The sequence below is a fragment of the Narcine bancroftii genome, chromosome 1 (assembly GCF_036971445.1).
Source record: "Narcine bancroftii isolate sNarBan1 chromosome 1, sNarBan1.hap1, whole genome shotgun sequence".
Lineage (NCBI taxonomy): Eukaryota > Metazoa > Chordata > Chondrichthyes > Torpediniformes > Narcinidae > Narcine > Narcine bancroftii.
Window position 1 is genome coordinate 27,056,995 of NC_091469.1, and position 243,793 is coordinate 27,300,787.

General features: G+C 42.6%; 1 protein-coding gene across 1 annotated transcript; it reads left to right on the forward strand.

Moving 5' to 3' along the window:
• The first annotated feature begins 56,220 nt into the window (after positions 1–56,220).
• Positions 56,221–242,090, forward strand: musk (muscle, skeletal, receptor tyrosine kinase). Its single transcript, XM_069922949.1, has 17 exons — positions 56,221–56,408; positions 72,653–72,779; positions 78,834–78,985; positions 87,211–87,338; positions 92,487–92,631; positions 130,424–130,548; positions 132,033–132,192; positions 157,536–157,542; positions 162,095–162,358; positions 166,778–166,944; positions 167,427–167,450; positions 171,620–171,708; positions 174,789–174,948; positions 181,033–181,210; positions 183,492–183,689; positions 218,826–218,974; positions 238,804–242,090. The coding sequence occupies exons 1-17, from the start codon at positions 56,324–56,326 to the stop codon at positions 239,484–239,486; spliced, it is 2,841 nt and encodes a 946-aa protein (XP_069779050.1). The 5' UTR covers positions 56,221–56,323; the 3' UTR covers positions 239,487–242,090.
• Positions 242,091–243,793: the final 1,703 nt, after the last annotated feature.

Below are 243,793 nucleotides of genomic sequence, written 5' to 3' on the forward strand. Positions count from 1 at the left end.
ATCTCCCTGGTAGGGCAGGGCAAATAGATTTCAAATGGGCTCTGATACATGGAGGGAGCAAGTGTCAGAACCTGGCTGAGCTAACTCACCACTCACCTTTTGGCAGTGTGAAAGATCAACCAGTCCAATCAGGTATAATTAGTGACGTCAGTGCCTGCATGCTTGTGTCACAGTGGCAGGAAATATATCAGTGTATGCTCTAGTTTTAAATAAAAAGTCAGAATACACTCCCATTTGCATTATGACTACACAACTCACCCTGCCTATCTGCCTCCTCCTCTTTCCTGATTCTCCTCATGTGCTCTGTGAAACAGCTGTCTTTTTCAGCCAGTGTTTCTAACACAGCATTGATAATTGGTTTATAATACAATCACAGAGTTGCAGGGCCAGCATTCAAAAATCGAATCCATTACTAACTGCGTGATTAGACTTCTGTGTGAATTCCGGTGAGTACTGTTATGAGCCCAAAGGACCCCAAAACCCAGCAGCAATAGATATTCACCAAGACAAGTAGTTACTTACACAAAAGTTGTTTTTAATTATCTTTAAACATGAAAACAGAATCATACTTTAACTTATCTCTATTAACTTAACTAACCCAACTTAACCCCCTTCTAATTCTAAGTGCATGTATATGTAATGTGTGTGTAAATTGAAGAAAAGTTCTTTGGTTCACAGTTCAATCTCACTTCTTATTCTTCCAAGTTCTCTGGTTGCAGGCAATTTTGATACTGTGCACAGAATTTAACATGTATAAAGTTCACCAGGCTTTGGTGCTCGAATGTTTACCATTCAGGTTGGCAGAGAGAGATTCGTTGTTCCAAGATTTCCACAACTGAGGTACCACCATTAGTCACTTCAATGTCTTCCTGATGAAACTTGTCCCATCAGGGTTCTCCAGATGATAACCTCTTTCTTTCAGGCTATCACAGAGTTCCTTTCTGTTCCACTTATTCCAAGAGAAACATCAGACAGATTGCACTTCCAGCCATCCGCCACTCTGGAGCTTTTGTTTCAGTTCCAACAAGCTTCTCCTGCTCGTTTCAGCTGTGACTTTCTCTCTCCAGCTCAGATTCCAACTGCCCTCCACATGTCCTGCTCTCTCTCTCTAACTTGCAAAGCCCCCTCCTTCTCCAGCAAACAATAGGAGTCAATCCTCTGCTCCAATCTGTTGTTTTTAGGTAAACAAGAACCCAGGAGTAACCTTTGAGTGAGCACTTTGCATAAAGGTCAGAAGTCTTGTAAAAATGTTCATAACCGATGACCTGTCTCCAGTCCATTCATTTCATGACACCATTTCAATTAGCACTTACTTGTGAAATGAGCATAGCATTCTCCATAGTTTCTGTAAAGTCACTGAATTTGAATTCTTCAGTATTTCAAGTAAGATCTGTTTTAAAATGTGGTTATGTATGTAACCCACTCCAATTTTACCAATCTATCTCCCAAATACATCTACAAATGTTACATCACAGTACGTACTGCATCACTTGCGGTGTCATTGCTGGTGGCAGGACCCCTCCCCCTTAAAATCCTGAGTTGCAGAATTACCTACAAATAATGGTACATTGTGAAAGACTTCTGGGATCAGCTTGCCCTGCAAATTTTACCATTTCCTCAGAGGGTTGGCAGTGAGAAAGGGACTTATGATTTATGTCCTTGTATCTTTCCCACTTAGACTAAGCGAATGTTCTTAGGAGCAGGAGCACAATGTGAACAATGTCATATTCCTTTTTACACTGCAACATAAAGGGGACTTTCAAAATAAAACATATTAACTAGAATATATTGTTCTTGATATTAGAGAAATAGGTGAACACATAAAACAATTGCTTGAAATCCCCAGTTCAACACATCAACCCACTGCATCTTCTAACATCTGTGAGAGGAATATCAGCTTACACTTTCAATTATATGTTGACGTTCTCTTCTTTGGCTTGGCTTCGCGGATGAAGATTTATGGAGGGGTATGTCCACGTCTGCTGCAGGCTCGTTGGTGACTGACAAGTCCAATGTGGGACAGGCAGGCATGTTTGCAGTGGTTGCAAGGGAAAATTGGTTGGTTGGGATTGGGTGTTGGGCTTTTCCTCCTTTGACTTTTGTCAGTGAGGTGGGCTCTGTGGTCTTCTTCAAAGGAGGTTGCAGCCCGCCGAACTGTGAGGCACCAAGATGCACGGTTGGAGGCGATATCAGCCCACTGGCGGTGGTCAATGTGGCAGGCACCAAGAGATTTCTTTTTTTAAATTTTTTTTATTTTTCACACTATAAACCATATTGACCAAGATACATACAGACATTTTTTCTCTTGAATATATACAGTGTCATTTTCTCCCCCTTTTCCCCCCTCCCTTCCCTCCCTCCCTCCCTCACCCTCTTTCCCTTTTATTTGAAGTTCCATCTATAAGATACATTAAACCCGTTAAACAATGTTGTCACTTAATAAAAATAAACAAGAAATTTTACTGAGTCAGTTCTTTTCATTTTCATTATCTTCTCCTTCTGTCATTTTAGGTGGTGGAGCTCCATGGTAGGATTTCTCTATTGTATTTCATGTATGGCTCCCATATTTGTTCGAATATTGTGAAGCTATTTCTTAAATTATATGTTATTTTTTCTAATGGATTACATTTATTCATTTCTGTGTACCATTGTTGTATTCTCAAGTTGTCTTCTAATTTCCAGGTTGACATAATACATTTTCTTTGCTACAGCTAGGGCTATCATAACAAATCATTTTTGTGCTCCATCCAAATCGAGTCCAAATTCTTTATTTCTTATATTACTTAGGAGGAAGATCTCTGGGTTTTTTGGTATATTGCTTTTTGTGATTTTATTTAATATCTGGTTTAGATCTTCCCAAAATTTTTTCACTTTCTCACATGTCCAAATTGCATGAATTGTTGTTCCCGTTTCCATTTTATAGCGAAAACATCTGTCTGATACTGTTGGGTCCCATTTATTTAACTTTTGAGGTGTGATGTATAGCCTGTGTATCCAGTTATATTGTATCATGCGTAACCTCATGTTTATTGTATTTCTCATAGTTCCAGAGCATAGCTTTTCCCATGTTTCATTCTTTATCTTTATGTTTAGATCTTGTTCCCATTTTTGTTTAGGTTTACCGTTTGTTTCCTCATTCTCCTTTTCTTGCAGTTTGATGTACATGTTTGTTATAAATTTTTAAAATATCATTGTGTCTGTAATCACATATTCAAAATTGCTTCCTTCTGGTAACCTCAGACTGTTTCCCAATTTGTCCTTCAAGTGGGTTTTCAGTTGGTGGTATGCAAACTTTGTATCGTGAGTTATATTATATTTATCCTTCATTTGTTCAAAGGATAATAATTTATTTCCCGAAAAACAATTTTCTATTCTTTTGATCCCTTTTCTCTCCCATTCTCTGAAGGAAAGGTTATCTATTGTGAAAGGGATTAGTTGATTTTGCGTCAATATTATTTTTGGTAGTTGGTAATTTGTTTTATTCCTTTCTATGTGAATCTTCTTCCAAATGTTGAGCAGATGATGCAATACCGATAAATTCCTATGTTGCACCAATTTTTCATCCCATTTATATAGTATATGTTCAGGTATCTTCTCCCCTATTTTATCTAGTTCTAATCTGGTCCAATCTGGTTTTTCCCTTGTTTGATAAAAATCTGATAGGTATCTTAATTGTGCTGCTCTTTAATAATTCTTAAAGTTTGGTAGTTGTAAGCCTCCTTGTTTGTACCATTCTGTTAATTTATCTAGTGCTATCCTCAGTTTTCCCCCTTTCCATAAGAATTTCCTTATTATTTTCTTTAGAATTTGAAGAATTTCTCTGTTAGGTGAACTGGTAATGACTGAAATAGGTATTGTATCCTTGGGAAAATGTTCATTTTAATACAGTTCATCCTTCCTATCAGTGTTAGTGGTAAGTCTTTCCAATGCTCTAAGTCGTCTTGCAATTTTTTCATTAATGGATGATAATTTAGTTTATATAGATGGCCGAGATTTTTATTTAGTTGTATACCTAGGTATCACATTGCTTGTGTTTGCCATCTAAATGGTGATTCTTTCTTAAACTTTGTGAAATCTGCATTATTCATTGGCATTGCTTCACTTTTATTTGCATTGATCTTGTACCCCGATACTTCTCCATATTCCTTCAACTTCCTATGTAATTCTTTTATTGATATTTCTGGTTCTGTTAAGTATATTATAATGTCATCTGCAAGTAGACTGATTTTATATTCCTTCTCTTTTATTTTTATCCCTCTTATTTTATTTTCTGTTCTTATCAGTTCTTCTAGTGGTTCTATAGCTAATGCGAACAGTGAGGGAGATAGTGGACATCCCTGCCTTGTTGATCTGCTTAAGTTAAATTGTTTTGATATATATCTATTTACTGTCACTTTCGCCAATGGCCCATTATATAATGCTTTAATCCAATTAATATATTTCTCTGGTAGGCTGAATTTTTGTAGTACTTTGAATAAATAATTGCATTCTACTCTGTCAAAGGCCTTCTCTGTGTCTAAAGCAACGGCTACTGTTGGAGTTTTATTTCCTTCTACTGCATGAATTAAGTTAATAAATTTACAGATATTGTCCGTTGTTCATCTTTTTTTAATAAATCCAGTTTGGTCTAGATTTACTATTTTTGGTACATAGTCAGCCAATCTGTTTGCTAATAGTTTAGCTATTATCTTATAATCTGTGTTAAGTAGAGATATTGGTCTATATGATGCTGGTCCTAGTGGATCTTTCCCTTGCTTTGGTATTACTGTAATTATTGCTGTTTTGCATGAATCTGGTATGTTTTGTGTTTTATCAATCTGGTTGATTGCTTCCAGGAGGGGAGGAATTAATAAGTCTTTAAATGTTTTATAGAATTTTATTGGGAATCCATCCTCTCTTGGTGTTTTATTGTTCGGTAGTTTTTTTAATATCTCCTGTAATTCTTCTATTTCAAATGGTTTTATTAAATTATTTTGCTCCTCTGTTTGTAATTTCGGTAGTTCAATTTTAGTTAGAAATTCATTTATTTTGTCTTCTTTCCCTTCGTTTTCAGTTTGATATAGTTGTTCGTAGAATTCCCTGAAGTTTTCATTGATCTCCGTTGGATTATATGTAATTTGTTTGTCCTTTTTCCTTAATGCCAATACCATTCTTTTAGTTTGTTCTGTCTTAAACTGCCACGCTAGAATTTTGTGCGTTTTTTCTCCTAGCATAATATTTCTGTTTTGTCTTCATTATGTTCTTCTCCACCTTATATGTTTGTAGTGTTTCATATTTTATTTTTTTGTCTGCTAATTCTCTTCTTTTAGTTGTATCTTCCTTTATTGCTCATTCTTTTTCTGTATTTGTTATTTCCCTTTCCAACTGTTCTGTTTCCCAATTGTAGTCCTTCTTCATCTTAGTTACTTAACTTATTATTTGCCCTCTGATGAACGCTTTCATTGCGTCCCATAGTATAAACTTATCTTTCACTGATTCCGTATTTATTTCAAAGTACATTTTAATTTGTCGTTCAATGAATTCTCTAAAATCCTGTCTTTTAAGTAGCATGGAGTTTAATCTCTATCTTTACATTCTTGGTGGGATGTCCTCTAGCTCTATTGCCAATAACAGGGGTGAGTGATCCGATAATAGTCTAGCTTTATATTCCGTTTTCCTAACTCTCCCTTGAATGTGGGCTGATAACAGGAATAGGTCTATCCTTGAGTATGTTTTGTGTCTACCCGAATAATATGAATATTCCTTTTCCTTTGGGTGTTGTTTCCTCCATATATCCAAAAGTTGCATTTCTTGCATCGATTTAATTATAAATTTGGTTACTTTGTTCTTTCTGTTAGTTTTTTTTCCAGTTTTATCCATGTTTGAGTCCAAATTAAGGTTTAAATCCCCTCCGATTAGTATGTTCCCTTGCGTATCTGCTATCTTCAAAAAGATATCTTGCATAAATTTTTGATCTTCTTCATTAGGTGCATATACATTGAGTAAATTCCAAAATTCTGAATATATCTGACATTTTATCATTACACATCTCCATGCTGGATCTATTATTTCCTCTTCTATTTTGATTGGTACATTTTTATTGATTAACATAGCTACTCCTCTGGCTTTTGAATTATATGTTGCTGCTGTTACATGTCCTATCCAATCTCTTTAATTTCTTATGTTCCACTTCAGTTAGATGTGTTTCTTGTATGAATGCTATATCAATTTTTTCTTTTTTTCAGTAAATTTAACAGTTTCTTCCTTTTGATTTGGTTATGTATTCCATTAATATTTAAAGTCATATAGTTCAACATAGTCATTTCATACTTTGTTTATCTTTCCGTTTCCTCATCACCACCTTCCCTTCTTATCCATTTCTGCTTTCTTTTTTTGAACACATTATAAGACAACATTTCTATAACATAAAATATTTCCACTATTCTCATATCTAAAATTCCTTTAACCCCAATAGTCCCTCCCTTTTCTGAGTTGCCCTTTGTCCCTTGTCGGGCAACCACGTCTCCCCTCTCCATTTGGATTTGTGAATTCGCTCGCAAGCCCCCCAGAAAAGATTTTAATCTTCATATATAACAAAGGTCACTCTATTAATTCCCTCCTTACTTCCTTTCTTCCCTTTCTTTCCCTTCTTAGTTCTTACTTATACTCTATTTTTATGTATATATATATAGTTTGTTTTCATTTTTGTTCTTGTTACATTTCTTCATCTCTCTGTCTGTTTTGTAGTTGTTCTGCAAATTTTCGTGCTTTTTCTGGATCCGAGAATAGTTTGCTTTGCTGCCCCGGGATAACTATTTTAAGTACCGCTGGGTATTTTAACATAAATTTATAACCTTTTTTCCATAGAGTCGTTTTTGCTTCATTAAACTCCTTCCTCTTCTTCAGGAGTTCAAAACTTATATCTGGATAGAAAAAAATTTTTTAACCCTTGTATTCCAGTGGTTTTTTGTCTTCTCTTATTTTTTTCATTGCCTTCTCCAATATATTTTCTCTTGTTGTATATCTTAGGAATTTTACTAGAATGGATCTTGATTTTTGTTGTGGTTGTGGTTTAGGGGCTAATGTTCTGTGTGCCCTTTCTATTTCCATTTCTTTCTCTAATTCTTGTCTTCCTAGGACCCTGGGGATCCATTCTTTTATAAATTCTTTCATATTTTTGCCTTCTTCATCTTCCTTAAGGCCCACTATCTTTATATTGTTTCTTCTATTATAATTTTCCATTATATCTATCTTCTGAGCTAACAGCTCCTGTGTTTCTTTAACTTTTTTTATCAGATTCTTCTAATTTCTCATTTCTATGGCTGTTTCTCGTTCTTCCACCTTGTCTACTCTTTTTCCTATATCTGTCATGATCATCTCTCATCTATTCACTTTTTCTTCTGTACTTTTTATTCTTCTTTTTATTTCACTGAATTCTTGTGTCTGCCATTCTTTTACTGTTTCCATATATTCTTTAAAAAAATATATCCATGTACTTGCCCTTCCCTTCATCTTCCATTTCTCTGTGTAGAGTTTGATGTTCTCCCTCCTCTTCTTTTGGGTCCACTCCAGGATCTGTGTCTTTTACCTCCATCTCTTCTGATTTTCTTGTTGGATTGTTTATTTTATTTTGTTGGATATTTTTGTTCTTCTTATTTTTATTAAAAGTTTCTTGGTGTTGGTCTTCTTCCTCTGAGTTGGTCATCTGTTGTTTCTTTGATTTCCTATTTTTATTCTCTTCCTTCTTGTTCCCGTTTTTTTCTATGTTTTACTGTTGAGAGTCTTGCTGTGGTGTTATACTTGTCTGTTTCGGCTGTGGAGATTTACTGCTCAATTGGTCCCCCCTCCCGTTGGTGTTGTTTTTGTCTTGTGCTTCGCGCATGCGCGAATCCTCGCGCATGCGCAGTTGCGCACTTTTGTTTGGCTCCGTGAGCCATCTTTGTAGTCCTGAGTTCGGGGTTTCCACTGACCTCAGAGAGCGGGCTTCTCTCTCCACGGTGGGCTTCCTCGTACCGTTAAGGCCTTCACCTTCCTCTTCCGACGTCCTTCCTTCTTCTTTACTTCCCGTTGTTTTTGGTTTTTCTTTCTTTGCTGCCATTTTCTCCACACTTTTACTTTCAATTTGTTATGGTTTTTGTGTTAGTGACTTTGTTTTTTCTCTACCTTTTTTTACTTTTCTGGAGGGGGCTGGAATTCCCCTACCGGCCACTACTCCATCATGTGACTCCTCCCCAACAAGAGATTTCTTTAAGCTGTCCTTGTACCTCTTCTTTGGTGCATCTCTGTCTCGGTGGCCAGTGGAGAGCTCGCCATATAACACGATCTTGGGAAAGTGATGGTCCTCCATTCTGGAGACGTGACCCACCTAGCGCAGTTGGGTCTTCAGCAGTGTGGATTCGATGCTTGCAGATTCTGCCAGCTCGAGTACTTTGATGTTGGTGATGAAGTCATTCCAATGAATGTTGAGGATGGAGCGGAGACAGGGCTGATGGAAGTGTTCTAGGAGCCATAGGTGATGCCGGTAGATGACCTATGATTCAGAGCCAAACAGGAGAATGGGTATGACAACGGCTCTGTACACGCTGATCTTTGTGTGTTTCTTCAGGTGATTGTTTTTCCAGACTCTTTTGTGTAGTCTTCCAAAGGCGCTATTTGCCTTGGCGAGTCTGTTGTCTATCTGTTTGTCGATCCTTGCATCAGATGAAATGGTACAGCTGAGGTAGGTAAACTGGTTGACTGTTTTGAGTTCTGTGTGCCCGATGGAGATGTGGGGGGGCTGGTAGTCATGGTGGGGGGCTGGCTGATGGAGGATCTCAGTTTTCTTCAGGTTGACTTCCAGGTCAAACATTTTGTCAGTTTCCGCAAAACAGGACGTCATGCGCTGGAGAACTGGCTCTGAATGGGCAACTAAAGCGGCATCGTCTGCAAAGAGTAGTTCACGGACAAGTTGCTCTTGTGTCTTGGTGTGAGCTTGCAGGCGCATCAGATTGAAGAGAGTGCCATCCGTGCAGTACCGGATGTAAACAGCGTCTTCATTGTTGAGGTCTTTCATGGCTTGTTTCAGCATCATGCTGAAGAAGGTAGTGTAAGGTAAAACATCATGAGATGGGAATGTGTAGGGAGTTACCCTGTACAGGGCTGTAACAAGAAGGGGAGGTGTCCTTGTACTCCTGTTAGGTAAAACATCATGAGATGGGAATGTACAGGGCTGTAACAAGATGTGAATGCATCCTTGTACTTACAAGATAAGAGAGACATTGATGGATTGAGAGGCAGGAAGCTAGCAGGGAAAGGATAGCAACAGTTTTAGTCATTGGACAAGTAATGATATGATGTTCTAAGCACATATCCAAGGGTATAAAAAATCACCATTTTGCTGATAACGGCAGAATGCATTCTCCGACTAACATGGTTAGTCGCAAGTGTTACAATCCGGTAATAAAGAACAAAGAACCCTGATTTCGACTCAGCCTGGTGTTTGTCTCACTCATTCATGAACAAAGCAGACCTAACAATTGTAAAGAGGATGCAGCCTTGCTTCACGCCGTTGTCAATGGAGAAGGGTTCGGAGAGCTCATTTCTGTATCTGACCCGACCTTGTTGGTTTTCGTGCAGTTGGATAACCCTGTTGAGGAACTTGGGGGGGCATCCGAGGCGCTCTAGTATTTGCCAAAGCCCTTTCCTGCTCACGGTGTCAAAGGCTTTGGTGAGGTCAACAAAGGTGATGTACTCTGTCAGCATTTGTAGATGAATGAATGTGACTGTTCTCTCGTGGATGGTCGTGTTACGGTCACAGAGTCATGCTGAAGAAGAGGAGAGTGTTTTGCTCATCCTGCCTGTGCGGGTCTTTCAGAAAGCTTTCCAATTGGCCTTATTCTCTCAGCTCCTACAAATATCATCCAGTTCCGTTTTTAAGTCTACCAGCGAATCTGCCTCTGCTGCTCTGTCAAGCAACAAAGCCCAGTACAACATGACTTGTTTCAGTAAAATAAATACCTTGTCCTCTGCACCATGAACCATTTGTCATGTCTTCTGGTTAGCAACTCACCCGCCATTGGGATATAATTTTAATTTTTAACGCCACTGCTCCTCCTAACTTTGAACACCCCTATTAAAGATAGCACTGCTGGATGTAATTTTGGTTTAGTGTGTATATGCATGTGTGTGGTTTGTGTGCATACTTAGCATGTACAATGTATGTGCATTAATGCAGTGTGCGTACAGATTGTAAAGCTGTGTGTCAGCAATTCATGTGTATTGCATGCCTGTTCATGCAGCTGGTGCTGTGTGTGGAGTGTGGACCTGTGCGCCGTGTCTGTACGCTGATTCTGAATGGTCATGCATGGCAATGACAGAGTCACATTTCATTATTCAAATTTTCCTCTTCTAAATTCCACTCCTGCCATATATTTAAATTCCACCCTCACCATATATCTATCCTCACCTTTTCCTCTGACAAGGGAGCTCAGTTTCGGACATAAATTAGCTAATTCCCCACCAGATGTAAATTGATGTCTGAAAAGGGATTGCAGCAGCTGGCATTGCATGACTTTAGCAGAATCACTTCCAAACCAGTACAAACTTGAACAGTCCATTCAACGTTTGGGAGCTATATTTTCCTTTTCCTTTTCTGTATTGCATGGTGAAAGTATGCAGCAAATGATTAAAGGAGTTCTTTTTTGTTAAAAATAATGTTTAAATTTACGTGTGCAGTAGGGTCAGCTGCTGGGTACGGCGCAAAAGCTGAATCCCCATTGTCCAACCCAGATTTAACCTCAGGTTAAAAGGAAAACTATTCAGGACACAATTGTTATGAATCTGGAATTCTCTCTTCTTGACAGCTAAGATTGTCAGATATTTGGTTACTGTGGAAATCGAGGACTGGAGCAAATCCATCATCTTGTTGAATGGCAGAGGGATGGAGGGGCACATAGCAAATTTCTTGCTATTGACAGAATGCTCCTGAGCACCAAGTGATTTTGACTGTCACTATAAGATCATGATATTAACTGCATCATTTTTTTTAAATGCAAAATTGATGCTTGTTTTTATTCTTCCTGCCTTGTCGAAAAACTGTGGCATGGCAAAGCAGCTGTAGGCAAAATTGCTTCACAGACCTCTGGTGTTATCTGCCTAGTGTTCTCTGTAACCACAAATGCTTGTACTTCCTCCCACATCCCAAAGATATGGTGAAAGGTGAATTGGCTGCTGGTGTGTGGTAGGAGAGGCAGGGCAATGTCAGTGGGCAAATAAGAGAGAATTGGTTAAGTGAGAAATATTATTGATGAGGGCTAGGATAGATTTGATGGGCCAAATACCCACCTAAGCATAGAAGACCATGTCCAGAAGTCATGTTTGACTCATTTAAATACCCTAAAATGTCATTACATTGAAGATTAGTACCTGGTTGGGTCCCCAGAAAAAGTGATGAAATTGGTTGCAAAGGACCACTTAAGATTGTGTAATGGTTGGTCCCACATTGAAGCAACTGATGTCCTGAGTTAAGTTTCCTCTGACAGGAGCTGTATGGAAATGGAATCTCACTATAGCCTTAGGTGAGGTGTACACCGGGGGGGGGGGGGGGTCATCCATCCTTAAGGTGATGCATCCCCTTGGCAACAGTTGCAACAAGGATTGCGCCGGAGGTGAGGAAAACACAGGTGGTGGGGAGTGGGTGGGTGGGGGGTGGAGGAGGAGAAAGGGAAACAAACAAAGGGATTTGTTTCCCTCGCCTCATCCCCTCTCCCCCCACCACTGATACATTGCTCTAACTGAGTTCTGCACTTTGAATGACCCATGGTCTCTGGGAGGTGTGGGATTATCAGTGAGGTGCGGATCACAGCAGGGTGCACAAAATAAACAGGTATGAAGTTTAAAAGACTGCAACAATGAAGTAGAAGGGAAGGATGAGTGCAAAATACTTTAACCACTGGAATACAAGTTTATCAGATGTTTTGATCCAACTGAAATTGCACTTTTCACATTTGATAGTTGTGCAATAACCACAAATTAACAAGGAATTCTAGCTGCTGCACCCTCCACTCCACCAAAGGATACAGAAATTAGAAAGGCCCCATTCAATGGGAAAGTTAGAGTGAATAGATTAGAGGTTGGGTCAGTCAAAAGAGCATCAGGGGTGTGTTAGTGAACTGGGAATCACCTAGTGTTATCAATTTAGACTCATAGGTGAAGGTCCTGACCCAAGCTGCACGGACCAATTGTGTTAAGATTGTGGCTTCAACTGGGACTGATGACAAATGCAGTTCAATTGTAAACTGCCCAGTGCTTAAAATAGAGTGCTCGACAGCCCAGTTTTCAGCTAAATTCCTTTGTCCAGAACCATTAGACCTCAAAGAATAAATACTGTAATGTGCTTGTGCTACAGGAGGCAAGGTCTATTGTTCCCGAGGGACAACTCAACCTGCTCTGATTTTTTTTCCAAGGGAACACAGTGTACTGCTGCCTGATCTCATCTTCCTGACCATCCAAAATACCTTGCAGTGGATTACCCTTTGAAATGTTATTAGCCAGTTGATTAACTTTGAAACTACCTAGTATCCATTTACTCCACTCTCTTTATCCCACATTCCATGTGGACAGAGCCATGAAGAGAGTCGTGAAATTCTCATCCTTGTTTTCAAATCTTTCATTGGCCTTCTCCTGTCATATTCCTGACAGAGTGCTCCGGCCTTTTATTTCTATAGATGCTGCATGACCTGCTGAGTTTCTCCAGCATTTTTGTATGTTGCACTAGATTTCACCATATGCAGATTTTCCTTGTGTCACTGAGTCTCTTGATTTACAACTTTCTGGCATCACTGAGTTCCTCCAAATCTCTAGGGTTCTGAATGAAGTAGCTGTAGATATTGTGGAGGCATTGGTAATGATCTTTCAGGAATCAATAGATTCTGGGATGGTTCCAGAGGACTGGGACATCTCAGCAGTCACCCTGCTATTCAAGAAGGGAAAGAGGCAAGCAGAAAGGAAATTAAAAACTGGTTAGCCTGACGTCAGTGGTTGGGAAGATGTTGAAATCGATTGTGAAGGATGAGGTTACAGAGTACTTGGAGGGAGACACATGACTGGATAGGGCAGAGCCAGCATGGTTTCCTTAAGAGAAAGTCTTCCTTGACAAACCTTAGAATTTTTTGAAGAAGTGACAAGCAGGATAGTTAAAGGAGATGCAGAGGATGTTGTGCATTTGAATTTTCAGAAGGCCTTTGACAAGCTGCTGCACATGAGGATATTTAACAAAATAAGAGCCCGGTATAACAGGAAGTATACTAGCGTGCCATTGGCAGGAAGCAGAGAGTCAGAATACAGGGGTCAAATTCTTATTGTTTGCCAGTTGCTAGTGGTGTTCCACAGGGATCAATGTTAGGACCATTTCTTTTTATGTTGTATATCAGTGATTCAAATCAACCATTTTTTTGGCTATAGCTCCCTTAGGACTCTACTCAAAGTTTATAGGTCCCCTTCCCTGTAAAGCAGTCAAGTTCAGTTAATTTCTTCTATATTTCTCTTCTGCTGAGATTAAAAGAACCCAAAATATTTTAAGATATCAGTCCGTGAAGCCCCTTAAATGTGCTGTAACCCCTAGGGGGAAGTTGGGGGGTGGGTAGGTGTATGGCCCCTAAAAAGAATGATTGATCACATTATGGAATGAATGGCTTTGTGGCCAAGTTTGCAGATGATGCAAAGATAGGTAGAGCAGGTAGTGTTGAGGAAACAGGGAGGCTGCAGAAGGACTGGGACAGATTAGGAGAATGGGCAGAGAAGTGGCAAATGAAGTACAATGCTAGATAGTGTTCAGTTATGCAGTCTAGTAAAAGAAATAAAATTGAAAATTCCCTGTTGCAAGGGGATCTTTGAGCCTGAATTTAAACTTGAAGGTTGAATTAGTGGTGAAGAAAGCAAGTGCAATGCTGGCATTTATTTCAAGAGGAATAGAAGATAGGAGCAGGGATGCGATGCTGAGGTTTTATAAGGCACCAATGAGACCTTACTTGGAGTATTGTGAGCAGTTTTGGGCTCCTAATTTAATAAGAGATGTATTGCCGTGAGAGAGGGTTCAGAGGAGGTTCACTAGGATGATTATGGGAATGAAAGGAGTTATGTGAGGAGCATTTGACAGCTCTTGGCTGGTACTCTTTGGAATTTTGGAGAATGTAGGGGAGAATCTCATTGAAACATTTCAAATGTTGAAAGACATGGATAGAGTAGATGTAGACAGTTTGTTTTCCAATGGTGGGAGAGTCTAGGACAAGAGGGGCATCTTCAGGATTGAAGAGCATCCACTTAGAACAGAGATGCGTAGAAATTCCAAAGAAAGCATCTGGGCCAGATGGAATACCCAGTTGAATACTGAAAACCTTTGTAGAACAATGTTTTTGTGGATATCTTCAACATCTCATTCTCACAGGGCATGCTCCTCACCTGTTTCAAACAGGTCTCAATCATACCGGTTCCCGGGAAAAGTGTGGTAACCTGCCAAAATGACTACTGACCTGGTGGCACTCATATCTGCAGTGATGGTGTTTTGAGAGGCTGGTGTTGAAGCATATCATCTCATGTCTAAGCGACAACATGTATCCATTCCAATTCGCCTATCATAGCAACTGGTCTATGATAGATGCCATCTCACTGGCTCTACACAAATCCCTGGAACTCCTGGACAACAAAGATGTTCTTTATCATATACAGTTCAATATGCAACACCATCATCCCCTCAAAACTGATCATCAATCTAAGACCTGAGCCTCAATAACCCAGTGTATAATTATAACCTGGATTTCTTTACCTCCAGACTACAATCAGTGAGGTTTGGTAAGAACATCTCCTCCATAATCTCCATCAGCACTGTAGAACCACAGGGCTACATACTTAGACCCTTGTTCTACTCGCCTTTTAGATACGACTGCATGGCTCAGTGCAACAACACCATTTACAGATTTGCTGATTAAACCACAATAGTGGATTGTAATAAAAGGGGACCATGAGTCCTCATCCTACAGGAGGGAGATTGAAATCTTGGATGAATGGTGTACCAACAAAACGTTGCACTCAGTGTCACCCAAACCAAGGAATTGATTGTTCATTTCAGAAAGGGGAAACCAAGGCTGTACTATCTGGTGATCATTGGGGGAATCAACGGAAGAGGGTGAACAAATTTAAATTCCTGAATGTTACTATCTTGGAGGATCTTTTCTGGACCTAACATACTAATGTCATCGTGAAGAAGGCATTTCAGAACCTCTATTTCCTCAGGAGGTTGCTGAGGCATAACATTGGATATCTTGGCAAACTTCTAGATGTGTATTGTAAAGTGTTCTGATTGGCTGCATCATGGCTTGATATGGGGCCACCAATAACTCTGAGTAGAAAGCCATGCAAAAGGTAATAGATGCAGCCCAGCACATCACAAGCAAAATTCTCTCCTCCAACAAGAAAACCTATGAGGAATGTTGCTGTCGGAGAGCAGCAGCAATCATCAAGGATCCACACCATCCAGGTCATACTCTGTTCTCACTGCTGCTGTCAGGAAAGTGATATAAGTGCCGCAATACTCGTAACACCAGGTACAGGAACATTTACTACCCTTCCAACATCAGACTTCTAAATGACAGACTCAATCAGAGACTAATTTTAAAGTCTCTTAATTTGCACATTACTTATTATTGAATTTTTTTCTGTATTTGCACAGTCAATTTGTTTATATTTCTCTCTGTTTTGTATGTATCTTTTCCTCGAGTACAGGTTAGTTATTGATAACTGTCTGGCCCTCAGGAAAATTAATCTCAGGGATATACACAATGCCATTGTGGTGATATGTAATTACACCATTAGATCACCAGGGGTCATCCCGGTGACCTTGTATATAAAGCAGTCCAGACCTACAGTCTAGCCTTCCAGGTTCGTCTTGCAGAGAGACAAGACCTCTTAGTGTATATATTAGTTTATTAAAGCTGTCTTATACTTGCACTGCTGGTGTGGTTATTGTCAGTACAATTTAATAAACTAATATGATAGCTACTAGGATGGAAGCTGCTTCTGCTCCGACGTACATTCCTGGCCACTTGGAGACTCTTCCTGAGGAATGGAATCCGGGGATGACCAGCACGCACGTGCATCTGAGGACAGAGACAGCGAGGGACCGCTGTACTGGAATCGTGGTGGAATGTGGGGAAGACCACAGAAGTACGATAGGGCAGGTAAGAAACAAGAGCCCTGTCTGCCCATGGGTTTGCTGATACAGGTGCCGCCGACCCTAAACCCCGGTCTGATCAGAAAGGGACCATTACAAGTGGGGGTGGAAGGATATCCACAATTTGTGCTCCCGATCACCATGTATGTGCAGAATTCCTGACCACTCCAGAGCCAGGGAAAGCAGACACCGTTACCACCAGCAGCAGTTTCCCCAGTACCACAGAGCCCTGATGCTACCGCTGGAATCCCCCCCTAAGCCCACTGCAAATGTCCCAAAGCCAGAGACTCAGCCAACAGCCCAAGCACCCAGGTTACTCCTCCAGCAGATACAAGTCCCACAGAGGCTCTACCAGCAGTTTCCAGGACCCCAGGGTCCACCCTTGCTACACCTAGACCCAGAGACCATGTGGAGACCAGGAACGACCCCCCGGGGTTTCCCCACATTATCTAAGGGACCAAAGACTGCGGCTTAGCCATGTGCTGCAACCAAACAGGCTGGAGCTCGACCCCAGAAATCCTGGAGCTGGCATGTACTTCGGCCAGAGATACTTTCTGAATTACACGGAGGGTGCTGAGGCATCAGATAAAGAGCTATTAATGCTGCTGTTAGCACAGCTGGGAGACCACCCTTACTTCCTTATATAGGATGCTAGGTCCTACCAAGAGGCAATGAACACTTTACAGAGGCATTATAGCAAGGGGCATAGCGAACTCCACTCCCGGTACAGCCTCTTGACCAGGTCACAACAAGTTGGGGAGTCTGCCAGAGACTTTATACTCTCTCTGAAAGACCTGGCGAGAGGCTCCAACTTTAAAGCAGTATCAGCCCAAGAGTATGCGGAGGACATTATTAGGGACAGAATTGTAGCGAGCATACGATCCACTGAGACAAGACATCGATTGCTGGAGAAAGGATTGATGGGGCTAGATGAGGCAAAGGCTTGCAGAAGCTTTAGAAAGCACCAGGAAAGAATTGGAGGAGTACTCACAGGACCCTGGGGCTGGGACAAACATCACACTGCTGGACTCTCTAGCCCCACGAAAAGAAAAGTATGCTGCCTCAAAGAAATTCACTGCAGCAGCACACCTTGAGGGTCCCAAGTGTTTTTTCCTGTGGACAAAGAAAGTACCCCAGAGCCCTCTGCCCTGCCAGAGAAAATGTCTGTTCCAACTGTGGAAAACATGGGAATTATGCAAAAGTCTGCAGAGGCCCCAAGGCCACAGCCAAGGCCTATTCTCATGCTAATGAGAGGTGGGAAAGCTCTTCTTTCTCCACAAACAGAAGAAGAAGAATGCCATGTGCAGCCGGCCATCTTGGACAAATGCTATGGAGCAGAGGAAACAGTCTTCAGAAGATGAATATGACGCCGAGCACTATCGGATGGAAGGACACGCCAGGCTCGCTTCCCTAAGCATGAATCAGGCGAGTCCACACAATTTATCTGATGCCACTGTGTGCATCAAAATTAATGATGTGAGGGTACATTGCTTAATAGATAGTGGAAGCACTGAAAGTTTTATTGAGCAGGGGTTAGTCAACCACCTTGTCCTCCCCACACGCCCAAGCAGCCTTCGGCTGAGGTAAAACAGTTTTGCAGGATTGCTCGAGAAATCCAGGGCACAAAATACGAAGGGTTCAAATTACTAGTACTCCCTCACCTCTGTGTCCTGGTACTATTGGAGTTAGATTTTCAATGCCAGTTAGAAAACATTACAATAGTGCACAATGCCCCACTACACCTTAGGAAGAAACAACACTGCAGCCTGTCTGTCCTGACATAGAACCCCCTCTGCTCTTCACACACCTGACCCCAGAATTCACACCAATAGCAAAGAACAGGAGGTACAGCCCGAGGGACAGAGCCTTCATTAGGACAGAGGTCCACAGGCTACTACAGGAGAGCATCATAGAGCAGAGCACCAGCTCCTGGAGAGCCCAGGTGGTTGTAGTAAAGTCAGGAGAAAAACTGCGCATGGTAGTGGATTACAGCCAGACAATCAACAAGTTTACACAACTCGATGCCTACCCCCTGCCACACATAGCAGACATAGTCGACAACATTGCACAGTATAAGGTGTTCTCCACCATAGACCTGAAGGCAGCATACCACCAACTGCCCATTAGAAACAGCGATCGCATTTACACAGCATTTGAGGCAGATTGTATCAATTTCTGCGAATTCTCGAATTCCCCACTCTCTGGCTAAAGAAATTCCTCTGCATCTCTGTTTCAAAAGAGCACTCGTCAGTCCTGAAGTTGTGCTCTCTTGTCCTTGACTCTCAACCATGGGAAACAACTTTGCCACATTTACTCTGTCTAGGGCTTTCAACATTTGAAATTCTTCTATGAGGTACCTCCTCATTCTTCTCAACTCCAAGGAGTACACTGTAAGAAACGTGAAGCGTTCATCGTATCCCAGGGGTGGCCAAGACCCACATACTTCAGATGTTTGGGAGCTGCAAGACTTGAAAAAATGTAACATACATATTTTTACTCTTATATGCAAAAATTTTATATAAGCAAGTTTCTTGTCATCTGATTGCACAAATACAACCCAACAAATCAGCGTTTTCCAGTCCTTGGAACAAAACGTGCAGACATACAGAAAAATAATACAAATATGTATTCTATCTATAAAAATAAAGAAATTAATATAGTTTGTTTGTTAATATGAGAGTCTCGGATGGTCAGTGGGAGCAGTTCCTTTGATCATTCAATGTTCTCACTGTCCGTCGGAAGAAGCTGTTCCTCAGCCTGATGGTGCTGGCTTTGATACTCCTGTATCTCTTTCCTGATGGGAACAGCTGAAAGATGCTGTGTACAGGGTAGAAGGGGTCCTCAATGATTTTGCGTGCCCTCTTTGGACAACGATCCCGGCAGATCATGTGGATAGGAGGAGGGAGACTCCACTGATCCTCTCTGTCACTCTTACGGACCTGTGGATTGACCTCCAATCCGTTTCTCTGCAGCAACCATTCCACACTGTGATGCAGCCGGCTAGGATTCTCTTGATAGAGCTCCTGAGAAGGTTTACATAATGGTGGCTGGCAGCCTTGCCAACTTCAGTCTTCTTAGGAAGTGAAGTCACTGTTGCACCTTCCTGTTAAGAGAGATGTTGAGTGTCCATGATAGGTCAGTAGTTAAGTGAACTGCAAGGAGCTTGGTGCTCTCCACTCTCTCTACTACAGTTGTTGATATGTAGTGGAGGGTGGTCATTCTTGGTCCTCCTGAAGTCCATGATTATCTCCTTCGTCTTGTTGGTCATGAGATTTTACAACCTCTTCTTTATAGTGCAACTCATCATTTTGCTGACGATGCCAACTACTGTTGTCACTGTCAGTTTGTTTACATTCGTTATCTGTTTACAGTTCTTTATTTATTTACACTATGTATAGTTTATTTTTGCACTACCAATTAGTGGTAATTCTGCCATGCCCGCAGGAAAAAGGAATCTCAGGATTGTATGTGATGTCAGTTATGTACTCTGACAATAAATCTGAATTCTGACTATAGGAGCTGGATCTGGCGATGCATTTGTGGGTCAGTAGCATGAACAGGAGCGAGCTGAGCACACAGCCCTGAGGCGCATCAGTCCTTAGTGTGACGATGCTGGATATTCTGCTATCGACCCAGACTGACTATGGCCTTTCTGTTACAAAGTCCAGGATCCAATTACAGAGAGGGATGTTGAGTCCCAGGAAGGACAGTTTCTCCACCAACCTCTGATGAATAATCATATTAACCACTGAGTTGAAGTCAATGAACAGCAGCCTAGTGTATGAGATGTTGTTCTCCAGGTCGGCCAGGATGGAGTGAAGCGACAAGGCTATAGCATTGTTGGTGGAACAGTTTCTTCTATAGGCAAATTGAAATGGATCCAGTATCCCTGAGAGGTGTGCTTTGAGCTGTTCCATCATCAATTTCTTGAAGTATTTCATAATGGTGGAGGTCAGTGCCACAGGGTGACAGTCATTAAAGCCTGTTATTGTTGCCATCTTGGGTACTGGGGTGATGGTGGCTGTCGTGAACCCTACGGGAACAATGGACTACCGCAGAGAGGTGCTGAGGATGTCTGTGAAGATGTCAGTTGGTCTGCCCAGTCCTTCAGTATCTGACCAGATATGTTGCCTGGTCCTGCTGTCTTGTGTGGGTTCGCCTTGGATAAAGTTCTCCTCAGCTCGACTGCGGCTATGCAAAGGGCCCATTCATCAGGGGGCATGGAAATTTCCTTAATAAATATTAAGAAATATATTTATGTAATAATATTTATTCATGCCTGTAGTTTTTAGACTGCTAATTTTTAATTAGTTTTAATGTTCAAAAAGTACACTTAAACATACCAAATATTATCAAAACCCTGATTGATTTTCTGTAGAAATCTATGCCCAAGGAAACAGTAGAGGCTGCTTCATTAAAAATATTTAAGATACAGTAAGATAGATTTTTGCATCATAGGGTAATTAAGGGTTATGGGGAAAAGGCGGAGCTGAATCCTTGGCCAGATCACCTGTGATCTTACTGAATGTGGGAGCAGGCTCAACAGGCCAGATGGACAATTTCTGGTCCTGCTTCTGATGTGTTCTCTTTGGAAACACTGCTGCCACTGATCTCTGCAGATATCTCCACCATTGCAGCATCCACAGCAAAGTGACCCGATGCAAAGCTGCCTCCTTCAGCAGATTGAGGCCAGGGAGCCCACAGCTCTGCTCCTCCCTGTCCCACCCTCTGCTCTACTCTTCCCAGTCACCAGCAGGATGCAGGGAGCAGATGCTGAGAGCAGAGGCTGGAGTATAGAGCAGTCTAACCTCTGCATTGTTTGACTCTCAATCCAGTGGGGCCAGGGCTTGCCATGGACACTGACAGGACCTTCACTGCTGCTGCCAACTTCAGCTCTGTCCTGGCTTAGTACCTGGATGACGTCCTCATTGGGGACCCCCTCTAGCCTCTTCTCCCTATCTCTGTCATCTTGCTTGCCCTCTGCTGGACAGACAACCCACCTTTAGGGCAGGCCATGCCTCATCGGAACTTTCCTTGTTCAGCCCCAACTTCCTGACCTCTAAAGCCGCTCACTTCAGAGGACTCTCAGTTTTGCCTGGTCCATCATACGAAAGTAACGTGTATATTGATCCACTTGATTTGTATTGTTTTAGATATGTTTTTACAGTTATAACATGTTATTTAGATTTTTCAGTTTAGAAACCAGTTATTCATTGTGTTTGTAGTGATTGGCAAGTGATGTGACTTCCGAGGGGTGGAATGTTACATTTGGATTGTAGAAGAACACGTGGCCTCTCTGCCTGAAACTTATTCAGAGGTTGCATCACCAGCCAATCAAGGTTGAACTCCGGCCACCCATTAGTGCACACTTTACCATTGGCTCATTTAAATGACTCAGTGTCATTGGTCGGACGCCCAGCTCAGAACAGTATAAAATATCTATCTCTCTCTGTCTCTTGATCCAAGTCCCAAACATCACTACATGCCAGGTCACTACTGTGTAAATTTCTGGAGGAGTCGTGGATAAGGTGACCTGTAGTAGTTCAATAGATCAGTGCTTTCAGAGAGCTGCACCCCAGTTGGTACAGGGAATCAGGAGTGTCTCTGTCTATGAAGTGTGTACACGTGTGGGAACATGTAGAAGATAGGTGGCTATACCTCCTACAATTTTACTTACCTTTATTATATCACCCTTCAGCCACCTTTGCTCCAGGGAAGACAAACTAAGCCCATGCAATCTCTCCAGAACTAAAGTCCTCCAATCTAGGCAGCTTCCTGATGAGATAAAAAATTGCTGGAGGAACCCAGCCAGTCAGACAGTATCCATAGTTGGTAATGATCAGTCAATTTTTCGGGTCAGAGCCCTTTATCAAGACATTTCATATCCTGTGTAAATGGGGAAAGTTGCTGAGGAGGAGGGGGGCAGAGGTGATAGGGTGTGGGACAAAACTTTTGGGAGGTGGAGAGACAGGGAGAGGAAGCAGGATGGGGAGAACATTTAGAGTAAGAGAAAAAAACAAAAGTAGGTAAAGAAAAGAAGGGAACACTGGACTAAAAGTTATAAAAATCAGACTTCCTGGTGAACCTCCCTGCAGCCCAATCATATCCTTCCTAAACAGTACAGCTCAGTAAGTGTGGTCTAACCTTCATTTCATAAAATTGCACATAATGTCCCAAATTTTAAATTCTCTGCCATGATCTCTACATGTCTTCTTCACTGGTCTACTGAGCTGTGTTGTCACTGTCAAGGAACAATAGACATGAACCCTAAGATCTATTGATTCATCAATGCCATACCATTTACTGTATATGTCCTACCTCCACCTAACTTCCAAAATGCATCATCTCGCACTTGTCAAGATTAGATTCCAGGTTTGTGGGTGACATGGTTAGTGTAGCTGTTAGCAATATGCTATTACAGCAGCAATAACCTGGATTTGAATCCAGCACGTTCTAAGGAGTTTATTCTAGATGCAATGGTTTTTTTCCAACATACCAAAGATGCATGGGGTTAGTAGGTTGTGTGTAATTGGACGGTGCCGGCTCATGGGCTGGAAGGGCCTGTTTCCGTGCTGTTGTGGAGCTGGCCACAGCCAAGAAAGACACAGCCACCATGTTGAATGTCATTAACGACTGTTTAATTCAAATTCAGCGCGCGCCCCTTTAAGGGCAGCGTGAGCTCAGCCACCACGTGCGTGGTGACATCATAAAAGCTGCCCCAGGCGCGCGCTGGGCAGGAGACCTGAGGCAGGGAGAAACCCTGACGGCTCCATCTTCCCATGGCTGCCCCGCCAAGTGGTGTTACACACAGGGCCGGTTCGCCATGAGTGAGTGTGCCACCATACGACCCCCCCCCCCAGAACTGGCTACGCATCCCGCCGCTTGGACGGGCAGCCCTGGCATTTGGGCATGGCCATTTGCACCAGCCATGATAGGTCCAAGTGTGCCACCTTCAAACGGTCGACGGTGAAAAGTTCACTTTTTCCCCCTATGTCCAAAGTAAAAGTCCTGTCGGACTGCTGGAGGACTTTGTACGGACCCTCTTACGGACGTTGCAAAGGTGGTGTATGTGGACTGCGTCAAACAAACACAAATTCTGCCGAGTCCAGCTCTTTGAGGCAATGTGTAGGCTGGGCACCGTGATAAGAGGGAGGCGGTGGGGGGGGGGGGGGTGCTAGCGAGGAGAGCTTCTTATAGAGATCCGCCAACAGGTTCGCATGATCGGACATGGCATTAGGCTCCAGGCCAAAGAACTCACCTAACAGTGAGAGCGGCGTGCTGTATACCAGTTCCACAGAAGATGCCTGCAGGTCCTCCTTGGGTGCTGTTCTGATGCCGAGGAGGACCCAGGGCAGCTCGTCTGCCCAGCCTGGGCCGGTAAGGCGAGCCAAGAGGGCAGATTTCAGATGACGATGAAATCTCTCTACCAAACCATTTGCTTGTGGGTGGTAGGCTGTGATGTGGTGGTGTTTAACCCCCAGAAGGTTCGCCAGCTGAGCCCAGAGCACAGAGGTGAACTGGGCACCTTTGTCGCTGGTGATGTGTGCCGGAACGCCAAACCTGGTGATCCAATGACTGACTAAGTTTCTGGCACAGGTCTCTGTGGAAGTCTCTTTGATGGGAATGGCCTCCGGCCATCTTGTGGTTCAGTCGACTACGGTGTTGAGCTAGCGCGCCTCTCTGGACACCGGCAGGGAGCCTACGACATCAATGTGGATGTGCTGAAATCTCCGCACATTCGAATTGCTGGATTGGGGCCTGCGTATGTCGGTAGACCTTGAAGGCCTGGCACTTGGTACAGTTCCTCGCCATCTCAGCCACTTCCTTCCCGTGCCACACAAACCACTCTGCCACCATTCGCACTGATGGGCTAGGTTGTGGACTAAGCTGAAAACCCTCAACCTCAATTGCGGTGGGACTACCGGGCGCGATGAGCCGGTGGAGATGTCGCAGAGCAGCGTGTCCGGGCTGTTGGGCAACTGAATGTCCTGGAGCTTGAGGCCAGAGATGGCGGTCTGGAGAGCCTGTGTTTCTGTGTCCTGCTTCTGGGCCTGTACCAATTGTGTGTAGTCAAGGCCAGGGGCGAGAGCGTTGATCGCCAGACTAGAGAGCACATCCGCCACAACATTGTCTTTATCTGCCCTGTGCCAGATGTCAGTGGTGAATTCTGACACGTAGGAGAGGTGGCGTTGCTGATGAGCTGACCACAGATCCTTGGCCATCACGAGTGCCTGTGTGAGGGGCTTGTGGTCCATGAACAATGCGAAGGGCCTGCCCTCCAGAAAATATCGAAAATACCGGATGGCCAGGTACAGCGCAAGGAGCTCCTGGTTGAAAGTGTACTTGAGCTCCGTCGGGCGCAGGTGTTTGCTAAAGAAGGCCAGGGGGCACCACTGTCCATTGAGCCATTGCTCGAGAATGCCCCCTACCGCCATGGCTGAAGCGTCCACCGAGAGCGCCGTGTGTGCCTCCGGGCACAGGTACACCAATAGAGTTGCGTTGGCGAGGGCCTCCTTTGTTGCAGCAAAAGCAGTTTCTGCCTCCTCCAACCAGGCCAGGACTTTCCCGTTAGCGGCGATCAACCTGAACAGCAGTCGCATGGTGCGGGCGGCGCTGGGGATGAATCGATGATAAAAATTCACCATGCCCACAAAGTCCTGCAGGCCCTTGAAGGTGGTTGGCTTGGGGAACCGCTGGACGGCCGCGACCTTCTCTGGCGCCAGGGCAGCTCCTGCTGCTGAGATGATGTGCCCCAGGAACTGCCGCATCTGCTTGCCGAACTAGCACTTGGCCACGTTGCCGAACTCCACCAGTCGGGCAAACAGGGTACAGAGGTGGGGCTTGTGTTCTTCTTTGTTGCGGCTGGCGATAAGGATATAATCCAGATAGATAAACACAAAGTTCAAGTCCCTACCCACTGCATCCATGAGGTGCTGAAAAGTCTTGGTCGCGTTTTTGAGCCCAAAGGGCATACGTAGGAATTCAATGAGGCCAAAGGGGGTGATGTTCACCGTCTTGCCAATGTCCTCGGGGTGGACCGGGATCTGAAGATAGCCCCGCACCAGATCGACCTTGGAGAAGACTTGCGCACCATGGAGATTGGGGGAGAAGTCTTGAATGTGGGGAACCGGATATCTGTCCGGTGTGATCGTGTCATTCAAATGCCGGTAATCCCCACAGGGTCTCATGCCCCCGGAGGACTTGGGGACCATGTGGAGGGGGAGATGCCTAGGTGCTGTCCAAGCGACGAACTATCCTCAACTCCTGCAGATGGGAAAACTCCTCCTTTGCTAGCTGCAGCTTCTTGGACGGAAGTCATCTGGGCTTGGCGTGCAGCGGGGGACCCTATGTGGAGATATGGTGGTATACCCTGTGCTGGGGTAAGGTGGTGCTGAATCGTGGTTGTAGGATGGCAGGGAACTCGTGGAGTATGCTCAAATACTCGTCCATGGAAGTGGCAATGGTGGCGATCTTGGGCTTGCAGGCATCCATGGCTTCCAGGCGCACCGAATGGAAAGTGTGAGCGTTAACCAGCCTCTTGCCCTTCATATCGACCAACAGGCCACGTGTCCTCAGGAAGTCGTCCCCCAACAATGCAGTACCCACCGAGGCTAACATAAACTTCCAGTGGAATTTCTCTTTCCCGATCTGGATCTGCGCCCTACGGGTACCGAAGGTCTTGATGGCGGAACTGTTGGCCGCCCACAGGGTGGGACCGCGAGATCAGGTTCATGACTCGAGGGTGATGGTGGGCAGGACGTTCAGCTCCGCTCCTGTGTCCACCAGGAAATGCCGACCGGTAGACTTGTCAGTAATGTGGAGGAGGCTGTTCACGCGGCCAGCCATAGCAGCCATCAACGGCGGTTGGCTGGGTCGTATCCCTGGTAGTTACATGGTTGTTGGCACTTACGAGCTTGCGCTTCTCAGCGCTGATGGTAAAAGCACCAGGTGGGATGGTGCTCCTCTGGCTTGTGCTTGGGGGAGGGTTGCGGCCGGTTGGCTCCTGGTCACGTAACCTGGCTGAGGGCTGCTTCATTCTCCCTCTTGGTGCGCCAGAGGGTGTCTGCTTGGGCTGCGACTCGGCATGGATCCATGAAATCCTCATCCGCCAGGAGTAGTTGGATGTCCTTGGGCAACTGCTCGAGGAAGATCTGGCAGAATAAGAAACAAGGTTTGTGATCCTCCGCCAGCAGCAGCATTTCGACCATGAGGGCTGATGGTGTGCAGTCCCAAGCCCGTCCAGGTGCAGGAACCTGGAGGCACGCTGCTGTGGGGAGAGCCTGAAAGTGCCTAGGAGCAAATTCTTGAGGGCAGGATATTTACCCTCAGCTGTTGGGTTGTGTATTAGATCATCCACCCTGGCTGCCGTTTCTTCATCCAGCATGCTCATAACGTGGTAGAACCATGTGGCATCCGCTGAAATGTTCCTCAGTCGAAACTGCACCTCTGCTTGCCTGAATCACATACGTGGTGATGGATCCAGCAGGGGGGCAGTTTGATGGCAACGGCGTTGATCTCGGCCGGATCCATGTTCTTGAGACCAGAAAGGCGTCTGGGCTCATCGGGGAGACCAATGTGGAGCTGGCCACAGCCAAGAAAGACACAGCTACCACGATGAATGTCATTAACAACTGTTTAATTCAAATTCAGCGCGTGCCCCTTTAAGGGCAGTGTGACCTCAGTCACTGTGCATGTGTAGTGATGTCATAAACGCTGCCCCAGGCACGCGCTGGGCAGGAGACCTGAGGCAGGGAGAAACCCTGATGGCGCCATCTTCCCATGGCTGCTGCGTCACATGGCATTACAAGCTGGTCCGGTTCACCATGAGAGAGTGCACCGCCACACTGTATCTATAAATTACATTTTTAAAATTTAAAGTGTCACATCAAGGATCATTTGAACTGGGAAAGAAATAAATGCATTATTTTACTCTCATTTAACCAGTTTTACATAAAAGGTTAATTCTTTTTCCAGAATTTTCTATTTTTTACTGAAGTTAGCGGACTAAATCACCAACAGATGCAAAACATCCAGCTCGTACTTCCATTGAGTATGCAGACACCAGATTTTTTACAAAGGTGCTGCAGTTTTTCTCAATATTGCCCATGCCACACACCAATCTTTTGGTGTGATGTGTCTCCATCTAGTGGTATGAAACATGAACGTTTGCAGATGCTGTGATTGAAGTAAAAACACACAAAATGCTGGAGGGACTCAGCCAGTTTCCAGAGGGACTGCTCCCTTGGTGACTGCCTTATCCACTCCTCCCTCCCCACCAATTGTCCCGTTGGCACCAACCTGTGTAACCACAAGAGATGTTACACACGAGTCCACATGTCCTCCCTCACCACCATTCAGGGCCCCAAACAGTCCATCCAAGTGAATCAACATTTCACTTGTGAATCTGCAGGGGTCATCTCCTGCATCCAGTGGTCTTTTCTACATTGGAGGGACTGGACGTAGACTGGGAGATTGTTGAGCACCTCGACTCTATTTGTCACAATAGCGTAGATGACCCAGTGGCCACCTATTTCAATTCCATACCCCATTACTTTGCAGATATGTTTTTCCATGATCTCATGCACTACCAGACTGAGGCCACCCAGAAACTGGAGGAACAACACCTCATCTTCTGTCTAGGCATCCTCCAACTGGATGACATTAACATTGATTTCTCCATTAAAAAAGAATTAGACTTACAGAACGATAACAGGCCATGCCGCCAAATTTACACCCCATTCACCTACACCCCAGTATGTTTTGAATGGTAGGTGGCAACTGGAGCCCCCGGAGAAAACCCACACAGATACAGGAGAATGTACAAACTCCTTACAGACAGCTCAGGTTTAGAACCCCAGTTTCCGTTAAACCCCCATGTCGCCTTTCCCCCAGCTCTCTCTCTTCCCTTTTCCCTGTCTCCTTTCACAGAGCCAAAATCATTTCTCACCTCTCCTCTTTTCATATCCAATTAAAACCTTTTGTTGGCCTGGACTCATCCCCCTGCCAGTCTTCAGTCTCATTTTAATTATTCCTTCCTGTTCTTTGCTTATTCATTGAAGAAGGGCTCAGGCTTGAAATGTCAGTAATACATCTTTACTACTGAATTCCTCCAGCATTTCTGTGTGTCTCCATCTAGTGGTATGTCAGTTATAGAGATCCAAAGAGTCATATCCAGTGCAGAAAAAAAGCTCTTCAGCCCAGCTTATCCATGTAGGCCAGGTTGGCATTCTGAACTAGTCCCATTTGCCTGCATTTTGTCCATATCCTTCTAAACCCTTTCTATTCATATACCAACAGTTGAACAATATTTGGATTTACCCTTGGTTAACCAGTGTCAATTACCTCAAATTTGCCAGGAGTGAAATCCATCTACCAGTGATTTGCACACAGGCAATCAATATCTATTATTTAAATCTCATGACTGCATTATATATTTTATCACCATTCTTTGTGACATCAGAAAATTGGCTATATGATTCTGTCATCAAAGCTATCAATCAATTTGGTGAACATTTGAGGCCCCAGAAAGGTTGGTTATGGATTAGTTCCCGTTACTTTGTTCCATTTGGAGGGAAAATTGGGTTTCTCTTTTACTATGTCCCACCATAATTAATCTTCAATTTTCTGCACTTAAATTTGCTAACATCTCTGAAGTAGAATTTTATGGAATTCCTTCAGGAAGTTTATGGACAGTTTCTTGACATACTGTACTTTTAGAGTTAAACAAGAAGGTCTGCAGATGCCTGATGAAGGTCCCAAGCCTGAAACCTTGGTTTCCATTTGCTTCCTATGGATTTTGTATGACCTGTGGAGTTTCTCCTGCACATTTGTATATTGTTCTCAACAGTCCCTATTCAGTACTTTAGTTACCTCATCAAAAGTTTAATTTAGACAGACCAACCACTGTTGCTGTCATGGATAGCTCACATATCTGGAAACCTTCAATCATTCTGCCTTTAATAAATGATCTTAATAAATTCCCACAATGAATAACAAGGCTAGAATTTTTAGACTTTTGTTCTCTCAGACTTTTCACCAGGTATTCTTTACATTTATAAATTTTCCAAACTAAGAGAGGGGAGGGGAGGGGCATCCTTGCATGGAGAACTCTAAATTATTTTTGAGAAAGCAAATCCAATTATTTCCTTAAAAACCTTGGGCTGAAAACCATCAGGCTCTGACATTATCCTTTGATTCTTTCACCTCTATGTTCTTTAAACCAATATTTTGTTTTAATATAGACAAAGAATTGCTGCAGGAACTCAACAGGTCAGACAGAATCCATGGGTAGAAATGATCAGTCAAAATACAGTAAAATCCCAGTTATCTAGAATTCAAGCAACTGGCAAAAAAATTGTGGAAAATAAATAGGTAAAAGATATAAAGTTTAAAATTGGTGTCCCCTAGTGGTTAGGCTGCTAATCCATGCACCTTCCAATCTCAAGCAACCAGAAAATTCACTTATGTGGGATCTACCAATCCCTATAGGTGCTGGACACTGGGCATTTTACTGTACTGTATTGGGTCTGAACCTTTTATCAAGTCTAAGATAAAAAGGCAAAATTATGTATATAAAAAAGAAAGAAGTGGGGGGAGGGTGAAATCAGAGGTGATGGATGATGAAAAGAAGGCATGGGAGGTGGAGAGACAGGTAGACAGAGAAACCATGAGGAAGGAGTGGCGGGAAATCTAGAGAGAGGGGTAAATGAATTTGTTTCCGCTCCATAAATGGTTATATGGTTACATGGAAATGAAAACAGTGGAATCAAGTGGGGGTAGGTTTTATCTAAAATTAGAAAAAAAATCAATGTTAACTCCATTAGGTTTAAGGCTGACCACAAGGAATATGATTTGTTGTTCCTCAAGTTTATGTTTGGCTTCACCCTGAATATGAAGGAGGCCAAGGACAGACATGTCACTGCAGGAATGGTTGGAGGAGTTAAAATGGTTGGCTGCAGAAAGATAAATTTTAGACCCACAAAAGGAATGTAGGAGGGCAAAGCAGTCACCCAATCTGCATTTGGTCAGAATCAGGATTTATTGTCATGAACAAGTCATGAAATTGCAGCATCACAGTGCAAACATACATATTATAACCACTTTATGACATTACTATAAAAAATAAAATAACAATAATAATAATGCATGAAAAATTTCTTTGGTTCATTAATTACTCAGGAACCTGATGGCAGCGGGGAAGAAGTTGTCCTTGTGCCAATGAGTGCTCATCTTTAGGATCCTGACCCTTTTTCCCTGATGGTAGCAGAGTGAAGAGGGCATGGTGGGGGTCTTTGAGGATAGTGGCTGCTTTTTTAAGACACTGCTTTATGTAGATGTCCTTGATGGAGTGAAGTCTGGTGCCTGTGATGTCGCAGGCCAAGTTAACAACCCTCTGGAGTTTATACTTGTCCTGAGATTTGGTGCTTCCATACCATGCAGTGATGCAACCAGCCAGAATGCTCTCCACGATACACCTGTAGAGGTTTACGAGAGTTTTCAGTGACATACCGAACCTCCTTAGACAGCTCACTGGTGTGCCTTCTATGTGATTGTATCAATGTGGAGGCTCCAGGACAGATCCTTGGAGATGTTGACACCCAGGAATTCAAAGATCGTGACCCTCTCCACTACTGAGCCCTCGATGAGGACTGGGTCATGTTCCCCTGACTTCCTCCTGGTTTTTCTGACATTGAGCACAAGGTTGCTGTTGTTATACCATTCAACGAGCTGATCTATCTCCCTCCTGTACGCTTCCTCATTGCAGTTTGTGATTTTGCCAGCAACTGTGGTGTCATCAGAAAACTTATAGATGGCATTGGAATTGTGGCTGTATAATGAGTAGAGCAGTGGGCTAAGTACACATCTTTGGGATGCACCCGTGTTGATGATCAGTGAGGAGGAGACGTTGTTTCCAATTCATACTGACTGTGGTCTTCCAATGAGAAAGTTGTGGGGTGGATGGGGGGGCAGGGGGGTGGTTCAGAAGCCTAGAGTTTGTAACTTCTCGACCAGCACTGAGGGAATAATGGTAGTCTCATGGATCTATAGAGGAGGCCACACCAGGTACTCACTATAGTTGTAGATTGGGTCAGACAATATTCATGTAAAGCTCTGCTTCACCTGTTTGAGGATCTGGATGGAGTTTTTGTGTTTCTCATTTGGCTTAATATGCTGTAATATGGTGACATTAAAACAGGAGATGGCGCTGTGATTACACTCCACAAATGAAGAAAGCACTTTGAAGGTCAAAAATACTGAGGAAATCCTTGAAAGAAGAGTGGTAACAAATGCACTTTGTTAATTTTCAATTTTTTTATCTTCGTTACCAATTGAAACAGTTTTGAAAAGTGTATCCATGCATTGGAAGATGTGCTTCCTGATTAATTTAATTGTTTTCTTCTTTGGCTTGGCTTCGCAGATGAAGATTAATGGAGGGGTAATGTCACGTCAGCTGCAAGCTTGTTTGTAGCTGAAAAGTCCGATGCGGGACAGGCAGACACGGTTGCAGTGGTTGCAAGGGAAAATTGGTTGGTTGGGGTTGGGTGTTGGGTTTTTCCTCCTTTGTCTTTTGTCAGTGAGGTGGGCTCTGCGGTCTTCTTCAAAGGAGGTTGCTGCCCACTGAACTGTGAGACGCCAAGATGCACGGTTTGAGGCGATATCAGCCCACTGGCAGTGGTCAATGTGGCAGGCACCAAGAGATTTCTTTAGGCAGTCCTTGTACCTCTTCTTTGGTGCACCTCTGTCACGGTGGCCAGTGGAGAGCTCGCCATAGAACACGATCTTGGGAAGGCGATGGTTCTCCATTCTGGAGACGTGACCTACCCAGCGCAGTTGGATCTTCAGCAGTGTGGATTCGATGCTGTTGGCCTCTGCCATCTCGAGTACTTTAGTTTTTCTGTCTCCAAGATGTTGCCTTGCCTTCCTGAGTACCCTGAAGGCCTTTCTGTTTGTATTCCAGGTTGAATGCAGACTGATCTATTTTGAGGGACTATGACAGAGAGGTTCACAGAGGAATAGCATAATTATGAAACAAAGAAAGGATTTCTAATGCTCTTTTCTTTTGTTCTATCTTTAGAAGCTTTGCACAGCAACTTCATGAATATGAACAGAGGCTACACACTCATCAAGATTAATCATGCACTCAGTAAATAAAGCTTTGCAAATATTATAATCTGGATGGCAATCCTTGAATTGAGAATATTTTGGAAGATTCAGTAAGTAAAACTTTTCTGTAGGTTTGAGCAAGTCTTCCAATCTTGTCTATGTATTCAGCTTGGTGGGGGTGTGCAAGAGAAGAAAAATATGGCATCTTGAGTCATCACCATGGCCCTTCCACAATTCTACTAACTATAGTGTTCTGAGCAGGGATGAGATTCCACAGATGTGTTAATGGACATGCATTTCAGCTTCTGCAAGTTTTCTAAGACCTGTCTAACTTTTTTATATAAAGGATCTGAATTACAGGTAAGATGTACAGAAGATGTATGGAACCTTGGTTTTCAAGAGATATTGAGACCCTGGTTAAGAAGAAGAAGAACGGGACCATTAGAGGGTGCACAAAATCAGTGAACCGGTGCGGACTCGAAAGGCCAACATGGCCTGTTTCTGCTCCGTAAATGGTTATATGGTTTTACTGGGAACTTTCACTCCTTCATCCTTCATATCTGCACTGGTTCTTCCCCATTATCAGACACCATATTCAATCCTTCATTGTTGGATTTCTCATGTATTGCAAAGGGCTTCTATGCAAATCATAAGAACTCCATTCTTTTATCCCTTTCACCTGTTCCTTCTCATCCCCTAAATTTGGACTGGTTGGAAACCCCCATAATTATCATTTCAGATTTATTAATTATTTCCCTGTTTGTTCATCTATTTTTTTCAACCTAACCTCCAGTAATAATCCAAATGGAAAATTGATGTTTTTTGACAAAATGTTCAATAACAGGATCTTGTTAACACTGGCCCCTACCCCCAATTTCCCTTGAGAATGTGGAAGTGAGTTGCCTCAGAACATTCCTAGTGAAGGTGGTGTTACAAGCCCAAAGGACCCCAAAACCCAGCAGCAACAGACATTCACCAAGACAAGTGGTTTTTTAAAACAAAAGTTATTTTAATCAACTTTAAACATGAAAATAGAATCAAACTTTAACTTAACTCTATACTTAACAAACCCAAATTAACCCCCTTCTAATTCTAAACGCACGTGTATGTAATGTGTGTGTAAATTTAAGAAAAGTTATTGGGTTCACAGTTCAATCTCACTTCGCCTTCTTCCAAGTTCTCTGGATGCAGGCAACTCTTACACTGCGCACAAAATTCCACATGTTTAAAGTTCACTAGGCTTTGGTGCTTGAAGGTAAATGTTTATCGCTCAGAAAGGTTCTTGTAGGGTTTGCAGAGAGATTTGTTGTTCCAGGATTTCCACAACTGAGGTACCACCATTAGTTACCTCAAAGTCTCACTGATGAAACTTGCCCTATCAGATTTTCCAGTTGGTAACCTCTTCCTCTAAGCCACCACAAAGCTCCACTCTGTTCCACTTATTCCAAGAGAAACATCAGACAGATAGCACTTCCAGCCATCCACTGCTTTGGAACTTTTCATCAGTTCTTCCTGGATTGCTCTGTTCAGTGTCCCACACACACTGACGGAGAGAGCTTGTCCTTTCTCTCTCTCTCTCTCTCTCTCTCTCTCTTTCTCCAACTGAGACTCTAGTAAAAAGCATGTGACTCAAATAACTTGCAAAACCCCCACCTTCTCCAGCAAATAACAGGAGTTCTTCCTTCTGCTCAAGTTTTTATCTTAAGTATAAACAAAACCCAGGAGTGACCTTTCTGTGAGCACTTTGCAGAAAGGATACTTGTAGTCAGCCCGACTCCAGCAAGACAATGGTCAAGCATTTTATGAGCCATTAGTACCAAGTGGTGAAATAACAGAGATCCTGCAATGTGAATTCTTCAGTCTTTCAAATAAGATCTGTTTTAAAATGTGTGTATGTATGTAACCTACTCTAAATCTTACAAATTCCCCAAAATATTATAGTCATTGCAGTGGACTCAATTTGGGAGATCTATGATCACAGTAGTAATGAAGGAACAGCCAATATACTATACAATATATAAAGTTAGGATGTCATATAAAACATTCAGGAGTTCTTCCAATTCAGGGTGCCCTTATCCCTCATGGTAGTAGATATGGTGTGGATGGTCCAACAGGCCTTGAATAGATTAATACAATGCAGAATCAGGGTCTTTGCTCCCCTGCAACCACATTGACCATCATGCACCCATCTACACTTCCTATTTTTCCTCTCACATCATCACTCCCTCCTTCCCACCTACCTATGCTTGAGGGGTGCTTTGCAGTGACTAAGTAACTCACCAATCTGCACATTTTGACAAGTGGAAGAAAACCCACTCAGTCACAGAAAAAACATGCAAACCCCATGTCCTCATTACACTGAGCCAATATTGAGGCCACGACCTTTGAGACAGAAGCACTACCCACTGTATCACTGGGTTTTCTTCCACTTGTCAAAATGTGCAGATTGGTGAGTTACTTAGTCACTGCAAATCACCCCTCATGCACCATCTTCATTGCCCGGCACTTCTTACAGTCAGAGAAAGAAAAGCATAAGAGAGTTCCTTCAGAGTCATTAAGTGTCCATTGTGACAGAGTATTTAGAGGTGGTTTGGGAGGAATTGTTAGAGCAGCTTGCACACACACACACATTTTAAATCACAGAATATTTGCAGAACCTTTGCAGAATGCTTTTTGCAGGAAGCAACAAAGTATCAACAGCAGATTGCCTGGGAGAGCATGTGATCTTTGCAGGCAGAGGAGAAGAGTTTTGCTCTCGGAGAGGGAGGGTGTGAAACAGAGAGGAGAGGCAAACTTTGGAAGGCTGTCTGGTTAATGGAGAAGACTGACTGTCTGAAAGGTGACCTGAAAGAAAGAGGATCATCTGGAGAACCAAAGACTGGTGAATTTTGTTAATGCTAACAACTGTGGACAGTACAAGAGTTGCCTGCAACCAGTGAGATTGGTCTGTGAACCAAAGAACTTTTCTAATCATAAATATACATTACACACACCTGCACTTAGGGAGGATTAAGTAATTAAGTAATTAGGAAGGTTAAGTAGGTAGGTTAAGAGGCCGACAGCATCGAATCCACGCTGCTGAAGATCCAACTGCGCTGGGTAGGTCACGTCTCCAGAATGGAGGACCATCGCCTTCCCAAGATCATGTTATATGGCGTGCTCTCCACTGGCCACTGAGACAAAGGTGCACCAAAGAAGAGGTACAAGGACTGCCTAAAGAAATCTCTTGGTGCCTGCCACATTGACCACTGCCAGTGGGCTGATATCGCCTCAAACCGTGCATCTTGGCGCCTCACAGTTCGGCGGGCAGCAACCTCCTTTGAAGAAGACCGCAGAGCCCACCTCACTGACAAACCCAATACCCAACCCCAACCAACCAATTTTCCCTTGCAACCGCTGCAACCGTGTCTGCCTGTTCCCCATCAGACTTGTCAGCCACAAACGAGCCTGCAGCAGACGTAGACATTACCCCTCCATAAATCTTCGTCCGCGAAGCCAAGCCAAAGAAAAGAAGTAACAAGTTAGAGTTTAATTCTATTTTCTTGTTCCATTATAATTAAAAACTACTTTTGTTTAAGTAACCCTGAGTTGTGATGCATATTTATTGCTGTTGATTTTTGGGGTCCCTCCAGCACTGCCACTGCAGCTGCACAAACTCCAATTCAAACTGTGAGTTTTCTTCAGCTGCAGAGCCCCTCGCTAGTCCACTGCTGTGATCATTGTCCTGTGGGGTTGGCGCCTCTGCTTCTCCTTCTCAATGGCAGGGGAGTGTTCTCCATGTACCTGAGCACCAGTCTGCTGCTCCCTCGGGATCTGCAACCCCTCGAGGCCACTGCCTAGCACAGGAGCCACCATATTGAGCCAAGACCCCGTGGTCACACATTGAAACACAGTTGGCTGCTTTAGCAGGCCATTTAAAGTCTGTATAGAGCCATCAGCAGCAGGTTTGGGTGATTGGAGGAGTGCTATGTCTCCACTCCCTCTCTCCCCATGTTCGCACCAGCAATGGTGTTGCTGAAGCCACTGTAATGTCAGTGCCGCCATATTTGCTTTGGTTGATTATACCCTCTCTTGATGAAGATGGTTCTTGCTTGGCATTTTAGTGATTATACTGTTTCTTGCCTCTTATCATCCACTCCTGGAGAATATTTATGTTGTGCTGAACGTAGGCAAGATTGCCTCATTCTCTAAAGAAGATGGCTGGCACTGGAAGATAGTTATCCTCCAACAACGTCTGAGGATGGAATGATGGGCATCCTATGACCACAGCCACCATACTTGGGCAAGGCAGGATTCCTTTGGGATGTTTTCTATTTGACTCATTTTATTTCCTGAGGTCAGCTTTATCAGGACACCACAATCAGACCAACACTGCCTTGACATCATTGTCATCTCGCCTCTGGAATTCAGCCCTTGGGTCCATGTCTGGTCTAAGGCTGTGACAAGGTGCAGAGCAGAGTGGTTTTTTCAGAGCCCATAATGGAGCATCACGGAGATGGTGAGAAGGTGCCACTTTATGGCACTGCCAATGGCATCTTTCATTTCTTTGTTGATGATTAAGAATGGGCAATAAACAGACATCCTGCATTTATGGTCAGGATGTACCTGAGCAATTGTCCATGTTGCAGGGTGATGGTGTAACCGTGCTGGAAGAGTATGGCTAGAGGTATGGTCAGTGCTGGGGCACAGCCTTCAACACTGCAGAAGGAATGCCATTGCTCCATGCTACCTTTGCAGAAACAAGTTTTTTTGGGTTAGTGCCGAATGAATGAATTGGTTGGAAACTGGCTTCTCTGATGTGCGTGAGCAATCTCAGGATTAACCTGTGATGAGCCATCCACTTGGTACTTGTAGCTGAAGATGGCTGCATTGTTTTTTCACTCAGTGCATTGATGGTCATTTTATTTTCTCTAATATGTGCAATTATGCCTCCTATCCCCATCTTTCTCGCTCGATACTCTCTAATTATTTTCCATCCAGCAAAGTTTAATTCCCAGTCCTGTTTGTTCTGCTGACTACATCTGGTGCTCACAGAATATTGTTACATCCAAATTCACTGTTTTATTACAAACAGCATATGCAAATAGTTTAATTCATCTTTAATAACAGTTCAACTCTCTATACCCTCAGCCAACTTTTTACACATGTTCTATAAATTCTTTTGGAAACATTGCTATTGCTGGCCCCTCGAGCCTGCTCTGCCAATCAACAAGATGATGGGTGTTCCTGACTTTTATTTCCTTAGTTCATTTCATGCACTCCCTTTCTCTTTCATTCATACTTAAGCTTGTTTTACTTCTTTAAGAATCTGTCCAAACAATTTGCATCTCTTACCATCACCATTTGGAGCCTTGTCTTCCCTCTTATTTCCTTCTTATTCAGAATTAGGGCCAACGATCCATGAGAAAGAAAGACTTGTCCACACTTAGACAATTTAACCCTCTGTTAAGTCACCTGATCTATTTGACTTAGTATTAAAGGCAACTGGCTCACCCAGTAGCCCGGCAATGATTACCATACCTTGAGTTCATGCTTCCTACTTTAATGCCCATTTCACAGGAGGTTTCAGCAGGTTCTTCTCCTTGGTGCTACCAGTATTAAGTTACCCCTCCCCCCTACTCCCTTTGCTAAAATCAGGAAGTTGATGGGCCTGTGAGAGAGAAAAGTTTACAGTGGACGGCACTGTGGCATAGCCAATATTGCTGATGTCTCACAGGTCCAGACAGCCAGGTTCAATCCTGGCCTCTGCTGCTGCCTGTCTGAAGTTTCTTTGTTCCCCCACTGCCCAAATGGATTTTCTCTGCATGCTCTGGCCTCCTTCCACACGTCAAAGATGTGTGGCTTGGTAAGTTAATTGGACATTGTATATTGCTCCTTTTGTCAGTAAATGTTAGAATTGGGGAAGAGGTTACACAGAAAACTTATAGGGGAATGAGATATTTCTGTGAGCTGGGCAGACACAATGCACCAAAATATGCCAAAGAAATGTGAAAAATTGAAATAGGGAAATAAGAGAGCTAATGGGATTGATGGCAATGCTCTGAGAGCTGACGGACTCTGAATGGATCGAATTTCTTCCATCCAGTACTTCTCCAGCTGCCTCAAAATACCTCTCGCCCCAATGCTAGATGTGTGGGACCAACCTTGGGTACATGACTGGCAAAATTATTTTGCCATAAGGAAGATAGGAGTGGAGAATAATTTCCAAATGCTATGCAATAAGCCTTGCTGACAGAAATGTAGAGAGTAGCGTGATTTAAGGAAAGTTTCTATAAATTTCAAATTTTTAGAGTAATATCAAAGCTTAAATTTTGAGGATATTGTTAAAGAAATAACCATGTTGAAGTTCTCCTGCTTGCACTTAATCATTTCAGTGGTATTGACCTTCCCTTGCTATCAACCACTGCTAGAGATCAATTTAGTGGGAATCCCTGGTGATATAAACATATCAATAGCCATCACATTGAAATATCCTTGCATGTAGAAGAGCTGGAAGAAATAAGCTCTTTACAAACTGAGTTAGGGAATTGAAGCTGGAGTTGGATGAACTCCAGATTATTTGGGAGGACGAGGGGGTGATAGACAGGAGTTAAAGGGATGCTATCAGGAGGCAGGTGTAAGGTACTGGGTGATAGCTAGGAGCGGAAAAAGGAATGGGCACCCCTGTGACCGTTCCCCTCAATAACAAATATACTATTTTGGATTCTGTTGGGTGGATGGGGGGAATGACCTACCAGGGACAATCCACAGAGATCAGGTTTCTGTCACGGAGTCTGGTCCTGTGGCTAAGAAGGGAAGGGAGGAGAAGAGGCAAGCTGTAGTGATAGGATAGTAAGGGACAAAATTGGTTCCCTTGAAGATCAGAGTAGTCAGTTATATATGAAGCCGGATAGGAGAGATCTTAAATGTTTTTTTTGCATCAGTATTTACTCAGGAAACTAGAGGAGCCAAGGGAAGTTAGGAAAACAAGCAGTGAGGTCATGGAACCTACACAGATTAAAGAGGTGGAGGTGCTTGTTGACTTAAACCAAATAACGGTGGATAAATCCCAAAGACCTGACAAGATATTCCCTTGGGCCTTGAGGAAGGCTAATGTAGAAATTACAGGAGCCCTGGCAGAAATATTTAAAATGTCCTTAGTCACAGGCAAGGTGCCGGAGGATTGGAGGGTAGCTCACGTTGTTCCATTGTTTAAAAAAGGCTTCAAAAGTAACCCTGGAAATTATCGGCCAATGAGCAGTAGAGAGTAGCAGAGACATCAGTAGTAGGTAATTAGTGGAAGGTGTCCTAAGAAATCGGATATACAGTAAAATCCCTGTTATCTGGAATTCAAGCCACTGGCAGCCTCAAGCAACTGGCAAAAAAATCCATGGAAAATAAATAGATAAAAAATAAGAAACTTTAAAATTCGTGCATGCTAGTGTTTAGTTTGCCAATCATGCAACATACATTCTCAAGAAACCGGAATTGTTTTTATCTGGCATTTATCAATCAGATACCAGGGGTTTTACCGTACAACTATTTGGATAGCTAGGGACAGATTAGGGATAGTCAACATGGCTTTGTCCATTGTAGGTAGTGTTTAACCAATCTTTTTGAGTTTTTCGAGAGGTTACCAGGAAAATTGATGAAGAAAAATTGTGGATGTTGTCTACATAGACTTTATTAAGACCTTTGACAAGATTCAACATTGGAGGTTAGTCAGGAAGGTTCAGATGCTCAGTATTTAAGGTGAGGTAGTAAACTGGTTTCAGCATTGGCTATACAGGAGAAGACAGAGAGAGATAATGGATTATTGCTTCTCAGTCTGGAGGCCTGTGACAGGAGGTGTTCCTCAGGGATTGGTGTTGGGACGATTGTTGTTTGTCATCTATATCAGTGAACTGGATGATAATGTGGTAAATTGGATTAACAAGTTTTCAGATGACACAAAGATCAGAGGTGTTATAGACACCGGGGAAGGCTTTTAAAGCTTGCAGAGGGATCTGGATCAGCTGGAAAAATGGACTAAAAAATGGCAGATGGAATTTAATGCAGACAAGTGTGAGGTGTTGCATTTTGGAAGGACAAACCAAAGTAGGACATACATGGGGATCTGGAAGACAGATACATAATTCCCTGAAAGCGGCATCACAGGTAAATAGGTTTGAAAAGCGAGCTTTTGCCATATTGGCCTTAGAAAATCAAAGTATTGAATATAGGTATTGGGATGTTTTGCTAGAATTGTACAAAACCTCGATGGGTCTAAATTTGGAGTATTGTGTGCAGTTTTGGTCACCTAATTACAGGAAAAATATCAATAAGATTGAAAGACTGTAGCGATCTACTAGGATGTTGCCAGTACTTCAGGAACTGAGTTACAGGAAAAGGTTAAACAGGTTAGGACATTATTCACTGGAGCATAGAAGAATGGGGGGAGATTTGATAGAGGTATTTAAAATTATGAGGGGGATAGACAACGTAGATAAGCTTTTTCCTCTGAGGCTAGGTGAAATACAAACCAGAGGATGTGGGTTAAGGGTGAACGGGGAAAAGTTTAAAGGGAACTTCATGTGGAAAGTGGTGGAGTGGTGGGTGTGTGGAATGAGCTGCCAACTGAAAAAGAAGAATTTGGGACAGGTATATTGACAGGAGGGGTATGGAGGTCTATGGACTAGACGGAGGTCAGTGGATCTCAGCAGAATAATAATTCAGTACAGACTAGAAGGGCCTGTTTTCCCTGCTGAAACGTTCTATGATTCTATGGAAAATCTGGAACCTGCAGATGCTGGAAATCTGAAACAGTAACAGAAAAGACTGGAAACACTGCAGGTCAGACAGCATCTTTGGTGTTTCAGGTCGAAGATTGGTCTCACATAACTAACCTATTGAATGTTTCCAGAAAATGTAATACATTCAGAATGAAGGCACTTGCTAAAATATAAAATAATGTAAAATAATAAACTTCAATATTTTGTAATGCTTATCGATGGGAAATACAATCATATTTACATGGGGATAGAGAGCTTGCTAATTGGAAATACAATCATATTTACATGCGGATAGAGAGCTTGCTAATTGTTTTAGTCTGTTAATAAGAACACTATGCTCTTCAAACAAAACAAAAATGTTTACATTTTTATGCTGTAAAAAGATTCCAAATACCTGAACTTTACGTCTTTGAAATTTGTCTTTGAAGTTCTTGTCAGGTGGTTTTTGTCCTCTGATTGCCCTGGGAAAGAAAGCTCTCTGTGGAGAATGGGAAAATCTTTGACAGAAACTTCTAGATATCTCTTATTCACTGCACATGTATGTACTCCAAAAGTGTCAATTTCACTGCATAAAGACAGTGAAGGCTAATAGATTAGCCATCATTCTCATTGCAAAATCTAAGCTATTAAGAATATTTGAAGTTTACTCAATGTTCTTCATCTGTGATACTCTTGGTCCTGATTTGTATATTCAGCTGTAGGCATGGTGCTGAAATGCAGGATCTCAGGCTAATTAAAGTGCACTGCTTTTGGCTTGAGCTTTAATTAGCACCACATGCATTAGACCTTCTATGGACTCATTCAGAGTTTCCACTCACCCTTATAGGAAGTTGAGTATCAGGTGCAAAGGCAGAGACTTCTGGATGAGCACTTGATACTGACTTAGATTAAGCCCTTGCATCCTGTTAAGTTTGGTCACAGTGATTCATATGGAATCACTTAGTTATGGTGCTTAGTTGGCAGCAGACAAAGAACAGAACAACATTTCAAGGAGTGAATGGTTCAGTTTGCAGAAATAAGTGCTTCAAAGGCAAATAAAGTGCATAACTTATAAATACTGCTATGAGGCAGTTGCAGAATTTAAGAATTGCAAAAAGGCAATTATAAACAACAAGAAGACAGCTCAATGGGCAATTATACACTTTAATTATCAGACCCTGTTCTCTGCCAAGTTCCTCTCAACATTGCTGTTGTCAAATTCAGCTTGTAAAATTGTGGCATATTTTGCCTTTTAAGGTGTGACAGTAAGACTCATTCAATGTATTGCAGGAAACGTACTGGAGAGGCTGCAGGTTTATAAAGATGTCGCTAGGCAGGAGACCTTTAGTAATGACAAGAGATTGGTTAGGCTGGGTTTATTTTCTTCTAAATGGAAATTACCAGGATATTTAACTGTGATGCATAAAATTATGCAGATTGGAGAGAGGAAAATTTCATTGGAGAAGAGAGGTGAGGAGTTTCATTTCACCCGGGGGGTGGGCAGAAATTCCCTCTAGAAAGGATAATAAAAGCAGACTCTCAACATGTTTGAAAAACAATTGAACAAGTATTTAAAGAGGTGAAGACTGGAGCGTGACTGTCTCAACTGAGGTTTGGGAACCTGACTGTACCCATTGAATTTTCAATGGTTTGGGAGCATGTTCTAATAGAACTTTTGAGTTTGGTTGGACCAGGCTGTGTCAGACTGGTCTAGTTCAATGTACCCTCCAGGTTTGGGTGTATTGCTTATTATGATCCAATTGATCCTCTGTTGTCGATCCATAGGAATGAGTATGTAACATATCAAGCCTTTCATCTTTTCTGCAAATGCCTCTGGGTTGATGGCTATGGAAAAAAATTATTAGCACTCATGCTCTGGTCTAGTTTACACTGGCAATGGTTGGGTTATGTTTTAATTTTGTGCCTAAACCGCAGATGGATGCAGTGATAAGTCCCTGCATTTTAAATGCCTAAAATTCAACAATCACTGTAGCTTTGGGACAGAAATTTGCATGGAATGGATTTAAGAATGAATGCAGAACAGATAATCTGAATACCCTGCTCCCCCAGAGACAGAGTGGGGAGAATTCTTCCCCCCACCGCCCCCCAACGAGTGTGGAGAACTCTTACCCCCCCCCCCCACCGAGTGGGTGAGAACTCTCCCTTTCCCTTCCAACACTCTGGATAGTGACATGGATAGAGGAATATGTCACATAAGCAAGCAGCAGAGTTTTACTTTAACTTGGCCATCATGTTCAAGGGCCTGTTCCTGTGCTGTACAGTCCTGGCTTCTATAAGCATTTTCTTCTAATTTAGCCCATAACTGGCAGGATTTCTGGAGGAGACTTTGCTACATTGCTAGGAATGGTATTCAATCAAAAAGGTGCTCACAGTGTCCGACAGTTGACCACGTTTCTCATGCATCATGTGGAGGTGAATTATTGCATTCTGTAGAGTTTTGCTGACTGCAATTGGCTGCTTTGTTTCCAAGATTATGAACCTAAATATGTTGGGACATAATGAAAGGCGAAATGGAAATGGAAATCAAGAAACTATGCAAACCTCCACTCACAAACAGCAATATAATAGAGACACAATAATGTTATTTTGTCATGTTTATTGAGAGGAAAGACAATATTTGGATATAATGTTTCATCTGAAAGATGGCTGACATTGCAGCACTCTCTGAGCACTGATCTAACGTGGAGCTCTCATCCATACTGTCTTCCTATACTCCCTCTGTATTAAACCTCCACAGTACGATGAAGTGAGCAGCACTCCCTTAATGCTGAGTCACAGATAGTGGATAATATTTCCGAAACTGTTCTTGCAACATTGCAGCACTCTTTCAGTGCTGCACTGGAATATTAGCCTAGGACTTAGGACATAGGATTGTGGAGAATCAGAAGAGTGAACACAAATGAGTAAAACTCAGTTGACACTGTATTGAATTACTGAACAGTTGGAATCTGGATTGCCCTTTGGAACAAGTGGACTATTTGACAGAAACTGATGTCATCTAGAGAAGGTCACAGCTGGAAAATACTGGACAACATTTTTTTTCAAAAGGTTTGCTTCCTGAAAAATTGGGGATTATGAGACACCACCTCAAGATGAACACCAATATAATTTCAGATTTTCTGTACCACATAGGAAGTTGAAGAAACACTAAATTAACCTTTATTAAATTTAACATGTTTAATCACATAATGATGCTGAGCTAAGCTCTCAAGTTGACTTGCACATGTTGCACAACAAATGTGAGGAGCCCAGAGGTTGTCTTAGTCATCAATTTTACAACTGAAGTAGAGCTCATAGGCTTTCTTAATAAGTGCAGTCATGCTGTGTCTTTGAGCCTTAAGCATATAATCGCCACAAAATGTAACAAAATGTATTGCATCTGTTACAATATTGAAGAGACATTTCTGCTGTATTGAATCTTCCTGAAGATAATAAATGTTTTTGTCTAGTACATTCACTATGCTCTTGCCTGAAGAACATACACATCAACATGCCTTCAATCTATCTCAATGTAATGCACATCTGCATGTGATCTGCTTTTATAGCCTGTCTGCATCTACCCTGACTAAGCATGACCAGGCCTAAGACAACATTTGCATAGCGTCTGAACTGAGTGAATGCCAGGCATGCTTGAACTGACAAAAACAGCTTGTTTTGTGAGCAATATTCTAGTAGCCTTAAAATATGACATGAAATCACAAAAATAGGTTTATATCTAGAACAATAGTATGTGATAGGAAATTTTTAAGGTGATTTTCGTGATCAGCAGCCCAAAATCCATAAAATACACCCAAAAGTGTTCAGGAAGCAAAATCTTCGTTGTCCAATGAACAAGGTCTCAGGGACCTTGATTCTCTTCAATTTGTTTCCATCTCCAATATTGTTGTGCTTTATAGTCATATTAATTAAAATTTTGGGAGATTAATTCCCTTTATTAAAGCATTTTTTTACAAAATAAAATAACTTTTAGGCCAGCAGTCAACCTTCTCCATGTTGGGTTTAGTATAAGTGGAGGGATGATTTCCAGGTACTACTAGCTGATGTATGGATCTGTTGACATGAACACATGGTATACAAGAATTTGCATTTAAGGCAGTTTGAATTAATTAAGTGTCAACTTCACGAGTAGGGGAGAGTAATTTAAGCTTGGCAGTATATTGCCAAGCAGGACTTAGTCAGGAAATCTTTTAGAATTTAAACGGAGTCCTAATGTTCATGGTGTTCAAAACTGAAATGGGGCTCATTTCCCTGCTTGGGCTCATCAAGTCATTAAACCTCCCTGTGTTGATCAGCAATGCCATTGAAAGGGGAAGAGTTGGCATTTGCAGCCACTGTTATCCTCTTCCATTATCTCAAAGTTGGTTTCAAATATTTTTAAAAACTTTTTACTTCTGGATTTTCCATCTGGGAAAAAACAGAAGGTTGGGCTCATGAGCACTGTGTCAACATTCCTCAGATCCTTTAGCCTGTTCTTCCAATAAAAGCTATTCCTTACAAGACTCATCAAATTTGAGAGGAACTATCTGAAGACAATATCTTGCATTGAACTCAGAGTTCCATAATGATCTGCAGCACTACCAGGCTGATGCTGGAAGGCTAAAGTTATCAATAGCCTTTAAAGACAGCAAATGAATTTCCCTTAGACCTCATCCTCCCTACGCTGTGGCTTGCTGAGATGGGTCACTACTAATGAGATCAATGAATTGTGAGACAGCAATCCTGACTAAATTATTGTATATGCCAAAGTAATAGCCGCTGTCGTGTAAAAGTCGACCTTTCTATTTTTGACCCCAAAATCTGGTGTTTTGCGTATATCGCGTGTAAAAGTTGACTTCCTTATTTTTGGCCCCAGCCGCCCACCCACCTGAACTCCCAATACCTCGAACATGGACTCTTGGCCCTGCCTCCTATCCACTGAGCTCCTGATGCTTTGATGGCAGACTCTCATCTCGGCCCTGGCTACCTGCCCACCAGTGCTCCTGATGCATCCAATGCAGACTTACCACTTGGTCCCAGCCACCTGCCTGCTCATCTAAGTCCTCGATGCCTCGAGTGATGCAGGTATATACCACAGTCAAACATAATATGTGTGAAATAGTTGACCCCTTAAATTTTACCCTAAAAATTGGTCCACCAAATTTGACGATTACGCACATGTATTTGGTAAATATCTCTTGGACAACAAACTTATTTAGAATGCACTGGTACTACAATCCTGACTTGAATTGAAATGTTTATTATCACATGCACCAAGATACAGTAAAAAGCTTTGCTTTGTGTGTTATCCAGGCAAGTCAACTCAGAATTTGATACAGCAGTTAGAGCAATAATAAAACAAAAGTGCAGGATATAGTGTCATAGTAAGTCAAAGAGTACAAGGTAGAATCTTATTAAGACAAAATGTATAGAGAAAAGTAGTTAAAATAGTGAAAGTGCGTTATATTTTACCAATGTGAAGCCCATTTAAGAGTCTGATAACATCAGGAAAGAAACTGTCCTTGAATCTAGAGTTTCACATTTGCAAGCTGAAGTATTTTCTGCCTAATGTCCTGGATGAATCCTTGAAGATGTAGGCAGTTTTTCTGAGACAGTGGAAGAGATAGATGAAGTAGATAGATGAGAGATTGGTTTGTGTGATGGCCAGAGTTTGGATCAATAACTCTGTACTTTCTTGTCTTGGGCAGAGGAGATCCTGTACCAAGCTGTGATGCATCCTACCAACATGAACTGACTATCCCTGAGGGTGGTTGAGGTGAATTTCTCATATGTATTTAAGGGGTAGCATTTCTAATAAGTACTGGAGAGAGAAAGGAATTGAGAATCGTAATATTATGAGAAGGAGAATGATGGGGACTGATGTGGAACACATGTATAGTTTGAGCCTGTTGGGCCAAATTGTCTATTGTTATGCAGAGCATCTTCTATAAATTATATATATAGGTTGGCTCCGTTAACCTAGCAGTTAGTACATCGCTATTATAGCACCGGCGACCTGGGTTTGAATTTGGCACTGTCCGTAAATGTTCTCCCCATTTTCTTCCACCCTCCCAAAAATATGGGGTTCATAGATTAATTAGGTGTAATTCCACAGCACAGGTTTCCTAGGCTGGAAGGGCTTTCTACCGGGCTGCATTGATAAAATTTTAAAAATATATTTAAAATTTTTGCTTCAATTCTGCAGTAATAGTGGCTGAGCTTCTAAAACATCTCTAGAAAGAAAATGATTCAGTGGTTTGGAGGCATCAAGTTCCACAACTTGCCCATCCTATTGTAGAACTAATCGCCATTGCACATAACTGTTCCAAGCTGATCTATTTTATTTTGTTAAACAACATTCCTCTTGATATATATTCAGAACAAAGTTGTTAGCCAACAGAATAAAAAATGTTTGGTTAGGCATTAAAGAATACCTCCTCACCTGACAAACAAAGATTATTTTTGATTTGTGAACAGATACCCTTTTATTTTTGAATCCTGCCATGTGTGCATTTGGAATTGGTGATTATGATCCTTATATTTCCATTTTAACTTGCTAAGGCTCAAGGACTCCCGTGTTTCAGCGATTCTTCCAAACATATCACAGCAGGGTTAAATTTCAAAACTGAAACAACAGTTTTTTTTAGTGTAACAGTCGACCGTACACCCACTTCAGATGGGGGACTTGGAAAGGGAAGCCCAAGCCTTGATGAAGTTGTGCTACTCTGCTGTAACCTTGGCCTAAACAATTCTTTTAACCCCCTGGCAATGTGCTGTTGTATTGGCACAGCAGAGATGGTTTATCAAGCTGTAAAATGTGGAGGCTGTTCTGAATTAACTTCAGTACCAATCATGGAACCATTTATGGTCCACTTAAATTCAAGTCAGCCCAGATTCAGACAAAGTCACTCATTCCTACTAAAGATAAAACAAAACACCTTCATCTCTATATGGACCATCAACCCGCCAGCCCATATTGAAGTTTTTCAAATGCAACGAATCCTGGCCATGAACTCCTCTTTGCGCATTAAGTTAGGGTCATTGGTTCAAGTTACAGATAGTTTGAGACAGTTAACCTCCAACCTTGGATATTCCCTTTGGGAATGGCTGACAGCTGTCCAGAGCTGCTGAGGAGAATGCAATATTCAAACTAAAGCTGACACATCTCAGCTCAGCTGCTAGTGAACCATGGCTGTACACATTCAGCAAAACGCCTCAATCCCAGCCTGATCTGTTAAAGCCTGCCATTCATTTCCTGATGGAAGTCAGTCCTGATGCATTCAGTCTGACGCACAAGTATGTGAAAAAAAATTGTGATCAAGGCATTCAAAGTTGAATGATCACAAACTGATATTACTACACAGCTGATATAATAATATTATTTCATACTAAACTTGATAGATTACTTTTTGCACTCAGGAGAATGTTAATTTTGTGGTAACTTTAATACCCTTTGTAAAAGAGCCTTAAACTATGTCATTCATAGTTTGGAGGGTAGCACTGTTTTCTCCTAGACCAGTGGTTCCCAACCTTTTCCGTCCAACTCACATACCCCTTTAAGTATTCTCTATGTCATTGGTGCTCTGTGATTAGTAAGGGATTGCTTAAGGTGGTATGTGAGTGGGAAGGGAAGGTTGAGAATCACTGCTCTAGACCCAATTGTTACCAAAGTATTTTGCCTGAGAAAAATTGTCATTGGCCCATTTTCTTTCGAGTTATGAAACCATGCACATAACAAGTCAATTAGGCATGATTAAAACAGTGGTTTTCAAATTTTTTCCTTTCCACCCACATCCCACCTTAAGCACTAATTTGTGATTACTAATCACAAAGCACCTATGGCATAGGGAATACTTAAAGTGGTATGTGAGTTGGAAGAAAAAGGTTGGGAACCACTCCCCTAGATCCATTCCAAAAACTTCCAGGCATGCTGAGGGAGTGCAATAATAAGCCAAATCAAGGCCCCTTCTGCCCACTTAGAAGTAAATAAAAAGTGCTATAGCATTATTCAGTTCTTCTTGATAACCTGAACCAAGATTTAGCACTCAAAAGTATTTTTGAAAAAAAGCAGATTGACTAATCATTTTTTACTTCACTCACCACAAACCTTTTCTGCGCATGAGTTGGCTGATCTGGTCCTTTCATTAGATGTACCTCAATGTACAAAGAGGGTAAGGCATTGCATGAAGGCACATCTTTCTGTTTATCCTCTAACAACACTAACAAATTATATTTTTGTACCTCCAGGATCATATTTAAGATCATACCATATTTATTTGAAACAGTCAAAGGAAGAACAATTTTCATTTCTATAGCACCTTTAAAAGCTTGGGATGTCCCATACTGTTTTAGAGCCAATTAAGTACTTATTAAAGTGTTTTATTAATACAGGCAAAGCCAGGGCATCATGTTCCCTCAAACTGAATAATCTACTTTTGTGATGTCAACAAAAGGAAAAATATTGATCCAGATAGTTTTGCTCCTTTTCAAATCAGTGGTTGTGGGGTCTTTTCATCAGCTTGAGAGTAGAAAGGAACTTGGTTCTATATCTCATCAGAAAGATCCATTTCCAACATTGCAGCACACCCTCTGTTCTATAGTGAAAATTTTCCTGTTTAATGTTCAGGACTTAAGAAACTAAATAGTCACTCTAAAACCAAACAACTCTGTTGAAAGAATTTATATTCCATTTAAAAAATATCCAGTAACTTATGAACGACCTCTAAATGTCTCCCAGCCTTGGAACAATTTGTCAATATTTTGGCGTGTTTTAACAGCCAGTCAAAAAAGGTATTGCTTTTCCAGTTACATTTCTTCCTAATCCTTTGTTTAAAATTCATCCAGAAAAATCTGCAAGTGATTTAGATTAAAAGAACAAAAATATGTATTTATACTGTGACCTTAAAACAATGAAACACCCCAAGGCACTTTACAGGAGAGATTAACCAGCAGATTTTGACATCAAGCTGCATGAGTTGATATTAGACCAAAAATACTCAGTCAGAAGAAGATACAAGGAGCCTATAAAAGGAGGAAAGGGAGGTGGAGAGGTTTAGGGAGGAAATTCTAGAGCAGAGGCTTTGGCAGTTGAAGGCATGGCAATTGATGGTAGAGGGCTTAAATTCAAGGATGATCCAGAGATCAAAACTGCAGATGATGGTTACAGGGCTAGATGAAATTATGAAAATAGGGTGGGGGGAAAGTTATGAAGGGACAAGAAAACAAGGGTGGTAATTTTTAAATTGAGGAACAGCCTAACTCGGTGCCAATGAACATCAGGAAATACAGGGTTGATGATTTGGTCTAAGTTAATTTATGGGAGGTGGAGTTTGGGATGACCTGTAGTTTTAGAGAGTGAAAAAAAAAAGTCTGACTACAAGCAGAAAAATGTACTAACACCAGGTTTTTAATTTCACAGAGTCACTGAAAAGTAATAAATTCTGTTTGAGGCACTTTCTCCATGATCACTACATAAAACCAAAAAATATTTTATTTTCCTTTTAATAAAACTTTCCCAGAAATAGAAGTTTAATTTTAGCTTCATGAGTTGTTGATTTGTTTACATAGAAGGGAATGTGAACTATTAATTGCAAGGATGTAAAACAGGCAGTTGGCACACATGGCTTTCACAAATGGAATATTTGAATCATAATACTCTTCTGATGTGGCAAATAAAAGAGGATAAAAGACTGCTATACCTTTGAAATATAATGGATTGGATGTTCCAATAATTATTTGTAAGCCTAATGCAGCATGTTCTTCCATCCTGCACATGGCTCTCTCATTACCTCAAAGGCCAAATCAAACAAGCTTCTTAAACTCCCTGTTTTTATTCTAGTTGTTTTCGTACTATTCCCATAGTATTAAAGGGAAAATTGGTTGTGAATGCAAATGAAAATTTACATCCATTTATACTTTGATTTTAACAGTTTAATCAATGTTAACAACATTTGTTAATTTGGTGATGTCTTGCTTTTAAAATATACTTGCATTCAAATCCATCCATGATCTCCCACAAGGTCTATTATGATCCAAAGTGCTTCAATTGTCCATTTCTTGCCTCTCAAGCATCATAAAAATAAATTCTTCCATGTATCCATGCCTTGGATAATGGAATTCTCTCTCTCTCCACCTCCTTTCCCGGATAAAGCTGCTGCTTAAAATCGATCTCTTTGCTGGTCACCTTTGCATTGTTTAGCTATTAATTGTCAAGCCTTCGGCTATCAATGTCCCAAGTTTTTGATTTTTCCTTTGATTCATTTTCAGGATCTATGTATTGTTGGGAATGCTAACATTTATCGCTCATTTCAATTGTTCTTCAGAAGGTGCAGTCCTTCTGCTTAAGGTTTCTCCATAGTGCAATTGGGGTGAGAGTTCCAGGATTCAGGCTTAGTGACAATTAAGGACCTGCAAAGCAATTCCAAGGCAGGATGATGTTTTGCTTGGAAAGAGGTGATTTTCCATGCACCTAGTGGGTTGGGAATTTATTGGCATAATAACATTAGTGAGTAACCATTTATTAACATTTCTTTGAGGTGCCTTAATGTGGAAAATAAGAAATGCAAATTTACATTATGACTAAAAAGATGGCTCTGATGTGGCTGCAGTAACAGCAACGCTGCCTCTGATGTGGATCCAGGAGGAGCAGAGATGCATCTTGTGGTGCTCCAACCCAGGATTCCACTTCCCCATAGTTAGGGCCCTGTACAGTTCTAAACAGCCTGTGAAATGAGATCAGCAACATTTTTTAACATCAGAATACCCATGGAGGATCGTGCCCAAGATGGTAGTGCCCATGGTTGGCAGCCCAGACCACAAGGGTTGCAGACTCCAGGGGAACAGTGGCACAATGCACCAGACCTGGCGAGCACCACCAGCCAAGAAGGATAATCTGGGAGATGACCCTGCAGGCTAGGTGATCACAGCAGCAGACCACTAAGAGACTAGCAACCGAAGGCTTCACACTAGTCTGCGAGCTGCTGCAGTCCTGCTCATGGGATCCAAGTACTGGGACCAGGATTTGTGAGAATCCTGATGGCAAGCAGGGCTCCCAAAGGGCTTCAGATGCTAATGGTTTCCTTATCATTAATATGATAAGGTTTGGAATCAGAAGTCGAGGAGGGAAACTTGGATGCCTGATGCTCAGGTTCACTGCTGGAACAGACAGGAGACCATGCAGTGACATCAAAGGAGGTGGTGAGATCCATAGACACTCAATATCACAGAAGAGACTCTCTTCTGCTTCTCTTTCTCTTCTCAATAGGGGTGTTGGACTAGTGATACTTCTTTGGGTGCTTTTAAGGCCAAATAAAAGGACTGTAAACACATTATTTTTGTGTACATGAAAATAAAGTAACCTTGAACCCCCTGCAAACTGAGTGAGCACCTTTGGGCTTATAATGATTCATCTGGCGCTCTATCTTCCATCAGTGTGTCTGAGTACCTCAGCTCATGCAGATAATGTCTGCAACTAATATTGTTGGCGGTATTTTAGGAGTTCTGGTTGGTTTATCCAGGAACATATATAGGGATAAGAAACAATTATATATAAACATTCTGTCTACAAGGCAATTTATGAAATTGGTTCTAATTTGTGTTACTTATTATTGAGCTGTAAGTTAGTTGTGAAATCCTTGTAAATGATTAAGTGAGAAGAGAGTTTCCGTTTCTCTTGCTTTGAGATTATAATGAAGAGACATAAATTTAACCAAACAAAGGAAATTAAGTTATATAAAAGAATTTACAGCTTCACCCAGAAGCAGTCTTTGAAATGTTCTACCAAAACAGAGTACAGTTTTTATAGAGTTGCACACTCAATATAATGGAAACCATATATGTCAGGGAGAGAAAGTACAGAAATGAGACATCCCATCCACTGTGACTTGGGACATGGATTCTTCCATCCAGTGGCAACATACTCAAGTAACGGCTTCTTTTGCTTCTAAGTCAATAATTTTGCTTCCTATCCCACTCAGGGACTTAAGTCTAAAATATGAGGCCTGATGCCTCTGAACATCATTGAAGGAGTGTCACAATTTTTGAGGGGTTGTTTTTCAAATGGATTATCTTGTTGTCCCATCTGCTCTTGCAGGTAGATGTAAGCAATTCCTTGACAGGATGTGAAGAAGGAGCTATGAATCCTGGACAAGGATTCACCTTTAAACATAAGTAAAGTTGCTGTCTGTGGAGCTTGGTGGATTCATGGAATATCTCATTGCCTGCAAAGTGCCCTTGGGAATTCATTGTGTGGTACATGGACAGAAGGTGCACACTTTTGTGTGCCTTGAAGCGAATCATAACTAAAGAACCCCTTGTGATAGTACAGATTTTATCACCAATGTATATATGTACATATGTACAGATGGTAGTGTAGGATGACTGTGATTGGCTGAGAGTGTAGCCACACCTACTGGCAGATCTTAAAGGATTGCTCCTAGCCAGACCAGGCCATTCTGGACTGGTTGATCTACTTGCTCCAGTCCTTTAGTTAATAAAAGCCTTGGTTTGGATCAACAAGTCTTTGGTTCTTTCAATGCGCATTACACCCCTTAAACAGCCCCAGTCCAGGAATACCCAAAGAGGTTCAAATACTCCTCCTGACAATTGACACCAACTCAGTGCTGAGGATTTTCGTGTGCTGAGGGAGTATAATTATAAATCGATAATTGTTGAAGGCCCAATGTTCATTGTTAGCCAATAGTCATTGGTGATTGGATACATTTGAGACCAGTTATTGGAGGTTTGGAGATCAATGATGCCCAATGGTCAGTAGTGGACTGGACATCATTGGTTCCCAGTGGCCAGTAGTGGACTTGAGATCATTGGTGCCCAGTGATCAGCAGTGGACTGGACATCATTGGTTCCCAATGGCCAGTAGTGGTCTTGAGATCATTGGTGCCTAGTGATCAGCAGTGGACTGGAGATTATTGAGGGCTAATGGTCAGCAGAGGAATTAAGATAATTTAGGGCAGGAGTTTTCTCATCTCTAACATTACTTAATCTTCACCCACTTCTTCTTTGTGCCACCCAAATGATTTAAACCTGCTGCTCTCAATTGCTCCATACTATGACCACGCCCTTGTACTTTTCTCAGATCAGAGATGCATGACAGCCAGATCAGGCCTTGGCAGGGCAGCTATCCCATTCAGAGAGATCATGTCACTCTATCAGACATTTGGACCCATTAGATCTGTAATAGGTAGGGTCATCACCTAGCATGACAGATAACACAACTCTACTGCAGTAGAAGTGAAAGTGTGCTGGCTTTCCAAAGGGTGAGTTCACACACCTGTCCATTCCCTGAGGAATCAGATGAGGACCCCAGAGGGGCAGCTTGAAAGCATGCATGAGAAACTTTAGTGAATTGGTGTGGTGCTGGGCCAAAAGAAAAATCAAGCTTAATACATGAACAAGTACAATTATTTCAGATTGGTAACACCATAGCTTCACCAACAGGGAATAAAGCAATTACTTACACCAGTTTTAAATGAACCATTCCTTAACCTGAGCATTGCCCCCATGCAAGGAAACAAGATTTCAGCATATCCTTCATCAATGAAGGGTGCAGCTAAGTTTAAATGCTTGGAAAGTTGATTCTGTCATAAATCCTTTTTCATCTCGGAAGGTCTTTCCTGGAACCAACACACCAATGGCATCATGAAGAAAGCCTCTACTTCCTCAGGAGTTTGCGGAGGAGCTAGTGGAGTTGTTCAAGTGAACCGGTACGGACTTGAAGGGCCGACATTACCTGTTTCCGTGCTGTAAACGGTTATATGGTTATATGGTTATGGTCCATTGTAGGGCACTCTAACAATGTTGGAAAGTGCAAGTTCAAGCCGGTCAATAGGGATGGTGGTCACCAGACCACTTTGTACTAAAGTGGTTAGGCCAATCTTCTGCTTGTTCTATCAGAACTTCTATAACTTGAAGTGCTTCTCCCAGGGGGTCTGGAATCTATGGAATTTTCAGCTCAATGAAGCAGTAGAGGGTGCCTGATTAAATGTATTAAGACAAAGATAAATAGATATTTGAAAAGTTGGGGTTTTGAGAGTTAAGGAAAAAAGGGCAGCTAAGTTGGGCTGAGTCCACAGCCTGATCAGCCGTGATCTATTTGAATGGTGGAGCATTCAAATGGCCTCCTCCTGCTCCTGTTTCGTATGTTCTAATGTTCGGAGTCATCAACATGTTTTAGTCTGAGCTCCTTAAAGTGGGATATGAATGTACAACATTTCGAGTGAGAGGCAGGAGTGCTGCTCTTGATTAACTTTTCAGAAACCCTTCATTCTTTGTAGAGCACATTGTGATGTAATTAGCATTATAGATCTTAGTTCTTTGAGCTCTCCCTTTCCTATTAAAGAACAGTTGTTTTCAACCAATCCAGCAGCAGTTCACTTACTGGTTCAAGTCCCAGGCTTTGTGTCTATTCTGATTCACTGCATCATTTTCGACATCAGATAAGCTGCAAATGTTGATTTAACAGATGAAGGACTCATGATCTTTTACAGCTCTGTCAAAAAATATCCCCAGTACTGTCAGCTCATTATAAGTATGATAGATTAATGACCATTATAATTTGGCAACTTCAACTTTTGACCTCCAATTAATAAATAACAGAAACATAAACATGTCAGCCAGTAATTGCAGAAGAACTCCAGTTAGATTTTAGGTCAATAGTTTAATACACCAAAATATAGAGCATCCTCTGTAATAACACTCAAATGTGTAATGAAACAATGTTATCTCTTTCTCTAACCAGGCTGATAATCCAGCTTTCCCAATCTAAAATAAATTTATACCCTCCATCAATCCGGAAACAGGTGGGACTCCACACAAAGGCTACTAGATCCAGTGTAAGAAGATACAGTATATAACTGAAGCCAATGAGGTAATAACCGAACCTAATTACTATTTCATGAATCGATTAGAGCCATGATGTTGCTAGTTGAAAATTGGAAGCTTGTTGTATCTGAACGATGGTGATTCAATGTATTAGAAATGTTAGCAAAAGCCCATTGTTGTGCCTAATCCATGACAGCCTGTAAGAGATATTCATTTACTCTTGATACAGGAGGCAGTAGGCTTGCATGCCAGCACATAGCTGGATAGGATAAGAACCATCTGCTCATGTCTATCACTCCTCAGTCCCAGTCTTTTGAAATTTCCTATTTATACTTTGATCAGCCAGGGCCTCTTTTCGGGACTGTTAGTGAATCCAGAGAAGCTAACATCTATGAACTCTGATTTGAATACAGGATTCAAGCGTTTATTCATCTGTTGGGCAGAAAAATATCATTTCTGATTGACGATCATCATGAACTTTATCCCAGTCAACATTCCACTCCTGATGATTTTCCTTGTGACAACTGGGGGCTCAGCTGACGGAATCCTTCCCAAAGGTTTGCTTTAGTTACTGAATTGTTGCATTTAGGAGATTGCTTTGTGTTTGGAAATTTCCATGTACAGTTTCTCAATAATGTTTTTGAACCACTGTAACTGTTAATTTAATTGCCAATAAGTAATGAGCTTGATTTGTTTGAAAGAAGATACAGTTAAAATATGGTTAGTTAAAATAGCACAAGGCCAGGAACAAGCAAGGCACTCAGTGTTAGCTACTCCAGGTTTGTTTGATAGGTGACAATTGATGATCATTTTTTACCTAAGCATGTCAGTTATTTACCTTGAGGTATAGCCTGCCAAATTTGTATTAACAAAATGCTGATCCATGCAATAATTCTACTATTAATTGCAACAAAACATATTTAGTTTGATGAGAGCCTGGTTGATTTGAAAATGCCACTAGACTGATGGCTAGAAAAATGCCCAGAGAAGCTTACTGTTCACAGCAGCTTGCCCCGTGTGTCCAACTTCAAGTCGACTATGAAGTGAAGTCTGATCTTTTACAAGGCTAATGAGGTTGACATACTGTGAAAGAGCCACGAGGTATCATAGAACAACAGATGGGTCTAGTGTCAGGGGAAGAAAGTCAAAAGATTAATTAGATAGAAGATGATCACAACCAGTCCTCCAACCCTCTGGGCTTAGTTGCCAAGGCAATTGGGCACCTTGCTGTTGGGAGGGGATGGGGGTTGGTGGGGGGTGAGGTGGGGGATGGGCGAGCACTGGGATCTACAGTGATTGTAAACCCTAGTTGAGTTCCCATTGTGGATGCTTGGATTGCTCTGAAGCAAGTGGTGAGACAATATAGTTGTTCTTGGCTTCAGAGGGTTAAGTGGTGACTTCACTACTTGTTGTCATGCAGGAAAAAGTAGGAATGTTCAACCCTCACATAACCCTCACCATGCTTTCTTCAAGGAGGCCCTCGGCTTATTTGGTTCCCTCAGATTAGCAGCCTCTGCCTGCACCCCTTCTGATTTTTTGAGGGCATGGAGATGCAGGACCACATAAGCTCTCTGCTCATACACCCACTTTTGTTTAGATTCTCTTGAATCAGTAACCTGAACACAAAATATCCAGGCTGGCATCTAGTGGACCACCAAGGGGACCTTCATTCTGCTTTTCAAAGCCCCAATGTCCCATTCAGGTAGAAGGGGTCCCTTGGGAACATTTTGAAAAAGAGCCAAGTGGATTGACACCGTTGTCATGCCCAAAATTCATTGCCCACTGAAATCAGCAACCTGCTCTTTGCTCAATGTCGAGGCAGGCCAATTAACAAATGGAGATGGAGTTGAGAAGCTCCTGTCCTCGTCCATACTATATCCTCCCTGAGTCCCACCCCCATAAATATCTTGATCCTGGATCAGACCAAGGAGGAAGAGGTCCCATGTTGGGAAGGACAGCAGATGAATTTTAACATGGATGAATGTGAGCTGATACAATTTAACTAATAAGGGTTAGATATACATATTTGATTGGGCTTTAGGGAGTATTGAGGAACAGAAGGACTTCAGCGTACAAGTAATCCAAAGGACCCGGAAGGTAGATAAGTTTGGGATCAAGGCATGTTGATTGCTGGTTTTCATTAGCTAATTCATAGAAGATGCAGGAGGTGCAGATACAGGTAGAGGGAGAGACCACTGAGAAAAGAGGGTAAGGTTAGAGAGAAAAGTAAACATAGGAGTAATTAAAGATCAAGGTGATGATACCTCAAATGAGAAAAATCGGTGTAGACTCGTTTTGATGCCGTATGACTGCAATTTTATCAGTTTGTTACCCTTCCTGCACATTATCCCTTCACACCAATAATTACTTAGGAACATAGAAAAAAGAAGAGACAGGAGCTTCTCAAGTCTATTCTGGCATTCAGTTAAATCATGCCTGGTCACTATCCTCGGTCCATTCATCTGCCACAGTACCTTGGCTCTTCTGTTATATCAACTAATACCCCATTGTGCCTTCAAGTTAAATGACAGTATTTACCCAGGGCCAGCCTACAGATCCTACATGCTCTGACATAAATATATGATCCTCACCTCTGCTAAATTGTGATTTTTGGAGAAAAGCAAATCAGGTCAAGACAAGTCACCTTTATTTGTCGCTCATACCATAACTACTAATGCAACACAGCATAAAGACGCGTTCTCCAAGACCATGAAGCATTCCTGATCACCATGCATTGTGTGCAACTCTTCCTGAACAGCTAGTCTCTCTTTAATTTTAAGGTTGCACCTGCAAGGTTTGACGTAGAAAATATTTTTCAGTTGCTGCCGGGATATGCTCTTGTGAACCATTAATGGCCTAAATGTACATAGATTGTGATTCCAACATAAATGCAGAAATTACAACGGATAATTTCCCTTGTACTGATCTCATCAGAGGATCTGTAGGATCATCTACACAGGACCTTTGGATACTTGAACCCAATGGGTATATCTCAGGTGCCTAGCTACCCAATGACGAAGAGTTACAAATCCTCATGTTATCTTTGCCCATTCCTTTTCCCAATTATCCTTTGCCCGATTTGATGACTCCCTGCTCTTCAACCCTTCTTTATGCTAATTGATCTTTCCTTCTCATTGCATTCCTATACTTTGTTCCCTTGGATGTTAGAGATAACCTATTAGTCTGTTGGCAGAAGAACCCTTCTCACTGTACTGGATATTTTTAGACAAATAAACTTAAACTAGTGAGCTGATAGACTCTCCAGTGCTCACCGTGTAGCAGCGTGCTACATGATCCTAGGTGGTATTGAGACTGGAAATCTCAGCACAAGGACATCCAGAGATGACTCCTGGGACAAACAGAGTTTCCTCCCAAAGCCCATTGACTGATCTAATCTGGATGTTTCAGAAGAATTGAGACAATTGATTGAGTGGAGCTAACCCTTCTAAATGTGAAATCCACCATTAGGGACTATATCTTATATTCAGAGGCAGAACATTCAGATGTGATCACATGATCACAGAAAACATACCTTCACATGAAGGACCCCTGAGATCTGAATCTCACCCCTCACCCAACTCCACTCCAATACTTGATAAGGCGAGGAATCAACTGAAATGACAGAACTAAAATCAACATATTTTCTTAGTCAGCAGGGATATAAGGGTTAAGGTGACTTGGTGGGGTTAGAAAATGGATCAACTGTTGTCTAATTGGGTGTCAGAATAGACTTATGAGAGTGAATGGTATAATAAATCTTGATCCGTGAGATGCTAATGGGTGCAGTTCACCTTAATATTGGATTGTGATGTCACTCTGTGATTCTTTTTTTATTTTAATTTTCAAAAATTTAAACATACAGCATGGAGACAGGCCATTTATGTCCATGAGCCCATGCTGCCCAATTACAACAGATTAACACAACCCCCCAGTATGTTTTGAATGTTAAAAACTATCAGCTAGAAGAACTCACCAGGTCAAACAGCATTGATGTGAGAAAATGAGAATGAGGATGGGAAAGTGGACAAAGTGGGGGGTGGGGGGAAATAATAGTACAGAAGAAGAGAGAGGGAACTATTAACTGAAATAGGAAAAATTTGTGTTCATACCATTGGCTTGCAACAGCCCAGGCAGAATATAAGGGTAAAAGCACAGAATTCCTGGAGGAACCCAGCAGGTCTCGAAGTGACCAAAGGAAGTAAAGATATATTACCCATGTTTTGCACCTGAGCCCTTCTTCAAGGTAGATGGGCTCAGGCTCGAAATGTTGGTTACAGTGATACATCTTTACCTCCTATTGATGCTGTGAGATCTTCTGAGTTCCTCCAGCATTTCTGAGTTTTAACTACAATCACAGTGCCTGCAGACTTCCGTGTTTCACCCCAAATATGAGGTGGTATTCCTCTATTTTACATTGGGCCCCATTCTGAAAGTGAAGAAGGCCCAGGACAGACAGGTCAGTGGGGAATGAGAATGGGAATTGAAACGGTAGGCAACAGGAGTTCAAGTTGGCCCTTGTGGACAGAATAGAAAGTCTTTGAAAGTCCCCAAGTCTGTACTTTGTCTCACCAACATAGAAGAGGCCACAGCAGGAGTACTGAATGCAGTCAATGAGGTTAGAGGAGGAGGCATGAATCGTGCCTCATGTGGAAGGGCTGTTTGTGTCCCTGGATAGTGGTGTATGAGCAAGTGCTGCACTTACTGTGTGGGTTGCAGGGGCAACTACTAGGTGTCATGGAGAAGTGGGTGGAGAGGGATGAGCAGACAAGAGAGAAGCAGAGGGAGCTATCCCTGTGGGAAGGGGAGATGCGTCCAGTGGTGGGGGTCTAGTTGCAGCTGGAGCAAATGACAGAGAATGAGATGCTGAATGCAAGGGGCTGGTGGGGTGAAAGGTGAGAATAAAAGGAACCCTATTCTCTTCTGTTTAGTTTCTCTTTATAACCACCATTGTCTTCTCTTCCTAATGATTCCAGCTCCAGCAGCCTTTGTCTTCTAATTACCCACACCATCCTGTACAACTCATCTTCCTCAACAAAGGGGTCAGGTTTTTCTTGCCTCTCTCCCCACTCCCCCCCCCCCCGCCCCTCCAAACCCTTTGTCTGGCATCTGCCAATCTACTGCCTCTGTTCATCATGCTTCACCTCTCCTTGGTTCATCAATCCCACATCCCACTGTCCCACCCCTTCCACCTTCTCCTCTTTACACTAGCTTCTCTTCCACAGAAGCCCAGTCTTGATGAAGGGTTTAGACCATCAACCATTATTTTTTTGCCATTGATGCTGCTTGACCTGATGAGCTCCTCTGGCAGATTTTGTTCAGCTTTAAATTTTAGCGAAGAGGGAGAGGGAAAAGAAAGGAATTATGCAAAAGATTACCACCAGAATGAGCCAATTGAGCTGACATGTCTGTTTATTGCTGAATATTGTATGAAATTATGTGTAAATAAAGTCATCATTGCTGTTTCAATACTTAATGCACATCGTAGAATTTGCAAAGTGAGGAAGAAAATGTTTTTGGGGGTTACGTTGGGGTGTGAGAGGAAAGGGAATGATATTTAAAAGCCAAAGTGTATGGAAACTGGGCAGATGGAAGCAGGAAGTTTCAGAGGGACATAGACAGATGAGGTCAGTGTAGAAAACTTTGGGCAGATGGAGCTCAATGTGGAGAAATGTGAGGTCATTAATTTTGCATCCAAGATAAATACACTGGAATATTTTCTTAATGGTGAGAGTTGAGGAGCTGTGGAAGAGCAATAAGCTTTAAAGATCCAGGTGTTATTTCAAACATTCACAGGATAAGGGCATTGTCGACAAGGCCAACTTTCATTGCACATCCCTAATTGTTCAGAGACTGGGGGGCTTGTTGGTCTATTAAAGAGGGCAGTTAAGAGTCAAGCAGAGAGCTATGGATCTGGAGTCTTTACAAGCCTAACGGATAGCAGATTTATTTCCCCAAAGGACACTAATGAACCAGATGTGTTCTTACAACAATCTATAGTTTCAAGATCTGCCTTACGGATAAAAGCTTTCTAATTTCAGATGTTATTCAATTATTTGAATTCAAATTCCCAGTTACCCTTGTGAAATTGGCACTCGTATTCTCAGACCAATGAACCAGGTCTCTGCATAATATCACATCACAAGTGCTAGCAGAAAACCCAATTGACATTGGGACACCAGACTCTCAAATCAAGAGCATAGGCAAAAAACAAATATCTGAAGGCTACTGTTTCTGAAGGTTTTTGTGTTAAAAGATCTACATAAACACAGATTGATAGTTCTGTGGCCTTGCTGTATTTGCAGGGGATGATTAGAATATTCAGACATGATTCCTTAAAGGACACAAAACAAGAGGAACTGGGGAAATGTTACCCATGCTAGAATATTTCAGTGGTTCCAATTAAATTTAAATAGTTCATGCTCCCTGTTTTTACATTGCAATCTAACTGCAGCTTTGGGATTTATGTACAAGTAGAATCTGACACCCAAAGTCAGTAAGTTGCCTATTGATTCTGCCATGCCCCATGTAGTTCAGCATTTTCAACAGCAATATGAATTGACAAAAATGTATCCTTATTCCAGTCCTAAATGGATAACTGTTTGTCCTAAAATTACATCCTCAACTACCCAGGACAGACAAGGCCATAAGTGCATGGATACACTGACCTGCTGGATCCCCCTCCAAATTACATGCCATGCTGACTTGGAAGTACCATTGTTAAGAATAAATCTCAGAATTCCCTATCCTAATGTACTGAGGGAGCCCCAGAAGGACTGCCACACTTTAAGAAGGCATCTAACCACTGCCTTCTCAATTAAGAATGGATAATATAACCATATAACCATTTACGGAGCAGAAACAGGCCATGTCGGCCTTTCGAATCCACACTGGTTTACTAGAACAACTCCACTAGCTCAAACCTCCCGCTCTCCGCCAATAACCCTCCAACCCCCTCACCTCCATGTACACATCCAACCTTCTCTTAAATGACAGACGGGACCCTGATACAACTATCTCATTCAAAAGATCATTCCATTCTGCCACCACTCGCTGAGTGAAAAAGCCACCTCTAATATTTCTCCTAAAGTGTTGCCCTCTTACCCTTAACTCATGGCCTCTTGTTCCAACCTCCCCTGCTCTCAGAGGAAAGAGTCTGTTTATGTCTAGTCTATCTATTCCTTTCATAATTTTAAATACCTCTATCAAGTCCCCTCTCAGTCATCTACGTTCCAATGAATAAAGTCCCAGTCTCCTTAATCTCTCCCTGTAATCCAGATGTTGAAAGAGGCAACATCCTTGTGAATCTTCTCTGCACTCTCTCCACCTTATCTATATACTTTCTATAATTTGGAGACCAGAACTGAGCACAGTACTCCAAACCTGGCCTCACCAATGCCTTAAACAGCTGCAGCATCGCCTCCCAGCTCCTACACTCTATACTATGATTTATGAAGGCCAGCATACCATATGCCTTCTTAACCACCCTGTCTACATGGGAATCCACCTTCAGTGAACTCTGTACCATAACCCCCAGGTCCCTTTGCTCCTCTGCGTGCCTCAATGCCCTCCTCTTAACTGTATATGTTCTATACTGGTTATTTTTACCGAAATGCAACACCTCACACTTGTCTATATTGAATTCCATCTGCCATCTTTCAGCCCACTCTTCCAAACAAACCAAATCCTTCTGTAATCCAAGAAAATCTACCTCACTATCCACCACTCCCCCTATTTTCGTATCATCCGCATATTTGCTTACCCAGTTAACCACACCCTCCTCTAAATCATTAATATAAATGATAAGCAACAAGGGACCCAGCACTGAACCCTGAGGAAACCCCCACTTGTCACAGGCTTCCAATCTGACATACAGTTGTCCACCATGACTCTCTGCTGTCTATCTCACAGCCTCTTCTGAACCCATGTCACAATCTCTCTACTAATTCCTAGTGACTGAACCTTCCATGTGGAACCTTATCACAAGCCTTACTAAAATTCAAATAGATCACATCCACCACTCGACTTTCATCCACCTTTTCTGTCACTTCCTCAAAAAACTCGACAAGGTTCGTCAAACATGACTTTCTTTGTACAATCCCATGCTGAGTTCCCCTAATCAATCCCTGCCTATCCAGATATGTGTATATACTATCTCAAAGAATACCCTCCATAACCTTCCCAACCACCGAAGTCAAACTTATTGGTCAATAATTACTCGGCCTACACCTACTGCCTTTTTTGAACAACGAAACTACGTTTGTGTGGTGGTACACCACCGGCCTACTACAGGGGGCAATCTCTGTACCTGCAGGAGTGCAAGGGGACAGGACAACATCTGGCCGGCTGTCAATCAGTCGGCCTGAAGGGATCAAGCCCCACCCTGTCAGGTGTCAATCACCCTCCGGGATATAAGCCTGCACCAGCCTCCCGAAGCTCACTCAGAGTTACTGCAGCTACAGCCAGCCTGGCTCTATGGAAGACTTTGTGGATTAAAGCCTGTTGTACGGTTTTTTTTACCTTGTGTGTGTCTGATTCTGGCTAACAGCGCACCACAATTTGCAACCCTCCAATCATGTGGTACAGCCCCCTCCTCCAGTGATCTTTGAAAAATCACTGTCAGTGCCCCCACTATTTGTTCCCTGACCTCCCTTAAAGTCCTTGGAAAAATCCCATCCGGACCTGGAGACTTATCCACCTTAATTGTTCCTAGAAGCTCCAAAACTCTTGCTTTACTAATCCCTATCCTTTCCATAACTAAGCCCTTTGCCTCTCTTATCTTGTATAGCCCAATGTCCCTTTCCCTCGTGAATACAGACGATAAAAAATTGTTCAATATTTCTCCCATCTCATACGATTCCCGACATAGTTTTCCGGTCCCATCATCCAGTGGACCTATTCTATCCTTAACCCTCCTTTTACTGTTCACATATCTGTAAAAACCTTTAGGATTCACCTCATACCTTCTTTTTGCCTTTCTAATTTCCCTCTTAAGGTTCTTCCTGCAATCTAAGTAACGACCATACATCTCCTCAATCCCTTGTTTTTTATATTTGGTATAGGCCTCTCTCTTGTCCTGAACCAACTTCTTAATTTCACCAGAAAATCACAGCTCCTTCGAACCTCTAGTCTTCCCCTTCAGCCTGACTGGAACATAAAGATCCTGTACTCTCAAAATTTCACCCCTAAATGGCCCCCAAATTTCCTCTACATCCTTTCCGGCAAAAAGATCAGCCCACACAACTCTCTGCAAATCCCTTCTCATTTCTCCAAATCTGGCCTTCCCCCACTCAAAGATCTTAAACCTCGGACCCGACCTATCCCTTTCCATCATTAAGCTAAAGCTAATGGACCCATGATCACTGGATCCGAAATTCTCTTCACACTTACCTCCGTCACCTGCCCCATTGCATTCCCAAACAACAGATCTAACACCGCTCCCCTTCTAGTTGGAGTCTCAACATGTTGATGAAAAAAGCAATCCTGAACACAATACATAAGTACTAAGCCATCTTGCTCTTTAACTGACTGCATTTCCCAATCTATATTTGGAAAATTGAAATCCCCATCCAACACTACCCTATTTCTACTGCACATCTTACCTATTTCCTTGCACATTTGCTCTTCTAGTTCCCTTTCCCCATTTGGAGGCCTATAATATATCCCCATAATAGTAATCTCACCCTTCATATTTTTCAGCTCTACCCACACTGCCCCCTTCGATGAGCCCTCCAGTCTACCTTGCCTCAGCACTGCTGTAATATCCTCTCTGACAAGTAATGCCACACCTCCCCCTCTTAATCCATCAACTCTGTCACATCTAAAGCAGCGAAATTCTGGAACATTCAACTGCCAGTCACAACCTTCCTTCAACCACATCTTGCTAATGGCCACAACATCATAATTCCACATGTCAATCCAAACCTTTAGCTCATCCATCTTCCTTACTATGCTCCTCGCATTAAAATAAGTACATCTCTGGGATCTCCTACATCCTACCTTCTGCATATCCTCCTCTCTACCATTCTCACAATTTTCACTACAACATCTTTTTACTACTTCCTACTTTTCCTCCCTCAAATTATTCAAACTTGTCTCTTTCCTTAGCCTACAAACCCTCATCCTGCTGTCCTGCATAACTTGAAACTCTGTCCCCAACCATACTAGTTTAAACCCCCCCCCCCGCCCCCGATAGCCCTAGCAAATGCCCCACCAGGAGACTAGTCCCTCTGGGATTAAGATGTAACCCATCATTACGGTATAGGTCCCATCTTCCCCAAAAAAGGTCCCAGTGGTCCAAGAATTTGAAACCCTATCTCTTACTCCACCCCTTTAGCCACGTGTTTAACCTCCACCTAATTCTATTTCTGCCCTCACTGTCATGTGGCACAGAAAGCAATCCAGAGATTATCCCCTTAGTGGTCCTCCTTTTAAGCTTCCTACCCAACTCTCTATACTCATTCTGCTGGACCACTTCCTCCTTCCTTCCAACATCATTGGTACCAACATGTACCACAGCCTCAGGCTCCTTACCCTCCCCTTTAAGGACGTTCTGAATGGGCATAGTCACATCCCGGACCCTGGCACCAGGGAGGCAAACCACCATCTGGTTTTCCTTATCGCATCCACAAAAACCTCTGTCTGTCCTCCTAACCATTGAATCCCCTATAACTATCGCCCTTTTCCTTTTATCCCTACCTTTCTGGGTCACAGAGGTTGACCCCACACCTCGATCATTGTTAACCTTGGCAATGATACCTAGAATCACATAATTTTTTTTAAAGTTGTTTTCAGTTAACGAGTGATGTTGGCAAGGTTAGTATTTTATTGGGTGAGCACCTTCTTGAGCCACTGTAATCCTTTGTGAAAGGGCTCTCATGGTGATTTAGATCCTGCCACTTTCTCTCAGAATCTTACTTGTTTTAATTGGATACCTTCTTATTGTTCTAAAACCCAATGAAGGCCAGACTTATTCCATTTCTCCTTGTTGGGCAACATCCCAGGCATTGAACTCATGAATCTGCGCTATGCTGGGCCCAAGTGACTAGATGCAGAGCAAATTTGATGCGCACCTTTGCTACTGACTGCAAGATTCCTGGGGACATATTGGTACATTGCATAGCAAGAGTTCCAGGAAGCAAAGTACTGAGCCTTCTATTTCAAATCAAACCAAGTTTTGCCCTAAAAAGAGGGACTAATGGTGGACGAGGGATTGGAAGAGGGACTAATAAAAATAAGTGTTTCGTACAAAAATGAGATATGTGGATTTTATCAGTAAAAATCTGAAATTTTGATGATGTGGAAAGATTTTTTTTAAAGTACCAAAATTAATCCTCATCAGAACTTGTCCTGATTATGCATGTAAAGACCACTTCAAAAGAAAAGAGTTTGTCGCTCAATTGCTTCTCTTCATTGTAACTGCTTTAAATTATGGAATTCCACAGCTGTCAAAATAGTTCACTTTGGGACTGAAGGCTAAAATTAACAGACTCAGGAACAGACTGAAACTAGGTATAATCCTTCCATACATAAATGTGCTAATGTCACCTGTGGCATTGGTGAACTAGAAATTATATTATCACGCTCAGGAGTCCATGGGTTTCTTATACAGTAGGTCATCTGTAGTGGCACAGTGCGGGTGGATATTACTGATGTAATAAGAGCTAGAATGTAAAACAAGGTTGATGATAAACAGTGAAAATTCCCCAAAATTTTCCCACCAAAACAAAACAAAAATCTAATCACAAGTCTGGAAAGGGCCTCGAGCTTGTCCCGCTCCTCTCCCATTAGAAGTCTGCACTAGGTAAAGGAATACTTAATGTACTCCATGGGTGAAAAAATATTGAAGCTCTGGACCATACCTACTCAAGGCATGAATGCAAGAAAGGGAATACTAAACATATGCTTGCATTTACTGCTCATTTTCCATTGCCCAACATACTAAGTGAAATAGATCTGTCATCTTCTTGACCTTTGCAATCTTTCTGGATTTCTGCTTTGCTAATTCTGGCTGCCTGCTCATCTCTGAATTGAATGGTACCTTCCCACTCCCATAGCCCTAAGCTCTGGAGTTCCCTCCCTGAACCTGTTTGTGTCCCTCACTTTAAGATCTTCCTCTTCAACCAAACTTCTAACTTTCTATGTGGCTCAAGACTATCTTCCTCTCTGTCACAATTCTATCAAATTCCTGGACATTTAAAGGCATTAAATATGAAAGATATTGATAAGATTTCAAGTGATGGATTATTCAATGCCTATCAAATTTTGAAGTGGTCCATATTCTGCTGTGCTATGAATTGCAATTATCCTGTGCTCTGCAGTCCATTAAAAAAGAGTTATAAAAGTGTCCAAACTACTCTGTGGATTTTCCAAGATCATTGTCATGGAAAAATAAAACTATGTCGCAGCGACTACATGGCTCCTGAAAGAACACACACAACCAAACGGGTTGAGCTCAGTGAGCAGACAAATTTATTGCAAGCTGCTAGGCTGTACTTATACTCCCAGCCTGGACTTGGCTGAGAACCGTGCTAGAGGGCGCTGATGTCACCCAGGCGTCACATGGTCCCCCAGTGTGGGCTTCTGAGCCCCGTGCTGGGAGGAAGAGAACACCCCCGATGGCGCCATTTTGGCCGGCTGCCCTGCCGCAAAGCTTACAAGTGAGGCCAGTTTGCCTGCCTAGTGGTGAGCCGCCACACAGCCCCCCCCCCACCACCAGAACTGGCGCCAATGTCTTTTTTCGCCGGGCGACCTTGCTTCTTGGGCTGGGCTATGACTACGGGCTCAGTGGGATCGAGGTACGCTGGCTTCAGTCTGTCCATGGTAAACAGCTCCCGCCTGCCGCCAATGTCCAGAGTGAACGTGGAGCTGGAATGCTGTACAACCCTGTACGGACCCTCGTACGGTCGCTGCAGAGTTGACTCCGCAGAAAGCAGTTCGCTGGGAACGTGAGACAGGCAGGTGCCATGCTTGGGCGGCGGTGGGGGTTTGAACGAGTCCAAGCGTGCCCTGAGGTGAGGAAGTAGTTAATGCGGCGACCACTGGGGATTGTGAGCTGCATTGATGAACTCACCAGGTAGTGCCAGCGATGCACCATACACCAGCTCAGCAGATGATGCCTGCAGATCTTCCTTGGTAGTGGAGCGGATATCCAGGAGGACTCAAGGTAGTTCGGCCGCCCAGTCGGGACCGGTGAGGGGGGCCACGAGTGCCGACTTAAGGTGGCAGTGCAGACATTCGACCAGTCAATTGGCCTGTGGGTGTAGCTGGATCCCCAACCTGTTGGTGAGCTGTGCCCAGAGTGTAGATGTGAACTGGGTGCCCCAGTTCGCTGGTGAGGTGACCCGGGACGCCAAAGCGGGCGACCCAATCATGCAACAGTGCTTGGGAGCAGGAGTCGGTGGAAGCGTCTGGCATCGGGATCACCTCAGGCCAGCGAGTGGTGCGGTCCATCATTGTAAACAGGTAACGGTTGCCCCGGGAAATGGGTGAATGTGGCTGAATCATTCCCAGACATGCCTGAACTCCTGTGCAGGTTCCCTGGTGTGTCTGTGCTCCTTGGACATCTGGCAGTGGGTGCATGTTCTGGCCCAGCCCACGATCTGCTTCCGCAGCCCATGCCATACAAACCGTTCTGCTGCCATCTGGACCGTGGACCTGATGGACGGATGTGAAACGTCATGGATGTGACGGAAGACCTGCCTGCGCCATTGCTGGGGAACCACTGGTCATGAGATATCGCACAGGATGGTGCTGTCGCCACTCAGAGTCAGGAGGTCTCGGAACCGCAGGCCCGTGGGACGGTCTTGAAGACCCTCATCTCCTCATCAGATTTATGTTCCCGGATGAGCTGGTCAAAGTCGAGACCGGCCATCAGCACGCAGATGGCCGGTCATGAGAGTGCATCGGCAACCACATTGTCCTTCTCCGCCTTGTGCCGAATGTCAGTGGTAAACTCCGACATGAAGGAGGGCCAACCAGGGATCCTTTGCCATCGCGAGTGCCTAGGTGAGGGGTTTGTGGTCGGTGAAGATGGTAAAAGTCCTTCCCTCCAAAAAATAGCAGAAATGCTGCACCGCCAGGTACATGCCCAGTAACTCGCGGTCGAAAGCATTATACTTGTGTTCCGGCAGGCAGCTTCCAATGTCCATTCACCTGTTGCTCCAGAACGGCACTGAGATCTGTGGTAGAGGCATCGACAGAGAGTGCCATATGCAGGTCGGTGGGCAAGCATGGTGGCCTTCGCGAGGGCATCCTTGGTGTCCTCGAATGTGGTGCAGGCTTCTAGGCTCCAAGCAAGCGTTTTGTGCTTGGCTGCGATGAGGGTGAATAGCGGCTACATGATGCACGCAGCTCCCGGGATGAAATGGTTGTAAAAGTTGACCATACCCACGAACTCCTGCAGCCCCTTGAGGCTCTCCGGGCGTGAGAACTCCCTGATAGTGGCAACCTTCACGGAGGTGGGTATGGCTTCTTTGGCCATGATGGTATGGCCCAGGAACTGCATGGACTCTTTCCTGAACTGACACTTGGCCAGGTTGATGGTAAGGCTGAAATTGGCCAACCGGGAGAAAAGGGCGCGTCGGTGGGCCTTGTGTTGCGCCTGGTCCTTGCTGGCGACGAGGATGTCATCCAAATAAATAGATGAAATCCAAGTCCCCGCCCACAGAGTCCATGAGGCGCTGGAAGGTCTGAGCGGCGTTCTTGAGCCCAAATGCTCAGGAATTCAAACAAGCCAAAGGTGGTGATGATGGCCATCTTGAGTATGTCCTCAGGGTGCACCAGGATCTGGTGATATCCGCACACCAGGTCAACCTTGGAGAAAACCCTCGTACCGTGCAGGTTGGCTGAAAAGTCTTGGATGTGGCGGATGGGGTAACAGTCAGGAACTGTTGCCTTGTTGAGCTGTCGATCGTCTCCACAGGGACACCAGCCACCGGAGGCTTTTGGGACCAGGGGGAGCAGCGAGGCCCACGGGCTGTCAGACCGCCGAATGATCCCCAGTTCCAACAAGTGTGAAAACTCATCCTTCGCCACCTGGAGCTTGTCAGGTTGGAGCCGACGTGCCTTGGCATGAACCGGTGGGCCCTGGGTGTGGATGTAGTGGAACACCCCATGGCGCGGTGAGGCAGTGGAGAACTGTGGCTTGAGGAGTGTCAGGAACTCGTCCAGGATTCACTGGAACACGTCTCTGGACGTGCTGATTGTGGCCATCTGCGGTTGCTCCGAGCGGGAGACATCGAGGTGAACAGCCTGGAAGGTATGGACATCCACCAGGCGCCTACCTCGAATGTCCACTAAAAGCCCATGTGTGAGGAGGAAGTCTGCAACCAGGATGGCAGTCAGGAGGGACGAGATGGTGAACCTCCACGTCAAATTTCATTGGCTGAGCTGGAAGTGGACTGTCTTGTCTCCATACGCCTGGATAGCTGTTGCGTTGGCCGCACGGAAGGGAGGTCCACTAGTTTGGTTCCTGGACTCGACAGCCGTGGCTGGGATGACGCTGATCTGGGCTCCAGTGTCATCGAGGAACTGCCGGCTGCTGACTGAGTCCCGCAGGTAAAGGAGGCTGTGTCCTTAGCCAGCCGCCGCAGCCATTAACAGCAACCAGCCTGCTCATTTCCCTGGAACAAGCAGGGCTGACAACACTTCCGAACCTTGGCTCCCCACCGCTGGTGGTAGAAACAGAGGCCTGGAACAGATGCTGTGGCCTTGGGTATGCTCTTGGGGGCCCCTGCAGGGGCTGGATGCTCTACTGCAGCGCTTGGGCGGGCTTGGCGTGGTCGTGCCCATGCCTCGTGACCTGCTGGACAGCTGACCCCTCCAGGAATCATGCGAGCCATAGCTCTTGGGCCTTCTGAGCAACCTTCTTCAGGTCACTGAAGCTCTCCTGGACCAGCGGATGTCGCCGGGCATATGGTCGAGGAAAATGCGCTCGAAAAGTGGGCAGCTGGTGTGCTCACCCATGAGTGTGAGCATCTGGTCCATCAGCTCCATCAAGGACCTGTCCCCCAGGGCGTCGAGGTATAGCATCTGAGCGGCACGCTGGTGTCTGGATAGTCCGAGGGATCTGGTAAGCATTTGATTAATGTTCTTGTATTTGTCTTCGGCGGGTGGGTGCTGAACGAGGTGCAGCACACATCTGGCGATGGCCTGGTCCACGGCAGCGACCACGTGGTAGAATTTGGTCGTATCGGACTAAATCTGGCGGAGGTGAAACTGAGCCTCCACGTGGCTGAACCACGTCTCCGGCTCCTGAACCCAGAATTCAGGCAGTTTCACGGCTAAAGCACTGATCCCAGACTTGCTCGTGATGGGTTCAAAGACATTTGAACCAGTCGGGGTCACCAATTGTAGCGGCAGCTACACTGCTCCTGCAATAACACACACAACCAGACGGGTTGAGCTCAGTGAACAGACTAGTTTATTGCAGGCTGCTGGGCTGTACTTATACTCCCAGCCCGGACCTGACTGAGAACCGCGCTGGAGGGCGCTGACGTCACCCGGGTGTCACGTGGTCCTCCAGCACGGGCCTCTGAGCCCTGTGCTGGGAGGAAGGGAACACCCCCGACGGAGCCATTTTGGCCGGCTGCCCCTGCCTTGTGGTGAGCCACCACAACTATATAAAAATTGTTATAAAAGTTCTTCAAGTCTATCATTTTTGCTGCACTATAGCTGATCACTTTTAACTTAATGGTTTAATGGAAAATAAAAACAAAGGCAGAACGATAAAAATTTTCAATTTGCTGTGGCTTCTGCCAAATGAGTTGAACTCTATTTGCTGAAGATGTTTCTAATCTTTCAGCTCCACAGATCACCAGTCCCTTGGAGACAGTGGATGCCTTGGTTGAAGAAGAAGCTTCTTTCATGTGTGCAGTGGATTCATACCCAGTGGCAGAGATTACCTGGACCCGCAATAACATTCCCATAAGGTGAGATCACTCCAAAGACCAAGATTTGGCTTAACTCACAGGACAATGTTAGATCAATGTTTTATCAGATTTAGCCTCTGGCCTTAACATGAATCATCTCAATTCAAAACACTGACTCCATTTTCCTCCACAGATGTGGCCTGATCTGCTGACTTCCTCTTGCAATTCTTTTTTTGCTCTGACCTTTTCAATTCTTGCTTTGCTTGAGATAGGATTATAAGACAGGGATGTCCCAAAAAGACTATCATTGAGAAAATGGAGTTGAAATAAGTCCCACAGCCCATTGGCCTGCTTCGTCATTCAATAAGGTTGACTGATCTTTTACCTGTTTTCCACTCCTCAACACATCAACGGATCCCTGGAATATGGAATTCATAAAAACACTCTGCATTTTCTTAGCTGTAAATACCAACACTGTGACACTGTCCGTAACTCTGCACTCTACAGCCAGGAATTGGTCCATAACCATAACCCTAACCTGAACTCCAAAGCCCTCTAAATCTTTCATTTGTTTGAATGAAATTACCTGTCATTCTTCCACATTGCTGGGAGTAGGAGCTAGCCATCTCAATTCTCTCAAACCCAATGAGCAAGAATAGGTCCTGAAACAATAATGATCTGCCAATAGATGTTCTTTTACCAATTTTTCTCTGCCTTTCCCCAGTACTCCCCAGGAGAGGAGAAAATTGTAGGGCTGCCATAACCCCTAAGGCAAGAAATAGGCAAATATTTGCTTACTTAATTGGTGGGAGATTCCTAGAAGTGTCCCTCCCATCCCAAAGGAGGTGACTCATGGCTGGAACCTTCTTTCTGTAGCTTATTTGAATGGATGCTGGCAATCCATTCAACCACAGTTAAGAGTATTAAGATGAAAAGTAGCATTCCTGTAAGGTGAGAATACACAAGACATTAGGCCCCTGGATAACAGTCATGAGTGAGAGCTCGTGCCAAATTTTCTTCTTGAAATCCAAAGGGAAGTAAATGATCTAACTCACCATAGAGTGCATTTTCATTGGGATTTTTGTCCATTATCCATTAATGAAAGACTCATTCACTTCCGCCAATTTTTTTTTCCAAATTCTGTGGGGTTTTTTTCCTGCTCTGTAAGGCAGAACAAATCTGAGAGAAGTTATTGCTTATGTGCCCTGAGCAGCCCAGAAGCCTCTACCATTTTCCATAACTTGTGCTTTGGATAAACCAGCCCCACCAATAACCCTGCAAGCAGACATGTGGAGAAGGCCATGCAGTGACTGCAGAAGCTGGAATCTGGAGCAATTAGCAACCTGCTGGAGTTTCTTCAGAGGATTAATTTTTGCATGCAGTGAGCATGCAAAGTGGACTGGTTGGCTTCAATGACGTCCACAGTTTGTAAACACCTGCCAGCTAGACGGTCAAGGGCAATGGATGAGTGTGAATTCCAAAACCAGCAGACTCCATATTTCTATGTTTCCCACGGACATAGGAGAATATTTAGCCCATCAAATCATGGACAAATCATTAAGTAATCCCTTCCCATAAGAACATTTTTTGTGGCCTATTCTCCCACTGCAGTAAAATTCCAATTATCCATTATTCATCTATTCTGAAATGTTGATGATTTAGCATCTGGCTCATCAGGTGATGTTTGCTGCACTCTCTTTCAACTTACTGGGAGCCCAGGTCCTCTTCTCCCTTTTGATCCATCAGAGTACTGGTTCCTGTTCTCCCTTTTGACTCACCAGGGTCCAGTTCCCATGCTTCCTTTCTATTCCCTTCAGCCCAACTCCCACATTCCCTCCCACATTGTCCAACCTCTCTTTACTCCCGATGAATTCCAATCCAGGCAACATCCAAGTGAACCTCATCTGCACCTTCATCAAAGCTCCACATTCTTCCTGTAATGTGGCAATGAGAATTGTGGACAATACTGCAAATGTGACTGTACCAAAGTGATATACTCCTGTGATGAAGGGAAGCATGCAGTGTGCTTTCTTTGTTGCCCTATCCACTTATATTTCCACTTTCAGGGAGCTATTGATTTGCACTGCAAGATCCCTCTGTACATCAATGTTCCAAAGAATCCTGCCATTTTTTGCATTTGACCTCCTAAAGTGCAATACCTCATGCTTGTCCAGATTAAACTCCATCTTCCCCAACTTTTAATTTTTTTAAATTTTTTTATTTTTCACACTATAAACCACATTGATCAAGATACATACATTTTTCTTTTCAAATATATAGTGTCGTTTTCTCCCCCCCTCCCTCTTCCCATCCCACCCTCCCTACCTCCCCTCCCATTCATTTAAAGTTCAGAATCTAAGATACATTAAACCCGTCAAACAATGTTGTCACTCAATAAAAATAAACAAGAAGTTCCACTGAGTCTCAAAGACCCTCTGTAAGATTTATATCTGTCTCCAAGTATTTTTTGTCTATTATGACTAAACCAATTTTGGGGGTGAATTTATCAACTTACTGTGGCTCCCGTGTGACTTAATCTCCTGAACCAGCCATATGCAGAAGTCAATATGCCCTCCCCTCAACAATCCTCTTTGTCACTTCCTCAAAAAATATAGTCAGATTTATGAGATTGAACCTCCCATTAGGAAAGTCATGTTGACCATCCCTCCTATGTCCATGTTTTGCCAAATGCAAGTAAATCCTGTCCCTAAGAATCTTCTTGAATAATTTCCCTACCTCTGATGGAAGACTAACTAGCCTACATTTTCTGGTTTATCACTGTTGCCCTTCTGAAATAAAGGAACAATATTGGCTCCGCTCCATATTCTGGCACTTTGTGATCTTGGCTAATGGGACAAGGGCCCAGCAATCTCCTCCCTTACTTGCTTTAGGATCCTGACATCCCACCAACATCCACCAACATCCACCTTAACGTTTTCAAGACAACTAATATCTTCTCCTTCTTAACATTGATGACCCCATAGAATATCAACATACCCCTCCCTAATCTCACCATCACCCCTGACCTCCTTCTTGCTGAATACCAATGCAAAGTGCTACCTCTCGCTCCATGCAAAAATTCCCTCCTTTGTCCTTGAGTGGACCTACCCTTTCCCATTGCTACCCCCTTGTCCCTAATGTATATATAAAATAGCTTGAGATTTTCTTTCATCCTATGTGCCAAGGCTCATGGCCCCTTTTTGTCTTCCTAATTTCTTGATAAATATATTTCAAAATCTCACACATCTTCCAGAGTTATAAGTATTACTTGGACCAAATCTAGGAGTTATTTTCCTGCAATGAAGGACAACAGTGGGTCAATAAAGGTCAGCTCAAGGACAATTGTATGGGTGCAAAGAGAATTCTGACATTAGCATTGACTCTAACATTCCATGAGAGAATAAATAAGATGATGCAGGCAGCTGGGATCAACCAGAGAGCTACTGGAAGAAGCGACTGTGTCCATGAGTCAACCTCGGTTATATAAGGTTGTGCAAAAATGGAGGGGCTTTCCATAAATAATTCTGGAAGGACTATGTTCATTTTGAAGTGCTATATTGCTCAGCATCACTTACAATAAACAACATCAGAAAATAATATTTACATTGCCTTATGTAGAAATAATTCCTGTTTAGTATGCAACACATTAAATAAAACCATCTGTCAACACGGAGTTCTGCATAGTATTCACTACAAGTCTGAGTAGGTGTAAAACAGATTGAAAAGAATTGTAGCTGAGCAGAGACAACTTGCATCAAGAAATACTCTCTAGAAAAGTGTGAGGATGACTCATTAGGGATCTATAAGATTCAAGTAGGTTGAGCAGGATGGAAAATAGTTCTACTTGTCAGATGAGAGGTCATGAATATTAGCCAAGTCATAGAGTCACAGAGTTTTACAACACACAAACAGGCTTCGGTCCAACTTGTCCATACTGAGAAAGCTGATGCCAGTTGCCTGCATTCAGCTCATATCCCTCTAAACTTTCCCATCCAGGACCTGCCAAAATGTCTTTTGGCTGGGGTACAGTTGCGCCCGCTTGCTAATACCATTTCCTTCCATATAGCCACATCCCTCGTGTGAAGAAAGAACCCGTCAGGTCCCTTTTAAAACCTTCTCTCCCTCCACTTCCCCCTCTAGTTTTAGATTCACCTACTCTGAAATAAAGGCTATGACTATTTACCCTATCACTGCCCCCTCATGATTTTATAAGGTCCCTCCTTGTCCTACTCCACTACAAGGAGAAAAGTCCCAGACTCATAAATCCAAGAAGGAATGTAGGAGAAACCATTTTTCCCAGAGGTTTATTGGCAAGGATATGTGCTCCCACAGGGTGCAGGTTGGCACATATGTTGATGCATAAGGGAGGTGATAATGGAAGGATATGCAAAGATGGAGAGAAGAAGAAAAGGAAAAAATTGGAATTAAATAAAAATTTACAGATTAGAAATAGATCATGGAAATTTTCTGTGCTGGGGTTTGTCCTCTACATGAGCTTCCTCCCAACTGTCTCCATCTCTCCCCATCACCAAATTCTTCTGATCCCTCCTTCTTCACATGTATATCCAGTTCCCCCAGAAATCAATTTCTGCTATTTGCTGTGAACTTGGAATCAACAGTAATGTAGGACTGGTGAAATATTCCCAAGTCACATTGGTGCATGACTTGGTGGTGGTGTCTCCTTGCCTCTACTTCCCCTATCTTTCTTGGTAGAAGATGTGGACAGTTTGGGAAGTGCTGTCAATGTAGTCTGCGAGAGTTGATACATCCTGTCGATGATACATGCCGCAGCCACTATGCACTACTGTGGGAGGAATGAGTATTTAGGGTGGTGCATGGGGTTCCAGTCTAGCAGGCTGCATTCTCCTGGGTAATGCTGAATTTCTTGAGAAGCTGCAATCATTCCATCACACTATGGACTTGTGGTAATGTTTGAAGGAAGCGAGTCACTCACAATGGGACTCACAACCTCTGACCTACCTCCCATTCTCAATATATATGGCTGTTTCAGCTGAATTCAGGTTACAAATGTCCCAGGATGTTAATGGTTAGGCCTAGGATCTTACTCTGAGGAACTCCTGCAACGATCTCAAATAGTTCTTGCAAAGCCCAAACTGGGTGTAGGTGAGCAGACTTTTAGAGAAGGAGTCCTGCTGGTAAGCATAACCACTGACTCCTACCACTTCTTTGTTTTAGATAGACAGTGAATTAATTGGACTGCAATCATCAGGACTATATTTGTCCTATTTGTGGCTGGGCGTACATGGGCAAGTTTCCCTATATCTAGGTAATCACTGGCATTATTAAAGTGACAGAACAACTTAGCTAGGAGGGCCTGGAACACCATTTTTCAGCACCTCAGCTTGGATGTGGTCTGGTTCCAATATTTTTGCTGCATCAGCACTCTTGGTCATTTCTTGATATCTTGGGGGAGCAAGATTATCTGGAGAATCACTCCTGTGTTGGCGGGATATCAGAAAGAGGTCTAGTTACACCATACACACAACATTTCAGATAAAACTTGATTGCAATGGATATGGTGCTCACATGCTGGAATCAAATTAAAAAATGAATATGGTTAGAAGATCAGATCAACTAAATTTGATATCTTCAACCATTAATGTGGGCCAAATTTCCTGTTCTTATTTAAAGGCAAACTTTGGTATGATTGCAGTATAGCAGCACCCTCCCTTCCTTCACTCCCTCTGAAAGGTTTGACCTCAAATTTACACCCAGTTCCTCTCCCTGGATGTTCAAATGACACTCATTCAAATAGGCTCTTCAGCCCACAGAGTCCATGTCAGCCACCAACCGCTCATTTATAGTAATCTTGCACTAATCCCATTTTGTTTTCCTCTCATTCCCATCAACTCCTTTGATGTTCTACCACTCACCTGCACACTAGTTTATTGTGGCTAACTTGCACATCACAACAAGAACATCTAATATAAATGCTCAGCGAGATCAATGTGCTTGAATGGAATGAGTTGGTCTTGCCTATTTCATGTCATTTGTAGGCTTTCTTAAATAACCAGTCTTCAGCTATATTTATTATTGTTCATGTCAATAGTTTTGGAAAATAACCTTCCTGTCTTTGCTTGTCACAATTTACAGACCCTTTGACACTCGCTACAGTACAAAGGAAAATGGCCAGATATTAACCATCCTCAGTGTTGAAGACACAGACAATGGGGTGTACTGCTGCACTGCCAACAACGGCATGGGGAGCTCTGCTCAAAGCTGTGGTGCCCTCCAGGTCAAAATGAGTGAGTCTCACGCTTCCGCATTTAAACAGATATTACTTAGAACCAATACAAAATCAAAGAGGTAGAAATGCTTGACAGATGAGGCAGCATCTGTGGGGAGAAAACCAGAGTCAAGGATAATTTTCCTTCAGAATTGGGAAAGTGAGAAGAGAGTGAGAGGCAACTCATGTTCTGGGGTTTTATTGTTTCAGACATGATAGAGAGTGAGTGATGAAAGGGGGAGGAGTGACATTGCCAGTCAGGGACAATATCACAGCTGTGCTTAGACAGGACAGCCCAGAGGGCTTGTCTAGAGAGGCCATGAGGGACGGGTAAAGGTGTGACCACACTGATAGGGTTGTATTATAGACTGCAAATAGAGAGAATTGGAGGCACAAGTCTGTAGAGAGATAGCAGACCGATGTAAGAAACAGAAAGTTGTGATAGTAGGAGATTTTAACTTTCTCTTACTGTAAAAGGGCTAGATGGCTTGGAGTTTGTCATATGTGTTCAGAAAAGTTTTTTAAAAAAACCAACAAGAGAGGATTCAATGTTTGATCTCTTATTAGGGAACCAGACAGTCAGGTGACAGGAGTATGTGTATCTGAACATTTTGGGTCCAGTGACCGTAATGTTAATAGTTTCAAGTTAATTATGGATAAGGATAGGTCTGGTCCTTAAACTGAGATTCTAAATTGGAGAAAGGCTAATTTTGTGGAATTGAGAAAGGATCTCAAGGAAGAGTAGATTGGTAAGTTGCTTTCTGGTAAGTAGTGTTGTAATGGAATATTTGGGAGATAAAGTAGTTTACATACATACACACGCATTAAAACAGATCTTATTTGAAATCTTGAAGAATTCATATTCAGTGAATTTGCAGAAACTATGGAGAATGCTGTGCACATTTCATAAGTAAGTGCTAATTGAAATGATGTAATTAAAGCAACAAGCAGGAGACACTCTAGCTGTTAAAAACTCTTTGCAGGGGTTTTGACAGAGTGCACAGAAAGGTCACCCCTGGGTTTTTGTTTACGTAAAGACAACAACTCGACCAAGAAGACTAACTCCTATTGTTTGCTGGAGAAGGTCAGGGGTTTTGCAAGTGAGAGAGTCACATAGGCTTTCTGGCAGTTGGAGAGAGAGAGAGAGAGAGAGAGAGTAGAGATAAGTTCAAGTTTGATTCTTTTTTCATGTTTAAAGATTATTAAAAACAACTTTTAAAAAGATAATTAAAAACATAATTAAAAACAAGTAAGTACTTGTCTTGGTGAATTTCAATTGCTGCTGGGTTTTAGCATCCTTTGGGGCTTGTAACTGTGTTCAGTACGTGGAAGGCCTTCAAAGGTGAAAATTTGAGAGTGCAGATTAAAGGATTAAAGGCAAAGTTAACAGGCATCGGGAACCTTGGTTTTCAAGGTATATTGGTGAACTGGTGAAGAAGAAAGAGGTGTATAGCAAGTATAGGCAACAAGGAGCAAATGAAGTACTTGAAAAGTTTAGAAAATGTAGGAAAATACTTAAGAAGGAAATCAGGAAGGCAAAAAGAAGACATGAAGTTGTTTTGGCAAATAATGTGAAGATAAACCTGAAGGGTTTCTACAAGTATGTTAAGAGTAAAAGGATAGTAAGAGACCATAGTGGTCTCCTAGTAGATCAGAGTGGTCGTCTATGTGTGGAGCCTCACGAGATGGGGGAAATTAACATTTTTTTTGCATTAGTATTTACTCAGTAATCTGGCATAGTGTATAAGGAAGGAAGGGAAACATGGGACTTAGAGATTAAAGAGGAGTAGGTGCTTGCTGCTTTATAGTGAATAAAAGTAGATAAATCCCATGGCCTGACATGATATTCCCTCAAACCTTGAGGGAGTCTAGTGTAGAAATTACAGAGGCCCTGGGAGAAATATTTTAAATGTCCTTAGCTATGGGTGAGGTGCGGGAGGATTGGAGGGTTGCTAATGTTGTTCTATCGTTTTAAAAAGTCTCCAAAAGTAAACCAGGAAATTATAGGCCAGTGAGTCTGACGTCAATAGTGGGTAAATTATTGGAGGCTTTGTGCATGATACGTCGTGTTTAATGAATCTTAAAGAGTTTTTCGAGGAAGTTACTAAGAAAGTAAGTGAAGGAAAGGCTGTGGATGTTGTCTTTATGGACTTTGGTAAGGCTTTTGACAAGATTCCACATGGGAGGTTAGTTCAGAAGGTTCAGACACTAGTATCCATGGGAGAGGTTGTAAATTGGATTGAAAATTAGCTGTATGGGAGAAGACAGAGAAGTGGTAGTGGATGATTTCTTCTCATCTGGAGGTATGTGGTTAGTGGTGTGCCTCAGGGATTGGTGCTGGGACCATTATTGTTTGTTGTCTATATCAATGATCTGGATGTTAATGTGGGAAATTGGATCAGCAAGTTTGCTGATGACACAAAGATCGGAGGTGTAGTGGACAATGAGGAAGGCTTTCAAAACTTGCAGAGGGATATGCAAGTTGGATAAATGAGCCAGAAAATGGCAGATGGAATTTAATGCAGACAAATGTGAGGCGTTGCATTTTGGAAGGGCAAACCATGTTAGGACATACACAGTAAATGGTAGGGCACCGAGGAGTGTGGAAGAACAAAGGGATCTGGGAATACAGATACATAATTCCCTGAAAGTGGTGTCACAGGTAGACAGGGTTGTAAAGAAAGCTTTTTGGCATCTTGGGCTTTGTTAAATCAAAGTATTGAGAACAGGAGTTGGAATGTTACGACGAGGTTGTATAAGACAATGGTGAGGCCAAATTTGGAGTACTGTAATTGTGTGCAGTTCTGGTTGCAAAAGTACAGGAAGGTTATCAGAAAGATTGAAAGAATGCAGAGAAGATTTACTAGGATGTTGCCGGGTCTTCAGAAGTTGAGTTGCAGGGAAAGATGAAACAGGTTAGGTCTTTTTTTTCCTTGAAGTGTAGAAGAATGAGGGAAGATTTCATAGAGGTTTACAAAATTATGAGGGGAATAGACAGAGTAAATGTGAGTAGCCTCTTTCCACTTAGATTAGGAGAGATAAATACAAGAGAACATGGCTTTAGAGTGAAAGGGGAAAGGTTTAGGAGGAATTTCTTCACACTCAGAGAGTGGTGGGATTCAATTAGATAAATTTTACCCCAATATATCCTCTAAATGTGATAAGTGCACAACTCAGGAAGGTACTTTATATCATATGCTTTGGTTATGTCCCTCCCTCTGTAACTACAAGCCCTCTTATTGCTATTTTTGGAATGAGTAGACTTAATTTTGACTCCATTTTAATCCCATGTGGCTGCTTTTGCTTCTCTGATTGCTAGACGGCTCATTTTGCTGAGGTTGAAAGATGACCCTCCCACACTTACACAATGGTTATCAGATTTGGTGGTATCCCTCTCTCTAGAGAAAATTAGGTGTTCACCTCCAAAAATGAGTATTTTTTTTCTCTCTGGGGTTCATATTTCAATTATTTTAAAAAAATTGATAGATCAATTATTTTTATTTTTTATGAAAAAAATGTCTCCTTTTTTCTATTTCTTCAACAATTAGTATTGAAATTAGCAGTTTTACGCCTGGCTTTGATTAGTAATTGCCTCATATAATAGGTTGGGGTTAGAAATCATTTTATAGTTTTTTTAAAAATCAACAACATGGATCATACGTATCCCATTTACCATTGTTTACTATCGAATTTTAATTTATTGCTCTTTGAACTTTATATCTGTATATCTGTTATTATAATTTTTTTCTTCAAAACCAATAAAAAATTGAAAAAGAAGAGAGTGGTGGGAGTGTGGAACGAGCTGCCATCTGTCGTGGAAAATGCGGCTTACTCTTAAGTTTTAACAATAAATTGGATAGATCCATGGATAGGAGAGGTCTGGAGGGACTGAGCTGAATAATATTTTGGCACAGACTAGAAGGCCTGAATGGCCTGTTTTCTGTGCTGTAGTGTTCTATGGTTCTAGGTAGAGAAGAGTAAAAATGTGTGTGGTGAGGGCAGTACAGCATTGTTAAGGCAGCAAAAATTTTGAAATGGTGAAACACAAAACCTGCAGATGCTGGAGTCTTGAATAAATAATGGAAATCTGAAGGGATTTAATTTCCATGGAGAAAAATGATCAGTCCACATTTTGGGTCAGGGCCCTTTATCAAGATGAAAGTAGGAAGGGGGTGATATCAGGTAGATCAAGGGGAATTAATAAGTGAGGTGAGGTAGGAGCTAGACAGGGACTAAGAATTGATAGAATATTGAACAGTAAGTGGGAAAGGTGGAGAGACAGGTTGAGGGACTGGGGATGGGAGGAAAGTAAGAAAGCAAATTAAGAACGAGAGTTGCTGGAGAAGAGATGGAAACAGTGGAGTCACAAAGAGGAGAGGTTACCCAAAATTGGAATAAAGCAGTGTTTGTGCTGTTAGGTTTAACTCTATCCAGGAAGAATATGAGGTGTTGTTCCTCAAGTTTACATTTAGTAACACCCTGACAATGGATGAGGCCAAGGACAGATATATCTGTGTGGAAATGGTGAAGGGAATTTCAATGATTAGCAACTAGAAGCTGCAGCTTGGAACCACAGACAGAGCACACGAGTTTGATGAAGTGGTCACCTAATCTGCATTTGGTCTCATTAACATAAAGGAGGTCACACCAAGTACACTGAATATACTTCTTATCCCTCTTTCTGCTTTAGTCTCAATAAAAGATCTTGACCTGAGATGCTGATTGACTATTTCTACCCATGGATGCTGGCTGACCTACTGAGTGTTTACAGCATTTTCTGTTTTTTATTTAAGTTCTGAACATTGTAATTGTATGATTAAATGCTGTTCCTTGAATTTACTCTGGGGATCATTCAAGAAATGTAGAAGGTCAGAGTCAGAGAGATTAGAGTGGCAGTGGACAGAATTAAAGTGAGGGGTGACTGGAAATAGATTTTACAACATCTGCAAATGTTTTATGCTCCAAATACTGGAAATCCAACCCAATTCTCAAAAAAGGCTTAAGTCTATATATTTATATAGTTCCTTTCATTATCCTAGACATCCTAAAATGTTTTCCTGCCAAAGTAGTACTTGTGAAGTATGTTTGCTGTTGCCATGTAGGAAACAATGTGCCCACAACAAGCTCCCACAAATGAGATCATAACCAGAATTTTTTTTTTTCAATGAATTTGTTTGAGGGATAAATGTATACCATAGATAACACACCTGCTTTTCTTCTAATCAATACCATAGGACCTTTGTGTTTCACCTGAGAGAGTCAGCTGACCTTTGGCTTACTAACTCATCTGAAAGGTGGGATGTTGAACAGTACTGCACTACCTGAGAACATCCTTAGTGTCAGGCTAGTCTGTGCACACAGACCCAAGGTACTTGAACTGACAACTGTCTGAGAGATGAGAAGGTTACCTGCTGAGTCATCTGCACCTGAGGCAATATCACAACATGGAGTAAAGTGCCACTTTACTTCGGTAAAGTTTGATTATCATGTGACATTTTCCCTCTTGAAGTTTTTCTGCCTGTTCTGACTTTGTTGGACCTCCTGATGTGCCTCACATCACTTCTCCGTGGACGTATAATGAGCAAGCCTCAACTGCTAACAAATGTCTCAGGGCATCACCAATAGGGTGCTTCTTGGTCTTTTCCCATCACTTGTACTTTTTTTTTGGAGTGGTTGAATTTAAGAATTCAGAATGCTAGAGATTTGCTGAAATGTAGTTAAAAGTGAAAAAGAAATACTTTGGTCATAGAATGCTGACCTTGCTCAATATTTTACTACAACCCTTGCATGCTTGGTAAACAAGTTAATTGCACAGCTATATTAACACACAACCATCGAAGAACAAGTTAACCATTTGTGGCAAAGGAAGAATTGCTGGAGGAACTCAGCAGTTCAGACAACACCCATAGGTAGAAATGTTTCAGGTCAGAACCCTTTATCAAGTCATGTTAAAGAGTTCAGATCCAAAACATTGACTGTCCAATTCTAACCATGGGTGCTGTCTGACCACTGAGTTCCTCCAGAAATTCTACTCTTTATTCCAGTATCTACAGCTTTTGTGCTTAACCATTTGAGGAATGGTTTTGCAGATTTACCTCTGCACCTTGCTAAGCATCACCAAAACTAATCACATCACTACCACCATCTAAGCCTTCAGTTGCCAATGTCCTAATCTCAAGAACTTCCTTCCTCCTTAAACCTGACATGATGTGACATGACTGCTTATTGTCTTATACAATGTACAGATGCAAAGACAATAAGCTGTCATGTCATGTCAGGTTTAAGGTATAAGCAGCATGGTTAGTGTAGCAGTTAACACAACATTGTTACAGCAGCAGCGACTGGGGTTTGAATCCCACGCTGTCTGTAAGGAGTTTGTATGCTCTCCCCACATCTGCATGGATTTTCTCTGGGTTCTCCAGTTTCCTCCCTCCGTTCAAAACATACCAGGGCCTGTAGGTCAGTTAGGTGTAATTGATCAGCACAGGCTCATGGGCCGAAAGGGCCTGTAATTGTGCTGTATGTTTAAATTTTAAAAAGCATTCTTGCTTCAGCCACACAGGTAGTAAGATAGACCAAAAGCAATAGTATAAATTAAATTACCATGAAAAGAGTTAAGTGTAAAAGAATAGATAAATAAATATTTACTGTAGGAGTTAGTGGGGAAAAAAGTGATGTTTCAAAAGTGTAGGTGGTTCTGTAGTAGTTTATAGCTAGGGTAGTTTAGGAATGTTGAAGAGCTTGATGGCTGTTGGAGAAAAGCTGTTCTTGAACCCAAGGTTGCTGGATGTCAGGTTTCGGTACGTCCTGCCTGAAGGGAGCAGCAAGACGAGATCACTACCAAGAAAAACTTGCCTTTAAAATGTTTCTTAAAACCTACCCTCAACCTGCTTTTATAAGAAACAGAAGTACACCATTCGGCCCCTTGAGTTGCCCTATCATTTTGCAAGATCATAGTTAACTTTTTCTCTCAATTCCAAATCTCTTCATGAAACTGCTCACCATTAGTTTGATTTAACAGCATTCTGGGAGGTGTCCTGAGATGTTTATGCTTCATTATAGCACTATATAGATAGATGTTTCTCAGTTGTGGGCTTCACTTCTTGGACTAACCTCAGTCCTGGGGAATGGTTGAATTTACAACACTTTTTTTTTCAACACTTCAGATGGTGGAGAGTTGGAAACTGGCATTTGGAAGACCCATTCCTGATTTGTAAACTTTGACCCTAATATCAGACAGGTCTCAGATGAAACCAAGCTGGTTGGCTGATGCTGTTCCCAGAAATCATGTGAAGTGTAGACAATGTCAAAAGCTGATTGATTGTGATTTGAACCAATGAAAGACTCAATAACATTCTCCACATTTTTCCTCATCTCCTTTTTGTTCCTCTTGATGAACAACTACTGACGTTGGAAATAGCTTCCTCTTATCTGCAATCATCATTTGAACGCCTCTACTGAATCTCCCCCTTACCTTCCCTCTTGTAATCCCAGTTATCTACAGAACCTTGCCGCTCCCCCTATCCCCATAACCTGGCTCCACTCAGGTAACTCTCTGCTCTGAAGTCATGAACTCGGTGGAAGAGTTTTTGTAATTTTCTGAAGATAACAAAATGAGATTTCAAAATTTTGAAAAAATTGCAGATGCTAGAAATCTGAAATAAAAACAGAGAATTCTGAGTGTTTCCAGCATCTTCTATTTTTGCTAGACATGATCTAACCTAGGCTTCCCTGTTTTGCTGGTTTGATAATTTTAATAAGACCAAAACCTAAATGGGCAAATGGAAAGAATTAATAAGCAATTACATTTCTATAGCACCTTTCATTGTAAAGCATTTTACACCAGCAGTGAAATACAGGAAACAGAATAGCATGCTGCAAACATTCACAAACAGCAAAGTGTTAATAACTAGATCACATGTTTACTGATGTTGATTGAACTCATTTTTCAATAGAAGTAAATTCCATGGGATCTTTCTTGTGCAGCTTAGATTAATGTCTCATTGAGAAGGCAGTGCTGCACCGAAGCTGACACTGGCCTGGAATTTCTGTGGGATCCAATGCCTGAAAATTCTAAATCAGAGGCAAGAAAGAAGCAATATAATGAACAATAAAGTGACTGAATCTGAATATGGTTGAATTCTGAACTCAGGGTTTTTTTTGATATGATGAGTTTATTGTCATATACATTGTACATTGCACATATGCACTAAAACTTTTACTTGTCACACATTATCTCCTCAGAACCAAAGATCATTCGGCCACCCACTGATGTCAGAGTGCTGCTGGGATCGAAGGTCGTGTTACCTTGCAGTACCATGGGGAATCCAAAACCAGCCATTTCATGGTTCAAGGATGAAACCGCACTGAAAGTAGGCACATGTTTCTTCTGGACCTTACATTAACAACCGCCTTTGTGCTTTTCATTTTTGATGATGGATAGGACAGATTTGATCTCAAATGGGTTCCAAAAAGGCCAAAAGACTCCCAGGTACTGGGGAAACACATTGAATTTTTGGAGTGGTGTCATGGTGGCTTATTTGATATAAATGTGCTTTGGGAAATTATGTCCTGTCTCACTGCTTAATTACACAATATAAAAGAAGTATATTTTTATGTTGCTTTTCATGAAATCATGTTTTCCCCAAAATATTTTACAGCCAATGAAACATTTTGATGTGTTTTAGTGCAAGGTTCTCTGTTGCCAATGTGTGCACAGCAAGCTTCTACTACCCCCCCTGAAGTAAATGACCAGGTTATTTGTTCAAATTATGCTAATCTGAGGGATAAATATTGATTTAGGAATGTGGGGTGAATTCTTAGGGATAGAAGTTCTTCTAAGCTAGACTACCTGCACTACAATGGCTCAGAGAGAGGGGGCTACAGAACCATACAGCATAGAACAGGCCCAACTTATCCATGTTGGTATTCTAAGTGAACCTTATTTGCCTGCATTTTGTCCACATCCATCCAAGCCCTACCTATCCATATATCTGTCCAAATAGCTTTTGAATATTGAACTCATACCCACTTTGATAGTTTCCTCTGGCAGTTTGTCCAGATATGGACTGCCATCTGAGGGATAACGTTGCCCCTCAAAACCCTCTTAAATCTCTCCCTCTCAGTTTGAACCTATACCCATTAGTTATAGAAACATATATCCTGGAAAAAAAGTCTGTGAGAATTCACATTATTCATGTCTTCATGATTTTATGTCTCTATAAGGCCACCTCGTCAGCCTCCTGTACTCTGGGGAATAAAGAGCTAGCTTATTGAACCCTCTTTCTGTAACTCAAGCCCTCTAGTTCTGGCAACATCCCAGTAAATCTATTCTGCACCCATTCCAACTTATTGATATCCTTCCTATAGATGGACAACCAGAACTGCACATTCCTAAGTGGGAGGAGCAGAGGTAGGGATGGGCAGGAGGATGGGAAAGAAATAATGTTCCAGGGTTGCATTTATTTTAACATGCTCAATATGCAAAGCTTTGTGTATGCAAGTATTGTGGTCCTGGATCACCTGCACATGTTACAGGAGGACTACATGAGAAACCAAGCCTTTGGAGTTCAATCCTTTATTAGGGTGCATCCTGATGTTGGAGCTGGACATTAAGTGCAGCTGGTTTTACTCTCTGTCCAGGACATATCAAAGTAATTGAAGGTATTGGAACCATTCACAAGGATGTAGTAGTGGGCTCAAGCGGGGATGTTATTTAATGGAGTCTCTGGCTAAGACCTGTTCCTAAACTTGAGATCTTTCTCATTTAATGGTACATTGGAACTACAATATTGGAGCAGAGTCAGCCATTGGATATTGGCCAATCCAATGGTTGACATCACTGTCTAAAGGCCTCCATCTGTTACTGCTCAGAGAACCATACGCAGTATTTATGGTTGACACTTTCCTTATTCTAATATATCCTAATCTTCCGAAGCGTGAGCTGCAATATCCCAAATTTAGATCTCTTTAATCCAACAAATCAAACTCTGTGGCTGTTACTTTATGTAGTTTTAATTTGTTGATAGAATAGATAAACATTTTGCATAGCTTCGCCACAGGACTTTCATAACAGTGAATAACAAAGAATTTACTGTATAAAGATATAAAAATATATAGAGATACAAAAACATAGAGATATAAAAATTCAAAGAAATTTTTTTAATGCTCACGCTTCCTTCAAGTCTTGTAGAAAGAGAACAAGTGGTTAGCCTGGGCAGATATTACAACATATTACATCTTAGTCACCCTACAAACAATAGTTCTCTTAAAGAGACAGGCACAAAATTAACTAAGAATCAAAATCACAAGGTTTTAGCCTTTACAGTGTTGTATTGTACATATGCAGATATAGCAAACAATTCCACTGATCAACTTGTGGTTTCAAAACCATTGCTTGGCTGTTGCAGTATGTGATTAAAATTCTGGACCCTTCTTTGATAAATTGATCTCTCAGGATCCTCACATGAGAGAGCATATGGAACATTAGTTTATGCCTCATATGGTTTTGACCTTCTTCAACTTGACAGAGGTGAGGGTAGGACTGGGGATAGGGCCATACAACCAAGATTGAATTGAGTTGAATTCAATTGTTATCACATAAACTGAGATACAGTGACGAACTTCCTTTTGTGTGGTATCCAGCCGAGTCATCTGAGTACAGAAGGAAATGCAAGAATAAAAAATCATTGTGTTATAATAAAATATAAGTGCAGAACATAGTGTTAAAGAGAAAAATACAGTAAGACAGGGGAAAGGATAATTTTATGTTGATGGGAGATCCATTCAAGAGTCTGTTAGCAGAAGAAAAGAAATTGCCCTTAAATCTTAAGGTGCATGTTTTTGAACTCACGTGCTATATCTTCTTGCTGGGATGGGATGTGCCCTTTAATATATTGGCTGCTTTCCCAAAGCAGTAGGAGGAGAAGTTGAAATCGATGGAGGGGAGGTTGGTTTTTGTGATGGCAACTCACTGCAGTGGTGTTAGGCAGTAAACCTGAAATGATGGAAACCCTTCTGAATCTGAGTTTAAAAGCATCTTATTTCTTCTGAATAGTCTAGAAATTGAAAGTTTGTTTATTTGTCAGAAAATATCTAGTACAGTTAGAAGGATTATTCTGCAAATAGACTAACAGGCTGTCTTTAACATTAATATAGCTTTAAAAAAAGTACAATTTACTGAGTAAAGGATTACAATGAAAATGAAGATCAATTAGCACCAAGCAAGGGCAGCATTAGGGCACTGTTGTGGGCTTCATCAAGACTGTGATGGCTGCAGGGAAGACACTGTTTTTTAACCATTTAGTGCATGCTTCCATAATGGGAGGAGGGAGAAGAGACTGTATGTCCTAGGTGCGATGGGTCTTTCAGTATGTTTTCTAGGCAGTGGGAGATGTAGGAGGAGTCCATGGAGGAAAGAGAAATTTGTATAATGCTTTGAGTTGCATTCATCACCTTTTGTAGTTTCTTCCGATCTTGTGCAGAGAGCTCTCATACAATGCTGAGATGCATCTCGCTGCAATGGGTGCACCTGAAAAAGTTGTTGCGGGACAAGGAAGACATGTCAAACTTCCTCAATCTTCTAAGAAAGTTGAGGCTTTGGTGCATTTTCTTAACCTTCACATCAATAAATGCAAGATTTACTTTAGTTGTGTAAATAGGGCAATGAGTCAGCTTACAGGAGGAAGATTGAAAACTTGGCTGAATGGTGTATTAACAACAACCTCTCACGCAATGTCACCAAATCCAAGGAGGTGATTATGGACTTTAGGAAAGGAAAATCAGAGGTGTACGATCCATTGATCATTGGGAGCTCCAAGGTGGAGAGGGTGAGCAAATGTAAATTCTTGGGGGTGGGGGGTGTTACTATCTTGGAGAACCTTTCCTAAACCCATTCTCATCATGAAGAAAGCATGTTAGTGCCTCTACTTCCTCAGGAGTCTGCAGAAACTCTGCATTCAGTTGGTTTACTTTTTCTTTCTCTGTTTATATTTCCCTCTTTTATAATACGTATATTTCTTTGTGTGTACCGTTTATAGTTACTAATGAAGGGCTCAAGCCCAAAATGTTGGTTATGTACCTTTATCTTTTCTATATAAAGTACACCATTTGACCTGCTGAGTTTCTCCAGCATTGTGTTTTTACATAAATATAAATTTTGCCATGCCCACAGGAAAAAAATAATCTCAGACTTATACATAATGTCATGTATGTACTCTGACAATAAATTTGAAGCACCAGTTCAGGTCAGTGGAGATATTTACTCCTAAGAATTTGAACCAGAAACAATGGATGGAGAGAGCAAATCTGGGAGGAAGATGGTAGGAGAGCAGGCAAAATAATATTGGTTTAACCATATAACCATATAACCACTTACAGCACAGAACAGGCCAGTTCAGCCCTACTAATCCATGCCGTAGCAAATCCCCACCCTCCTAGTCCCACTGACCAGCACCCGGTCCATACCCCTCTAGTCCCTCCCTATCCATGTAACGATCCAGTCTTTCCTTAAATGTAACCAATGATCCCGCCTCGACCACGTCTGCTGGAAGCTCATTCCACATCCCCACCACCCTCTGCGTAAAGAAATTTCCCCTCATGTTCCCCTTATAATTTTCCCCCTTCAATCTTAAACCATCTCCTCTAGTTTGAATCTCCCCCTTTCTTAATTGAAAAAAGCCTATCCACATTTACTCTGTCTGTCTCTTTTAAAATCTTAAACACCTCTATCAAGTCCAAATGGTAGGCATGGATGTGGGGGACTGAATGGCCTATTGTCCATGTGGTATGAATTTATGGACAATGTGAGGACCCTCTCAGACAAATATCGTATTTTGAACATGGTCCAAACCAATACAAGAGAGTTAAATGTGCTCCTCCTGGACATTTTCTGGGCATGTCGCCAGATGGACAAGGTTCTGGAGCATCATGAAAAGAGCCACAGGAGAGGGGGAAGGGAGAGTCAGATTGAGAGGAAAATGAAGACAATAAAGGATGGAGAATCAGGGCATTGGCTTGCCATCAATGGGACTGGAATTTGGGGCTGATAACGGGAGGAATAAGGCATCAAATCAGGGTGAGAAGATGTGTGAGAGCCAGGGATGAAGTTGGCATTATTTTTAACTTCCTGTTTGATAAGTTTCACAGCTTTGCCAAGTATAGTAGATATCCAACAGAGATCAGCCAAACTTCACTTGGTTGGAAAATCCTCCTTGTGACATAGTTCCAAGATCACATTCCACTTTCCATATCTCTGCAGAGAAAACTTATAAGGGTTTGACTTTTGGGAGGGTTCATACCTTGTGTTCATGGTGTTAGTCCAAGTTAAGCTATTTCTTCTTAAATTGTGCTGCTGTATGCCTCTCCTGCCTTTCTCTGCTTAAGTAGTCTGCATCCTTCATGGCCCACCTGCAAATGGTTATTCAGTGAGTGACTTCAAAATATGAATTGAGTGCCATGTATAAGATTTTCTAGCTCTTGTTTTGTTTATAACGTGAAAGTAATGTAATATTTGTTCACAGAATGACCAGCCTCGAACTTCTGTCCTTGAGTCTGGGAACTTAAGAATTCGCAATGTTCAGCTTGAAGATGCAGGAAAATATCAATGTTTGGCAAGAAACAGCCTGGGCTTCGAGTATTCCAGATCTGCAGCTCTGGAGGTGCAGGGTAGGTCTAGTAACAAAGAACAATAACTCAAGAAATAATGATCCCATCGAGTCCATGTTTAATTGATCTCTTTCAAATTAATTAATGTGTTAAATGACTTAAAAGAGAAATGGATTAACACCTTTATTAAAATTACTTTCAGCTAATGTGGTTGAGGATCATTTTACCGCAAATATTTCTGAACAATTAACTTGCACAAAGTCACAGACACAAACAAAATCATAGACATACACACAGTCACAGACTGTGTCACAGATGCAGACCCATGCAGACAGTACCAAATTTTTCACTACTCAATACTGCTTACATTAGTCATCATTTCAGCTTTTGGAAAAGGGATCTGAAGATTCCTGGAATAACTGACTGTAAATTCTGAATCATAGAAATTTCTGACAATGGAAATCTAACAAGTATAACGCCAGCATTAGGAAGTCATCTTCCAAATAAAATCTTTGAATCACTCCATGCTAGGCAGCCGTGCTTTCAGCCGACTAAGCCTGAAATCCCCTCCATGAATCTCTCTGCCTTTGCATCTCCCTCTTCTTAAAGACACTTATTTGAAATCTAGCTACTTAACCATCCATTTGATGATCCTAGGTTGGCCATTTTAAGGAGGACATGGTCGTAAAAACAACAACTGCAAGCACACTTTATCCTCCTTTGGATTGGCCACCCTAAAATTCCTAACCCTCCATAGAGTTTCTCTGTTAATAATCCTGCAAATGCCTTGACTCATTTCCCTCTGTTAAAAAGCGCTTTATAAATCCCAACTGCTGTTGAATTTTCCAACAGCATCTTCCTGGTTAAAATCATTAATTGGATAATCAATAGTCAACAACATTAAAAAAAAACCTCTCCACCATTGCAGCATTTCTTTCTGCGAATGTGGTTATCTTGTTTGCACGACAGCTTATTTTCCGATATTTATTTGCTTTTCTCCCCTATTCATTGTGCAGATTTTAACATGACAAATGCAACTGAAAGAGGTATTTTGCTGATAAGCTCAATGCAAGTGTGCTGTGACTGGTGCTACTAATATAGAATCACACCTGACTGGGGAGAACTCTTAATAGACATTTGTTTAAAGGGAAAATATACTCAAAGCTCCAGTTTGCAAGTCTGTGCTCAACTGTAAAAGAGCACAGATGAGAGAAGCTTGAACGTAAAAACAGAAAATTCTGGAAATACTCAGCAGCATCTATGGAGAGAGAGGAACAGAGTTCTCATTTTACACCAATGCCCTTTCTTCAGAGATGTAAATAAAATATTTTTCAAAATGCAGAGAAGAAGCGTGTCCACAAAATGCAAGGTTCTGACATAGAAGACTGAGGAGAGATCAAATGATAAAAGGGATAACCGAACAAAATAAGGCAGAAATGCTGAGCACTCCCAGGATTTTCTGTTTCATTTTGGAGTTCTAGTAGCCAAAACACTTTGCTGTTTGCATTTAATTGCATGTTCACTTCTCCCAATAAGAAGCTTTTGTTGCACAAGCAAGAGTTCTGAAGCTTCCACGGGCCCTGAATTTGTTGCTTGCTAGATTCTGCTCGTTTTGAATGTGGCGTGCTATTAGCAAGGAGGGTTAAGAACACATGGGCTCTTAAGTGCTAATGCATGTCTGTTGATATTATTTTGTATTCATTATGAATGGTATCTATACTCAGAAACGTATACCTTTTTTCATCACCTCAAACTTTGTGCACTGCTTCCAATATGTTAAAAATACACAGAACTATTTATTTTTCTGGGTGTGAAAGATCAGCCTTACTCAGAGGACAGAGGCATCTAAAAAGTTGCAGCATCACAAACCTACCTCCACAGAGATGACAGAAGCTCAGAAATAAGCCTTGCAGTGAAGACAGTGCATTTTCTATTTTATACAGGCCTCTACCTATCACTCTTACTCACAGAAAATCAGCCCATCATTTTATTCCTTTCTCCCCTCACGGATATCTCCTTAAATATCTGTTAATTAATATACTCGCTGCCTGTGGAAATAAATATCATCAGGGAAGTTTTTTCCCAGCTTACCCACTGACTGATGACAATGACCACCCATAGAACACTACAGCACAGAAAAAAGGGCATTTGGCCCCTCTAGTCTGTGCCAACCATCATCTCCCTAGTCCCACTGAACTGTACCCATTCCATAACCCTCCAGGACTCTCCCATCCATGTACCTATCCCATTTATTCTTTATTCTTGAGCCTGCTTTCACCACATTAGATGGCAGCTCATTCCACACTCCCACTATTTCTCCCTAAGCTTCTCCCTAATGTTCCCCCCAAACCTTTCCTCCTTCAATTTAAAACTACGACCTCCCGTATTTATCTCCCCTAATCTAAATGGAAAAAGTCTATTTGTATCCACTCTCTCTATACCTCTTAAAATCTTGTGAATCTCTATCAAATCTCCCCTCATTTTTCTTCGATCCAAGGAATAAAGACTTAACCTATTTAATCTTTCCCTGTAACTCAACTCCGGAAGACTCAACAACTTCCTAGTAAATCTTCTCTGCACTCTTTCAATCTTATTGATATCCTTCATGTAGTTAGGCACCCAGAATTGTACACAATATTCCAAATTTGGCCTCACTAATGTCTTAAATAACTTCAACATAATATCCCAAATATTATTCTCAAAACTTTAATTTATAAAGGCTAAGATACAAGCTTTCTTTACAAATCTGTCCACATGCGATGCCACCTTCAGGGAATAATGATCTCTCTGCTCCTCCGCACTCCTCAGTGCCCTATCATTTAGTGTATATCTCCTACCTTAGTTTGCCCTTCCAAAATGCATCACCTCACACTTGTCTGCATTAAACTCCAATTGCCATTTTTTGGCCAATTCTTCTAGCTGGTCCAGATCCCTCTGCAAGCTTTGAAAATATTCCTCGCTGTCCACAACACCTCCTATCTTTGTGTCATCAGAAAATTTGCTGATCAAATTCTCCACATTGTCATCCAGATCATTGATATATACAACAAACAATAATGGTCTCAACACTGATCCCTGAGGCATACCATTAGTCACAGGCCTCCAATCTGAGAAGCAATCATCCACTACCATCCTCTGACTTCTCCCATACAGTTTCAAATCCAATTTACCACCTCTCCATGATATCTATTGTCTGAACCTTCTGAATAATTTCCCGTGTGGGACCTTGTCAAGATCGTAAAGACAACAACCACAGCCTTTCCTTCATCTACTTTCTTGGTAACCTCCATGAAAAACTTTATAAAAATCATTAAATATGGCCTACCATGGAAAAAAAAAACATGCTGACTATCATTAATCAGTCCCTGGCTGTCCAAATACATGTATATTCAATCTCTCAGAACACCCTCCAATAATTTACCTACCACTAACATGAGGCTCACTGGCCTGTAATTACCTGGTTTATTTTTGAGGCATCTAACCATGTAGAACTGACAGCCATGAAGATGATGATGAGACAATAATCTTAGTTCAAAAAAACCCCACTTTCTAAAGAAGGAAAGAGTAGTTCTGGGGGTTGGGGCACTGACATTCAGTAATGTGGAATTGAAGGATACAGAGCATCGTTAGAGAGTCAAAGCAAAGATATTGGAATAATTTAAGATGCATGATGCAATGGGACAATATCAGGATCTCTTGGGGGTGCATGAATTAAAATAAGATGATTACCCTTTCTTATTTGTAATCCTCTAATAATCAAGCACTCTTCTCCCCTCTTCCTCCTCTGTGCTATGATATTCCATGTTCTATTCAAATAATTGTTCTTTATCGAGCCTGCCCATTTTAGTCTGACTTGGCTTACTTTAGCATTGGTCTCTTTATGCTTAAATAACTATCCAGAATGGATAGTTTGGCTCTCTTTGCATCTCACTCCTTCCCATCTTACTGCTCTCTGCATATGCATGTTGTATTCATGGTTTTCTTTTAGTCAGCATTGATTCCAAAATTCTGGCTACATCATATCAACGACTCATTCTTAAAGCTTCTCCCACCCATGTTCATCTGAGCTATTATATTAGCAGTGCAATCTAAAAGAGGGCATGGCAGAGTACAGGCTCTCTCATTTGTTTGCTTCAGTTTGAAAGCACTTTGTGTATATGGAAAATCCACTTCCCATAGGATGACAAATGTTTTTGTACTAACATCTCTGGAGTTGGACTTGAACACCCAACTTTCTACATTGGACATGAGAGAGCCTCCAGCTGATTTGCTCCCAATAGGGATATGTTTTTGGATACTTCCATTAACAGTACCACAGTCTCAGGATGTCCATCTGTCAATACCACACCATGCCAGAGAACTTACAGTCATTGAACACATTCATGATGACACCAATGTCTGCAATCTTGATACAGCTCCTTGGGAGTGTTGCAGCATCATCTACAATGTTAGCTGTTGTTTCCGTGTATTGTTTAAAATGCTTGTGAACTTTCTCTCTAATCTGGTACTTTGTAAGATGTTTTTACCCTCAACAACTTCTCTTTTGATTCCTCCTGCTTGCTACAAGCCAAGTCATGGGTTTGATTTTGTTTTAAGCAGGGTCAAACCAGGTTGTTGGTCCTGTGATAATGTTGCACTAACTGCTATGCCAACCGTGCTGCCTATTTGACTTTAAATGGAACTTGATAAAACTCTCTGATGGTGTGCAAAGACTTTGGGGTGTGGAAGGAAACTGGAACACCCAGAGGAAATCGATGTATTTACATGCAGAACATGCAAACTCCACATAGACAGTAGCTGAGCTCAGGATTAAATCCAGGCCTTTGGCCATGTGAGGCATCAGCTCCACTGGCTGAGCCACAGTGCCAACTTACTTTCCAGGAAGGATCTTTGAGAGTTATATTGCCACTGATGAGATAGAAACAATAGTAATGTGCACAAAAATCTTGAACTAAGAAGTCCGTACCTTATTATTGAGCCTTAACTCACTCAGAAAGGTACACAGGATTGGCCAATACCATGTTAACACAAAGTTCTTCTGTGCAACACTGTTTCTCAGTCTTAATGAAGGCTTCCATCCCAAAACGCCAACCAATCTTTTTCTCCTCCTGTTATTTGACCTGCTGAATTCCTCCAGCAGTTGTCATTTGTTCCAGATTCCACCAACTGGAGTCTCTTGTGTGTCTTTATTGTTTTTCAAAGGGTTGTGCTGATACTTTTTCATGTCAGCATCTGTCTTTAAATTAAATACTGTGCATGGAGAAATCTCATGAACAACAGTTGAAAATGCCGTAAAAGAAACTCGAACAGCTTTTGTGAAAAGACAAACATACTGGTCAATCACCTCTTGTCAGTTCTGATTAACAACTTAATTAAGTCATAACTCAGATAAACTTATGACCTGCAGCAAAACCATCATCTCAACAAAACGCTGAATCCTCTCACTGTTCACTTCAAAACTGGGTTGGAGAGATCAAGAGGGTTAATACCAATAACCATCATTAACACATAGCTGCTAATATTTGCCTTGTGAAAATACTCATGAATAATTTGCTAGGCTGGCAATTAGCTTGCTTGCTCTCCATTTGCTTTAAGCCTCAAAACTGACTGCTTGGCTGTGTTGACAGGATATATTCTTACCATCAGTATCATCTCAAGTCTCCGCAAAACACTGAGCACCTATTCCATTATGGTCCATTATACTGAGAGTCATCATCAGCTCTGTCATTTCCTCTGGATTATACCAACACTTTCAATATCTGATCTCCAAGAGATTTACTATCTGTTCAACCCCAATAACCACTAAGGTATATCATCTGCATCCTCTGCATTGTGCACCAATTCCAAGTCATCCATGATGAATGAACACTTTCTGACATCAGCAAACTAATGTGAAACCATATTATCTCAGGATGTAATGTTAAGGATGAATAATAGATACATTAGTGATTAAGTGTATGCGAGCTAATATTTCACTTATGGGCTTGCACCTGTGGTTTTATTAACAGTATTTATTCAAGTGCTCGCTATTAACCTTATTTCTTCTGCCAAACTGGAAGATTTTTTTCATTGTAACGTACTCCTTGTTTCTTTATGATGATAGAAGGAAGTGAAACTCTGCAGGACGTCAAAGGTATCCTCAACTTGTTCATATTAAATGTATCTTGTGGAATGAGATTTTCATGCTGTGTGAATCACCTTGATGAACTCGCTTACTTTACATAAGAAGTGTTCATTCACAAGAAATTATAATTCTAAAGTCAAAACTTCCGCAGCTTAATAGTTGGTCCAAATCAGTAAAATTAGTAAATTCAGCAGAGCAGAGACCTCATTGAGCTGAGAGAACAGAACCATGTGCCTGTCTGGAATCACTGCATTACATTTCCTTACCATCTCCCCAAATTTGAAAGAAAGAAAGGGGAATAGGCTATTTTGTCCCTCAAACCTGTCCTCCCATTCAATTAGATGGTGGCTAATCTGAATTTCAGCCCCGTTGATACAAAATCTTTTAATACCATCAGAATAATCAGAATCCTTCAGTCTCGGGGTCTTGAGGTTTACAGACCAAGAGCTTTTTAGAGGAAAAGGATTCCAGATTTCCACTCTTTAATGCGATTTTTGATTTTTCCATAAAGAGTCTGACATTAATATTAAGATTATGCCCCTTTATTTTGTGAAACCCCCCTCCCCACTAAACATACCCTTTCGGCTTTGCACATCTTATCATAAAGACTGCAATCTGAATATTCCTTAATATTCTGCATGGGCAGGAGTTCAGACCTGGTCCATGCAACTAGGTGATGTAATGTACCCTTTTAGCTTCAGTGTCATTGAGGTGAATTGGCACTTCTTGCTAAAATCGTTCTCCAGCAATTAATGCTTTTGTCAGAGTAGTGCACATAGTAGAGCTGTTGCCAATCAGCTCCAGAGAACCAGATTCAACTCTGACCTCCAAAAATGATAGCAACAAAAAATTTATGCTGAAGCCTTGTAAAATGGTTGAGCCAATTCTGGAGAGTTGTCCGCAGCCTTGATGATGGAACCAAAATCAGAACGTATTTTAGCAAAAATTTTGAAAAAAAAATAATGACAAGGATTTTGATGTAAGAATTTGCTTCCAACCTGTTGTTAAAACCGGATGAGGCATTAGTGAGCAATGTGACCCCGGTTTATCACACTTGCCCTTTGAAAAAGCTGTCCAATTAAACCATGGTGCTTCTCTCAAAGATTCCCTCTTCGTGTATTTCTCAAATTATCTTTTGAATTTCCTTCCACCTGAATATTCTACCCAACTACCCAGCCTGTTCAAAGTAAATTCTCCTCATCTTCCCCTTGCTTCTTTTGACAGCCAGCCACCATCCTTGCCCTTGCTGACTTCCCAGCTGATCCAAAGACTTCTTTTCTCTCCTACTCAAATCCCTTGATGAGACTTTCCTATAACTTTCTCTGTTCTGAAGAGAAATCAGAGATTTCCTCACTCATCATGGAATTGAGGTCTCTCATCCCACAGCAGTTAGTGGAGTGGGGGTGGGGGAGGGGGAGATTATGTTAAAACTGCATATAAAGATAGAAATGAAAGGATTGTGCATGATAGGAAAAATGTCCTGACGTGTGTCTATTTCATTGCAAGGTGGATTGTAGGAAAGACAGTCAAGTTTAGAGCGTGGATTGGCATGTGGAATTTTGACATTGTGGTTATTAGTGAAACGATTGCAGGAGGGGCAAGACTGCAGCTCAATGTGGCAGGGTTCTATTGTTTCAACGTTATAGTCTCACAGAGATGAAAGGGGGAGGGATGGCATCGTTAGTCGGAAAAATATCACAGCAGTGCTGACAGGACAGTCTAGAGAGCTCATTTACTGAGGCTATATAAAGGTAAAGGTTCCATTATTGTCACATAACACTACATTTAGAATATAACATACACGAAATTATTTAACTTTGTATATCGTAAGGAAGACTGAGAGTCACCACTTTGTCAAGCGATCCTCACAGAAATGAGGCCCCAGTGAGGAATGAACTCACAACCCCTGATTTACAAGACCAGTGCTCTAACCACTGAGCAACAGGAAAGGAATGATAATATCATTGAGGTAGTTTTATAGACCAACCAACAGTCAGCAAGAATTGGAGGAGCAAATCTGCAGAGGTAACAGATAGTTGCAGGAAACAAAGTTGAGATAGTAAGTGATTTTAACTTTCCACATACGATTGGACTCCCATACTGTAAAAGGGCTGGATGGTTTAGAGTTTGTCAAGTGTGTTCAGGAAAGTTTTCTAAATTTTGTGATACATGTTCATGATGATGAGCCTGATTCTGATTCTAGTTCCAAATCAATATGTAGAGGTACCTGTCACATTTGTGGCCCGAAATGTGAAGTTAATAAAACATTAAACACAAGTTTATCAGGTAAACTTCTCTGTGGCTTTTTATTCTCCGGTTTCCTTTGTTCTCTTGCTTGTGTTCTTATCTCTCTCTCATACCACGTGACTTCCGGTATATTTCATACATATTCATTATCATGACATCCCTCCTTTAATCAGAAATAAACTTTACCTTCACTTATCAATATCCCTCGGAAACATACAAACATCGTAACTAATGGTAATACTATAACTCAACTACATAAAATTTACTTCCTACAGCATTCATACATGCACTTTATGATATAAGATTAAAATACTGTCCCAAAGTTTTTATCAAAACTATGGCACAAAGTCTTCGTATCGTTTGGGCGCTTTCCGGTTTCGTTTCGGCCTGCCTGCGATATTGTCGTCGCTTCTCGGTTGTTCACTCTCAGCGTCGGAAATACTGCTCGCCACGGCTTCGGGTGTTTCTGGCGCTCTAGTCACTTCATCAGGAGTGCTGGTAACTGCCTCTGGAACATCATCAGGTCTCTCAGTTTCAGCATCTCGTATTATCCTTTCAACCTCTTCGCTCGATGTATCTCTGGACTGGTACCTTTTTACACTTGATACATTTCTCTTATACAGGACTCCAGTCGGAGACTTGACTGTCACCATACTGCCACTTCTGGATACGACAGTATAGGGTTGATGGTAATAAGGTGTGTCTAGCTTACCACCAGTTTCATGCCTCACTAGAACATTATCTCCTGGCATGATGTCTGAGTACTTGGCTCCACGTTTCGAATCTGTGTACAGCTTTGCTGCACCTTTCTTTTCAGCATCGTGGTCCCTCATCTCCTGGTCGTCTTGGATTTCCTTTATTTCTGGCATTTTTGTGCGGATTTTTCTCCCAAAAAATGCTTCTGCAGGACTTTTTCCAGTGATTGCATGAGGCGTTGCTCGATAGACCGCCACATAAGATAGCAATGCTTCTCGCCAATTTTGTCCTTCTGCGTGTGCAATCCTCAATCGTTTTTCAATGGACTGATTTTGTCTCTCTACTTCTCCGTTGGCTTGGGGCCATTTCAGAGTTACTTTATGATGGTGGATACCTGTGGTCCTCATGTAATCCGTAAATGTCTCTGAAATGAATTGTGGACCATTGTCAGAGTATAATGTAACAGGTAATCCATATCTTGCGAATATCTCTGCTAATGCTTGTATTGTTTTTTCAGTGGTTGTTGACTTCAACACCACGTACTCATAGTATCTGCTGTAGTAATCTATCACTACCATAATTGATTCACCCGTTGGTAAAGGTCCAAGAAAATCAACAGCTACGTCGATCCATGGTCCTGTCGGAAATTGCGTACTCCGGATCGGTTCTGGCAGATTACTCCTACTTGTGATTTGACATCCGTGACAAGTTTTAACAAATTTCTCTGCGTCTTTATCACAACTTGGCCACCATACCTTGGTCCTGAGGTTTTGCTTGGTACCAACAATACCTAGGTGTCTTTCATGCGCTAAGGATACGATCTTCGGTCTCAATCTTTGCGGAATCACCAATCTGCAACCTCTTAATTCACACTGTCCGATGCAACAAAGTTCGTCTCTAATGGGAATGTAAGCTTTGTGAGTACACTTGTCCCATTGTCCACTCTGTATGCATTCTCTTACTTCCCTGAGTTCTGGATCACGTTCGGATTCTCTCTCGACTTCCTTCGTAGTCATAGCTTTCGGTGTCGCCTGAATAGCTACGAAGCATACAAAGCTCTCTGTTTCTGTTCCCAATTCTGACTTGGATTGTGGACCTCCATCCTTCACCAATCTGGACAGCGGATCTGCAATGTTTGTTTTCCCTGAAATGTGGATTACTTTATATTTGTAGGGTTGTAGTCTGAGCTTATGATCTGTGATGAGTTCAAATTCAATGCCGTATAAATATGCATGGAACCTCTCACAGGCCCATACAAGTCCGAGTGCTTCTTTCTCTGTCTGAGAGTATCTTCTCTCCACATCTGATAATGATCTGCTGGCATAGGCAATGATTCTTGGTCCTCCATCATGCATCTGGACCAACACGGCTCCTAAACCAACAGGGCTGGCATCTGCTATGACTTTGGTTGATGCCGCCGGATCGTAATATCCAAGAGTTTTTGCATCTGTCAGGCTTTGCTTCAGTGCTGTGAACGCTTTCTTCTGCTCAGATCCAAAATGAAATGGTACACCTTTCCTGGTTAGTTTCCTTAGTGGTTCTGCCACTGTAGCAAAATTAGAAATGAACTTTGCACAAAAATTGACTAATCCTAGGAAACTCCTCACCTCTGTTGCGTTCTGAGGTGCACGTGCCTCTTCAATAACTTTCACCTTGGCCTCTGCAGGGTTTAGTCCTTCCTGTGTAAGTCTGTGTCCCATGAAGTCTATTTCTGACACACCGAACTGGCACTTGTTTCCATTCACGGTAAGGCCTGCCTCCTGTAGTCTAGATAATACATGCCTCAACCGTTTGTCATGCTCTTCCTTCGTTGGTGCATGGACTATGATGTCGTCAGAAATGTTGGCAACTCCAGGAATGCCTTGAATCACTCGATGGATTTCATACTGGTAGATCTCCGAAGCTGCATTAATTCCAAATGATAGTCTCTTGTAACGATACAATCCACAGTGAGTCACAAATGTAGTTACATCTCGGGAACCTGGATCCAGCTCTAATTGATGATTGCCCCATTTCAGATCAATTTTTGAGAATACCTTGCTGGTAGTTAGTTCTTGAAGTATTTCCTCCACTGTTGGTATAGGGTGTCGTTCTCTAATTATAGCTTCATTGGCCATTCTCATGTCAACACATAGTCTTATGTCACCCTTTAGTTTGGGCACAATCACTACGGGACTGACCCATTGTGTCGAATGTTCCACCGGTTCAATAATGTCTTGTTCCATCAATTCTTTAATTTTGTCTTCGACTTTCCCACGAAGTCCAAACGGAGTTCGGCGCATTGGTTATGCCTTGGGTTTGACTGTTTCATCTACCGCTAGCTTCAATTGTCGACCTTTCAGCTTTCCTACTCCTTGGAAGACTGCGGGGAATTCTTGCTTCATATCCTCGTATGACTGAATTGAATTGACACAAGCTCCAATATGAAGTATTGCCAGGTCTTGCGCTGTGCTTCTACTCAGCAATGGTTCTCCTCTCTCTTCTATGACCATAAACTCTGCTTCGGTGTACTTATCTCCAGCTTCAACAGTTGCAGTAAAACATCCAATGGTCTGCAATGGCTTGCTTGCTGTGTATGGATACAGTTTCTTGGAACACTTCTTTGAGGTACAGATGATCTTTTTCCTTTTCAACTTCTCCCATAAATGTCGATCAATCACATTACTGTCACTGCCTGAGTCTACAATGACCTGCACTGACACTCCACCAATGATCACTGGGACCTTCTCATGATGTACTTCATTCAACGTAAATTGGTAACAACTCTGTTCCTCCTGGGTATCATCATCGTCACCGTCTATCTGGCGAATGGTATCTTTCTTTCCAGGATACTTTCCTTTCCCCCAGGCTTTGCCTTTGGAAGTTGTACTCTTCCTCTTCTGGTCTGCATTGGACTTGCTTTTGCACTTCTTTGCAAAGTGGTCCTTACCTTCACACTTTCTGCAAACTTTGCCTTTGGCCGGGCAATATGGGTCTTTTCCAAAGTGACCTCGGTTTCCACATCGATAACACTCCACGTCATGTGTCGGCATATATCTTGGCTGGTTATGGCGATGTGAGAGCCTCTTAATTTGCTGGCTTGAGTTGTCTTTCAGGGTCATGGTATGAAATTGCCCTTCAACAGCCTCTAATGCAGCAGCAATGGTTAAAGCATCGGTGAGTTCCAACTCACTCCCTCTTTCCAGTAGACGTCTTCTGAGTTTATCTGATCTGCAGTGCTGTACGACTTGATCCAGTAATTGGTTGTCCAAATCAGCTGGCATGTAATTGCATCCAACAGCTAGCTGGCGTAGTCTCGTCACGTACTGAGCAATTGTCTGGCCATCTTCTTGTCTCGTTCTCCGAAACAAATGGCGTTGAAATGTAGCATTCGGTGTCACTACATAGTGTGCATTTAATGCATCTATCGCTTTCCGGTACTCATCCTTTCTTCCAGTATTCAAAAGTGTCTTAAATGTTTCCCGAACTGAGGGTCCAGCAGTGAAAAGAAGTAACGCCCTTCTCTGCACTTTTTGTTCAACTGTACCGGTATCTAGAAATAGGCCACGACTGTCGGCGTAGGATTCAAATTCTTCCAGCCATGCCTTCCACTTCACACTTGCAGTGCTTGCATCACCCGTTGGGTCAAAATGAGCAATTCCACTATGTGTTAGAAAGTCACTGTCTGCACCAGCCATGAGGAAATATTCCAGCCCCAAAAGTACTGAGACAAAGAGAAAATTCTTATCACCTTGAAGTTGTCTGTAATCCTCTGTAATCTTGTTTAGTCTTTAATTTTCTTCAAGCTTCTTTCATCCTCGTCGCCAATGTCACATTTGTGGCCCGAAATGTGAAGTTAATAAAACATTAAACACAAATTTATCAGGTAAACTTCTCTGTGGCTTTTTATTCTCCGGTTTCCTTTGTTCTCTTGCTTGTGTTCTTATCTCTCTCTCATACCACGTGACTTCCGGTATATCTCATACATATTCATTATCATGACAGTACCAACTAGAGAAAGTGCAATACTGAATTTCCTATTAGGGAATGAGACAGGACAGATGACAGAACTGTGTGTAGGGGAAGACTTTGAGTCCAGAGAACATAATGCCATTAGTTTCAAGATAATTATGGATAAGGATAGGTCTGACCCTTGGGTTGAGATTCTAAATTGGTGAAAGGCCAATTTTGAGGAAAAGAGAAAGGATCTTTAAAATGTGGATTAGAAACAGGTTGTTTTCTGGAGAGGATGTGCTTGGTAAGTGGGAGGCTTTTGGAGTGCACAGAGTTTGTATGTTCATGTAAGGATTGAAGGCGAAGTTAAATGGCATAGAAACGACTTTTGAGGGCTATTGGAGATCTGGTTACAAAGAAAAGAGTGTTGTGTAGCAGGCATAGGGAATAAGGAGCAAATGCGATAGAAGAATATAAAAATGCAAGAAAAACGTAAGAAAGAAATCAGGGGGGCAAAAAGAATATGTGAGATTGTTTTGGCATACAATGAGGGAAAATCCTAAGGGCTTCAACAGATGTATGAAGAGCAAAAGAGAAAAAAATTGGTCCTCTTGGAGATCAGAGTGATCGGCTATGAATGGAGCCAAAAGAGATGGGGAGATTTAAATAGCTTTTTTGCATCTGTGTTTTTCCAGGAGACTGGGTGGCACAGTTGGCATAGCGGTTAGGTCAATGCCTTTACAACACCAGAGATCAGGACTGGGGTTCCAATCCCACGCTGTCTGTAAAGAGTTTGTATGTTCTCCCCGTGTCTGCGTGGGTTTTCCCTGGGGTCTCTGGTTTCCTCCCATTCGAAACATACTGAAAGGTGTAGGTTAATTGAGTGTAAATTTGGCAGCACCGTCTCATGGGTTGAAATGGCCAGTTACCACGTTGTATGTCTAAATTTAAATTTAGATTGGAAGTAGTGAGGTCATGGAACACACCCAGATTAAAGAGGAGGAGGTGTTTGCTGTCTTAAGGCAAATAAGAGTGGATAAATCCCAGGGCCTGGCAGATATATTTAACATGTCCTTAGCCACGGGTAAGATGCTGGAGGGTAGCTGGTGTTGTTCTGTGGTTTAAAAAAGGTTCTAATAAAATCTGGGAAATTATAGGCTGGTGATCTTAACATCAGTTATTGGAAGGTGTTCCAAGAGATCAGGTATATAAGTATTTAGATAGGGACTGATTAGGGAGAATCAACATGGCTTTGCATGTGAAAAAGTCCTCTGTAATCACTCTTATAGAGTTATAGAACATAGAACAATACAGCACAGTACAAGCCCTTCGCCCTCAATGTTGTGCTGAACCATATATTCCTAATAAAAATTACTAAACCCTCCCTGCCCCATAATCCTCCACTTTTCTTCCATCCATATGCCTGTCTAAGAGTCTATTAATGTCCCTAATGTTTCAGCCACTATCACCATCCCTGGCAAAGCATTCTAGGCACCCACAATTTACTCCTGATTTCTCCCCTAAACTTCCCACCCTTCATTTTGTACATATGTCCTCTGGTGTTTGCTATTTCTGCCCTGGGAAACAGGTGCTGGCTGTCCACTCTATTTATGCCTCTCATAATCTTGTAGACCTCTATTAAGTCTCCTCTCCTCCTTCCACACTCCAAAGAGAAAAGTCCCAGCTCTGCTAACCTTCCCTCATAAGACTTGTTTCCCAATCCAGGTAACATCCTGGTAAATCTCCTCATTACCCTCTCCATAGTTTACACATCCTTCCTGTGATGAGGTGACCAGAGATTGTAGAGTTGCAACATGACTGCTCGACTCCTGAGCTCAATCCCCCTATTAATGAAGTCCAGCATCCCTTTCTTAACTATCCTGTCAACTTGTGTGGTGACCTTGAGGAATGTATGGATTTGAACCCCAAGGTCTCTCTGTTCATCCACACTCTTAAGTAACCAACCATTAATCCTGTACTCAGCCTTCTAGTTTGTCCTTCCAAAATGCATCACCTCACACTTATCCAGATTGGACTCCATCTCCCACTTTTCCACCCATCTCTACATCCTGTCTATATCCTCTTGTAACCTTCGACAGCCTTCAGTTCCATCCATAACTTTTCCAACCTTCACATCATTCACAAACTTACTGACCCATCCTTCTGCCTCTACATGCAGGTCATTTATAAAAATCGCAAAGAGCAGGGGTCCCAGAACAGATCCCTGTGGCACTCCACGAGTCATCGACCTCCAGGCAGAATACTTTCCTTCCATTACTACTCTTTGCTTTCTTCCTACAAGCCAATCTTTTTATCCACTCAGCCAAGGTTCCACTGATCCTGTGCCTCATGACCTTCTGGATGATTCTCCCCTGGGGGACTTTGTCAAATGCCTTGCTAAAATCCATGTTACCTCCTCAAAAAACTCAATTAGGTCCGTGAGGCATGGCCTTCCCTTTACAAAGCCATGTTGACTATCCTTGAATAGACTACTCTCCAAATACTCAAAGATCCTATCCTTCAGAATCCTCTCCAGTAGTTTGCACACCACTGGCGTAAGATTCACCGGTCTATAATTCCTAGGATTCTCTCTATTATCTTAAACAAGGGGACTACATTTGTCATTTTCAAATCCTCCAACACCTCCCCTGCGGCCAAAGGGGACTCAAAGATCATAGCCACTGCCCCAGCTATCTCTTCTCTCACTTCCCACAGCAGCCTGGGGTATATCACATCCAGCCCCTGGGACTTAACAATCTTGATGTTTTTAAGAAGATCCAATACTTCCTCTTCCTTAATCTCAACATTGTCCAGGACACAAGCCTGTTCTATTCCAACATCACCCTGATCAAGTCCTTTTCTCTGTGAATACTGAAGCAAATTATTTATTTAGGATATCCTCAACTTCCTCTGCCTCCAGGCACATGTTGCCTCCTTTATCCTTTAGTAGCCCTACCTTCATTCTCGTCATCCTTCTGTTTCTTCACATACTCATAGAGCACCTTGGGTTCGCCTTAATCCTACATCCTACATATAACAATTACAGCATGGAAACAGGCCAATTTTACCCTTCTAGTGTGCACTGATCCAAGTACCCTCCTCTAATCCCACTTACCAGCACCCTGCCCATATCCCTCCATCCCCCTCCCATCCATATACTTATCCAACTCTTTCTTAAATGACAAAATTGACCCTGCCTCCACCACCTTTCCCGGAAGCCCATTCCACACAGTAGCCACTCTCTGAGTAAAGAAGTTCCCCCTCATGTTACTCCTAAACCTTTGCCCATCAACTCTCAACCCATGACCCCTTGTATCCATCTCTCCTATTCTCAATGGGAAAAGCCTTTCCACATCAACTCTATCTATCCATCTCATTATCTTAACTTAACTTAACTTAACTTAACTTAAACTTTGGCTTGGCTTCGTGTACGAAGATTTATGGAGGGGTAATGTCCGCGTCAGCTGCAGGCTCGTTTGTGGCTGACAAGTCCGATGCGGGACAGGCAGACACGGTTGCAGCGGTTGCAAGGGAAAATTGGTTGGTTGGGGTTGGGTGTTGGGTTTTTCCTCCTTTGTCTTTTGACAGTGAGGTGGGCTCTGCGGTCTTCTTCAAAGGAGGTTGCTGCCCGCCGAACTGTGAGGCGCCAAAATGCACGGTTTGAGGTGATATCAGCCCACTGGCGGTGGTCAATGTGGCAGGCACCAAGAGCTTTCTTTAGGCAGTCCTTGTACCTCTTCTTTGGTGCACCTGTCTCAGTGGCCAGTGGAGAGCTCGCCATACAACACAATCTTGGGAAGGCGATGGTTCTCCATTCTGGAGACGTGACCTACCCAGCGTAGTTTGATCTTCAGCAGCGTGGATTCGATGCTGTCGGCCTCTGCCATCTCGAGTACTTCGATGTTGGAGATGAAGTCGCTCCAATGAATGTTGAGGATGGAGTGGAGACAATGCTGGTGGAAGTGTTCTAGGAGCCGTAGGTGATGCCGGTAAAGGACCCATGATTCAGAGCCGAACAGGAGTGTGGGTATGACAACAGCTCTGTATACACTAATTTTTGTGAGGTTTTTCATTGTGAGGTAGTCTTCCAAAGGCGCTATTTGCCTTGGCGAGTCTGTTGTCTATCTCGTTGTCGATCCTTGCATCCGATGAAATGGTGCAGCCGAGATAGGTAAACTGGTTGACCGTTTTGAGTTTTGTGTGCCCGATGGAGATGTGGGGGTGCTGGTAGTCATGGTGGGGAGCTGGCTGATGGAGGACCTCAGTTTTCTTCAGGCTGACTTCCAGGCCAAACATTTTGGCAGTTTCCGCAAAACAGGACGTCATGCGCTGAAGAGCTGGCTCTGAATGGGCAACTAAAGCAGCATCGTCTGCAAAGAGTAGTTTTTTTTTAAATTTTTTATTTTTCACACCATAAACCACACTGACCAAGATACATACATTTTCCTTTTCAAATATATACAGTGTCATTTTCTCCCCCCCTCCCTCCTCCCATCCCACCCTCCCTACCTCCCCCCCCATTCATTTAAAGTACAAAATCTAAGACACATTAAACCAGTCAAACAATGTTGTCATTTAATAAAAATAAACAAGAAATTCCACTGAGTCAATTCTTTTCATTTCCTTCTCCTTTTGTTAATTTAGGTGGTACAGACATTATCTTAAACACTTCTATCAAATTCCCTCTCAGCCTTCTACGTTCTAAGGAATAAAGACCTAATTTGCTCAATCTCTCCTTGTATTCCAAATGCTGAAACCCAGGCCACATTTGTGTAAATCTTCTCTGCTCTCTCTCTATCTTGTTAATATCCTTTCTATAAATCGGTGACCAGAACTGCACACAGTACCCTAAATTTGGCCTCACCAATGCCTTGAACAGTTTCATCATTACTTCCCAACTCCTATATTCTATGCACTGATTTATATAGACAAGCATACTAAAGGCCTTCTTCACCACCCTATCCACATGCGCTCCAACCTTTAGGGAACAATGCACCGTTATTCCTAGATCTTTCTGCTCCACTGCATTCTTCAATGCCCTCCCATTTACCACATATGTCTTGTTTTGATTATTCTTTCCAAAATGAAGCACCTCACACTTATCAGCATTAAACTCCATCTACCATTTTTATGCCCACTCCTCTAAGCAGTTTAAATCCCTCTGCAATCTTTGAAAACCCTCTTCATCATCCACAATTCCCCCTATTTTAGTATCATCTGCATATTTACTAATTTACCACCCCATCCTCCAGATCATTAATATATATGACAAACAGCAACAGTCCCAATACCAAACCCTGAGGTACACCGCTTGTCACCGGGCTCCATCCTAACAAACAACTATCTACTACTACTCTCTGGCACCTTCCTTCCAGCCACTGTTGAATCCATTTGACTATCTCCAAACTAATACCCAAGAATTTTGCCTTCCTAACTAACCTCCCTTGCGGAACCTTATTGAAGGCCTTACTGGTCCATATAGACAACATCCACTGCTCTACCCTCATTAACATTCTTAGTCACCTCTTCAAAAAATTCAATAAGATCGGTCAAACATGACCTTCCAAGCACAAATCTATATTGAGTGTCCCTGATCAGACCCTGTCCCTCCATACTATCTCTAAGAACTCTTTCCATCAATTTACCTACCTCAGACATCAAACTTACTAGCTGATCATTGCTAGGCTTGTTCCTCAAGCCCTTTTTAAACAAAGGAACTACACGTGCAACACGCCAATCCTCCGCCATTATACCTGTCTCTAATGACATTTGAAAAGTCACTGCCAGAGCCTCCGCTATTTCCTCACTAACTTCTCTCAAGGTCCTGGGGAAAATCCTGTCAGGATCTGGAGACTTATCCACCTTTATATGTTTCAAAAGTTCCAGTACTACCTCTTTCTTTTTAATTTTTTTAATTTTTCACACTATGAACCATATTGACCAAAATACACACAAACGTTTCCCTCTTGAATATACACAGTGTCATTTTCTCCCCTTTTTCCCCCTCCCTTCCCTCCCTCCTTCCCACCCCTCCTCCCCATCCACTAAACGTTCAACATATACAATACATTAAACCCATTAAATAATGTCATCACACAATGAAAATAAACAAGAAAATCGTATCATCTACTTTTACACACCGGGTCAGTTCATTTCGTCTTCTTCTCATTCAGTCATTTTAGGGGGTGGAGGTCCGCGGTAGGACCTCTCTGTTGTGTTCCATGTACGGTTCCCAAATTTGTTCGAATACTGTGATCTTATTTCTTAAATTATATGTTATTTTTTCCAATGGAATACATTTATTCATTTCTGTGTACCATTGCTGTTGATTTTGCATTAATATTAATTTTGGTAGTTGCCAATTTGTTTTTTTTTTCTTTTCTATGTGAATCTTCTTCCAAATGTTCAGCAGATGGTGCAGTACTGGTGAATTTCTATGTTACACCAGCTTTTCATCGCACTTATATAGAATATGTTCAGGTACCTTCTCCCCTATTTTATCTAGCTCTAATCTGGTCCAATCTGGTTTTTCCCTTGTTTGATAAAAATCTGATAGGTATCTTAATTGTGCTGCTCTATAATAATTCTTAAAGTTTGGTAGCTGTAAGCCCCCTTGTTTGTACCATTCTGTCAATTTATCCAGCGCTATCCTCGGTTTTCCCCTTTTCCATAAGAATTTCCTTATTATTTTAATTAGCTCATTGAAGAATTTCTCTGTTAAGTGAATTGGTAACGATTGAAATAGGTATTGTATCCTTGGGAAGATATTCATTTTGATGCACTTTACCCTTCCTATCAGTGTTAGTGGTAAATCTTTCCAATATTTAAGTCATCTTGTAATTTCTTCATTAATGGCTGATAATTTAATTTGTATAGATGGCCTAGATTATTATCTAGTTGAATACCTAGGTATCAGATTGCTTGTGTTTGCCATTTAAATGGTGATTCTTTCTTAAACTTTGTGAAATCCGCATTATTCATTGGCATCGCTTCACTTTTATTTGCACTGATCTTGTACACCGATACTTCTCCATATTCCTTCAATTTCTTATATAATTCTTTTATTGATAAATCTGGTTCTGTTATGTATACTATGATGTCATCTGCAAATAGACTGATTTTATATTCCTTCTCTTTTATTTTTATCCCTCTTATTTTATTTTCTATTCTTATCAGTTCTGCCAAGGGTGCTATAGCTAACGCGAACAGTGAGGGAGATAGTGGACATCCCTGCCTAGTTGATCTGCTTAATTTAAATTGGTTTGGTATATATCCATTTACTCTCACCTTCGCCAATGGTCTCTTATATAATGCTTTAATCCAATTAATATATTTCTCTGGTAGGTTGAACCTCTGTAGTACTTTGAATGAATAATTCCATTCTACTCTGTCAAAGGCTTTCTCTGCATCCTAAGGCAACCGCCACTGTTGGCATCTTGTTTCCTCGTACTGCATGGATTAAGTTAATGAACTTACAAATATTGTCCGTTGTTCGTCTTTTCTTAATAAATCCAGTTTGATCTAGTTTTACTATTTTTGTTACACAGTCAGCCAATCTGTTTGCTAATAGTTTAGCTATTATCTTATAATTTGAGTTAAGTAGAGATATTGGTCTATACGATGCTGGTGTTAGTGGATCTTTCCCTGTCTTTGGTATTACTGTAATTATTGCTGTTTTGCATGAATCTAGCATGTTTTGTGTTTCTTCAATCTGGTTCATTACTTCCAGGAGAGGAAGAATTAATAAGTCTTTAAGATATCTTTTTGAAGATTGTAGATACGCAGGGGAAAATACTGATAGGAGGGGACTTTAACTTTAATTTGGACTCAAAGATGGACAAAACTGGAAAAAAGACTAGCAGAAAGAACAAAGTAGCCAAAGTTATGCTTAAATCGATTCAGGAAATGCCACTTTTGGATATATGGAGGAACAACACCCAAAGGAGAAGTAATACTCATATTATTCAAGTAGATGTAAAACATACTCAAGGATTGATCTGTGCCTGTTGTCAGCCCACATCCAAGGGAGAGTTAGGAAAATGGAATATAAAGCTAGATTGTTATCGGATCACTCACCCCTGTTATTACCAATAGAGCTGGAGGACATCCCACCGAGAACGTATAGATGGAGATTAAACTCCATGCTACTTAAAAGACAGGATTTTAGAGAATTAATTGAGCACCAAATTAAAATGTACTTTGAAATAAATACAGAATTAGTGAAAGATAAATTTATACTATGGGCTGCAATGAAAGCTTTCATCAGGGGGCAGATAATAAGCTATGTAACTAAGATGAAGAAGGACTACAATCGGGAAATAGAACAGCTGGAAAGTGAAATAGTAAGTACAGAAAAAGAACTAGCAACAAGGGAAGATACAACAAAAAGAAGAAAATTGGTGGACATAAAAATAAAATAAGAAACACTACAAACATACAAGGTGGAGAAGAACATAATGAAGACAAAGCAGAATATTATGAGCTAGGAGAAAAAACGCACAAATTACCAGCTTGGCAGCTTAAAACAGAACAAACTAAAAGAAAGGTATTGGCATCAAGGAAAAAGGACAAACAAATTACATATAACCCAACGGAGATCAATGAAATCTTCAAGGAATTCTACGAGCACTTATATCGAACTGAGAACGAAGGGAAAGAAGACAAAATAGATGAGTTTCTAGCTAAAACTGAACTACCGAAATTGCAAGAAATGGAGCAAAAAAATTGATAAAATCATTTGAAATAGAGGAAATACAGGATATATTAAAAAAACTACCGTACAATAAAACGCCAGGAGAGGACGGACTCCCAATAGAATTCTATAAAACATTTAAAGTACTACCTCTTTCTTAATCACTATAGTCTCCATATTTACCCCCTTTGCTTCCTTTACCCTGCACAGTTCAATATCCTTCTCCTCAGTAAATACTGAGTAAAAGAAATTGTTCAAGACCTTCCCCATCTCTTTTGGCTCTACTCACATTTGTCCTTTCTGATTCTCCATTGAACCAATTTTGTCTCTCACTTTCCTTTTGCTATTTACATATTTGTAGAAACCCTTTGGATTTATTTTCACCCTTCTTGCTATAGCCACCTCATACCTTCTTTTAGATTTTCTAATTCTTTCTTAAGATTCTTTTTACATTCAATATAGTACCCAAACATTTCCTTTTTTCCCTGTTTCTTATATTTATTGTAGTACTCCCTCTTTTTTCGAACCAAGTTTCCAATATCCCTTGAGAACCATGGCTCTCTCAAACTTTTGACCTTACCTTTCAACCCCTTTGAGTTCTCCTAAATCCTTCCTGGATACCATATTTTTCTCATGTTTCCTGCTTCCTAGATCTAATGAACGCTTCCTTCTTCCTCTTGACTAGTTGTCTCACCTGTTTTGTCAGCCACAGTTACCTTTTCCTACCATCTTTTCCTTGTTCTGGTGGAACAAACCTATCCTGAACCCAGCACAAGTGGCCCCTAAACTTCCTCCACATTACTTTTATGTTTTTACCCTTGAACAACCGTTTCCAATTTACTCTCACTAGTTCCTGCCTCATCCCATCATAATTAGCACTTCCCAATTAAGCACTTTCCCATTTTGTTTTTATTCTTTTCCATAGCTATGCAAAAGCTCAGGGAATTTTGGTAACTCTCACCAAATTCCACACCCTCTGAGAGGTCTGCCATCTGACCAGGTTCATTATCCAGAATTAGATCCAGTTTGGCCTCTCCCCTCATCAGCTGGTCCACATACTGTATCAGGAATCCTTCTTGAACACACCTGAAAAATTCAGCCCCATCCATCCCTCTTGCAGTCAGTAGGTGCCAGTCAATATTAGGGAAGTACTCCAAGCACTCCCTTCTTATTTCTGACTTCCATCTATACTAACTCAGTGGACACTCCCTCTGCGGCATCCTCCCTTTCTATTGCCGTGATACTATCCCTAACCAGTAATGCGACCTCCTACCTCCCTTCCTATTCCTTTTAAAACACCTAAACCCTGGTACCTGCATCAGCCAATCCTGCCCTTCCTCAAGGATTTCTATAACAGCCACAACATTGGTTCTACATACTGATCCATGCTCTAAACTCATCTCCTTTCTTCCTCGTAGTATTGAAATAGACACATTTCAACCCCTCTAATGGGCTGCATTTATGTTTTATCCCCTGCCTGTCCTTCATCACCAACTCATGCTTTGTCCTTCTTTCCTAATCTCTGTACTTACACTCTGATTCCCATCCTTTTACCTAACTAGATTAAATCCTCATCAACAGCTCTTGCAAACCTGCCCACCAGGATATTGGTCCCTTTCCAATTCAGATGCAGCCCGTCCTCTTTGTGCAGATCAGACCTTCCCCAGAAGAGATCCCAATGATCCACAAATCTGAAACCCCCTGCCCTTTCCCCCAAATCTTCAGCCATGCATTCATCTGCCACAACTTCCTATTCCTACTGTCTCTGGCGTGTGGTACAGGCCACCTTTGAGGTCCTGCATTTTAACTTTTTTCTTAACTCCCTATATTCCCTCTTCAGGACCTCATCCCTACTCCTATCTATGTCATTGGTCCCCACATGGACCATGACATCTTGCTACTCACCTACTCCCTGTAGAATGCTGTGAACTCAATTTAGACATTTTGGACCCTGGCACCTGGGAGGCAACATACCATCCAGGAACTTCAATCTCATTCACAAATCCTCCTATCTGCTATCCACTTCTTCCCTCCCCCTCCCCCCCCCCCCCCCCACCCCTCCCAATGGCTTCTTGAACCAAATGGTTTCTTTCTATCTTGTTAAAAGCTAAAGTAAGTTAATTATTTTCAGGCTTAATTGTCTTCAATTTCCATGCCCATTGGAGATTGTAATAGAAATAATGTGTAATTAAATCTTTCCAAAAAAGTCATCTCCTGATTATAATGATAAAAGGTTCAAACCCGAAATGTCGACTGACCACTTCTACCCATGGATTCTGCTTGGCCTGTTAAGTTCCTCCAGCAATTCTCTGCTTGTTCCTGATTGTATTTATTTTGAATATTAGGTTAACAGAATTGAATCTGCAGGAATGTTGTATGCTTTTATATTTTGAGTGCAGACTTTGTATGACTAGATAAAGGTCTTAACCCTGGAGCTCCAGATACCGGAGGATTTAGTTTATCAGATTGTTCCTGTCCCACACACACAAGGTGCAACTTTGATTTGGTTTTGTTGAATCCTAATGCACAAGGTAGGCCATTTAGTCCATCAGGCTTAGGCTGGCCTTTTGAAAGGGCTATCCAATTTGTGGCACTTCCCTGCTCATTTCCTTTTCAAACGTGTATCTATTTTCTCAAATGAATTACAATAATAAATGGGTTGTCAAATTCAATCTCATCTCCAAAGGTAAACTTATTAAGAAAGATGGCCAGTGAGAGAGCGAGAGAGACAGCCACCAAATCACCATCAGCCATCAACTCCCTATTTACACCCACCCTATCTTAATCCCATTTTATTCTCCCCATTTCATTAACTCCTTCCAAATTCAACTCAGCTACATAACAGAAGCAATTTGCAGTAGCCAATTAACAAATTAACAATTTTCAGTAGCCAGTAAACAAATTTCATGACATGTTCATTTCATTCTGAAATTAGAACACCCAGAATAACCCCACATGATCACAGGGAGAATGTGCAAACTTCACACAGACAGCAGATGAGGTTAGGATTGAACCAAGGTCTCTGAAGCTATGATTCAGCGGCTCAACTAATTGTGCCACCCTGCTGCCCTGTTAACAGCTCACTTCAGTCATTTTTACCACTTCCAGCCCACTTTTACCTGTGTCAGCCATTTCTCTATGAGTAATCCTTCAGACCTTGTATCAGAGGATGGGTGTTTCAGACCACTAACTAAACAAAATGCAAATATCTGGGCTGACATTTGTGAACAGTGCTGAAGAACACTGCACTTTCAAAGGTCCTGTTCCATGCAGAGGGTATGGTGATGCAGCTAGTAGAGCTGCTGCCTTACAGCTACAGTGAATCAGGTTCAATCCTGACCTCATGAGAAGTTTACCAGTTCTCCGTTACCTCATAGCTTTCCTCCCACATCCCAAAGATGTGTAGGTTGTTAGGTTAACTAAATTCCCCTAGTGTGTAAGTAAAATCTGAGGAGAGTTGATGGAAATGTGGTGAGAATAAAATGGGGTTAGTTTAGGATTAGCCACACTGCCTGAGGCTCTCCATGATCATGTTGGACTCGTGAGTCTGTTTCTGTGATAGAGAGGGAGGTTTAGGGGAGACATTAAGGGTATGTTTTTTACACAGAGAGTTGTGGGTGCCTGGAATGCCTTGCTGGGGATGGTGGTGGAGGTGGAAACACTACGGGCATTAAAGAGACTCTTAGACACATGGATAAAAGGAAAATAGAGGGTTATGAGGTATGGAGGGTTTAGTTTTGTTTTGGAAGGAATATATGAGTTGGCACAACATCAAGGGCCTCTACTAAGCTGTATTGTTCCATGTTCTATGACCTTCAAGCTTGTTTTGGATGAGGCCCCATTTGCCACTGTGTGTGGTGTGAAAGATCCCATTATACTAGGCATTTACAAACTGGGGCTGCTTGGGACCAGTGTATTCTACCCGTGTAGCGGGCCCCTGCAGCCCCCTACACACTGGACGCTAAACTGCCCAGGTGAATAGCAATCAGGCAAATTAAGGGCACTCCCGCCCTACGGTGACATGGTGAGTGATGTGTCACTCACTCACCGCGTCACTAGAGGCCTCGCATGTTCCCTGTGTTGGCCTCCAAAAGGTAAGTGTCCGGGGTGGGGGTGGGGTGGAGGGCACTGTTGGGGCTAGGGCGAGTGCGGAGTCTGAACACTGTCGGGGCCGGGAGAGATGGCTGTCGGGGGCAGGGGGAATACTGTCGGGCTGGCGGGTAGCAGAATGGGCCAGCAGGAAACAGAGTGGGCCAGCGGGGGGTGGGACAGGAGTAATGGCTGTCCTTCTTACTCATAATCCCCCTTGCTGCTGGAACCATTCTGATGTTCCAGCAGTGAGGGGATTATGGGTAAGGAAGATGGCCATTGCACACTACATGGTGCAGGTACACGGGTAGACAATCCATCTCCAAGGTGGTTTGCCTACCCATGAAGTTTTTTTTTAAATTCTACCAACCAATTGGCCTGTAGATGGGTAGAATCATATCACAATCCAATTTGTAAACCCCTACTGTTTCAAATATGAGCTGTGGGCTTCTCCCTGGTTTCCCAATCAATATATATCATGAAATCAACATCACCATAACAAATTATCTGGTCATTATCTCATAGTTGTTGGCTGTCACATTTCCTATGAACCAAATCATTTCAGGCGGTGAATTGTGCTGGCGAAATACAAATCCGTTTCTTAAAGTTATCAAAACTCAAAATAGAAATTCCAAATGAATGCTCTTCTGACAAGATGGACAAGACACAACTTCCTTTGACTACCCTCATGTACTTGATCAGTAGTCTAGAATAGGAGCTGCCCAGGTTCAGAGCTATACATAAGAAGGGGCTGATTGAAGTGCAAAAATAGATCCTACATACAAACTGTGGCTCTGGTGGGTTTAGGAAAGCTGCTCCCAATTGTTGTTTACCTCGACCTAATAAAAGGCTGCGAATACTTGACAGAATGAAGGAAAGATGCTAATTTCATCCACTAAGGAATGAAGCAACGAAGCCTGGGGTAAGGTTGGAGGGCACTTTGATTGTAATTGTCATCCTACTAAAAGGGATGCCTCAAGCAAATGGTGAGAAATGCAATCTGTTCATTTGGGAGCCTAGCATTGGAGGCACAGACTACAAATTTCCAACCAGTTCTGTTTCAATCACTTTCTGTCATTTCCCCTTTAAAATAAAGAAGATCAGCCAGTAAATTAAACTAACAAAGCACTTGGTTAACAAAATAAATTTATAGGGAGCTAGAATAGAATTTCTACTGTGTGTATACTCCACAGAGTTGGACAGACCTCTGGCAAGTATTACAATAAACAATGAAAAACAGCACAGAGAGGTGTTGGTCACATGCCACAAATGTTAACGAATACCACCCAGTAGAAAATGTGCTCCCTTTTAGATAGAAAGCAATTCTATAGGAAAAAGGTGGGATAAATTTGGAACTCTTGCAGAAATGTGATAGGTGCTAGGTTATGTGTTAATTTAAATACAGGATTAAGAAATTGTTGCTACTCGAAGATTTTAAAGCAGATGAGAATCTGTGGAGTTGGTGGTTTGGAATTTGCAGTGCAGAGCAAGTTGGTTATGTATGGTCCTAATGCAGATCTCAGAAGCCTAGTTTGAACCTGAGAAGAGGGGGAGTGGTAGTGGTCTAACCTCAGAGCTTGAGATGGGACCATAGAACGTTGCAACACAGAAACAGGCCCCTTTGGCCCTTCTAGTTTATACCGAACTGATTTTTTTTTTGCCTAGTCCACAGTCAGTGAGGCCATCTTTCCTGATTAGCTCAATTGCAGCAATGTGTCAACATCTGATCTTCAGCACAAAGCTGGTGCTGCAGGGAAGTTTGAGGTAGGAGGGAGGGAGGGTGGGTGCAAAGCACAGCTGGAGGGATTAATGAGTATACCTTTCCCATGTACCTGTCCAAATTTTTCCTAAATGTTAAAATGGAGCCATCATTCACCGCTTCAGCTGGCAGCAGGTTCCACACTCCCATCACTCTCTGCATGAAGAGGTTCCCCCTTATGAAACTTTTCCCATTTCACTCTTAACTCATGTCCTCTGGTTTGTATCTCACCAGTGATCACTGGGGGCTCAGAGATGGAGAGGGTGAGCAAATTTACGTTCTTGGGAGTCTCCATTTGGAAGATCTTTCCTGGATGCAACACACTGATGGCATTGTGAAGAAAGCATATCAGCACCTCTACTTTCTCAAGAATTTGTGGAAGTTTGGATGACATAAATGACATCAGAAACCCAAATAGGATGGAAGAGTTCCATTAGAATTAGGGTGCAGACGATCAGGTCGCAAGGATCGTGTTGATAATGGGCTGGTGGGAAGAGTTTGTTTTGAAGGCTCTCAGTGCTTTGTAGCCAGGTTGGAGCTCAGAAGGGGGAGTGAGAGATAAGGTCTCAGAGACAGGAGGATCGTGAATAAGGGTGATGTCAGTATATAGCAGGGCAGGGGGTGGGAATGCAAGGGCCTAAAAGATAGATGGTAAGTAATGGGATCTAGGTTAGTGGGCCTCTAATCTGGTGCAGCACTACTATGTCCTAATTGTTCCAGAGCAAAAATATTCTTAGCAGAATAGATATAAGGAAGATACTCTGAAGACTCCAGAACCAGAGGTCACAGTGTACAATATGGCCTATATTACTTAGAACTGGGATAAGGAAAAGCTTCTTCACTAAGAGATGGTGCCCTCTTCCACAGAAGGAGTGGAGACTGTTATTAAATATATTTAAGGAGATCCGAGGTGCCAACAGGAGAAAACAGGAACAGATAATGAAGTGGATAATTATCCACGAACATGCTGAATGGTGGAGCAAGTTGGAAGGGTTGAAAGGCCTACTCCTGCCCCAAGTTTCTATGCTTCACTCCAATTTAGTCTCATGTCCACAACAACACTTTGCTTGGATATACAACTAACTTAATATACAGTTAACTGGGAAATGGTTGGTTGTGCAACTGGATGTTATTGCAATTGGATTTCAAGGCGGTTATTTGGTTATTGTTGCTGGACGTGGCAAGTTGGCTGCTGTGCTTCCAATGTTACTGCAGTGTGCAGACCTCAGCAATGCTTCATTAATTGTTAACACATTGGGATGTCCAGATAACTGTGAAACCCTTCTGTTTTATCTATTGACATCAATTACACACAGCCTCAGTAAGTGATGTTCCTAACTGTTGTTTGAAAGGTTGCCAATACCATCAAGGCTCAGGCAAATAATTTAAAGAACTGCAAAACTGTCGGAAGTACATCTAAGTGTGAACCAGTCTTCAAAAAATGGATGGGAAGAATTAAACAGAAATCACCTTGTTTTAGGTGGTGATGGAGAATCTTTCGACATATTTTCCTTATGCTCCAACACCAAACCAGAGAGACGGCTAATTCTGAAATGAACAGAAGCCCAGCTCCACAAAGTGAGGGTGAAAACAACAAGAGAATCAGTGAGGCCACCCTTCCTGGTTAGCTCAATTGCAGCAATGTGTCAGTGTCTGATCTTCAGCACAAAGCTGGTGCTGCGGGGAAGTTTGAGGTAGGAGGGAGGGAGGGCGGGTGCAAAGCACAGCTGGAGGATTAATGAGTCTTGGGGTGAGATGAAGAGATGATGACATGGGGTAGGCTGAGGAAGAATCTCAGAATTTTGAGAAGATGTAGGCTGGTGGGAGGGCAATGATTCCCATGGGAGAAATGAAAGTGGCAGAAGATGGCCCAGGTAAGCACAGCCTTTTAACTACGAGCAAGTCTCCACCCTGTGGTTGGGACCTGCTGCAGTATTTGCACTCCATTCACAGTGAAACTATTCACTTCTTGTAAGGAAACCTCGGGAAACCATTTGACATCATTGTGCATTCCTGGCCACCTCTTCTGTATCACATATACAGATTGTAAGTGTCACCACTCTCCCAAATGTGTTCCATGAAAACCTGAAGTAAACACAGCAACCCAGGTCTGGAAGAAGTGGCATGGGAGGAGAGGGGCTTGGAAACAGGGATGAGAATCCCTCAAGGGTGCATGGTTTAAGGTGGAGAAGTGAGTGGCATTGACATATTGTAGGAGAATGCATTAATTTGATGATAGAATGGATGTAGAGAAAGATGTGTACTGACTGCATTTCCTGAATTTATTATGAATAAAGTATATTTTTTAAATGAAAAAAATCAGTCAAGAATTGGCTAAAATCCTGTGACATGGCAGGTTGGTGAGTGTAAGCTAAATGGATAAAACAACCAAAGACACAGGCAGCAAAGATTTCTCCACCTCTAATATAAAAAAAAACCCACAATTGTTAAAATTTGACATAATACCAAAAGCACTAGAAATACCCAGCAGGTCAGCCATAATCTGTGGTGGTGGGGGGGGGGGGGGGGGTGGGGGCAGGGGGGAACAAGTTTGCATTTCAGGGTGAGAGTCTTTATGAAAACCTGTTTGCTTGTGAGAGGGAGAGGATGGAGAGGATGGGAGACAAAACAGGGAACATCAGGATAGTTGCACCTAAGTGGTACAAAGCCAGGGATGAGAGTTTTGCTAGTGTGGCCCAAGATGGCCAATGCCAGGGAGTTATTGCTGACTGAGAGTAGATTGGTTTTTCTTGCCCCTGGGTAGAGGAATGAATGGCATCAGGGAGAATAAATGATCATTTTTGTTTCGTGTATTTTTATTTACAAATCATTCCTGCTAAGTGCACGTATATTTTGCTTGAAGATGAACAAATGCTCAACAGGTTGGGCAGCACTTGTGTAGAGAGAAAAGCAGAGTTAATATTAACAGAGTCATGAGATGGTAGATGCGGCAATATTTACCAGGAAAAGAGTTGTTGACTGATAAGATGGAATTTTGATTCAAAATGTCAACAGTTCTTTTTCACCCATTGAAGTTCCTCAACCTGCTGAGTTCCTCCCCAGATTGTCTTTTGCTCCAACAATGATTTTGCAAATGTCATTAGAGACGGGTATAATGCCGGAGGATTGGCGTGTTGCTAATGTGGTTCCTTTGTTTAAAAAAGGTTCGAGGAGCAAGCCTAGCAATTATATAGGCCTTTAAGTTTGATGTCTGTAGTAGGAAGGTTAATGGAAAGCGTTCTTAAAGATAATATATATAAGAATCTGGAGAGACATGATCTGATCAGGAACACTCAACATGGGTTTGTGCATGGAAGGTCATGTTTGACCAATCTTTTTCAATTTTTTGAAGAGGTGACTAGGAATGTTGATGAGGGGAAAGCAGTGGATGTTGTCTATATGGACTTCAGTAAGGCCTTCGATAAGATTCCACATGGAAGGTTAGTTAGGAAGGTTCATGTGCTAGGTATTAACTTTAAGATAGTCAAATGGATTCAACAGTGGCTGGAAGGGAGATGCCAGAGAGTCGTCGTGGATAATTGTTTGTCAGGCTGGAGGCAGGTAACAAGTGGTGTGCCTCAGGGATCTGTATTGGGTCCCTTACTGTTTGTCATTTACATTAATGATCTGAATGATGGGGTGGTAAATTGGATTAGTAAATATGTGGATGATACTAAAATAGGTGGAATTGTGGATAATGAAGAAGGTTTTTAGATTATAGGGGGATTTGGACAGCTTAGAAGAGTGGGCTGAAAGATGGGAGATGGAGTTGAATGCTGAGAAGTGTGAAGTGCTTAATTTTGGAAGGAATAATCAAAACAGGACATACATAGTAAATGGGAGGACATTGAGGAATGCAGTGGAGCAAAAAGATCTAGGAATAATGGTTCATCGCTCCTTGAATGTAGAATCTCATGTGGATAGGGTGGAGAGGAAGGCTTTTAATATGCTGGCCTTTATAAATCAAAGCATAGAATACAGAAGTTGAGAGGTGATGATGAGACTGTTCAAGGCATTGGTGAGGCCATATTTGGAATACTGTGTGCAGTTCTGGTCACCGAATTACAGGAAGGATATCAATAAGGAGAGGGAATGCAGAGAAGATTTACAAAAATGTTACCTGGGTTTCAGAATCTAGATTGCATAGAAAGATTGAGCAGATTAGGTCTTTATTCCTTGGAGTGTAGAAGGTTGAGGGGAGATTTAATAGAGGTATTTAAGATTATGAGGGGGATAGATAGAGTTGATGTGGATAGGCTTTTTTCCCTTGAGGGTAGGAGAGATTGCGACAAGAGGTCACGAGTTAAGAATTAAGGGGCAAAAGTTTAGAAGTAACATGAGGGGGAGCTTCTTCACAGAGAGTGGTGGTTGTATGGAATGAGCTTCCAGGAGAAGTAGTGGTGTTAGGGTCCATTTTGTCATTTAAGGAAAAATTAGATAGATATATGGATGGGAGGGGAATGGAAGGTTATGGGCAAGGTGCAGATAGGTGGGGCTAGAGGAGAGTTCTTGGTTCAGTGTTGGCTAGAAGGACTGAGATGGCCTGTTTCCATACTGTAATTGTTATATGGTTATATTAACAGATTCTGATGAAAATGGCTCAGCTGTTTCGCTTTTCACAGATGCTGTCTGACCTAGCACTTTCTATCGTTATGTCAGGTTTTCATCCCCTAGTTTCTTTTTTTCTGAAAAATAAATGGTTGCTTTGTTGCTGGGAAAACAAGGCAGTAGAATGAAGAGATCAGCAAATCCAGAGCTTGCCCATGAATCCAGATGAGCAGATGTGCTGCAGCAACTTCAACTTTGCTCCCTGGGATTGTGCAGTGTTGTGTTGGGACGGATACAGCTACTGTTGTGCCAAAGCACAGAACTGAAGTGAAGCTTTAGAGAAGGGTGAGCACAGCACAAACATATCTTTTGTGGGCGTAGAATGTTTAAAGGGACAATCAAAGTAGATGGCATAATAATTTTGCTTTGATTTAATCTACTTTTCACACTCCCTGGCTTTTCCATATAACCCATAATGCCCTTGCTATGCAAAAATCTATCTAACTTTGTTTTAACTATATGTAACAAAACCGCCTCTACTGTTTCCCTAAGCAGAGAATTCCATAGCTTCACTACTTTCTGGAAAAAACAGTTTTTCTTCATCTCCATCCTAAATCTGCTTCATGTATCATGAGGCTATGTGTCTTGGTTTAGTCTTGCCTACCAGTAGAAACAAACTTCCTGCCTCTATCTTATCTATCTCTTTCATATTTTAGATATTTCTGTAAGATCCTCATGCATCTTATGAATTCCAGAAAGTATAGTCCAGGCAATTCAATCTCTCTTATAGGAATCACGTTGCTCTCCATTGCAGGCAAAATCTTCGCTAGGATTCTACTAAATAGAATAATACCTAGTGTCGCTGAGAATATTCTCCCAGAATCACAGTGCGGCTTTCGCGCTAACAGAGGAACCACTGACATGGTCTTTGCCCTCAGACAGCTCCAAGAAAAGTGTAGAGAACAAAACAAAGGACTCTACATCACCTTTGTTGACCTCACCAAAGCCTTCGACACCGTGAGCAGGAAAGGGCTTTGGCAAATACTAGAGCGCATCGGATGTCCCCCAAAGTTCCTCAACATGATTATCCAACTGCACGAAAACCAACAAGGTTGGGTCAGATACAGCAATGAGCTCTCTGAACCCTTCTCCATTAACAATGGCGTGAAGCAAGGCTGTGTTCTCGCACCAACCCTCTTTTCAATCTTCTTCAGCATGATGCTGAACCAAGCCATGAAAGACCCCAACAATGAAGACGCTGTTTACATCCGGTACCGCACGGATGGCAGTCTCTTCAATCTGAGGCGCCTGCAAGCTCACACCAAGACACAAGAGAAACTTGTCCGTGAACTACTCTTTGCAGATGATGCCGCTTTAGTTGCCCATTCAGAGCCAGCTCTTCAGCGCTTGACGTCCTGCTTTGCGGAAACTGCCAAAATGTTTGGCCTGGAAGTCAGCCTGAAGAAAACTGAGGTCCTCCATCAGCCAGCTCCCCACCATGACTACCAGCCCCCCCACATCTCCATCGGGCACACAAAACTCAAAACGGTCAACCAGTTTACCTATCTCGGCTGCACCATTTCATCAGATGCAAGGATCGACAATGAGATAGACAACAGACTCGCCAAGGCAAATAGCGCCTTTGGAAGACTACACAAAAGAGTCTGGAAAAACAACCAACTGAAAAACCTCACAAAGATAAGCGTATACAGAGCCGTTGTCATACCCACACTCCTGTTCGGCTCCGAATCATGGGTCCTCTACCGGCACCACCTACGGCTCCTAGAACGCTTCCACCAGCGTTGTCTCCGCTCCATCCTCAACATCCATTGGAGCGCTCACACCCCTAACGTCGAGGTACTCGAGATGGCAGAGGTCGACAGCATCGAGTCCACGCTGCTGAAGATCCAGCTGCGCTGGATGGGTCACGTCTCCAGAATGGAGGACCATCGCCTTCCCAAGATCGTATTATATGGCGAGCTCTCCACTGGCCACCGTGACAGAGGTGCACCAAAGAAAAGGTACAAGGACTGCCTAAAGAAATCTCTTGGTGCCTGCCACATTGACCACCGCCAGTGGGCTGATAACGCCTCAAACCGTGCATCTTGGCGCCTCACAGTTTGGCGGGCAGCAGCCTCCTTTGAAGAAGACCGCAGAGCCCACCTCACTGACAAAAGGCAAAGGAGGAAAAACCCAACACCCAACCCCAACCAACCAATTTTCCCTTGCAACCGCTGCAATCGTGTCTGCCTGTCCCGCATCGGACTGGTCAGCCACAAACGAGCCTGCAGCTGACGTGGACTTTTTACCCCCTCCATAAATCTTCGTCCGCGAAGCCAAGCCAAAGAAGATAGGCTAAAATTCATCTCCGGAATTAACCTCGTGTCCCTCCACTGCACCGCCTCCAAAGCCAGTATATCTTTTCTCAAGTAAGGAGACCAGAACTGCACATATCCAGAAGCAGCTCACCAATACCCTTGACTATAAAGTTATGAGTTTAAAGGTAATAGAGCAGGGGACTAAGCCACAGCCTTTGGATGCCTTTGTGTTGATGGTCAGCAAGGAGGTGGTGATGTTGCTGATCTTTACTGATTGGGGTCTGATGCTGAGAAAGTCGAGGATCTAGTTGCAGAGAGATAAACAGTCCCACGTTCCTTTGTCTGCTCATGAGTTTTTATGGTATGATGTTTTTGAACCCCAAGATGTAGTCAATGAACAGTAGCTTGATGAAGATATTCTTGTGGTCCAGATGATCTAACACAGAGGTGGCATTGCCATTGATGTTGTAATGATAGGTGAATTGAAGAGAGTCCAGGTCCTTCCTCAGAGAGGAGTTGATCTGCTCCATAACCAATGAACAAAACAAATTCATAGGATCGGAAGAGGCACGATGGATCAAGTAGCCTTTTGCTATGCTGCAAATATCTACCCTTAGAGCACTGACGAGTAAAGGCTTTAAGCAAAGTTCCCATGGGCCCTTTTACTTGTTAAAGGTTCTAAATAAATAAATGATTTTTTTTTACAGTCTTGGCTCTTGTTAGCTGTTAGAGAGCATAGATTTGGGAACTTCGGAATCTTAGCGGATAATTTCCATAACAACCTATGACCTGTTGGCCTGTGCTCCTCCCCCTGCCCTTTCTTCCCTCCTCTCTTCAACCACCTTTTTATTCAGGTCCCTGCTTTCTTTTTGCTCATTTTTTGACGAAGGCCTCAAGCCTAATTCATTGATTACCCTTTACTTCCTATTTTAAAATATTTTTGAATTTAACATCTAAATCCTACATAGAACATCTTTTAATAAAACAAATGACAGGTCATATCATATACATATGGATAGGAAATAAGTAAAACTATATTAGACCATCCCTTGATTTAAACAAAGGGGCAAGTTCTGTCTAATTTAATGATATGATCTCTGACAACCTTATTTAAACCCTTATTTAACAAGTTAAATCTTAAAAAAAATGAAAACAAAAAAAAACTAAAACTACCCTTTACTTCCAATGGATGCTGCGTAACCTATTGAGTTTCTATAGCTTTTTTGTGCATTGCATCGGTTATTTTCATACAGATGCACACTCATGCCAGAGCTGTGCAGAGTATTTATGTTTTGGTAGTAGGTGGAGTACCAATGAAGTTGGCTCCTTGGACATCATTCATTGGCCATAATAGAAACTTCTCCTTTATTTTAATTATAGCCCTTCAGAAAGCTGGAGGCATTTACTTGAATTTTACACTGCTTTTGGGGGGTAAATTTGCATGTAAATCCAAGAGCAGTGTGGCCTGTTTATACCAACCATTTATTCCCTTTTCCTGTTGTCACTAAGTGTTGGTGTACAAGGGAGAGTACAGCTAGAGATGTTGTTTTGAAAAACAAATTTGTTTTAAAAAAAACTGCTGTTAAGAGACTGTTCGTGGAGCCGAGACACTAAATGAGGGATGGCCAAACCATGGCTCGTGGGCCACATGCGGCTCTTTGAAATAACTTGTAGAAATATGTTGGCTGGAAGAGATACCAGCGCTCCAAAAGCAGTCCCAGGATACTCTAAATCCCTGCAGCCAGATCAGAAGGCCCTGGGATGGTCACTTCACAGTCCAGGCTGCATGATAACGAGAGGGTAAAAAGGAGTGGGCACTGGAGGAAAGCCCCCTGCAGAGGAGTGGAGCGAATAGGACATGCTGGAGTCAGGTTAAATTTAGATTTAGGCATACAGCACGGTAACAGTCACCTTTGGCCTATGAGCCTGTGCTGTCCAATTACACCCAATTGACATACAAACCCATTTTTTGGAGGTTGGGAGGAAACCAGAGCACCAAGTGTAAACCCATGCAGACATGGGGAGAACGTAGAAACTCCTTACAGACAGCACAGGATTTGAACCCTGGTCCTAGTTGCTGGCACTGTAACAGCGTTTTGCTAACCACTCTGCCAAATGTGCCACATTACCGTTCTCCTCACTTGTGCTGAGCTACACCACAGCAGAACACTGCCAACATGGTGAGTGTGTGATAGGAGGGTCTGGTAATGCTGAGGGCCATCTACAGGAAAAAGTGGCCACAGAGGTCAGGAAGCTGTGGCTGGGCCAGGAGAGTTGTGATAAGGCATGGCCTGCCCCAGAAACTGGGTGGCTGTCCAAGCACTCTGGCATGGGGGGAGCAAGGTGAGAGAGATGGTGAGGAGAGGCTGGAGGAGGTCCCCAATGAGAACCTCGTCCAGGTACCAAACCAGGACAGAAATGGAGCTGGCAGCAGCAGTGAACGTCCTGTCAGTGGCCACGGACGAGCCCTGGCCCCACCAGATAGAGAGTCAGCACCAGGCAATGCAGAGGTTGGGCCGCTTCCAGCAGCCGCTCCCACCATCCTGCCAATGACTGATAAAAGGGGAGCGGAGGTTGGATCCCCTGGCCTCGCCCTGCTGCAGGAGGCAACTTGCATCGGGTTGCTTGGCTGTGAACACTGTTATGGTGCAGATATCTGCAGAGATCAGTAACAGCTGTTCCCAAAGAGAACACATCAAAAACAAGCAGAAGTCGTCCATCTGGCCTGTCAAGCCTGCTCCCACATTCAGTGAGATCACAGCTGATCTGGCCATGGACCCAGTTCCGCCTTTCCCCCATAACCCTTTAATTCCCTTACAATGCAAAAATACATATTTAATGATCAGGATTTTGAAAATATTTGGCATGTATATGTGTACTTTTTAAATATTGAAACTAATACATGTTAGCAGATTTAAAATTACATACAAGAATAAATATTATTACATAAATGTATTTCTTAATATTTATGTAACATTTTTGTAACAAAATATGCATGTAAGAGTAAAAACGTGAATGTAATTTTTTTTCATATCTTATGGCTCTCAAACATCTGAATATTTTCATATGTTGCTCTTTCATTAAGTAAGTTTGGCCATCCCTGCTCTATATGGATGTGACTTCAAACCGAGACCCTGTCTACTTTGCTTGATGAATTTAATTTACTCCATGCAGCTGTTCCAAAGAGGATCTGGAAAGTTATTTGCAGTTCAGTATTCACTCAGACTACATAATTATTATCAAATCCAGGTTTGCAGGAGCTTGCTGTGCCTAAATTTACTGCTTTATTTCCTATGTGACAAAAGTGCCTATACTCTGAGGTACTGAAAGATGCCATCCAGATTCAAGGAAACCTTGCAATGAAGCCAGCCAGCCTCCAAAGCATTGTATGAATAATAGATCTTTAATGTGAGTGATGTCCTTTGTGTCTCTGTGTTTCCCCTTAGTCTCTGCCAGAATTGTGAAGGCGCCCACATCACAAAATGTCAGCTATGGTTCCGAAGTGATCCTGCAGTGCAAAGCCACCGGGTTTCCGATTCCCACCATCAAGTGGTTGGAGAATGGAAGAGCAGTGAGTCCATTTCATGGATCTTTCAACAGTGTGATCAGTGGTCTCATAGAGACAGTTTTACAGCATGGAAAACTTCAGCCCACCTTGCCCATGCAGTTCAAGCTGTGCACGTGCTGCTAATCCCATTTGCTTGCATTCAGCCCAGATTCTTTCAACCTTTCCTATCCATGTATCTATCTACACGTCGTTTAAACATTACAATTATACCTTCCTCTACTATTTCCTCTGGCAATTCATTCCATATACCCACCACCTTCTGTGTGAATAAGGTGCCCCTCAGGTTCCTTTGAAATCTTTCCCTTCTCACATGTGAATTTTACTAATCCTTGGAGCAGCAGAGTGCATGCTATGTTTCTGCAATAGGCTGAGAATGTTGCCCTTCCCTGCAATTAAAGCCAAGCAGTAATTGAGTCATAGAATTGTACAGCATGGAAACGGGCCCTTTCACCCATTTTGTTCACAATGACCAAGTGACCTACCTGAGCCAATCCAAATGGTCTGCATTTGGTACATATCCCCTCTGAAACTTTCTTTACCATGGACCCTTTTAAGCAATGACATTGCAACCTCCTCTCTCAACCCTTAGTGAAAAGTTTTATTTTAAGGTCAGTCATTTATTGGTGCAGATACAATTTTTTTCTAAAGGGAAATGGGTAAAAATATGAAGGAGAAATAGCTGAGAGTATTGGAAGGAACCAGAATGTGCTGACACAAACTTGGTGGGCCAAATTGCCTCATGTTCTGTCTCATGTGATGGTTTTGTATCCAGCTCATAAATTTTGTGGGAACCAATAGAGCTAGCAATTTCTCACAAGCAAGAGAGGGATAAAGTGGAGCTGCTGGATAGTGATTTTATGCTGAGGAAACATGGTTCGTTGGGTTGGGGCAGGACAACTCCCTCGCTCTCCGAGAGATTTGGGAAGAATTAACCTTGCTGAGCTCTGTTTTCTTCCCATCCCTTCACCTCCATTGACTCCCAAAAACCAAAGTCCATTTGAAATGTACAGAACTTGGTTCTTTCATCCCTGACTTTGGCCTTCTCTTCACTGACCCCACTCCTGATTGGTCACCCTGTTCCAGTTGGCCATCTGCTTCCTATAGGTTCAGAGCCAAGAGGCTGGTGAGGACATGTGGTTGAAATCTTTTGTTGAAATAATAGGATAATCTATTCACTCTTTCAAAAAACTCTTGCTTACTTAACTCTTCCTCACAATCATTCCATTACTTTCTCATTCACTCATTTACATTCTCACACTTCACTCTCACTTTCTTTTGTTCCTTCTCTCTCACACACAGAAATGACTTAATACATTAAAGCCACGAGCAGTAATCAGAACTATGCCATCTTCACAAAGACACACACGTTTCAAGGAAACCTTCCTGTAATACATTTAAATTCACATTGAAAGCTCTTCCATGCCCAGTTTCCAAACATAAATAATGCGCACAATGTAACTCCAGATTTTCTTTTGCGTTTTCTCCAGGTCCCCAAGGGCTCGATACAGAATCGCATCAAGGGAGAAGTGATCGAATCTAGGCTGCGGGCCTATGTTACCAGGCCTTCACTGTTCACTTGTCTGACCACCAACAAGCACAATGAAGGAAGTACCACAGCAAAAGCTACTGCCACCCTGGATATCACAGGTCAGTCAAGATATGATTCACGGAATGGCTCTACATGGATCTCATTTCTTTAAATAACTTGGCAAACACTTGGCCAATTTACAGTGAGGTATCTCCATCACAGTGAACCAAGAATTGGAACATTGGATTGTCCGTCACTCTCCATCTAAAGCAGAGTATAAATTTCCAAGGGAATTGTGCAGAATTCTTGGCAGCTATAGGCAACAACAAGAATTTTTAAATTGACCATAATATGCAGTTATTAACAAGGGAAAACAGCACTGATGATTGGATGAGATGATTACATGTTTAAAAATAAGACCAGTTTTAGAGTTACACTGACAGGTGCAGGGAGTCACACATTGGACAAATGTAAAGAGTCAGACAGCTCTTATTGTAAAGAATCAGACTGACTGAATGAAGAGGGTCAGGACTATCCAGCTGGAGAGGATCAGAAACTGCCTGGGTAGAGTTAGTCAGAGACTGCCTGGGTAGAGTATGTCAGAGACTGCCTAGGTGGAGTGTGTCAAGAGACTGCCTGGGTGGTGAGGGTCAGACACTGTCTGGGTGGAGACGTCTGATGCTGTCTAGATGGAAAGAGTCAGAAATTGCCTGGGTGGAGAGGGTAAAACTGTTTGGGTGGAGAGGATAAAAATGTCTGGTTTGAGAGGTTAAACTGTCTGGGTTGAGAGGGTCAGACTGTCTGGGTGGAAAGGGTCAGACACTGTCTTGATGGAGAGGCTCAGACAATGTCTGGGAGAAGAGGGTCAGACATCTTCTGGGTGGAGAGGGTTAGACTGTCTGAGTGGAGAGTGTCAGACACTGTCTGGGTGGAGACGTCTGATGCTGTCTAGGTGGAAAGGGTCAGAAATTGCCTGGGTGGAGAGGGTAAAACTGTTTGGGTGGAGAGGATAAAAATGTCTGGTTGGAGAGGTTAAACTGTTTGGGTGGAGAGGGTCAGAGAGGAGAGGGTCAGACAATGTCTGGGAGAAGAGGGTCTACATCTTTTGGGTGGAGAAGGTCAGACTGTCTGAGTGGAGAGTGTCAGACACTGTCTGGGTGGAGAGTGTCAGACACTGTGTGGAGAGGGTCAGACTGGGAGGAGAGGGTCAGACATTATCTGGATAGTGAGGGTCAGTCACTATCTGGGTGGAGAGGGTCAGACAGTGTCTGGGTGGTGAGGGTCAGACACTGTATGGGTGGTGAGAGTCAGTCACTGTCTAGGTGGTGAGTGACAGACACTGGGTGATGAGGGTCAGACACTGTCTGGGTGGTGAGGGACAGTCACTGTCTGGGTTGTGAGCATCAGACACTGGGTGGTGTCAATCACTCTCTGGGTGGTAAGGGTCAAGACACTGGGTGGTGAAGGTCAGACACTGTCTGGGTGGTGAATGTAAATCACTGGGTGATGAGGGTCAGACACAGTCTGGATGGTGAGGGTCAGACACTGGGTGGTGAGGGTCAGACACTGTCTGATAGATGAGGGTCAGTCACTCTCTGGGTGGTGAGGGTCAGACACTGTCTGGGTGATGAGGGTCAGACAATCTGGATGGTGAGGGTCAGACACTGGGTGGTGAGGGTCAGACACTGGGTGATGAGGGTTATTCACTGTCTGGGTGGTGAGGGTCAGTCACTCTCCTGGTGGTGAGGGTCAGACACTGTCTGGGTGGTGAGGGTCAGACACTGTCTGGGTGATGAGGGTCAGTCACTGTCTGGGTGATGAGGGTCAGTCACTGTCTGGGTGATGAGGGTCAGTCACAGTCTGGGTGGTAAGGGTTAGACACTGTCTGGATGATGAGGGTCAGACAGTCTGGATGGTGAGGGTCAGACACTGGGTGGTGAGGGTCAGACACTGGGTGATGAGGGTCAGTCACTGTCTGGGTGGTGAGGGTCAGTCACTCTCCTGGTGGTGAGGGTCAGACACTGTCTGGGTGGTGAGGGTCAGTCACTCTCCTGGTGGTGAGGGTCAGACACTGTCTGGGTGGTGAGGGTCAGACACTGTCTGGGTGATGAGGGTCAGTCACTGTCTGGGTGATGAGGGTCAGTCACTGTCTGGGTGATGAGTGTCAGTCAATGTCTGGGTGGTGAGGGTCAGACACTGGGTGATGAGGGTCAGTCACTGTCTGGGTGGTGAGGGTCAGTCACTCTCCTGGTGGTGAGGGTCAGACACTGTTTGGGTGGTGAGGGTCAGACACTGTATGGGTGATGAGGGTCAGTCACTGTCTGGGTGATGAGGGTCAGTCACTGTCTGGGTGATGAGGGTCAGTCACTGTCTTGGTGGTGAGGGTCAGACACTGGGTGGTGAGGGTCAGACACAGTCTGGATGGTAAGGGTTAGACACTGTCTGGGTGATGAGGGTCAGTCACTGTCTGGGTGGTGAGGGTCAGACACTGTCTGGGTGGTGAGGGTCAGTCACTGTCTGGGTGGTGAGGGTCAGACACTGGGTGGTGAGGGTCAGACACTGGATGATGAGGGTCAGACACAGTCTGGATGGTAAGGGTTAGACACTGGGTGGTGAGGGTCAGACACTGTCTGGGTGGTGAGGGTCAGACACTGTCTGGGTGATGAGGGTCAGACACTGTCTGGGTGGTGAAGGTCAGTCACTGTCTGGGTGATGAGGGTCAGACACTGTCTGGGTGGTGAGGGTCAGTCACTGTCTGGGTGGTGAGGGTCAGACACTGGGTGGTGAGGGTCAGACACTGGATGATGAGGGTCAGACACAGTCTGGATGGTAAGGGTTAGACACTGGGTGGTGAGGGTCAGACACTGTCTGGGTGGTGAGGGTCAGACACTGTCTGGGTGGTGAGGGTCAGTCACTGTCTGGGTGGTGAGGGTCAGACACTGGGTGGTGAGGGTCAGACACAGTCTGGATGGTAAGGGTTAGACACTGTCTGGGTGATGAGGGTCAGTCACTGTCTGGGTGGTGAGGGTCAGACATTGTCTGGGTGGTGAGGGTCAGTCACTGTCTGGGTGGTGAGGGTCAGACACTGGGTGGTGAGGGTCAGACACTGGATGATGAGGGTCAGACACAGTCTGGATGGTAAGGGTTAGACACTGGGTGGTGAGGGTCAGACACTGTCTGGGTGGTGAGGGTCAGACACTGTCTGGGTGATGAGGGTCAGACACTGTCTGGGTGGTGAAGGTCAGTCACTGTCTGGGTGATGAGGGTCAGACAATGTCTGGGTGGTGAGGGTCAGTCACTGTCTGGGTGGTGAGGGTCAGACACTGGGTGGTGAGGGTCAGACACTGGATGATGAGGGTCAGACACAGTCTGGATGGTAAAGGTTAGACACTGGGTGGTGAAGGTCAGACACTGTCTGGGTGGTGAGGATCAGACACTGTCTGGGTGATGAGCGTCAGTCACTGTCTGTGTGATGAGGGTCAGTCACTGTCTGTGTGGTGAGGGTCAGACACTGTCTGGGTGGTGAGGGTCAGTCACTGTCTGGGTGGTGAGGGTCAGTCACTGTCTGGGTGGTGAGGGTCAGTCACTGTCTGGGTGGTGAGGGTCAGACACTGGGTGGTGAGGGTCAGACACTGTCTGGGTGGTGAGGGTCAGTCACTGTCTGGGTGGTGAGGGTCAGTCACTGTCTGGGTGGTGAGGGTCAGTCACTGTCTGGGTGATGAGTGTCAGTCACTGTCTGGGTGGTGAGGGTCAGACACTGGGTGATGAGGGTCAGTCACTGTCTGGGTGGTGAGGGTCAGTCACTCTCCTGGTGGTGAGGTTCAGACACTGTCTGGGTGGTGAGGGTCAGACACTGTCTGGGTGATGAGGGTCGGTCACTGTCTGGGTGATGAGGGTCAGTCACTGTCTGGGTGGTGAGGGTCAGACACTGGGTGGTGAGGGTCAGACACAGTCTGGATGGTAAGGGTTAGACACTGTCTGGGTGATGAGGGTCAGTCACTGTCTGGGTGGTGAGGGTCAGACACTGTCTGGGTGGTGAGGGTCAGTCACTGTCTGGGTGGTGAGGGTCAGACACTGGGTGGTGAGGGTCAGACACTGGATGATGAGGGTCAGACACAGTCTGGATGGTAAGGGTTAGACACAGGGTAGTGAGGGTCAGTCACTGTCTGGGTGGTGAGGGTCAGACACTGGGTGGTGAGGGTCAGACACTGGATGATGAGGGTCAGACACAGTCTGGATGGTAAGGGTTAGACACTGGGTGGTGAGGGTCAGACACTGTCTGGGTGGTGAGGGTCAGACACTGTCTGGGTGGTGAGGGTCAGTCACTGTCTGGGTGATGAGGGTCAGTCACTGTCTGGGTGGTGAGGGTCAGACACTGGGTGGTGAGGGTCAGACACAGTCTGGATGGTAAAGGTTAGACACTGTCTGGGTGATGAGGGTCAGTCACTGTCTGGGTGGTGAGGGTCAGACATTGTCTGGGTGGTGAGGGTCAGTCACTGTCTGGGTGGTGAGGGTCAGACACTGGGTGGTGAGGGTCAGACACTGGATGATGAGGGTCAGACACAGTCTGGATGGTGAAGGTCAGTCACTGTCTGGGTGATGAGGGTCAGACACTGTCTGGGTGGTGAGGGTCAGTCACTGTCTGGGTGGTGAGGGTCAGACACTGGGTGGCGAGGGTCAGACACTGGATGATGAGGGTCAGACACAGTCTGGATGGTAAGGGTTAGACACTGGGTGGTGAGGGTCAGACACTGTCTGGGTGGTGAGGGACAGTCACTGTCTGGGTGGTGAGGGTCAGACACTGTCTGGGTGATGAAGGTCAGTCACTGTCTTGGTGATGAGGGTCAGTCACTGTCTGGGTGGTGAGGGTCAGGCACTGTCTGGGTGGTGAGGTTCAGTCACTGTCTGGGTGGTGAGGGTCAGACACTGGGTGGTGAGGGTCAGACACTGGATGATGAGGGTCAGACACAGTCTGGATGGTAAGGGTTAGACACTGGGTAGTGAGGGTCAGACACTGTCTGGGTGGTGAGGGTCAGACACTGTCTGGGTGATGAGGGTCAGTCACTGTCTGGGTGATGAGGGTCAGTCACTGTCTGGGTGGTGAGGGTCAGACACTGGGTGGTTAGGGTCAGACACAGTCTGGATGGTAAAGGTTAGACACTGTCTGGGTGATGAGGGTCAGTCACTGTCTGGGTGGTGAGGGTCAGACATTGTCTGGGTGGTGAGGGTCAGTCACTGTCTGGGTGGTGAGGGTCAGACACTGGGTGGTGAGGGTCAGACACTGGATGATGAGGGTCAGACACAGTCTGGATGGTAAGGGTTAGACACTGGGTGGTGAGGGTCAGACACTCTCTGGGTGATGAGGGTCAGACACTGTCTGGGTGGTGAAGGTCAGTCACTGTCTGGGTGATGAGGGTCAGACACTGTCTGGGTGGTGAGGGTCAGTCACTGTCTGGGTGGTGAGGGTCAGACACTGGGTGGTGAGGGTCAGACACTGGATGATGAGGGTCAGACACAGTCTGGATGGTAAAGGTTAGACACTGGGTGGTGAGGGTCACACACTCTCTGGGTGGTGAGGGTCAGTCACTGTCTGGGTGGTGAGGGTCAGACACTGGGTGGTGAGGGTCAGACACTGGATGATGAGGGTCAGACACAGTCTGGATGGTAAGGGTTAGACACTGGGTGGTGAGGGTCAGACACTGTCTGGGTGGTGTGGGTCAGACACTGTCTGGGTGGTGAGGGTCAGTCACTGTCTGGGTGATGAGGGTCAGTCACTGTCTGGGTGGTGAGGGTCAGACACTGGGTGGTGAGGGTCAGACACAGTCTGGATGGTAAGGGTTAGACACTGTCTGGGTGATGAGGGTCAGTCACTGTCTGGGTGGTGAGGGTCAGACATTGTCTGGGTGGTGAGGGTCAGTCACTGTCTGGGTGGTGAGGGTCAGACACTGGGTGGTGAGGGTCAGACACTGGATGATGAGGGTCAGACACAGTCTGGATGGTAAGGGTTAGACACTGGGTGGTGAGGGTCAGACACTGTCTGGGTGGTGAGGGTCAGACACTGTCTGGGTGATGAGGGTCAGACACTGTCTGGGTGGTGAAGGTCAGTCACTGTCTGGGTGATGAGGGTCAGACACTGTCTGGGTGGTGAGGGTCAGTCACTGTCTGGGTGGTGAGGGTCAGACACTGGGTGGTGAGGGTCAGACACTGGATGATGAGGGTCAGACACAGTCTGGATGGTAAAGGTTAGACACTGGGTGGTGAGGGTCAGACACTGTCTGGGTGGTGAGGGTCAGACACTGTCTGGGTGATGAGCGTCAGTCACTGTCTGGGTGATGAGGGTCAGTCACTGTCTGGGTGGTGAGGGTCAGACACTGTCTGGGTGGTGAGGGTCAGTCACTGTCTGGGTGGTGAGGGTCAGACACTGGGTGGTGAGGGTCAGACACTGTCTGGGTGGTGAGGGTCAGTCACTGTCTGGGTGGTGAGGGTCAGTCACTGTCTGGGTGGTGAGGGTCAGACACTGGGTGGTGAGGGTCAGACACTGTCTGGGTGGTGATGGTCAGACACTGTCTGGGTGGTGAGGGACAGTCACTGTCTGGGTGGTGAGGGTCAGACACTGTCTGGGTGATGAGGGTCAGTCACTGTCTGGGTGGTGAGGGTCAGTCACTGTCTGGGTGGTGAGGGTCAGACACTGTCTGGGTGGTGAGGGTCAGTCACTGTCTGGGTGGTGACGGTCAGACACTGGGTGGTGAGGGTCAGACACTGTCTGGGTGGTGAGGGTCAGTCACTGTCTGGGTGGTGAGTGTCAGACACTGTCTGGGTGATGATGGTCAGTCACTGTCGGGGTGGTGAGCGTCAGTCACTGTCTGGGTGGTGAGTGTCAGACACTGTCTGGGTGATGAGGGTCAGTCACTGTCTGGGTGGTGAGGGTCAGTCACTGTCTGGCTGGTGGGGGTCAGATACTGTCTGGGTGGTGAGGGTCAGTCACTGTCTGGGTGGTGACGGTCAGACACTGGGTGGTGAGGATCAGACACTGTCTGGGTGATGTGGGTCAGTCACTGTCTGGGTGGTAAGGGTCAGTCACTGTCTGGGTGGTGAGGGTCAGACACTTGGTGATGAGGGTCAGACACTGGGTGATGAGGTTCAGACACAGTCTGGATGGTGAGGGTCAGACAGTGGGTGGTGAGGGTCAGACACTGTCTGGGTGGTGACGGTCAGACACTGGGTGGTGAGGGTCAGACACTGTCTGGGTGGTGAGGGTCTGTCACTGTCTGGGTGGTGAGGGTCAGACACTGTCTGGGTGGTGAGGGTCAGTCACTGTCTGGGTGGTGACGGTCAGACACTGGGTGGTGAGGGTCAGACACTGGGTGATGAGGGTCAGACACTGGGTGATGAGGTTCAGACACAGTCTGGATGGTGAGGGTCAGACAGTGGGTGGTGAGGGTCAGACACTGTCTGGGTGGTGAGGGTCAGTCACTGTCTGGGTGGTGAGGGTCAGTCACTGTCTGGGTGGTGACGGTCAGACACTGGGTGGTGAGTGTCAGACACTGGGTGATGAGGGTCAGACACTGGGTGATGAGGTTCAGACACAGTCTGGATGGTGAGGGTCAGACAGTGGGTGGTGAGGGTCAGACACTGTCTGGGTGGTGAGGGTCAGTCACTGTCTGGGTGGTGAGGGTCAGACACTGGGTGGTGAGGGTCAGACACTGTCTGGGTGGTGAGGGTCAGACACTGTCTGGGTGGTGAGGGTCAGTCACTGTCTGGGTGGTGAGGTTCAGACACTGTCTGGGTGGTGAGGGTCAGTCACTGTCTGGGTGGTGAGTGTCAGACACTGTCTGGGTGATGAGGGTCAGTCACTGTCTGGGTGGTGAGGGTCAGACACTGTCTGGGTGGTGAGGGTCAGTCACTGTCTGGGTGGTGACGGTCAGACACTGGGTGGTTAGGGTCAGACACTGTCTGGGTGGTGAGGGTCAGTCACTGTCTGGGTGGTGAGTGTCAGACACTGTCTGGGTGATGAGGGTCAGTCACTGTCTGGGTGGTGATGGTCAGTCACTGTCTGGGTGGTGAGGGTCAGTCACTGTCTGGTTGGTGAGGGTCAGACACTGGGTGATGAGTGTCAGACACTGGGTGATGAGGTTCAGACACAGTCTAGATGGTGAGGGTCAGACAGTGGGTGGTGAGGGTCAGACACTGTCTGGGTGGTGACGGTCAGACACTGGGTGGTGAGGGTCAGACACTGTCTGGGTGGTGAGGGTCAGTCACTGTCTGGGTGATGAGGGTCAGACACTCTCTGGGTGGTGAGGGTCAGTCACTGTCTGGGTGGTGACGGTCAGACACTGGGTGGTGAGGGTCAGACACTGGGTGATGAGGGTCAGACACTGGGTGATGAGGTTCAGACACAGTCTGGATGGTGAGTGTCAGACAGTGGGTGGTGAGGGTCAGACACTGTCTGGGTGGTGAGGGTCAGTCACTGTCTGGGTGGTGAGGGTCAGACACTGTCTGGGTGGTGAGGGTCAGTTACTGTCTGGGTGGTGACGGTCAGACATTGGGTGGTGAGGGTCAGACACTGGGTGATGAGGGTCAGACACTGGGTGATGAGGTTCAGACACAGTCTGGATGGTGAGGGTCAGACAGTGGGTGGTGAGGGTCAGACACTGTCTGGGTGTTGAGGGTCAGACACTGGGTGGTTTTTTCCATCTTTGTTTGCAGGTCATTGGCTAACCTTGCAGTGTCAATGCTGCCTGTGGGAATAATTTGTGGGAGTCCATAAAGAACAGTTTATGTCTTAGTCTGTGAAGTTAGAAGGAAATGCCAGCTGGTAAAGATCCTCACTAATATGTGCCTGGCCACTTTCCATTCTGTTGGCAGCTTTTTTTTAACTTACCTCATGTTTGGCCTAGTTCCTTGAAAATCACCATTAGTTCAAGAGCCTTACACTAACACAACCTTGTAAAGACTGTCTCAAGAGATAAATGCGCATTAACAGAATCCTTTCTTGAGTCCATGCCTGCAGATTTATTCTTCAGGAAAAGAAACTGATAAACGACTTGCTTTTCTGCAGCACCCCCTCTTTTTTTCAGAGCATTGATAGTATTAAAAGCTCTATAGAAGTTTCATCACTCATCTGTTGTAGGAAATGCAGTAGCTGAATTGCTCACAATAAGCCCCCACTTTCCGCAACATGCTTAGAACTGTACAAATTTGCTTGCATGATATTGAGCGGACTTAAACGTAGCCCAAGACATTCCAATTAAATCTGATTCATCATTGAAATCATACCGTTTTTGTGATTGGCATGTCATCTGGGTGGGCAAGTTTTATTCTTGAAAGCCTTACTGATTTGTAGTTACTTGTGTCCTTCTTCGCAAATCCCAACACTTTCTCCAACCCTATCAGCACCTTCCACCTTCTTAAAAGCCCCCTTCAGACCATCTCTCACTTGTTTAAATTTTAATTATTTGGCATAAATCAGAAAATAAGTTTTAATTCATAAAAAGGTCTACAGATTAGTTCAGTTCACATATTTTTGGATTTCCAGTAGGTTGTCATGTGATGGTTTGACTGTTCCATCAGTGATTAATTAGGTCTCTTTATTGGCACAACCCAGCTACTATCCATGCTCAGCACCACACAAGGTCTTGAAGAGGAAGTACACTCAGTGCACTGAAGAATAAACTACGTTAGCATAACAATAACAGTGGTCAATGGTCTTCTCATTCTTTTCTTTGGCTTGGCTTCGCGGACGAAGATTTATGGAGGGGGTAAAAAGTCCACGTCAGCTGCAGGCTCGTTTGTGGCTGACAAGTCCGATGCGGGACAGGCAGACACGATTGCAGCGGTTGCAAGGGAAAATTTGTTGGTTGGGGTTGGGTGTTGGGTTTTTCCTCCTTTGTCTTTTGTCAGTGAGGTGGGCTCTGCGGTCTTCTTCAAAGGAGGTTGCTGCCCGCCGAATTGTGAGGCACCAAGATGCACGGTTGGAGGTGATATCAGCCCACTGGTGGTGGTCAATGTGGCAGGCACCAAGAGATTTCTTTAAGCAGTCCTTACACTAACCCTACATTAATCCATTCTCCCCACATTGTTATCAACTCCACCAGATTCTACCATTCACTGATTCACTAGGATTATTTACAGTTGCCAATTAATCTTTCAGCATGGCAGTCACAGGGAAGGTCCTTGAACATGATAATCCTTCTGGGGGGGGGGGGGGGGGGTTAGAGGTTGTTGGAAGGGAGTTCCAGGATTTAGTGGCAAAGATGGATTGGCAATGTATTTCCAATCTGGGCAGTGGATATCCACAGGTGGTGATGTTCTTATGGACCTGTTCCCTCTGTTGTTCTTGGCAGCAGAGTTCATGGGAATGGACAGCGCTATGAGTAGCCTGGGTAGGTGCAGCATTCTTGAAAATGATGCATATTGCATCCAATGATGGGGGAAATGAATGATTCCAGTGGAAAATGCAGTGTCAATCTAGTGGGATGTTTTGTCCTGGGTGTTGTTGACCTTTTTGACATATGTTCATCATTCATCCAGGCAAGAGGAGAGTATAGCACCACACTGCTGTTTAATATCCTGTGTATGCTGGAAAAGCCTGGGGTGTCAGGATGGGAATCACTTGCCAGAGGTTACCTAACATGTGAACTGCCCATTGTAGCCACAGTCTGTAGTAGCCATAGTGGGTCCAGCTGAGTTTCTGGTAATTAGAGTCCCTAAAGGATATTGAAGGTTGAACACTTGGTGATGGTAATGCCATTGAATGTCAAGGGCAGGTGGTTATGGTTGGAAATGGTCACTGCGTTACATTCTGATGAATTTTACTTGTCATACTCATTGTGTTGTCTCGTGTATGTCTTGCTGCATGCAGGCATTTGCTGATGTGTTGTGAATGAAACTGATTATTGAATGCCATCACTTCTGATCAATCTTAGGACAATTTTGACATTTACATCCTGCACTGGATCTAATTTGGGCTGGCTGTCGTTCAGAGATTCAGATTGTGGATGGTTGAATTCTCATTGATATTCTTAACAAATATTTCTTTGGAGCCATATTTCATGGCAAAATGTTCCAGTTCAAATATGTAAAAATCAAATCTAAGTCCAAGTCCTCACAGAGAAAGCATTAGGTCCATGGGCAAAGGAAAAGTGGAGGTTGAGAATTATTTTGGAGGGTTGGTACAGAGGAAACTTTGAAATTAGCACCTCCAAGTTTATCAGTTCTCCCAAGAAGTTAATCTGTTTAACACTTTGGAAAAGACTTAGATGGAAATTGACTGCCATGCTGATTTGGTATTTACAACGGCAGTAAGGTGCAGCAGGAACAAACCACACTGACCTGCAACAACTGAATTCCATTAAAAGACCTTGGACCACTTCCCTCTCAGTGAAGACAGACATTGATGATGGAATTCACCACCACCTTCAATGTACAAGCTCAGTCTTTGGTTGAATAAGGGAAAGAGTACTTGAAGATCAAGACCTCAGACCTGGCACAAAACTCAAGTTCAATGTCAAATTTGTTGCCATATATCTGGAAAGTTTGTTTTGCAAGCAGCCAGCCAGTCAACCTGTAGATAAGCACACAGAATAGAGAACTGAATACAGTACACCCATGGGTTACTGGGAAACAATGATCCCTGCCAACATAAATACACTTCTGAAATCTAGCAACTCAAAGCATCAATGCTGGTTCCACAGAACCCTATCGATTCAATGATAGGACACGTGAACCAATGTCAGTGTTCTCTCAGGCTAACATCCACAGTACTGAGGCCCTAGTTATTCTCAGCTGGCTCCATTGAGCAGGCCATACTCCACACCAGACCCTGAAATAGATGTTCAGTCCTAAGTTCTGTCATGGGAAGAGATTGTACAGTGGGACAAAGGAAAAAGTTCAGAAATATATTCAAAAATTCCTTGAAAAAATGGATCACCACTGACTCTGGGCCCATGATAACCCAAAAAGGAGAAGGAGAATTTTGAATATTATTCAGAACATAGAAGCCATGTTGTGGAGTACACAAAAGCTGTTGTGCCAACAGCGGAAGGAGCAGATCATCTCATGAGCTAACCATTCACCTGCTCTATCCAGCCATAACTTAGTCCATCTCTGGAAGAGTCTAATTTGTTCTGTGCAAGTCACTTTAGAGCCTACAACACTGGAGAGGAAACAAGTTAACCTTGATTCCGTTGGACTCCATAGGAAGAACCTGTAAGGGCAGGTTCGGGAAAACAATTCATTTTATAAAATTCAGGACATATGCAAAAGACTTTGAGTCTTTTACTATCAGTTTTGAGCAGAAGAGGAAAATACATATATATCATAAAAATTTGGACTGCAGTTCATCGTCTGGCCCAAAGAGAAGGAATCGTGTGGATCGAGTGGGTGGGGGAGATTCACCAGAATGCTATGGTGGATGAAACCACTATATTTTAGGGACAGGAGCAGCTGAGGTTGCTCTTTTAACTTGAGAATGTTAAACAGAAATTTGACAGAAGTGTTCAAAATTATACAGTGATCAGGGAGTCACTAGGGGAATTGCTAACTGTAAGACAGAGATCAAATGAATCGGCAAAAAGGTGGGACATACTTTGCGACAAGCGCACGGACTGTCAGAGACCGCACTCTCAGAAAGTGCAATGGATTCAAACTGGAGCAAGGTAATTGAATAAAATGGTCAAATAATTGTTTGCTGGGTTAATCGGAAGAAAGCAGGGTTTGTGGGACTGATTGACTTCAAAGGCTAGAGGGGCCAAGTAGCCCCATTCTGTTATTCAGAAGTGAAGAAGACGTTGGCAGTCTTCATCTAAGAGGTATTACTAAAGGAGGTGATCATGGTGCAGGCACAAACTCTTGCCTCTAGATTTCCAGTGAACATTTCTGACTTCTTGCTCTGCCTCGGATCGCAAAGGGACAGTTCTCAAATGCCCTGATCTGAATGGCTAGATATACCTCATATCTGACATGTCAAGCAGCCATGGCTGGCACACCTAGATCTCCAATCTTCAGTAAACAGACAAATGAGGCTAAATATTGGGTTTTCCTTTTGCAGGTGCACAATCCTTTATCCGGAACCCTTGGGGGACAGTGTGTCCCGAATTTCGGATTTTTCCAGATTTCGGAAAGCCAGATTTAAACCCACCCGAATTCTGCTGCTGTATCCACCCCAGCCCCTTCCAGTCACACTGCCATCTCCCTCCCCCCACCTCGCTTGCCTGACTCGCGTTGCCAGTCCCCCCCTCACCTGCCCAACTCATCCCCCCCCTCACCTGCCCAACTCACGCTGCTGGTCTCCCGTCCGACTCGCGCAGCTGGTCTCTCCCCCTCACCTGTCCGACTCGCACTGCCAGTCCCCCCCATCTCGCTGGCCCGACTCGTGCTGCCGGTCTCCCACCCACCCAACTTGTGCTGCTGGTCTCTCTCCCTCGCCTGCCCGACTCGCGCTGCCGGTCCCCTCCCTTGCTGGCCCGACTCGTGCTGCCGGTCTCCCGCCCACCCAACTTGCGCTGCTGGTCTCTTCCCCTCACCCGCCCGACACGTGCTGCTGGTCTCCCGTCCGCCTGACTCCCGCTGCCGGTCTCCCACCTGCCCAACTCGCGCTGCTGATCCCCTCCCTTGCCCACCCGACTCGCTCTGTTGGTCTTTCCCCCTCACCCGCCCGACTTGCACTGTTGTCTCTCTCCCCACTTGCCAGATTTTGGAGCTTTCAGGATTTTGGATATCCGGATAAAAGATTGTGTACCTGTATTTTAATTAATAAAATAATGTTGCGCCGACCTATGTAAACCTACTCTACCGCACTCTCATTTTTCCCTACTTCACACCCATAACCCTCTATTTTTCTCATATTCATGTTACTACAGTATCGAAGTGTACTTTTTAAATGCCCGTATTGTACTAATCTCCACCACCACCCCAGCAATACATTCCAGGCACCCACTACTCTCTGTGTAAAAAGCCTATCTCTGACATCCTCCAAAACTTTCCTCCACTCACCCTGAAACAGATGTCCTTAGGTATTTGCTATTATCATCCCAGGGAAAAGGTGCTGACTGTCCATCCTATCTATACACTTCATAATTTTACATACTGTAGCATTCATATTATGCGGGCATGGAGAAGAACAACAAGCACACCATATTGCACTGGGCGTCATATTTATATGGGCGCCAGGCACTGACATCAGGGCCCTGAGTCATTGGTGCACCAGCCTGGAATTTGCTGGTATTCCCACCTCAGTTCATCATCTTCCCGCTGTGAGGAAGATCATCTGGGATGACGGCTGCCACGTTCATCAGCCATTATATGGGCCAGTCCGCATCTCCATGCTATATGACCCCGCCTCCAACAGAACCAGCAATTGGGCCGCTGTCCATTGACTTGGTCAATCTGCCCCTGCATCACGGGGGAGGAGTGGTGATCGGCTGGTTACAGTCCAGATATGCTGGCTTCAGGCAGTCAACGGTAAAGGTCTCCTCCTTACCGCCGATGTCGAGGATGAAAGTAGAGCAATTGTCCCTGATGACCCTGTAGGGCCCCTCGTAGGGTCATTGTAGCGGTGGTGGGTGTGCACCCCATCACATGAACACACACTGACAAGTCTTTAAGTCCCTGGTGATGTTATGTTTAGACTGGCCATGTGCTGGGGGTTGTTGTGGGACCATGGACCCCAGTTTTCACCGCGTTCTCAAAGGTGGCCATGGGGTCTTTCAGGCATTTGTCGGGGGGCAGGAACTCCTCCGGAATGATTAAGGATGTACTATAGACCATCTATGCCTCCGAGGAATTGAAGTCTTCCTTTGGCGCAGTGCGAATCCCCTGCAGGACCCAAGGTAGTTTGTCCACCCAGTTGGGACCTTGGAGCCGGGCCATCAAACTGGGACCCCGAATCTGGACACCCATGTGTTGATGAGTGCCATGGCATAGGTTTCTGTGGTGATATCAGCCAACGGGACCACCTCAGGCCACCTCATGGAGTGTTCTCACCCCACAGAAAACTGGTAGTGGCCCCACTGTATCAATATCTACATGGCTGAAGCTGTACCATGCTGGTTCAAAAATCTGTGTGGGCATCTTTGTGTTAGTCTCCACTTTGAGGACTGGCAGTTCATGTAGGTCTTGGCCCACTGGCTGACCTGCTTGCAGAGGCTGTGCCGGACAAACCTGCTGGCCACCGTCTTGACTGCGGCTTGTATTGCTGGATGCGCCAGGTTATGTATTGCTTCAAAAACCTGGTGCCTCCATGCGGCCAGGACGGTGGAGCAAGGAGATGTCTCACAGTAGTGTCAGGTTACTTGGGCTGATGGGAATGTCTTCCACCTTGAGAAAGGAGACAGCTGTCCTATACGCAGGGAAACTACTATGCTTTGGCGAGGGCCACGTAGTTGACCCGCTTGGACAGGGCCTGGATTGACTTGATTGTGGGGCATGACAGAGCGTCGGCTACCACATTGCTTTTTCCCGCGATATGCTGTATGTACATGGTAAATTTGGACACATAGGACAAGTATCTCTGTGACATGCTGACCACGGGTCCAATACCTTATGGAAGGTGAAGGTCAACAGCTTAAATTGCTGACCTTACAAAAAGTAAAAGAAATATCTTATTGACAGATACAGCGCAAATAGCTCTCGATCGAAGACGTTGTATTTGAGCTCTGGAGGCGTGGAGGTGTCTGCTGAAAATGGCCAGGGGTTGCCACTGGCCTTCATTGAGCTGTTCAAGTATGCACCTGACCACTGTGCTGTAGGCATCGGCTGTCAGAGCGGTAAGTGCCTCTGGTCTGGGGTGTATCGGGATGGAGGAGTTGGCTAGCACGTCTTTGGCATTCTGGAATGCCTTTGAAGACTCATCGTCCCAGGTAATGTCCTTTGACTTGTCCACCATTAGTGCGAAGAGGAGGCGCATGATGCGGGCTGCTGCCAGTATGAATCTGTGGTAAAAATTTATCACACCGATGAATTCGTGGCTTTACGTGGCTTGGTGAAGTGCCGGAATGCCTCATCCTTTTTGGGGAGGGGTGCTGCCCTGTGTTTGCTTATTCTGTGCCCCAGGAAATCAATACAGTCTAGACTGAATTGGCACTTCACGGGGTTAATTGTCAAACTGAATTCACTCATCTGGGTGCACAGCTGTCTCAGGTGGGCAGTGTGGTCTTTGAAGCTGCAGCTAGCGATGAGGATATCGTCCAAATAGATGAATGCAAATGGGAGGTCCCAGCCCACTGCAATCATCAGCTGCTGGAAAGTTTTGCCATGTTTTTCAGACTGAAGGGCACACGTAGGAATTTTAACTGTCTTGGGGACATCCTGGGGAGAAATGGATGAGATCCACCTTGGAAAACACCCCATGCAGGTCAGCAGCAAAGTCTTGGATGTGGAGCATGGGATATCTGTTGGGCGTGATGACTCATCGAGGCGATGGTATTGCCACATGGCTTCCACCCCCCCACCCCGGCACCATATGGAGGGGGGGATGTCCAGGTACTGTCGGAGCACCACAGAATCTCTAGCTCCTCCATTTTCTTGAACTCCTCCTTGCATAGGCTGAGCTTCTTGGGAGGGAGCCGGCATGCTCTGGTATGGAGCAGGAGGCTCTCAATAAGAATGTGGTGTCTTACCCTATGCTTTAGCTCGGCCGCGGAGAACTGTGGCATCATTATTGAGAGGAACTCTGCCAGGATATGGGTAAACTCGTTATTTGAAAGCATTAGAGAGTCAAAGTCGGCGGGTGGGGGGGGAGAGTTTGTAAGGTTCTGGCATGCACCAAGAAATCTCCCTTGAAGTCAGTGAACAGGTAGTGGGCATGAAGGAAGTTGGCCCCAGGAGCAGTTGCGCCACTGCTGCGAGGGTGAAAGTCCATGTAAACCAGCTGTTGCCCTTCTGAAGGGGGATGGTGCGGGTCCCAAAAGTCCGGATGGAGGAGCTGTTGGCTGCCCTCACTGCTAGGCCTAAGGTCTGTGGGGATAGGATGCTTATCTCTGCACAGATGGCAACCAGGAAACGACAAGGAGTTCCAAATGTAGAGGAGGCTATCACACGGGCCAACTGCCAGAACCATCAACAACAGTTGGCCAGGGCGTTTCCTGGAAACCCACAGAGTGGGTGGTATCTATGGGCTTCCACTCCCCATTGCTCTGCATTTCTGTGTTCCAACATTCAATATCCCAGGATATTAACTTGCCTCTTCGCCGGTCTTGGTCTTGCAGTCAGCTGTTCATTGGGCTTACTGATGTGGTCTACAATGGCGCTGATATCCTTCTTCCAGAGCATGTCCACCCAGGCCACAGCCCTCCGGAGTTCACTGAAGTCATCATCCATGAGCAAGAGTCAGATATCCTCGGGCAGCTGCTACAGAAAGATCTGCTTGAAGAGCAGGCAAGGCTTGTGGCTCTTGAAGTGGCCATCTCGCTCATTAGGGCGGATGGGGCCTTGTCCCCCAATCCGTTCGTGTGCAGCATGCTTGCGCTGGGAGAGCCTGAAAGTGCTGGTAATCAGCTCTTTGAGGACTGCATATTTTCCTCACTCTGGAGGCTGCCGTAGGAAGTCTACGACCCTTGCCGCTGTGTCTTGATCGAGTGCATTCACGATGTAGAATTGGCGGGTGTCAGTGGCAGCGACATGTCGAAGCTGGAACTGAGCCTCGGACTGTTTGAACCGCACATGCGGCTGTGGTGCCCAAAACATTGGGAGCTTGAGAGAGACCACATGGATGGTCGGTGACTTCGCTTGATCCTCATCTCAGGTCCAACTGCTGGTTGGATCTGTTGGGGTCACCAATGTAGTGTTCATACTACGTGGATGTGGAGATGATTGACATGCATACCAAAGCTTTGAAGTTGAGACTGGTTTACTGCACTGGCTGTCTCGTTTATATGGGCCCCAGGAGCTGACGTCAGGGCACTCCTTCATTGGAGCACCGGCCAATCGTAGGCCGGTGTTCGCTTCATAAGATGTTTTCCACTCCAGGCAACATCATGGTAAATATTCTCTGTGCCCTGAATAAAGTATCTATATCCTTCCTCTAATGAGGTGACCAGAACAGAATACAATACTCCAAGAGTGGTATAACATTACCCCATGGTTCTTGAGTTCATTCAGGATGGCTCTCTCTCATATTGAGCCATGTTATTAGCGATATGATAGTTACCCAGACTGTTATTTAACAACTGAGGCCAATGTTCATCCTGAGAATAGTAAGGTTTATCTGATTAAAAAAGCAAATGTTGTCAATTTTTCATTTTTATTCACTCTGTATTGTAGGGTAATAAGATTTGGATATAACGTCACCACGTCATTTTGTTGGCAGCCACAATCAAACTTACATTCTGCAGTCTGAGAACATATGTCTCAGAGTGCATTACTGATGCCTTTCTTTGATACACATGGCTTGTGAATTAAGAAAGGATCTGGGAAGTGTGGATATCAGAGAAAGGAATAGGATTCGATAATTGGGATTCATGGGAAAAAGATGGTGTTGAAGGAATTCAGAAGTAATGGGTTAAAAGTATGGTGACTAAGTGGAATAGAGTAATAGAACCATAGAACATTACAGAACAGAAACAGGCCACTTCGGCCATTCTAGTCTGTGTCGAACCATTTTTTTTCTCCTAGTCCCACTGACCTGCACTCAATCCATTGTCTTCCATACCTCTCCTGGAGTCATAGATAAATACAATAAAAAATAAAGGCCAAGACCAAGAGATTGTGCTGAGGAGCTGGCCTTGGCTATTATGGCTCCCCACAAGGCAGTGCTTTGAAGAAAATGCCTCACAAATGCTACTCTCTGAGACGCCATGATCTTGGACTGGAGAGGTTGTGTCAAAGGAGGCACTTGACAATGACTGCCAATCCAGTCAACGTAGAAATGTCATATGTCATGACTAACTTTTATTGTCAAACAGAATTGAGTGACAAGCAACAGGAATTCACAAAATTTGTAATTTATTTTGCATGTAGTGTTTATTGATTTATATTTCCCCCAGATAAATTCCTTAAAAGCAAATTTAATTTGCTATCTCAGATTTTTGGGTCATGATTTGTGAATTCTAAGGCTGGATTTATTTTTCCTGAAAGCTGCAACGTGGAGTTGCCTATATTCAGGGCCAATATTTCTCTCTCAGTCTACAACATAAGCAAGCACAAATTTTCTGATTATTGTCACACTGCAGTTTGTGGAACCTTGCTATGTGCAAATAACCCACAACATGTTCTACATGTTAAGTGCACTCCTTTGATAGCAATATTTTTTGCAATGTAATGATAATTTTTAAAATTAGAGATACAATAACAGGCCCTTCCGGCCCATGAGCCCGTGTTGCCCAAATACACCCATGTGACCAATTAACCTACAATCCCTGTAAATCTTTGGAATGGAAGAGGAAACTGGGCCACCTAGAGGAAACCCACTTGGTCACGGGAAGAATGTAGAAACATCTGACAGACAGAGCTGGATTAGATTGCAGGCCACTGGTGCTGTGATAGAGTGGCACTTGTGCTACAGTGACTCTGGAACAACTTAAGGACTTTTTTATAGGCAAAAGAAATAAGCACTTTAGCTTAACAGTGCTGCAATTGGGGCTTATGTTTGGGATAATTATAAGGTGGTGCTCAGTATCGAAAACTTCTCATTCACATAGCATGCTGGCATGGTTGAATGGAAGATAGCCAAACTATTAGCTTACCAAAGTATCAACATAGCCCAGCCAGCATAAATCCAAATGAAAATTCTGGAGCGTCTGGCATTCATTTTAAGGAGCCACCTGATGCCAAAAAAAACAAAGACATGTTTTCTTTCTTTCACCAAATGTTTGATCTCTATTTCAGCCCTTACAGCAGTTGAACTGTGCATGGCCCCACCATTAACACTTGCTATAGAACATATTTATCTCCAGCAGCTGTCCACAGTTGTGGGATCAAAGGACAGAGTGATTTCTGCTTTAATTCATCAATTCATCTTTAATTCATCAATTCATCTTTAATTCATCAATTTTATAATGACATTACTTAATGTCACTTTATTGGTCACCATGAAGCTCTGGAACATTTTGACTTGTATCAGTAAGATGATTCTGAACTGCCTTAGTAACTCAGCGATTATTCTAGGTCATACCATGAGTATTATTCAGGTGATGAAGGTCTGGCAATAAATATCCAGTTATTGTTCTTTGCCTCACTTTACATGGAACACAGAAGCAGCCCATTTGATCAAGGCTGCTAGCAGTTTAAACTCTGTACAATCTTCTTCTACTCTCTTAGCTCTCATCTCTCTCATACTTAGGATCCTATAGTACAGAAGAGACCCTTTGACCCAATCATCCATGCCAGCCAACATGGCATTCTGGGCTAGTCCCATTTGCCTGCATCATTTCCATATCCTTCCAAGCCTTTTCCATTTATCTGTTTGAATGTCTTTTGTATTGTCATTGTAATTGTATCTCCGAACCCTTCTCCATTGACAACGGCGTGAAGCAAGGCTGCGTCCTCACACCAACCCTCTTTACTATCTTCTTCAGCATGATGCTGAAACAAGCCATGAAAGACCTCGACAATGAAGACGCTGTTTACATCCGGTACCGCACGGATGGCAGTCTCTTCAATCTGAGGCACCTGCAAGCTCACAAGAGCAACTTGTCTGTGAACTATTCTTTGCAGACAATGCCGCTTTAGTTGCCCATTCAGAGCCAGCTCTCCAGCGCATGACGTCCTGTTTTGCGGAAACTGCCAAAATGTTTGGCCTGGAAGTCAGCCTGAAGAAAACTGAGGTTCTCCATCAGTCAGCTCCCCACCATGACTACCAGTCCTCCCACATCTCCATCGGACACACAGAACTCAAAACGGTCAACCAGTTTACCTACCTTGGCTGCACCATTTCATCTGATGCAAGGATCGACAAAGAGATAGACAACAGACTCGCCAAGGCAAATAGCGCCTTTGGAAGATTACACAAAAGAGTCTGGAAAAACAACCACCTGAAGAAACAAACAAAGATCAGCGTGTACAGAGCCGTTGTCATACCCATGCTCCTGTTCGGCTCCGAATCATGGGTCCTCTACCGGCATCACCTACGGCTCCTAGAATGCTTCCATCAGCGCTGTCTCCGTTCCATCCTCAACATTCATTGGAATGACTTCATCACCAACATCAAAGTACTCAAGATGGCAGAGGCCGACAGCATCGAATCCACGCTTCTGAAGACCCAACTGCGCTGGGTGGGTCATGTCTCCAGAATGGAGGACCATCGCCTTCCCAAGATCGTGTTCTATGGCGAGCTCTCCACTGGCCACCGAGACAGAGGTGCACCAAAGAAGAGGTACAAGGACTGCTTAAAGAAATCTCTTGGTGCCTGCCACATTGACCACCGCCAGTGGGCTGATCTCACCTCCAACCGTGCGTCTTGGCGCCTTACAGTTCGGCGGGCAGCAACCTCCTTTGAAGAAGACCGCAGAGACCACCTCACTGACAAAAGACAAAGGAGGAAAAACCCAACACCCAACCCCAACCAACCAATTTTCCCTTGCAACCGCTGCAACCATGCTTGCCTGTCCTGCATCGGGCTTGTCAGTCACCAACGAGCCTGCAGCTGACGTGGACATACCCCTCCATAAATCTTCATCCGTGAAGCCAAGCCAAAGAAGTAATTGTATCTTTTCCATAGCTTCCTCTGGCAACTTGTTCCAGATGGAGTGGAAAAGTTGTTCCTCAGGTCCCTCTTAAAACTCTTCCCTCTCACCTTAAATGTAGGCCTTCTAGTTTTAATCATATCCAACATATCTAGCAGCCCTTTAAATGCGAGAATTTAATTCACCTCATGCTGCAGGAGCCATTTTCACATACTCACCACTGTCTGGGGCAAGGAAGATTCTCCTGTGTTCCCTGTTGGATTTATTAGTCACCATTTAGGCTCCAATGCAATCCACAGGTTTTTTTTTTCCAACAGTTATCAGGCTCTTGCTACTGTGCATCCCAAAAAATTGGTAAAAGATACTGGGGACATGCTGAATTTTCATAGGAAATCTGTGCAGAGAAATGGCAATTGGAATGAGAGGTGTTGAATTTTGGGAGGTCAAATGCAAGAGGAGATCATGCAGTAAATCCCAGGACCCTAAGGAACTTTGAACATTGGGGTACATCCATGGTTCCCCAAAATTGGCATCAAAAGAGGGTGTAAAGTAGACAAACAACCTGCATGCATTCATTGGTTAGAGCTAAGGTTTCAATATCAGGCAGTCACATGGTAGCTATATAAAACTTTAGTTGGGCCACTTTTGAAGTATTGTGTGTCATTCTGGTCACTACATTAAAGGAAGAATATGGATGCTTTGGAGAGGGTTCAGAAAAGGCTCACCAGGATATTGCTTGGATTGGAGAGTATTATGAGAAGAGATTTGACAAACTTGGGTTATTTCTCTGGAGTGTCAGAGGTTGAGAGACAACCTGAGAGACACAGTTAAGATAGATAGTCAGAATCTTTATTCCTAGAGGTGGAAATGTCAATGCTACAGGAAATCTGTTTCAAGTGAGAGGGGAAAAGTTTAAAGGAGATTTGCAAGGCTGTGTTTTTTTTTCGCAGAGAGGATGATTGGAATCTGGAATGTGCTGCCATGGAAGACGATATAACCAGATACAATAGCTATACTTATGAGACAGACAAATGAACAGGCAGGGAAAATGGGGGTATGGACCACGTACAGGCAGATGGGATTAGTTTATGCTGGCATTCCTGGTTAATCCAGATATGATTGTTCCAGTGCTGTCCTTTTTCATGTCCTATGTTATATATTCACTCAATAATCAATAACCGTGCATCTTGGCGCCTCACAGTTCGGCGGGCAGCAACCTCCTTTGAAGAGGACTGCAGAGCCCACCTCACTAACAAAAGACAAAGGAGGAAAAACCCAACATCCAACTCCAACCAACCAATTTTCCCTTGCAACCGCTGCAACCATGTCTGCCTGTCCCGCATCGGACTTGTCAGCCACAAACAAGCCTGCAGCTGACGTGGACATTACCCCTCCATAAATCTTCGTCTGCGAAGCCAAGCCAAAGAGAATCCGCTAAACAAGCAAACAAATATGCAATAAATATTAATCTTGATGATCTGATGACGACTTTAAGAGATCACTGATGAAAATTATAATGTTTTCATAGAATAGTCTGAGCCATCAAACTCTTTGTGGTTCAAACTTCCTGACTGCCTTCTCAACGTTTACCCCATAGATTGCTGGGACCCTGTCACCAAGCAGTGCTTTGCTGCAAGTTCCAGTTGCCTATTGCTTGCAAGAACTTCCCACCCCCTCTACTGTCACACACACAACAGCAATTTAAAAATGAGCCCAGACAGTGTTATATTTAAAATAATATTTTTAATTATTAATCAACAATGATATAACACCTAATCTAATTTAACTAACTTATCTAAACTTAATTAAATTTATACAGTTATCTAACTTAAACTCTAACTATGCATGAATAGGTTGGTGTGTGTGTGGAATACCCAAGCCACTCAGCTCAAGGCTCAATTCTCAGAAGGCAGTCAAAATTAATTTTCAGAAATTCAGTGAGGATACATGGGTTTGAATTTGATGCGACACTCAAGCTTTAAGATGGTAGAGACGCAGGCCTTAAATGGATGCAGGCTTTAGATGGGTCAGAGATGCAGATTTAAGATGAAGTTATCAGTTCCTGAAGTGGGTGGAAGAGACCGGGGATGACAGAACGCCGATTACTCGTGAAACCATTATTGTGGTGCTTCAGAGAAATGAACTTTTTAGACGTGCCTTCTTTTGCAATTAGAACCTTTTTCATAGGTCAGTTGTGGTTAAGTGCAGTATTTCTTCAGCAACTTTAAAACTCTTTTCGTAGGTCAGTAGAGTGCATAATTTCCTCTGCAACCTTAAAACCCTTTTCATGGTTCAGTCGAAGAGGTCTCTCATCCCTCCATAAACAAAAGGAGGAAATCTGACATTATTTCTATAATCACACAATGAGGCCAAGTGGGTTTCTCATTCCTACAAAGGAGCTGTTAACTCTTGTGCTGCTTCCTTAAAATGGCCTTCTGAACAAATTATGCTCTGTCTTTTTAAGAAGCTGGTCACTAGATTCTCCAGAGCTTCTGTGTTAATTCTGTAAATATATCCAGTGAAAGGAATATGATGTTCAAAGCTTGCTGCTAGTTTCACAGTCACTTCAAATCCTCCAGGCAGGTTGTTAAATCTGTTCTCTTAACAACAGTCCCATTCAAATAAAGTGAACTGAAACTGGGAGAACATCACAGTACATTTAAGGACATATTAGGATATTGCAGATCTGACCTCCAATCCCCTCTGTGCAACTATGGAAAAATCTGATGCTTAGTCACAGTGTTTGGTTGTCTGTACATCAGTCAAACCTGAGAGCCCCCTTAGACTCGTGCACACTTACATAGTTATATATGGAAGAAAAAGAGAGTCACCTCAGTCAATGAGTGTCCATAGATTGGCCTCCAGGATCTCTGCAGTCCCCGCAGTCCAAATCATTGACAACCCAAGCTCCAGATCTGAACCTCCAACACGGTCAGAAACCCTCCAATGTCCTCAGCAGCTCCTCGCACCCGGATCTGAAACCTTATAACACTCCAGCCAGTTTGAGCCCATCTTCAGCAGTCTGCAGCCCAGTGCGAGTCTCCCGACAGCGGTCTCCAGCAGCCCACAGCTTCCACAGGTACCTCACCTTGAGTTGCCAGCAGCCCGCCGCAAGCACTGGTCCCTCAGCTGCAGAGCCCCCTCACTGGTTCGCCGTCATGGTCACCATCCCTATGGGTCGTTTCCTCCACTTCTCCCTCTCAGACAGTCATCTTCCCGTCATCTGGTGCCCTGCTCCAGTCTTCCCCTCATGCCCTCCTCCAGTCCTCCCCTCGTGCCCTGCTCCAGTCCTCCCCTCGTGCCCTGCTCCAGTCCTCCCCTCGTGCCCTGCTCCAGTCCTCCCCTCGTGCCCTCCTCCAGTCCTCCCCTCGTGCCCTGCTGCTGATTAACAGCTGCTGTCACCTTGGGCACAGACCTGCATTTCAAGTAATACCACCGTCGGCTCCTTCAATGGGCCATTCAAAGCCCCTATGGAGCCAACAGCAGTCGACTGGGTGGCCGGACCCTGTGGGAGCGCTACATCTCCGCACCTTCACTCTCTGCAGGTCCACACCAGTGGCAGAACTGCCATCTTCATCAGGTGCAGTGTAACACAGCTCACATCTATGGCCATATTCAGATCCTGATATATTACTGAGCAGACTGATACACACACACACACACACACACACACACACACACACACACACACACACACACACACACACACACACACACACACACACACTGCAGGATCTCTCTCACTCTGTTGTTATTAATGGATAGATGTCTAACCTTTTTCTTCTCTCTCTCTTTTTTGGATTCACTACACTGGGTCTCCAATGCAACCTGCTACTTCCTGGAAGAATGGAGGTAAGAGTTCTGGGCTGTTTTGAAAAATTCTTGTTAATTACCTGAGCAACTCCACTACTTTGTCTAGATGTGAATGTTTTGTATTAACACAGACTGCAATCCAACTGCCAAAAGAAGCTGAGGTTAATGATTTAACTCAGAAATGAGTTTTTCATTCATGAGGGCTAATTCTAAAATGTGGAAGGGTTACAGGACAGCATGCTGGGCAGAATATCTGGGCCTGTGAAGGGAAAACTATCTCTCTGTGGCTCTCATTGTCAAATAGCCCAATAATTAGGTGGCTTCATTTTTGGCACAAATTTTTTTATTGGCCGCAGTTATTAGACAGGATTATCTAAAGTAGTGGTTTCCAAACTTTTTCTTTCCACTCATATACCATTTTAAGTAATCTCTATGCCATAGGTGCTCAGGATAAAAAGAAAGGTTAAGAACCATTGCTCTACACACAATTGTTACTGAAATATTTTGCTTGAGAAAAATTGTCATTGGCTCATTTCCTTTGGAGTTCCAAAACCATGCACATAATGAGTCAATTAGGTATGATTAAAACAGGGGTTTTTAAACTTTTTCTTTCCACCCACATACCACCTTAAGTAATCCCTTACTAATCACAGAGCAACTATGGCATAGGGATTATTTAAGGTGGTATATGAGTGTAAAGAAAATGTTTGAAAACTACTGGTCTAAAGTAAAATAAATTACATCTTCAAGTTGGAGTAAATCAGGGAGTTAGGCTTTGAGCTAGCAGCCGGATGCTTTATTTTGTTCTTGTTGCCATTTAGCACTCGTGGTTACTGTTGGTCCAGGAAATTTTAAGACCGCGAAAGGACAAGAGCTTCAGCTGCTCCCAGTCCGTTTGCACTCTTGTCCTCCCTTCAGTGAGCTGCATGGCTGCAATTTCCGCATGCTGTGTACATATCAGTGTCTGCTCACCAAGGCTGCGCACTGTGGAAGGGGAATCTTTGACCTAGGTGACAATGCAGCTGAATTACATCTCCTATTACCTGAGGAGAGGAAGGGGGTGCTCTAAAGGATGTATTATAACCCCAGAGAAACAGGTCCTTCAGCCCATCATGTCTATGCCCACCTATGCATTCTAATCTCATTTAGTAGACTGGATCTGTAGCCTTGTATGCCTTGGAGATTGCCTGTCAGGTGGTTGTTAAGAAGTTGTTTTATTTTTTAAATATGTCCCATGGCTTTAACCTCTCCCTATCCATGAACAGCTCTAATCCTCCAGTACCCAAGACTTCTGCATCTCTCATCTACGGACTCATAAATATTACTGAATATAATTGCTTCACAGTTGGTGCCTGATATCCCAAATCTCTTTCTCCCTCTACCACTACCCCTTTTCCATGCAGACTCTTATTAAAAGCCACCTCCTTAACCAAATTTTTGGTCATTTGTTCTAATATAATTTTTGCTGCTATTGGGTTTGATGGTCATTCTCAGTATTATTGCCCTTTACATTGATATAACAAGACTAAATGAATAAAGTTTATGCAGGATTCTGTTACCTGGAGTGATTGACTGAAAAGGTGATGGTAGCAGATTTAATCAAAACTTTCCAAAGAAAATCAAATATCGCAATTAAAGAAGATTCTAAAGGGAAATTCTGTACATCATAAAATACCTCTTCCCAGGTAGTAAATGGTGAAATCTAAACATTCCTTATTTATAGTTCCATCTTAATAAGCAAGTGTTAAATGCATATTGTAACTTTTAGAAATTCTCTGTAGATCTATAAAAAGAGTGAAGAAATCTTGACATTGCAGGTTTGCAGACGGATTCATATTTCAGAAGATTAATGGAGACTCTGGTGTAAGTGGCAAAACAAAGCCACTTCTTATATGCTACAAAACGTTAGCCTAAGTCAAAATGTATCTATCAATTGAATCACACAGGATGTCAAACCCAGTTTGTTTCAGTTTTTAAGAAATGACCTGCACCAAAATAGAAACAGAAACAAGAAGAAGGGCATTATTTATGAGGCTCATTAACTTATATTGGTTCCCCATCCTAATATCTCTTTACTGGCATGGAATTTAACACTCTTGTGAATCACATTGGCCATTTAACCATATTAAAGATGCTTTACCAATACAAGTTGATAACAGTACATGTTTTTGTTATTATTTATTCAATTTTGTTTGGTAAATTTTGATTAAATCTGCTAACGTGACTTTTTCAATCAGTCACTCGTGGCAACACTAACTCACTAAGTAAAACAAACTTCTCAATTCTGGCTGAGGTTTTGACCAATTTCTTTAAATGTATGCCTTTTGGTTCCAATCCTACTCAAGTTGTCAGTGTTATTAATCTTTAAGATGAATTTGCATATTAATTACTGCTGGGTTTAAAACATAAAATTAAATATCAAAATTCTTTTAAATTTAATTTTCTTTTTCTTTTGCAATGCTTAGCTTTTGAGGCAGCGATGGTTAATGTTCCATCTCTCAAATGGTCTCTTTTCTATGGAGTGAATTAGATCATGCAGGTTCCCTTGATTTTCCATGGATAATTTTACTGCTGGAATGCTTTCATATAACTTCTAAATATTCTAGCATAGTCTCTTCTGAAATTTAAATTGTCTAAAGAGCCATATTTCAGGTCGTATTCAGAATGATGGAGGGTCCTGTGTATGTTTGTGATAGGATCAAGGTGGTTGGTGTGGCTGTCTCATAGCTCCAGTGTCCTGGGTTTCATCCGTGGGGGCTCTCATTATGAAATATGCATTCAATGTGTGGGACTCCACCAGGTGTTCTAGTTTCCTGCCACATCCCAGAGACATGCTGTAGGGTAATTGGCCATTCTAAATCACTCCCAGTGTAGTTGGGTTGTGGAATCAGGGAAAGTTCAAGGGCCTGTGAAAGTCAGTAGGTTACTGGGATATAAGTCGAGAGAGTAGGATAGGATAAAACAGTACACATCAACAGGGACTGCATGGAAAGGGTCACTGCTTTCAGGCTTCTGGGTACGCATTTTGCTGAAGATCTCTCCTGGACTATCAATACCATAGCAGTAGTTAAAAAGGTACAACAACGACTACATGTCCTGAGGATTCTCAGGAAAATGAAACTGCAGGTGTCCTATCGCTGCTCCATCGAGAGTGTGCTGGCCTACTACATTCCTATGTGGAATGCCAGCTGCTCGGCAGTAGACAAGAAGACCTTCAGAGGGTCATCAATATGGCCAGAAGATTATCGGCTGTGCACTGCCCTCTTTAGACGACTTATTCAACTCTCCCTGCCTTAGAAGATCAGCCAACATCCTGAAAGACTCTTACCATCCTGGTCATCATCTGTTTGACCTGTTGCCCTCCGGTAGACATTTCAGGTCTATTAAATCACCAACAAACAGACTTAAAAACAGTTTTTTTTACCCCAGAGCCATATGTGAACTGAACCTCACCAAACATTGAATACTGTATTGTTTTATTGTGTTGTCGTTTTTATATCTTATTTGTTTGATGTACGTGTGAACCGTCAGGAGGTTAACTCAATTTGTACAATGACATTAAAAGGTTACCTTATATGGGATTGTCCTGTGAGCTGGCACAGACTTGATAGGTTGAATACCTTCCTTCCATGTCATAAGGAAGTATAAAATGAGAAAGTACTCAATGCTACTGTGAGTACCCTAAGTTTGAAAAATTCAGAAATGTATTAAAACTGAAACAGAGCGAGTAAGAGATTGAGTGTGAGAGAGTGAGAAAGAGAGTGAGATGTAAAGAGAGTAAGAGTGAGTGAGAAATAAAGTAGGAGAGATAAAGAGAGCAAGAGAGAATGAAAGAGAGAAAAGAAAGTGAGAAAGGGAAAGAGTGAATGAGATATGAGAACGAGAGAGAGAAAGAGAACAGCAGTTTAACAGACAGCAATGCTGTTCTTTGCTGATCTCAAGTCAAAGTCTTACAGAGGTCTAGCATTATCTATGCAAGAATTTACCCTTTCTGAGCATCTGCTGCTGTCAGACGTCAGTTCAAGAAGTGATGTCATTAAGGTGACTGAGCATCCGATTACACTGAAAAATTCTTGCACATAGCACCCTGGAGTGGTAACTTTATATTAACTTCTTAAACATTCCACATTGCTAAATAAAGATTTAAACTTTCACATGTAGCAATGAAAATTGAAATATCAGGCAAACTGCTTTTTTAAATTAAACTCCATTGTAGCATGAAGGTACTACATGCTACCCTTTTTTTTAAGAGGTTGATAGTTTGCTGGGCAGAAATTGGGCTTAGATTCCCTTTAAAAACTCACGTAGATCTCATATAAATGTGTAACATATTTAGGGTATACCACAGCCATATAATTCATGAAGAACTTGGACTTTGGCCTGTGAATGTGAAGGTGAATATATCACTTATGGCAGCTTTGGAATTTAAACTGCACACACGTAGAAATCATAAAGAAGCTGCTGATTTCATGGAATAAGGATGACAAATGCCTGTAATTTCCTCATCATTCCAGCTGCTAACTCCAGCTCAGGGTTTTTCCTTAGCTTTTGTCCTCTTTATTTCATTGAGATTCTCTGTTTCTGATTACAGATTGTACAAAAGCGACTTGGGCTATTGCAGCACATATCGTGGTGAGGTATGCCAAGGTCTTCTGGGAAATGGCCAGCTGGTTTTCTTCAACTCTTCTTTTGCCGATGCAGAGGGGACACAAGAAATGATGGCCAGGAGCACGTGGACGGAGTTGGATGGCGTCAGCTTGCTGTGCAAACCAGCTGCCGAGTCCCTATTCTGCCACTTCATCTTCCAAGACTGTAATCCTTTAGGGCTAGGTCCTACTCCCAAACTTGTGTGCCGGTAGGTTTGTCATAGAGTTGTTTAAGTACCTGTGAAGTTTCAAAGCCTTAGAGAAAGAACAGGGGAGGGGAAATGGTTGGGGAGCTCTTTCAAAGAGTTGGCACAGGCATGTCAGCCTAATTATACTTGGATCCTCTGATTCCATGTTACCGAAACTTAGATGACTAGATAATGTTTGTTGAATATTTCTAATAATGTGTTAGGAGTAATCCACAGAATAAATAGATGCCATAAGTACATTACTAATTAAACTACTATATTTTGAAGTGAAGTAGCAGGCTGCCACACATTCCACTTTGTCTAAGCTTGTTTTTACACAATATATTTCGTGACTTCAGGAGAACCAAACATTGTATACACAATGAAGTACCTTTCTTAAAGTGTGATTGTGATATAGCAGTGGCCAGCTGATGCTCATGCATGACCCTCACTAACTGTCATGCAGTAATGACCCAATTATTCTTTTGGTGATGTTGCCTGAGAGGTATTGGTCAGGGTGTAAGGGAATAGTTCCCTTGTTCTTCTTCAAAACGTCATGCCCTCTCTCAATTCCACCTGAGAAAAGAGGTGGTACTGGCAAATGGTTCAACATATTGTAACCAAGTGTTGAAAGCAGGGCTTCAGTCCACAAGCTGATGAGTTAAGGGATGACAAAATTAGGGTTGATAAAACATAAGATTGGATCCATTCCAGCACACTCTCATTTGTTTGAACTCTCTCTGAGATTAGAACTTCAAGCATTATTTCAGAACCTGAATATATACTCTCGACAGACACTGCAATTAAGTCAGGCTTGTGATAGCAGTGAGTCCCTCCAGCCAATGTTTTTCCCTCAACCAATGCCATGAAATGTAAGTCAATCTGTAGAAACTTATTCCCCATATAGTGAGCATCACTCCATTTATTGGTCATTAATTGGACGTGAAGGCAGTTTGAAAATACTTTGGAGGAGTTACATTGATTCAAACAATTTCTTTCTATGATTCTTTATCTGAACTTAAAGATATTAGATTGCTTTAATAAGTGAGAAATATTTCTTGTAACTGTTAAAGTTGCAATAGAAGTTGAAAGCCTTTGCTTTGGGGAGGAAAGGGATTTGAGAATTCTGTGGACATGTCAAGGTACAGCAGGGCCATAGGGTAGATTCCTTTTCTACTTTTCTGCACCAAATATCAGGGACTGTCAGGACAGTGGGCTGCATGAGCCAAAATCAGAGCAAAATGCTAGGGCCTGCAGCAGACTAAGAAGGCATGTGAACTGTCATCTGTGGCCAACTCAGTTGTGTCATTGCTCTGAGCTGGGAGGTTGTGATCCAAGCCTCCCTTCCAGGGGCATGACACTAAGGTCCTAATTAGCATTCCCCTGAGGAATAACTGTTTTGTCTTTTTACAAGCATTAAACTGAGGCTCTACCTGCCTCCCAGCTTTTTCACAGAAGATCCAAAAGCATTACTTCAAAGAAGGGCTGGGAAGTACAAGGGTATCATGGTCCTATATTTATCCTTAATTTATGACTGGAAGCAGACAATCCCAGCACAGTTTAGCATAGCTGTTAGCACAATGGTATTGCAACACCTGTGATGTGGATTTGAATCTGGTGCTGTCTGTAAGGAGGTTGTGTGCTCTCCCCAAGACCTGTGTGGGTTTACTCTGGGTTCTCTGATTTCCTCCCACCCTCCTAAAACATACAGGGATTGTAGGTATAATTGGGCACCACAGGTTTCAATGGCCGGAATCAGCTTCTACCATGTTGTAAATAAGTAAATACATAAAATCCCATTGTCAGCACATTGCTGTTTGTAGCAATTTGATGTGTATGCAAATTGCCTGCTCCTTTACCAGCAAATCAACATCAATTAAACTTAAAATGTGACTTCATTTACTATAACTACTTTGGGAAATCCCACAGTTGCTGCCTTATATTTCTGCAATAGCCAAATCCCAAGAGAGCATTTCCTCCCATGGCTCCAGTCAGGAAATGTTTGGCATTAGCCATCTGCTTTGTGTTTTTGCCCGACAGTCTTCACCAGGTATAATTCTGTGTCTGTAGTCCTAACACAATGTTGGAATTGGCCACTGTCCTGGTGCCAACTGTCTCTATTGGACAGCTTCCCATCTTTTCTGATGAACTCCCATAAATCTTCTTTCTGGTAGCAGCCAACATTTTGGAACATATTGATCGAATGACTTTTTAAAAAATCAGATTTCAGATTTATTGTCAGAGTACATGCATGACATCCCAGACAACTCTGAGATTCTTTTTTTCTGCAGGAGGCAGAATTGCCACTTATTGGTAGTGTAAAAAAAACTTTACACAGCATATACATATAAACAAATAAAGAACAGTAAACAGATAACAAATGTAAACAAACTGATTGTGCAATAGAGAGAATAAAAAGATCAATAACGTGCACATGAGTCCTTAAATGCGTCCCTGATTGAGTTTGTTATTGAGGAGTGTGATAGTGGAGGGGTAGCAGCTGTTCCTGAACCTGGTGGTGCAAGTCTTGTGGCATCTATAAATCAAGACATCGAGGTGAAAAGAATGAAAAGTAACACTGTCACTGTCAGAAGTTAGTGAGTTCATGTTCCAGGGATCTGTGCTCAGACCTTGGATGGCACTACAGGACAGTCTCAAGAGATTTATGGACAAGTAAACTTAAAAAATTGGGACTTAAAAATATATATTCTGGAAGATTGCCATTATATAATAATCAACTTGTTCCTTTTACGGTCTCCAATGCCACTTTGAAACAATGGGAAAAGAAGGGAATAAAAAATTTATCTGATTGTTTTTCTGAGGGTTGTTTTTGTTCCTTTGACGAATTACAAAGGAAATATGGTATTAGTGCAAATTCTATATTTGTATATTATCAATTAAGATCTTTTGTAAAACAGTTATGTGGTCGACATATGATTTTATTGCCTGAATCTAGTTTTGAAGAATATGTACTTTCAATACCAAAAAAGGGATATATATCTGATTTGTATTGTATTTTACAAGAAATTGATAGTAAAAAAGACTGGGATAAAGATAAGTTGAAATGGGAAAAAGATTTAGGACATAAAACAGCTGAAGAAGCTTGGATGGAAATATGTCAGAATAGTATTCGGAAATTAATTAATGCTAGACTAGCGATGATTAATTATTATTTTATTCAATCAGCTATATTTAACGCCGGAGAAATTAAAAAAATTTGGTCTTAGTAAGTTGGATTCTTGTTTTCGATGTGATCAGACTTTTTTGCATACTGTTTGGCTTTGTGATCGATTGCAGCGGTTTTGGAAAGGTATTCAATCTATTTTTAACAGTTTATATAATATCCATCTTGTATTAGATCCCAATATATTTTTATTAGGGAACATACAATCATTAATTGATTTAGGTTTAGAGGATTATCAGATTTCCTTTATCTATTTAGCTTTAGTCATGGCTCAGAAATGTATAGCACTTACTTGGAAAGATAAAAATATACTAACTTTAGATAAGTGGTATTTGGAAATGAAATTTTGTTTGACTATGGAAAGGATATCTTTTTCAATTCAGGATAAGATGTCTTTTTATAAGTTAAAGTGGACTCCGTTTGCTAATTATATGCATTTAAGTTTGATTTAAATATATGTTTAAGCGTGATATTTTAGTATTGACAATTTTTTTTGTTGTTAGAATTTTTTTTTAGGTTAAGTTTTATCTCTTTTTTTGTAAGTGGGTATTTTTTTCCATATATAATATTGTTAATTTTATTAACTCTTCACTCTTTATTTTTGGGGGGGAGGGTTGGACTAATTTTAAGTTAGACTATTAATATTGTGTTATAATTAACGGGGGGGGTTATTTTGTGTAGTTTTCTGATGTAATATTGTAATCATACCATTTTAATTTTTTAAAATTTTTCTTTAAATGTAATTCTCTATTGTATTCATGTTATAAAATTTTAAATAAAGTCTTCAAAAAAAAAGGACAGTCTCAAGAGAATAATCACTGTTAATAGTGATATGTTTCAGATTAGACATTATATATGGCATCTGGTTAGTTCTCTCAGGTGAATGTGAGAGATTGAGGGTTGGTATCTGAAGCAGAGATGAGGAGTAATCCCATGTGTCTGGCCTATATTTATCACTCAGCCGAAGAGAAATCAACTTCCTGGATGTGAGTCCTGCATTATCACAGAGACTACACATAGAAAGTATTTCTTTGGGAGGAAAGCACAGTATAATGCCCTGAAATTGTGAAAGCTATTTTAATAGGGTTCTTAAAGAGTTTCTTTGTCTATGATTTAAGATTTTTAGTGTGGATAAAATATGGTTAACCCAAATATTAGTTCCATTGTTATTGCTATTTGTTTTATTTAGGATCAATTATTATTTTTTTAAAAAGGACCTAATTTTACTTTTTTATGCATTTTAAATTTCATTTTAGTGAGCATTGCTTGGCAGTGAAAGAGCTTTATTGTTACAAAGAATGGATCACAATGGAAGACAATTCACGCATAGGAGTTTACTCCGCGGGTCTGAGCCTACCAGACTGTCAGAGGCTTCCCAGTATACACCATGACCCAGAAGCATGTACCAGAGTCTCTTTTCTTGGTAACTATCTACTATTTAAGGTGAAATGGTTTTACATAATTAATTAGCAAAAGTTAACAAAATTTGCAAACTGGCTAATTTGGAAAACAGGGGTTAGCAACATTTTCAATAATTTGAATGAGGTTAAGTAGGAGAAAAGGGAGGTGGAGAGAGAGAAGCTATACCCACTGATTGGGGAGCAAAGGCCTAATGGTCTGTCCATTAGAGACAGACATTTCAGGAGTAAAGTTAGGAAATGAGTACACACCGAGAGTGGTGTAAGTTCAGAATTCATCCACATACAGCAGTTGGGGTTGGGTCAATGGATAATTTGAGATGTAAAATTGAATAAACTTTTGCTGATCAAAGGCACGAATGGATACAGGAAAAAGACTGGTACGTTGCGTCACGTCACAGAACAGTTTCAAGGGGCTGAATAACCACCCTTTTCCTCCTATATCCTTATCCCATATTTTCTAATTATTTTCCCTTTATCCTTACAGACCTGAAGAAGGGGCTCATTACCAGTGAGTAAATAAACTGTGTTCAATTTTACATCTTACTAGTAATTGTTAACTATGGTTCCAATGGTTCTACCAAAGGACAGTAATATCTTTCTTTGGCTTGGCTTCGCGGACGAAGATTTATGGAGGGGGTAAAAGTTCACATCAGCTGCAGGCTCGATTGTGGCTGACAAGTCCGATGCGGGACAGGCAGACACGGTTGCAGCGGTTGCAGGGGAAAGTTGGTTGGTTGGGGTTGGGTGTTGGGTTTTTCCTCCTTTGTCTTTTGTCAGTGAGGTGGGCTCTGCGGTCTTCTTCAAAGGAGGTTGCTGCCCGCCGAACTGTGAGGCGCCAAGATGCACGGTTTGAGGCGATATCAGCCCACTGGCGGTGGTCAATGTGGCAGGCACCAAGAGATTTCTTTAGGCAGTCCTTGTACCTCTTCTTTGGTGCACCTCTGTCACAGTGGCCAGTGGAGAGCTCGCCATATAACATGATCTTGGGAAGGCGATGGTCCTCCATTCTGAAGACGTGACCCACCCAGCGCAGCTGGATCTTCAGCAGCGTGGATTCAATGCTGTCGGCCTCTGCCATCATGTTAGGGATGAAGTCGCTCCAATGAATTTTGAGGATGGAGTGGAGACAACGCTGGTGGAAGCGTTCTAGGAGCCGTAGGTGATGCCGGTAGAGGACCCATGATTCGGAGCCGAACAGGAGTGTGGGTATGATAACGGCTCTGTATACGCTAATCTTTGTGAGGTTTTTCAGTTGGTTGTTTTTCCAGACTCTTTTGTGTAGTCTTCCAAAGGCGCCTGCAAGCTCACACCAAGACACAAGAGAAACTTGTCCGTGAACTACTCTTTGCAGATGATGCCGCTTTAGTTGCCCATTCAGAGCCAGCTCTTCAGCGCATGACGTCCTATTTTGCGTAAACTGCCAAAATGTTTGGCCTGGAAGTCAGCCTGAAGAAAACGGAGGTTCTCCATCAGCCAGCTCCCCACCATGACTACCAGCCCCCCCACATCTCCATCGGGCACACAAAACTCAAAATGGTCAACCAGTTTACCTATCTCGGCTGCACCATTTCATCAGATGCAAGGTTCGACAACGAGATAGACAACAGATTCTCCAAGGCAAATAGCGCCTTTGGAAGACTACACAAAAGAGTCTGGAAAAACAACCAACTGAAAAACCTCACAAAGATTAGCGTATACAGAGCCGTTGTCATACCCACACTCCTGTTCGGCTCCGAATCATGGGTCCTCTACCGGCATCACCTACAGTAATATATTTTAGTAATTAATGCATGCTTTATTATTAGATTTCCTTCTAGGTTACCTTCTAAGCAATCTTTATACGAATTTACGTGCAAATTTTGGTTATTTGATTAGGAGGTCCAATGAGAGCTCGAACTCAGCCTTCAAAAACCTCCTCAAAATCTACTTCTTCGATGATGGTCCCAGCTTAATATCCTCTTTGAAGTAGTTTTCACATTTTGGCAACATTAAGTTTATAAATCACAGTTATTTTTTGATACCTTGGAAAATTTGCTGGGAATGTTTAAGAACTAACCGTATACAATAACTGTCAATCATTTCTGTGAGTAGTTGTGCACAGACCTTAACCTTGTTTCATTCTTGTTTTTCTACCATGTATAGGGTTGGCTCCAGAACGGGTGTTAGCGGGGGACATTAGAGCAACTGGGTTGGTCACAGCCCAGCAGTCATAAACTCATTCAGCAGGGGTAGGGGGATGCTGATATGGTGGCCTACCTGTCGAACCTCCTTCATCCCTTTGATGTAGCAGATGAAAGCTCTGCTTTTATTGCGAGGAGAGTCACTAGTGTGCATCAGGCTAGACACTAGTGACACTTGACACATGCTAGTGATGCAGGCAGTGGTACGGGCTAGTCTGAATGCGAACGATGGCTACCTGCATATGCAGGCACAGCACCTTGCAAAGGGGGAGGGGCCGCCCCACAATTTTCCACCTTGGCACTGACCCCAATGATGTATCATGCTGGAATTAAGGGTTATGGGGGATAAGGCATAAAGGTGGAGTTGAGTCCACGGTCAGATCAGCGATGATCTTATTGAATAATGGAGCAGGCTCAATGGGCCAAAAGGCCTCCTCCTGCTCCTGTTTTTTTACATTCTTATGGTCTTATGTGTAAGTGAGTATGTTTGCCTGTGAGTATGTTTCCCAGCATATGTCAGTGAATGTGTGTGATCAGATGTGTGCCTGTGTATGTTGCTGTATGTATGGGAAGTTGTGTTTTGGCTTATTAGAATATAGAGCAGTGGTTCTCAACCTTTTTTTTTCCACTCACATACCACTTTAAGTATTCCCTATGCCACAGGTGATTAGTAAGGGATTGCTTAAGGTGGTATATGGGTGGAAAATAAAAGTTTGAAAGCCACTGTTTGAATCGTACCTAATTGACTTGTTATGTGTATGGTTTCATAACTCCAAAGGAAATGGGCCAATGTCAGTTTTTCTCAAGCAAAATATTTCAATAACAATTGGGTCTACAGCAGTGATTCTCAACCTTTCCTTCCCACTCACAGACCACCTTAAGCAATCCCTTACTAATCACATAGCACCAGTGGCATAGGGATTACTTAAAATGGTATGTCAGTGGAAAGAAAAAAGTTGAGAACCATTGATATAGAACATAGAACACTACCACACACACACACACACACACACACACACACACACACACACACACACACACACACACACACACACACACACACACACACATATATATATATGTATTACCTAGAAAAAATAAACAAAACTTCCCTACTCATAACCCTCTATTTTTCTTTTATTCACGTATTTGCCAAAGAGTCAAGAAGGCCAGGTGTCAAGACTGAGTAAATGGACACATACATGCGGGAGCATTATAAAGTTGGATGGATAGTTAGTAATGAAACACGGAAGTCTGCAGATGCTGTGATTGTAGTAAAAACACAGAAACTTAGTTGGTCTCGCAGTGTCCATAGAAGGTAAAGGTACTGACATTTCAGCCCTGACCCCTTCCTTGAGGTATGTTTGAAAAAGAGAGACAGGTGTCTGTATTCAAAAGGCAGCATTAATAAAGGAAAGAACTAGAGGGAGAGGAGTGCAGACCAACAGAAAATAGGTGTTAATTGGATATGATAGAGGACAGGAGAGAGGAAAGGAGAGGATTGATTTTGGCTCTGTGAAAGGAGACCGTGGGAAAAGGTAAGAGAGAGACAGAGACAGATTTTCAGCTTGCAAGTAACTTAAATCATCTCACACTGAAGCTCTGAGTATGTTGGTTGACCAGCCAAAGTTTGATGACCTTCCCCAATGTGGAAAGCTTGCATGCAAAATATTAGTTTTGGCTCCAGGTGATTTTGGAATCACTCCTCAACTAGAAAGGAGAGTGCTTAAAAATGACCTCATGTCTGAGTTGCTCAAGTACAACCCATCGAAACAGCGTTCACCAGTCCGCGGAGAAAGATGGCAGCGCTGACAGAACTGCTGTAGCGGCAGCACTGCAGTTGGTGCGAACCCGTGGGGAGCGAGAGAGCGGGGATGCAGCGCTCCCGCAGGGTCCAACCACCCAGTCAACTGCCATCGGCTCCGAACGGGCTCTGAAAAAGGAGTAACATGTAGTAAAGAAAGCTTTTGGTATGTTGGCCTTCATAAATCAGAGTATTGTGTGCAGGAGTTGGGATGCCATGTTGAAGTTGTATAAGGCATTGGTGAGGCCAAATTTGGACACACCACACAAACAGACAAAAAATACTTAAACAAGGCAAATATACACATATTTAAATAAATTAATAAATATTGTTTAGGAAGTATTAGAGTCTCAAATGGTTGAACTTTGTAGAATCCTTGCTTTTACACTCAACCTAAACAGTGATGAAGGAGTTATGATGGATGGTGTCAAATCATTAGTGTCCATCATTACCCACCCCTCCACCCCCCATTCTTCCCACCCATCTCTCCTGCAGCATGAGGATCAGACAATCAATGGAATTGTTTCAAGAGTACATGCCTTGTTGGTTGCGGAGGTAAAGCCTGATTCCATCTGCCCAGTTATAGCAGTGAAGTTACAACAGTACTTGTGGAGCAAAGCACAAGGGTACCAACATTCAGAAATAATACGTACTTTTCTCTGAGTGTTTCTACCTTCTTCCCCGTTTCTACAGGATTGTGTTATAACGATAATGGGAGGTTTTACCAGGGATCGATGAATGTCACTGCATCAGGCATTCCCTGTCAGAGATGGAGTGAGCAGGTTAGTATCTGTGGACATTGGAGAAGGAATCAATGTACATATTGTCATATTAGAATGTATGTAGTTTCCATCAAATTGCATATCTCTGGTTCTCTACTTCATTCAGTTATAGAGTTACAGAATGCTGGTCCTTTGTACTTTAGATTTAATATGCCATTGGCAAGTGTTACCCCACTTCCCAAGGAATGAAAATAATGTCTGAAAACATGAATGATCTGAACAGGTGTAACATTACCCTCCTACTGATATCAAGTTGATGCCCATCAAGCTGGGCATCATTACCTGCAGACTGTAAACACAGGGTGACACACCTTGACCCCTAATCATGTTGGCGCCTGGTTCTTGCCTTTTTAAAAGAAGTATATGCTGGGTGCTTGAAAACTTTAGTTCAAAGAAGACTAAGGGAAGATTCTCTGGACCTTTAGTTATGTTTCCTGGACTCAGCCAATCTGATCAGCAGGAACACGTCTAATCAATATTAATTGGGGGAGGGGGGCATGGCGTGATGGCATAGGTGGGAGATGTGAGGAGACACCTCTGCTGACAGAATTGTTAAAAATCCGATTTTAAAAGTTTTGTTGTTTTTAAAAAATATTAAATATTTTTATAAAGCGCTGTTAACTGTAATAATGAGGAAAACAAAGTCTCAAACAGTTAAAAAAAACAACCCAGAAACAACCACCAACTACCTAGGAATTTGGGCCTACCTTTCAGATGGAGCCTTGGGACTCAATTTCTCACCATCTGCGTCCACAGAGACCATCTTTGGGAAAGGTACAGATGACTTCAGTGCCTACTCCTCGGAGTGCCAGCAAAGATAGCACCGGAGCCTGGAGATGTCTTCCTTCGGACTATGAAGAAAATTTGCGCTTGTGCTTTACATCAAGTTCGGCCCGTGGTGCAGAGGGGACCGATCTCTCACGGCCCAGCGATGCTGGACTGCTGAAGGAGTGATGCAGTCACTTTCAACGGAGGTAGAAGAAGGTGAAGTCGTCGGTGGAAATGAAGAAGAGGAAGTCTATCCAGGCACAGAAGAAGAGAAAACTGTGATATACAATGATAGGCCTTTATCTAAATATGTTCAAGAGAAGTCTGAAACTTTTCATTATCCAGATCCAATTAGATACTCTGTCTAAACAAATTGAAATTACATCAAAGCAAATTAATCAAGGTTTTTCATCTTTGAATAATCAGTTTACTGGTATGAAGGAAGAAGTGCTAACCATTAAGTCTGAAGTGGCAAAATGTGTGAAGCTGGTGGATAAAGTGAAGAAGATTGAAGAGGTTTTTAATGATTGTCGTGATGATGTGTATATGTATATATATATATATATATACACACACACATATTTCATGGTTTTTTTTGGATTATATGTATTAATTTTTAAAAAATATTTGTATCATGGTTTTAATAAATAAAATATTCAAAAAAAGCATCAATTGGGGGAAAGGTTAAAGACCCCTGGATCCCAATCTGCAAGTACCTGGATAGAATAATTTCCTTACTTACTAACAGGATCTAAACTTCATGTGTTAGAAAGATTTGCATTTATTTGTAAAGTGTCTATGACCCTCTCAGGATTTCAAAAAATGCTCTAAGGCCAATGTGTTGTCTCTATTATATAATGTGAGAGTAATCTAAACCATTTAGTGCAAAACAATCTAGTAAATGCAGTATATGACTAATGACTAAAAATCTGTTTTAGAGATATTGTCCTGGGGACAACAAACAACTCCCTTACTCTCTTTCAGAATGACACTATGGGGTCTTTTATGCCCAGCTGACAGGGGAGGCTGATCCAAGATTCAGTGCCTCGATGAAGAACATTTCTCTGGTTGGACACTCTGCCTTCAGTGGCTTCTAATTGAAGCCAGTTGAGGACTGAGAACATTGCATCACAATGTTGTGCTGCCTGCTGGTGAATGAAGTCAAAGGATTCACACCAGGCTGTGCGCTGCTGGAGAATGGTTTGAGACTGGGGGCTAAAGGGGTACTGGGTATCAGCAGCAGGATGCGAGAGAAGGCCAAGAACACTGAAGGCTTCCTGATTGTGTGGAGATTCTGATTGGTTCCTGATGGTTTGATCTGGAGTCTATGTGGCTACAAGAGGCTGCATGAGCGTTGGGGGTGAATCCATGAACACCTCTGGCGGGTCTCTCTTTTGCTTCTCTTTCTCTGACTGTAAGAGGCACCCAGCAATTCTGCTGATAGCAAATCTCTCTGCCGGAAGGTAGCCTTAATGTGACATTACACTGGTTTTATTACATGACAATAAAGGAATCTTGAATCGTGATAAAGTACACCTAATTCTTCCCTATCTCACGCCAATAATTCTCTACTTTATAGCTTCTCTAGCTTCCCTTTAGCTTTCTTGTTCCCCATTTCCTTTCACTAATCTGAAAAAGAATGTACAGAGCACCTGCCTGAGAGGGAAGAAAAATAAAAGGAGAACAATAAATTGTGGAGCAGTTTGCAAAAGGCCTATTTTGATTTACAGTTCATTCCTGCCCCACAGGCTTTGCTTTTTTTTACGTTTGTGTGCTTTGCATGGCTAAGTGTGCGTGGCTGAAGCAAGTAAGAATTTCAGTGCATCTGTTCAGTTTACTTGTGTACTTGCCCATGAACGTTCATATTCATAAGTATTTCAACCTTGTTAATAAAGCAAACAGCAATCCAATTTAAAAAATGGAGAGGCTGGATAAGGATGTGAGGAAGAAATGAAGAGGAGGATTTGATGATCGGTGAAGAAGAAGTCCAAAGAGAAGATATTTGTGCAGAACACAAGTGCCAGCAGAGATTAGAAACATGCAACTATAGAATATTACACCACAGAAAACAAAAGTTGGGGAGAATGGCCAGTTTCGGAGTGAAAGTTACTGTGTTATTTTCCTTGTAATTTATTGCTGATTTATACAATGCTCTATTGAACTCAAGTTGTGGTTCCTGCCAAAGTATTCCCCTTGAGGGTCTGAGTATAATAGTTTGTGCTTGTATGATAAGGCATTGTACTTGATCCTGTGCCTGTGCATTTTGAATTGGTAAATAATGTTATTCCTGCCTCATGCTTCCCCTATCGCAGGCTCCTCATTTCCACAGGCGTCTGCCAGAGATATTTCCTGAATTAGCCAATTCTGACAACTTCTGCCGGAACCCAGGAGGTGAGAGTGAACGCCCGTGGTGTTATACGATGGATCGAGACATCCGATGGGAATTCTGCAATGTGCCTCAATGTATCAATGGTATGTATTTCAATGTACGTTAGGGTTGCGCATAAACTATATCACAACCTAAATGTCAACCAACAACTTGGGCTGAGATATCCCTTCAAGGGTTCAAATTAAAATTTATTATCATCTGATTGTGCATATGCAACCTGACGAACCAGCGTCTCTCCAGTGCACACATGGAAACACACAATACACAGTACATATTAATCATATAAATAATCAGAATAAATGTATATATAAATATTCAGGATGACTTTCACAGTTAAAGGATCCTGTTCATCAGTTTCACAGCCTGTGGGAAAAAAAACTATTTCCCAGCCTGGCAGTCCTGATTTTAAACACTCCTGTATCTTCTTGACAGTAGTGGGTTACAGATAGTGTGTGGTGGATGGAAAGGTTCTTCTGTAATTTCTTGAGCCCTATTTAGACAACTCTCCTAGTAAATGTCATCTGTAGTGGAAAGGGAGACTCCAGTAATCCTCTTGGCTATTTTAATGATCTTGTATATAGAATTCTGGTTCGACGCTTTGCAGCGACCATACCACACAATGATGCAGCCGGAGAGGACAGTCTCAACTGTAAAAGGTGGTCAAGATGGGGGGGCCGGGAGTCTTGCCTTCCTCACCTTCCTTAGGAAGTATAGGTGCTGCTGAGCCTTCCTGACTCATGATTAATTATGAGTCTAGGATAGGTCATCCCTTATATGCACACCAAGGAACTTTGTGCGTTCCACCATCTCCACAAGAAAACCGCTGATGTGTAGTGAATGATCGACCTTCAACCTCCTGAAGTCTACAGGCATCTCCTTTGTCTTATCTACGTTGAGATTCAGGTTGTTATTCCATAAAGTGCACAATAAAACACTTTATTTGTCAGAAATAAATATGCATGTTACCAACAACTGCCTGCAATGTCAAAATCTGATTACTTCACCTGAGGTGGGGAGGGGGGGGAAGTGTCCTGCATTGTCTATCGAACTCTCTTTTAACTGAGACTTATAAGTGGATCGAAAATATCCCATGACAGGGGTGTGGCAAGATGGCATAGAAGAAAGACGTGTAATTCCACCTTTCCGCAGCTAGTTTTTTAAGTACCCTATTTTAAACTGGTTAAAAATATTATTTACAGCTTTTTGAATAAGAGTGATTTAATATGGCTACTAATGTGAAAAAATCTAAAGCTCAACTTTAGAAAAAGCTACATTATAAAAATGTAGGAGAATTGAGGCCTACCTGCCCAGTTGAATCTACAGAGTTGTCGCTGGGAGCCTCCAAACCTCAGAGAACTCCTGCCCGTTTGAGTTTGACTCTGACACCGACCCTGCAGTCGCAAGATGGCACCGGCACATTGGTAAGCTCGGCCATTGCCGACCCTCGTGCACGTGACGCCAGGCGAACGGGCAGCCCGACCAACAGAGGATCCCGTGAGCCCACAACATTGCCTGGTGGCCCAGGGATGTGCAGTGTAATGTCAGAAGATGTACCTGCGCATTCAGCGGTTCTGCTGGGCATGCGTGGTGCCTCCCTGGTGCGTGAACTTTTGGAAAAGGTGTGGGCTGTGGAAAGCCCGAGCGGTGACGGCCCGACGAGGTCGGTGTGCTGCCATTGGGTATCCAAACCCGCAGCCGCACAGGTAAAAGACCTATTGTGCCTGAGGAGGAAGAGGAACTTACCTTGCTGGAATCTACTCAGGAGGAGAAGTCTGAAGTTAGAGAAGGTAGGCCTCAAAAGATGGTTATGGATGCTGGACTGGACTCAGTGTTCACTGTTTTGGAAGGGATTGGTTGTCAAATGGAGAATATGTCAAAACAAATGTCAACTCAAATGACCCAAGGATTTATGGAGGTAAAAACAAAAATGACTATTTTGTGTGATGAAATGACAACTATGAAATAATAAATGACTGTAATTAAAAGTGATATTAACAGATGTATAAAATCTGTTGATATATACAAGATAATTTTCTTTTAAACTGTAACAGCTTTCTCTGAATATCGAAATCAGGTGGAACATAATAGGGAAAAAAATGGAAAAAGTGGAGGATTCCTTTGTAGACTGGGGGATTCAAAAAAGGGATTTATTGAAGAAGATTGATTCATTGGAAAATCAAAGCCAGAGGAATAATGTGAAAATAGTTGGTCTTCCAGAGGATATTGAAGGTTCAGATTCAATAAAAAATTTTAAGCACTGGATTCCTGGAGTATTGGGCAAGGAGTTTTTCCCTGAAGGTTTGGAATTGGATCGAGCTCATAGAGCATTGAGGAAGAAACCACTTCCAGGACAAACACAAAGAGCGGTTCTGGTTCGTTGTTTGAAATATGAAGATCGAGAGATGATCTTACGAATGGCAGTACAGAAAGCACGGCAAAATCAATGTCCGTTGATGGTTCAAAATAACTGTTTTTTAATGCCGATTTGAGCCAGGAGGTTTTTAGAAGACTATGGGAATTTAATTTGGCTAAAGATGTACTGTGGCGAAAGGGTTATAAGTTTGCCTTTCATTATCCTGCGATTTTGAAAGTTTTTTATGGAAATTTTCAATACCAATTTTTTGAGAATGATCATGATGCTTTGGTTTTTGCTAATTCATTGCCAGAAATGTGAAAGAATGGTCGGTCTTCACTATCGTCTCCTAAGAGGAGGGTAAACGGGAATGGGAATGGGAGTGGGTATGGGAAGAATGGTAAGAATGGAAAGAAAGAAGAGCTGACACAAAGTCTTCTTGACATTGAAGACCCGGAACAATCACTGGGTTTGGAATCATTGGGCTGAATGTATCTATTATATTTGATTGTGCTTACTTTAATAATGAGTATGCGTCTGGCTGGGGGGGTGGATGACACCGACAGCTTTGATAGTCATTGCCACTAGTGGGTTTACCATACCCAGATTTTTAGGGTTGCTAAACACCTTTGGGTGGTTTTTTTTATTTTTGAGTTATTTTTACTTTTTGAGGGGGAGAAAGGGGGAAAAAAATTCTCCTTTCTCTTTTTTTTGTTTATTAAGGTTTTTTTATTTTGAGGATTTATAAGGGGGAGTGTTATTTTATAGTCTGTAAATATATTAGTTAGTTAGTAAAAATGTCTACTTTGAATTTTGCAACTTTTAATGTTCAGGGATTGAATAATCAAATTAAGTGAAAGCAGGTATTGGCTTATATAAAAAAAATGAAAATTGATATTGTCTTTTTACAAGAGACACATTTGACAGAAAAAGAACATTTGAAATTGAAAAGAGACTGGATTGGACATGTGTTTTCTTCTTTTAATTCTAAGGCAAGAGGGGTAGCGATTTTGATTTATAAAAATTTACCATTTGAACTGGAATTGTCCGAGGGAAATGTTGGGAGAGTTTTACGAGTGAATTGTAAAATTTTTGCTGAATCTTGGACTTTCTTTAATCTTTATGCACCTAATATGAATGATGAGCGGTTTATTTCAGAAGCTTTCTTATTGTTAACTAGAGCTAATGAAAATATTTTAGTTGGGGGAGATTTTAATTGTGTTTTGGACCCTTTATTGAATAGAAATCCGAAAAGTATAAGGAAATCAAAGATGGCAACACAAATTGGTGCATTGATGAAAGATTTAAATCTGGTAGATATTTGGAGAAAGGTTAATCCTACAGAGAAAGATTTTTCTTTTTATTCTTCACGACATGATTCGTTTTCTAGAATAGATTTTTTTTGGTATCAGCACACCTACAGGGTAGAGTATTGTAAGCTGAATAGAAAAGTAGAGTTATATCATTATTACTCTTCTTGTAAAGGTTTGGAAGTAGTACATTTGTCATACAGATGGAGGTTTAATGCAATGTTAATGAAAAAAAAGAGTTTGTTACTTTTATTAAAGAACATATCTCTTTAATTCTGACTGAGAATGTTAATTCTGTGGATAGTCATTTTGTATTATGGGATGCTTTGAAAGCTTATTTGAGAGGGCAGATCATTAGTTATTCTACGAAAGTTAAGAGACAAAATATATGGCAGAAAGTTTAAGGTTGGAAAAACAGATTGCTGTTAGAAAAAGATTTTCAGAAGGATGTGACAGAAGACAAAAAAGCTGCCTTAGCGAAGTTGAAATTACATTATAATACATTACAAACTTATCAGTTTGAGCACTTAATTAATTGATCTAAACAATGTTATTATGAGTTGGGAGAGAGAGCTCATAAGGTACCTGCTTAGCAACTGAAAACTGTTAATCAGAATTCAACAATTACCTATAAGCCTCAGGAAATTAATAACGAGTTTTATTCATTTTATCAAAAATTATATACTTCAGAGGGGAAGCAGGACAATGATTCTATTGAATCTTATTTATCTAAATTAATGTTACCAGTATTAGAAGAGAAAGATGTTCAGGAATTGTAATCTCCATTTACAGATTTTGAAATTAAGGAAGCTATACAGGAAATGCCAAAAGGAAAGTCTTCAGGGGATGATGGATTTTCTGTGGAATTTTATAAAAATTTGTATGATGATTTATCTAATGTATTTGGAGATGTGTTAAAACAAGTTTTTGAGGATCAGACATTACTGTTTGGTCTTGTGTTAAAGTTCAACCATTTTGGCAAGGAATTCAGATAGTTTGGGGAAAATTATATAACTTTAAATTACCATGAGATCCAACGATTTTTTTGTTGGGTGATATGGCTTCTCTGAGAGGAATGAGGCTGAGTAAAATTCAAATTACTTTTGTACGTTTAGTGCTATCAGTAGCGCATAAATGTGTAGCTAGTACTTGGAAAGATACTACAGAGATTAATATAGCATGCTGGCATAATGAATTAAAAGCTTGTATTGTTATGGAGAAAATTACTTATAATTTACATGATAATTCTTTCTTTGTTGATAAATGGCTTCCATATTTGGAATATATGCATTTAGATATACTTTGAATTGTTATTAATACTTATAATATTTTTAAATATAATTCATATTTTTGGCTCCCCTTAAGGGAGCTGGCTGATGGGGTGGGTGGGTGGGATGGGTTTTTTGTTTTGTTTTGTTGGGTTTTTGTTTTTTTTATATATCTTTCTGTAAAATTAATTTTTGATTGTTATTAGATTGTATGTTTTGTTTTTATTATCTTTTAAATAAAGTTTGAAAAAAAATCCCATGGCACTATTTTAAGAGAAATACTGAGCAATTGTTTCCAGGGTTCTCAATCAACATGAATTTAAAAAGGAGGTGATCTGGTCAGTGTTACATTGCTGGTTGAGGAATCTTGCTGCAAGCAAATTAACTGTTGTGATCTTACAATGGGAAAAATGCATGATTGAGAAGTCTTAAAATCCTAAAGAGTGCTATAGAAATGCAATTTAAATTTTGCTTCTTGAATATAAAAAGGGTCTAAATGGCTTCCACCAAGAGGAAGTACCACAGAGATTATTTTGTAATTAATCATCTCAAATAAACAAGTGAATAATAAGAGAGCACTGAGCTCAGAGTGCAACTGTTACGGGCTTAGAATGCTTCAGATGCAACCAGATGGTTGTCTATAGCGATGGTTCTCAGTTAAAGCTGAGAGCACAGTGGTATTAATATTATGAAACATCAGTTCATTTAATTGGAGATATGGAAATAAACAATGCCTGGCTATCAGGAGTAGGTCATTGATGTGTAGCACTACAGTCAATGTAGGTTTTTCATCAGATAACTGCAAACGCAAGGCAGATACTTCTTACGAATGGGGCAAGAGGCAACTAAAGCATCAGTTGAACTTCATGTAGACTGTAGAACAGAATAATGGAATAGAAGAAATTTTACACACAAGGGGAGTAAAAGTAGAAAATTCTCTTTTGCTGAAATAATTTGAGGCTGGGTGTAACTGGATTAATTCTTTACAGTAATTAATAGGATTTTGTTTGTCAAGAGTTTAATGACAAATATATGGAGTAAAATTGCACAACAGCTATCATCTAATTGAAAAGAGCTAAGAGGCTTCACTATGGCTGCATTTGGTTCAGTTGCCATGACAGGGTTTGAATATGGCTCCAGATCATTTATACCACATTGATAATGTATGATGCCATGTCCCATGTTAAGTTCCTTTCCCTGTACTTATTGCTTTCCCAATCTGTTTCTCCTTTCCAGTTACCTCAATATCAGAGATAAAGCCTAAAACAGAAACAGCCAACACTCCCAGCACTTCTGCCACCTACTCAATGACTGTCATAATTTCCATAATCTCCAGCCTTGCAGCCTCCATCCTGTTGATAATTATAATTCTCACTTGTCACCATCACCAGAAAGGATTGCAGACCAGAAAGAGGTAAACCTTTATTGCCTTTCTGACATTGTTGACCGCACAGTTTTATAATTAATTGGGAGGAAAGTTATATTGAACCTTCAAAAATCACTGGTTGGGTCCAATTTCTAGGAACCTTTTGACAAAGAGAAATCATGTTGGACAATTTGATCAAAATTCTTTGTGCTGGCAGGGGAACCAGTGGATATGGGGTGTTTAGATTTGAAAAAAATGATAAAGTTTGATATAGATTGAACTTTGAATAAATGGGATGGGGGGGAGAGAGAGGGAGGGAAGGGAGGGGGGAGAAAGGGGAGAAAATGATACTATATATTCAAGAGAAAAATGTCTGTATGTATTTTGGTCAATATGGTTTATAGTGTGAAAAATAAAAAAAATTGAAAAAAGACTATTGTAAAACACATCAGTATGACCTAATAATTCAGATCTGTCCATCACAAGGAATTTCAATCACTGGCTTCTTACTAAATTAACGTGTGCCAACATTTAATACGCTGTTAAGACATTTTCAGTTGATAAAGCACTTTCCTTGTAAAATTTATTGTACATGGTCATCCTACAAGTTCAGCACACATGGGTTAAATATCAGCATTCAAAATAAATGATGGAAATATTAAAATAAAATGATAAAGTTAATGCCCCAAAAAAGTATTGCAATGTTAAGAATAAGAAACTAGAAAAGGTCAAGGATAATGTTAAATAACAAAAAGAGAGGAGGGTTGAAAGAGTATTTTTTTATTTGTTCCAAGTGGGGTACCACAGGGATCAGTGCAACTTGTATTGATGATACAGGTGAAAGCACTGTGTGTATTGAAACTGAGTTTGTAGACAATACAAAGTCAACAGGGATCATAAACTGTGGGAAAGATTCAAAAAGTCTGTAAACAGATATAGGTTGATTAAATGAGAAGGAAAATTTGCAGAGGGAGATCAAACTATGGAAACATGAGGTTATCCACATGAGCAGGAAGAGGAGGAAAGCAGATAATTAGTGTCCAGAGAGATCTGAGCCTTTGAACAAAAATTGTGGAAAGGGATTAAGCTTGTGCAGTAAGTAATTATAAAGGTAAGTGAACCATTGCCTTTTATTGCAAGAGAGAGAGTTTGCAGAAGTCAGGAAGTCTCGTTTCCACATCTGGAGTACCACATAAAATTTTGACCCATTATGTAAGAAAAGATGTAAATGTTTCCAGCAGGATGACTCCTGGTCTAAATGGGGTCACCTTTGCTTGAAAGGTTGAGTGTATTGGGTCTCAACTTTCAGAGGTTTCAAATACTGATGGTAATATTATTGAAAGATAGAAGATGTTTTATGTCTTGACAAGGTAAATGCTGAGAGAATATTTTCCCAGTGAGCAGATCTTGGACTTGGGGCAACAATTCAGGATAAAATTACTGTATGTCCATTTGCAAGTGAGATTGAATGAAAATAGTACTCTCAGAGGATCATGAATCTTTGAAGTTTTCTATCCCAAAGAGCTGTGGAGCTGAAGTCATTGTTTACTTTAGCTGAGACTGCTAGATTTTGGAGCCACGTGGAATCATGGATTATTAAGAACAGGTTAGAAAATGGAATTGATACCAAGAATCAGACTAACCATAATCTTACAGAATCATGAAACAGGATTGAGGGGCTGGGTGGTGGACTCATGCTCCTATTTCTGAAGTTCTTATAGTCGATCTAAAGAGAGATATAAAGGTCTTGATGAGGGTTCAATGGAGAATTTCCAGAGAAGAGGGACTGAGGGAGAATTGGAGATGTTGGGGTGTTCTGCTCCACTGAAGGAGGTTTTGAGAAGATTTAACACTGTTGCTCTAAATTATAATTTTTTTTTAAAAGATACAAAAGCAAGAAGATATTTCAACTGGCTAGAGGAGCAGGAGGGTAGGGTTTTAAGGCTATGATACCAAATTCTGTGGTGAGAATCCTTTCAATGTAGTAAATCTATACAATGAATTCTTAAAGTCTGGCAACTGTGTCTAAGAGGACAAGCTTTCCACTGGAACTTTAAATAAATAATTGAAATTGAGACATTTGCAGAGACTGTGGGGGAGAAAGGACATTGAGAACAAGCTGGATCAATTTATCAAGGGGGAATCACCCCAGAATGGTCTCCTGTGATGTCTCATTCTGAGATTCTATTTGTGTGTTATTTCTTGGGAAAAAAAAATTGAATAAATCGGGCTGGTGTGACTCAGCTGTGGTAGGGCTGAAATCAAGCCCATGATTTCCTTATTTCTTTCTTCAGAATCTGCCAGATAAATTCATTCTTTTGTGTCCCAGTTACAGAACAACTGAGACCCCTGCTCTGGCAGCTCTTCCTTCAGAGTTGCTTCTGGACAGACTACACCCCAACCCAATGTACCAGCGCCTGCCTCTTCTTCTAAATGCTAAACTACTGAGCCTTGAGTATCCAAGAAATAACATAGAATATGTGCGGGATATTGGAGAGGGAGCATTTGGAAGAGTATTCCAGGCAAGGTAAGCAACTCTTCCATCTCATTTGCAAATGGACTTGATTTTAATTGTTCTTCCCAGAATCGAAACTATCGAGAATTAAGTAGCTTCTGATGAACTACCACGATTGCATTGTAGAAAATGTTGCAGTCAATTTGCACACAGCAGGTTTCCACAAACAGCTCTGTGATAATTGTGTGATATTTTGTAACTGATGAATATTAACCATGATGACAGGGGTAATTTCCTTAGTCTTCTTTGAAACAACAATGATGTATGCCTTCCTGAAAGAGGAGAATTCCTTTAACAATCTTCAACTACACGGTAGTTAGTGCTGCCACCACACACCACCAGAGACCCAAATTCGATCCTGATTTTAAGTAATGTCAGTGTGGAGTTTGCATGCTTTCCCCATCAACATGTGGGTTTCTTTATGGCATCCTTGGTTTTTTCCTGTACCAAAGGAAAGCTGGTTGGCAGGCCAGTTTGCTGCAGGAAATTGCTCTTGGCGTGAGTTAGGGAGGGGATTTGTCAGGGATGCCACAGGAATAATGGGGTTAATGTTGATGTCCAGCATGAAAGGCCTTGTTTTTTTATGCTGCATTTACTTCATTACTAAAATTTAAAATTGCCCTTGTTTTCCTCCAACTATTGGAACTGTCTCATTACACACAACTGCTCAGAAACAATTGAATGTAAAGCAGACCTGACCATTAGTAGGTAATGGCTATATCAAACTGATATCTGTACTTAGGAAACATTCCATCAGTTTGAGGCAGATTGCCAGTTGGCTCTCTGGGAATGTCAACCAACTTGCCTTGGAAATCAAGGACTCCTGGCCCCGCCAGGCAGCTATGTCTTGGATTCAGATACAGGGCCATCACCAAAGCTGCCAGGACACAATTCATTGTATACAGTGATTGCTGCAAGAAATGGACTCACAGTGTAACCCTGATATTGCACTCATTTGCACTCTCAGTTCATTCTGAAGGGTCAGTTGTTTCAGAGAGAGAACTATTGAATGGGTCCATCATTGCTCGGTCGTGCTCAGTGTGATACGCAAAGAATCAGGCTCTTCAGACTAGTACATCCATGGTGCCTGTTATTCCAATTACATTAATCCTATCAATCCTGATGAAGAAGGTGGCACTGCCAGAATCACTGTAGTGGCATCGCAACCACTGGTGCGGACCCGCGGGGAGATAGGGAGCAGAGATGCAGCACTCCCACGGGGTACAGCCTCCCAGTCGACTGCCAATGGCTCCGCATGGGCTTTGAGGGAACTGATGGTGATTTTAGTTGAAATCCCATGACCGTGGGTCTGCGCCCAAGATGGCAGCACCTATTAATTGGCAGCAGCCATGAGCGGCTGGATACTCTAGGGAAGCAGAGGACTGGAGCACGGCACCAGAGAATGGGAAGATCATCCACTGTCTGAGAGGGAGAAGCGGAAGAGATGACCCGTGGGGACGATGACCATGGGAGTGGATCAGTGAAAGTGCTCTGCAGCTGAGGGACCAATGCTTACAGGTGACTCGAGGCAAGGAAGCTGTGGGCTGTTGGAGACTGTTGTTGGGAGACTCATTTCAGACTGCGGACTGTTGGAGACTGGCTCGAACTGGCTGGAGGGGTACCAGGTATCCAAACCAGGATGTGAGGAGGTGCTGAGGACAGTGGAAAGTCTCTGACTGGGTCAGAGGTTGGGATCTGGAGCTCGAGTTGCCAATGAGTTGGACTGGTCTCTGTATGGGTGTGGGGGCTGCAGAAGTGCGGAAATTGGGGGACTCTCTATTGCTTCTCTCTCTCTGACTGCAAGTCTGACTAAGACTATAAGAAGTGTTTAGGCAATTCCTATCAGTGACGAATCTGTCTGCCTTGCAGCAGGCAAAAGAAATTTCATGTAACATGACACTTTTATTATTATGACAATAAATTGAATCTTGAAAGTTATCAAATTTGTTTATTATCAACTGAATGTAAAATACAACCCAGCGCAACATAGTTCTTTGGTCCTCTGTGCAAAAACATGCAGATATACATAACACTTACAGACAAATGATACAGATGCAGAATGTATGTACATATATAAAAATAAATAAATACATTTTGATTAAATAAATAGTGGAGCCTCTGAGAGTTTTTATGACCAGTTCTTCAGTTGTTCAGCAGTCTCACAGCTTGTGGGAAGAAGCTGTTTCACAGTAGCTGGAAGGTTCTGCAACCATGGTTTTTTTTAACTCCCTAAGTCCACAGCCTTCTATACCTTGGCAATTCAAGTACTTATCCAGATACTTCTTAAACATGGTTAGCATATTAGAAATTAATGGACCAGATTTTGTTTTAATCACAATCCCTGCTTTCATACACTAGATTTACATTGATTTGAATTTTTAATTTTTTCCATTGGGTATTGAATTCTGGATCAGCAGTCCAAACTTTTAGATGTTGTAGTAAATTTTAATCAATTCAGTAGGCCTAGAACTGGTAGATGAGTGACAGAATCTGGAGGGGGGTGGGGGTTAATGAGAATATGGGATTAATGTAGGATAAATGCAAATGGATATTTGATAGTCAGCACAGACCTGAGGGCTGAAGAGCCTGTTTCCTTGCAGTATCTCTTTATGACTCTATGACCTAAAATATTTGTTGGAGATCTGAGCTCGTGATTCCTTTGCATGAAAAAAGTTAGCAATGAGCACTAACCTGAAACAACAAAACATTAACAGAAGTTACATAGATTTACATCAAAAAGTTACCCATTTTTATTGGAAACATATTCCAGAATGTTAATCTTAAAGAACTGCACAAATTAAACACATTGTGCCATAAAATAGTGATGGACAGAGCACAGAAGTCTATGCAGATTGAGGGAAATGTCTTTCCATTATTTATAATATGCATTGGTGCTTCAGCCAAAACTTGATTGTAATCGGACAGAGTTGGACACCAAACTCTGCAGAGGTATTAGAGAAATGAAAACTACAGATATTACAGGCATCACTTGTTTCAAGGCAGAAGGCAGAGCCATTCTCATGGCCATTCTCAAACTCCTTCGGACTCATTCTCCATTGGTACTGTACATAGCTGATACATTTTCCTGATCATCCAATGTACAATCCCAATTTGTTCAGCACTTTTAAGTGAGGTCGTTCCCACATGCTGGTCAAAGGTGAGAATAGTCATACTTGAGGCTCCTTGGTTGCAGACTGCATTCCAGACACTGTGAATCCTGACTTAAAATTCTAAAATTCAGGTTGTATAAAGATCCTGTGTTATATCCTGTGTTGGTATGAGAGATTTTATCAAATTCTGTAAAAGAGCTGACTCTTGCCTTCTGCAAACTATATTGTTTGAGAAGGAAATAACCTTGCAGACAGTTTCTTGTCAGTATTTGAGAGCACTTCTGCCAAATCAATTATTTATAACGGAGTAGAAACCCGAATCATTGATCTGGCAATCGCTAACCTCTGTGCAAGCTCTAGATCCATTGCACATTCAGGAAGTTCCTAACCATGATATTTACAGAGTGCATTCCTTCTGTCTCTTTCTGGCGTACCCCTCAGTGGGCTTGAGTCCCAGTCTGATGATCTAATGAGACTACACTTTTTGGCACAGCTCTAACTGAAATCCAAAGACCTTATCTTGCAAATTAGGAACAGGCTAAGAAAAAAGCACAGAAAATAGCACTTATTTTTGCATTAATGGCAACTGTGAATATTTATTTATTTTCTCTTTTACTAACTTATGGCAAATTATGATAATTTATATGTGGTTGTTAATCTAGCTTAAACAGTGTGGCTGCTACATGAAAGAATTTTGGTACATTTGTACATTGTACTTGACAATAAACACTCACATCAAATCATAGACCTTTAATCCCTTGGAGTTCCAGTCCTGGCCTGGCTTCATGCTACTTGCTGGAAGCCAAAGGAGGGTCACACATCTCAGCATAACCAAAAAGGGAACCAGGGGTCAAGTTAGTTTGCAGCACTCTTTTGATGTGACATTCAAAACACATGCTGGCTGACTGATTGGGTAGAATGCGGAGTGTAGAAGAAAGATTGTAGAGGAGAGGAGGGCAAATATCAACTCACAATTTAACACGTAGAGATTCACCGCTCCATTTTCAGAAATCAGTAGTCAGCAACATTCATTCACTTCTATAAAGTGACTCACAATGACGAGATGCTACAAATTGGTCAAACATCAAAACCTGAACATTAAAAAAGGTAAAACTTTCCTTCGATGACCCCCAATGATTTTTACATTACTGGAAAGGAGCCTGTTATCTTGCAAATATCACCAAGTTCAGGAACAGTTGCTTCCCTTCCACCATCAGACTTCTAAACCACAAACTCAATCAGAACTTCATTTCGGGCTCTTACATTATTTATTACAGAAAATTCAGATTTTTCTGTTATTTTTACAGTCAGTTATTTACATTTCTTTCTTTGTTTACATGTCTCTTTATGCACACATAGTGCTTATCTGGTACAGTTTATAGTTACCAATAAGTAGGAATTCTGCCTGGCACACAGAAAAAAGAACATCAGGGTTGTATGTGATGACATGTATGTACTCTGGCAATAAATATGAACTTTGAAACTTCAAAAAAACTAAGCCTAAAGTAAATTTTATTTTGACTCATACTCTTAGCCAGCAGGCAACCCTGGCTCTGAAAAATACTGCTTCAATGTCACAGCTTCAGCTAAATAAAGTTTAACATTTAAATGGTATCTTATATTAACAGCAGTTCTGAAGGTAGATTTTCAGTAAAATGATATTAGAACAGGGGACCAAATGTTTTTTTTTCAAAGAAAGGAATAGAATCTAAAGCAGAGAGGGAGGGGAAAGAAGTGGAAAATCTTGGGTAGCAAAATCCAGAAGTTGTAACACAGCCAATTGAAAGCACGATCACAGATGGTAAAGCAATTAGCATTCAGACGACATCACACACCAATATCTTATGCACCGTGAGTTAAGACTAGAGGAAGTCACTGAGGGAAAAAACCAGATAACTGGAAACAACTTTAGATTCAAGCCATTGCTGGTTTGGGAGCCAGTCGAGGTCAGTGAGCACAGGGGTAATGGGTGAATGCAATTCAAATGTGTTAGTACAGAGACTACAAAGTTTTGAATGAGTTTAGATGGAATAATTAGGTCAAGGGAATGAAGGCATGAGTGAGTGTTTTAACAGCAGATACACTGAGGTGAGAGTGTAACAGTTAAGATACCAAGATGGAAAAAGGAAGTTGGAAGTTGTGAGAAGTAAGACAAGGTAGGGCAGAAAGCTGAGGTTGAACAGACTCATTCAGTCTCAAGAGAGAGGCAAAGTGCTAAATGGAGTTTGTGGTCTACGGTAGAGACAGGGACTGAATGCAAAGGCTTCTGTTTTCCTGCTACTTAAATGGGAAAATTCGTACTCAGCCAACCTGAAATGTCAGAGAGACAAACATAACAAAGCAGAGTCAAGAAAGGGAGTGGTAAGATATGGGCTGCCATCATCAGCGTAAAAATGTAAACTTTGGTTGATGCCGTCAGGTTAAGCATGTTACCATCTTGTTGGGCTCGGTAAGCAAAGCTCTGTGAGTGTATTAGTCACAGATTGCATTGGTGTAGGAGGTGAAATATGATCATGCCAGCAATATAAAAGCTGCATTAAATGTCACTCGTTGGTATTGTCTATCCCAGGGTGCTGAATCAATGAATATATTCAAGGCAGATATTTGATCACAGTGGGAGTCAAGAGTTACCGTGACTCAGAAGAAAAATAGAGCCTGGATCAGAATCTGATCAGCTGTAATAAGGCTATAAGATATAGGAGCAAAATACTCTGCTATTCTAATCATGGCAGATGTATCTTTCCCCAACACCCATTCTCCTGCCTTCTCCCCATAACCTTTGAAACCTTTACTAACCAAGAACCTATCCAGCTCTTCTCTACTAGGCTCCACAGCCGAATGTGGCAACAGATTCCACAAATCCCCCACTCTCTGGCTGAAGAAATTTCCCCTCATCTCTGTTCTAAAGGAACATCTTTTTATTCTGAGGCTACACCCTCTGGACCTAGACTCTCCTACGCACAGAAACATCTTCTCCACATCCATTCCATCCAGCCCTTTCAACATTCAGTATGTTTCAATGAGATCCCCGCTCATCCTTCTAAACTCCAGCAAGTACAAGCCCGAAACCATCCAACACTCCTCATACCTTAACACTCTCATCCCCAGGAACATTCTCATAAACCTCCTTTGGACCCTTTCCAATGCCAGCACATCATTCCTTACACATGGGGCCCCAAAACTGTTCACAATACTCCTTGTTGAACGATCTTATTGGATGACAGTGAGAGCTTAAGGCTGTGACCAATCACCATTGCTCTTTTTTTCTGAAAAGAAACATTTTTTATATTATTTCTGAAAAGAATACCTACAGTAAGCTCCCACTTTTCCCTCAGATTCAGACACAAGACACATTACCACCACCAGGTTGGCAGGTACCTCAGCAAGGGGAACTTGCAACCATATCCATTCCAATGGTCCATATTAAAGTTGGAATTTGGCTGCCCCAGTTGCATCCTTTATCCCAGAGACAGAGACCATGATCAGAATACTGCTCTCATCGAGGGGGAGGTCCAAAATAAATTCAAATATATCCTCCAGTACAGATAGCTGGGACATGAGACAGGCTAAACAAGGGGGTCAGCAGAAATTCTTTAACAACCAGATGCAACACAACCCAATCCAACCAGCTTTCAAGGCTGTCAAATTCTGACACTAATGTACAGCTGATAAAGGAAGTGGATGGAGATGGCAGGGAGGAGGGACAGATGGAGGATAGAGTGTGGGAGGAAGGAGAATGGGAGGTGCAAACAGAGGGAGACTATCTGATGGAAGGGAGTAAGAAGAGAGAGAGAGGTGAAAGAAGGAGAAGGAAAGGATGGAGAGAGGGGAAGGAACTGTGTTTGACAAAACAAATGAGGAAGCTATTAAAAGGAGGAAGGAAACATACATTAAATTTAGGAACCAAAAAAGTAGAAAGGGCTCATGAGAATTATATCATAGTCAGGAAGGAACTTAAGAAAGGAATTAAGAAAGCACAAAGGGGGCATGAGAAGTAGGATTCAAGCAAGGAGACCCCTAAAGTGATTAATGCATATGTGAAGAATAGAAGGATGAAGAGAGTGACTGCTTAAGGATAAAAGAGGCAGAGGCGGTTGGGGAGCTCCTCAGTGATCGTTTTGCTTCAGTATTCAGCAGAGAAATGATCTTGATCAAGGTGAGGTCAAAAAAAGAACAAGCTTATGTGCTGGACCATGTTGAGATTAAGAATGAGGAAGTGATAGATCTTCGTAAAAACATTAAGATTGATCAGTCCCTGGGGCTGGACAAGATCTACCCAGGTTGCTGTGAAAAGGAAGGGAAAGAGATAGTTGGGGCATTGGTGATTATCTTTGGATCCTTGACCACAGGGGATTGTAAAATAGCAAATGTGGTCCTCTTGTTAAAAATGGTAATAGGGAAAATCCTGGGGATTATAGGCCACTGATTCTGGCATCAGAGGTGGGCAAACTATTAGAAAGGATTCTTAAGAACAGGATTTCTGAGCATTTGGAGAAGTACAGTCTTCTCAGGGATAGTCAACATGGCTTTGTGAGGGGAAGGTGGTGCCTCACAAGCCTAATTGAGTTTTTAGAGGAGATAACAAAATAAATTGTTGAAGGTAGGGCAGTAGATGCGTATATGGATATTGTTATAAGTTCACATTATATTTAGTAACCACACTTTAAGGGTTAACATAGGCTGAAAATCTTTCATAACAAAACCTTTTCACAGCAAACCTATCCATAGTTTGTGGTCAGATGGAAGGCATAGTCAAGTAGGAACCATATGCAAAGTTAATAGTTTGGAAGAACAAAAGAACAATGGTTGTTGCAGGTAGTCATCGACTTCCGACCTATGCAAGTTACGTCCACCCACACATATGGCCAAATTTAAAAAAAATTTTTTATTTAAAGTACTGTACATTGATATTTTGTATTAAAAGTACTGTATACAGAGGTCCTTGCTCCCGGCGGCAGCCTGAATTCCCCACAGCAGCCCGAGGTCCCCGTTCCCCACAGCAGCCCGAGGTCCCCGTTCCCCACAGCAGCCCGAGGTCCCCGTTCCCCACAGCAGCCCGAGGTCCCCGTTCCCCACAGCAGCCCGAGGTCCCCGTTCCCCACAGCAGCCCGAGGTCCCCGTTCCCCACAGCAGCCCGAGGTCCCCGTTCCCCACAGCAGCCCGAGGTCCCCGTTCCCCACAGCAGCCCGAGGTCCCCGTTCCCCACAGCAGCCCGAGGTCCCCGTTCCCCACAGCAGCCCGAGGTCCCCGTTCCCCACAGCAGCCCGAGGTCCCTGTTCCCAGTGGCAGCCCGAGGTCACCGTTGCTCCTAGCAGCCCAAGGATCCCATTCCCAGATGCAGCCCGAGGTATCTGTACCCCATGGCAGCCTAAGATCCCCATACCCCACAGCAGCCCGAGGTTCCCATTTCCCAATGTACAACCAACCTCAAGTTACAACCAATCCTTCTGTCCCCATTACGGTGTAAGTCAGAGACTACCTGTATTTCAGGAAGAAAGACCAGATGGGACATTTACAAGTCATGTGATTATGAGTTATGTTTTTGGGAAACTGAATCAGAAAAGATTTCAATATTGATCAAGCAAGTCATGTGATTGAAACACTTGAAGAAGCAAGATTGATTAATAAGTAACCAGAGATCTGCAAGAGACAGAAGTGAAGGATATGCTGTTTCTGCTGTTTTCTCCTTGTCAGTGGAAACTGTGATCTGCTTTGACCATTGTAATGGTCATTTTGGATTGACCCATATCTGGATAAAGGAATCAGGAGAATGGCTTCATTTGGATCGTGACCATTATGATGGTCATTTCGTCTGATCGTAGCCTGGGTTTTTTTTTTGGAAGCATTGTGGAAGCCTCAAATTTTGTTTCACCTAGGCAAAGAAGAGGGGAATTGTGACAATCATTCGTATGAGAGAACATTTCTCTGGAAGCATCTTGACAAGCAGTTTGATGACTCAGTGTCTCGCCTACTTCATAATTACTTCTGAACATCAGTTTAAAAGTTCTAAATTTCAACACAGGATTTCTATGACTGAACTTTGGGAATTGACTTTCCATAATTTTACCTAAGCTGGGTAACACACACACGTATATTTGCTCATAGTTGAAGTTAAGTTTAAATTTAAGTAAGATGTTATATTATTAGTAATTATTAATAAAAATATTGTTTCTAAAATAACATGGTCAAGGTGAATTTCTATTGCTGCTGGTCTATGACGTAACAATATTAGTAAGGCATTTGACAAGGTCCCCATGAGAGACTCATTCAGAAAGTCATGTATGGATTCAGAATTTGCTTATCTGTTGAAAGCAGAGAATAGTAGTGGACAGAACATATTTTGCTTGGAGGTCAGTGACTAGTGGAGTTCCGCAGGGATCTGTTCATTGTGATTTTTATAAATGACTAAATTAAACTAAAATTCTGCAGTTTGCATGATACACATCTCTCCAGTCTATGCATTTATCTAGAAAGCTTGCACCAAAACCTGTGGCAACTCTTTCCTGACACTTACTACATGGTGTAAAACTATCCGCCTCATGCATCTTTTAAACTCCTTCTCCTCTCCCCACTTTAAACATGTCCTCTAGTACGTGACATCTTTGCTCCAGGAAAAAAAATTATGTGTACCTTATCTGTGCCTCTCATAATTTTATGAGCCTCATCCTTTGACTCTCCAGCAAAAACAACTCAAGTTTGTCAATAGCTCTTTGTCTCTAATCCAGAGAGCATCCTCATAAATCTCTTCTGTACCTTCCAAAGCTACCACATCCTTCCCATAATGGGACAATCAGAATTGTAAGCAATACTCCAGGAATAGCCAAACTAAAGGAACGTGACTTCTTTGGTCATATGCTCAGTGCCCCAACCAATAAAGACAAACACATCATATACCTTCTTTACCAGCCTATCTCCTTTCATATCCCACTCAGTTGGGTGGGGAACTTAGATTTAAAGTAATTAGATAAATCTGGATTTTACAATAAGGGTATTGTCAGTATAGGAGCTGCTAAAAAAAATCTCTTTTATTAACCTTATCTGCTCAACCAATTTATGATAGAAGGCCCATATTACTGCAGGTGGTCTTTAACTACCATTGGAAATGGCCTCAGTTCAATGGTAATCAGGGAAGGACAATAAATAGGTAGGTCAGTGAAACCCTTGTACCTTAATTAAATAGACAAAACATTTCTGTAGCCAGCAGAATAATAAGTTAATTGGGAAATGCTTTCTCCTGAGCAAGTAGTATTCATGCACAGGTTAAGTCCAACATAAGTGAGACTTGCATTTTGTTAAAATTCAGATTCCTTCATAATTTATGTGATAGGGCTAAAGTCCCTAAGTGGACACAGCTGTGCAAATGATGGTGGTGTGTTCCTTTTCTATTTATATGGTACATTTGCTAGCCCTGTTACTATGGGAGGCTTGTACTCTAAACAGAAATATTGCCCAGAAGTGCAAGCCGACAGCTGCCATCATTAGTTCAGCTGTGGAGTGAGCTGAGCATGGAATTTCCAAATCAGAATCAGAATTTATTGTCGTGAGCAAGTCATGAAACTTAGTGCTCTCTTCACAGCATCATAGTGCAAACATTCATAAAAACCATCTTATGACAATAAATTTTTAAAAGTGCATGAAAAGTAAGGCAGTGTTTTTGGTTCATTGATTATTCAGGAATCTGATGGCAGTGGTGAAGAAGCTGTCCTTGTGCTGTTGAGTGCTCACCTTTAGGCCCCTGTACCTTTTTCCCAATGGTAGCAGAGTGGTAGCTGCTTTTTTAAGACATCGCCTCATGTAGATGTTCTTGAAGGACTGAAGTCTGGTGCTTCTGATGTTGCAGGCTGAGTTAACAACCCTCTGGAATTGATTCTTGTCCTGTGAATTGACACCTCCATTATCAGACAATGATGCAACCAGCCAGAATGCTTTCCACAGTTCACCTGTAGTTTTTGAGAATCTTTGGTGACATTCCAAATCTCGTCAAACACTCACAAAGTATAGGCGCTGGTGATTGCATCGACATGGAGGCTCCAGGACAGATCCTCGGAGATGTTAACACCCAAGAATTTGAAGTTCCTGACCCTCTCCACTACGGACCCCTCGATGAGGACTGAGTCGTGTCTTCTTGACTTCTTTTTGAAGTCTACAATCATCTCCTTGGTTTTGCTATCGTTGAGCGCAAGATTGTTGGCATGATACCACTTAACGAGCTGATCTATCTCCTCATTGCCATTTGTGATTCTGCCAACAACTGTGGTGTTATCAGCAAACTTGTAGGTAGCATTGGAATTGTTCCTGGCCACACAGTCGTGGGTGTCGTGAGTATATAATGAGTAGAGCAGTGGGCTAAGCACACATCCAATTGACAATAAGGCTACAAAGAGAGTTAGTGGCAAGGTCATCCCTGGTTGCTGCCAATAAAGTCAATCTCAGTTTTCTCTCACACAAACACTGGCTTCACTCCAGTGCTGGTCATATTAAATTACACCCAAATTTCTCCAGGTCTCCCCTTTGCATGATTAGTGAAGACAATTGCCAGCTCAGAACTGCATTTTGACAGGCCCTAATCTTGTTCGCAGCTATGCATTTCCACAATATGTCCCAAAGGACTTTATAACCAGCAAAAGATTTATTGAAGTAGAGTCACTATTGCAATGTTGGAAGTGTAGTGACTAAATTACAGGCTAAGATCTCACAAGCAGCAATTTATAGTGTCATTGGCAACGCAATGTTGCCAAGTATTTGGATGCAGGGCTGGGCATTGTTCATCAAACAACTTACTCAGAAAAGAGTCTATTTAAAAATCAAAAGATGTAGACCGTGACAGAAACTACAGTCACTTCTCTCATTAAAAACAGGGTAATTTCTCAGAAAAAATACATTGAGGATAATTTTGTGAAGTTAATCTCCATAACTTACAGCTGTCCAACCATTTTGATTGATTGACAGGGGAATTAACCAAGCACATGCACTCTGACTACAAAAAAAGCATTGTTTTTATGAGCAGCTACATAATTATAACAAATCATGGCAATGTTGATTGAAGGAAAGATACTGGCCATGATTCTGAGTAGAGCACATTTTCTCTTGGTAGCTCTGAGAGATCTTTAAAAGTTCAAAGTCAGGTGTTTTGTCAGAGTACATATATCACATACAACCCTGGGATTCTTTTTCCTGCAGGCCAGGAATTTGCTCACTCTCCACTTCTGATCCCCAATGATCAGTGGATCGTAAACCTCTGGTTTTCCTGACCTATAGTCCACAATCTGCTCCTTGTTTTTTGGTTACATTGAGTGTAAGGTTATTGTTAGTACACTATTCAGCCAAGTTTTTAATCTCCCTCCTGAATTCTGGCTCATCATCCTTTTTTATCCAACTTACTATTGTGGTATCATCAGTAGATTTGTAGATGGTGTTATTGTCGTATCAAGCCACACAGTCGTAGTTGTAAAGTGAGTAGAGCAGGGGGGCTAAATAAGCAGCCCTGTGGAGCTCTGGTTCTGATGGAGATTGTGGAGGAGATGTTCTTACCAATCCACACTAATTGAGGTCTGGAGGTGAGGAAATCCAAGGTCTCATTTCACAGTGAGGTATAGAGGTCTTGGAGTTTGCTGATCAGTTTTGAGGGGATAATGGTGTGGAATGCCGAACTGCAGTCGATAAAGAGCATCTTTACTGTTCAAGGTTTTGTGTAGAGACCGTGAGATGGCATCTTCTGTAGACCTGCTGCTGTGGAAGGCAAATTGGAAATGATATGCTTCAACTTCAGCCTCTCAAAACACTTCAAAACTGTGGATGTGAGTGCCACTGATCAGTAATCATTTAGGCAGGCCACTACACCCTTCCTGGGCACCGGTGCAATTGAGGTCTGTTTGAAACAGGTGGGTACCATGCCCTGCCGGAGTGAGATGTTGAAGATATCTGTGAATACATTGAGAAGTTGGTCAGTGCAGGTTTGCAGTACTCAGCTCGGTAATCCGTCTGGACTGGAGATTTGGATTCACTCTCCTGAATGCAGCCTGCATGTCATCTTCAGATACTGATAGTAAAGGATCGTCAGGGCTCATGGGATGTGCAGCAGTTCTTCCTTGTTCTGGTGATCAAATCAGATATTGAGTTCATCTGGGAGTGAATCTTTGCTGCCTCCTATTGCATTGGATTTAGTTCTGAAGCAGGTTACATCAGTTAGGCCTCGCCGCAGCTGTCGGTTTTCCATTCTCCGCCTGAATTGCCACTTTGGGAAATGTTTTTTCACAAGTTGTAGTGTTCTGGATCTCTGGACTTTAATGACTGTGAACTGGTTCTCTGTAGGTTCTGGATTTCATTGTTTCTCCAGAGCTTCTGGTTGGGGAAAAACTCTGAATGACTTGGTGGGGACACACTCGTCAACAGCTGTTATAGGAACATAGGAAGTAGGAACAGGAGTAGGCCAAAAATGGCCCATCGAGCCTGCTCCGGCATTCAATAAGATCATGGCTGATCAAATTTATGACCTAACTCCACCTACCTGCCTTCTCCCCATATCCCCTAATTTCTCTATCATGTAAAAATTTATCTAACCGAATTTTAAATATGTTTAATGAGGCAGCCTCAACCACTTCCCTGGTTAGAGAATTCCAAACATTCACTACTCTCTGGGAAAAACTATTTTTCCTCATCTCTGTCCTAAATCTACTCCCCCAAATCTTGCGACTGTGTCCTCTCATTTTAGTTTCCCTGGCCAGCTCAAAAAACCTTCCTATATCTATCCTATCCATACCCTTCATAATCCTATATGTTTCTCTAAGATCTCCTCTCATTCTTCTGAACTCGAACGAATACAATCCTAGATGATTTAATCTTTCATCATAAGTCAACTCCTTCATCCCAGGGATCAACCTAGTAAACCTCCTCTGGACCATCTTCAAAGCTAGTATATCCTTCCTCAAATATGGAGACCAGAACTGGACACAGTACTCCAGGTACGGTCTCACCAGTACCTTATACAGTTGCAACATTACCTCCCTACTCCTGAATTCAATTCCTCTAGCGATGAAGGCCAACATTCCATTTGCCTTCTTAATAACCTGCTGCACCTGCAACCTAACTTTTTGCGATTCATGCACAAGCACTCCCAAGTCCCTCTGCACAACAGCATGCTGTAGTTTTTCACCTTTTAAATAATATTCAGCTCTTTTATTTTTCTTGCCAAAGTGGATAACCTCACACTTACTAACATTGTACTCCATCTGCCAGACCTTTGCCCACTCATCCAGCTTAACTATATCCCTCTGCAGACTCTCCACATCCTCATTACAATTTGCTCTTCCACTCAATTTGGTGTCATCCGCAAACTTGGCTACACCACATTTTGTCCCCTCCTCCAAATCATCAATTTAAATGATGAACAGTTGTGGGCCTAGCACCAACCCCTGCGGCACCCCACTTACCACTCTCTGCCAACCTGAAAAACCTCCACTTATCCCGACTCTCTGTCTCCTGTCAGACAATCAATTTTCGATCCATGCCAATATACTTCCCCGGACTCCACTTTCCTGTAACTTACTGATAAGTCTCTTGTGCAGCACCTTATCAAACACTTTCTGGAAATCCAATTATACAACATCAACCTGTTCTCCTCTATCCACCGCACTCATTGTATCCTCAAAGAATCCTAACAAGTTTGTCAAACAAGATCTTCCCTTTCTAAAACCATGCTGCGTCTTTATTTCCTTTGTTAATCACGTTTGATTTTTCCCTTTTTCTTGACCGGAATATATTTTTGTTGAGCATTACAAAATATTTCTTTGAAAATCTTCCACTGTCCCTCAACTGTTTCATCAATTAGCCTGTGCTCCCAGTCCACTCTGCCCAATTCCTCCCTCAACCTATGGTAGTCACCCCTGTTTAAGCATAATATATTAGTTTTAGATATTCCATCTGAATGAGAAATTCAATCATACTATGATCACTATTTCCCAGATAGTCTCTGACTATTACATCATTTACTCTACCTATCTCATTGCTCAACAGTAGATCCAGGAGAACATTTTCTCTTGTTAGTTCCTTAACATGCTGCTCAAGAAAGCTATCGCGGATGCATTCTATGAAGTCCTCTTCCAGACTCCCACGATCAACATGATTTTCCCAATCTATGTGGAAGTTAAAGTCCCCCAGGACTACTGCCATATCATTATTACATGCCTCACTTATCTCTCTATTTATTTCCTGTTCCACTAAACTATTGTTATTTGGTGGGCGATAGATAACACCCACCAATAATTTTTTCCCTTTGTTATTCTTTATCTCTACCCAAATGGACTCAACATTATGCTCTTTAGATCTTATATCATCCCTCACTATTGCTTGGAGCTCATCTTTGATTAAGAGTGCAACTCCACCTCCCTTACCATCTTTGCACCACCTAATACCCTTGAAAGTTTAATTCCCATTTAGGGTCACCTTGTAGCCATGTTTCCGTGATGGCTACCAAATCATAGGCATGGGTACCTATTTCCGCCTCATTCACTAACCTTATTTCTAATACTGCGGGCATTCAGATAAAGTGCCCTTATGCTCTTTGTCCTTTTAATATCTAGTGACTTCTGTATCCTTTTCTTTTGATTTTTCTGCCCACTATTTTTCTTTGTATTCCCAATTTTCTTAACACTATCATTGACCCGAAAACTCACTGCACCACCTGATTTTTTACTTTCTCCTCCCAACATTACTTTTCCTGGCCATTTCTTTATCTTCCCTACCCTTTTCCCTATCACTCAGGTTCCCATACCCCTGCCAAATTAGTTTAAACCTTGATAAAGTGGAGCGGCCCTGATTTAATCATTCAGATCCTCAGCTGAGTTATTGAACACCGCCAATCTATTGACTCAAGGCAATCCAGTAACTACTCTTCAGCTTCCCACGACTACCTTCTTGCTGTCCTGATCTCTGGACCCTCTGTTTTTTTAGGGTCTGTCTGTATGCAGTCAGAAGGAGCTCCACCTGATGATCCAAAATGCGATTCCTGGAAAGAATGGCTGGCCTTCATTATCAATTTTAGATATTTTACATACTTCAAAGAGAGCAGATTAGGTCTCGATTTAACAAAAGACAACCCTCTGACACTTTCTCTGCGCAAGAGTGTCAGCCTAAATTTTGTGCTCAGATCTCTGGGATGGGATTGAGGTTAAAAGCACCACGCTGTCTGAAGCACAACCCAGTCGATTACTCTGTTCCCTTCCTTGTTTGTCAGCCTGATGACTTATTCTTTATACTCCCTGGCATCAATGAACTTCCTGTCATCCAACTTGAACCCTAACTTTTGGCTGCTTCTTCTGTCTTGCCAGTAGATCATTTTAAATGATTCCTTCATTCCCCTTTCTAGGGAAGACACCTACTAATTGGGACCCACCAGTCATGACTTCATGAACAACTTATTTTATGTGTGAGGTGGAGTAACAACAGGATACAGCTGGAGGTGATTATTTGGACAGATGGCTCCCAGATTTGACCCTGCGTATTGCTCGGAATATAAAAGAGACTTGGACAAATTAGGATGCTGGAGGAAATCCAACAATTTCCCAAAGGCTAATGGTGCTCCAGCGGTCTTGATTCACCGGCCAATAGTTGTGAGATGGCCTTGATTTTATCCACCCATTTTCAATGGTTAGTGGGTGAGTGGGAAGAAGAGAGATCTGGGAGAAAACATGAAGCAATCTACAAGCAACCTGACCCTGTTCCTTGCTGTTGTTGCATACATCTCCAGGCTGCCAACTTTTTACTGGCCAAGCAGTCAATCTGCCCATCTGTTAGGTGAGTGACTGCATTGAGTTATTTAAGAAATGTCTTGATGTTAAGATAGGCAGAGACTCCACGTCCCTGGATTTCATTGCACAAGCCCCCTCCACCCCATTAACTCTGCAGCAGGGTTTCTTCTTCCTTGGAAAGCAAGGAATAGATCATTCCAAATCTGATCAGGACTGTTCAGTCTGATACTAATCCTCAATCTGAAAGGTCCAAGTTTTATGGGTCACAATAAAGCAGCACATATTGGAACACTTAACAGATGGTATCCCTAGAAGCATTTTCTCTCTCCACAGATGCTACCTAACCCAAGTTCTTGTTGCATGCACCTGGGTTCATTTTGCGAGCACCTCAGCGAGCTGTACATAGTGGTACAGAGCACAGAGTTAGAGAGAGAGATCAGTTAGAACAGAGCGAAGGCAAAATTGTTTTACTGATGTCGGATTTGTTCCGAGTCTTATAACAGCAGGAAAGAGACTGTTCTCAAATCTGGTTGTGCTTGATCTCACACTTGTGAATCTTCTGGATGGGAGGAGGGAGAAGAGAGTGTGGCCGGGGTGGGATGAGTCGTTGAATATTTTTTGGGAAGGTAGGTGGAATCGATGGAGAAAAAGGTGGTGGAGGTTTGTGTGATGGTCTCTGCTGCATTCACAACTCTGCAATTTTTTGTGGTCCTGGGTAGAGCAGTCTCCACATCATACTTTCAGCGGTGCATCTGTAGAAATTGTTGAGGATCATGATGACATCTCAGGCGTAAGGAGAGATGCTTGTGTGTATGAATATTTCCAGCATCTTCGGCATTTGATTTCTTATTTCCACCAGAGTTAAGTGCACCTTTTGTATACTTTTCACAAAGAAATCATCTCTTGGACCCCACACAAAAATTGGCTCTGATAATTGAACCTGCTGATTAAACAAGATGAGGAGAATATCCCCTTCACTGTACTACTGGTGGTCACATTTTCATCTCCATCATAATCTATCTTCCTATTTAATATTTAGCAGCAGGAGAGGGTCACATTGCCCCCCTAAGCTGATTTTGTGCATGAAGGCACATTTATCCAATCCTTGTGTCCACTGAATCACATGATGTCCAAAACCTATTCACCTTAACCTTGAATACAATCATTGACAGAGGACCTGCAGCCCTCGATGGTGGAGAATTCTAGCTATTAACAACTTTCTGCATCAAGAAATTCTTCTTAAATGCATCTGGAATGGCTGCCCCATGCTCACGTACATCACCATCAATGTCAACAATACCTTTAGATACATCCAAACTATTTCTGAGTTTATCTTCATTATCACCAGCACCGTCATCAGGAAATGTTCATAAACACTTTCTATGTTCAGCTGAGTGAAAAGGCTGGATATTATTGATCAAATCCTTAGCTTTCCAAAGAAGATGGTCTGCTAGCAATGGCTCAATAGAACTAAGAAGTTGCTTCAGAAGTCAGCTGTGATTACCATTCAAATAGGGGACTGAGATCACATTTGGGCCAGATGAAGCAAGCACTATTGTATTCTAACAATGGGCTCCCATTCAGGTAGTGGTATGGACTGTTATTAAGTTAAAGAATGGCTCAGGTAATCAGCAGGTTCCCTTTATTTAGGCATTCATAAGTTAAGTTTGTATGTAAATTGGAAAATGCACCAAAACCACTTGCCTGGTCATTAACATCTTGCGGTGTCCCCCTCTGGAGCCTTAGAATACAGGCCATCCCTGGCTGACAAAGACGTTCTGCTTATATAGACCTCATCAATTAATTTTGTCCACAAGTCAGAATATACAAAAAAATAATGTGGTTCTGAGACTCCATGATATTGTAATGAATGGCATCAAAAGTACACAAGTATAATAAGGAAAACTAATTACTAAAAATGAACAAAAAGATCAAGCTAGTTCCACTGTTCATAGGTACAAATGCATTTACATGTGTCAGACCTTTGAATTTAATATCATGTGAACTCGCTTGCATAGTGGTGTGTCCAGAAGTTGGATGTTCATGACCCAGGGTTGGCCTATTTAGTTCTTTCATGTCTTTTATTCCTTGATAACCCTGCCTGATTTGTTGACCAGTTACTAGAAGATACAAAGGAGAGCAATGAGATGAAATATCTTCTGATTTTCCTCTTTCCCACTATCCACTTGACTACATCTGTAAAATATCTCCCCCCTGTAGAGAAGATAAAAGCTCACACTCAACTTGAGGGAGAACTAACGCTTTTATTAGCTTACAACACAGGTAGGGTTCACAAATATGCTTCAGAGGGGTTCTGGGTTTAAGCAGGAAATCAGGGTAAAATACAGGCCCCCGGAGGAGGGGCCGGGGGAGGGGCTGGGAGGCGGGACCAATCATCAGAACAGAATCCCAGTTCACTACATTCACCCCTTCCTTCAGAATGAAGGGTCTGTGGATGAAGAGAACAAAGATCGGAAGCCGGTAATAGACACAGAAGAGAAATATTTACAATACCATTTACAGATTCAGGCAATCTGGGGGTCTGGAGATCCTGGTGGAGCGCCTTAGCACCGGGGGGCCTTGGGCTCCTTGAGTCTCCTGGTCAGCCTGTGATGGAATGGTAGTAGGTTGGGGCTCCAGCTCCACGATAGAGGGAGGTTCACTCTCCTCCTGAACCGGATCCCCTGAGGCCCTGAGCAGGGGTGGGGAGAAAAGGCCCAGTAGCTTGTGGGCCACCTGAGGCAACGGATCCATTGTTCCAGCGGGTGCCAGGTCCATGACGGAGACGGCATCCTCCCTGCCATCCGGGTACTCCATGTAAGCATGAAGCAATTTCACCCTTTCCACCAGAAATTCGGTCTTGCTTCTCCTCATGTGCTTCTTGAGAAGGACCAGACCAGGACTAGTGAGCCAGACAGGGAGTGTAGTCCCTGATGCCGACCTTCTTTCGAATGTAAACATGAGCTCATGAGGAGTAGCATTGGTTGCAGTGCAGATTAGCGACTGAATTGAGTGGAGTGCGATGGGGAGGGCATCCTGTCAGCATGAGTCTGGAAGGCCTCTTTGCTTCAGGGAAAGTTTGACAGCCTTCCTGATCAAGGAGTTCTCTTTTTCAACCTGCCCGTTCCCCTGGGGGTTATAACTAGTAATCCTGCTGGATGCAATGCCCCTCACTAGCAGGTACTTGTGCAGCTCGTCGCTCAGGAAGGCTGAGCCCCGGTCATTATGAATATAGCTGTGATACCCGAACAGGGTGAAAATAGAGTCTAGGGCCTTCATGACGGACGAGGCAGATGTGTCTGGGCACAGGATGGTGAATGGGAAGCAGAGGTACTCATCGAAGACCGAGAGAAAGTAGATGTTCCCTTTCGTGGAGGGGAGAGGTCCCTTAAAATCGACGCTGAGCTGTTCGAAGGGCCTGGATGATTTAGTCAGGTGCACTTTCGAGGGGAGAAAAAAGTGTGGCTTGTACTCAGCACAGACCTGGCATGACCTGGTCATTTTCCTGACATCTTCTTTTGAGTAGGGCAAATTGCGGGACTTGATAAAATGAACCATGCGGGTGACCCCTGGATGGCAGAGCTCATTGTGTATGGCCTGCAGTTGACCGGTGTTCACAGAGGCATAGCATCCGCTGGTCAAGGCATCTGGAGGGTCATTAAGGGCACCTGGCCAATAGGCGATGTCAAAACTGTAGGTGTAGAGTTCAATCCTCCACCTTGCAATTTTGTCATTCTTGATTTTGCCCCTCTTGGTGTTGCTGAACATGAATGCGACAGAGCTGGTCCGTGAGGAGCGCAAATCTTCTACCAGCCAGGTAGTGCCTCCAGTGCCTTACAGCTTCTACAATGGCCTGAACCTCCTTTCCCACAGTCGGGTTCCAGAGCTCGTAGCCTTGAAAGGTCTGTGAGTAAAAGTCAACCGGCCTGCCCGCCTGATTGAGAGTAGCGGCCATGGCTACATCTGAAGCTTCACTTTCCACTTGGAAAGGTACATTTTCATCTACCACATGCATGGCAACTTTCACAATGTAACTTTGGAGGTAATTAAAAGCTGTTGGGCTTTGGCCGAAAGTGGGAAGGTGGTGGCCTTTAAGAAGGGACGAACCTTGTCGGCGTATTGAGGGACCCACTGGGCCTAATATGAGAAAAACCCCAGGTATCTACTCAAAGCCCTTGTGGTTCTGGTGAGGGGAAGCTCTAACAGGGGGCGCATCCTATCAGGGTCAGGGCCAATGGCACCATTCTCCACCATATAGCCAAGGATAGCCAGTCATATAGTCCTGAATACACATTTGTCAGAATTGTAGGTGAGATTCATGGCTCTCGCCACGTGGAAAAAGCTCTGGAAATTGAGATCATGGTCTTCCATGGTGTGGCCACAGATGGTGACATTGTCGAGGTAGGGGAAGGTAGTCTTCAACCCGTACTCATCCACCATCCTGTTCATCTGCAGCTGGAAAATAGAGACCCCATTGGTAATACCGAAAGGGACCCTCCAGAACTGATAGAGTCGACCGTTAGCCTCAAATGCTGTGCATGGGCAGTCCTTGGAACGAACTGGTAGCTGGCGATAGGCAGTTTTCAGGTCGATGGTCGAATAGACCCAATACTGTGCGATGCCGGACTTGTCTTCCCCATTTACTACCACCACTTGCACTCTCCATGGGTTGGTGCTGGGTTTGATGATCCCCTCCTCCAGCAGGCGCTAGGTCTCTGTCTTTATAACTCCCTGTCTTCTGCGCTGTACCTGCTGCTCTTTGTGATGATAGGCTTACAGTCGGCAGACGTTTGGGAACAGAGGCGGGGTGGGGGGGGGTCGCTGTTCAGCATGGATAGGCTGCAAGTGGGTCCTGGTTTTGAGGGTCCTCCATTTCGAACCATTACTGGGGGAAGGGGAGCAGAAAACTCCAAGGTCACACTTTTAAGGTGACGCAGGAAGTCCAGACCCAACAATACTGGAGCACACAATTAATCTAAAATGTACAGGTGAAATCTACAAAATTCCCCCCTTTAAATGACAGATGAACTATACAATGTTTCTGTGCACACGCCGACTGGGACTGGGAGGCTAGAAAGATTCGGTAATTAGAGGGGTACATTTTTAAGTTATATTTTTGCACAGTCCATGAGTCTATGAAACTTTCCGCGGCACCTATGTCAGTCAGGCACTTGGTTGAATGTCCATTTACCTTTACCGTCATCATTGAGTTGCTGAGCTGGTGAGATGTACACTGGTCGAGGACCAGCGGTACCAGTTTGCTATCCCCTCGAATAGCCCCCTCTGTCCTGAGTCGACCTGTTCAGGTAAGAAGGCGCCGACCTCATGGTGCGGCAAGATGTCTGCCCTCCTTCCTCCTCTGACGATGATGATGTCACTGAATTCAAAATCAGACTAATGCAAGATGGCCACCGAGTCTTTTTGTGCCATTTTTGTAGGCGGATGGTTGTGCAGCAGCTGATCTTGGGTGAGTCCAGTGCAGACGACTTGTGGCTGGAATCAATCCAGGAGCAGTACAAGCTGTGGACTTCCCTGAACCTCCCTTCACGCTGGAGACCCTCATCCAATATCCCTTCTTCCCACACCTGGAGCACGCTGAGTATTTGGCCGGGCAGCAGGCACAGGGGTGCTGTCCCTTGTCGCAGAAAAAGCACTCCCAGGCTCGGGAAGTGACAGCCATTAAAGTGGGGGCCACCGTAGCAGGTGTAACCGGTCCTTGGAGATGCTCACCTGAGAGCGTGAGTTTGCTGGCCTCAAGGTTGTTGTTCTCGAGACTGGCCTGTTCCAGTGATTTGGCCAACTCGACATGGTGAGGTCCTTCCTTCCTGACTCAAGCATTCGCTGCCTCACGTACCTCAAGCAGACCCATGCAACTTGAGGGTCCCGGATCTGTTCATCTTTCCAGACGGGAGCCAAAGCGACCTCATACCTGCACTTCTTAGCCAATGTTTGCAGATCCAGCAAGTAGTCGTCAATCGACTCTCCGGGCAGTTAGCAATGTAGGGCGAGCCGGTGCCTCGCTAGGACCTCATTTGGGGCTTTCATGTAGTGGACCTTTAGCGCCTCAGTGGTGGCCTCGTACATTGGGCAGTCTCAGACAACTGCATACCCCTTCATCCCAACCCTTGAGATGAACGCCGACCTCCGGAGCTCGTTTGTATGGAAGACATCCCTGGTCGCGTTCAGGTAGGCCTGGAAACAGAAGAGCCAATATGCAATCTCCTCAGCCACGTTGTTGGACTGGGGGTCTATCATCAGCCTATATTGTGCTTGAGTAATACCTCCATCCTTGTTAAGCTAATAAAATTGTAGTGTAGATAAAAGCTCACACTCGACTGGAGGGAGAACTAACGCTTTTACAACACAGGTAGGTTCATAAACAGGCTTCAGAGGGGGTTCTAGGTTTAGGCGGGAAACCAGGGTTATATTCGGGCCCTGGGGGAGGAGCCGGGAGGCGGGACCAGTTGTCAATACAGCATACTTCTAGTGAATCCCAGTTCACTGCACCACAAAGAGCAAAAATGAAATTGAGCAATCAATGCCACCAATCAGGGACATCAAGTTTCAAACAAGCAATCTTTCCCGATTCAATGCAACAACAAATGTATTTCATTTTGTGTAATTAAAGATAAAATCACAACTAAGAATGAGGAAAAATGTTACAGCTGCTTTTTATCTAATCACTTTTCAGATACAGCTAACATGAAGATTGTTGAGAATTTTGAAACTTAGCCTTAAATTTATGGTAGGGAAAGCATTTTTTGTCTTCTTTACAGGAAATCATTTAAGTAGATATGGCAAGAGGAAGGCCAATAGTGTCAAACTAACGGAGTCATTGGGAGAGACCAAGTTGAATATGTCAAAATGCCCTGAGGATATTGCAGGATTTATATCCAGTGTAGCAGAAGCAACAGGTTATATTACAGAAAACATCAGTAGCTCTCTCACATTGATTTGTGGCCAAAATGAAGCTTCTTTGAATAAAGAAGGACATTGTGAGCATGGTCAGAAATAAGCACAAATCTATGTTAGTAATTCTAAAAGGTCAAGTCCAAGTAAAGTAAAGTAGTCATGGATCCCAAGAATGTTAGCCTTTAGAAAAATCATAAATAATCTTAACTAAGATTTACTTATGGTAGGATTTGTTAAATGTTTACATTTCCAGCTGCCTTGTTTAAGGTTGAGCACTGAGTTTCAAATCCAGCCTCCTGCATATCACTGATGCAGTCTCTTTTCTGGGGTATTATCCAATCAGCTTCCTCTGTATGTCTACAGACTACTGAAACTTTCCCCATTCTCCATCTCTGCATTATCTGTTCTAAGTCAAACTCTTTTTTTTTATCCTGGGCACTCTTCTTTCAAAGGAGGAACCTCTCATTCATTTTTATATTTTTCAAGGAGCATGATAGTTTACATTTCCATAGTGTTGACTTCAGATTCCCCACCTTCAGTCAAAATTCTCCATCTCTTTTATTTTCCTGAGCAATGGAGGTGTTCACACCAGCCCCTCGATCCAGACCATAGATTCTCAAGGTATGACTATTTTGGGAAATAATTAAAAAGTTGGTTTGAAAAAATAAACTTGTTATGTGGGTGTGAAAGATGTGACTTGGCAACACTGTCAGAACGGCACCATTGTGGTAACTTCCAAGTAAAATCACTTGGTTCTTTTTATTTTCATATCATATTTTTGCTCTTCTGATGTTTCTCTTATTTTAACTGTCATTATCCTTGGTTAACATTATAATTATATTTTTTCTGACCGGTCTTATCATCCATTCCAAATTATCTCATTGGCGACGAGGATTCCAAATGATCTTAACCATCATGTCTCCATCCATACCCCTTTATTTTTCAGTTCAGTAGTGAGTGAGACCTGTATCTGTATGTATCCTTGTGCACTGGCATAATGACGGGGGTGCAGGGGAGGGGGTCTGCCCCAGAGGGGGACACCAAAATCCGAAAAAAATATGGGACCCCCAGAAAGTAAAGTACGAGGTTCGCACAGTTTTGATGCCCTCTCTGTGAGAAAAAAAGTGTCAGAAACCGCCCTGGTGTTTTTTTAGGCTCAGTATTCTTCCTTTGATTTAATTATTACTCTTATTACAATTTTCATTTCTAAGACATAATAAAATATTGATTAATCTGTTTTGGGAGTTTGCGCTGTTGTATATTCAAAATGAGCAAACCAAACCAGCAAAAGGTTCGTCAATATTCAGTGGAGTTCTTGAAGTTTGGGTTTATATGTGCACCTTTTTGCCTATTATGCCAACAGACTTTGACAAATGAATCAATGAAAGCAGGCCATCTTGAAGCTCATTTGATGGTTAAACATCCTATCCACATCAATTCAAAATTGGAACATTTTAAATCACTGAAAGAGAAGTTTGAACATAGATCAAAAATCACTTCATTATTCACTGCACAAACTACAGCCCTTGAAGCTAGCTATGAGATTTCTCTATTTTGATAGCAGAACATGGGAAAAATCATACAATTGGAGAGGAACTGATTAAACCCGCAATATCATTGTTTCTCAAAACAATTCTACAAAAGGATGACAAAGATGTCTGAGCGATGCCGTTAAGTAATAGTACTGTCTGCAACAGAATAGATGACATGGATCAAGATGTTAAAAAAATAGCTTATTGAAAAGTTGAAATCATGAAAAGTTCTCAATACAACTGGATGAATTTACTATATGGGACAGTGAGGGTCTGTTATTGGCATACATGAGATATATTGATCAGGAAGAGTTTCAAGAAGAGATGTTTGTGAATTATTAGAAAAAAATGCTACTGCAGTTGATATCTATAGCAAGCTCAAAAATTATTTGGATGAAAATAAAATTACAAAAGTAAACATTATATCTTGTGCTGCAGATGGTGCACCTGCTATGATAGGTAAAAAAATAGGATGTTTAAAATTAATGAAGGATGAAAATCCAAACATGTTGGTTGTCCATTATGTTATCCACTGAGAAAACTTAGTTGTGAAGAAAGTTTCCCCTGTTCCACATGATTTACTGCATTCTATGATCAAATATATCAATGTCATCAAAGCTAATGCCAAAAAATGCAGAACATGTGAGATTATTGCTTCACACTGAAGTAAGGTGGTTGTCAAAAGGTTTATGGAACTGATCTCCTCAGCGAATTTTTGAAGAACAAACCTGAAATGAAGCTCTTGCTAACAACAGATGGCAAAGCTTATGTGAGTTACGTGACGGACATTTCTGAGACACTAAGTTCATTGAACAAGCAATTCCAAGTAGCAAACATGACGCTCATTGATGCAAAAACAAAGACATTTGGATTCATGACATATCTAGAATTATGCCAAAGGAATATTTCTGCAAGAAATTTCAGTCATTTCTATTGGTTGAATAAGTGCTGCTACAAGCATCATTGTTGACCATTTGAAAATGTTGGTTTCCAACTTCAATGATAGATTTTGTGATTTAAAGGCAATGGATTTTCCTTCTTGGTTAACTCAGCCATTGCTGGTGAACTTATCTGTTCAAACTGAAAGGAAACATGATGTGGCTGTCTAACAAGATTGAAAAGAAATGCCCAAACTCAACTACTTTAGCAAGGGAACTATTGATATATTTTCCATCGTCTTATTTAGTAGAATGTGGCTTCAGTGCTGTTAGTAATTTGCTACAAGAGAAACTGACTGGAAAATACAAAACGTGGAGAGGTTGAAACTATCAAAATTAGTCCCTTGAATCAAAAAATTCTACATCTAGCGTCAGGGGCAAGGTTCCCACTGAAATGTTGACAATTGTTGAATGTGTGTTTGAGATGGTTGATATATTGAAATCGTAGTTGAATATGAAATATGTGTTCCAGTGCATTCCCAACCTTAATTGCATTGAAATACACTTGCAGTTAATGATTTAATTAAAACTTCTTTGAATATATAACATTTTTTCTGCTAATGGTGGGGCGTACGTTTTTTTTGAAAAATCAAAGAGGGGCCTACGGCAAAAAAAGGTTGAGAACCATTGATCTAGACTACTTAATTTTATCACTAGTGATAATGTCTTCAGTGATTGTCTGCCCATTCAGAGTAATTCTCTTCCTATGTTTCATCACATCAAACTCCTTCTGGGATATATCTGATTGTCTTTATTCATTGTCTCCTTGAACAGTTTCCTTCTGGTTCCTGGATATTTTCTGATTTCTGAATTAATTGATTGGGATGATCTGTTGTTCATTTTCTCTGAATCTTTTTGGCAGAAAATTGTTTAGGCAGATTTGGGAGATGTCATCAAGGGAAGGCATTGTGTTGACTAATGTAATGTAGGAAATAGCCAGTTTGCTAACGAGCTCCCATAATCAGTTGTGTTGACAAAGGATAAACATTAAGCAAGATTACAAGAATGACTTTTCTGCTCTTCTTTGAAATAGCACTTGGGATCTCTACTTCCCTCTGAGTGGGAAGTGGGACCCTCAGTCTTAAAAAACATCTCCAACAGTACAGACAGATCCCCAGAACATGTATGTAATTAGAGGGTTTGCCCCGAGTCCATTGCCACAGAGTCTAAGGTACTGCTAAATTTTTTTGTTCTATACTGTAGTGATATGACCAACAGTCTTCTGCAGGGGGCGATCTCTGTGCCTGCAGGAACACCACCTAAGAGCTGACTCCACCTGGCTGGCTGTCAATCAGCCGACCTGAATATAGACCTGAGCCGGCCCCTCCTGAACCAGTCACATGGGAACCACTGAAGCATGAACTGGTGTTCAGACTTTTACCTGAATAAAGCCTGTTGTACATTCTTTTGAGTTTTGTATTTGCTTGCTGCTACCTCAGTGCACCGCATATACATAATCCAGCAAGTCAACCCAAACTGTAAAGAGTGCAGAGCTACATAGAGAAATCACTTGGAGAAAGCAAAGGCGACATGACTTTCCTGCTGTGAAGTTCGTTCAGGAATCTCAAAACAACGAGAAAGAAACTATCTTTGAATCTGGTGGTGCATGATGGGAGGAGGGAGAAGAGCATGTTACCAGACTTTTAATATGTTGGCTGCTTTCCTGAAGCAACAGGAAACATAGATGGAATTGATGGAAGAGAAAGGTTTGTGAGATGACCAGAGCAGAATTCACAGAGCTCTGCAGTTTCTGTAGCTTTGGCAGCGCACTTCTCATACCACGCCCTGTTGCACCCTGACAGGATACTTTCAATGCTGCACATGCAAAAATTGTTGAGGGATGCAGGTGACATGCCAGATTTCCTCATGCTAATGTGCCTCAGCTCTGTTTCTTTCGGCTAGATTCTGTGCCCAGTTTCTGAAATAGGACTTGAACCCACCAAGCATGTCACACTAAACCGGATACAATGTCCTTAATAGAGTCTCTCGTTTGGGGTCTCATGGTTAGTGCAGCAATCAGCACAACGCTAATACAGCGCCAGTGGCCCGAGCTCAAATGTACCACTGTCTGTAAGGAATTTGTCCATTCTCCAGTGCCCATGTCAGTTTCCTTCAGGTGCTTCGGTTTCCTCCCACATTTCAAAGATGTACAGGAATAGTAGGTTAATTGGTGTAATTGGCTGGAAGGTCTTATTATCCCATGGTGTCCCCACATTAAGAGGATAATTAATAGAAGGAAGTGAAAAGGAACTATGGTTTCTGTTAAACGATTGTGGTCAGCTTATTTATTTATTTAGCAGAAAGATCTGTGCTACAGGATCACAAGTACATAGAAATTCAGCCTATTGTGCACATGATCAATGAAAGGAGCTACTGAGACAATCCTATTATCCACCTCTCATTCCATAACCTTGGCCTTTACACACAAGAAAAGTGTTGGTGGGTGCTTTTCAAACACAGTGGTTTCTACCTCCTTGTAGGCAACTAGTTCCAAACATTTTTATCAACTTCCCCTTAACCCTTATACCAACTATCTAAATACATGCCTCCTGGTTAATAAAGTACTGGACCTCAGTGAGATAGAAGAGCCTTGCCCTGTTAACTTAAAACCCAAAGAGAAAAGGAAATGTGCAGCAAAACAGGACTCTGAACAGAAACCTTCAGAGGGGTTTAGTTCTAACAAGATCTGACTTGAGGATGTCCAGAGCTGGTTTCATGCACGTGAGCACAAACTGCATGAGCCTAGTCAGCCAGAACAGTCAGTCTGTTAGACAGGGTTCACATAAAGTTGTTGCAGTGCAGGGACACCCTCGCATGATTTTATAAACCTCTATCTGCCTCCCCACCCCTCGCCCCCTTTCAGCTTCCTGCACTTCAGGGAAAACAGGAGAGCAGATCTCAACCAACAAATAGTCTTTTATTCTCAGAAAAAGTATTAATTGAGCAAAAAATGTGGATGCTGGCTAAGAAATTGTGAGCATTTCTCCATCAGGATTGGGACTACATAATGGGACATAAGAACATAAGAAATAGGAGCAGGAATAGGTCATCCGGTCTGTCAAACTTGCTGTGTTATTCAATGGCTGATCTGATGATAGGCTCATCTTCACCTATCTGACTTCCACATATCCCCCTATTATGTAAAAATCTATTCAACCATGTCTTAAATATATTTACTGAGGTACCCTCCACTGGTTACATTGGCAGTTAGACATTGTTTTTCCTTTATTTGCCCCTCTGCTCCACAGTTTTAAATTTGTAATCAAATAATTCACATGTAGTTAAAGTGCACATTCCAGATTTTATTCAGGGTTATTTGTATATATTTTGGTTTGATCATGTAAAAATTACAGCACTTTTTATACATAGTCCCCTCATTTCAGGGGACCATAATATTTGGGACATTTGGTTTCACGGGTGTTTGTGATTACTCAGGTATGTTTAATTGCTTCATTGGTGCAGGTATAAGATCTAAGCTTCTGATCACATTTGATTTCAGATTTATTGTCAGAGTATATACATGTCATCCATCACATACAACCCTGAAATTCTTTTTCTTGCGGGCAAGGCAGAATTACGTCTTATTGGTAGTGCAAACAAAACTGTACAACGGTAAACAAATAAAGAAATGTGAACAACTGACTGTACAATATAGAGAGGAAAAAAACAAACAATAAAGTGCTAAAGTAAGAGTACTTAAATGAGTCCCTGATTGAGTTTATTGTTGTGGAGTTTGATGGTGGGGAGGTAGCAGCTGTTGGTGGTGGTTGTGTGTCTTGTGGCCCCTATACCACTTTCCTGATGGTTGCAGCAAGAACGGAGCACGTGCTGGGTGGTGTGGATCCTTGATGATTGCTGCGTTCCCTGTAGATCTTCTCAATGGTGAAGATGCCTGTGATGTCCTGGGCTGTGTCCACTACCTTTTGTAGTGCTTTACACTCGGGGGTATTGGAGGACTACAGACCTTTGGAGTCTGTAGTTGCCACTTTTCAAGATGAGGACCAGAGTTGTGCCAATGAAAGTCAAAGAAGCCATTATGAGGCTGAAAAACAAGAATAAAACAGGAAGAGTCATCACTCAAACCTTAGGATTATCAAAATTCAACAGCTTGGAACATCATTATGAAGAAAGAGTGTACTGGTGAGCTCAGTAATCGCAAAAGGACTGGTGGCCAAGGAAGACTCCTGCTGATGACAGAAGAGTTCTTATCATAATGAAGAAAAATCCCCAAAAGTATGTCTGACACTTTTTCCGAGGCAGACGTTGATATGTCAATAAATACTGTCTGCAGAAGACTTTATGAACAGAAATACAGAGGCTACACAACAAGATACAAGCTATGGCAAAGGTGGTACGCTTTACACCTCCACACTTTTCCTTTGCATCTCTCTGATACAGGTTAATCTTGGTCTCATCTGTCCACAAGACCTTTTTCCAGAAGTCTGCAGGCTTTTTTAAATACTTCTCAGCAAACCATAATCTGGCCATCCTTTGGCTATCTAATGGTTTGCATCTTGCTGTGTAGCTTCTGTATTTCCTTTCATGAAGTCTTCTGCAGACAGTGGACATTGACACATCCACACTTGCCTCCTGAAGAGTGTTTCTGATCTGTTGGACAGGTGTTTGAGGAGTTTTCTTCATTATGATGAGAATTCTTCTGTCATCAGTAGTGGAGCCTTGGAATATCATTTCCTTTGCAATTACTAAGCTCACCAGTACGCTCCTTCTTCTTAATAATATTCCAAACAGTTGATTTTGGTCATCCTAAGGTTTGGGTGATATCTCTTACTGTTTTATTCTTGTTTTTCAGCCTGATAATGGTTCCTTTGACTTTCCTTGGCACAACTCTGGTCCTCATGTTGAAAATTGGCAACTACAGATTCTAAAGGTGACCAAAATCTTAGCAGCAAGTCTAGCTCTTATATACCTACATAAATGAAGCAATTAAACATACCTGAATACTCACAAACACCTATGAACCAAAATATCCCAACATTATGGTGCCCTGAAATGGGAACAATATATAAAAAGCACTGTAATTTCTACATGGTCAAACAAAAGTGTATACAAAAAATCATAAATAAAATCTGGACTGCGCACTTTAATTACATATGAATTATTTTACAAATTTAAAATTCTGGAGCATAGGGGAAAATAAAGAAAATCAGTGTTTTTGTCTCAAACATTATGGAGGGCACTGTACCTCCAAGATGCAGCAACCTGTGTTCAACCCTAATGTGAGGTGCTGTGTGTATGGAGTTTCCTTGTTCTCTGTGGGAAACGTCTGTGTGCCCCAAGTTCCTCCATATCCCAAATGATCAATGTAAATTGTGTGTAATGGACTGGTGGAATGTGGGACGAGTTGTCAAGGGAATGTAGAATGAATAGAATGGGATGAGTGTAGATGGCTGATTGATGGTCAATGTGGACTCAGTGGCCTGGAGGACCTATTTCCACACCATATGACTCCATGTGCACAGAAGTTTTTACCAGTAATTCCATCAATTGCCTCTGACACTTCATATCTCGTGGAAACTAATACTGCTACAGTTGTCCAGAATTTTCCTTCTCAACCTGACCCAGATTAGACTGAGCCCAGGAACAGAAAGTCCATTGACTAGACAACAAAGAATTGTTGAAAGGCACCAAGGAAGATTACACATCTTTACCTTGAGTATAGTTAAATACTCAGTCTTAGATTTAAGTGTATTAAAGATGTTATGTTTTCAATTGTTTGGAGTTTAATTCTATTTTAATCATTGCATTGATGATTGACATTCAAAACACTTGATATGTTTGACAGTCTGCTGAGCCAAGGATTGTGTCTTTTGTTTGAAGCTGTTTCATGGATGAAGTAGGTAATTCACCAGGAAACTGTCCAGTCCCAGTAACTTTGGTCCACACAGCCATCCATTTCTGAGGTCAAATCAAATTGGCTGAAGATCAACTTGGCTTCAAAGGTGGTGGAGATCCCAGGAGGAAGTCTAGAGATGGATCACTTACTCAGCACCTCTGGCTACAATCTCTTGAGCCTTGTGAATGGTGGGGACATGCTCGGCACTTCTCCCATTAGTTGTTTAATTGTATTCTACCATTCATGACTTGATGTTGCAGAACTACAGAGCTTTGGTCTGTCTGTTGGTGTGGGATCATTTAGTTTGGTCTGCATTGGAATGTCAGTCCAGGTTTTTCTGCTCAAGCCTCTGGAGAGAGACTTGAACTTGTGACTTTATAACTTTTGAACAAGAGAACTATCTACAGAACCACAGCTGACAATATCACAAACTCTGATGAGTGCTCCTTTCTTTGTGGATGTATTAAAATAACTGATACCATAAGATAACCCGTAGGAGGAATTAGCCCAATGAACTATAATACATATAGATAATTAAAATATTTATTGGCTGTACTTATCTCTAATGATTACACCTTTCAAAGTCTTCGTGTCAAACCACTTCACAGCTGAAATCCATCACATGACACAAAATTATGATTAGTTTAAGTAGGCATCATTTGTTAATTTAACATTGCTGATTAGGTGAACTGCAATGTATCAAATGTCAGCCTTGCTTCAATGAACAATACTCAATCCCCAAGTTAGACGGTTGTGCTTTCAAATCTAGTTCCACTGACTTCATCAGACATTTGCCATATGATCAGAACTTGGGATCAGATGTCAGTTTACGATCCTGTTGCCCCACCCCCCACCCCCTTCTCAGCAGGACGTAAAAGGTCCCATGACACAATTTGAAAATCGAGGCTGTTTTTTCTGTGTCCAACCAACACATTGTCCTGTTTCCCAGGGTTTAATGTGTGCAATATTTGTTACTCCACTCTTTCTCAGAAATCTCATACTTTGAAAAATACTTATTCAGAAATAAAATAACCCTGAGATGCCCTAAACTTGTTGAAGACCCTGTTTCTCATTTTGAAAGAAGGCAAACAAATCATCACACGACACTCTGATAATGACCATTCACTGCGGATGCTTTATGCCTGACCTTATAATATAAACTCAGCTTGCTGTATTTATTAACTTCTCCAGAAATAGTTGGCATCTTCTCTCCCTCCCCCCTCCCCCCACTCTCTACCCCTCTCTTTCGCCTCTTCTAACTGCTCCCCTTTCTCTTCTCCCTCACTTTCCCCCTACCCCTCCCCCCCTCTCTTCCCCCCTTAGAAGATACTATTGCCATGATTAATAAAAATTGGACAGATATATGGACATAATGGGTTCAGAGGGATATGGGCCAAATGCGGGTAGGTGGGATGAGTGTGGGTGGCATTTTGGTCAGCGTGGGGAAGTTGGGCTGAAGGGCCTGTTTCCACATGATGACCATTCCTATGACTAACAGAGCTGCTTCCTTCAGTACAGCTGTGGGAGCAGCAGCCTGGATCGTGTCCTCTGGTCTCGTGCAATAACAATGGGCACAACAACCTCATATCCATAATAGAGGGACATGACCCAAAATTAATCTTGATGGTTGCTGGCAACGTAAAAGTCTTCCAGGATCAATTTGCTCCCAATCAATTTCCCAGTTGTTTCCAAACTTTACTGATTTTTCTCCCTTGTGTTAGCTAGTATTAAAAAAAAATGAAGAGACCAGATACATAAAATAAGGCTTTGGCATGATCATGGTTCAGAATGTGCAGCAGGACGCCCACCAGTTTTACTGCTCACACTTGTTACGAACACATTCAATCTATAAGGTTTTCATTCTGGTAGTAAATTTCAAAGTTGAAACAGCAGTATCATAAAACCCATGGAATATCTGAATGTGAGACAAAGAAACAGACCATTCTGTTTCTGTGGCTCTTGCTGATGGGTCTGTTCCGTACAAACCTCCTTACCTCCCTCTACACCTTGCCTTTGTCTGTTCCTGAGTTTTCTTTCAAATGTGATTGAACACAGAGAAGCTGAAAGGACTCAGAAGGGGTCAGAGCAATATCCAAGGATTGAAATAGTCAATGAATGGTTCAGGTCAGGTCCCTTATATTGAGACTAAAGTAGGAAAGGGTGATGTCAAGTATGTCAAGGTGTGGGAAGAAACAAAGGGTGATAGGGTATTGGAGAGAAAGTAAGAGAGGTGGAGAGATAGTTTGAGGGAGAGACTACTGGGAGAAGGTAAGATAGAGAGGAAATGTGAGTAGAAAAATAAGAAATCAAAACAATGGAACCAAATAGAGGTGAGGGGTTACAAACAAATTGGAAAAAAAAATTGATATTCATGCTGTTTTGTTTAAGGCTGTCCAGAAGGAAAATGGCATGTTGTTCCTAAAGTTTATGTTTGACTTCACCCTGACAATGGATGAGGCTGAGAACAGACATATCTATGTGGGATTGGTTAGGGGAATTAAATTGGTGAGGAATTGGGTGTTCTCGCCTGGATCCACAAATGGAGCACAGATGCTCGGTGAAATAGTCGCCCACTCTGTGTCTGGTCTCACCGATGCAGGGGAAGCCACACCAGCTGCCCCAAATACAACAGATTCTCTTTCAAACCAATATTATCTTCACAACACAGTGGAGTGAGTTCTATATTCTCCCCAGCAGCAAAGTTTACCTTAAATTTCTGAACAGATCTCTTGGTGAAAGGTCTCTTGTTTTGAACTCACCTCAGTAATTTGAAGGATCTTCTCTCCAACCACCCTTCTTGATCATTTAAAAACCTCTATGATGTTCCAGAGGAAAGTTTTCAAGAGTATTTATTCCTCTTTCCGTGTTTGTTAAAACCTCACCGATCTGGTTGTATTCCTTGATTATTTTGTTCCAAAAATTACTGTCAATCTTTCAGGTAATACTGGAGGAAAAGGAGTGTGTCAGAAACATTATTGTGGTTTGACCATAATCTCCATGGCTTGAAGCACTGTGAATCAGCTGCCTGATTACCAAGGGTTATGTTGTTTCCTCTAGAGCCCCTCATCTGCTGCCGCAGGAGGCCTCCACCATGGTGGCTGTGAAGATGCTTAAAGAAGAAGCGTCACCTGACATGCAGGCAGACTTCCGGAGAGAAGCAGCACTCATGGCAGAGTTCAACCATCCAAACATCGTCAAGCTTTTAGGTAACTTGCGAGTATAAACCACAGTAATCGCAAATAATTTTGATATTAATATCAATATTACAATAAAAACATTTAATGCTGAGACATAGAGGGAGATGATGGTGAAAAGGGTAACTAATACTGTAGGCATTGAGCGACCATTAAATACAATTGGGAAGCAGAGAGATTAAGAGAATTATACCTTAGAGTGTGAATGATGGCCACATGATCTCAGTATATAGATCATTACTAGACGGTGGGCATTGGCAGGGTGTTCCAAAGGGCCTGTTTCTGTTCAAATTCCAGTTCCAGTTTATTATCATTTGACTAAACATAGACAACAAGACAAAACAGACTCTGTCTGGATCATTGTGCATGCACAGATACACAGCACATGATGATCACATAAAAGTAAATATATACAATATGAGTGTATATGTGTACATAAAGATATAAGATAAATATATGCAAATATTTTGGAACAATTTACTTGGTTACAAGAAAAACCTGCAGGTCTGTGTATATGTAAGTGTGTGTGTGTGTGTGTGTGTGTGTGTGTGTGTGTGTGTGTGTGTGTGTGTGTGTGTGTGTGTGTGTGTGTGTGTGTGTGTGTGTGTGTGTGTGTGTGTGTGTGTGTGTGTGTGTGTGTGTGTGTGTGTGTGTGTGTGTGACATTGATATCTTCTTCTTTGGCTTGGCTTCGCGGACGAAGATTTATGGAGGGGGTAAAAAGTCCACGTCAGCTGCAGGCTCGTTTGTGGCTGACAAGTCCGATGCGGGACAGGCAGACACGATTGCAGCGGTTGCAAGGGAAAATTGGTTGGTTGGGGTTGGGTGTTGGGTTTTTCCTCCTTTGCCTTTTGTTCGTGAGGTTGGCTCTGCGGTCTTCTTCAAAGGAGGTTGCTGCCCGCCAAACTGTGAGGCGCCAAGATGCACGGTTTGAGGCGTTATCAGCCCACTGGCGGTGGTCAATGTGGCAGGCACCAAGAGATTTCTTTAGGCAGTCCTTGTACCTTTTCTTTGGTGCACCTCTGTCATGGTGGCCAGTGGAGAGCTCGCCATATAACAGGATCTTGGGAAGGCGATGGTCCTCCATTCTGGAGACGTGACCCATCCAGCGCAGCTGGATCTTCAGCAGCGTGGACTCGATGCTGTCGACCTCTGCCATCTCGAGTACTTCGACGTTAGGGGTGTAAGCGCTCCAATGGATGTTGAGGATGGAGCGGAGACAACGCTGGTGGAAGCGTTCTAGGAGCCGTAGGTGGTGCCGGTAGATGACCCATGATTCGGAGCCGAACAGGAGTGTGGGTATGACAACGGCTCTGTATACGCTTATCTTTGTGAGGTTTTTCAGTTGGTTGTTTTTCCAGACTCTTTTGTGTAGTCTTCCAAAGGCGCTATTTGCATTGGCGAGTCTGTTGTCTATCTCATTGTCGATCCTTGCATCTGATGAAATGGTGCAGCCGAGATAGGTAAACTGGTTGACCGTTTTGAGTTTTGTGTGCCCGATGGAGATGTGGGGGGGCTGGTAGTCATGGTGGGGAGCTGGCTGATGGAGCTCCTCCATCAGACATTGATATATACACTGTATAAATACATTTATGTATGTCACACACACACACACACACACACACACACACACACACACACACACACACACACATACACACACACACACACACACACACACACACACACACACACACACACAGTGTATACCTATGTATATATATGACTGAAAGCTGGGGGTCGGGCGGAGGCTAGTAAAGGAACAAAAGTCAGTCTTCTTGAGAAACTTCGGATGCTAGAATTTGAAGCTAAACCAACTCTGCTGGATAAATTCAGTGGGCCAAGCTGATCCTGCTCAAGAATTATCTATGTTAAACAGATTTTCTGGGATTTGATGAAAGTTATAAGGTCTCCAGGGAACTGCCCAAGGCTATAGGTAACCCTGTACTTGAATTCAGGCCTTTCAGGCTCTGGTTAGTATATGCCTACTTCTCCACTGTCCACTATCTTCAGTTTGACACCTTCAAGAAATTCAAATGTAGAAAAGACAGGCTGCAAAATGAGGCCAGAATTGGACAAACTCTCAGCGCATCTTAAAGACATAAGGATAGAATAAATAGTAGCAGGAGTAGGCCATTCAGCCTTCCAAGCATGCTTCCCCACTTCATAAGACCACTATGTTTCTATTACCTCCTACCACTTTCTGATATTAATTCAAAGAGGAATAAAGCCCTATGGACACAGGTAAATAGACTGGTGCAAGTTGGGACTGGGATAAGAAAGTTTTAGATACTTAAGAGCAAGTTGGAGATTGAGCAAGGGAGCTGAGTTTGAAAGTAACAAAGGTAGGGAGGAGAGCTTCAGCAGCAGAGGTTATAGTTAGAACGTGGTTGAAGGGTATTAATAAATAAATGTGATTTGGTGATCTCTGAAGAAGCCTATGACGTAGTTCATTAAATGACGGAGCAGGCATGATGGGCTGGATGACTGAGTCCTGCTCTTATTTTGTATGTTTAAAGTCAGTGACTAATCAATTTCTAAAGGTATTCAAACTATTTGTAAGAGAAAATATAGATTTCCCATGGAGTTACAGCTGTTCCACTCATATCTGGAATTTACAGGGGGGCCTAGAGCCAACAGATGCCTCATTTAAAAAAGCTGCTCCTTTGCTATATATTCACAGAGAGAAAAATGCCTTGTCAAAACTACACCAATAGTGAAGGACAAATCTTTGTTCACAACAGTGGAAAAGCCTTTCATTCTAACAACTGAGAGAGATTGTGAATAATCCTCCTTAAACATGGCTAACCTCAAATGTTTAGCACCATCCTTCATCTGCTTCATAGTGATGTGCATGAAGTGAACCTCACCAATGAGTTTGTCACAGATCCAGTTTTGCATAGACATGGGTCAATCAAGGCTCCGTCCTTGTCTAATCCCATCTTCAACCTTTTTTTTTTGTAAAACCTCACCAGGTCATGAACAAGCTTTCCACTGCTGTGGATTTAAGGTGTTGACTAAGAAACAGCTCAACCTTTGTGTCTTCTATTGCAGAATCAAGGTAATTCCAAGCTTAGTCACATAACTGATACAGAGACAATATTGCAAATGAGCCCATTAAGAGGTCAACCTGCTGTTGGTTACTTTGGTGAAACATAAAAGAAGTATGCTAAACATCCAAAAGATAAAGTTTCTTCACCTCCCTGCCCCTAAACCACCCCCTGATAATCAATATCCACAGTCAAAGTGGATCGCTTTCCAAATCTTGGGAGCTATCTCTCAGAGTGGGCAAACAGCAACAACAAAATTCACCACCATCTTCAGTGCCTGGCTACACCCTTCGGTCAAGTAAATGCTGAAGTCCTCAAATCTAGTGCATGGTCTTCTGGGCTGCAAATGAGACAATAAGCACATATCTCAAAGCACTGGAGGAATTTAAAAGCATTGGCAAAGTATCACCAACACTACATCCAGTGTAGGCAAACCAACATGTTGACCTCTGCCAGGCCATGGGTTGCTCTCAACCAGCTCCAGTTCAAGTTGAGTCAAATCATAGAACCATAGAAAACTATGGCACAGAAAACAAGCCATTTGGCTCTTCAGCACCTAATAGTCTGAATATGTCTGGGATTGTCTCATCTCAGAAGCTAAGCAGGCGCAGGACTGGTCAGTTCTTGGAGGGGAGACTGCCTAGGAACACCAGGCTTTGTAGGTTTCTGTGAGAGGCATTGGACAAAGTAGCAACTTTCTGTCTGCCTTACGGAAGACCAAAGTTAAAGAATTTAATTCTAAATTTAGAATTTACATTCTATATGTAGTATTACTTGACAATAATGGAACCTTTAAACTTAATCTTTAGTCTGTACCAAAACATAATTCCTCTAGTCCCACTGACCTCCAGACCGCTCCCTTCCATCTATCCAATTTATTCTTAAAACTTAAGAGTGAGCCCACATTAACCATGTCAGATGGCAGCTTGTCCCACCATTCTCTGAGTGAAGAAATTCCCCCTAATGTTCCCCTAAACCTTTCACCCTAAAGCCATGTCTTCTCGCATTTATCTTTCCCAATCTAAGTGGAAAGAGCCTACTCACATTTACTCTGTCTATTCCCCTCATAATTTTATAAACCTCTATGAAATCTTCCCTCATTCTTCTAGGCGCTAAGGAATAAAGTCCTAACCTATTTAATCTTTCCCTGTAACTCATCTCCTGAAGACCCGCAACATCCTAGTAGATCTTCTCTGCACTCTTTCAATATTCCTGATATCCTTCCTATAGTTTGGTGACCAGAGCTGCACACAATACTCTAAATTTACCATCACTAATGTCTTATACAACCGCACCATAATATCCCAACTCCTGTACTCAATAATTTGATTTATGAAGGCCAAGATGCCAAAAGCTTTCTTTTCAACCCTGTCTACTTATGACACCATTTTCAGGGAATTATGTGTCTGTATTCCCAGATCCCTTTGTTCCTCTGCACTTCTCAGTACCCTACATTTTACTATGTATATTCTACCTTGGTTTACCCTTCCAAAATGCAACACCCCACACTTGTCTGCATTAAATTCCATCTGCCATTCTCTGGCCCATTTTTCCAGTTGGTCCAGATTCCTCTGCAAACTTTGGCCGTTCCACATTCTCACTGTCCGTGCGAAGAATCTTTTCCTCACTGTCCACAATGTCTCCAATCTTAGTGTCATCAGCAAACTTGCTGATCCAATTTTCCAGATCATTGATATAGACAACAAACAATAATGGTCCAACACCGATCCCTGAAGCACATCACTAATCACAGGCCTCCAGTCTGAGAAGCAATCATCCACTACCACTCTCTGTCTTCTTCCATTCAGCCAATTTCTAATCCAGTTTACAACCCTCTCCTTGGATACCTAATGTCTAAACTTTCTGAACTAACCTCCTATGTAGACAACATCCACAGGCTTTCCTTAATCTACTTTCTTGGTAACGTCCTCAATAAACTATAAGATTCGTTAAACATGACCTACCACGCACAAAGCCATGTTGACTATCCTTAATCAGCCTTTGCCTGTACAAATACTTGTATATCCAATCTCTCAGAACACCCTCCAATAATTTACCCACTGCTAACGTCAGGCTCACTGGCATGTAATTTCCTGGTTTACTTTTGGAGACTTTTTTAAACAACGGAACAATATGAGCTACTCTCCAATCATCTGGCACCTCACCCGTAGCTAAGGACATTTTAAGTATTTCTGCCAGGGCTCCTGCAATTTCTACACTAGTCTCCCTCAAGATCCGAGGGAATATCATGTTATACCTGGGGATTTATCTACCTTTATTCGCTGTTAGGCAGCAAGCACTTCCACCATGACACAACTGCTAGTTTCCATTCCTTCCTTATACACCACATCAGATTCTTGAGTAAATACTGATGTAAAAAAAAACTCTTTAGAATCTCCCCCATCTTGTTAGGCTTCACAAAGATGACCACTCTGATCTTCAGGGGACCAATTTTATCCCTTACTATCCTTTTATTCTTAACATACTTGTAGAAAATCTTCTCATTTACTTTCACATTATCTGCCAAAGCAACCTCATATCTTCTTTTTCCCTTGTTTTCTTTCTTAAGAAATCTCTTATATTTTCTATACTCTTCTTGTACCTCATTTTCTCCTTGTTGCTATACACCTCTCGCTTCCTCTTTACCAGATTGCCAATATCCCTTGAAATCCAAGGTTCCCTAGGCCCGTTAACTTTACCTTTAATCCTGACAGGAACACGCAAACTGCATTCTCAAAATTTCACTTCTGAAGGCTTTCCACTTACTGAACACTTCCTTCCCAGTAAACAACTTACCAATCTATTCTTCCTAGATCCTTTTTCCAATCGAGGAATAGACCTATGCTTATCCATAATTATCTTGAAACTAATGACATTATGGTCACTGGACCCAAAATGTTCCCCTACACATACTTCTGTCACCTGACCCATCTGGTTCCCGAATAGGAGATCCAGTATTGCATCCTCTCTCGTTGGTACCTCTATATATTGAATCAAGTCAAATTTATTGTTGTCTGATTTCACATTCTGTGAAAGGACTGGAGGGTTAGAGTTTGTGAAATGTGTGCAAGATAGTTTTTTACAACAATATGTAGAGGTGCCGACCAGAGAAGGAGCAGTGTTAGATCTACTGTTGGCAAATGGGATGGGTCAAGTGACGGAGGTTAGTGTTGGCGAGCACTTCAGGTCCAGTGATCATAATGCCATCAGCTTCAATGTCATTATGGAAAGAGAGAAATCAGGGCCAAGGATTGAGGTTTTTGATTGGGGAAAAGCTAGATTTGAGGAGATGCGAAAGGACTTGCAGGGTGTGCATTGGGACAATTTGTTTTATGGGCAGGATGTAGTAGAGAGATGGAAGTCTTTTAAAGATCAGATTTTGAGAGTGCAAAAGCTTTATGTTCAAGGTACGAGAAAACTATGGCAAGCAGGGTGAAAACTAATCCAAAAGAGTTCTACAAATATGTTAATGGTAAGAGGAAAGCTAGAGACAAAATTGGTCCCTTAGAAAATCAGAGCGGAAAACTGTGTGTGGAGCCTAGAGAAATGGGGGAGATATTGAACAGTTTCTTTTCTTCGGTATTCACTAAGGAGAAGGATATTGGGAGATGTGAGATAAAAAAAGCAAATTGGGTAAATATGGGGAATATAGAGATTACAAAAGGTGTAGTTTTAAGGCTTTTGAAGAATATAAAGGTGGATAAGTCTCCGGGACCAGACGGGATCTTCCCCAGGACATTGAGAGAAGTGAAGGAGGAAATAGCAGAGGCTCTGGTGGTAATTTTCCAAATGTCATTAGATATGGGGATAGTGCCGGAGGATTGGCGCATTGCGCATGTGGTTCCGTTATTTAAAAAGGGTTCAAGGAGGAAGCCTGGCAACTATCGGCCTGTAAGTTTGACGTCTGTGGTAGGTAAATTAATGGAGAAAATTCTTAGAGATAGTACTTATAAACATCTGGATAGACAGGGTCTGATCAGGAGCACTCAACATGGATTTGTGGGAGGAAGGTCATGTTTAACCAATCTGATTGAATTTTTTGAAGAGGTGACTAGGAATGTGGATGAGGGTAGCACAGTGGATGTTGTCTATATGGACTTCAGTAAGGCCTTCGATAAGGTACCACATGGAAGGTTAGTTAGGAAGGTGCAGTCTTTAGGTATAAATTTTAAGATAGTCAAATGGATTGAACATTGGCTGAAAGGGAGAGGCCAGAGAGTGGTAGTGGATAATTGTCTGTCAGGTTGGAGGCCGGTGACCAGTGGTGTGCCTCAAGGATCTGTATTGGGCCCATTGTTGTTCGTTATATACATTAATGATCTAGATGATGGGGTGGTGAATTGGATTAGTAAATATGCAGACGATACTAAGATAGGTGGAATAGTGGATAATGAAGAAGGTTTTCAAGGATTGCAGAGGGATTTGGGCTGCTTAGAAAAGTGGGCTGAAAAATGGCAGATGGAATTTAATGCTGATAAGTGTGAGGTGCTTCATTTTGGTAAGAAGAATCAGAATAGGACATACGTGGTAAATGGGAGAGCATTGAGGAATACAGAAGAGCAGAAAGATTTAGGAGTGACGGTACATCGTTCCCTGAAGGTAGAAACTCACGTGAATAGGGTGGTGAAGAAGGCTTTTAGTATGCTGGCCTTTATCAATCATTGCATGGAATATAGGAGTTGGGAGGTGATGTTGAGATTGTATAAGACGTTGGTGCGGCCTAATTTGGAGTTCTGTGTGCAGTTCTGGTCGCCTAATTATAGGAAGGATATAAACAGAGTGGAGAGAGTGCAGAGAAGGTTTACCAGAATGTTACCTGGGTTTAAGCATCTAGAGTATAGGGAGAGATTGGACAGATTAGGTCTTTATTCTTTGGAGCGTAGAAGGTTGAGAGGGGATTTGATAGAAGTATTTAAGATTATGAAAGGGATAGACAGAATGGATGTGGATAGACTATTTCCGTTAAGAGGAGGAAAGATTAAAACAAGAGGACATGAGTTAAGAATTAAGGGGCAGAGGTTTAGAGGTAACATGAGGGGGAACTTCTTTACTCAGAGAGTGGTAGCCGTGTGGAATGATCTTCCGGGAGAAATAGTGGCGGCGGAGTCAATTGTATTATTTAAGAAAAGGTTGGACAGGTATATGAATGAGAAGAAGATGGAGGGTTATGGGCATTGTGCAGGGAGGTGGGACTAGAAAGGGGTGTTTGGTTCGGTGCGGACTAGAAGGGCCTAATGGCCTGTTTCCGTGCTGTAATTGTTATGTTATGTTATGTTACCCACAAATACAACCCAATGAAACAGACTTCTCCAATCTTTGGTGCAAAATATGCAGACATGCAATCAGACACAACACACATGCAGACAAAAAAATACACATGCCAAAAAAGAATTCATATCAATAAATAAATAAATAATGTTTATTGAATATGAGAGTCCAGATAGTTAATGTGAGCAGTTCCTTTGGCCGTTCCACGTTCTCACTGTCCGTGCGAAGAATCTTTTCCTCAGCCACGTAGTGCTGGCTCTGATACTCTGTATCTCTTTCCCGATGGGAGCAGCTGAAAGATGCTAAGTGCAGGGTGGAAGGGTGCGATGATTTTGTGTGCCCTCATCAGCCAACAATCCCTACAGATCACATCCATTGTGGGTGGGGGGGGGGGGGGAAGACTCCAGTAATCTTCTCTGATGCTCTTATGGTTTTGCAGATTGATCTCTGATCCATTTCTCTGCAGCACCATACAGCTGGCCAGGACACTCTCAATAGAGCTCCTATAGAAGACTGACATAATGGTGATTGGTAGCTTGCCCGTTTCAATCTTCTCAGGAAGTCCATTCACAATTGCATCTTCCTGACAAGTGAGAAGGTGTGTGTCCATGATAGGTCATTAGTTAAGTGAACTCCAAGGTGCTCTCCACTCTCTCCACTACAGAGTTGTTGATGTGTAGTGGAGGGTGATCATTCCTGGTCCTCCTGAAGTCTACGATCATCTCCTTTCTCTTGTCCATATTCTCAGGCACCATTATCATGAGATTTTCCACCTCTTCTCTGTAGTGTCTCTCAGTTGGTAGGCTACAGTGTTCAATTCCTGAAAAGAGCACTCCACTCAGTCACAGCAAGAAATTTCCAGGAAAATTCCAAAGTCTCCCTGACAAAAGTGTAATTTTCTCAGCACAACAAACCTTGGTCCAAACTGATAGAGAACAGGCAGCACCCCTTGCAGACCAAAGGTGAACAGTGGATGGTGTGCTCAACAAGCCACATTAACCACCCACTCACCCCTGTAGGTTCCATCTACCGTCACCCGTAGCTCTGTGTCACTCTAAGCCGTGAGAGTCTACATGCTAAATCTCTAATGTGTCCCCATATAGTAGATTTGAAAAGCTTAGTGTCACATGCATTCCACCAGAAGTAAAACCATGGAAAGATTGAGCATATGGATGAGGTTTGGGATTGACCGGGGTCAATGGTGGACTGCAAACATAAGGTGATGGGTAGATGGGATTTGATCATAGTTGGGATGAGTGCAGTAAGTTCCCACTTCATAATTTTAGGGGTGGGGCGTCACTGAATAAGAAGGCTGATTGCCGTTTTTTGACATATGTATGCAATAAGAAAGAAGTTCTGATTATGTGGCCCCTTTCACAAGGGGTGTGTTTTTACAGTCAATGAGGTTTTCCTGTGTGGTGATATGGCTGTATGTACTGGCTGGCCTGTCCTCCGGGGGTCTCCCAACCTTAGCTCCTCCCTTGATCCATCCCATGCGACCCCTGGCCATAAAGGTCGAGTCCCTTCTCCTTCCCACTCATTTTCCTAGCCTAGACCCAGGCCAGCAGTCTCTTGCTTAATAAAGCCTGTTGTTCCCTTCACTCTGCTGTCTGCATCATTATTGGGCTATCGATAGCGCCCAACATCCTGCAATACAGGAAATTTGGAAGCCATTTTCCCATAAGTTCCTGAAAGAAACCAGGTAATTGGTTTCTTGTAATGTTCATTCAGGGATAAATGTTGAGCTCCAGGAAACCAAGGAGAATTTCCCAGCTCTCCTCTTAAAAGCAACAATTGTTCCAAAGGAGACAACAAATGACTGCTCTGTTCATTATTCTACAAGAAAGCGTTTTCTGACAGGTTGTGTAAATGGCCATTATAGGCCAGATGAAAAGGCTTTACTATTTGAACTAGTGCAGTTATTTATCATTGCACATTGTCATATAATTAAACTTGGTTACTTCTGCATTTGTTTGGATGAAATATTTCTATTTCACAAGACTGCATCAGTAAGTTCAGTCAAGACGATATTATTTAAATCAGTAATAAATGAGTAATAATGGCTGAGATTCTCCACCATAATCATGTAACAATGATGAATTTAAAACTAAGAAATAGGTCCAATGTTAATCTTATAGAAGCCTTCCCATCCCCACTTGACTAACAAGTATTGCTTGCTGACTATAATAAAAATAGTATCAAGATCACAGGAAGAAGGTTCTTCCTGCTCAGATGGAAGAGCTTCACTATTGTGTGATCCACCTTTAAAATAGAGGTGCTACAGATCCTCAGTCTTGGATCTGGTCTTGGAGGGCCTTTTAATTGGGATCACCTCAGAATAGTAAAATTGTGAGGACTGATTCGGCACAACTGCAACAAAAATTAAAGAGCCTTATGAAATAATTTCAAGCTAATTTCCTCCTGTGACCTATAAACACTATATCATATTCAGGGCTGGATTAGCAAACCTTTTCTTCAAAAAGGTATCGAGAACATTAGACCCACTGCTGGAAAGGTGTGGTAACATTATGTAATACAGTTCCCTGAAAATGGCTACACAGTTAGATAGATTAATGAGGAAGGCATTTAGCCTGTCTTCAAATCCTGGGGTATTGGTACAAGAATTGCAAAATCGGGCAAATGTACAAGCTCCTACTTGGAATATTGTGTGTGGTTCTGATCTCCACGTTGCAGAATTTATGAAGTGGCATAAAGAAAACTCACCAGGATGTTGATCCAGAATGCAGGACTTCTGTGTCAAGGAGAACAATGCAAGGAGTATTGTAGGAAAGACAGATGAACTTAGGGCATGAATTGGCACGTAGAATTATGACATTGTGGCCATCAGTGAAACTTGGTTGCAGGAGGGGAAGGTCTGGCAGTTCAATATTTCAGGCTTCCTTTGCTTTTGATGTGATAGAACAGGGGGCTTGGGTGGGGGGGTGGGGGAGATGAAAGGGGGAAGAGTGGCATGCTCATCAGGGAAAATATCACAGCTGTTCTCAGAGAGGACAGACCAGAGGGTTCATCTACGGAGGCTATATGGGTGGAGCTGAGGAATGAAAACGGTATGATCACACTCATGAGGTTATATTATAGACCACCCAATAGTCAATGAGAATTGGAGGAGAAAATCTGTTGAGACAGCTACAGGAACCATAAGATTGTGATAGTAGGAGATGTTAACTTTCCACATATTGACTGGGGGTCCCATACTGTAAAAGGGCTGGATGGCTTGGATTTTGTTAAATGTGTTCAGGAAACTTTTCCAAATCAATTTATAGAGGTACCAACTAGAGAGAGTGGATTTCATATGAGGGAACAAGACAGGACAGGGGCAGAAGTATGTGCAGGGGAACATTTTGGGTCCAGTGATGATAATGCCATTAGTTTCAAGTTAATTCTGGAGAAGGATAGGTCTGGGCCTTGAGTCGAAATTCTAAATTGCAAAAGGACCAATTTTGAGGAAATGTGAAAAGATCTAGAATGCGTGGATTGGGAGGTTGTTTTCAGGCAAGGATGTGCAAGTGGAGGACCTTCAAAGGTGAAATTTTGAGAGTACAGAGTTTGTGTATTCCTGTCAGGATTAAAGGCAAAGTTAGAAGGTACAGGGAGCCTTGATTTTCAAGGGATATTGGGGATCTGTTTCGGAAGAAGAGAGAGATGTATAGCAGGGAAAGGCAACATGGAGTAAATGAGGTATTTGAGGAGTATAGAAAATGCAAGAAAAACCTCAAGAAAGAAATCAGGAAGGTTAAAAAAAAAGCATGAGAGTTGTTTTGGCAACAATGTGAAGGAAAATCCTAAGAACTTCTACAGATGTATTAAGAGCAAAAGGATTCTTTCTTTCTTTGGCTTGGCTTCGCGGACGAAGATTTATGGAGGGGGTAAAAGTCCACGTCAGCTGCAGGCTCGTTTGTGGCTGACAAGTCCGATGCGGGACAGGCAGACACGGTTGCAGCGGCTGCAGGGGAAAATTGGTTGGTTGGGGTTCGGTGTTGGGTTTTTCCTCCTTTGCCTTTTGTCAGTGAGGTGGGCTCTGCGGTCTTCTTCAAAGGAGGTTGCTCCCCGCCAAACTGTGAGGCGCCAAGATGCACGGTTTGAGGCGATATCAGCCCACTGGCGGTGGTCAATGTGGCAGGCACCAAGAGATTTCTTTAGGCAGTCCTTGTACCTTTTCTTTGGTGCACCTCTGTCACGGTGGCCAGTGGAGAGCTCGCCATATAACACGATCTTGGGAAGGCGATGGTCCTCCATTCTGGAGACGTGACCCACCCAGCGCAGCTGGATCTTCAGCAGCGTGGACTCGATGCTGTCGACCTCTGCCATCTCGAGTACTTCGACGTTAGGGATGAAAGCGCTCCAATGGATGTTGAGGATGGAGCGGAGACAACGCTGGTGGAAGCGTTCTAGGAGCCGTAGGTGATGCCGGTAGAGGACCCATGATTCGGAGCCGAACAGGAGTGTGGGTATGACAACGGCTCTGTATATGCTTATCTTTGTGAGGTTTGCAGACTTTGCAGACGATGCCGCTTTAGTTGCCCATTCAGAGCCAGCTCTTCAGCGCTTGACGTCCTGGTTTGCGGAAACTGCCAAAATGTTTGGCCTGGAAGTCAGCCTGAAGAAAACTGAGGTCCTCCATCAGCCAGCTCCCCACCATGACTACCAGCCCCCCCACATCTCCATCGGGCACACAAAACTCAAAACGGTCAACCAGTTTACCTATCTCGGCTGCACCATTTCATCAGATGCAAGGATCGACAATGAGATAGACAACAGACTCGCCAAGGCAAATAGCCCCTTTGGAAGACTACACAAAAGAGTCTGGAAAAACAACCAACAGCAAAAGGATAGTAAGGGACAAAATTGGTCCCCTTGAAGATCAGAGTGGTTGGCTTTGTATGGAGCCAAACGAGATGGGGAGATCTTAAATGTTTTTTTTTCATCAGTATTTACTCAGGAAACAGGCGCAGAGTCATGAGAAATAAGAACAGGCTGTGAGGTCATGGAACCTATGCAAATTAAAGAGGAGGAAGTGCTTGCTGTCTTAAAGCAAATAAGGGTGGATAAATCCACAGGCCTGACAAGATATTCCCTCAAACCTTGAGGGAGGCTAGTGTAGAAATTCCAGAGACCCTGGCAGAAATATTTAAAATTTCCTTAGCCACCGTGTGGTGCCAGAGGATTGAGAGTAGCTTACTTTGTTCCATTGTTTAAAAAAGGCTCCAAAAGTAATCCTGGAAATGATAGGCAGGTGAGCCTGACATCAGTGGTAAGTAAATTATTGGAAGGTGTTCTAAGAAATTGGATATACAACTATTTAGATAGCCAGGGACTGATTAGGGATAGTCAACATAGCTTTGTGCGTGGCAAGTTGTGTTTAACCAATCTTATAGAATTTTTCAAGGAGGTCACCAGGAAAGTTGAAAAAAAAGGCTGTGGATGTTGTCTACATGGGCTTTAGGAAGGCCTTTGGCAAAGTCTTGCATGGGAGTTTAGTCAAGAAGGTTCAGAAGCTAGATATACATGGGGAAGTAATGAACTGGATTCGACAATGGCTGGGCAGGAGAAGCCAGAGAGTTGTAGTGGAAGATTGCTTCTCAGAATGGAGGCCTGGGACTAGTGGTGTGCCTCAGGGATCAGTGCTGGGACCATTGTTGTTTGTCATCTATATCAATGACCTGGATGATAATGTGGTAAATTGGATGAACAAGTTTGCAAATGACACAAAGATTGGAGGTGTTATGGACACCGGGAAAGGCTTTTAAAGATTGTAGAGGGATCTGGACCAGCTGAAAAAATGGACTGAAAGATGGCAGATGGAATCTAATGCAGACAAGAATGAGGTGTTGCATTTTGGAAGTACAAACCAAGAAAGGACATATAGGATAAATGGTAGGGCACTGAAGAGTGCGATAGAACAAAGGCATTTGGGAATATAGATGCATAATTCCCTGAAAGTGGCATCACAGGTGGATAGGGTTGTAAAGAAAGCTTTTGTCATATTGGCCTTCATAAATCAAAGTACTGAGTACAGGAATTGGGAAGTTATGTTAAAGTTACATAAGATAATGGTGAGGCCAAATTTGGAGTATTGTGTGCAGTTTTGGTCACCTAACTACAGGAAAGATATTAATAAGATGGGAAAAGTGCAGAGAAGATTTACTAAGATGTTGTTGGACTTTTGTATTGAGTTAAGGGAAAGGTTAAACAGGTTAGGACTTTATTCCCGAGAGCATAGAAGAACGAGGGGAGATTGGTATTTAAAATTATGAGGGGGATAGACAGAGTTAATATAGATAGGCTTTTTCCACTGAGGGTAGGTGAGAGACAAACCAGAGGACATGGGTTAAGGGTGAAAGAGGAAAAGTTTAGGGGAAACATGAGGACATGAGGGGGAACTTCTTCACACAGAGAGTGGTGGGAGTGTGGAATGAGCTTCCCTCTGAAGTGGTAAATAACATTTAAGAAGAATTTGGACAGGTCCATGAATGGGAGCGGTATGGAGGGATATGGGCTGGGGGCAGGTTAGTGGGACCAGAAAAAAAATTGGTTTGGCACAAACTAAAGGGGCTGAAGTGGCCTGTTTCAGTGCTATAATTGTTCTATGGTTCTAACTTGAATAGGCTGGGGCCATCTTCATTGATGTGCAGGAGGCTGAAGGCTCTCCTCTTTAAGGTTTACATAATTTATGATCCATAAAGAAGATAGGCCTAGATACAGCAAATAGTCAAGAGTCTAAAACTTTAGGGCATAGGTTAGCTGGGAGATATTTAAAGGAAATCTGAACCACACATTTTTCACAGAAAAAGTAGGAAAATATCTTGAATTGAAGCCTTCCAGCTTTTATTTGGAACCTGTGAGTTTAAATCAAAATTTGAATGTTAAAAAAAATGAGGTGAATGTGGTTTTCTTTAATATGCCAGTGCTCACAATAATCTAGAAGGAACTGCCTGTGAGTTGGCAGTGGATTTAATGGTAGTATTTCTCAATGTTGCGCACTGGAAATTTGTCTTCGATGCTGGGAGATGCCAGGTTAATTAACCCCTCAGATAGGACAGTGGAGAGGGTGACCATGTCATGTGAAAGCAGTCACAAATAGTTTTAAATTGCCAAGCTTGTGCATTTAGAGCTAATTGCTGCTGCTTGGCGCTCAATATCATAAAATGGACAATTGGTCTCCAAGGATTCTGTGCTGTCCTAACAATGATGATGGCTGGCTGCCGAGCAAAGTTAGAACAACAATACAGACCAGGTCATCAATCCAAAGAGATAATCCCTTGGCTACAGACACAAGTCAATGCAATCACATCACTCTACATCCAGGAAACCAGAGGAGGTCTTTAAAGGGAACAGTACCTTCTCTTTCCTTTTAACGACTGTTTGTTAATCTTATCAACAACCTTGCCATAAAGGCAAATGATGCCGAAATGCTCATTTTTATTTTTCATTGGAGTTGTGTAGGTATCAGGTTCCAAGGTTCTTATAACAGCTCAAAAAAAAAATTCAGCAAAAGCACTCAGACAGTTACAGAATGACCGAGCTCACCGAGATTCAATAAAAAGGACAGATGAGCATATCTATTGCACCTTCTATCTTGTTTCTAAGTGCCTTATGGACAATGAGGTTCTTTTGAAGTGTAATGAAAATTTAAAAAAATGCTGAAAACACTCAGCAGGTCAGGAAGCATCTGTGATAGGAGAAACCAAATTCACATTTTAAGTCAAAGGCCTTTCATCAGACTGAGGATTGCCAGCGTGAATCTCGAATTCCGTTTCTCTTTCCTCAGATGCTGCTGGACCTGCTGAGCATTTGCAGCATTTTCGGTTCTTATTTTGGATTTCCAACCTCTGCAGTTATCTTGATTTTCTTTTTTTGGTATTGTCACTTCTGCTTTGCAAGAAATGTGGCAGCTGTTGTTTGGGCAGCAAAGTCTGCTAAATGATGAGATGATCCATGGAAATTATGTTAAGTATTTTATCAAGACATCAGAGTTTAATTGGCTTCTCCTTTTCAAGAAAATACCACAGGAATTTTTATCCTTACCTGAGAGAGGAAATGGGGCATCAGTTTAATATCTTTTCCAAAATATGTCATTCCAACAGTGTAGCACTTCCATCATGCCAGCTTGGAATACTGTTGTTAATCCACAGAACTTGATCCAAAGATCTACCAGTACAAAGGAGGGAGTTGCCATGACCAATACTAAATGCCCGTTAAACATTGTGAGAGTGTTTCATTTGATGTAATCTTTTTTTAGATATATAGCAAGGTAACATGTCCTTCCCACCCACGAGCCCGTGCCGCCAGAATAATCCAATCAACCTACAATCCCCATTTGATGTAAAAGGTGGGAGGAAACCGGAGCACCCAAAGGAAATGGGAAGAACATACAAACTCCTTACAGGCAATGCTGGATTCGAACCCATGTCGCCGATGTTGTAACAGCATTGTGCTAACCACTATGCCAACTGTGCCGCCCTTTTGACTACGCTGAACTTCTCAATGAAGAGGTAGAAAGATGAGGGATTGAGTTTCACTCCAGAAACCTGAACTCACACTCAAAGCTACTGTTCCTTCTGCACAACTGCAGTCCTTGCAGAAGACTCTTTGGCTTCCCTCTCTTGTGGTCAGAAAGATTCCACACCACTTCTTCCTCGAAGAGCTAAGGCATTTCCAATGTGCTTTGGTTAATATTCTTTGATAAACAAAACTAAAATAAATGATCCATCCATTGACTTACTATTACACTGCACTCTGCACTTTTGTTATTCCACTACCTTCTGTGCTTACGTACAGGCTGACTTGCTTGGATAGCACACAAAACAATTTTTTACCTCTATCTTAGTGCATGTGACAATACACAATTCAATTCCACTACCTGGAAAATGCATCTAAAAAAACTATTCTCCTCCTCATTGGCCCCCTCTCTCTCTCTCCTCCCCACCTTTAAGACTTTCTTCACATTCCTTTCTATGCATATGCAATGCCCAACCATGAGGAATGGCGGTGGTCCCATAGCTGGAAATTCACTGGTTGTTTTTCGCTATTAGATGAGTTAATTGTTATCATGAACTGTATTTATTCCTTGACTTATTATCACTGGACCTTTAACCTTGCTGAACATGCTCCATCTTGACTGTGAATTTTGTCCTTTGTGAGCAAGTGTTCCTTTTACTATGTGCAAACAATCAGGCATTTACAACAATTGTAATTAAAAATTTTAGAAATTGGTGATCCAACAAACAGTTAATAACAGCACCTCAAGCCTCCTTCACCATAGAGTGAGATCACAGTGGTCTAGTGCTATATCCTTGCCTTCTGATTTAATTAACCTAGCATCAGTTGATTCCAAATTACCCCACAATCTACTGTATCTGGAATGTAACCCAAATTCACTTCTGGAAGGATTGGTTCAGAATTTTAGACAATCTTGGAACTCTCAGCCCACAGAAATAGTTAAGGACACATTTTTTTTTAAAAATTAGAGTTAGAAGTTGGCCATTCCATCCTTTCAAACCTGCCCCACCATTCACCAACACCATGGTCGATCTTCCGTTTCAATGCCCTTCTCCAGCACTATCCCCATATTCCCTCATTCTGTTAATGTCCATAAGTCTGTCATCTCCATTCTGAATGAACACAGCAATTCAGCTTCAACAGGTCTCTGGGGTAGAGATTTCCAAAGCAAAAAACAATCTGCCGGTGGAACTCAGCAGGTCAAACAGCACCAGTGAGAGAAAAAGAAAGGGTTTCTTTAATGTAGAGATACCGCATGGTAATAGGCCCTTCCGACCCGTAAGCACATGTTGTCCAAACACACCCGTGTGACAATAAACTTTCTAACCCCGCATGCTTTTGGAATGTAGGATAAAAACAGAGCATCCAGATGAAGCCCACGCAGACATGGGGAGAATGCACAAACTCCTTACAGACAGCACCAGCTATGAACCCCAGTCGCTGGCATGGTAACATTGTTGCACTAACCACGCTGCCCCAGTGTTTCAGGCTGGAACACTTCATGAGTTTCGATGAAGGGCACCATTCTTTTCAGATTTCAGCATCTGCAGTCCCTCAAGTGCTCCCAGAGAATTATAAAAGTCCACCACACACTGAGTGAAAAACAAAATCTCCTCTTCTCAGTCCTAAATGTTCTATCACTGGAAATGTGCTTCCTCGACCCAGATATCTCAGCTAAGTGAAACATGTCCCATCATAACTTTGAAATCATGTTGGACCATCGTAAGTAGGGGTGCACCTGTAGAGGGATACAGGTGTGTGGTTGAGAGGGGTTAGATCGTTGTGGAGAAATTTACATAGGTCAGCACATTCTGTCCTGTAATGTCCTATGGTCTGTAATCTCACTGAAGTTTGCAAAATTGTACAATGCTGAATTCTATAACTTCATTAACTCATTTTGTCTATTTGTGTCAGAGTGGGCTGCAGGTCAAGCTTTAATTCACCCATCTGTTGTATTAGTTTGTTTTTTTTCTCTCTCCATTAGTACAGCCTGATCTGCTGGCTGCATCCTGGGTCCTCCTCTCTCTCGACCACCAGTTGCCCTTTGGCGATACCGCCCAATGATGTGGAGGTCACTTTCCAACTCAAAGCCAAAGTCACCATTTTCTGTCTCAGCACTAGCCTCCTGGTTTTTCTGCATTGCCCTGAAGAGCCTTGAAGGGTGAAGGCTTAAAACCTCAAGAAATAAGTAGACCATTCAGCTGTGCTTACCAGCTCCATTCAATAAGAACATGAATGATCTTGTACTGTAACTCATTGATTCCTTTATATCCAAAAATCTATAATTTTCCATCTTGAATATACTCAGCGGCTGAGCCTCTTGGATAGATAATTCAAAAAATTCACTGGGCTCCACAAGAAAATATTATTTCTCATCTTGTTTTTTTTTTACTGAGCAACTTTTTATTTTGGGATTGTGACCACTGGTTCTGGACATCCCAGTCTTCTACTTGATAAGCGATCATCTCTCCTAATTTAAATTTCAAAGTTCAAGGTTCCTTTATTAGCACGTACACAAAATACACAACTTTTGTTAGCTTTTGTTTGCCCTATAAAGGCACACAAAGAGGCACCATGCCTGTGTGTAGTTTGGATGTTCCTGCGACTACGTGAGTTTGTTCCTTCCCACACCCCAAAGACATCCAGAATAGTAGGATAATTGCCCATTACACGTTAACCCTAGTGTCCAGGTTAGTGGTAGAATTTGTGGATAAATATAAAAACTGGGGCTAATGCAGTTGAGTGCAATTGAGTGGTTGATAGTTGGAGCAGACTTCCTGGTCCAAAGGGCCTGTTTTTATGTAATATCACCCTATGACTCAAGGCAATCCATACTTAAGTACAGCAGTTAGTGTGACAATAAAACAATAGTGCTGATGTGATGTTGCAGTGAGTCTTCAACCAGAAGCTCTTTCCATTTCCACAGACACTGCCTGTTAGTTTACAAAGACATAATTGCTGCCATTGTTATGTCTGAATAGTATTTTTGACTCTTTCTCCACAGGGGTGTGCGCTGTTGGAAAGCCAATGTGCCTGCTGTTCGAGTACATGGCGCATGGAGACCTGAACGAGTATTTACGCAAGCGGTCACCCATCACCGCCCGCACATTGAGGCCCGCCACTTGTGTGGGATGGAGCAGCGGCTGGGGAAAGGGCCTGACAGCCCTCAGCTGCACTGACCAACTGAACATTGCCAAGCAGATCTCAGCGGGCATGACCTACCTGTCAGAGCGCAAGTTTGTTCACCGGGACCTGGCCACCCGTAACTGTTTGGTTGGAGAGAAGCTGGTAGTTAAGATTGCTGACTTTGGCCTCTCCAGGAACATCTACTCTGCGGACTATTACAAGGCCAATGAGAATGATGCCATCCCGATCAGGTGGATGCCTCCTGAATCCATATTCTTCAACCGTTATACCACTGAGTCCGACGTCTGGGCTTATGGTGTGGTTCTGTGGGAGATTTTCTCATCTGGCATGCAGCCATACTATGGTATGGCCCACGAAGAGGTGATCTACTATGTTCGAGACGGGAACATCCTGTCCTGCCCCGAGAACTGCCCGCCAGAGTTGTACAACTTGATGCGACTCTGCTGGAGTAACATGCCATCAGACAGACCGAGCTTTGTCAGTATCCATCGCATCCTGGAGCGCATGCACCAGAGGATGGCAGGCGCACTCCCAGTCTGATCCCTTCCACTCCCCTCAGTACCTAGGGGTACATGTTCCCTGTGCAAGATTGGCAAGGGTTATGGCCAGTGGCCTGACCGTGCCTGACTTCGGATGCCGGGAGCACACACCACGGCAATCAGACCCTTAAATATCCTGACCCCCACAATCTTCATTTCACAAACTAGGGCCCTGCCCAATACATTGAGACATCCAATATTAAACCATAGGTTCCAATTACCATCCCTCCCATTCTTTGCTCATGAACACCTTTCTCAATTATTACTGGATATTATTTAATTATATGTGATGATATTTTTTGAGGGGCTTCAATAAAGAAGACAGGGAGAACTGTCACCATGGGTAGGAGGCTCGGTAAAAAAGGCCCCTAATTTAAAAAGAAAAGGCAGGGGATTTTTATTTTTTTGTGGATTGTTCCAATTAATGTGAAAGAGAATTGCAAATGTACAAGATAGGACATCACATGGGTTCTGGGGATGGAGAAGGCAGGTTCTGGGGATGGAGAAGGCAGTGAGCTCTTTCAAAGCTGTCACAGCCACGATGGGCTGAATTGCCTCCCATATTGTCAGATTCGACAATTCTGCTGCCAAGGCTGAATGTATCACCAAGGGAAAATATTGTCATTATTAATCACAGACGTGTTTTTAAATTCATTTTTTATAGAAAAATAAATATTACAGGAGAAGTATTGTGTCAGTGCATTTCAACCGGAACATCTGGTAAAAAATGTGGGCCTACTTTCAGAGAAGTAATGGCTCCAATCCATATCCAGTATCAAGCTGTTAAAATAGTGACAATTATTTTAACTGGGTAAACAGAAAAGTCACAAGTTTGAAAACCAGCTGAAGTTTCAGAAACAGCAATTGACAGGGAAATCCAGTGAAGGGCCCCTGCTCCATGTGACTAATGGGTGTTCAGTGAGCAATGGGGTATTATTTTGAATTACAATGATAATGAATTTATTGTCATATACAATGTACATATTCACGGTAATTCTTACTTGCTGCAGCAGAACAGTTCAAACAGACCCAAGTGTCTGGAAATTGAAGTTCAAACCCGGCTCATGAACAAAGTACAGTTCTGTTATTTGTCTGTTATCCATTACATGGAATGTGGCCAATATTTATTGCCCATCCCTCATTACCTTGCAACCAACCAGTCATTAACAGTCAGCCAGGAGATGTGTGTTGACCAGACCATAATTTCATTCCAAAGAAGCAGGCAATAAGTAATCTGAAAGCTACCATTAGTGAAAATAAAATGTTAATACTGAAAAGAATTTAAAGTGCCCATAGTGGGTTTTGAACATGCATCAGTAGTGCAGACCCTTGGATAACTAGCTTGGGACCACAATAATTATGCTATCATGCCCCTGTTTCCCAGGGAGATTTTTTTTTAGGTTTTCTTTGCTTTGTTGATCTTCCTCAGAAACTGAGGCCCCTAACAGCTACTTGTGATTTGGAGACACCAGTCAGACTGAGTAATGGGTCACAGGAGTGCCTTGTGGGTTACCAAGACCAGACCTCTGTATCAATAAACAGAGGTTTTTATATAGAAGCAATGGGTGGAGAGAACATGCAATGCAGTAGTAATTAAACCACCTTCTCTACAGCGGCCCTGTGTTCAAAAAAAAGGAAAGAAATCTTATAGAAATCGTTCCCCCTTTACTTAACAATGAGGTGTTGTCAACACAAAAGGGAATCAAGGCTTCCAGAGGGTCGGGCAAAAAAAAAAGAGCCTCTGCAACTTAACGGCTTCCATTGATTCCATTTGTGAATAGCCGTTTTTGTTTGTGCCACAAGCGAGTGGTGCAATTAGTATGAAGCTCGACTCGCCCCAGGATTCCATAGACACACAGCCCGTATAGAGCAGTGCATTTGGGTAAATGTTCAGACGTTCTCTGGAGATCATGTAGTTGGTGGTAACAGAAGAATCCCAACTTCAGTCTTGCCAGCAACTACGACATGAAACAAGCTCTGTGAAATTCATTAAGTGATGAGGTTTGAATTTTTGTTACTGAGTACTGACCACATTATCGGCACAATAGATTTCCCCATATACAGATTCCTATTTATAAGTGAGGCCTAGTTTCAAACATATTGCAGAGAATGTGTCTAAAGCAGGTTACTTCATTTAATACACTATAGAACAACACTCCAATGTGCCAACTTTAAATTTACAGCAGAGGTTTGCTAAGGAGTGATTTTCTTTTCTCTCTCACTTGCAACCTTAATATATTTTTAAAATTTAGACATACAGGGTACAGCATTGTTACAGGTCCTATCCATACAGGAGCCCATGCCGCCCAATTACACCCAATTGACATACAACACCTATCCTGTATGTTTTGAATGGTGGTGGGAAAACCCACAGGAAGAGAATACAAACTCCTTCCAGACAGTACCGGATTTGAACCCTGGTCACTGGTACTGTAACTGCATGGCACTATCCGGTACTTAAACTAACATATTCTGGCCTTTGGGGTTGTGCAAGGATTATGATTGTAAACCTAATAGTTTTTTTTTCTCCAGGTTTTTGTGCTGACTGTGTATTTTATTTGTTAAAAAAAATCACCTAAAATCAATAAAATGGAGATGCACGGTTGATCAGAGACATGGAGATTTTGTTGCTGCTGGTCGTTCAAGTTGAACTTATGCAGGTAATTTGTACTAAGTAATAAGTGTCCACTCATGACACGTTACTGTAAAAATAAGCCTGCTTTCATCAGCGGATGTTGTTTTTCAGTTTCTAGCAGGAGTTCTGTGCTCTGCAGACTACCTAACTCCACGTTTTGATGATAAATGTGAGAGTTCATTGTTATTACATAAGTACATAAGATGCTCCAAACTTCTTAGTTACTGCTTTCATATAGGTACATAAAATACAACAATGACCACAGTATAAATTACATTACCAGAATAATGTATTATGGCAAGGCAGAAAAAAAAGATAACAAATATAAAAGGATAGAGAAATAAATATTTACATTTACAATTAGTGCAAAAAAAAAGTGACATTTCAATAGTGCACTCAAAACTTTTGGAGTAGTTTATGGTTACGGTTCCAGAAGTAAGGGGAGGTTCCAGAGCTATTGGATAAAATCTGTTCTTCAACCTAGAGGTGCTGGGCTTCAGCCTTCTGTACCTTCTGCCTGAAGATAGCAGTAAAAAGAGCTTGTGATCAGGGTGCTGGGGATCCTTTATCATGTTGGCTCCTTCTTAACTAGGTTTGCCACTCTGTACAGCTTTCTGCTTTCTAGGGCACTCAAGTTTCCAAACCAGATGGTGATGCAACCAGTCAGAGTACTTTTCACTCTACACCCAAAGAGATCTAATAGAGTGATAGATGGCATGCTGTAACTCTACATACTTTGTAGAAAGAAGAGGCATTGGTGTACCTACCTCAAAGTGCCATCTCCTTCTGGAAATGTAGCTTTTTCTCTGTCATATGTTGATGGAGCCCTCTCATGGATTTCTTCCATTTCCTGCAAGTTTGCCCTCACCCATTCCTCCCAACCCCACACCGATGCCACTTGCTAGAGTTTGCATTCCCCTGGTCCCTGCCTTTTTTCTCACTAACCATCCTTCTCCATTTCCACCAGGTCCAATGGAATTTCACCAATAGCCACCTCTTTCCCTCTCCTCCTCTTTCCATTTTCCCAGGGATCACTCTCTCCATGACTCCCCTCTCCACTCATACACCACCCTCCCCCTACTCAACACTCCCCTTCCCCTGGCACTTTACACTGCGGAATCAGAATTTATTGTCATGAACATCACAAAATTCATTTTTTGCAGCAGCTTACTGTGCAAACATTTCGATAAACAATATTTCAAAATAAATAAAATATTGAAAAGACAAAATGACGTAGTGCCTGTGGTTCATTATTCAATCAGACATCTGATGGCAGAGGGCAAGAAGCTGACCTTGTGCCACTGAGTGGTTGTCTTCAGGCTCCTGTACCCTTTTTATGATGGTAGCAAAATGAAGAGAGCCTAGGTGATGGGGTTTCTTGAAGATAAAGGCTAATTTCTTAAGACACCACCTTAGATGTCCTCAATGGAGTGAAGGCTGGTGCCCGTGCTGTTGTAGGCCAAGTTAACAACCCTCTGGAATATTTTCCTGCCCTGAGTGTTGACACCTCCATATCAGACACTAATGCAACTAGACAGAATGCTCTCGATGGTGCACCTGTAGAAGTTTTCAAGATTTTGATGAAATACCGAATCTCCTCAAACACCTCACAAAGTATAGTTGCTGATGGGCCTTCTTCATGATTGCACTGGAATGGAGGCACCAGGACAGAT

Coding starts and splice junctions, on each gene's coding strand:
- musk (XM_069922949.1), top strand. CDS start 56,324: ATGAACTTTATCCCAGTCAACATTCCACTCCTGATGATTTTCCTTGTG. Junction 78,986..87,210: donor TGCCCTCCAGGTCAAAATGA/GTGAGTCTCACG, acceptor TTATCTCCTCAG/AACCAAAGATCATTCGGCCA. Junction 167,451..171,619: donor GAAGAAGGGGCTCATTACCA/GTGAGTAAATAA, acceptor CCGTTTCTACAG/GATTGTGTTATAACGATAAT.